The following is a 288,358-nucleotide window of genomic DNA, read 5'->3' as shown; positions in this document are numbered from 1 at the left end:
TATTATGTTTAAAAATACATCTCAGTGAGTCATTTGTTCTATATTGTTACATATATATATTATTTATTGTGTTGAATAAAATTCAATGTAGAGCATATAGCTCGGTGTTTCCTTTGTTGTTTCGAGTATTAAAAATAAAGAATTCGGCAGTGAAGTCATAAACACATAAAATGGCTGCTTCCATAATCAGCAATTTTCTTAAATTTCAAACTGCCATATCTTTTTCAATAATGGTCTGCTTTAAAATTTTTAAGCGTTATGAAAGGCTTCACGATGGCTTTCAAATGAAATTAACTTATTTTCAGGCTTTTCTTGTCCTTTAAACGATGGTGATGTGATTTTAAGGTCTTCGAAAAAAAAAAACAGTTATATAGCTATATAAACCAGTGATCATTTGTAAGTTTATTCAAACAGTTTTAAATCTCTGCTGTAATTACTAGTAATACTTCCAAAAGCAGGAGTTACCTCAGTTAACTCCATTCTAACAATACAGAGAAGCGTGATACTTTTTTTGTTTACTAATACATATATAAAAACGTGTGAGACATACACATTTTTCTTAAATACAAACCTAGGTTTTTCTGTTTCCATGGGAACAGCTTCAACCTTCTGAAACATAAAGTCAACCTCATCAACCTCCATCCTGTCTTCGACTTCCATACCAGAATCCTGAAATAACAGCATAGAATGAAGAAATATTTGCTTATTTGTAAAATCAGAAATTTTCGCGAGGGTTTAATTTTCACTATATTCGCAAGTCCCTACATCTTGTGAAAATAAATATTTATCATTAGTATAATTCCAATGCAAGTAAGATACCATTTTTATAATATCGCGAATATTAAACCTCGCGAACATATTAAAAATTTCAAATTCTTACAAACTAGGCATTTGCCTTGCATGCAAAATAACAAATTCTGTTTTATTCCTAACCATCCTGATTTACTACAATGTGGCATTTATAATCAATAAGGTGTAACGACTTTTTTCAATTTCCAGCCATGCTAACCTATCTTACTTCTTCTTTTCAAAAGTGTTAGATGTATAAAACCTTATGGAGTGTCATTCACTTCAAAAATACAGTCAAACTATAATGAATACTCAAATGTAGCGGCTAGATGTAACTGTAAAAAAACTAGGAATGTGTCCATGGGACACAGATGCCCCCACTACATGACAAAGGACACAATTTTTTTCCTAGGTCAGGGGCCATAACTCCTAAAATACTGAATCCGGATGCGAAACCCCAGGTGCACAACTGCACATGCTGACCAACACTCCTATAAACTTTGGTGACTCTAGGTCAAATACTTTTGGAGCTACGCGCGACACAACATTAAAATGACCAATTTTTAACTAAGTCAGGGGCCATAACTCCTACACGACTGAACGAAACGGGATGCGAAACCCCAGGTGCACAACTGCACATGCTGACCAACATTCCTGTAAACTTTGGTGACTCTAGGTCAAATACTTTTGGAGCTACGCGCGACACAACATTAAAATGACCAATTTTTAACTAAGTCAGGGGCCATAACTCCTACATGACTGAATGAATCCGGACGCGAAACCCCAGGTGCACAACTGCACATGCTGACCAACATTTCTGTAAACTTTGGTGACTCTAGGTCAAATACTTTTGGAGCTACGCACAACACAATAAAATGACCAATTTTTTACTAAGTCAGGGGCCATAACTCCTACATGACTGAATAAATCTGGACGTGAAACCCCAGGTGCACAACTACACATGCTGACCAACATTTCTGTAAAGTTTTGTGACTCTACGTCAAATACTTCTGGAGCTAGGTGCGACACAACATTCTTGGAAGGACGGACGGACAGACAAGGGCAAATCTATATGCCCCACCACTCAAACTGGGGGCATAAAAATGTAACAAGATTTCTACATCTTATTCTGGAGAAAAATACAACAGATTGTCTCAAAGTTTTCCAAACCTGTTCAACGTCTTTCTCCTGGAGTTCTCGAGTGAGAAGATCTGCATCCATCATGTCCTGGCACTGTCTCTGAGCCACGTACAGCTGGTTGCGAATGTCGGCGATACTGGCTGTCAGATCTGTTTGCATCTCTTCATCTGAGATATCCATCAGTTCTGCACGTAATCGCTGCAGTGTGATCAACTTCTCCTCATAGACAGCCAGGTTGTTAACCAACTTCTGAAAAGTGTATCATTGAAAATGATTTGGAAGTTTTTATATTTTGGTTATTTACATTAATTGTTTTCCCGTTTTCTACAAAGTACATTTCATCAGTTTAGGGTCCTATTAAGCCCCAAATTGCATTTTGGTGTCCCCTTTTCTGTGTCACTTTATAAAAATTCAACTTAACTTCAGCAAGTTCTGTAAGTTTATCCATGTTTGAAGAAGCATCAAATTATCAAATTCACTTCAACTTTTACCAACAAAGTAGAATGCCAACAAATGGATAAACTACAAGAGTGGTCAATATTCAGCACATTTAAATCAACTGTCATACCTTCAGGTCAGCCTCCACACCAATACGTGATCCCTGGTCATCCATCTCCTGGGAGAATGCAATTCTCTCCAGCAGCTCTCGCTCCTGAGTAAGTAGGAACTCAAGCTCACACCTTGTCTCCTTATACTCCTGCCACACATACTGTATGTGCTCCAGCTCCATAACACGGTTTGTACACCTAGAACAAGAATTTCTACATATAACACATACTACAGACATTTCCAGTGATCAGTTATTGAAAAATGTTTAAATAAAATTGTTTGTTACTTTTTTAATTTTAATGAAATACAAGTAATGTAATTATATTCTAACGGATGCATTAATATATAGCTGAAGTTCGTTATCTCGAACTCACTTATCTCAAAGACATTTTCAAGTCCTGTCTCAAAAATACCTTCACAAAATATCATTTTAAGTCAAATTTTGATTATCTTGAAGTAAAAACGCTGATCCCTTGGAGTTTGAAACCGAGTTCCGTGTATCAACATTTTGGTACAATGTAATACAGACTTGACTTATGTTCTCACTTGAGAGTCAGATACTTTCAATGTCCATAGTATCCTCCAAATATACTTTGGAAGCAATCTGTACAGAGGATGATGCAGTAATTTTATAACAACTTTTGACGAAAATATTATCTTACTGTTGCATAAGCTCATCAATCTTGTCCTCGGTATTTTGTATTTGACACAGGAAGCCAGCCATATTTACTGAAGGATTCTGGGTAGAGAATGTTGTTGCTGCATTTCTCAGATCACCTAACATCTGTTTTTGGCATTGCAAGAACTTCAATTTATCCTGAAAATAATGAAGTATACTTCTTAAGAATAGGTAGCAATTTTGTTAACAAGAAACAATACTGTGAAATAATTAATATTTGTGGGAGACTAATTTTCATGGATTTTGTGGTCCCCTCAATCCACAAAAATAAATAAGCACTCCACATGGAAGTCCACAAATTCATATCAACATGAAAAATATGTTTTCGGGGGGGGAACACAAAAAATTTTATACTCAAAAATTCGCAGTAAGGACTGTACACAGAAATGCAAGAATCAGGAGTTAGTTTTATATCATCAATCTTGAACTTGAAGAGTGATAGATTCTGTTTGTTTGTAAAGACTGGACATTTTCTTTAAAGAACTTCAGTTCTTACCAGATTCTTGGAATTCTGAAAATAGCATGCTTGCATCCCAATCAATCGGTGTTTTGCTAACTGACAAGAATGAAACAGATGTAATAAATGTCAAACATCAGAAAAAGAAATTCCTTTTGTGGCGAAAAAGAAACATGTAATAGTACCTGTACATCCAGCACATTTGCTTTAAGGTCCTCAATATTTTTAAATTTCCTTTTCTCAGCTTCTGGTACCCCTTCTGTAGCCACACCCTCTACTGACAGGAATGTTGCATACATTGTCTTTACTTCCTGCGACTGGTTACGCCTATCAGATGCCAAAGCATGCAACTTCTCCCACTGGTACAACAGATCTACAATGCATCATAAAAATATATGCAAAACTGTATAAAAATGTAAATGAAACATACACATCTCAAAGTACTAAACTTTCTTCCAAAATTCACATTGTGAGATCAGGAACTGAGCCGTGCCATGAGAAAACCAACATAGTGGGTTTGTGACCAGCATGGATCCAGACCAGCCTGAGCATCTGCGCAGTCAGATCAGGATCCATGCTGTTCGCTTTTAAAGCCTATTGCAATTAGAGAAACCATTGGCGAACAGCATGGATCCTGACCAGACTGCGCGGATGCTCAGGCTGGTCTGGATCCATGCTGGTCGCAAACCCACTATGTTGATTTTCTCATGGCACTGCTCAATTACTATGCACTGCCTGTGATGTTGTGCAGGTAAATTATTTGCAGTTTGGTTTAAACCATTATTTGTGCAAGAAATAAAGAGAAAACTTGTTTGTTTTACATTGTAAAATTAAATTATCTTTCTCAAGCGAACACCAGCTTTTACATGTATACTCGTGACTGCCTGCCACTCCTGAAAATATTCCATCTGGTGTTCTCTTGGTTAAAGATATTTTGATCTTACATTGAAACAAACATCGTCTATGTAATCAAATTTTTATCTAGGTTATACCTTGAATGGTCTGTATATCAGCCTCGGTGACATCAGCCTGGTCAAGGTGTTGACTGATAGCCTCCAAACATTTGATGTTTGTCTCAATAGTGGCCAACAATTCACCCTGTTTAACAGAAATGCAACAAACATTGTCATATTGTAATAAGAATTAATACTTTTGTTTAATTATTTTTAATACAATTTCATACAGACTGCCAATATCTATGGACAAATGATCCAGCTTAAAGGAAATACTGGGGAATCATTAATATTTGTGGACTAATTTTCTAGGATTTCATGGTTGAGTCAATGTACAAAATTTCATCCCAAAGTACAAGTAAAGCTCTCCTTCATTTGATATCCAAATCTAACTAGAAAATGCTTTTGTAAAAAAGCGCATGTCTCCCCCAATGCAAAGTCCTATAGGCACGAAGTCAATAGGGGTCAGGAGCGAAAGTCAAAGAGACACTGATGGTTGGCTGCAATAGAGATCATCTACTTGGCATGTCCAGTCATCCGCCTAAATTTCAACACTAGTGGCCTAGTGGTTCTCAAGTCACTGTTCAGGCTCCTGTGACCTAGACCTTTGATCAAGTGACCTCAAAATAAATAGGGGTCATCTACTCTGCATGTCCAATCATCCTATTAAGTTTCAACATTGTAGGTCAAGTGGTTCTCAAGTTATTTCCAAAAAATGATTTTACATGAACAGGCCACTGTGACCTTGACCTTTATTAGACTGACCCAAAATCAATAGGGGTCATCTACTCTGCATGTTTAATCATCCTATGAAGTTTCAACATTCTGGGTCAAGTGGTTCTCAAGTTATTGATCGGAACTGGTTATCAATGTTCAGGCCCCTGTCACCTTGACCTTTAACGGAGTGACCCCAAAAACAATAAGGGTCATTTACTCTGCATGAACAATCATCCTATGAAGTTTCAACATTCTGGGTCGAGAGGTTCTCAAGTTATTGATTGGAAATGGTTTTCCATGTTCAGGCCCCTGTGGCCTTGACCTTTAACAGAGTGACCCTAAAATCTTTAGGGTTCATCTACTCTGCATGACCAATCATCCTACGAAGTTTCATCATTCTGGGTCAAGTAGTTCTCAAGTTACTGACCGGAAATGGTTTTCAATGTTCGGGCCCCTGTGACCTTGACCTTTCACAGAGTGAACCCAAATCGTTAGGGGTCATCTACTCTTTATGACCAATCATCCTATTAAGTTTCAACATTCTGGGTCAAGTGGTTCTCAAGTTATTGACCGGAAATGGTTTTCAATGTTCAGGCCCCTGTGACCTTGACCTTTAATGGAGTGACCCCAAAATCAATAGGGGTCATCTACTTTGCATGTACAATCATCCTATGAAGTTTCAACATTCTGGGTCAAGTGGTTCTCTAGTTATTGATCAGAAATGGTTTTCAATGTTCAGGCCCCTGTGACCTTGACCTTTGACGGAGTGACCCCAAAAACAATAGGGGTCGTCTACTCTTAATGACCAATCATCCTATCAATTTTCAACATTCTGGGTCACGTGGTTCTCTAGTTATTGATTGGAAATGGTTTTCAATGTTCAGGCCCCTGTGACCTTGACCTTTGACGGAGTGACCCCAAAATCAATAGGGGTCATCTACTCTTCATGACCAATCATCCTATGAAGTTTCAACATTCTGGGTCAAGTGGTTCTCTAGTTATTGATCAGAAATGGTTTTCAATGTTCAGGCCCCTGTGACCTTGACCTTTGACAGAGTGACCCCAAAATCAATAGGGGTCATCTACTCTTCATGACCAATCATTCTATGAAGTTTCAACACTCTGGGTCAAGTGGTTCTCTAGTTATTGATCGGAAATGGTTTTCAATGTTCAGGCCCCTGTGACCTTGACCTTTGATGGAGTGACCCCAAAAACAATAGGGGTCGTCTACTCCAGCAGTCCTACAACCCTATGAAATTTGAAGGTTCTAGGTCGAATGGTTCTCCAGTTATTGCTCGGAAATGAAGTGTGACGTACGGACGGACGGACGGACTGACAGGGCAAAAACAATATGTCTCCTGGGGGAGACATAAATATCCTTGAATTTATATCCCATGAAATAGTCACTTTGGCCAAAAATCATGAAATTTTGTGCTCAAGAAATTAAACAATTTCACAGTATACTTCAATTTATATTTTGTGTTTCCAAAGTATTTGAAGAAGTAGTTTAACAACTGTAAAAGAAATTGTGAGACAGATGAAAGTACGACCTTGTTTGCATTAAAATCACAGGCGTAATATATTGTTGTACAGCAGACAAACAAATAAATCAAAAGCTGAAATTTCACCTCGTAAAATTGGCAAAAACAATGCAATATATGATGATAAACTGAATATTTTACAGCAATAGCCGTATAGGAGGTCACATTAATTTTCAAGTCTTCGAGGTACACAGTTCAGACATTTCAATTAGAACACCAGAAAATGAGAAAACTTCAATTACAGTGAAATGTTCCAAAACACATTTTCCATTGATTTAACCATCTCATGTTTTATTTAATTGAACTGCTATTTGTGTGATAATGGGAAATTCAGAAATCGAAATACAATGTTTAACCTTCCTATTAAATATTGGTATTGCAGGAAACATGATATAAAATTAACCAGTTTTTGTGAAAAAATTCTCTCAAAACTAAGGTCAAACAAACTAGTTATGTTTTCATATATACAGCTGAACTTCATTCGCTCAAACTCAGATAATTTATACACCACCAATTGTTTGGACTCATCATCAGGTCCTCGCAAAATCCCTATATAATGTATATTGTTCGATAGCTCAAACTGCTGATAATTCAAACAAATTTTTGACGGTCTTGTCATGTTTGAGCAAACATAGTCCGACTGTATATAGTTCATTCTTATTTCTTTCCAACTAAATTGTTTTTAGTTTAAAAAGGAAGTTTGAATTTCTGCTAATCGCTCCCAACTGACTCCTGAAGAAACAATACGGAGTCCGTCAGAAGAATTAGTGTGAAAATCAGTTTTGACACTGGTCAATTTGAAAACTGATCTCAGAAACTACCAATCAGATGCTGAAACTCAGTTGTATAACCTAACCCAGCAGTCTGATTCTATTTAAGTGTGAAATCCCTAGCAAGATTTGAACTGCTAACTCAAAATTAACTGGAACCTAAAATACTATATCCTCATTCCTTCCTTTTACCACATTTATGTAGCATTTCGATTAGAATATTACTTACGTATTTGCCTGGGTTCAGGTACAGCCCTGTTTTTAGGGGGTCTTTCCTCTTTTTCTTGAGGGACCTGTCAGCAACTTTCAGCTGCATTCTAGATTCCTCAAGGACGTGGTGCAGATCCTCGATGTCCGAGTCACTGTCCTCAAAGTTTCCTTTACTTGACGGTACCTATAAAGTTTTATTTTAATATTTCAATAAAACAATATGTATATTCATGCTTTCATATATGGAAGTTCATCATTCAAAATGCAAAACCTACTTCTTTTGTAATTCCACTGTTTGTTTTTTCATCATCAGTAAATGTTTGTACTGTTTTGCAAGTCTTTGGAAAAGAAAAAATCCTCAATCACATCAAAAAAGCCTAATTCAATCAGAGATAATATGCTGAACAACTATTGGTTGGGGGGAAAAGGGGGTAAAATGTAAAAAGGCAAAAAAGTGCATCTTTGAAATCTTGCACATAACAGCTGGAATAAGCAAAAACTGCAAATTCTATATGTTAACTTCAGCATATTGCATCTTTTGAGAAAATTTTAAACTGCTTCTCCTGTGATTTAAGTGTGCGTAGGTTTGTCATCTTGTCTGAATACCATCAATATGTTATCTATGCCATTAAAGCTACTTGACAAAGACCAACATGTTAATAACAACCATAATGCACATATTTTAGATTTTAATCACACAATGTCATGTTTTCAAATTCAGTCTGTGCAATCAGTGTTCTATTTAACAAAAAACAACTCTTTTATGCTTCCAGTATTTTGTTTTTTTCTTTATTACATATTATTTTTGCATATAACCATATTCATCTATCAAATTCAATTCCCTTAAAAGTTATATAATTATCCATGTCAAGCACATAGATGATTAAATTCTATAAAATTACTTTTTAAAATCAAATTCTCAAAACTGTCAACAAAGTTTACCTCATTTGGCTTAAAATACATTTTCCTTAAAATTCCATCAAACAATTAGTTAATTTTATGTACCGTATATTTTGTAACAATAGTGTTTCTGGTGCATAGCATCGTTACACTACGCTGATCGCAAGGATTTCAAATACCAATTAGACACTTGATATTTTATCCCGTTTTACAAAAGTGTATTCATCTTCCTTGCACAACTAAATTTCTTGTAAAGTCGACAAAATAGTTTCTTTTCTTCTTTTTTTTTAAACTATGGAAAACGGAAACGGCGTATGGAACGTGACATAAAATCTTATTTTACAATAATGTAGCCCTTGTCTTCTGACTAGCATGCACCAAGTATTCATATCATTAATTGAATATTCATGGATTTAAACTATTAAAATTCATAACCTTTATTAAATTAATTATTGTTCCGCTTTTAATTAAGAATTCTATATTAGGCTTCTTTTTATTACACTTTCCCTCGAAACAGCTTTATACAAGAGGTATTTAATATATGAAATGCAAATTTTGCAGAATATATCTAAATTAGCTGACATGACAGTATTTCTATGCATTCCATCAATAAAGAAAATTTTGCAGGCAGAAAGTTTTGATGATTTTTAACAAATTATTTGATCTATTTAACAAACTTGTTATAAAGAAGGTAGTAAACCACTGCTAGCAATTTTCTAGATAAACCTTTCTTGCACTACCCACGACTATGCCTGTTGCAATATTTTCTCATTTTTTTCTGATTATGAATTATTAATAGATAGGTCTTAATGCTGTAGTATCTTCTGCCCTTCTCTTACATGGCAAGCAATTACACTTTACAATGGGCATGAGATGGGGGAATCTAATCTCAGTAATAGCTGTTTATTTCTGGTCCCTACTGGAGCTGTTGTACCAGATTTAGTGGTATACAACCTCAGATTAATGTGTAACCAATACTAGACTAAAAGACAAACTAGACTGGTCTAATCTTAAAAGTTTAAGGCTTTTTTGCTTGCACTGCAGATGAAAGGGTGGGCATAGAATTGAGACTACCAAATTATTAATACATCCCAAGATTCTCTGTCACATTTCTATGCAGGGAATATCATTAAAACTACAACATTCTGTTTCTGGACAAAGACAGTGGAGGGTGGACAGTGTAATGTGCTCTTACCAGTTTTGGAGGCACCCCACTGAAGGATTCCTCCTCAGATCTACGTGCCAACAGAGTGGCCAGGATTGTGGACTGGGGTAGACTGAATTCATCATCAAATTCCATCTCGCCTGGTTCCCAGGTCAATGCATCCTCTGGCTGATCTTCACTTCCTGTTGGGTACAAGGCAGCCTGGAACGAAACCAGCTAAATACAGAAATATTCATTAATTTTTCCATCAAACAAATTTATCAAGACAGACCTTTGGCTATTTACTGAAAAAAATAATCTTTTCATGTAAGCTGCATAAAAATTACAACAAAAATATTACTAAAATCTGTAAAAGTACACTGTACTGGAATATAAAACTGTCCAAATAAAATCTTTCAAAATGTTTGCCGACTTCTTTATCAAATCAAATTTTTAAAATGGCTTCAAACATAAACAAGAGCTGTCAGTGGACAGCAACGCTCGACTACTCAACAGCCTTGTCACGGTAGAAAGTTAACTGAATGGCAACATTAAGTTGAAAAAGGGGCATAATTTAATAAAAATGTGACGAAGAGTTATAGAGCCTGTTCAGTAAATGTCAGTTAATCACAGTGGAAATGTGAGTAAAGTTTCAATCCATTCCCATAAGTGGGTACCAGCTTATACAAATAACTTAACCAAATTAGGATGTCAAAATGGATGCTGACAAATGGGAGAGTGCAATAGCTCTACCTATTCTTCTATTATGCCAAAATATATTTTACAGTCTACAATAGTTACTTTACAGCAAATGACAATTTTCAATCATTAAAGTACAAAAACACTGAAACAAGATGCATGGTTTTGCTGTTCAAGGTTTTGCTGCAACTTCCTTGTTGTTCTACAACATCGATACATTCATTAAGTTTTCAAGGTAACTCCTTCAAACAAAAAATTTATCAAGTATTCAAGCAAAACAAAAGTGAAAAGTGAGAGCAATTGAAACAAAATTTTACATGATCACTGCTAAATTGCTAATACGGCTGGATGCTTTTAACATATTCCTTTAACTCAGAAAAAAAAGTTTTTCACATAACACTCTTTTCAGACGCTCACGATAACTTTTCTGTGCCACAATCTCTAGTATTACGTAAACCATTTCATCAATAACAATCTCCTTTTCTGGCTGACAATCTGTCAATGCTACATTTTATTTCAAATTCTGGCATCAGTATAACCTCTGAAAACAAAGAAAAGAAGTGTCTGCCAAAAATAAGAAAAGTACCTGATAATTGTCCCAGGCATTTTCTGAGAAGTTTCCGTCATTGTTTGCATCATCGATCTCTGACACTACTGTAGGATCAGCTACAAAGAAAACCAAAACAATATTTTAAGTATTGTCCGACGATTACGTATGTATTTCATTAAAGACACTCTCATGTAGGGGATTTTATTTTATTCTATCCAAATGCCACTGCCTACAGAGTGACTATATAATATGAAAGTTGTTATAACATCTTGTTTTTCAGCAATAAATTTACAAATATACAAAGTTCTGGATTCTCTGAGACAATATCTTTTTAATTATGTAAATGTCTACAAATTTTAATTCATTTATTTATTTATGACCATTCTACAAGAAGTAACATTTTCTTTTTCCTTCAATAATTTGTTATATCTGAATATTATATAGGCAGTAAAATCAATACCCGAGAACTAAACACTAAACCTTGCCTTAAGAGAACTTAACTTCATTTAATAGTAATTTTGCAGAAGTCTACTTGACTAAACAAGTCCATAACAGAAGCAACCCAAAACAGAAACCATTTTTATTCATTTGTTGGCTGCAAGATCATGGCAATTCAATTGTCAAGCAACCTAAATTGAGAGCTATCTATTCATTTCCATCTAAATCTGTCAATTTATGGCCAAATTTGCATGATTTCAGTTCTATTGCAAATTGATGGTGCAAAAAATGTGATCCTCATCATCTGTGGTGATGTATAAATCAAGTTGTGCACTTTAGAAATGGGTATTTCTGCATCAATATTATTATTTCGCAATATTGAATTAAGAATTTGCACCCAATAGCTACACAAGTTTTGAATTTGCCTGTGATTTTTTTCCATTGAATATCTAATAAGTAGAGCCTATGAGCAACAGTTTACATCACCAAAGTTTTCAAGAATGCTCCACAGTATTTACACCAAGAATATTTAAATATTGAAACACCTCTTGCTGCAGCATCGCTGACTCCAGCACCCATGCTCATTTGAGCAATTCAGAATTGGGCCCTGACCATTTTCCTTAATACATTTTCTATCATTGGAATCGCCTTAGACCCTCGGCAACTTGAGCAATTTCCTTATCCCAAAAGGACCTCAAGTAACTGGCGTTTCACTGCAAATATCTTCATCCATTAAAAAAAAATTGAAAATGTTTTGCCACTGACATTAACCTGCAAGTTTTGTTCAGCAAATCAGTACAAAAGGCTGACCCGGGTAGTCACAAAAAGCAAGAAGCTCTACGGCTTTAATTATATTACAGCCTTGGCAATTTGATTTTTTCATGAACTTCTGAGAATATGGCCCACTTAATTTTATATTTTGTCTCATGGTAATAATCTGATCAGAATTTCTAAGCAAGATTGATAGAGTTAAAAAAATCTCTCTACTCTAGACCATTAAAAAACAATTAAATTTTTGCATACTTTTCCATGGGAGAATTTGAAACTGTGAAAATCTTCAGACAAAATTCAGTTGGTATTTCATTTTGATGCTTTTCTATAGGATGATTAATATCTGAAGCTTTCTCCAACCTCAAATTATACAAAAATAACCAAGCCCATGGGTAAAACTGCCAATATTGTTCTTACTATAAATAAATTTTAATTTTCTCTTCTAAATTTTCGTCTATTTCATCAAGGCTCTTGTCTTTTTTTTTCCTCAAGAAAATAACACTGTTTTAAGCATCTGACTACATAAACTATCTAGTTAATTCTCTTACACAATTTCTTAAGAAAATACCAAATATGAAGCACAATATCGCTTATATGATATGCAAGATATTAATATAATCAGCCCTAAAACCTCACAGCAGTCACTCAGATTTTTCACCGAAAAGTTACAAATTTGCAATAAAGTAGAAAAAAAAAATGAAATTTCGCTTGATATTCCAATAGTATTCTTCTATTGTTGCAGCTCATGTTAAGTCCACATCAAGTACACGCGTATAAAACTCTACATACCCAAATCAGAACCAACATAACATTATTATTTTATATGCCTACCTTGAGTGTCTGTCTCCTCTTGGCTGCTTCCACTGGATTTGAACCTGGCATTCTGTAATGTTGAAATCAGGCCACTCTTGCCTGACAGTGGCGTCAGGGCTTCGTCCTCTGACGTACACGTTTCTATTAAAGGCACTACACTGGCGTTACCTGAGGCACTGTTCTCTGAGTTCAGTTCTTTAGTCTCTGAGTTTACACCACTTCTATTTTGTTCTAATTCCATATGTACAGTTTCAATATATACATTGTTAGTTGGGGTGACGATACAAGAAGCACTATGCGATGATTCGGTCCCTGAAGTTTTGTCATGTGGGCTTACAGGTATGGTGAGATTAAGTTTTCGTTTTGCGCCAATCTGAGATCGTTTTGGGATCAAATCTCGAGAAACTGGACGCTGAACACATTGAGCTTTACGTATTCGATGTCGTGGGAATGTGGGTGATAATGATTGTGAAGATTTCCGAGATTTGTTCGAAGGTATTTCTGAGTCACTGTAAGCAGTTAGTTTATCTATAGCACTCTCTGAATTTGACAAAGGTTTTTGTTCAATCACATCTGGCATTTCAATGACACTCCAAGGTCGATCTTTCCTGCTGCCTTTCAACCTTGTCCTCAAAGAATTTGTATCGTATAGTTTTGGCAGTTTTGAATAATCCCTCACGTTATTTCTCATTTCATCAGAAGTGTATTCACTTGCTATAACGCTGTCCATAGTTTCAGTGCCATCTTCCTGGTGACCATCTGATTCACCACTCTCTTCATCACTAGCATCACAGGAACTCTCAATGGTCCCAACACCTTTGTCCACCATTTCCCTTGCACCAGAGGAGGATGATGATGACAATGATTCTTGCTGAGATTCAGTTGCAACTTCTCCTGTACCCGCTACAGTGCGCTGTGGGGAGAATGACTTATTGAATGTGTTTCCTTGTTGAACCATAATGTCTGCTTGGTCGATAAGGTAACGGATATCCTCCATTTCTGGTTCTTCCTGTTTCAGAACTTGCTGAATCTGGGCATTAATATCTGAATCATCACAGGTCTGATCGGGATTGGTGGAAATCCACCCCTCTGTTTTATCTGTGGAACTGGTATCAACTGCAACTGTGGCGTAATAATCGCCACATTTTGTAGATGTTTTCCGCACCCTTCCACTGATGCCAGAAAAGGTAATACCCTTGTAACGACCATCTAATTCATCAGACTGACTTTCACTGCCATAACCAATATCTCGACTGTCATGTTTCTTCATTTTGATTTGTCGTAAGAATTCCCTTTCCGAGTCGCTACTCGTAGACACGGACAAATCTTGGTAATTTTCCGACATATCTGAGTTGGTTTTTTGCTCAGATTCGCTGGCAACAGCACTGTCCTTTCCACTACTCTTGTCAAAATCTGACGACTGGGACAGATTACTGCTGTCCAATAAAGGTGGTGACTGGATGAAGTCACCGCGGTAACCAAGGCCGGGGAAACTATCCTCACCGCCACTGGTTACATCCTGCGAGTCATAATCATCATCGTCGTCAGTATAATCTCTCAAGTTTGAAAATGGGTCCTGGTAAGGTCCAGTGTTGAATATTCCCTGAAAATAGATGAAAACAATTCCTATAAATCTTGTTTCAGGGCTATGTTATGCATTACAATGACCCAAGTTGTTCTCCCAACTATACATCAAAGAGTTTGTCTGCATTTTAATTGTAAAGAGCTTTCCCCCCCCCCGCAAAGGAGGTCATCAATAATGTGACTTGTTATTTCATCTTTGACGACATAAAAACCAATACACAAGAAATATGACAAATGGATTCTTTTATTAAATTATGACTAAATACATCAACAGTTTTAAAACAATAGTCATAAATCTGAAAAACCATCATTTATCAAAACAATTATTCTTTATTAAAACAATTATTCATAATTTATACAATAATTGCAATTTCCTTAAAGAAGTGATACAGGACTTTTTATATATGTGTACCACTGACACAAACAAACATTACAGAGTGCTCTCCCCGATCCCCCCCCACACCATACCCTGAAATCTTACAAACTACATGTGTGGCCTGTTTCAAACAGACACCTGTACTAACTTCACTGTCAATCAATACAGATGGCTTAAATGTTGGTTGCTTTTTTACTGTCATCATATAACCTCGTTAATGTCATTCACTTATTGATATTTCCGAAAAGTGAGCATGTACTAACTTACTGATATTTAAGAAAGTGGGCGTGTAATAACTTATTTAATGCAAACATAATTGATTCCCATTGTAATCGAGTTTCAAAATTAAGTTATCTTGTATTAATTAACAGGTGCAGGAAAATGACATCACAAGGTAATTTATAAATGGATAATTTATATAGACTTTTATCACAAATTCCAAACACATTATCAGTATGCAACAATGCTTCCTATTTAACAAACAATGAATATTTTATTACATAATAAAACCATAGATAAATTCATTAGCAAAACCGTTTTTTCAAAACAATCCAACAATCCATTTTGTCAAATGCTCCAGTAAATCTGTCAAGTTCCGTTCAGTTTTATTGCATAATCAATAGCACTAAATTAGTTAAAACATAAACAAGTTCAATTAAACAGTTCAAAGAAGCACTCTGGGAATCGGCAGAAGAACAAAGGTTACTGACGGTGTTTACCAGGCACAATTATAGAGGTTTTCCGCCTTATCTCTCCTCAAGATCAGACTAAATCACCATAAAAGGGCTCATGCATTAAAGATTGAGATGGTATAAAAATCGCCTTTGGGCATATTACTCAGCAAAAGTTTTGATGGCATTTCTTTTTAGCATCACTTTTCTACAGATTCAACAAATGCCGTAGTAATGGAAAATGAAAAGTCAACAGGTTATGGGTAGTGCATATCTGAAAGCCTTCTTAATACTACTGAAAACTTCGGGTTTCAGTCATTACGTAGTGACTGGAACATCGAGCTTGAGGGTAACAGTTTAGACAGTAATGAGGCTCTGCCAAGTTACCACATAAATATTTATCGGACAACTGGATTTATCTTGCTACACATACAACCAGTCTTAGAATCTTTTCCTTGCATAAATAGTAGTTACAATAACTTGATTTTTTTTCTTACAGTAACGTATTTAAGCCAAAGTACTGATATATTATTTAGATACATATCTGTAAACAGGAAATACTTCATGATGTTACAAAAGTATAAGAGTTCTGGTTTTGTTTTGTCATAAAATATCACCTTGAAAATAACGACAGAAAATGAAACAACAAAGAGAAACTATAAAGATATTTGATTTTTATTCTGATTAACGTAAAAAAAAATTAAAAAATTATTGCATAAATATATAATACAGATGAAGTTTGTTATAGTCATTTATAGCACAAGAGTCAACTTATACCCCTGGTGTAAGACGGGGATTTCCAGCGGAAACTCCCTTCTCATATGCAAGCAAAGAACTTCTTGTAACTACTATTTACTATGCTCGAAGACTGCATGATTTTGACCATAAAGTTGTGCGTATAGTAAGTTTTTCCTTTTTTTTTTTTTTTTTTTTTTTGCGACCGATGTAAAATTATGCCCAACAAAGGTATTAATATGCAGATAGAAGCTTTAATAACACATACTGCATCCATTTCATGTAACTTGAATTTATGTACCCTTGTATTTGAAAGTTGACCAAATGAAGATGTACCTTGATATTTCACTGGCATTTTACAGTCTCCTATTTACCTAACAATGTTTTCCAAACAAAAACAAAAAGTATCTTTTGATCTTAAATTCAGACAAATGTGTTTTCAAGGTCTTCTGCATCAACAATTATTCCTACAAATATCATAGCCAATAAAAACAGAAATATCATCTTCATAATTTTCCTGGAAACACCATATCACAGGATTAATAATCGAGTGTGGGCATACAGGAAACCTTTAGTACATAATTCAAAAAGATTGACTCTCTGGCTAATCCTACAAGGAGACACATGGCAAACATTGGGGTGCAGCAAAATTGATTGTCGTGAAATCAGCCGGCCAGAAATATTTCCAGGGAAAAAAAAACAACAAGAAAATCAAATTGGGACAGTTAATCAGTTCTATAAATGGTTTAGTGCAAATAAAAATAGTTTCTTCAGCTAATCAATGACTATCTCACAACATTTTGTGGTAACTTGCGCGTTTATGCATATCTAGAGCAACACAAATATTTCACGATTTGCATTAGTTTTTTTTTTTATTTCACAAAACTGAAAAACATTTGATCATGTTCACATTATTGAAGGTCAATTAATCACAAATATGATGAAGGAGTGTGTTTAAATTATATATGAATTATATACGAGATTTAAATGCAAATGATTAAAATACACCAATAGAGACACGTACAATTAGAGTATATAAATTATATTTTTTTTGCTTCAACTTGCAAGATCGAAATTTATTTCACGAGGTGAACACCAGATTAAAGGTTTTCACGAGTGATGCTAAAATGCAAGAGATGGTGTTCCCGAATGCAAGTCAGAATTATCTTCATACTTAAAAACATGAATAAAAGAACAAAAATATTATTTTTCAAATTAGATCTATAGTAGCATTCATTCAAAATTATCTACAAGAAACATTATTACATGTACAGTTCAGTTTTAAATGATAATGTCCATTACTGTTAAAAAAAAACAATAAGAGGAACTTTGTGAAAACTACCATCAACTAATGTCATTCCGAGAGAAAAAAAAAAAAAAAAAAAAAAAAAAAGCAAAAAAAAGTTTCCTACAAAGTTCTTTCATTTTGATTCCATTTCACCAGTTTACTAACACTAATTTTGTATTCTGCTTCCTGCATTATATCTTCTGTCTATAAATTCCTTTTTAATGTACTTTGGGAGCACTTTATCAAAAGACAGATCACAAAATTCTACAGACAAAGGTTAGATCATGGAAAATAATTCCAATTTTCCATTAACAGAATGTATAATTAACCAAGTAAGGCAACATTTTTTGTACAACCTTTATCACTTTCCTCTGCCTTTTTATTGCCGATGGCCTGATTCTGCCAACCTGACTTCTTTAATTTCTCATGCTACCAACAATACATGTATACAATTCCAAAAACCTTGCAATTTAAAGGCTGGCACGAATAAATTTTTCTTTTGGTAAAGTTGTCAATTCAGTAACATAATTTGAACTTTTACAATTATTCAATGCAGAAGACTTTACACAAGTAGGTAATTTAAGTTTATTCTCAGTGTTAAAACTTAATTAATTCGACTTTCTGGAAGTGACGCTAATTAAAAAGGCTTTTTAGAACAGGGAATACATGACTTTAAACATATTTCCTGGTTTGAAACAGATCCCTATTGTATTTACATTGCATGAATTTGAGTTACGTCATATACACAATAAAATTGTCATTTAAATGTTGTAATAATATTAAAGTCATTGAATGGTGATATGCAATGATGTCTGGCAATAATTATTTACATAATTTATTTATAGTATTATATTCACACCCAGGTAATGGCATGATGATAATGAAATATACATTGCTACTCGTACAATCAGGGCTGGGGCCAGCATGCCATGCCAGCACCAAGGCGTGGTACTGAAATTGAATGATCATCATAAAAAATACTCATCAATTTTCAATACACATCCAAATAACATTTTTTTCAGGTTAGCTACATGTCCTATTTTAATTACATGAACACAACTCACCCCATAGAATTAAAATCACCTTTCTTATCCATTATCGGCATAACAAACTAAACTTTGCACACATTTTCAGGTATTTACCGATGTTTATCAATTATAAAATAACTTATATCTCATTTTTCATACGACATTGACATCAACGCTAAGATGTGTATTGAAGGAAAAGACGAGTCCTAAGGTCACGGTCCACGTACCTCAGCTGAAAATATTGAGTCATACCACATCATAACTTGTCACCTGTCGACAGTTACCTGGTAACGTATAACTGATAAATGACAGTTACACAAATTTCAATTAGTAATCAATAATAAATTTTTAACTTTAAATCATGTGGAGTTCACCAAAATATTCAACATTTCTTATTATTATTTATTGTTATAATTTTAATTATTCCTTAAGTGTCGCAAATGCTAAGTATTTTTTTGGTCACAAAACCTTAACTTTTTTGTATCAAAAAAAAGAAAAAAGTTTGATTAAAAAACAAACATTTCACAAACAGCTTTTATTGCCCATTGGGAGTTTAAAGAAAACGCAATAATCAAGTATGTTTCAACAAAAATACTTTGTTTATTTTTTCCCTCAAAAAAAGGTAAGTCATTTTTTAGACCACTTTTTCCTGCACCATTAACTGTATTGATATGTTTTCTTGCTATAAAAAGAATTGCAAAAAAGTGCAATATATTACTTTGACATAAATGTTGTACCTATACTAATTGGTTTGACATTTACTGACAGGAATGTCAGGTCGTAAGGATCTATATATTGACACAGAATACTGGACCAAAATGTCTTTAGTAATACTTACATGATAAATACTAAAAGGCCTGTCCAAAATGTCATACTTAAAACAACATTAAAGGTATCCAATGCCTATCTTTCGCTACAATATTTGATATTAAGATATAAAATTATTTTACTTCAAATGTAGAAAATCCTTTTCAATTAATTAAATTATATAAATTAATTGTGTACGTAGAGCTACATTCACAACTAAATGTCATGTAGTAAGAGTCGGCTGAATAAAAAAACTTCCAGTTTTTTAATGGTAGTACACATTTATAGCTAAACATGTATATTGTGTGTACTATTTTAACCTAATGCATATTACTGTAAATGCACATAAACTTGTTAATTTTATGTTTACATAAACTGTATGTAGTATTTGTTCATATTTTCAAATATGAAATTTGGGTCTAGTATACCTTTAATTTAATTTAAATTTATTCAGTGCTTAACCCTTATCATGCTGAACATGATTTATTCTGCCTTTGCAACCAGTGAAGATCATAATCAGCCTGCACATCCGTGCAGTCTGATCATGATCTGCACTGTTCGCCATTCAATCAGTAAAGTTTTGGTATGCACCCCTTTTAACAGTTAATGGTACTGTTCAAAATGAAAGTTCATTATAGAAATTAAGCAGGGTAAGGGTTAAAACAGTATCAGTGCTGACCTACAGTGACAACTCCAAATGGCAGATCAACCTTTTTGCCTTCAATCACCTCAATTATTACCTTAGCCCTTTCATTAATATTTCCCATATTTGCTAACAGAGCTACAAGACCTTTTCATGGTTTGTGACTGTCAGGATTCAGGCTTATATACTGTCAAAGAAGTTCCGATACTGACAGCATATACTTCATATCTGGTCACAATCAAACCGTGTAACAACTACCTTGTACTTAAATATGTGTGCAATAACTGAACAAGAAAATCCATATATCATTATATATATATATGTATGAATACTAACATAATATGCAATTATAATATAGTGGGTTAGTATATGACAAGTAGTTGAAATAACTGGTAATACATTTTAATTACTTTTAAAGGTGACAACAGTTGAGATCTTTGATAAAATATTCAAATATCCTCCTCAGAACCCTTGCGTGTCTATATAATGTCTTTACTTGTCATAATAAACAACAATTTAATGGCAATCCTAAAGTCACCTGTTGATATCTAAATGTATAATATTGATGGATTGATAAAAGTTCATAAGGCGCTAATCAAAATATATGTTTTTCTTTCTCTTTCTTAATAAATCATGATTTTTTCATGTTATGGAAAATGGCTGTTCAATTTAGCTTTTAACAAGATCAAAGGTTAATTTAACCAAGGCTTCAGGGAAACATTGAAATGTCAATTATCTTGTATTGATAAAACATTAAAGGTGTACTGGAAATATAGAGAAGGTAAAACATTAATAACAGTTATTATAGTCCTTTGTTTGGTCTTTAAAAAGTCTACTACACTCTCATCCTTTAGAAGGAAAATGCATAACAGAAAAACAGAGATAAATGGCTTGAAAAATATCTTAGCCATCTCTCTAAGGTGGAAGTCTTTATTCGGTATCACTGGAAACAACTTGAACCTGTGCTATTTTAGGTAGACTCAAATTCAATAAGGTGTTCTCTATATGCAATTTTTGCATTTTTTGGTTGTTATGAAAAAGAAATTATCTGTTATGGCCAAAAAATGACGAAATAGCACATGAAAACACAGAATCAATTGAAAATTTGCTTCCAATACTGTAAATATTTCTTTTTTTAACCAAATGACTATAATGATACTACCATTAATCATTCTGGTACTGATGATAAACCCGAACTGATGATAAAGTCGACCACCTTGGAAATATTCAATTGCAATCGGTTATTTATAAAATTGAACACACAATCAAATAGTTTCCACTTACAACACCAACTGGTGTAAACAAAAACAAAATTGGTAAATATTCTGTATAAATAAATGACTTACATTTATTTGTATAAAAAATATTTATCCAAAATTACTGGGGAAGAGGGTGTTTTTTTGTGCATGCTCACTGCCGAAACATGAAGGCCTGACATTGGGTCACTTTTCATTACTTGATCAGGAATGACTGTTGCAGCTTTTTGAGAAAGTTTCAATATAATAATACAAAGAAAATTTTGTAAATGACAAAGTGGTCGAATTTATCATCAGTCAACGTTCATACAGTCCCCATTTCACATACCCCTTTCAGGGCCTCACTTCTTGTGAGTTTGCTTACTAAATATAAATTTGAATTGTGTAAAGTTTTCAGCAAATGTTAAGCTTTATTTTGATACGGACCATTGATTACAATTTGCAATAATAAAAAAATTACAGGTAAAAAACCTCATTTTCTGTTCGGGTTTATCATCAGTACCAGTACATTTTTTTTTAACTTATACCAAAGAAGAACACTATTTCTTTGTCCCATATATAAATATATATATATAAATATATGGTGTAAGAAAGTTATTACAAACAGCATGCAATAGGTCAACTACACGCATCTGGTACCAGACTAATCGATAAGAAATTTGTACAGAATATAAACCACAGTTACATTCTCAGTCCAAGTTTCCTAGCTGGCAGCCAGTCTTGACCAACTTATTGATCCTTCAATTATTATCTCACAAAATGTATTTCTCATCACTGTACAATAACACTGGTTGATTAATGCTTGTTCTTAGAGACAAAAAACAACAGATTAAAGGCTCATAAATTATAATGCCATTTAAGTATTTGCACAAAACTTGCCCAGAATCTGATGCGAATGTGACCTTTTGAACCCAAATTATAAAAAGCACCTTCTATTGTCATACTGGATTCAAATGCGAAAGATCCTTAACGGTTCAAACCTTAAACAGAGGCTGGAATATTCATAAAAAGTTATGAATAGTTTTTTCCTGTTTCAACTTAAAACCAAGGTTCGTTGTAGTGTGTTTATAGTGAAGTGGAACTGGAGTGTTTTCTTTATTGTGCACTTCCCTCCAAACATTAAATCTCTGACGCAGTCACTAATATAGGCAACTGGTGGTGCCTATAAATAAATTTAGAAATATACAAAAGCTAGAAGATGCTTTTGTAGAATTTAAGCACATGTCTCCCCTAAAGCATAGTAGTAGTAAGCAAGAAGTCCATAGGGGACAGGAGCAAAAGTTAGAGACAGATGGCTGGCTTAGTGACTAAACTGCAATAGGGATCATCTACTTGGCAAGTCCAATCATCCCATGAAGTTTTAACATTCTGGGTCAAGTGGATCTCAAGTTATGGATCAGAATCCTGTGACCTTGACCTCTGAAAATCTGGCCCAAAGGTCAATAGGGGTCATCTTCTAGGCATGTCAAATCATCCAGTGAAGGATCTGAAACGGTTTCCCGTGTTCTGACTTCTGTGACCTTGACCTCTGATCGAGTTACCCCAAAATCATAAGGGGTCATCTACTCTGCATGTCCTTTTTGTTATAAAGTACCCAAGAAGTGACAAAGTACCCAATAAGCAGTACAGAATGAATTTACTGTTACCTACTGTCCTCAGTACCCAACAAATGTTCTCTTGTATGCTGGGACAGACTGACAGGCAGACAGGGCAAAAACAATTATCCCTGACACCAGTCTGCTTAAACTTTTACTTCTAATTACCTCCCTTTAATATGTCTAACTCTATAAGGCTTTGAACGATATGCTAATAATCCAACTTTGTTTCCAATTTTACTCTTTAGGTAGCAACATTAAAGCTAAGAACTTACAAAATTTATCAATTATGTAAACAAAATAAAACTTAATGTATCTTGTTTTGTTTTTCATCTGAGTTTTGTTCACATCTGTGACTTTTATCTTCTTATTTTCGAACTAAGGCCATTCTGGATTAAACATTTAAGAAAAAAACCCCGTAACTTCCTATATATTCATATTAAACATGCATCATTTCTGTATACAGAAGAAACAGTATCAACAGATGTTACAGCATTAAGTACAGCAAATATAGAATAACTGTAATCAGACAATGAGTTCTTGTGGCGCTAATCAATATGTGCGCAATACACGTACAAAAGGCGTCTTAAATCCAGTAACAAACTTTCACAATATTGCATGTCTTAACGGATTAACGTCATAAGAAGTAAATCCTCTGACATGTCAGTGTTCCTAAAGATGCTCTGATTGTACATCATTTACTAAAAAGTTCCACTCCTAAAGCGGCAGGGCAAAAACAAATACAGCAACAGCTATGTTTAATAGCCTACCAAGGGAGTGATACAATGGGGCTAAGGTTGAAATTTAGAAAAATTGTCAAATTTGAAGATCAGCGGCTGCTTAAAGCAATTGGCTGCTTAGTGCAAGTAGCCACTTAGGCAATTATAACTGTATTGTGGTAAATGAATGATAACTTGCCCAAAACAAAGGTTTCTAACTTCCTGAAATGGTCAGTAGCTTTCAATCCAGAAAAATTGCCAAAATCGGGAAGAAATTCTGATAAATGTGAGCAGATTTGCTTAAATGGCACAATCAATCAGTTAGTCAAATTGGCTGCCAGCAGAATTTAGGGAAAGAAGATGTACTGTATAATTGTGGACAATGTTTCTGTATAAACACATCTGCTCCCTCACTGATCATGTTACATGCCACCCATGCTTGAAAATTACTTCCATTTCCTTATAAATAAAGTTTATTAGCAATTCTAGTAAATCATAGAAAGGAATCCTTGCTACATTAGCATAAGAAATTAATGAGGGTATCAAGAGAGAGTTATCTGACTTACTTGTTTCAGATAAGTTTATCTTGAACTTCCATTACAGAGTTGTACAGCCACATTAAAGTCTTAAAGACCACTCATGGGTGGTTTCTCATACTCTTGGTAAGTCAAGATGCCAAACTGGTGACCTTTTTCTTAAGTTTGACTTATATTCTTTTTTTTTGTCTGTATGGCTCAATAAGAGATTAATCACTTGAAAACATGCTAAATTCTTTTCTTAATTTTACCAAAAACCTTAGGCATCAATAGATACTGTGCCAAATTTAAGGCTGACTGAAATTAATTGAATAATTCTCAGCCTCTAACAATCTAGGTTAAGACAGTAATTCTTACATTTTTTGACATTCTGCCTAAATTTAGAGCTTCGTGCCTGTCTGTTAAGATGGTTTCAATTATTCATCATAGATTTCCATTCTTGTCCCGGTGCATCTATATTATCGATTCAGTCTAGCAGGCCTTGGAGACGAACATCCTCAAATATAACCTTACACAATCATAATTAAAGCTCCGTGAGAAAGTCCTGAGAAAGTCGAAGCAATAATGTAGAGACAGAAATTATCTTTAAAGGTAGCTTTGTTCTACTGCACTTTACGAGATCTATTGATCTGTCAAACGTTGATTACCTTAAAGGCTATTAACTATTACTGTAATTATGCAGACAAGATACAAATGGGGTTATCATAATTACACAAGAAACCAAGTAACTTTGTAGCTTCACAAAAACATTATTGAAGGTTAATTTCCTTTATCATTCGCATTAATTTTGACCTTAACCTATATTTTTACCATATATATGGTGGACAAGGCCCATTGGATTGTATGCGGAAGCATAAGGACCATGATGAACATTAATTTCCGAATAGAACGCTTATTAAGTTCTGCACATCTTAATTAACCACTGACCTTTTTATCAAAAGTTTCTGTCTCAAACCTAGGAACTACAGAGTTCTCATTTGTGAAGTGACCTTGTCCTGCCAATTCAATTCATTTATCAAAAAGATGTCACTGATCCTCTATCAATCAATTTCTGCACCCACTGACCCTAATAGTCACCCTATAACCGGAACTTTTCCTGCCATCAGGTTCAGACTATTCCATCTTTGTGTGCCTACTTTCAAATAAATGCCATACCAAAACAAGGTAAAGGTCTCATGAGAAAATGAGGCTATAAATACACTACAGACAGTCGTAAAATACACTTTTTACAATTTTTCATTATTCCTATCTAATTATTCAAGTAAAAGCATACAAAACATTAGAATTTCTTTCTGCCATCAGACGATATTCTTTTTTTATGGACCATTTTCAATGCATTAATGCCCAAATACTGCTTGCATATAATGGTCAAATATGTAACAATCTGCATGATAAAAATGTCTCCCATTACCTTACCACTGATTCATTAAACCAGACTCATTTCCCCTTCTTTGCCTTTAGTTAAAATTGCTATGTATGATATACTGGAGGAGCAGTCATCCAGTGTTAATTGAGGGGTGTAAGACAGAATAATTCTTTTTTTTATATATAGATCAATATGTATCTCACAAACCAATCATCACTGAAAATGGTACCAGCACTACTGATTTTGTGAACAAAATTCTAAAATGTTGACTTGTGTAAAATGCATAATGGGGACAAATCCTAGATTGGGAACAGTCCCCATTATGCATGTTACACAAGTCAACATTTAGGAACCACAACATGGTAGCAAGACTCAGTCTAGTTAGAAAGGATACAGTCTGCATGAGGCAGTGAGTGGACTTGAATTGAATGGCTTGGCAATTATGCACTGATATCAGTAAAATGTGGGTTATATGTAACCAACCTTTTTCCTGCTAATTGCATCCTCTAGTCGGCACTGCCACTCAAGAGACTGAAGCCAGATACCGTGCCATCTTCTCTCCAGATTGTGGGCGGCGGATTCCAGAAAGTCATCATCAAGGTTGTTGTCATGAAGTTGGTCGCTAAGTTTGAGAACGGCAGAAATTACTCGTGAGTGGGATTCAATGTCACTTTGCTGGATCTGAAAATAAAAGAATGATTGATATAAATAGAAGTATAAATAGGTTAAGTCATCAACACAAACTTGAAAATTGCAATCAAAAACTACCCTTACGAAAAACCGTCCCTATTGTCAGTGTATGGTCAGTTTATGTCCAGTGTGTTTCCAGTGAATAATACTCTTAAATCCAGTTACTTGCCAGCCTATTTCCAGAGCTGACAATAAACTGACCCAGTGTGTTGCCACTGAATAACCATCATGTGTCCATGTACTTGTCAGCTAATTTCCAGATCTGAAAACCAGCTGTACAATTTAACTTCCAGTCTGCTGTCAGTTTATATACAGTTTGTTGTCAGTGATGTTTGTAATGACCTTTTAACAAAATTTCATTGATTTTTCATATAAAATTATTTGGAGGAGCTAAATTATATAGAGGTATCTGGAAATAAAACACTGACAACAAACTGGCAACAAACTGGTATGCAATGTCAATCTGGCAACACACTGGATACACAACTGACAACAAGCGGCTTTTTGGACTTTCCAGTCTGTTGTCCTTGTATTGTCAGTGCGCAGCCAGTCAACTGGAAATATTTTTCTGACAACACACTGGCATATTGCCAGTGTGTTGTCATTGTATTGTCAGTGTAAAGTCAGTCACAACATGCCAGACTCTCTTACATGGATAAGAGAAACACTTTAGCAAACTGGAATCATTATTTAAAGTTTTAACTAAATTCCTTCATGCAGTACAAAGTTATGATCACTTATACATTAGTGTGGCAGATGGACTAGTTTTGTTTGTTTGTTTTTGGTTTAACGTCGTTTTTCAACAGTATTTCAGTAATGTAACAGGGGGCAGTTAACCTAACCAGTGTTCCTGGATTCTGTACCAGTACAAACCTGTTCCCCGCAAGTAACTGCCAACTTCCCCACATGAATCAGAGGTGGAGGACTAATAATTTCTAACACAATGTCGTTTATCAAATAGTCAGGGAGAACATAAGCCCCGTCCGAAGATTGAACTCACGACCCCATGATCCGTAGATCGACGCTCTACCTACTGAGGTAAAGATGGACTAGTATCCCAATATATCGCTTGCTTACTCAGTATTACTAATTTTATTTATTTCCCCTAGGAAAATTGTCTTTATTACCATTGTATTGTCATAGCATTGTCAGTGTATGGGAAGTTTGTTTCCAGTTTAGTGTCAGTATATATTTTTCTCTATTTATCTTTATTAATGTTTAATATGAATTTTAATGTGACTTAAAACCTTCATTTGCTTGTGACTCAATTTTAATACCAATTAAGATTTGCAATATTTCAGTTATCAATAATATAATATTGAAACCAAAGGAGATTATGGTAAATGTGCAAGTTTAATTTTACTGGGTAGCGAAAATACATGACTTTTAAATTTTCTGTATCTGTTTAGCACAAATACTTGTTGCAGACAGAATCTGTGTTACAATGAAAACAATAACTGTAAAATGATGAAAAAGTACCTTTACAATGTGCCCATCAATGCTGGAAAACTATTGAAAACTGAAAATAATTTTGGAGGGAAAAATGCAATACTCGGCCATTTTGATAAGGTGTCTTGTAATATTTGTTTTGCTGTGAAAATTGCTAAGATGGGTATATTGTCAGTGTATTGTCAGTGTGTAGCCAGTGCATTGCCAGAATCTGCTCTCAGAGTAAATTTATATCCACTGTACTGTCAGACAGACAGAAAATTCATACAATATTGTCACTTATGTAATTTTTATCTCGACTATTCAAAGAATAGCCGAGTTATTGGACATGCCCGTATGTTGTTTTTTTTTTAGAAAATTATGGCCTTTTTTCGACTTAGAAGGTTAAAGTTTTGTATGTAAGCTGGTATCTCAGTACTCACTTATGGGAATGGATTGAAACTAATTACACACTTGTTCACTGTCATGATCTGACATGCACTAAGCAGGTCCCATAACTTATTTTTTTCAAAATTATGCCCCTTTTTCCACATAGCATTTTTTGCTTAAGTTTTTGTATGTAAGCTGGTATTCACTAATGGAAATGGATTGAAACTTCACACACTTGTCCACTGCCATAAGCTGATATGCACTGTGCAGGTTCCATAATCCTGTTTTGCAGTTTTACAAGATTATTCCCCTTTTCCGACTTTTGTCTTCATTCAATTGACAAGGCTGTTGAGGCATTGCTGTCCTCCAACAGCTCTTGTTACAATTCCAGTGTGTTGCCGTATCAATTTGATTATAGAAATTATGTTTTTTATTTCCAGTTCCTTGCCATTTTCCTGCCAGATTTCTTCCAGACACTGGAAACAAGCTGACAATATTGTCAGTGTGTTTACATGCTGATTGTTATGAGCCAGTTTATTGTCATATAGTTTGCAGGTTATTCCCAGAAACTGGAAATAATATGGAAATAGTGTCCATGTTATTTTCAGATAGACTTTTTTTCTTGGAAGTTTGTTCCCCTGTAGGAGTCAGATTATTTCCAGTTACCTTTTTTTTTGACAGACTGTTACCAGATTATTGACAGTTACCTTGCAGCTTAATGCCAGCTTGTTTCCATATTTCATTTTCGTAAGGGCACTACCCTGAAAACAACCTTCTGTCGCAAATGCGAGTTTGTTTCAAACTTTAACAAAACACTTTAAGGCCTACTTGATAGCAACCCCAATACAAAATTGCTTGATGGCAACGCCAATACAAAACAAGCACATAAACTGTAAATGAAGTATCATAAATAAATGCTATGGTCAAAGCTCATTAAGTCAGTTTCCCCTAACTAATTGCCAAAAAAAATATTATTTCCATCTTTATTTGGCTTTTAGTATGCCACATAAATCTTGTTTTATTTACACTCTTACTTATAAACAACATGTTAATGGCTGCAGTAATCATAATAAAACTAACATTCATTCACACAAATATTATATATTCCTTTATACTGTAAATCAATAACATTTGCTGAGGAATAATTTTCGTGGATTTGTGGTTGCCTCAAACCACAAAATTATTTCACTGAGGTGCTCCAGTAAAATTCACATTTATCTATAATCCATGAATTCAAATCCCAACAAAATAGCTTATTTTGATAAAACCACAAGTTTTGTGCACAAAATTAAACGATTTCACAGTATTTGTATGTATTGTAGGGTTACAAATAGAACAACGTAAGTTACAATCTAATTTAATTTCAACAAGATGGATTATTCTAAATCAAACCCAAAGAATAGTCCTCATTAACAATTTGAGCCACGCCATGAGAAAACCAACATAGTGGGTTTGTGACCAGCATGGATCCAGACCAGCCTGCACGTCCGCGCAGTCTGGTCAGGATCCATGCTGTTCGCTTTCAAAGTATATTGCAATTAGAGAAACTGTTAGCGAACAGCATGGATCCTGACCAGACTGCGCGGATGCGCAGGCTGGTCTGGATCCATGCTGGTCGCAAAGCCACTATGTTGGTTTTCTCATGGCGCGGCTCATTTGTTTTCAGGAAATTCCAAATGTGCATGTTTTTCACAATTTGCGCTACACTTAGTTAGCTTCTAAGATTATGAAGATTGCCCATTTTCAAGAATCAGGGACTAATTTTATATATCTCCCAGATCCAATTGACTGGAAAGACCAGATTTAGGTAATTTCTCTAATACTCAGGGAAAATAACAACATGGTTAATACTGTAACCACACTCAGGAAACTAACATTGTAAGCCACTTTAATACACCAAACGTTGGTAAATGAGTGTTTAAATTCTCTGTGATGCCAGAAAAAAAACACTCCAATAGGCAATTTTATAACAGAACTGAAGCAGTTTAAATATTTCCTTCTTTTAAATATTGATCACATTACCTAAATGCCAGTTATCACCGTGTATAACTGGTCACAAAGATACAGAGTAAACATGTCATCGACTCTGACATGCTAGGTAAAAAAGTGACATATATATACTATATAAATATTTTATTCTTTTAAATATCCAAATTGAATAAGGAAATTTAAGTAGTAGTTTTAACCTATTAGAACAATGAACTAAATATATATACTTGAAGTTGGTGCTACACTGAGAAAATTCGAAGTCACATGTTGGAGTTAATGGTTGTATGGGGTGAATCTACAATTTTGCTTATCCAATCTACTCCGATATTGATCTGTGATGATACAATCAGCTTCTGATGACCACTTGTGATGCTTGACAGGAGCTCAGCAGAGCTTAATGTCAACTTAATGCCTCTCTTTTATGTGATAAGCTTACAATTACAAGAAAAAATATCTCTAACATCCCAACAAATCAAATAATTACCTTTGAGATTTACGATATTCTATAAACAAAACCAAAGAGTATGAAACAAATATATAGGAGATTTTTTCTTGAGCAATCTGAAATATTATGGCCATCACTGCTTCACTTGTTACCGTAGATACCCATGTATAATGCGCACCTGTGTATAATGCGCATCCCCGATTTTAGCCCGAAATCCTGGGAAAAAAAACATTTTTGGTCAATTTTGAGGTGGATGGAAAACGAAAGTAGAGTTTACATCGACACCGGTAATAAATTTTATCTCCGCGGTGGAGAGCAGTATCGGTCTCACGGTACTATCAATTTTTGTTTTCTCGAAAATAAAACTTATAAAATATTGTTTTATTTGTTGTTTTACCTTTTGAATTAACTATTTTGAATAAATAAACAGCAGCTGATTTAATATTTCGTACTGGTATTTTTCAAAATGACATGAGCTTCTCAATTCAAACCAATAACAAAAGGTTTGATAGTCTTTTTGTCACAAACAAATAGCCAATAATTACCGGCAATTAACGTGTCACCTCGTGTCAATTATGTTGTTCACAGTTTGATCTCGGTTAAAGATAATTCTCAATCTTTAATTAGTATCATAATTTTTGTGATTTATAAACATTTCTTTCATCAAAATACTTTTAAATTTATATGAAATTAATTTTGTTTGAAAGAAAAATAAACCATCGATCTTTTACGGAAAGTAACGGCAATCTTAGATTTTAGCAGCGACAGTAAGCAAGGGGAGTAGTTTCCCTTTACAAAAATGGCGGACATCGGTAACAAACTTGTTTTGAAGTTAGAAAATTGTCTATACCTGTATATTATGCGCACCCACGATTCCCGGGTGGTCCCGGGGGTAAAAAACTGCGCATTATACATGGGTATCTATGGTATGTAACACAATCATTTAAGAAATGTTTTATAAACAGCGGAAGTGTTTGTTTGTTCAGTTTGGTTAGTGCCCGTTCTTCACCAGAACCATTCAACTTGCAGTGGCCCTCGAGTTACTGACAACTTTATTTCAGATATTGAAGATTTATTTTTTTTTTTGGGTTTACGGCGCACCAACACAGTAAAGGTTATATGGCGCCAAACACTAGGACTACAAATTTTGGTTTCACATCTCATTTACATCGAAATAAAAACATGAGGTATGGAATCAAAATTTGCATACCTGCTGGAATCACAGAGTTACAGCAAAACTAAGTGTTAAGACCCTATTAGTCGCCTTTTACGATCATGCAAGGGTAAGGCAGTGGTTCCAATTCTTTTCATACACAGATCGTCCCAGAACCACATGGGGCAGATATTGAAGAACTCTGTAACATAGAAAGTCCTCCTTGGAATCATTCTCACAACTTTTGAATCAGGAATATTATCACCTAACCAGATGAAAATGTCATATTGACCTGCAGTTATTTTATAGTTTGTATATTGTTGCTATAATCATAACTGGAATCACAATGATATTCAATCTTCAGTATATTAGCACCTAAACAAAGCAAACGTTCCCTCCTCAACACCTTCTGTATTCAAAGGTAAATACTCTCTCCAGGAACATCTAAACTTCAACACCTTCTACAGGCAGGTGAAAATACTCTCTGCAGAGAACCTGATTCAGAAATTGACACTGTTATTATTCCATTTATCAGCTCTATTTCATATCAGTAATGGTCCAGGGAAATCTGTCTCTAAACAATGCAATTCTGTTATATCCTCTGTTATAATAGCAATGCTCCATAAATTACTGTTTTCACAAAACTAATGTTGTACATGTAAAATCAAATTTACAACAGAAATGCTTTATAGATAGAAAAATCCCAGTGACATACCTTTTTTGTCTGTTGAATGTCATATCATTAAATAAAGATCATTCCCAAAATTTTTCAATTAAAGTAATTCGAGAGCATTTAAACATTTGGTGCTGCAATAAATTTAACTAAAGCCCATTTGCACACCTGCTTGCTAATTTGGGAAATAATGCTTTAAAACAACCCAATCGTACAAACAAAAGAAGAAATCCAATTAGAGTAATCATGCCAAATACAGGGAAATAGATCAATAATAAAGTCCACCAATAGTTGTCATTACAGATTCTTTTGAAGTTGGTCAACATTGACTGTACAAGTGAAAGTTTATTAGGCCCACAGGAATCAGACTTAAACTTCAAATAATGATTGGAAATGCAAGGTAAATCTTATAATCAATGTCAGCATAAGTGACATTATCCAGTTAAGACAGATTTAGACTTTATAAGGCAAACCATTCTACATATCAGTGCCATAAATCTGTACTTTGTTTTCTTCAAATAGAATGTATAAGTTCTGCACTTATTAAAAATTCCTTTGAAGTCCGAAAACAGAAGAACAGCATAATGCTGAGTTTCTCCAATTGATTACTTTAATTAAATGATAGACAAATCAGACTTTGTAATAATTATGAGCAAACTGACACACTATGACTATTCACCTCCAAGTCTTTAAAGAAATAAGTCTACAACATATGCCGACTTTATCTCTCCCCAGCCCCCTATCACATAGAACCAGATCAGGTGTGGTACAGGCAGTAATTCATTTGGTGAATTGATGCTTTCATTTAGGGAGATACATGTTGCAAAAATGCATGACTGTGCAGTTTGGGAATTATATATAAGAGGTTTCAAATCATCTTGTTCCGACCATTTTGAACATCTGACTAAATTCCTCTTACCTTCTTTGCTCGAAATATATTGTCTTATTTATTATTAACACCAAATAATGTCTGAATACAATCATGCAAATTTAAAGGACGTAGATTTCTCTAAAAAGTCCCCTAACACTGAAAATTAGAAGCTGTAGTAAGATATCACGTATGCAATCTAATCCACGTGCATTATCTCATGCGCACACGTTCTCTCAGACCCTGAACTTTTGATAAGAGCCATTTGCCTAGTTCTATTTTATCAATAAATTTATTGAGATTTTAACTCTAAATCAATCCTAATTTATAACAACTTTACATAGTAGATTGAACATTTGAAATGGCAGAGAAAATGCTGTGACAATATTTGATCAAGATCTGATAATGTTTGTCTGTGTTTATATTTGGTCTTAATGTGCAATGTTTGCATCAATGCATGAGAACTGAGCAATGTGCATACCTTATCTAATATAACAAATGCCCTGGGTCATTTACACCTTTCTCAAGGTGTCAGGTGATGACAGTTTGCTCCAGCATCCTGTTAAGAGAGGCTTTATTAACTACCTTTGAAGTTTAGTTTTTACTAATTTTGCCTTTGATGAAAGCTTGAATATTACTTGAATCACTTAGAAGTCTGCAGCATTGGTGTTATCAGGAAGTACAAAGTTAACACAGTATTAATGTTCAAACCTTAGACTATCAGGATCTCTTACTGAGATGCTGTCTTTTTGGACAAGAAAAATTATTTGGAATAAAGAAAACAGTTAGAGACAAAAATATATGACCATATAACAACATACCTGATAAAATATTTATAAAACACTATTTTTTTTCCTTCATCAAGGCTACTTTAATCACACAAAAACAATATCCTTTCCTGAGCAAGTCCTTTATTAACTGCACAAAAGAAAGATGCACTCGCTAGCACAAAAGGAACGGACATTCATTTGAGTATGTACTGTATGCAACACATGAATACTAGCATGTAAGCCAAAAAACATGCATAATGTTACTTAATATAATTATGATAAGGTGAAGGCAATATCCTAGTAATAATACACCAGTATCAAAATGTCATAATGCTAGCTAAAAGCTGATAAATTCAATTTAGTGAAATCCTTAAAATTAAACACTTGTAAAACCAAGTCTTCTCTTTGAGAGGACTCCTATAATGCCTGTGCAAATGTTGAAATGCAGCTAATCAGACCAAAAATTGTAATATCTCCCCCCACCCCACTAGCTTTTCTATTACTGAATTAGAAGGTTTTTTTTTTTTTTTAAGGTATTATTTTTTATTACTTCCCTTCAATAAATCTCTTTCGATGGTATAAATGCATTTAACATCATATTACAAAGAAGAGGGCCAAGATGGCCCTAGGTCGCTCACCTGAGAAACATACCATAACAGTGTAAACATGTTTGACCTAGTGATTTCATGGAAACAAATATTCTGGCAAATTTTCATTAGGATTGGACCAAAAATGTGGTCTCTTGAGTTTAAACAAGTATTTTCTTTGATATGACCTAGTGACCTAGTTTTTGATCCAAGGTGACCCATATTCAAACATGGCCTGGAAGATCAATTGACATATACAGCCTCTATGCATACACAAGGATTTTCTTTGATTTGACCTAGTGACCTACTTTTTAACCCCAGATGACCCATATTCCAACTCGACCTAGATTTCATCAAGACAAACATTCTGACCAAATTTCATGAAGATCAATTGAAAAATACAGCTTCTATAGCATACACAAGGTTTGTCTTTGATTTGACCTAGTGACCTACTTTTTGACCCAATGACCCATATTCAAACACAACCTAGATTTCATCAAGGCAATCATTCTGACCAAATTTCATGAAGATCAATTGAAAAATACAGCTTCTATTGCATACACAAGGTTTTTCTTTGATTTCACCTAGTGACCTACTTTTTGACCCAATGACCCATATTCAAACTCAACCTAGATTTCATCAAGGCAATCATTCTGACTTAATTTCATGAAGATCAATTGAAAAATACAGCCTCTATTACATACACAAGGTTTTTCTTTGATCTGACCTCGTGACCTACTTTTTGACCCCAGACAAGCCATATTCGAACTCAACCTAAACTTCAGCAAGGCAATCATTCTGACCAAATTTTATGAAGATCAATTGAAAAATACAGCTTCTATCGCATACACAATGTTTTTCTTTGATTTGACCTAGTGACCTAGTTTTTGACCCCAGATGACCCATATTCAAACTCGACCTAGATTTCAACAAGGCAATCCTTCTGACTAAATTTCATGAAGATCAATTGAAAAATACAGCCTCTATTGCATACACAAGGTTTTTATTTGATTTGATCTATTGACCTAGTTTTTGACCCCAGATGACCCACATTCGAACTCGGCCTAGATTTTATCAAGGCAATCATTCTGACCAAATTTCATGAAGATCAATTGAACAATACAGCCTCTATCGCATACCCGGTACACAAGGTTTTTCTTTTATTTGACCTAGTGCCCTAGTTTTTGACCCCAGATGACCCATATTCAAACCCGACCTAGATTTCATCAAGGCAATCATTCTGACCAAATTACATGAAGACCAACTGAAAAATACAGCCTCTATCACATACACAAGGTTTTTCTTTGACCTCATGACCTAGTTTTTGACCCCAGATGACCCATATTCGAAATCGACCTAGAATTCATCAAGGCAATCATTCTGACAAAATTTCATGAAGATCAATTGAAAAATACAGCCTCTATCTCATACACAAGCTAAATGTTGACAGACGACAGACAGACAGACACAGACGATGGACATTGAGCGATCACAATACCTCAGGTGAGCTAAAAAAAACAATGAGTAACAATTCTGTATCAAATATAAAACCATGATTATAATGCATTCTGGAGCCTTTAACAAGCTTTTCATTTATGAATTCAACCTTTTATCTTACAATGCTTAACATTTATCTTCCTATATTTCTACATAAATTTCCACTAAACTTAACATTCTCTTTTGTCCAACTTTATATCTTAAGCCTTCACAATCTCCACTTTTGTTAAATCACAATAACCTTAAAATCCTAAAAATGTTAAATTCCAAGCAACATTGAAAATCACCTGGTCACTCAACAAATTATTATTGTATGTGTCCGCCCAAGATCAAATAAACTATAAATATATTACTTAAGTTTCTCATCACGTTGAGGTAAACTGGTTGTATTACCCCCTTAAGCTCAATAAACAAGATCGTACTGATATGAACAAATTAATTGTTACTTATATTTGAAATTTTTACAATACAAGCATTAACGGGTCTTACGCCATGAAAGAAAGTAAGGTAGAGAAACTCAACAAGTCAAGGTCAGATTACAAACATTATCTGTATCAAACAGTTTATGTTTATCATAAGTTTTTTTAACTGAAATCAGATACCAGTATTTCATTTCACCTAAAAGTCTCCCCCCCCCCCACCCCCCTCCCCGGACAAGACTTTGAAAACTTCAAAAGACAGTAAGCCACCTTTAATAGGAAGAATTTTACGCAACATCACAAAAACTCAAGATATTTCTTGTTTAACCCTTTTCCTCCATTTAAATGAAAATGTTAATCTTAATCTTGGAAGTTAACTTACACTGGCCTGACTATATTATTGTGTGTTGCCCTGCCAACTCTTAATCCATCAACTTTTTCATTACAAGTCACCATAAACAAATCTCTTGCCACAAGAGAATCAATATCAATCTTTTTTCTTTGGTTGATAGTTTTCCTAATCAAATGTTTATTATATATCACCATATAAAATCAGTAATTTACCAGGATCTTTGTTTTTCCAATGAATTTATTTTCCTCTAAATAGACTTACGTTTGTTACATATATATTTTTTCAAATTTCTATTGAAGTCTTTCTTCCTGACCTTTTTGTAACTTCATCAGACAACTCTTCACGCCTTAGACAATTTCATGCACTGCGACCATGGTTTCAGTTTCAGTTTAAAATCGTCAGTTACATGATAACTGAAAAATGATGACAGGAGTTTGTGGCACAGTGGTTAGCAGGTTGGACTACAATGCTAGTGATCCGGGTTCAAGTCATGTTTAATGTTGACAACCTGACTAGTGTTCAGCTCTAGGTGATATACTTAAATTGGTACTGTTTCCAAGTGTATTGGGCCAAAATGGATGCATTCTCGCATTCCAGAGGTCTACCGTGGTTCCCCGGATGAACCTCTGGCACATTTCGCTGATATTTGTGGTTTGGTTACTTTACAGGTAAAACATTTCAGCCAATCAGCGTCGTTTCGCGACAAAATGTAGCGAACCAATCAAAATCGTCCGTGAAAAGCGTGACCGCGTCCTTTCATATCGATGCCGACTTAAGAGGAATATTATTATTTCTTCAGGTAAATTTCTTAACATCGAATAACAGAAATAAATCTTTATTAATCGCAATCATGGAATATCGCCTTTATCCATCGTTAGCAACTGCCTTGCTTACATATTGTTTGAAATTTCAATTCGGCGTGCCAAATAGTGGCAAACATTGACTGGCTGAAACTTCTCCCGGTAGTAATTACGAGTGCGCATGCTCACCAAATAAACGAGGGAAATAAATCAGAGGTTCGTCTCGGGATTTTGACGAACATCTGATGGATGAGAATGAAATGGATGATGGAAAGGTAAACATGACACCTGCCGTGGACACAAATGGAAATACATTGTTCTATCCATTTCAGGTAGGTATACTTTCTTCCACTACCATTTTTTTTTTTTTTGCCTTGTATAATATAAATACAAATTATAACTATGACCGATATTTTTACTTAATTAACTAGCTAAAAAGCTAGCCTGGCATCTCATAATACACCATGGTAAAATTACTTAGCCTGCAGTTAATACCAAATTTCCATCTCACCGTGTATGTTTCATGAATTTTTTATGAACTTTTGTTTTGGAAGGACATAAAATAATGACCAACTGTGGATTTAGTGTGAAATATAACTGAACTTAGAAGGCCTGTTCTAGTGACCAGTATTAATAGTGCTTCATCACAAACATAACAAAAAAAAGTTTCTTGTTTAACGTGGGTAGTCCAGGAAAGTCCCCACCTGGAATGGATGGAACAACTTATTTCCAGCCGAGCCCACAGCAGGCGTCATATTTACCTCCCCAGAATCCAGTTTAGGCCAATACTGCTGGAAATGGTACCAATTTAAGTAAATCACCCAGCACTGAACACTAGTCGGGATGTCAGCAGCTACCGGGAATCGAACCTGGACCGCTGCCTTTGTAGTCCAACCTGCTAACCACAGCGCCACTGACTCCCCTATTAAAAAATCTGTATCATTATATTCAAAAATCTAAAAGGGTAAAACCTGTGGGAAACTTATAAGATATAAGATTAATCAGCCTTTAACATAAGAAAACAAAGATGTAATAGCAGCTTTTTAAAAGCTATTCTCAAAAGCTATTCTCAAAAGCAACATTAATAATTCATAAAAAGATTTAGATGAAATTTCAAATAACTCCTCATAACGCTAAGGGTCAAACGGATTACAGCAGGTCCTTGTAAATCATTAAATAGTATTTTAAGACTCTATGCACAGTAACCAATTTTTAATCCATTTTCGACCTCTTAAGCTGTAAATATAATGACATTAAGTGTGTCTTATTTAAATAACCACTGTTGTTAAATCTAGCATAAGTAGATAGGTCGGGAGCCTGATAAACATCAGCTAAACATACCATTATGAAGGCAAACCCTCGTTTCTTTTGTGTACAAACAGTAGTAATTTAAGTGTCACTTTTTTGTCCGAAATGTTGTTTGGTGCATTTCCAAAGTATAACGACATATAGGTTAAAAGTGATGAATGAGATATGTAACAAACTTTTAACTAAGTCAACCTTAAATATGTCAAACAGTGTCAATTTGCCAGGTGAATTTTGAGTAAATCAAGACTTTAAAACAGGTGGTAACACTCCTCTATATACTGAGTCAAATTAATGTATAGTTAGCAAATGAAACACCATATGCAATCCTATATACGGAGTCAAATTAATGTAGAGTTAGCAAATGAAACACCATATGCAATCCTATATACCGAGTCAAAATAATGTAGAGTTAGCAAATGAAACACCATATGCAATCTTCAGAGCTAAAAGCAAGATAATGAGCAAGTGGCAAAGACTTTTGCAACAATACTGTAAAGCAAAACTTTGTCAATATACCGGAGCATTTCTTCTCATTTAAGTTCTCTTGTTTTCCAGGTAAAGAAATGCTACATTACCTGTAAACAAAAGCTAAATATATGAGCCGATATGAGTCTCCAATTACTGTGTAAAACAAGTTTTAAATTAGAACATCATTCAGGCATGTAACATGTAAACACTATCATATGAAAATGATTCAGCGCATATTTTCATGAATTCCTAATATGGCTTTCATATTTTAATAGGATGCAGGTGAATAAATATCAATTTGAATATAGCGCTGTAGGATACCTTGTGTATTCTAAACCCACACACTTTCTTGTTACAAAATATAATTTCGATGAAGTTTTAAAGTTATTTCTTCCATAAATAAAGTGCTACACCATTTAACAGGAATGCTTAATTCAAACATTAGTATTCAAATAGCACATGATGATGCATTATTGAACATGCTAGAGATAAATAAAATGAGTTTTTCTAGCAAAATAAATTGACGTATGCCAAATCGATCTACGCACTTATATGAAATATGAAATAAAATTAAATCAGTTGTGGTCATGCGCTAGTAACAGACAAGTCCAGTTGTTTAAAGTGTTTAACAGTTTTACTGGACAACAGTTAAAATGTTTTCTTCCTTATGGCAAATACAATTACATTTGTATAAAATACCACCAAAGCGAACAAGAACGAAACATAAAATTTTTAATTTATTTTCGTGATACTAATGCATTGAAGGCAGATCATGATTTTAGTATTTTTACAGCTAGAAAAGTGCTATATTATTACTATACAATGTACCAACAAGCATAAACAAACATGACATTACTGAAAATATATGTTTTATACACATTTTATAACTTTTTCCATTTCATAAAATGTTAAATTATTTCAAAATATCTATCCTATCATAAAAACTGGTGAACTGTAATTTATATTAAATCTTATCAAAAAGATATTGTAAAGATAACATTCATTTGGTGTTAATATTACATTCGTGTTTATATATCAAAAAATATATTGACGAGGAACATCAAAATATGTTACCAGGGACCGTTACCGTATAAATCGACATTTAAAGCCTCAAACTTGGACACAAGTCGTAAAAAGCATCAGAGAATTCAGAACATTGAAAATGAACCATAAAAGTGTTCATAAAGTACTTGTAAAATCTAACTTTGTTGTTCAAAACATGTATTATATTTGCATTTTAACAGCCACTCAATTAAAATTATCCCACATTTTACAGCAGACAGGCTTTAATTTATACTACATGCACCCATACACATTTCAGCTAGTGACATCTCAATCTCTTTCTTGCCATCAAGTTAATCATTAGATAAAAAAACCTGCTAATACTTCCTTTTTGACAGAGAAACCTAAATTAAATGTTGCCTTTTTTGTTACAAGCAGTAGCTATCATTGCAGTAATTGCAATCTGACTAAAGTACTTGATCTTCTAAACGAAGATCTGAGAACGACCCATTCACATTCGTCTTCTGTATATTTTGGATTTCCAATATTGCTATTTTTATTTTCGCAAATCTATTTTTGTTTGAACCAATCAGACAACTTGTTTGAATGTCAAAGTGTAAGAAAAAAATTGTGGTTAATCCAGGGCTCGAACCTGGGACCTCTCGTTTGAAGAGCAACTGCCCTACCGACTGAGCTAACCGGCTATCTGAAATCTTTCGACATAGAAATTGTTGATATCAAAGCCCAAGTCTTTATAAAGCTTACAGAATGCTGTAAGGTAGCTTTTGATTGGCTAGCGGAAGGGTTATCAGAACGAGGCCATCAATAGCTCGTTGTCAGATCCTATGCGTAGCGTAATAGGAGATGTACTTTAGTCAGATTGGCAGTAATTGTATCAGCACTGAACTGTTTTACAATCCCTCAAAAAATAGTGGAACATGATCTTGAAAATAGAAACACAATATCAGGATGATGTTGATCAAAATCTTGTAACTTCTTTCCCATAGTGAAATGTGCATCACTGAAACGACCACTGGGAAATATCAAATTGCTTTTAAGAAAGTGTTTACAAAAAATACCATTTTGCAATACATGACAGATACTTCACACAATGATCTAAGAACAAGGAACAACCAAATCACTCCTCTGTTCCAAAAGACATTTTTTTAAAAGTTTTTACAAACTTTCAACGTCTGACAATGCATACTGTATAATATTGAAGCCGGGACATTAATCTTTACAAGCAATGAGCTCTAGCTGTTCCTTTCTTTAACTCTTTGGTCCCTTGCATAAATCATGTAAAAATAACTTTGAAGGCTAGTCTCAATGCACTTGAAATGAAACATCTTAAGGACTGTTTTAGTGGTTGCTAAATTTTCTCCTCCATACTGAACAAACACAAATGCCCCTGTGTTGGCATGTCAGAGGCATGTTGATATGTAATTTTGGATGCTGTGACCTTCACCTTTGACCAAATGACCTAATAAACATCAAGAGCTATCTACAATCCTAAATTTGACAGTCAAAGTGTTCTATAATTATGACCAGAAAATATTTTCAGTCTTGAGGTCACTGTGACCTTGACCTTTGACCTACTGACCTCAAAAATGACAGAGATCATCGTCTCCAAAATCGAAAGTGGTCATCTACTGTCCACAGACGATCATCCTATGAAGTTTGAGCATAGTGAGACAAAGCATTCTCTAGTTACTGATCAGAAACCAAATGGTCTACTGTTTGACCTGAAAAGACCAACTGGTAATGATGAAAATGAAATATTCCCTCTTCTTCGAAGCGGGGCATGATTTTAAAAAAAAACATCTTTAGACCTGCAAAAAACATCATTTAACAAGAGTGCCAGAATGTCACAATATACGCCCGTCACAGCAAATTTCTTTACTCTAGCTGCTGTATTGCAAATGAATTTTAATTTTGTGGTTGTTTAGTAATCATTGTAAGTCTTTTGTTTTCCTAAGTCCACAAAAAAAATTCCATACCAGGTAGAGAGACCTTAAAATACACCTAAAATTTGAAAGTAACATCTATGTTGTACCACAGAAAAGTGGTCTTGGTTTTTCCATACGGTCAATTATAAAAAAGTTACAATATAAGTTATTTATAGTAACAACTAAGGGAAGTTAATCTTAAAAAAAAAAAAAAAAAAAAAAAAAAAAAAAAAAAAAAATGTAAGTCCACACAAAAGTCTTCACCAGGTAGAGATTGGTCAAAATACACCTCAAAATTGGATGTAGCATGCATGTTGTACTACAGAAAAGTGGTCTCGATTTTTCCCTACGACTAGTAATGAAGAAGTTACAATATAAGCTATTTATAGTAACAACAAAGGGAAGTAATTCTAAAGAAAGGAACTGTGCATGACACTTTCTCTCATGATGGTGTATAATTGTGCCAAGTTACATCAAAATCCCTCCATGCATGAAGAAGAAATGCTTCGGACAAAGTCAGTCTTGTATCTGACCTTTGGCCTCTAAGTGTGACCTTGACCTTTGACCTAGGGACCTGATTCTTGCGCATGACACTCCGCCTCGTGGTGATGAACATTTGTGCAAAGTTATATCAAAATCCCTCTATGCATGAAGAAGAAATGCTCCGGACAAGGTTTTCATTCTTGTATGCTTTGACCTCTAAGTGTGACCTTGACCTTAGACCTAGGGACCTGGTTCTTGCGCATGACACTCCGCCTCGTGGTGGTGAACATTTGTGCCAAGTTATATCAAAATCCCTCCATGCATGAGGAAGATATGCTCCGGACAAAGTTTTCTTTCTTGTATCCTTTGACCTCTAAGTGTGACCTTGACCTTAGACCTAGGGACCTGGTTGTTGCGCATGACACTCCGTCTCATGATGATGAACAATTGTGCCAATTTTCATCAAAATCCCTCCATGCATGAAGAAGATATGCTCCGGACAAAGTCATTCTTGAATTTGACCTTTGACCTCTAAATGTGACCTTGACCTTAGACCTAGGGACCTGGTTTTTTGCGCACGACACTCCGTCTCATGATGGTGAACAACTGTGCCAAGTTTCATCAAAATCCCTTCATGCATGTAGAAGATATGCTCCGGACAAAGTCTGTGGACGCCGCCCGCCAGGGGCGTTCCCATAATACGTCCCGTTTTTCAAACGGGCGTATAATTACAAAAATGCAAACCATTCTACCACAACACTGACTTAACAATAGATCGAATATAATCATTGTCAGAAAATGTCTGACTCCCCTGAGTGTTCATACAAGCTTGGAAAAACTGGAAGCATTTGCTGCAGCCAACATTATTAATATAATTATGTATATTGTCACCACTACCTTGTCTATCTTTCAACTTGTCAGCTCAGTTCCTTCTTGAGCCATTGAAATACACTGTCAGTATGATTGGTGAAGGCAAGTCTTAATGAACATTGCTTGTAATGAAATCTTAAAGCACTAAATCCCTTGACACCAAATAGCAAACAGAAAACTAAATTACTGCAGGAATCAATTAATTTTTTATACAAAGAGTTTTCACTAATGATTTGTTTGCAACCTGTGACAATGAAAATACTTTTTTTTTTTAACCTTTCCTAGAATAACTGTGACATGGCGTGGAGGTGTTTCTGCTGCAGGAGTCTGCTTGTCTCACAACTTTGCTATATAGCAAGCGGTTTGTTTCTGCAAGAATGCTTTTTTAGCAACTTTATACGGACTACAACTGCATGAAACTGCGGGAAAGTGTTTTCTTAACATTAAACAAGAGTGCAAGAATGTCACAATATACGCCCGCCACAGCAAATTTCTTTACTCTAGCACCTGTATTTGCAAATGGAATTTTAACTTTGTGGTTGTTTAGTAATAACTAAGTGTTTTGTTTTTCTAAGTCCACAAAAAAAACTCCTTACCAGGTAGAGATACCTTAAAATACACCTAAAATTGGAAAGTAACATCTATGTTGTACCACAGATAAGTGGTCTTGGTTTTTCCCTACGGTCAATTATAAAAAAGTTACAATATAAGTTATTTATAGTAACAACTAAGGGAAGTTAATCTTAAAAAAAAAAAAAAAAAAAAAAAAAAAAATTGTAAGTCCTCACAAAAATCTTGACCAGGTAAAGACTGGTCAAAATAAACCTCAAAATTGGATGTAGCATGCATATTGTACTATAGAAAAGTGGTCTCGATTTTTCCCTATGACTAGTAATGAAAAAGTTACAATATAAGCTATTTATAGTAACAACAAAGGGAAGTAATTCGAAAGAAGAGAACTGCGCATGACACTTCGTCTTATGATGGTGTATAATTGTGTCAAGTTACATCAAAATCCCTCCATGCATGAAGAAGAAATGCTTCGGACAAAGTCATTCTTGTATCTGACCTTTGGCCTCTAAGTGTGACCTTGACCTTAGACCTAGGGACCTGGTTCTTGCGCATGACACTACGTCTCGTGGTGGTGAACATTTGTGCCAAGTTATATCAAAATCCCTCTATGCATGAAGAAGACATGCTCCGGACAAGGTTTTCATTCTTGTATCCTTTGACCTCTAAGTGTGACCTTGACCTTAGACCTAGAGACCTGGTTCTTGCGCATGACACTCCGCCTCATGGTGGTGAACATTTGTGCCAAGTTATATCAAAATCCCTCTATGCATGAAGAAGAAATGCTCCGGACAAAGTTTTCATTCTTGTATCCTTTGACCTCTAAGTGTGACCTTGACCTTAGACCTAGGGACCTGGTTCTTGCGCATGACACTCCTTCTCATGATGATGAACAATTGTGCCAACTTTCATCAAAATCCCTCTATGCATGAAGAAGATATGCTCCGGACAAAGTCATTCTTGAATTTGACCTTTGACCTCTAAATGTGACCTTGACCTTAGACCTAGGGACCTGGTTCTTGCGCATGACACTCCGTCTCATGATGGTGAACAACTGTGCCAAGTTTCATCAAAATCCCTTCATGCATGTAGAAGATATGCTCCGGACAAGGTCTGTGGACGCCGCCCGCCCGCCCGCCAGGGGCGTTCCCATAATACGTCCCGTTTTTCAAACGGGCGTATAAAAATTGCTATAGCATGTATGTTTTTTTCCCCCTGCAAACAAGTAAATGCAATTCCAGCAACTCTTGAGTCTGTTACTGCATGTATGTTTTTTCTAGCAACTTTGCAAAAGCAAACTTATTTTTCAAGCAAACAAGTCTGTAAAATCAGGAATAACTTTTCTAGCCACAACGTATTTCAACCAATCAGTGCTCAAGTTCAAGAAAATGAGCTTGTTACTGCAGGAATGCTGTTCTAACAAAGAACATTGTTAACACAAAACAAAAATGTTCCTCAACAAATGACACTGTTAATGCAGCAAGAACCTGAGTTACAAGGCTGCTATAGAAATGAAATCATCTAATACAAACGGAAAACAACTAAGTTCTGATGCAACAATATCTATTATTACGCGATTCCTTATAAACTCCCAGTCCATAGTTTGTGCTATTGACCAGTCTGTATAGTGCAACACTAAATTTTGCTGGGCCAAAGACAAAAATATGAAAATATTTTCTGATGCCGTGTAATAAAACACTTATTGAATGGCTTGCCAGTCAACAGTCAAAAATATTTTTTACTCACAAGAGGCAGCAATGTTTTCCAGTATCAAAATACTAATTAATGCATTTGGGTCTACATCTTGTTTTTGGCAGAGCCATGGTGTAACATCTCCGCCACCTGCAATGCCCCTTATAAAGTCTATTGCCCTGTAGTTGTACCTTACAGAGTAATGATTAAGTAATTCAAATGATGTTAAAGAAATTTAATTTTGGAAGTATTTAATCTATCTCTTCTAAAATATAAGAAAGTATAACACACAAGTTGTATAATTTGTCAAAGTGTCCAACTAATTGACTGGCTTTAGGGAGTTCATAATTAAATGTAAGGGACAGTGGAGATTTATCCGCCTGTCTAGGCTAATTCTGAGGTTAAACTACCTAATGTAGAAAATCTCTAAACTTTGGCCTCATACAAATTTCATCTAAATACACTGACACACATCTCAATCAAGCCAATTAAATAATGACCTCATAAACAACCCAAAATAACATAAAACCTATCACTGCATGTACATGACAAGTAAAAATAGGAATAAGATAGTAAGTTATTACAGAATAAGATATATACACTAAATTAAAACAGTCAGAAGAACTGGTCAGAGGGACATAAACATATATTTATAGTTTCTCCTTCTGTAAATGACATAATTAGAGGACAGTTTCACAGGGGGGATGTGTATGACTGTCAGCTTGAACAATATATTGTAATTGATAATGAGAAGACTACAGTAAATCATCTAGACAAAAAACAATAATGACTGTTAATACACTCATTTGTCAAACAAATCTTGAAAATTAATCATTTTTCTGCAATAACAACAAACAATAGAAAGCTACAAAAAATTCCTCCAATTGTTGATTACACACATTGACAAAAAATCACTAAGGTCTATCTCAACTCTTACTACATCACGATAAAGGGCCTTAGTTATGATCGCAGACTTTGTAACACTTGCCCTCTGCCTCTGTCTACAGGTACAAACTATGCTGCAGTCATCATGCGTGCAATCCTTTTAGCTGGCTAGTGGAAGGTTTGTGGTTCTACCCAGGACAAGCAGCCTGTACCTGAAATAATGCTACACTGGCTCTTTCTGGAACATGACCATATGGCATGAACTCACAGTGTCAGTATGATACATAACACAAATCAAATCAAACAGACTGTAAAAGAAACCTTGAAGAAAGCTATGCTATAAAATTTACCAAAAGGAAACTTTTGTTTTCCATTATTAATATATAATCATATTACATGTACAAAAGCCAGACATTTTCAAATTTCCCTGCTGGGAGATACAGTGATATTTTCCATTCTCATAACTTCAGTTTCAAAACGTATCAAATTTTAACGAAATTGACTTTTACAATATTTTTCGAAAGAAACCTACCCAACCCTTAAGTGTCATCTTCCGATGTATGTGAAATGCTAGATGTATGTTGTGATAGAGTATCCCACAAACTTCCTAATGTTGACACAGATATACTTTAATGGAAAGATACTGTAACAAAGTAATTACTGATCGGAACCACCCAGATATAGTTGCTGTATTTATACTTCTTGCTGTAACAGTATATCCCTTAACCTTTAAATAACCAAATTATTTCACTGATCTTAGAGCCTTTAAATGAAATTTCAACAACCCAAATGTCATAGATCTGTGGGTATTTACATTCAAATTTAGACAACTCGAAGTAATAGTACAGTCTTGCATATAAAAATGCTTCATCACTACTTGACATGCTTCATTAACATCCACGTCTTTATTTTATGAAATATTTATAAGTTCAAATGACATATATTGGAGATAAACACAAAACCTAAAACTTATTTATAAGAATCCTATAAGGATCTAGAAATATTCATCTTAATTTTTGATCAATGTGCCATAATCTAATAATTCAAAAAAGAAAATCGAGCTTCTTTGCATGCACATGTGATAATATTACAGTCAGTTAATAAAATCTCAAGTTGTTTCAGTACTGTAACCATAGGTTACCTTGCCCTAACCACTGTAATATATGGACTTATTTAAAGCTTTAATGGTATTTCCGTACTGAAGTGCAGGAGACATGATTCTCAGACACCCACTTGCAAGTTCATTATTTCATCAATTATTCATAGCTCTTTCTCTAATCAAATTTCTGCCTACTCTTTTACCTTTTCTGTCAAAAGATGAATGTGCATTATGCAAATGAGCTGCGCCATGAAAAAACCAACATAGTGGCTTTGCGACCAGCATGGATCCAGACCAGCCTGCGCATTCGCGCAGTCTGGCCAGGATCCATGCTGTTCACTAACAGTTTCTGTAATTGCAATAGACTTTGAAAGCGAACAGCATGGATCCTGATCAGACTGCGTGGATACCCAGGCTGGTCTGGATCCATGCTGGTCGCAAAGCCACTATGTTGGTTTTCTCATGGCGTGGCTCAAATGAATTTTACATTACTGCATTTAAAACTTATGGGGGGCTACGTAATATCACAAAGAAAGCTGTTACTACAAGACATAGGGCACATTTTGTATCAGTGTAAATGTAAAAGAGCTTTTGATCATTGTTTATAAGTCAACTTGTGTGAAAAAGTTTTATATTATGTTTGATATGTGAGATTTGTATTTTTTGTGTGATTACAGTTTACTTGTATGATATTGTACTTGTATACTTGTATGAAAAATATATGGAGACTATATTATTTAACTTGTGTGATTAGGTTTTGAAGAAAAAAAAAAAGAACGTAATTATCCTCATTGCTGCATTCTTAAATAAGTAAAGAAAATCTTTAAGTCATAAATATTAAAGATAAAGTTACGCCCAATGAACATGCATTAATGTAGGTAAAAAGATGACATGCCTTTGTGAAAACATTAAATTTTACATCTTAAATAAGGTCTTAAATCATTCCTTATTGCTACAAATTTCTATTCAAAACCACAAAACATGAACTAATACATTTTCAGTTATCCTTGAAAACCCACATTGATTTTTTTCTTGTTTATGTATACTTCATCACATCCTGAAAAAGTTTAAGACATTTTTTGACATTTTGCAACACAGTTACATTACTACAGAAGATTGCCATCGTATATATGTAAAAAAAAAAAAAAAAAAAATTTAAAAATGACTAGAATATAGCTACGTACATAAAAATACCTACCTAGCAAGTTAATAATCCTGTTTTATAAATCACTCAGTTTGTAATTAGATATGTGATATATTGTATACTTCTATATTGATTCAATTGTCATATAATACCAGCTACTTTAACTCCATGAGTAAATTAATATATCCCAAGAATACTCCAATGAATATGATAATGTTTAAGTCAAATGTGATGAAAACAATGCGAGTTCACATTAAAAAATCAATCTAAATGAACATAAAAAAACCAAAAAGTTTTAGCAAAAAAAATTGTCACAGCTGTCGTATATATGAGATCACCAGCAAACGAAAGATATCCCACTATCACACGTTCACTGTAGCAGACGACAATGTAACAACACGTCTGATTGGTCAATACAATAATTTTGTACAACACGATTGGGCAACTTTGTCTTGTGAAAGATGTTCAATTATTACTGGTATATATAACATTGATTTTCCTAAGAGTTGTGCATTATATGTATATATACTCGTTACTTTTATTCATCTTCTATATTTGGCAAGACAACTGCCTTCAGGGAAATACTTCTGCATTACATGTAAATAACAATTTAAACATACGTCTGAGACACGCTTATTTCACTCGTATAGTTAAAGTATAAATACAAGATTTAAAAGGTTACAATTTATGGTCAAATATTACGCTCAGTACTTAATGCTTTTTAACTAAAGAACACAAACTTATTATTACAAACTCAATTATGCATCACAAATATTTTTCTAGCAATTCAAATAAGAAACAATCTGTTTGTTCAAGTCCGCTCGAAAATGTATAAGTACTCAATTTGGTAAGTATGTGTGAAATTGTAAATTCAATCTAATTTTTTTCAAACAAATCTGGAAGTTCAAATACCTATCACTGAATATGTAAACATAACATCAAGGTTTGAAAAGACTTATAATAACAATTGTTTCTGTTCAAACAGAAACTTTGGTCCAACTTACCATTTGCAACAGTACTATTGCAACAGTGATAAAAAAAATGTCAAAATTTATTTTTTTTACCTATTCCCTCTATAATTTCTCATAATTTGTACATCTATTCAATCTAAACACAATTAGATTGAAAAATGTATCTGGCAGCAGTAAAAAGTGTCCTAGTCCACGAACACGAAGTTTATCTTAAACATCATAATATGCAGACAACTCATGTACATCATCTGATAAAACTGATAAAAACAAAAAGTCCTAAATTTTATGACTGGTTGATGCATTTGTCCTCAAGGACCTAAAAAAGGCATATAAAATTCAAGGTCTCAATCTTTTTCTAATTGGGTGGTTTTTATCCACAAAATATGGATAGTAGAATGGCCGATTCTTTGCAAATTATGCTAATGTCATACGTTTAACAATGTTTGTCATTAGAACAATTAATGACAAAAAGATTTGCCACCTTACTGATTATTATCAGCCTGAAATTTACAACTGTCCAAAGTTGTCACGCGATTCGGATATAAGTGTATCCCTATCAAAGATTTTAATCAAGGCATTTTATAACCTTACAAATGATAATTATTGTTCCTAGTTATTGTTTATAAAATCTAATCTTACTTATATAATTTGGTCAAGATAGTTCTTCTATTGCATATGAAATTTTGTAAATTTCATTTTGTACCTATACATGTGGTTTATATTATACTATTAGTCCTTTTATTTCAATAGTTTTTAGTTGAAGCTGCTTTTCAAGAGAAGATTTTGTGTTCATATAAAAAAAAACATCTTAGCCAAAAATTGTAAACAAAAGAATTATAAAACTATTATATGGTAAAACTGGTAGCAAAAGTAATTTTTGCAAATTATATGCAATATCTAAATTACATTTGACCATATTTGGTAAAAGTTCATCTTTTTACGACTTTGATAAATGATGACCATCAATGACTTGGCCTCTGGCACTTGTAATAAAATTTGAATCAGTCTATAAAAGTCATCAAAATCATACTGTTCCTGTTCAAAATGTAATAAACAGAAGTTCATTAACTGTCCTTGAATTGCCATCTAAAAATAACCGTACATAATGACCACAAATGTCATTCGCTTTCTATCATAATGAAACTGCCTTTCCATATTGATGTTATAGATGCAGTGATGCAAGCTGCGTAATTAATTCCAACATGAGTCCCATGATATTATTATCGTCATAAAGGAGATGTCTAAAAGGTTTCTAAATTTAGCGTGCAATATTAAAAGTGAAGCTTTATTCAACAAAACTTTTTTCCGCCTTTTATAGCTACCTGAATACCAATCCCATTTGCAGAACTGAAATATAGCACCTCCTGAAACTGTTTTATGGGAGACGATAAAATATTGTTTGAAACAATGGCACATATTATGTTATGTCAAGGATGTTGTCATGACAATACAATAGTCAATTAGATTTTAATTTTCTGACTATATCCTAGATTCTTTTTTTTAAACAAGAGGCATCCTAGATTCTTTTTTTTTAAACAAGAGGGCCCTGAATGCCCTGTATCACTCACCTGACCTAATTCTAACCCCTGATAAGTTAGAATCTAAGTTACATTCTGACCAAGATTCATTAAGATATGGTCATAAATGTGGCCTCTAGAGTGTTAACTAGCTTCTAGCTTTTCCTTTGATTTGACCTAGTGACCTAGTTTTTGACCTTATATGACCCAGATTCGAACTTGACCTAAAGATAATAAAGATTAACATTCTGACCAAGTTTCATGAAGATACAGTCATAAAGGTGGCCTTTAGATTGTTAACAAGCTTTACCTTTGATCTGACCTGGTGACCTAGTTTTTGACCCCACCTGACCCAGATTGGAATTTGACCTTAAGATCATTAAGATTAACATTCTGACCAAGTTTCATGAAGATACAGTCATAAATGTGACCTCTAGAGAGTTAACAAGCTTTTCCTTTGATCTGACCTGGTGACCTAGTTTTTGATCCCACATGACCCAGATTCGAACTTGACCTAGAGGTCATCAAGACAAACATTTCGATCAATTCTCATGAGTTTCAAACTTTAAATTTGGTCTCTAGAGTGTTAACTAGCTTTACCTTTGATTTGACCTGGTGACCAAGATTTTGACCCCACCTGACCCAGCTTAAAACCTGATCTAAAGATCTTCAAGATTAACATTCTGGCCATGTTTCATTAAGATATGGTCATAAATGTGGCCTCTAGAGTGTTAACTAGCATTTCCTTTGATTTGACCTTGTGACCTAGTTTTTGACAATACATGACCCAGATTCAAACCTGACCTAAAGATCATCAAGGTTAACATTCTGACCAAGATTCATGAAGATAGTCATGAATGTGGCCTCTAGAGTTTAGCTTTTCCTTTGATGTTTTGACCTAGTGACCTAGTTCTTGACCCCACTTGATCCAGATTCGCACTTGGCCTAAAGAACATCAAGATTAACATTCTGACCAAGTTTCATAGAGATATTGTCATAAATGCGGCCTCTAGAGCGTTAACAAGCTTTACTTTTGATTTGACCTGGTCACCTAGTTTTTGACATCACATGACCCAGATTTGAAACTGACCTAAAGATCATCAAGATTAATATTCTGACCAAGTTACATTAAGATATGATCATAAATGTGGCCTCTAGAGTGTAAACAAGCTTTTCCTTTGATTTTTTGACCTGGTGACCTAGTTTTTGACCCCATATGACCCAGATTCGAACTTAGCCTAAAGATCATCATGATTAACATTCTGACCAAGTTTCATAGAGATACTGTCATAAATGTGGCCTTTAGTGTTAACAAGCTTTACCTTTGATTTGACCTTGTGACCTAGTTTTTGACCCCAGATGACCCAGTTTCAAACTCCACCAAGATTTTATTGAGGGTAACATTCTGACCAAGTTCCATTAAGATTGGGCCAAAACTGTGACCTCTAAAGTGCAAGAGTCAAATTGTTGACGCCGGACACAGGGCAATCACAAAAGCTCACCTTGAACACTTCGTGCTCAGGTGAGCTAAAAAACGCTACTGGTGAGCTGAGCAAGAAAAGTATAAAGCAACCTACATTCAAACATACTTCGATAAATAACAGAATAAGAACTGAAACTCTGCTGAAAAGGTGAGGTCTGTATATGCCAGTGAAATGTGCGGTCACTCTCCCCTGTGTGATAACTGTCTATGACTGTGAATAACTGCAAGTTCATCTTGATCACTATCCCAACGAACAACTGTAAGTTCATCTTGATCACTATCCCAACTGTCTATGACTGTGAACAAATGTAAGTTCATCTTGATCACTATCCCAACTGTCTATGACTGTGAACAACTGTAAGTTCATCTTGATCACTATCCCAACTGTCTATGACTGTGAACAAATGTAAGTTAATCTTGATCACTATCCCAACTGTCTATGACTGTGAACAAATGTAAGTTCATCTTGATCACTATCCCAACTGTCTATGACTGTGAACAACTGTAAGTTCATCTTGATCACTATCCCAACTGTCTATGACTGTGAACAAATGTAGGTTAATCTTGATCACTATCCCAACTGTCTATGACTGTGAACAACAGTAAGATAATCTTGATCACTATCCCAACTGTCTATGACTGTGAACAACTGTAAGATAATCTTGATCACTATCCTAACAACCCCAACTGTCTATGACTGTGAAGAATTATAAGTTAATTTTGATCACTATCCCAACTGTCTATGACTGTGAAGAATTATAAGTTAATCTTGATCACAATCCCAACTGTCTTTGTCTATGAACAACTGTAAGTTCATCTTGATCACTATCCCAAATGTCTATGACTGTGAACAACAGTAAGTTCATCTTGATCACCATCCCAACTGTCTATGACTGTGAACAACTGTAAGTTCATCTTGATCACTATCCCAACTGTCTATGACTGTGAACAACTGTAAGTTCATCTTGATCCCTATCCCAACTGTCTATGACTGTGAACAACTGTAAGTTCATCTTGATCACTATCCCAACTGTCTATGACTGTGAACAATTGTAAGTTCATCTTGATCACCATCCCAACTGTCTATGACTGTGAACAACAGTAAGATAATCTTGATCACTATCCCAACTGTCTATGACTGTGAAGAATTATAAGTTAATCTTGATCACTATCCCAACTGTCTATGTCTATGAACAACTGTAAGTTCATCTTGATCACTATCCCAACTGTCTATGACTGTGAACAACTGTAAGATAATCTTGATCACTATCCCAACTGTCTATGTCTATGAACAACTGTAAGTTAATCTTGATCACTATCCCAACTGTCTATGACTGTGAACAAATGTAAGTTCATCTTGATCACTATCCCAACTGTCTATGTCTATGAACAACTGTAAGTTAATCTTGATCACTATACCAATAACTATATGTTAACCTTGATCACTACCTACTGTAAGGTGTGTATAATCACTAGCCCTTTATTTAGCCCTTCTATTAAGATGGGTGTATCTGCTTCCAATCAGTCTGTACAAGTCAACTATAATAAGGTATTTGACCACTTTATTCGTCTATACCTATGGGCCTTAAGTCTGCTTCCTGAGCATGCACATTTCAAAACATACGTGCGTGCATGCATAAATAATACATCCACGTATATATTTTTTTATCTCGCCTCCTACAAGATTCTTGCATTTCTATTGGTCAACAGACGTCACGTGGAGACAGGATATATTCCATATCCTGCTAGTACATTACAGATTTGAAATTTGATTAAAAACAAAATGGCTGCCGCACCGCTAGGGTAATTAAAACAAGTCAGATTATAAGCCCAAGCTATAGATATCATTTCCGAGATAAAAAAAATAGTGTTTTCTTGCCGCTCTAATTTTTCCGATCTAATTTAGGTTCGTGAAGTGAGTAGAAATTATACAGAAGAACAGTAACTTTGTATGGCACAGTCGCGATTGACCTTGACCGTTGACAAGTTGATGTTGTTTTAGTAAAATCATCAAAAAGCAAAGGTATCCTGTCACCAACAAGCAGTGTAACTAATAATACTATATATATTGCACACTTATATAGACCTGTGTGTGAATATATATTATATATATATGGGCACACGCAAAGCAGAACACCATATATATGTGTGTGTTAATGCATGTGCATGTTTGTTTCCCCACTCACTGTCTATGGCTGAGAAGTATTATTAGGTCTAGCTTAATTAGGCTACAATGGCCTTGTACCTTGTTTCATACAATTCTAATTTACAAGGCAAAAGCCTTCAGGACAAGACCTCTGCCACTTTATTAATTTAGAATCCTCAAGATACCAATTGCTTAAAGAACTATCACTTGTAATGTATAATATAAAACAAATAAACAACAGTTAATTACAAAATATTCTCATTTGAACTTAATTTAGAAAATTAAAAGCTGTTGCTGTAACTGTTAGATCAAAAAGAATATTTTAATTACATTTTCAAACGTATTGAGACATGCAACTTGTGGTACAAAATATTTAAACATGTCATTTTACATAAAATACTTCAGTTTTTGTTTTTTATGGCTTTATCAAAGAAAGACCCACCCAAAACATATTTACATGGAGCTTAAAATTTGACATTTTCAATCTTTTCCTCAAATATTTACTTTCTTTCTTCAATTTTATAGATTTTATCAATGGAAAAAATACAAAACACGTACAAGCTCTTTTCAATTTTTCAATTTTTGTTAAATAAAATAATATTATTACCCAGAAAGTACCCGGTATTTATCTAAAAGCTACATTAAGTCAAAAAGGCAAATCCGTTTTAAATCCTAAACCGATCTTTTCTTAAATTAAACCTACTTCAGCTCCATATTTTAGTATCCGGCAAACTTATTTTGGCTCCAATAAATTAAATTTCAAAGCAATAGTAGGCTGACTTTGAAACCTTATTAAAGCTATTGAGATAAGTACTGAAGGTTAAACAAGAGAACCAAAATCACCCTACACCACTCACCTGGGTATGTAGCCCAATATTCCCTTTATATATATTTGAGAGATCAGTGAGGTAATTAAAGATTCAACAAGATTCCAGTGGTTGTTTGAAGGTTATAGTTGCTCTTTTGAGCAGTTGACAGTTACAACCATTTCTATATGTTTGATAATATTCAAGTGAGGATTTTATGTTTAGACCAACTTTGGTAAAAAAATCCGTAAGGCAATTCATTAGAAAAATTATCGACAAATCACAAATTATGTGCAATGAAGTGTTCTCAAATCCACACACACTCTTATGCACAAAATCCAAAATTTCAGCAAAACACCTCAATACATTATCAACTGTGCCACACAGTCATCCTACTGACAGACAAGTTGACACAGGTATGATATATTTTGGTTTGAAAGCATTCTATAGTGCAGGTGCATAGTCAACATTTGGGCTCCTGTAATTATAAAAAATGTTTTATATCAGTAATTCAGTCAAACGTTGTAAGTTTACGCGTGTTCCAGGATTCTTTTGACCAGTATCACAAGCAACATACAGCTTCCACACATGAACAGACTGTGGGGAACAAATAACCTTAAATGTAGTGTATTTTCAGTTACTTATCCTGCAAAACATGTGCCTTGATCCTCTGGACACCAGCATACAAACGTCTGACAGGAAGTCTTGTGTACCAAGTACACAAGCTAACTTCGGCAGGTGACATTAATAAATACAGTTTCTGGAACAATTTCGTAACTATGATTATCTTGTATGCATACTTGAATAAAAAGTGCTTTCTACAACCATATGAGAAAGCTTTAATAAGAATTTCCTTACAAAAGAACAACCTAAACATTCTTTTTACATTTATCAAAATACAAACATTCATCAAATTTTCAAAAGTGATGATTCTACAGATTGAGGTTTTCCTACAAGGAATCGGTCTCAACAAAAATCTATGAATATTCTTAAACCTTTATTTCTTTTCTAAAAGACTGATTTATTTTGCTCTTCCGCTGTAACAGAAAAGACTGTGTGACCGAAATCTCCATAAGAGGCTATTGATTTATTTATTTATAGCACGCCTAATGCTAAATTAACCAAAATATAGCTTCCAGGGTGACCACTTGTTAAATAAAGAAGCCAATAAAAAGCAATTTACATAAATGAGGCTTCTGGACAAAATATAATAAAAAATGTTTTATAAAATAACAAGAGATTTTGTAAAACACATATATCTTCCTCCGGGAGGTAAATATTAATTTCTGTCTCGAGAGTGTGTTACAAATGATAGTAAACACTAAAAGTCATTTACTGGCCAAGGACATCATTCCATTCTGCTGCAAACTGAGCATCCTTCAGTCATCGGAAACCATTTTCAGTACAATCATCAAATCTGTCTGGTTACCTTGACCTTTGACCAAATGACCCCCAAACGATGGGTTTATCTATTGACCACAAGTCATCATTCTTTGAAGTTTGAAAGCAGATTTAGGCCCAAGCATTCTCTACTTACTGATCGAAGCCTGTTTCTGTCTTGAGGTAACTGTGACCTTGACCTTTGACTTACTGATCAAAGGCTGTTTCTGTCCTGAGGTAACTGTGACCTTGACCTTTGACTTACTGATTGAAGGCTGTTTCAGTCTTGAGGTAACTGTGACATTGACCTTTGACTTACTGATCGAAGGCTGTTTCAGTCTTGAAGTAACTTTGACCTTGACCTTTGACTTACTGACTCCAAAAATTACAGAGACCATTTACTGATTACAGAAAATAATCCTATGAAGTTTTCCGCTGTTGGTCAAAGCTTTGTCTAGTTATTGATCTGGAACCAAATGGTCTATCCATGGACCGACTGGCTAACAGACAAAGCAGACAAACAGACTGGTGGCTGAACTTACAGTACCAAAACAATGTGACTCTAAGGAAGGGAGCATATATGTTGGGCAAAACTACCATATGTATAACTTGGTGACATACAAATACATTAAGCTAGGCTTTGTTTCTACTGTCACCTGTTCTGAGACTTAATTTCAGCTGCTTATCAACTAATACATGGTTCATACAGACCTTCCCAAAAAAAATTCAAGTAGTTTTCAAGGAGTTTTCAAGTAGTTTTCCTCCATTTTCAAGGACTAAAATGGGCGCAATGTCACTGTTGCTGAGACATGAAATAACCAATTTAAATCCAATTTAGGACAAAATTAAACGATTTTGGCACAGTTTTCACAGTAGGTGGTGGCGGGGCGGTATTGTCAAGTCGTTATTATTTATATCCTGTGTTGACTCTCTTACATGCTTAGGAGCGAAAAAGCATCAATTGTTTCAGTCAACTTCTCATGGCACAGCTATTTTTATGTTTTTCGCTTCTGGAATGTGATTTTAATGCACTTTCTCATGTTGATTATCTTGTCACAAAAAACACAAAGGCATTTTCGTTTTTCGCCTTTGAATTCCCGTAGCCAATGTTTATAATTGTCATCAGTAAGCCACTTTTGCGAAAAGACACAATTGTACTTTTTAGAATTCATGTTTTTCTTCCTGGAAAAATGACCATCAACACATCGCGGATAAATTACAGTGTGACAATTACTTAAAAGAGCATAAAACCCGTAAAGTACAGTACCGTACCGTACTATCGCCAACTCTGTGGCAGGCCCTAATGGCGGTAACGGTTGTTTTTTTTTTTGTCGTTTTTTAGTTTATTTTGGTCCGTTTATAATGTTTGTCCGTTTTCACTTCGCACCCGACGAATTTAAGGACTATTTGCCATCTTTTGTACGTTTTTTCCTAAATTCAAGTAGTTTTCAAGTAGTTTCTCACTGTTACCAAATTCAAATAGTTTTCAAGGAGTAGGCATCAAATTCAAGAACTTTTCATGGCCTGTGCGAACCATGTAATAAGTAAACATACAGAAGATAAAATAAAAATGAAATAAATTATACTAAACTGTAACTGGAAAGAAGTGTCAACAATTTCAGCAATTATTTCTAGGTATGAATCAAATTCTGAATGCAAACTTTTCGAACAATGTTGAAAGATAAAGCTAGGATACCTTAGTCATCAACTATGCAAATTAAGTAAATAATGTTCATTTCATACAATTTGTAAAAAAAACAACCCCAAACCTTAAATATTATACTATAATTTATTTACTTTTTCTCATTAATCATACTAAAAAGAATTATCTGATCAGGTAAAAATCGAATCCTTTCAGAATTTTCTAGAAACCAATTACCTGGTTGCCATTGGCTAATTAAAGTCACATGACATACGGAAACAGATGTTGTTTTTCCAGAAATTAAAGTTCCGTTAAAATGACACTTCATGAAAGCATAGTCAATAATTCACAACCATTGTTTTGTTAATTTGAACCAGTGCAAATGATTAGATTAATAAACTTTGCAAGAATATTGATTTTGCAAGAAAGGTCGTCTAGTGAAATACAGGTGAACTCCTCTCAACAAACATTTAGTTGCTATGGTGATACATGAAAGAGAAACAGTATTGATTATGTAACATGTGTCACATTTATAAACTACTGATTTTTCTTTGTTTTCCTTTTAATTAGAACCACTATTAATCATCCATCTAATGCAGTGTTGCATGAATATCAAATATTCAAGGTTGTTTTTTGTTCAGTTCAATGAGGAAGTTGTGTCACTCTGTTGTTGTTGTTATACTTGGAAGCTATTCAAGGATTTTTAATATTATGTAAATAATTAAAAATGCAAGAATCTGTTCTATCTCATTAAATGTCTTTAAATATTTGTACCCTTTACTAAGTTTCACTATAGCATGAGGGTCTCTTAATTAATTTAAAGGTTCACATTAAAAATGGTAACGACAACCACTTATCTCTTAAGGCACAAAACCAGTCTTGGACTATGGCTGCAATAACATATAAATAAAATATTAAGAACATTCAAGCCCTGTATACAGTTAAAAAACATGTCTACAACTAAAGGGAGATAAATAAGGTGAGACCTAGCAGTAAATGCATCCATGATTTGAAGAAATTCAGAACATACGGTCTCTCTATTTTAGAGAATTGGCAAGGCAAAAAGAATAGGAATTGGAACTGTTACAATAACTTTTCACTCTCAGAATTTTTCTTTTACCTTATATTTGCATTTGTGCAATTTGAAAACAAAACAAATCTGAGTATTTATTTTGCAGGTTATTTCTTCGGAAAATTATGTTCCTGGTTAATTAGCCAGAGTCTTCATGCATTCCATTTGACCACTAGCCCTCACCCTCTGACTTTTTTTAGCTTTCTGCAGTACATATTTTGTAGATAAATCTTTAATGTGGTTAAAATAAGTATATAATACTGGTCTATGCATATATAATACAAAGAAAAAACTTTAATAATCTCAAGGTGGAACTCTATTGCAAAAACAACAACATTGCCTTCTATAAAATTACTTTAGAAACATTGTCTATTTACAAGAGAACATATGTATAGGTCTTCTGGTTCAGTATAATGGGCAAACATCTTTCCATTCGCAAGTCTTAAAATTTTCACTTATCTATAACCTGAGGTAAAAATTTGTTTTTGACTGTACCCTTGGAGAGTAAAGAAGACAGATCATGTGTAATACTAATTAGTTCTGTTATACTGATTCATAATGTTGTTGCCTAGGGTAATAAGTAATGATACTTCATCATGGTTCTTTTTTTCTATAATTTTCTAATTAAGGAATAGAAATGTTCACACTGAGAGTTGTGATTCCATACTGGATATTTCACTGAGATACACAGTACAAGAAACATGCTTAAAACTATTTCTGGTGTTTTTTGTTGTTGTTACTAATGTACTGGCCATTCAAAATGAGATTCTTTCACCATTTTTTTTTTCCCTTTCTAGAGACACATTTTTTTTTTATATGGGAGAAAACTCCTTTACAAAGTACCATCTGATGATAACATATTTCTCTCCCCTGTTAAACAAAGCTAGGTTACTCTGCTAAGAAAATTATATAAAATTTTATGGATTAGCTCCCTTGTTACCAAAAACTATCCTCTTCAGAAAATTGACTGATTTGTCAGCAACTTTATTTTTTCATGGTTACATAGTTTTCAATAAACACTAATATAAATGTATTCATAAATATGGATTTCACAGATGATGATTTTGGTTCAATTTTATTGAATGCTGCACCCAAAATTCTCCAGTCAAGCAGAAGGATTTGGCGGGCTTTAATTGTTTGGGCTGCCTGGGTAGAGCAATCTGACATTATAAATTCATGAAAATGATAAAATGTGCTATATGATCTGTTTAACACCTGCAATAAATTACATACATGTACAATGATGACATATCATGTATCTGCAAACCCGAGATAAATTTCATAACACTGTGTAAGCAGTGATGTCATTAAATGAGGCGTGACTGCTAAAACTTGTGGTCATCAGTTGAAATTTTACTGCTGTTCCAGTCATTACATCACTAAGTAATTTAGATATGCAAATATTTAATGAGAACACACATCATAGTTAAAAGATCCAGAAGATTGGACCAAAGTTTACAAAGTTAAAGTTACGAAGTACCAGGAGGTACATGTATGAAGTAAACTATAGATTAGTTTTGAACCAAATCCTGGTAGCTTGGTAATCATATCAATAAACAGCTTATTTTGACTATAACTGGCACATTCACTCAATCTGGATATAAGAACCAGCCTACAAGTAAGCCAGGGGTCATCATGTTATACAAACTGTACAGACTTCTGTCTAACCTTCTGCAATTAACCATGATTAAAATATGTTTTTTTAAGCATTAACAAGACCTCCCTGAAACAGCATTGTAATGTTTTTGCTCTATAAGAGGTTTATGTTTTTTTGTTGCTTTTTTGGAGAAAGGAGTGAAATTTGATGTATCAGATACATAGCCTGCTAGACTCCGTCGTTTATATGACTGAAAAATTGTTGAAAAAGACGTTAAAACCCGAACACACACACACACACATAGCTTTAACAGTTCTGTGTTATTGATTCAGGTTTGATTTTTTGCTCCCATTGAGTATATTGATTGAAGTAATGGTTTCAAAATGAAAAGGGAAAACTTCCATTCACTCGCTGATTCTGAAACAAATTTGAGCCGCACCATGAGAAAACCAACATAGTCCATTTGCGACCAGCATGGATCCAGACCAGCCTGCGCATCCGTGCAGTCTGGTCAGGATCCTTGCTGTTCGCTGTCAAAGCCTATTGCAATTAGAGAAACCGTTAGCGAACATCATGGATCCTGACTGGATCCATGCTGGTCGCAAATGCACTATGTTGGTTTTCTCATGGTGCGGCTCATAATTCTATGTCTGGTGTCATTTAAACCTTACTTCTTATGAACCTATTCTCAAACATCAAAAGGTTTAGTTCAGTTTGCTGAACCACAATGACTTCAAAGATAAATGAACATGTTTCTCAAAGTTGAGGAAACTGACTTATTAAATTACCTAGATTTTTGTCTAAGCCATTTTCTTGTCAATATTCTTATCCAAATAGCCGCCAGCAAGTGGTAATTGGTATGTAAACTATGTACAAAGAACATACCTTGTGTTCATTAAGCACCCCTTCCAGCTCCTCATATTGCCAGGAACTTGTCATCTGGGACCTCAGATGGTCCTCAATTCCATCCAACCATTTCTTCAGGCACTCCAAATCAGCCTCCAGATCTACGAATAAATAATAAAGGAATAGAAATTCAATCAAGATTTCCTTGAAATCAGCTCAAATTTTAATGTCTCTACTTTTACAAGTTAAGTAACTGTTACCCAAAGGAAGTCACTGTTTTTATATTTGGTGTAGTCACTTTTTCGTACAAAAACTTGACAGGTGTCTGGAGACATTGTTGAAGTATTGCTTAACTCTTAGCCTGCTGGTGGCAATTGATTCTGCCTTTGCGACCAGTGCAGACCAAGATCAGCCTGCACATCCGTGCAGTCTGATCATGGTCTGCACTGTTCGCTATTCAGTCAGTAAATTTGCAGCAAACACCCCTTCAAATAATAAATGGTATTGCCCAAATTGAATGATGGACCAATCCATTTTAGAAATTTAGCAGGGTAAGGGTTAAAGGCCAATCAGATTTATCACAGAATGTGAAAGTGCATGGTTTCAGGCATACTGTAGAAGTCACACAGACAATATAACAACCTACAAAGGGATCAAACTCCCAAACCAAAGACTAGTAAACCAAAACTCTTCCTACTGGGCCAGTTGGACCAGTTGGACCAACAGACTTTTCTCTTTTCCATGCACAATATCAGATTATCAAACAAAGTCGAAATACACTTGTACCTTTAATCATTTCATTTTTTAATACAATATTTGTTAACAACATAATAATATTTATATTGCCATGACAATACAACTATATTAAATCAAGGCATTTGATCATTTATGCAATGAAAGTCAAATAGTATACTGAGGATACTTCATCTAAAATATCGGACATCAAATATCTCTTTTGTCTTTGCTCTATTTTTATAATGAAATGTTTTGCTAAACAGGCTTGGAGTTACAACTGATACCTTAATATAGTAAAGCTGGGTGTGCTTGAGCAATTCATGTGGTTTTGTTTGTTTTTCTCATATTTTCCATGTTTTGATCGCTGTAAACTTTGGACAACTTAAGGATTTTACTAACCCCCTTGCAACCTTGAGTGACTGCTGTTTCATTGAACCTGTATATATATATATATATATATATATATATATATATATATATATATATATAGAAATGAACCACCTTGATCAATATAAAAACGTATCATTCCGCAATGAATGAATGAGATGTTTTCTGTATATATAGATATATTTGTTCCTGGAATCTTTCCAATCTTGTTACTCCATTTAATGCAACAGTAAAATCAATGGTGGGATAATTTACAACTTCCTTACACAGGGTATATAAAATGTATAGATGAAGTCAAACAAGTACTTGGCAGTAATTGAGGAAGCTTCAAAGATTGCACACCTTGATTTTATCATCCCAGTTTCTGTCGTATTTCAGCCGAGACAGTCACGCAATAATACCATTTGTGTAACAGATATGCCAACCTTTTTTCTATTTTTAATACGCTATAAAGTGTCTTACGTTAAAAGCAACATGATGGGTAATGGATTCCATTTTAACACACTTTAAAATGGTCAATTATCACTTTTCATGTGCAGTTTTAACAAGAGCATAATTAAGAAAAGATGTAGGTACTAGCGTTTTTCACTGAACTAATAGACTGAATTTATATTGAATTTAAATTGTTGCTTTGCTTTTATCTCCAGTTTGTTTTCATTAATGAAATTTTATTTCACTGAAATAACTTTGCTCCTGAAAATCTTTGAAACTGAACAAGTGAGAAAGGATATCTATTCAGAGGTATATTAGGCGGGAGGTATATAAAGGTGGTCATACTGTACAAGTTTTGCATTGTGCATACATCAATACCAACAGATCTGTTCATCTTTTAGATTTCTTAAATGAATATTTTGAAAAAAATAAAAATTGAGAACTACTACCTTTATGTAAACAAGGATATCCTTAAACTCCATGAATAGCAAGGTAATGTATCAAACAAGGACAAATTTAGATCTTCCTTATCACATCTACTTAATTATCTCAACTTTTTACATTAGTCCACTTTTTGTGACAGATTATTATCTAGGAAAGATCCAAGTTAAACATTCAGTCTTTGAAAATAATACTTATAACGTCAGGTTAAAAATGGCTTGAAACCAACAAAATGAGCAATTTTTTAAATTCAGTTCCTGAACAATTTCTTGCAAACTTTTACATTTAAGAGACTGACTGACATTACAGGTATTTTGGGTCAACATTTTAAAGAAGCAGAAGTCCTCTGCAAGGACCCGGAGTTGACCACATAATCACACCTAGGTCAAAGGCTACAAAGTCCATGACCATTGATGACCCTGACCTACCTTTGATCACAGACTGTGGGTCCTGGTTCAGGTTGGTGGGGGTCACAACCTTCAGTATGGTCTCCCATTGGGTGTTGACCTCTTTAAGAAACACATCTACTTCTTCAGTAAGGACAGGTTGACACTGTTTTAGCTGTCTACCATAGTCGTTACACAGCTGAAGTTTGGGGGAGCGCTGCATCTCCTCATAGTAACTCTGAAATGAATATAGACGTTAAAAACTCTCTTTCAAGAGTTTGAGAAGAACTTATTAATTTTTTTTATATTGCTTAATTTGATATCTGATATTTCTGACAGCAGCACTTAGCTTTGAAGGGGTTTATACACACATACTGTAGGGTTCTGACCAGAACATAAAATTATGCTTTTGTAGCTGACTGGAGCCCACAAAAAAAGGTAACTTTTGAAAATACCAAAACTTGCATCCCTAATCAGGCTTTTTTTGTCAAAAAAATAAAATATAAGTGATTCAAACATGATGAATATGTGATTTATATTGGTTATTTCTGAATGGTCCCAGTTATAATTAGTCTTGACTATAAAAATAATGTCCTGCCTTTGATCAATATAAATGTCATAAATTGATGGACTGTTTTTCTACAAAAGCCAATTCATTCATTAAGAAATGTTAAATATTAGCAAAAACACATTGATATAAAACACTGCAGAACTATGTTTTTCTATTCAGAGATCAGGAAATTGTGTCAGTTTCATTTGCCACAGGGGAAATCAGCAACTTCAATTAATCTATAATCCTTTTTTTAGTTTCAGGTAAATGGCCAGATGCAATGTTTTTATATTGATTAGATCTCACTATTACCTTCTATTACACCAGGAAGCTAAACAAATTAATCAAAGGACAAAAGCAAAGGTAGACTATACCTTATACGGAATCCTGTTTGGGCCACAGGTATATGGTATGTTTCCTTTTTTGGAAAATGGCAAGTTTAGGTTAATGGTTCAATATCATGACAATAGAACATGACATCAGGGTTATATGACATAACAATACCTTACAAGATCATGAAAAGAATGAAACAGCAGATTAGAGGTTTACTTTCCAGTATGAAATACTGTGGAATCATTTTGTGCCACGAAATTTCGTGATTAGGTAAAAAAACAAGAGGACCATGATGGTCCTGAATTGCTCACCTGTCCCAACATGACCCAGTTTTGAACTGAGTATGACGTCCCTTTTTTTCTATTATTTGACATAGTGACCTAGTTTTTGAGCTCATGTGACCCAGTTTTGAACCTGACCTAGATATCATAAAGATGAACATTCAGACCAACCTTCATACAGATCCCATGAAAAATATGGCCTCAAGAGAGGCCACAAGGTTTTTTCATTATTTGACCTACTGACCTAGTTATTGATGGCACGTGACCCAGTTTCAAATTTGACCTAGATATCATCAAGGTGAACATTCTGACCAATTTTCATGAACATCCATACAAAAGTATGGCCTCTAGACAGGTCACAAGGTTTTTCTATTTTTAGACCTAATGACCTAGTTTTTGACCGCAGCTGACCCAGTTTCAAACTTGACCTAGATATCATCAAGATGAACATTCAGACCAATTTTCATACAGATCCCATGAAAAATATGGCCTCTAGAGAGGTCACAAGGTTTTTCTATTATTTGACCTACTGACCTAGTTTTTGAAGGCACATGACCCAGTTTCGAACTTGACCTAGATATCATCAAGGTGAACATTCAGACCAATTTTCATGAAGATCTTGTGAAAAATATGGCCTCTAGAGAGGTCACAAGGTTTTTCTATTTTTAGACCTACTGACCTAGTTTTTAACCACAGTTGACCCAGTTTCGAACTTTGCCTAGATATCATCAAGATGAACATTCAAACCAACCTTCATACAGATCCCATAAAAAATATGGCCTCTAGAGAGGTCACAAGGTTTTTTTATTATTTGACCTACTGACCTAGTTTTTGATGGCACGTGACCCAGTTTCGAACTTGACCTAGATATCATCAAGGTGAACATTCTGACCAATTTTCATGAAGATCCATTCAAAAGTATGACCTCTAGAGAGGTCACAAGGTTTTTCTATTTTTAGACCTAATGACCTAGTTTTTGACCGCAGCTGACCCAGTTTCGAACTTGACCTAGGTATCATCAAGATGAACATTCAGACCAACCTTCATACAGATCCCATGAAAAATATGGCCTCTAGAGAGGTCACAAGGTTTTTCTATTATTTGACCTACTGACCTAGTTTTTAATGGCACGTGACCCAGTTTCGAACTTGACCTAGATATCATCAAGGTAAACATTCTGACCAATTTTCATGAAGATCTTGTGAAAAATATGGCCCCTAGAGAGGTCACAAGGTTTTTCTATTTTTAGACCTAATGACCTAGTTTTTGACCGCACATGACCCAGTTACGAACTTGACCTAGATATCATCAAGATGAACATTCTGACCAACTTTCATAAAGATCCCATGAAAAATGTGACCTCTAGAGAGGTCACAAGCAAAAGTTTACGCACGGACGACGGACGCTGCGCGATCACAAAAGCTCACACTGTCACTTTGTGACATGTGAGCTAAAAAAACCACAGCTATTTTGTGGGAAAATGACTTTGTGGATTTCTCCTTTGAAAAGAAACTTTTACTTGTTTGTTGGTATTTGATTTCATAAATTGACTGAACCACGAAATCTATGAAAAGTAGTCCCCAACTTCTCACAGCTTCATGCACACAAGGCAAAATACTGGGAGATTTATGAACTCAACCAGTCGTCTGGAGCTTTCCCAACACCCAACCAACTTTTCCATAGCACTCATACTAATTGCTGCATGACCTACCTATCAAAATGACCTACAGAGGGAAATAACACACCAACACAAGACTGAAGCCAAACAATAGTATAAAACATCTGGCTCATGTGTACAACATGCATCCATTAGTTTGATAGGAATGCAGTATACTAATGTTTACAAATATTGATACTGACAGAGCTATTTCCAACACCAGATGGGAAAATGCTGATATAAATAGTGGAATGTATTCATGAATATGTTTTATCTATGATACAATCAGGTAACATGAGTCAATCTATCATGAGTACAACACAATATGAAATGTATGCTTCATGAATAAATTGATAGTACCTGGGGGGGAAATCAAGATAGATATCTTTTATGCGAATAAAGTGTATTGATTCATATTTAAAAGTGAAATTCGAATGTGGAGTTTGTTGTATTTCCAGCTTTCCTTATAATAAAAGATGCCTTTATTGACTTGAAATATAATTCAGAAGTATCATATATCCTTGGGTTTCAAGACATGACTTATGCTTCAGACATTTAAGACTATAATGATATTAATATAGCAGGGAATAATTCATCTCCTGTGACTGTTGTCTAGGTAACATTATATTGTTAACTTCGAATGTCTGACATGTGTATGATAATAAATTTAATGATTCAAACATATTCTCAAATTTTGCAGGAACTGAAAACACACTTACTTAATATTCATGGAATGTTGTTATTTCATTATTTTGATGGTCATAACATTTTAATGCTTCCTAAAATCTACTTATTACATTTGGCGAAATTCAAATCATTTTGCCCTTGAAAACTAAAATATTTTTAGGTTTGAATGTGAGGTTTTCCCATTATTTTTATTTCACCTACACTACAGGTATCCGTGAAGCTGCCAGAAGTGTTATGATCTCTACATGATATGTTTATATCTATCCTGCTAATCGATTCCATCTCTGAGAATATTGCTACTGAGGTCAAACATTTAAATAGAACATATCCTCTGTAACAGCTAACAACAGGTTTCATTAAATACTGAAGTAAAAGGTGAAAGTAGAAAAATATCCGGGGGTAGGAGGCTGCAGGAAGGGGGGAGATGGGGTCTGGCGGTCCTCCCATTTAGAACTTTGTTTGCTATAAGGAAAGCAGTCAGAGCTTCAGACCAATACAGCACAATTATAGCATGGGGAATTCTCCCTCCCCTAACCTCAGCGCTTAATAAAACCAAAGATAGCTGGAGCTGGAAGAATGTTTTTATCAGGTTTTTTTTCTGTTTCGTGTTTGTTTTGCTTTGAACTTTTATGAACATGGAAAACAATTTGTTGCTAAAATATCTTTTTTTTGCAACAGAATAAAAGCTAAGTTTTGTCAAGTCAAATAAGTAAATTACAAAATCTCTAAAAGAATCATGAATAGAGGACAATTACCTTGAGATGCATTGAAATTAGTCATATTTTGACAGAATTTATTCCCATAAACAATGGGATAAATTTGCTACTTCCTAACACATACTCAAAATATAGATATCCCTCATGAGACTGTGAACAGTGACTTATGCATTTGTAAGTAACACAAAAACTGGTCAAAAATCTTGAAGGACAATTTTAACAGGATACCACTGTATATGTATATGGTCATGATTTAAAAGATATCAATAAGGAAACTAAACTAATTGCAAAATTAGATAAGACATGAAATTTAAATACATGTATGATGGCATTAGTTCATAGCAAAAAAAAAAACCTAATGAGAAAAGTTTCATCAGGAATTTATCAATAATGCTGGGCTCCAGATTTATTGTTTTCGAAGTTATACAAAACCATTTGAGCAAACTTGAGGGTGGTCCGAACCATGATTTACAGAACAAGTTTGGTGAAGTTCTATCAAGCAGTTCATGTCAAGTCGTTCAAAAGTTTTTTGTTTTTGTTTTTAACTCTGGTTCCATCTAAACATGATACAAGGTTATTCAAGACCAATACTGGTGAAGATCCACAAAGTGGTTCACAAGAAGTAATTTTTGTTTAAATGTTAATTTTACCTCTTGAAGCCTCTGCAGGGAGTTGAACAAACTTTAGGGAGGGTCAGGCCAGACTGCTACAGACCAAATCTGGTGTAATTTCAATATTTAAATTGTTAATGCATGATAAGGGGTGACAGGCAATGGATGCCATCCACCTATACTCAGAGCTCACACTAAACCATTAAAAACAATGCTCATACAAGTTCTTTTCATTGTGCATGAAAACATAACAACCCCCCTCAAAAGGTCTTTTGGAATGAAAAAGAATAATATCAGGATATGAAAGTAGTCTCCATAGTTATAAAGTCTGTAGACTAGTCAAAGAACTCAACATTGCCTTTTGCCAGTTTTAATATATCTAGGAATCAACTAATCGAGTTGGGGAGTTTTGAGACTGCACCTACAACCAACCTGAGCTGCAGAACACAACACAAACAGTTCACATATAGCAATTTGGGAAATGGGCAATCTTAACACTTTATATAATTTAATATACCTGGTTGAGATATTTCTCTGAAAGTGCCAGAGTGGATGCCGCCTTCTGTTGTAGAGCGGTCTGGATAGTTTTCAGCCAATCAGAGAGTTCCTTGTACTGCTTAAGGAACTCGCCGAACGAAACAGTTGAGTTGGCTTTGATTTCCTCCACATCACTCTCTGGGGTCTGCAAAAAGTTTAAAAATGGCCTAATGTCTATTCTCTCTGCCAAAGTTGTGCCAACAGATATTCACAGCACAACATTGCAATGGATAAGTTTTAATAGTGCGGCCTTGCATAGCTTAGGCTTGAATCAACTTATTTTCTCTACTTTGGAAAATTTTCTAGTAAGAGAAAATTCAAAATCTAAACTTCAGTTGCAATAAAAACATTTTTTCTTGATAGAAAACAGAGTATAAAAGAAATAAAAACAATTGTATATATTTGTCATAATTTTGCACTAACTAAAAATTTAGACTACCTGGAAAAGGTTGAACATTGCCTTAAATGTTTAACTTACTTGACAAGCTTCAATAATACCCTTGTCCATAAGGTATTTGTAGTTGGTTTCAATGGCTGCCCAAAGCTCGTCTTTTCTGTATTTTCTTCTGAAGTGTTCCTTCAACGTCCCAGACGGGGACGCATTTGGTGTGCTCATGAGACTATCGTCAAGGAACTCAGAGAGCGAGGGAGAGTGCGACCTACTGCTCATCTGACTGCTCACTTGACTGCCCATCGAGCTTGGAGTGTCGTCTGCCATTATTCGTCGCCTTTTTGGCTCTGTCGGCAGATCAATTAAATTATCTTCCAGATTTATGGAGCACTGACTTCCATACTTCTTGTGATCCTCTGTTGATGGAGATCGCTCCAGTTTTGAAAGATGTTGAAGAAGAAGGTTCTCTTTACTAGGTGACCACGTTTTGCGACTCATTTTCCCCCCCGAAATAATTCCACTCACTAAAAAGAACGCACAAATAGTATGGAACACAATTTGCTCTTGAGAACTGATAAAAACTCCCAAATCCCTACAAGCTCCTTATCAAAAACTTGGCAAGGAGCAAGGTGAGAGTTACTTCCCTTGAATATTACATATGCATGGAGAATGAAACTCCAGCATGGAACACTTCTATAGGACCCATAATTTTGGATCCGATTAATTTTCCTTCACTAATTCCTTTTTTGTGAATCTAAATTAACGCAGTCTGTTCTGTTAAATTAGAATATATGTGTGGGTGTTCCCATGATGCACCTCTGTCTCTTGTTCACTGTCGTCAGCTAGACTCTCCTGAAATTGAAGATAAAAAATAATTAAGCAATGCCTGGTCTTTTATGATAAATAACATAATATGGACAACCCTATTTGACAAAAGCTATTCTGTTTGCATAGAAGAACTATCTGCTTTGAAACACAGACTACAAATTTATGAAGTTATATTAATTACTAACAAGACATGAAAAATTGTGCCAAAGCAGAAAGAATTCATTGTCAGACCAAAAATCTATGCCACAGAAAAAACTACTTCTGATCAAAAGATAAAAGAGCAAGATCAATAAAAGTCCGGCTGTCCTTATAATCCATTAATTGTCATACCATATATTCTACGGGGACTCCAACTAGGACAAATAGTAGTGGCTGAGTCTGATAATGGAACAATGCTTAATAGTTTGAGGACCTGTCATACTGACCTATAAAATGTTATTGATCTATCGAGACCTGTCCTAAGCTTATTTCTATTCTTTTTGTATAAAAGTTGTATGTTAATACATTTCCAATAATTTCAATTTTCACACAGCATTCCTCTAGGGAATGTACGATTTTATGTATTTTTTCGGCGAACGCCGTCTAAATTCGTTTTCGTTTCCTATGCCACGTGACTTCAGTTTGCAAATCAAACTACTTGATAACGCATTATAGATAATTTATCAAAATGAAAGATTTATGTAACGCTCTGCCTGATTGGACGAGAGTGTCAATTTCTTTCACTCTGTTGATTGTGCTACGCTGAGTGAAATGTAGACAAAGCGTTTATCCTAAACGACGCTGTTCACAGTTTTCAAGCTAACTTTGGCTCAGTATATTTAGCAAGAATATTGATATATCTCAAAATGATAAGTAAGTTTAATAAATATGATAAAAACCTGTTCAAATACCAACATATGTCAAATTAAAGAAAGAGCTGAATACGGTCTGTGTATCACATGAATAAGGGTGTGATAAGAGTCTTTTATGTAGAGAAGTGCTTTTTAAAAGATTTTCCTTGTTACAATTGTCGTCTGTATATGAAAAGGTTTCTTGCTTTTGTGACTTATTCAGATTGCATATTAAAATGAGTGCTTGTTTGCTTTGATATATTTGTTATAAATTATTTAACTGATTTATTATATATGAATATTTTTCTTTAGTATGGTATGCAAATATTGAACTCAGTTGAAATCTGTTTTATTATATATATGCTATATAACGACTGAATCTCATTACACTAAAATGAAGGTACCTTGCATACAGTTTATCTGTGTGATATGACCACGGTCAAACTTTCCTTATGAAACAAAAATATTGAAATAATTACAATTGTATGTTTTGCTTGACCTTCACTTTTTATAGGTGTGACGTCATTGTCCAAAGATTCGTGAATAGCGAATATGCATTTGTTAAAGCGGGATCAGTTGGCCTATTTTAGAAATAAATAAAAATAATAAATAAAAAAATCCTTTGATTTTTTTCTCATGTATTCTAATCAAACTTGATTTGTAGCCAACTTTGTTCAGCTGGGACATTTGACCCCTTTTAGGGGCTGCTAGAGCTAAAACTAGAAATGCCTTTATATAGCGTCTCATGAACAGCTTGGTGGATCTTTGTCATACTTGGTCTGGAGCATCATTATAAGGTCCTCTTCTAAATTTATTTATATAGGAACTTGGGCCCTATTAGGGACCACTATAGCTAAAAGTAGATATGCCTTTCTTCGCATTAACCACTAAAATGTAATGGATTTTTATCAAACTCGATGTGTAACAATATCGTAAGGTCTCCTGCTATTTTGTTACAAATGGGGATAGGGACCAATTTAGCTAAAAATATAAACACGTTTAATGACCTCGCTTCATGAATCTTCATCAAACTACTGCTGTAATTATTCGTCTAAGGATAAACGAAACAAAATTGCAACCCTACGAAACCTTTGCGAAAAATTAAAATAGAACCATTTAAATTGTTAAAGTGCGGTGTTTAGTTTTGCAATTTGAAAAATGTTAGATGAAAGATGAATGTTACATGAAAAATTCATAAACTTCTTTCCTTATTACAATTCGCCGACCATCATTTTTAAAGATATTTCTTGTTACATTTAAATCAAATTAAAAGATTTGAGTCTGTAGACACTTCTGAAATACTGATTTTTAAATATTCATAGTCTGTCTTAATTTAATCCTTGGCAAAGTAGTTAAAGCCATGAAAAAAATGAATGTGTGCAAGATTGTCATTTTCAATATGACATTAGACTTAGACCCAACAAGAAACCTCGTTTGGCTGCTAGATGAACAAACAAATACAGAGTCCATCTACCAGCTGCACCCGCCTGGTTGGCTACTCAAATCATATCTACAGATTGGAATGGAATGCAACTGTCTGCAGGGAGAAATGGCAGTTTTACAATGGTATAATTGCCAAGAATAAAACCTGCCAACTTCTTGCACAGATAATACATGAAAATACCAATAATCAATTAGTATACATTACTGTCTAATGTACAGTATAATTAACTGATAATTTTTTTATATATAATTCTTTTACATAGACTTCCTATCATTAACACAATATGTCCTTTTTACCTATGTATTTTCAATAATTTTCATTTCAACAATAAATAACTGATAACCATACCAACTCTAGCACTGTAAAAAGTATTCAGAAGAAACTTTTATGTCCATAATCTTACTTTTTCAAAAAGACTTAAGTTTCCATCACGTTTTTTTTTATTCTAAGTCAATTACATCATTAGAAACTGCAACAAAGTTGATATTATCTATGGTTCACAATCATGAACAGTGACTTTTTATTCCAGAATACTTGCTAGTATCACAGTATAACAAGGAAATAAGCTCAAAGTGAAGATTCTCATACAAAATAATGAAAACACCTGAATTAATGTTTTCCTTTGATGTCACAAAAAACAAGTATAAAACTGTTTCCATGGCAGACAGCATGCTGTTTACAACATCAACAAGTACAGCCCTGAAGTCTGGTCAGAATTACATCGTCATGGGAATAGTGCAATTATCAGGTGCATGTTAATTAAAAACTGTTACTGGAAAGTTTTAATTAAAGGTATGATAGTTACCAGCATAAAAAATTAAATACATGCAATGATATGGAATTTTCTAGAAAATATTTCAGAAAGTATGAATTCAGTATCAAACATGCTTTTTTCATAAAAATGAAAAAAAAAACAACAACAAAAAACACCAAGTGACTGAGTATTGCAATGGCAATACAGAAGTGCCCTATGTTAGTGTCCGCCCCTTGTGGTTGTTCACAAATGTTAGGACTAAAAAAACAAGAGCACCGCAATGTGGAGCAATATACGCCCGAAGGTATGACCTTTGACCCCTAAGTGTGACCTTGACCTTGAAGCGAGCCATCCCAAACATGCGCTCTGCATGTCGTCTCTATGTGGTGAACATTTGTGCCAAGTTTCTTTACAATCCTCCAAGCAGTTCAAGAGTTACAGAGCAGACAAGAAACAAAGTCATATGACCTTTGACCCCTAAGTGTGACCTTGACCTTGAAGCCAGCCATCCAAAACATGCGCTATGCATGTCGTCTCGATGTGGTGAACATTTGTGTCAAGATTCTTCGAAATCCTTCAAAGGGTTCAAGAGTTATACAGCGGACACGAAATTGCTAATGGACGGACACCAGCCTCATAACATAATACTTCCCTTCGGGCGTATAACATAATCTATTTTTACCTAAATTTCAATAGTGACCTTGACCTATAAGCCTATATCATGTAGTGACACATTGTCTCATCATGGGGAACATTTGTGTGCAGTACTAAGATAATCCATCAATGCACGTAAGTTATGGAGCGGAGACAATTTTACTTGATTTTCAATAGTGACCTTGACCTTTGATGGACAACCAAGGGTCATGTATGTGACACATAGACCAATCATGTGGAACATTTCTGTGTAGTAATAAAAGATCCTTCAATGACATTGGAAGTTACTGAGCAGAAAGCTTTATACTTGACCTTCAATGGTAACTTTAGACCTCTGATTGATAGGCATGGGTCATGCAAACAACGCAAGCAACATATCATTCTGGTTATGGGGAAGTGTTCATGAGTAAGAAAAATGCTTCAAGGCATTTAGAAGCTAAGAAACAGAAACTAATTTTACTTTAATTTCAATAGTGACCTTGACCTTTGACCACCAAGCATGGATCATGTATGTGACATATTGTCTGGTCATGAGGAACATTTGCTTGTAGTAGTAAGAAAATCCTTCAATGCATATAAAAGTTATGGAGTGGAAACAAATTTTTACTCGACATTAAAACAGTGACCTTGACCTTTAACTGACATGCATAAATCATGTCTTGACACAGAGTACGTTTGTGTGTAGCACTAAGATAATCCATCAATGCATATAAAAGTTACAGAGAGGAAACAATATTACTTGACATTCAATAGTGACCTTGACCTATGACCTACAAGCGTAAGTAATATACGTGCATTATCTACATATAGTATATATATATTTGTATCTGAAGTATCTTCCTTATAAAAGCACTTAACACATCAGATCCTGATAATAATTTTTTAAGTCATTTGTGAATTTAATTAAGTGTTCTTTTCTGCATGTTACAAGTTGTGGGTTGACAGAAATTAACCAATAACTAGGTCAATAACTATCAGGCAAAACCTGAATAAATCAAACCTGTTACATGTGACAGACATTTCCCCACATGTCTACTTATTGCAGATGTTATCATCATCACTTATACAATAATCAATCACAATAAATGAGCATGATCAGACATCTTATCAAGCCCACCCATTGTATTCAACACTACATCATTACAACATGCAACACCCCAGTTCCTATCACTTTTACACCATCTGATCTAGTATCTACAAACATTCCACTGCTATGGACTGACACTTATAGGAAATGCTTCAACAGTTACTATCACTTCTACATTATCTTCCTTAGTATCTACAATAGTTGCCTGCCTGAGTTTTGACCACTTTCCAACAAAAAGCTTCAATGTTATAGGTATAACCAGTTACTATCACTTCTACATTATCTTCTCTGGTATCTGCAACAGTTATCTGCATGTGTTTGACATTGTATTCCTATCAAATACTTCAATGTCATAAGTTACAACAGTTCTTATCACTTCTAGTTTCTTCAAGCATTCTAGCATGCAATTAAAACAATTTCTATCAAATGCTTCTGCAACTAATTTTCATAATGCCAACATCATCTGTATACTTGGTTCCTATCAACTAAACAAAATGTTTAAACATTGTAAGTTATTTTCACAGTCAACTGATATTGTTTACTCTTTCCGCTTTTAACATCACATCGTTAAAAGATGCAACTGATTTCCTATCAATGCTACCTCAATCTCCAATATTATCTACAGGTTGCCTCTCTTCTCCAGTCAACTGATTTCTTCTTACAACTTCCTCTGCCTTTTCTACTTGTAGTATCAAAAGAAAGTGACATTTAAGACTTTGTCAATTATCAAATTATTGTTTAACTTTCAAACAGACACAGTAAAGTAGATGAAAATGAATGTAAAGGCTAAAATTTACATTCTAAACTTTAAATCCTTTATCACAGTTATAGTCAAGTGACCACAGACTACAAATGTTCTGTGACCTCTATGCTAAGAAAACAAGAGCTGTCGGAGGACAGCAACGCTCGACTATTCAACAGCCTTGTCAATTGAATGAATACAAAAGTTGAAAAAGGGGCATAATTTTGTAAAATGCAAAGTAGAGGTATTGAACCTCTGTACTGCATGTCATATCATGACAGTGAACAAGTGTGTGAAGTTTCAATCCTTTCCAATTTGTGGATACTGAAATACCAGCTTACATACAAAAACTTAACAAAAAACTGCTAAGTCAAAGGGGCATAATTTTGTAAAAATGCCAAGTAGAGTTATGGGACCTTCACAGTGCATGTTAGATCATGACAGTGAACAAGTGTGTGAAGTTTCAATCCATTCCAATTAGTGGATACTGAGATATCAGATTACATACAAAAATTTAACCAAAAACTGCTAAGTCGAAAAAGGGGCATAATTTTGAAAAAAAAAGAGTAGAGTTATGGGACTTGCTTAGTGCATGTCAGATCATGATAGTCAACAAGTATGTGAAGTTTCAATCCATTCCCATTAGTAACTACTGAGATACCAGCTTACATACAAAACCTTAACCAAAAATTTCTAAGTCGAAAAAGGGGCATAATTTTGTAAAAAAGCAAAATAGAGTTATGGAACCTATGCAATGTAGATCAGTTCATCACAGTGAATAAGTGTGTGAAGTTTCAATCCATTCCCACAAGTGGTTACTGAGATACCAGCTTACATACAAAACCTTAACCAAAATCGGGACGCGGACGCGGACGCGGACGCGGACGCATAGGCGAGTGCAATAGCTCACTATTCTATGAATAGTCGAGCTAAAAACACAATCAACACTAAACTACTTAACCAATTATTATTATGACTACATTTCTTGCTCAACATAATCCAATACTATGACAGTTCTGGAAAAACAACCTTCTAACTTTGAAAGCCTCCTCCTGCACTGCCTAAAACAATTTTAGCAAGTATGCTTCAATTTAGTGCACTACTTTATCTTGAGATCATAATTGTGCTCCTTCAATCTAGTTATCTCCAGTGTCCTATCCTGTTGAGGCTCTTATGCATTATTTATTACAGTTCTATTAAATTCAAAGTAGGGTATGACAGATACCCAATACTGTAATGATTTGTGTGCAATTTGCATCAATAAAACATCTTTATTGACAAGACTATCTCAGGAAAAAAGGCTGTTTTTTAAATGTCACATAATGGTTGGGCAAACTCTGGGATAGTCTATTAAGCAAATTATTCTATGCAGGTAAACTCTGAAAAAATGTGGTTTAAAATGGCTATACTTTGGGGTGGGGGTGGGGGAAAGATGATAGATGGTACTCTTCACACAGGCCATTCTGATGTATACGCTTTAATGACTGGAGAGGTCTAAATTGGGAAATCTATCAGCTCTTCTAGTAAGCTTTTTTTCTTCTCATTGCCTTTTTTAGTTTTTAAATAGAGGTTTTATATATTAAAAAAACTGTAACTGCCATTGGATAATTTTGCTTGCCAACATTTCACAACATCTGACATCACTGCTTTTCCCCACTCACACGGGAATGGGAATGGGCCTTTTAATACAACTGGGAAAATGTATGGTGAAACATCCAAATTAGGATATTTTGGATTAAAATTTTGTCACAGAATCCTCACTCACTGATGAATAAATTGCATAATTAGAGCTAACATTTAATCACTAAACATCTTTGAAATGTCCCTAAAGCAGGCTTCAAGAATTTGTCCATAAGTCAGTTATATACATTCATCAGAAGGATTATTTATATGAGAAAGCAATTAAGGAAATCAAGTTTATATTGATCTAGGCAAAATTACAGAAGATTGCTGTGTAAAACACTGGCAGAATATAACCATCAATCTGAACCAAATATGCTATAAGAAGCAAGCAAGTTCAAGGAATTCTGCATTTTGCTTAGTTCCTGTCCTTTTTCCCTGAACTAACTTGTTGTCAATTGCTTAACTCAACTTCACAAGAAGCAGGATTGGAGGACAAATGGGAATAATTTAAAAGTCTCAGACTCCGTATTTTGTTGGGGTTATTTTGCTGATGGTGAAAACCTCTTGGCATATTATCAAACTTCTTCCTATTAAAACATACTGTGGCAGCTTTTATTACACTCCATTTGGCAAGGAATTAACAGTCCTTACAGTTCTGTCAACAAAACTTGACAAGAAGAGATATGCTACAACAGAATTAATAAAATACTTGATATTTTTTCTTTACTGTCACTTTCATTTCTGCCAAAACTAAAAAGGCTTTTAATGTTCTGGTGGCAAGAACTGTTGATACAAGAGCTTATTCCAACAAGTCTGAAGAGGAAAACAAACAGAACAAGATGCTGACATTGTTGGAAATAATTGACCCATTAATATTGATAAGGAGACTGAAATATCATACAAAGCTCTACTAACCTGTTAAAGATAAAGGCTCTAAAATCAATTCATTCTTACTTTTCTGTAGTTCAAAATTCAGCACCAGCAGGCAAGGCCCAAGGTTATAAAACTGAGTTTTGAGACCAACCTTCCGATTGGTCATTTTCAAATCTGTTTCTTAGAAACAACCAGTAAGACGCTGTGAGTTCTGAGAATTGTCTCCAAACTCAGAACTGCAAACTCAAGCCCAGGTCAGCAGTATATCTCAACAGGAGCATCAAAACACAGAACTAAAGAAATTTCAGCACAACAACATAAATGTAAACTACTAGTATTAAAAGCATAAAAATACATAATATTAAACCAAATGCAATGCATCAAGACAAGACAAAGTGCAGCACAATGACTTTGTAGACGGGAGTATCTGATTGGTTCTTTCTGAGAGCACTCATGAATTGATCCAATTCTAATTGAGTCTGTGCTCTCCAAATCTTGGAGGTGACACAACGATACCTATTAAAACCGAAAGAAACCAAGTGTATTACAATGTAACAGAGCAAGAATAACAAACTACAAGAATTTAATTTGTTTCAATTGAAATGCATTTTCTGTTTTTCAATGCATCAAAATTTCATCCAAGACCATTATATTATCATTATGCAGTAACTGAAATTAAACGCATTTGTAACCTCATAAAATATGCTGAATCACTATACAAAATATCTGTTCGTGGAAATATGCAATTCATCCTCCCATTATATCCTCTAATGGAACACAATCCATTATCCATGATAAACATGCGCACTTAATTTGCTGTGCATTTAATTGGGTTGCACATGAATTTAAGAAGTTGCAAGTTTTGTGTTGCCTGTTTTTAAATTTTTTTTACATCTTAACCTTTATATTTTCATTTTGTTTCAGAGAGTTATTCTGTCAAAATAATCTACATGCATTCAAGAAATGTTATTCCATGTGAAGTACATATATATTGTATTTCTTGCAACCTATAACTATAGGAAAAACTTGTTATTTCTTGCAGCTTTACTATGAGAAAAGCTTGTTTCATCATGATAACATAATGATTTTCTCTCAGGTTTCAGGAATTCAAACTGGGTAGCAATTACTTATTCAAGTTTTTCCTGTGCATGAAAACCAAATATAAAACTGCCATGGCATCAACATCTTTTTTTTCGTTTTGAGTTTTCATCAAATTAACAAACCTCTTGTGTGCCTACAGAGAATCATTCTACCAGTCTGTTGAACTAACAATCAAATCAAGGCCATGGAACTCACAATATAGAGGAAAGAAGAAGCATCCATACAGTTATTGCTGGTCTCGATATACCTAATAATAAGAGGTGGCCTCTAGAACATAAATCATAGAACAATGTATCTTACTACAGTAACAGATCCATACTACAACGCACTGTGCACTGTCTTGAGCAGACAATTGCTCTCAGAATAATTTCAGGTTTGTTTCAATCCGAATAGGAATTTCTTCCAGAAAAAAGACAATTCTATTTCCAAACTGAAAACTTAATTCAAACAGGTATTTGCAAAGAAAATATGCTAAATATAAACAAATAATGTTGAGTATAAACCTGTGCTAATGACAACCTCTACCATAAAACCTGCTTATATATGCCAATATTTTCCAGTTTCCAGTTTTAATAATCAGAAACAGTGTAAATTTACCTCTGTTTAGAGACTACCTGTCAACAAAAACGACTTTTCCCCCCAATCTAAGCAGGTAGGTTTAACTGTACATGTATGTTTTCTATCATTATAGACCACACATCAAACAAGCCATAGGTAAAAATTACAAAAAAGATGGGATTACAGACATTGATTCAGATACTGTTTTGTATAAACAGGTAAGAAAGCAACAAATGGATGATCAATGGAATTCATAGCATAGCTTGTTTTAGGAGTGCATGCTTCAATCTATTGTACAGTACTTCTCTTCATATTCTTTTATGATAAATGTAAAGCTCTGAAGCTACTTGTTATGTGGCATTCCCAAAATTTAGCAGACTTCAACAATCTTGAAAACATAATTTGAAAGATAAGGGCACCTGCTGAAGATGATATGGGATATACAGACAAAAATATATGCATTTTATGTACCAGGTAATAATTATCCCCGAAGTCAGTGAACTTAAAAATATACTTCTTTTGCATTCATACTTTATATCTGTTAAATTTATTTCATAATATTTTATCTTTCTTTTATTACATAAAACTAACTGTACAGATAAAACTTTATCATTGCATTGTATAATTTATCATATATGATATGTTTCAACCACCAAGTTTTTGCACAACAAATCAAATGCTCAGTGAGAGAAATTCATAATTAATATTCTAAATTCTGACACTTTTCATGACCTTAGAGAAACACAAAAGAATTATTGAAAAGAAAAAAACTGAAAACATTCTCACCTATTTATATTATACACTTATTACCATTAAAATTGATTAAAACACATTTCAACATAATCCAATTTTCTTCCAAAGTCAATATCAGCCTTTTAAAAGATCTACTGACCTGGAATTGTATTTTTACAATCGTTTCAACAAAATGAACCAAGCCAACAAGATGGACTTTGTTAATTTTCACTAGGTTATTTTATATCACCACCTGTAGTTAATCCAATTAAAATATCTGAATCACCGAAATAAGCTAATTATTGTTACCTCACGCTGATTTGAAAAACTTCCGAAATGGGTATCTCTTCACAAACAAAAATGATGAACAGTCCCACAATTCACCTTCCGACACATGTGTGATAAATAAACTTTTGTTGCTGAGTGACTCAGGACTACATGTCATGTATCAAATAAATGCACAAAAAAAATAAATACATTTCACTTAGTTTCCAATACAGGCTGACCGTGGGAATGATTTTCACAATTCATAGTAACACGTGAAACACCATTATAGTAATTGCTATCAAGGAAGGTATTGAATATAGAGCACAGAGTTATTGATATAATTCCAATAACCCCTACAACAGATACATCCAATCTGAAAAATCAACAATATTGACTTTGCTATTCAATATCCAATTTCAAAATTTTAACTGTAACTAACCAAAACCATTTAACACTGAATAATCCTCAAAAGAATGATTTCAGCAGCACACAATCACCAGTAGACAATATAATTAACAACTAAGCAATGCTGTTTTTTTTGAAGATACATAACACTCAATCTGAAAAATTCCCAATACTATTGCAGAATGCCAAAGATACTGTGCAGTTGTACATTCCATGTGCCACATGCACAGTAAGATGTTGATCAATGTATTCTCAAGGTAGCCGAGAAATTATTAATAGGTAATGGCATATCTTTCTCAAACTGTTCTGGCAAAGATCCATCTCTCACTTCAACAAGGAGCTAACTATATGGTGAGATTAGCTTGCTGCAGTGGCTAATTACTGACTCTGTTATAAATCATTATAATGTCAAATTATAACTGAATGAAGGTGCTACTGAAGACTTGAACAACATTACTGTCAGAGTGGCTTAAATGAAGAACAAGATGTCAGAAGTTGGCATGGCACAAACCAACAGCACTTCATGCACTACCCAGGTGAAATACCATGGTTAAAACATGGTCAGGAGCACAGTCGGCCATGGTCGACCTTGGTGAGATAAGATTGGCCATGGTTGACCATGGTATGGTCATTTTTTTTTTTCAACCATGGTTAACCATGGTCAAGTTAGTAATTTTCACACTCATCAAGTTTTACAATGCACCAAAGACGCCTGACTGCATTTTGGCTCCAAACGTTTTCCTAGTTATAGAATAATTTTCCTGCATTTACAGACAGATTCAAAGCTAAACTTTCATAGTCTGACTATAATTTGTTGTCATCACAAATAAATGGCTTGCAAAAATAGATATAGACTGCAATTGTCATTTATTTTCACGACCCTTTCAAATTCATATTTATACAGTTTTTGATAGTCAATAATCACCACAGTCAACCATGGTCGTGGACCATGGTTGACTGTGGTCCATAACCATGGTCTGATACCATGTTTTATGAGTGTGGTGCCAATTACCACAGCCATGGTCAACCATTGTCCCATGACCATGAATTACCATGGTAAAAACCATCAATTTCAACTGGGTATTGTATTTTCTTTCAGAATGTTATGAAACACCTTCATTTGATGGTCAAGAGTGCTGGTAGGAAAAACCAGACAATTACTCAAAAATTGATACTCAGACAGTCCCACAGTGGTTTTCCCACAAGAAAATACAGGTATATCAAATGACAAAATTTTTCTGTACCTGATCAAGAATTAGAAGAAATGAAAGAAATCCTAAATCAACTTTCCAGCAGATCAACAAAAATATAATACCGTATTTTCCCGAATAGACGCCCCCGGGGGCGTTACATTTTCCAAAGAGGGGGCGTTCATTTGAGGTAAAAAAAATGAAAAATTAAATTTTTTACAAAACTTAAAAACATCGTTCAAACCAACTGTAAAGTGTTTCTGTGTTGTTTAATTCCCCCAAAACGTAATTATTTGGCATCCAATTTAATGCAGTGTGTCTTAAAATTATGCATTTAAATACGGTACCTCATGTATTCCGTGACACGCTCGCGACATTACACATTACGTCATCATACCCAAACAGCTGTGTACTCCGATAATATTTTCCTTAGTACATACGGGTACTGCAATACACAATGTCAGTGGTTTGACACGCTACTTATGTGCCGGCTTTTAAATTAAAAGTTATTAGAACTGCCGAAGAAAAGGTTAACACTTTGCCGCAAATTTGTTTAAAGTCGACAGGCAGCTTGTGCGCGGGTGGTGCAAAAACATATCAAAAATGGATTTACCGTTTAATTTTCTATTTGATGATTGGATACGTACCGTACTTAGTATAAACGTTTTGGATTTACGGTACATGTACTGTTTAAAAGTGTGTTTAATTCTTAATACATTGGATACTTACTGTAAATTACTTATTATGTGGACTTATAAAAATGAGGTAGGTGATTTTTTTTCGTTCTTGTTGACTTTTTTCCCCCTCCAAAACGGGTGGGGGGCGTTAATTAGAGGGGGGCCTTAATTCGGGAAAATACGGTATCTACTAAAATTATAAGGAATTTTACCAGTTTAAAACAGTTTACAGTCATTGTAATTGTTAATTTATTTACTTCTTCCTCTGTCAAAATAATCATGCTAATTAAAGCTCCAAGGACATGCTAATTACTACAGTTAATTGTGCAGAAAATCACTTATATGCTTAGACTCCTGGCAAACCATACAACTTTGTTCCGATTTCCAGTCCATATAGCATGACTCCTCAGTTCAATAGTGTGGAGTTTTTTTGGGTCCCTTGATGATTAAAGAATGCAGACAATTACGTTAATTCCAAACCGAGTACACTGGAATGATGAGAAACAGCACAACTACAGACTGTTATAGTTACGGAGTAGACCAGACACTACTAAAAGTCACACACATCTGAACAGCCTCAAATATTTAGGTTAGCAGTGGTTAAAACTAATGTTTTACCTTAATTAATGTGAGCTTCCCCGACTGTTTTGACTCTCAACAGTAAACATACTTTAACAGCTGAAAAAAAAACCTGCATTGTTTCAACTTTTAAAGAATGTCAGCGAAAATGAGATTCTACTGTGCCAAGGTTTCTTTTCCTGTTTTGTTGTTGTTGTAAGATGCCAGTTATGCAGCTTTGACATTTTTGTTTGTTTAATACTGTCTACTCTGTATTGCCTAAGCTCATCCATTCTATCAAATTCCATTATACGCTGTCACACCCCAAACTCCCAGAATGGATTTCTCTCCTTGGCAAGCTCTGCACAGTATTTAATACTCTGAACTGGTATTAGCAAAATGAAGAGTTTTTTCCTAACTCAGTAGGTAAAAGACATCTATCTTGGACTTACCAGGTCATAAACTCTTAAAACACCATTAGTGCATTCTAAATGACTATATTTGTAAGGACACACCTTTGGCTAGCTGTCACAACTTTTGACCCACAGTGGGTGATACTGTTCTCCTATCATTAAAATAGAAGTTCTTCATTCATTTTTAATACACTAGTTAGTAGTAGATAAAAGGATAAAAATCAATTTGGTCCAAAATACAAAACTGTCTGGACATTATGACCTTATTAATCAGTCAACTATTGTATATGGAGGTTGATAAACAGCTCTTTAAGAATTATCAGCATATCTGAGACAAATAGATAAGAATAAATAGGAAATAAAGACTCTAAGTAAATAAATTTCACAAAAATTTAAACCTTATCTTTCTAAACAGTATACTGATCCTCCAAAATTTCAAACCATGAATCATTTTGCAGGGCAGAAATCTTAGCTTAAGAGAGTTAATGGTTTACCTATGCAAGGAGACTGAATTTTCTTTTTACTAATTAATCTAATGAATTATTTAGAAAAGCACACACTTCTGATACAGAAAAAAGGGGCAGATCCAGGACTTGGGTTTAGGGGTAGGACACAGGGGTACTGTAACAGGGAGGTCAGGGAGCATGCCCCTCAGAAAATGTTTCTAAAGTATATCTCAAATGGTGCAATCTGATGTATACTTGACATATCTGAGTTTGAATGTTTGAGACAATGTCATTTTTTTAAATTTTCAAAAAAACAACAAAAAAAACAAACAACAACAAGAGCACCGCCTTGCGGGTGCTGACGCTCATCTGATTTTTTTTGTGTAATAGAAATATTGTCCTACCCATGATTTTCTAAGTCTAAAAAGGGCCATCATTCTTGCAAAAAGCAGGATAGAGTTATGTTTCTTGATGTACAGTGTCCACTTATGATGGTGAAAAACTGTTGCAAGTTTTAAAGCAATAGCTTTAATAGTTTATGAGAAAAGTTGACTTAAACATAATACTCAACCAAGAAAATGATTTTCTAAGTCCAAAAGGGGCAATAATTATTGCAAAAAGCAGGATGGAGTTATGTTGCTTGCTGTACAGGGTCAGCTTATGATGGTGAACAAGTGTTGCAAGTTTCAAAGCAATAGCTTTGATAGTTTAAGAGAAAAACTTGACCTAAACATAAAACTTAACCAAGAAATCTGATATTTTCTAAGTCCAAAAGGGGCCATAAATCTTGCAAAAAGCAGGACAGAGTTATGTTTCTTGCTATACAGGGTCAACTTATGATGGTGAACAAGTGTTGCAAGTTTTAAAGCAATAGCTTTGATAGTTTAGGATAAAAGCTGACCTAAACATAAAACTTAACCAAGAAAACTGATTTTCTAAGTCCAAAAGGGGCAATAAATCTTGCAAAAAGCAAGATGGAGTTATGTTTCTTGATGTACAGGGTCTGCTTATGTGGTGAACAAGTAATTCAAGTTTCAAAGCAATAGCTTGATAGTTTAGGAGAAAAAGTTGACCTAAACATAAAACTAACCAAGAAATCTGATATTTTCTAAGTCAAAAGGGGCCATAAATCTTGCAAAAGCAGATGAGTTATGTTTCTTGCTATACAGGGTCAACTTATGATGGTGAACAAGTTTCCAAGTTTAAAGCAATAGCTTTGATAGTTTAGGAAAAAGCTGACCTAAACATAAAACTTAACCACAAGGAGAAAACTGTAATTATCTAAGTCCTAACGACAAAAAAATTTAAATTTCTTAAATCAGACTAATGATTAAAGATTTAAAGATCACAATATGATAACGTGATTGCCAAAACGTTGTAACGATCTTTTTGTAATGAAAATAATCCTTCATAATGGTAGTATTCTTGACAAATATGTATTTCTATTCATTTAAAATAGTTATTATTGATGAAAAGCTCATTGTAAACTGCAGACAACATGGATATAACAATCTTTTGTTTCGATCTTAACATAAGTTTTTTTAAATTCGATTTGTTATTTTTTTATTATTTGTTTTAATTATGCTTACTGTTACTTCTATATGGTTTGATTAGAGGGGATGTCTGAAATGTGTCAATTATTATCAAACCATACATTATCAAGTTATGTTGCAGGACAAACTTCGGCTGTGTCTAAACATTTAAAACGATGATATTCCCTCACATCTTATGACAAGTACATAATGGCAACATCACTTGAATCATAATGATTTAATGACATGTATGACACATGATTTCTCTATCATTATTGTCAGTTATTAGTGGTGGTGAGATCAAAGATGAAACATTTATGTACAGGATGGAGAAATATGGGGTGAGAAGCTTCTTGTTCAGGATGATATACAAAATGTAATTATCCATCAAAAAACTGCATTCTACAGTTCTGTCTAATATAGATGGCACAGAACTCCCAGGGCAAAATTCTCATTTTCTCTTTTTGTATTTTGAGAGTCAATGCAAGACAAGATGCACATGTATGCTTTTACTTGTTATTTACCTTACTCTTCAGTATACATTTGAATATAATATAACTTATGATCTTATCCCAAGTGAACAAATCTGTGTCACCTTTAAAATAGCTTTGATATGCCTTAAAATATGTTTCCCCCACCATCTACTGAAAATGTAACCTTTATCTGTTCCTAACAACAAAAAACTTTACATCCTTCTAGACTAATCAGACACTAAGTGCACTTATAAAATGTAAAGACACCATTTACCTACCTCAACAATAATGCTTAACATTAGGCAATGTTACAAGTGGGTCATTTCAACCTAAATCATCTGTAGCAAAGATAATTTGTATTTTTTGTAATGTAATGTCTTTGCCTAAGGGAATCAGAATTTACGATCAAAAGATCACTACCTGTCTTCTTGTTTTTATAGTAAATTTGTTTATCTTGTAATTAAACCCGGGTTTGCAACATCCAATTTGAGGAAACAGGTCAGACGTTTTTACCTATGCTAAGTTTTACGCCAAAAATGATAAGTTTTGTTGTTGTTGTCGATTATTTATCTCAAATATTTATTTTCAGCACTTAGAATCTACTTAATCCCCCAGTTTAAGATTTGACTGAAACGTTTCGCTAGCCTTCGTGACACTTTTTTTTTTACTTATAAACTGAGGTAAATTACCATGCCCATCTCAGATGACTTAAAAGTTCTTCTGAAGCCTATTATTTCTACAATAACATCATATGAAACAGTGTCACAATCAATCATGTCTCAAGTTGACAACATAATCAGATATTGAATATGTAAGTGCATCAAATGTGATTATTAATGAAATTAACTGTAAGATAGAAGTCAATTCATTGACAGATACAGTCAAACTAGTTAGGTCAAGCTAGAACGAAGTTGTTGTGACACTGGTTTCTCAAAAAGTCTGTTAGAAGTCTGAAGCGTGTACAACTTAGCTTGAATACTTCCTACACAAGCTTGCCCAATTATACATTTGATTCACAAATTGAAATATTTTACTCCGGGTAAAATATTCTTTGCTACATATACATTCAAGACCTCAAAACTTGGTGCCTTTAGTTAAATATATAGCCAGGTCACAACCCAAACCTGGAGTCTCAGAATACAGTTCAAGTAAATGACAACTTCCACACAATGATCAGAACTGGAGGACTTCTGAAATAATGTCTTCTAACAATCTGTCACAGAAGACATTCAATTCACCCTGGATAAAACTGGGGACCTGTGGATTTTGTATCCTTGTTTGCTCTGTACCAACTGAGCTAACTGAGCAGACACATATGAGCCACGCCATGAGAAAACCAAATTGTGCATTTGCGACCAGCATGGATTCAGACCAGCCTGCGCATCTGCGCAGTCTGGTCAGGATCCATGCTGTTTGCTTTCAAAGCCTACTGGAATTAGAGAAACTGTTAGCAGCAGCATGGATCCTGACCAGACTGCGCGGATGTGCAGGCTGGTCTGGATCCGTGCTGGTCGCAAATGCACTATGTTGATTTTCTTATGGCGTGGCTCATATATTTTTCTCCAAATACCCGGTAATTGTCTATTTGAGACAGCTGCAGGGAAAATCCTTTATCAGCCTGCATATCATATAAAATCAAAACTTATTTTACCTAATAGCATTCCAACGGGTATTAACTTTCGATTAAAGACCAATCCAATACAAATGAAATTGTAACAGAATTGAACTGGATCCAATATACTGCTGCCATGAATTAAACTAAGTGGTTTAAATATGCAGACATTCCTTACAAATTTAATCTACAGGTGTATTAAAAAACATTTAAGATAAACCTACAGACATATGAATTGTTACTTTTTTCCAACTGTCAGACAGGAAAATAATTTCTCCGTTTTTGTATTTCTTACCTCATACAGACTTTAAACATTTGCATCCTGGAATTAAAAAGCAGTACATGTACTGGGGTTATGTGAGAGGGTAGGATCATGATCTATGTCATACCTTCAAAGAATGGCCTAAAATGTGTCAAAGAATAATTTATAAATATTTATAAAACATGCTTTTGCTAAATAAGTATCTTAGCACCTTATTTTCAAATACCATAGAAAGTTCTTGTGACTAATCATTTGGGAAATCTATACTTCATCATTAATATTTAAACACCGCCTACAAGTGAACACATTAATTATTTTGCACATGCAAAAACAAATGACACGTTTTTATTTTTGTTTCATTAATATTCACAGAGGTTCATCAATAACTGATAACAAAAAACTTCAACTTCCAGCCTAGAGGATACATGGTCTCTGATTGGTGTATATTGATCACCTGTCAATCTTCTACTGGTCTACCTGGAAATATCAGGCAAAATGAAAAAAACAAAATATGTGACCCTATGGTGACCTTAGAATCATTTGAATGGACAGGTAATTGATACTTGAGTACAGGAAAAGCAATATGACTTTCATGGTCCTTTGACATGCAGAGTAGACAGCATTTTTATGGTTTTGATTGATGCAGAAAATGTGAGGAAACTGGACAATGATTTATAGATTTCAGGACAAATTAATTTCTTTACAGGTGTACAATTCAAGAAAAACATTAATAATATCAACTTAGTTGTTACATGTCTGAAGTTTCTCCAAACATCATGTTCATTTTGAATGTGAACTCCTTTGAGTTTTTCACCAAAATTCAATTTTATTTCATTTTTTTTACCAATGTCAGTTCAGCCTGACAATACCTTTTTGTATGAACCAAAAGCCATAAAGATATCAAAATGAAGATGGGACCTATAAAGCCTATTTCCATTTGATTCATAAACGTGAGAATTTATTTTTGAAAACCCACATTCAGTTTTTTTATCAACACTTAGTTTATCATTCATTAATTTAATGACTAGATGCCCATGGGGAACATGCCAAGCACACCCTTTGACCCCTACCTGAGACCTTGACCTTTGAGACAGAGTCCATCTCATTGAGTTTAACATTCATGCCAAATATAAACAAGATTCCTCAATGCATGTCAAAGTTACATGCCGGACAAAATCTGACATGACCTTTGACCTCCAACTGTGACCTTGACCTTTGAGATAGGAACCTGGGGTTTGCGCATGACACTCCATCTTACTGAGCATTCATGCCAAATATAAACAAGATTGCTCCATTGCTCAATGGTCAGGACAAACAAATCTGGACAGACGCACACACACACTGATGCACATACACCAAACAGCCATTTGGACAACTATGTCTTCGCTTCTGCAAGTGGGCTCAACAAAAAAGTACTTGCTGTCATTTTGCCCAGTTACATTTAACAAAATAGACAATTTTAGTTAAAATGATGACAATACATTACAAAACATTGTATTTTCATCCTTGTTTCCGTTAAGATAAAATCAGTAAACAAGCCTGACGGGACTAGATAATGTATATTTCAGTAGCAAATAATAAAACGAGCTATTAAACAAATGGGATGACAAAATTCATACTTCAGTTGACAATATACCTGCAAACCCATCTGTCAAACTGTGGTATGTCATCATTTGGTCTCTGAACCAACAAAACTTAGTAACTTGATCTTGCCTTTTGAAACATTTACCAAGATGTAACTGGCCCAATAAATGTTGATAATATACATTAAATGTTTAAAAACTAATCTCAAATTTCAGAAAATTGTTTATGATACATTATCGAGTTTACATACTTAAGTAGTCAAGTCCACAGTAGCTTGAAACAGTCTCTTCTTTAGTTTTGCAATAAAATTTGATAACTTTCCATTAAGTACTAATAAATGTCAATTCAATTTTGGGTCATCAATGTTTTGTATTTCCTTTCATATACTACAGAAGAAGAGGTAACTGTTTTCAAGTTCTTATTAAGAATGGCTATAAAAAAGCAAGGAGCTGCATTCAATAAAGGCTTGATGCCCCCAGTGGCATCCTTGTCGATAGATTTTGAACCTAGGTCCAAAACGAGGTCAAGATCAAGGTCAAACTGAGGTCAGGTGATGTTTGAAGATGAGGAATGGTCACAGTTTACATCTGTATTAGTATCAATTCATTCTTGTAAGAGGTATTGATGCTAGACGAAACGGTCCCATTTGGTTAACCAAGAGATGGCCCATATAAAGCAACCTAAGTCCAAAATGAGGTCAAGGTCAAACTGAGGTCAGGTGATGTCTGAAGATGAGGAATGGTCACAGGTTACATCTGCATTAGTATCAAGTCATTCTAGTAAGGGGTATTGATGCTAGACGAAAAGGTCCCATTTGGTTAACCTCGTACGGACAGACGAACGAACGGACAGGACAATCACTATATGCCTCCCGCATCAGTAGATGCTGGGGGCATAAAAATGCTAGGTCCACTTGGACAAAGATCAAATCTTCTCATTTGACACCAGTACCGGTTTTTCAAGGATGCAGACTTGTGACTGATTCATATAAGGTGAAAGCTTTCATTACAATTGAGATGAAATAATTCAATTAGTATCAACTAAAATAAGGTTGTAAATGTTTTAATATTTTGGAATGTATGAAAAACATATTAATGATGTTAAATCACAGGCCACAAAATAATGTCTAACATGACCTATTCAACAAAGGCAACAGACTTTACACTGTTAACTTTTTTCACTGTAAATTTGATCTTTAGTAACCTTTAACCTTATCTATAACACAAGAATCAAATCAGGACAATCTCTATCAAATGTTGAAATGGAAACATTCTCTCATCAATCTGAACACCTACGGATTCATATCTAAATAGACTTTTCCATTTTTGTTTTCCACCTTCAAGATTGTTAACTACTGTACTGGTATAAAAAAATCCATAAAGCAGCAATAAAAATTGATCCTAGCTCCAAATTAAGAGCAAGGCCACCTCCCAGAATGCAACAGATATCCAAAACATGTCCGTAATTGCATGTGGCTATTATTCTTGGTCACTCGCTCAGATATTAAAGTAATTTTATCAATTAAGCAAATATTTACTGGCTTTATTCGCAATCAATATAACCCCGGGACTGTAACCTAGGGAACCAGCTACAGCTGATACTAAGACTATATGAGAGTCCTTATATGACTGAAGTATCCAATTTCAGTTGCTTTAATAAGATTCCAGCCCAGCATGATGGGTTTGGTGACACACGTCTGTTGAACATAAATTCCATCAAATTAATAATAAATTCCTGTATCTCTCACTAATACATTATCTTAATTAAATCATATGGGACATTATGTACCAGTACTAATTGCAAATACATCTGTTCGGTTATTTTGTTTTCTGTATGAACAAAATGGTCTAACCCTCTGACAGGGGTGTAACTGTTAACATATACTTATCAAATCTTAATCCAATAATGTTATTAGAAGATAATTTCAGTCATCATGGAAAGATTCTGAACATTACACACATTTACAAAGATAACTTACTTATCCTTTGGTATTCTATAATTTCTTTAATATCTATTCCGTGAAGTTAATTAAATACTCATTCAATGATGTGTTGTAGTGCCTATTGTAGGTTTGAGTGTTTTTTAACCTGGCATGTTATATAAGTTGATACTTCCAATACTCTGCTTCAGTTTATGCTTTGCATAAGCTTCTAATTTACATCATAATTTTCCCTGCACAAATGTCAAGATCAACTTTTAGTGGATCTAATTATTATGCCTATACATAAATGGAACAGGAGCACCACAATGCGGAGCAATATACGCCAGATGGTAAGACCTTTGACCCCTAAGTGTGACAATGACCTTGAAGTGAGCCATCCGAAACATGCGCTCTGCACATCGTCTCGATGTGGTGAACATTTGTGCCAAGTTTCTTTAATATCCTTCAAGCAGTTCAAAAGTTACAGAGCGGACAAGAAACAAAGTCATATGACCTTTGACCCCAAAGTGTGACCTTGACCTTGAAGCGAGCCATCCAAAACATGCGTTCTGCATGTCATCTCGATGTGGTGAACATTTTTGTCAAGTTTCTTCGAAATCATTCAAGGGTTCAAGAGTTACAGAGCAGACACAAAATTGTTAACGGACGGACAGACGGCTGGACACCGGCCTCATAACATAATACGCCCCTTTAGGCGTATAACATGTTATGGTAACCTATTTCACAACATAACTTATTAGGCTTATTAATTGATATTAAACTTGAAACAGATAAGGCCCCAACTCACCAAATTTCGAGGGTTCAACGCAATAAGGGCGTATCTACATATAATGACTATATGTAGATACGCCCTTATTGCATTGAACCCTCGCAATGTGACTTGTTTTTTTCACCTCACATCAGCACATTTTAGGATGACATAGCAATTTTCTACTTTAAAATGATCCAGATACCTAAAAGTCTATTTAAAATGCATAGGGTTGGTTAATATTTAAAGGTGATGATGGTAAACAACTTCTTTGTAAAGAAGTATAATGATTTGGAATACCCAATATATTTAATAACTTCTGTTTAATATAAAAAACTTCTTTAAATTATAGATATTTCAAAATTTATACACCTATAATGTGGTAAGTATATAATGTGCATCATATCCATGCATTATTTATTTGCGTATCAAGTGTGCGTCTTTTGAAAACAGGAACTTTATATTTTCTCGGTAAAAACTACCATACAGGTCAACATATTTTATTGCTGTGTAAATGTTATAACATACGGTTGTGTAACATGCACAATCACGTAAAGTAAACAAACATAACAGTCAAATTTTCACTAGTGTATCTGTTGTCATCAGTTGTAAAACATTTAGAACAACTTGCAATTTTGCCCAATTCAGAAATACACACAGGTAGACTGGATTATGGATTCCTTTCTAGCACAGTGTAAGACAAGCTGTTTTTCTTCACCAGAAAAATATTACACAACATTTCAAAGACAAAATAAAAATATATCATCATATTTAAACTTCCAAGACCATTCAAAATTCCACGATGAGTCATGCTCATTCACAAGCACTGCCTCACCTCAAATTGTCACTAAATGGGCGTTTAAGATCCATTTACCCATTGCAAACAGACTTTCAAAAGTAAAACTGTGTTTCTTACCACATATTCATAAACTTTCTGACTACCTTTCCTGAAATTCCAACCGGAAACAGCAATAATTCTTGTTTTGAAAATAATCATGTCATTTTCATCAACATGTCTGATAACCCATTTATGAAACGTCGTTTCTTATTGGTTACTTCTCAAAGATAGGAACTAATCAATAACGGCGATACGTTTTTTCGTAGGAAACGAGCAGGCTCTCAGTTTTCCCGCCAAATGTCACAAATGGAATTAATGGTGTTAATGTATAAACATTCTTCCCAGATTAGACAAATGATCCATTTAAAATATCTTTACAAAGTTGACCACTTAGAAAATATAATGGATTCACATTTTTTTCAAAGTCTAAAACTTTCCATGCTTTGAAAGTTTCTAGATCTACAGACGTTTTTTCAAAACATGTTCGCCCATGTTGCCGGTCAAGACTAGCCATACAATACATAAAATACACGTAATTGTAAAAAAAATACATGACTTTTAACTTTATAGGGAAAAGTGGACCCAATAAAAAATTGGATATTCGTCAGGCATGTTCCATTTCAGATCTCTCTCTCTCTCTCTCTCTCTCTCTCTCTGCTGACAATATTTCCATAAAAAAAAAAACAAGTTGTCTATGTACTCGTATCGTAAAAAAGTCTGAATGGTTCTTTCTGATCAAGATTTATTGATTTAACATGGAAAATGTGAACCTTTAAACTATTTTTAAAGTCTTTCTTAGCGATAGTAATAGTTACAAACCAGATTTTGTTCTCTCTAGTGCGCATGTTACGGGCTCAAAATTTCTTTGAATTGTTACTTTTGATCGCACTGTGAACAGGATATACGCTATTATGTTAAAATTTCTTTTTTGAACAACAGGATTTGAATATCGAGAAAGGTCAAATGCCGTTCACCCGTGAATTTGGCTACGTCTTGGCACATGCGGTGTTTGAATATTTGGCGGTCGATGTTTTAAAACTCTACTTAAATCCAAAAGCTATTTGATTAAATTTTATACCTTAATTATTTCAGGAAAATTGAAATTCACATCCTTTTTACTGAGTCATGAAATCAGGACGTAATTTCACAATCAGTTGACTAGATCAGTTAAGGTAACACAAACAATGTCCGTTAACGCTTAGGTTAAAGGTAAAATTATACCATTAACTGATTAAAAAGTGAAATATTTCGACATTTGCTTTCGTTACGTGACTCAATACTATTAAATATATCATTATAAAAATCTTACCTTAATTAGAGAGTCCTTTGTCCTCGAAAATTGAGTATTCCCGCTCGTGAGGTTTAAGTCCTCACGTTTAAGCAGCCATGTTTGAAAGTTTGAATAATCGTCACAGTAGATGCATCTCTACCTAGAGGGAGCGTTTTTGCGGTCACGTGAAAAATATACTTATATACATAAAATTTACTACTTATCATAATGTCTATGCATATAAGTATGTTCTATAAGAGTTAACATTGAAGCTTGAAGTGTCAGTGTTTTACAAAAAGGTGTCGTTTTATCATTGAATGTGGTTCAACTGATATGATAAACGTTTTTTAAAATTCATTTCATCTTTTTCATGACGTGTTACTTTTCGTTTCATATATATAATTTTCTTTATTGTTGTGTCAAGATTAAAACATACCTTTTTTCATTTAAGAAATTAATGCAGAAGAGTTGAGCCAGATATAAATGCAGGAGTTTAAATTACATATTTCTGTTGTAATTAAGAGGTTGTCTGCCCAAACGAATGGGCAAGCCATGTTGGCTTATGAGACACCTACATACATTGAATATCATTACTACACGATTCCCATCTTTAAAACCAGGCACCAAGCATTAAGGCAATTGATAACCAATGCAGCTCATCAACTGGTCTCATCTACTCTGTCAGGGCTTGAACCTTCAACCAACCAATTGTGGGACAGGCTCTCCATTAGGCTACCGCATCTGTATCTGTAACTAAGTAATGTTTGTAGCCTGGTAAGGCAGCAATGTTTATGTTTTTTATTGGTAATAGCACCTGTATATTACCTTCTGTATATTTTTGTATGGTGTTCAGTTCTGTACACAGGGTTCAGCGAGATGCACTGGGGGACCTTGCTTTAGGATGTTTTGGATGATGGAATGTTTCTTTATTTCTGTAATTTTTTAGAATTTTAAAGTTTATGTGAAAGTTCATTTCAGAAAATCTTTCAAAGGAAAAAAATTATATACATATTGAGGCCATTTAAGGGTGGTAGGCACTAGGTAAAATGGAAGTGATGTAATCAAAAATTTATGTACCAAACATAACAAATTAAGAGGAGAGAGATAAAATGGAGTAAACAGTTTTGTATTCTTCTGAAAGTTTTACTACTGAACCTTAATACTTTTGACTCTGTATATATCAATATAATAAATGGTACAGTTACTACGGTAACAGGACAGTGTAGGGCTTTTTTGATCAGTAAATATTTTCACAGTCAGTCTGTATTTGTAAATCATTTCCTTTAGCCAGACATTTTCAAATCCTGGACTGTAAGGTTTTTTTCTTCGTCTCCTTGATTTGTAATCATTTTACTGAAATTAATTTATCTACTGCTTAATTTAATGCAAGTAATTAAGGCCATCAATAATTTAAATACACATAAGTATAGCCTGATGGTAAATTTAGATAATGCCAATATATGTGACATTGCATCATACTAATATCCTGAGAAAATCTTCATTAATCACTGAACAAAAAATAAAATGAATGTCAAAATTATGTGAAGATATTTTGGAGGGAACAGACAGATGAATATATCTCCTGCTGAGTAAATACTTAACACACCTGAACAAGATAGACACCATCAAAGTGCGGTTAAATATTACGGTCTAGCTATTTTATATTCAAATGATTAATTTCTATTCGTTTTTCCACACAAAATACATAACATAGTGAACTCAAGCATAAAATCTTAGATAAACAGCTTCTTTGTTTGGGTGTTCATAGAAAGTCTTTTTCTTTAAAAATTTTAAATAAATATATTAAGTATAATTAAGTATTTTATTTAAACAGTGCGTGAAGAAATGAGAAAAATGGAGTTTAGCCAGTGGGTTAATTTAAGCTGTTTATTTGTACAATTACAGCCATATGAATAAAAGTTGTAAAACATTTATGACCAGGGCAATTTTTTATGGACTATAAAAATAATTGCAGAAAAGGACAAAACACATTTCGCACACTTTTCAAAGTTTTATACCTACAGTAAAATTCCCGGTGGCCTAAACAGCAAATTTACCTTTAATGGTTAGTTAAGACTATACTCTTTTAAAATTATTTATAACTGACAGACACTTGAAAATCCTATAATAAAACAAGAGCTGTCTGTTGACAGCGCACACAACTATTCGAAGAATTGATGGAAGTATGGGGTCAAAATCTTACCAAAGATTTTCAGATAAAAGAAGAAAAATAGATAAGAAAAACAATGTACCTGTATTTGTGGATTTGGATAAGTCTTGCACTATAAGTGACCATGATGGTAAGCAAGTGTTCAAAGTTTCAAAGTCATATATCAAACAGTTTAGACAAAATATGGAATGGTATGCGAAACTTAACTACCGGTAATTTCTATGTCAAACAAGAGCTTGTAGAACATGAAATGCCCCCACTTGATGCATTCAGTAATTGCACAAGGAACAGAAATTATTTGGTCACTGTGCACAAAAGTTCTACTGATCATGGTCAAAGTGACCTTGACCTTTGAACTATTGACCTCAAAATCAATAGGGGTCATCTGTTGGTCATGATAAACCTCCCTATCAAGTTTCGTGATTCTAGGCTCAAGCATTCTCAAGATATCCTCTGGACACATTTTAACTGTTCTAGGTCACTGTGACCTTGACCTTTGACCTACTGACCTCAAAATCAATAGGGGTCATCTGCTGTTAAGTTTTGTCATCCTAGGCCAAAGCATTCTAAAGTTATCGTCTGGAAACAGTTTTACTGTTCCAGATCACTGTGTTCTTGACCTTTGACCTACTGAACTTAAAATCAATTTGGGTCATCTGCTGGTCATGACCAACCTCCTTATCAACTTTTGTGATCATAGTTCTAAACGTTCTTGAGGTATGATCCAGAAACCGTTAAACTGTTCCTGGTCACTGTGACCTTGACCTTTGACCTACTGACCTCAAAATCAAAAGAAGTCATCTGCTGGTCATGACCAACCTTCCTATCAACTTTCATGGTCCTTAGCCCAAGCATTCTTGAGTTATCATCTGGAAACTGTTTTAACTGTTCTGGGTCACTGTGACCTTGACCTTTGACCTACTGATCTCAAAATCAATAGGGGTCATCTGCTGGTTATGATTAACGACCCTATCAACTTTCATGATCCTAGGCCAAAGCGTTCTTGAGTTATGATCCGGAAACCATTAAACTCACTGTAACCTTGACCTTTGACCTACTGACCTCAAAATCTATAGGTGTCATCTGCTGATCATGACCAACCTACCTATCAACTTTTATGATCCTACGCCCAAGCGTTCTGGAGTAATCATCCAGAAAACGTTTAACTGTTCTGGGTCACTGTGACCTTGACCTTTAAACTACTAATCTCAAAATCAATAGGGGTCATCTGCTGGTTATGACCAACCATCCTATCAACTTTCATGATCCTAGGCCGTAGCGTTCTTGAGTTATCATCCGGAAACGGATTGGTCTACATACCGAGCGACTGACAGCTGCAAAACAATATACCCCTCCTTATTCAAAGGGGGGGCATAAAAAGGGCCATAACTGAGCTAAAGTCCTTGTCCTAGTTATGAAGTCTTGCCAACATATGCAGACAATGATGGTAAACAACTGGTCAAAGTTTCAATGCCATATGACAAACAGGTTGGGCAAAATATGGACTGGTATGAAAAATTTAACTGATTTTCAAGTCTAAAAAGGGTCATAATTCAGCCAAAATAGATGACAGGGTTATGTACTCATGTACTCTTGCCTACAGATGGAGATCATGAAGATAAACAAGTGTTCGAAGTTTCAAAGCCACATGTCAAATAGTTTTGACAAAACATGGACTGGTACGAAAATTGTACCGATTTCCAAGTCCAAAAAGGGCCATTACTCAGCCAAAATAGTTGACAGAGCTATGTACTCTTGCCTACATAGTCATAAAAGTTTCAAAGCCATATGTCAAATAGTTGACACAAAATATGAACTAGTACGAAAAACTTAACCAAGATTTTTAAGTTTAAAGGGGCCGTAATTCAGCCAAAGTCTCTTGCCTAAAACTGGACATAGTGATGGTACACAAGTGTTGAAAGTTTCAAAGCTTTATCTCAAAAAGTTTTGTCAAAATGTGGACTGATACGAAAAACTTAACGAAGTTGTGATGCCAACGGCGACGCTGACGCTATGGTGAGTAGGATAGCTCTACTTATTCTTCGAATAGTCAAGCTAAAAAGTAAATCATAGTAAAAATGTTATTGTTTTACACTGTTCCAATTGATAAAATGTCACACATTTTCAAACTGATCAAGTGTTCTACACTTTTGAAGTTACTGGTACCTTTATATTTACAAAATTCGTTACTAATGGTGACTGAAGGAATAACAAATGTTCTAACACTGCATTACAACAAATTGACCCTTTTCGTAGATATATATTGTTTGGTTAAAGTGACATGACATAGATTAAATTTTGACCAATCAAGATTTGTGACTTTTTAAATGTTCTGTCTTTAGGATCTGTACATGTCATGGGCATTGTATTGCAACTGCTCTATTCAGTATCATCAATGGTAAAACATTTAGACTGTAAGTATTAGCACATATCTTTTTACAGATAAACAAAATATTGTAACCATCTTAGTTACCATCCATTTTAACTTGAGAAAAACCAGTCAAAATTTCTTCAGTCCGTCATAAATGTATAAATAGGATGTTTTTAGACAGATTGATAAGGTTGCAATATTAGAATTATGTGTCCCTAGTTATTTCTGGTATCTGTCCAGACAGGATTGATTCCCTTCATGTGAGGATGCTAACTATAGCGGAAATTTCTATCAAGATGCCAGAGGTAATGACCCAAGGGCCGCCCATAACGTTTTTTATGCTTAGTAAAGCCAAAAGAAATATTAAACATCAATAAACCTTGTGTCAAGATATACACCATCACCCACTTGTCCTAAATCAATTAAATTAATTTTTAAAATATTAATTTTGAGACAGTAAGTGTACTTCCAGAATATATGACCAGTAATTGTGCTACTGAAATGGATATTTTTTTCATAGGTTGTGTCATTTCTCATTCTCTAAACTGGGAAAATTTTATTTACGAAGCACATCTGCCCATAAAAACACAAAACAATATGGCCTCATCTCAGAAAACAGTAGATCTCACATTATGATAAAGCATGATATTCAATTCCTTAATGAACAATAATTATTTAATTTGCAGAAGCGTCTCCAGTTATGCAACTGCACAATCTTCATCAATAATAAATGCAGTAATGATGTCTATCAAAACACCAATCGATGTTTACCAAAATGCCAGTTGTTTGCAAGCTCAAAAACTCAATTATTTTATCTTACTATATCTCTTATCTACATCTACCAAATGCTGCAGACGTCATCTATTTTTAGCAGGAAATAAAGAATACAAGATTATATTACGCCTTGTTTCGTAATTACACATCACATGATAATTAATTATTGAATAGAAAATCAATGCAGTAGCTTCGTAAAGATTTTTATTTCTCCTGAGGAATTCCAAGAATTTAATCAAGCAATAAAAACCAGTTAATAACAAGTTTGTAGCAGACGATAGCAGTAACATGCCGAGTAGTAATACACCTTTCACATGCAAATACAGAAATTAAGTAACTATTTGTTGTCTAAGATTGGCACATTTGGGAATCGTTTCAAATGCCTAAACGTGCGGGAAGAACACAAAAGTTTTCTCCATTTTTACATTAAATTTTACTGGCATCTTATTTGTGATTCTTATGATGTACATATGTGGGAACAGAATTTCATTTTTTTGTATCAGCTGAAGATTTTTTCGACAGAGTTGCAACAAACTATCTTCACTTTAATGTCACTGATGTACCACAAAGTCACTTCCATTCTTGATTAACTAAAAAATGTTTGTTTTCTAACAATTACATCCAAACAAGAAAGATAGAGTGGATGAATGACTGTGGACAAACTAAAATTATGCACTGCTACAAAATGTTTTCTTCACATAAATGTCCTTCAAATGTGAAGCATATCCTTTCAATAGTGTTTTCAGAGATGGACCCACAAGATTTCTGTCTATATTCTATACAGCAAAGCTATCAGAGACCTATTACTGCGGTAAAAATAGTCACAGAAAAAATTCCTTCCTTTATAGTCATTTGCACATCAAGGTTGTTCATCTGTGAAAGTTTGAAGAAATCCAGCTAACAGTGTGGGGTAAGTTGGAAACACAAGACTTTGGGACATATGGACAGCAGCAACCCTATATGCACCTCACATAAATGTGTGGGGGCATAAAAATGGTAGAAATTCAGCCTTATGACAGTGTTAAAGTAATTTGTTATACTTGTTATAAAACAATAATGGAGCACATTTGACTGCACCGCGCCAGACCGACTTAATTTGATAAATGTTTACTAATAAACACTAACCTATACGTAAATGATAAAATTTGTGTATTTAGACTAATTCAAAGCCAGAAACCTGTATGGGCGATTCTGCCAGAACTGTTGACAGTAAACTGAGTGGGAGGAAAGTACAAAATTCTTCAATGTTTTTTTTTTTGAAGAATACGGTTTAAAAAAAAAAACCTTTCAAGCACCTGAAGATTTAAACTTTTCCTATAACCATTTTGGCCTTTTCATGATCTTTTTTTTTCAGAGAATTTGGCCAAAGTCACACAGCTTAAAGAAATCATCTGCAATGTTTCACTTCTATCAAAAAGTGAATTCCCTCAGTCAATTTGTATTCATTATTTCTTTTGTTTCAAATGATCTAGAATCTCAAAAACAAGACTATTTAAACTCATTAACAAAACATTTCACAATGTTCTCTCATTCAGTTGGTGTTTTCTTCTTTTTCTGTTTATCATGTCCTTTCCCTTTATTTCCTGATTTTCCTTTCTGGTGTTTTCCATGTCCTAAATGTCCTGGCCGTTTACCCTTAAATTTCATTTGAATTGATTTGACAAAGTTTTGTTTCTTTTCAAATTTTCTTTTCTTCACATCACTATTGTCACTGTCCAAATGTTTTCGTTTTCCAAGTTTTACTGTCTGTCCATCACTGTTTAAATTATTGTTTTTGTTAGGTCCTGCTGCCTCTTGTGAACCATATTTCTTCTTCTTTGAATCGTGTATAATTCTCCTGAAAATGACAGGAACAGAGATGAAAAGAGATAATAAAAAAAAATATGGAAAAAAGAAAACAAGTCCATAAAGTTCATATTTAAACACTAGCCACTCTTATTATGGTTGCCATTTTGTTGCACCCAATTCTTACATTTACACTGGATTTCAATAAATTAAGGCATGTGACAGAAGTATGTTTTTTTTTTCTCTTGGGTATTGGGTATATCTTCACATCAACACAATTGTAGGTCATATGACAACTGTCAAACATTTTATGCTGGAGGAAGACTCCTGGTGCTGCTTCGAGTATTATTTCAGGGCATGGGTGGTCACCGGAGTAGAACCACTGACCTTTCACAAGTCTGCTGGATGGCTTCCCCCACATGAAAGAACACAACTTCTTAAATGAGGTTTTAAACCCACAGCGGAGAGATGGAAGTGATTCGAGATCAGCAACCTCAACCACTCTGCCACAGAGGTCCCTGATAGAAGTATGTACTCATATACAAGCATGCTGATATACACAAAATATACCACTTATAATTTACATAAAATTTTAATAACTACAAAACTGGAAATATTTCCTTTCATATACATAAATTAATCAAATTTGACAAAAAATTATTTGCATTAAAAACTTCCAACAGACTACAGACATTCAGTATACCCACTGCACTTTATACACACCTGAAAAAAAATCTCAAATTATTTTCTTTAATTATTTTAATATTGAATCTGAGAGAGCTTCCATCAGTATTTAAATATATTACCTTTTATGTTTATTCTTCTGCAGGTCGTATTTGGTCACAGTGGAAATTTTTTTCCTCTTTATAGCTGCTTTTGACAATTTCTTTCTATCTTGTCTGTAAAATTAATTTTCAATGTTATAATACATATCCTGTATTGGAAGAAAAAGGGCATGCTGCAAGTATTCTAGTCAAATCTTATTGAATTCATGATAAGAAGTGGTTTTAATTAGAGACTTGTTACATATCAGTGACTTATTACATGTAAGTGGTCCCATCCTCTTGCCCAATGTGGCGACAATACTATCCTCCATAAAAGTTTGAATTCCTACCCCTAATGTTATGAGCTTCATTTGATGGAACTCCAACAAGAAGTACAAGAGAAGAAGAAGTCAAAAGCTGCTCAGATGTAATTCTGACTTTAAACAACTTCTTCTCTTGTACTTCAAAGCCCTTTGTTGCAGGGTAAGTACCCTTATTGGTATCATACTGAATTCCAACCAATACAGGATGCTTCCACCGATATATAGTTTAATTCTATCTCATAGTTTGAAAGAAGAAGAACTTTAAAGGAAATGTAAACAGACGGCTGCCACAGGCTAGATTATCATTAACTGCCTCTCACAACATCTTTCTAGTCCTACAGCAACATTTCCCTACATTTTAAAAATGTTAATTGCATGTTGGAAGTTGCATGCAAGTCTTAAAGTCAAATAGAAACATAAACAAGAGGACCATGATGGTCCTGAATCGCTCACCTGTCCCCACATGACCCAGTTTTAAACCGAGTATGATTTTTTCTATTATTTGACATTGTGACCTAGTTTTTGAGCTCATGAGACCCAGTGTTGAATCTGACCTAGATATCATCAAGATAAAAATTCTAACCAATTTTCATGAAGATCCACTGAAAAATATGGCCTCTAGAGAGGTCACAAGATTTTTTTTTTATTTGACCTACTGACATAGTTATTGACAGCACGTGACCCAGTTTCAAAACTGACCTAGATATCATCAAGGTGAACATTCTGACCAATTTTCATGAAGATCCATTCGAAAGTATGGCCTCTAGAGAGGTCACAAGGTTTTCCTATTTTTAGACCTACTGACCTAGTTTTTGACTGCAGTTGACCCAGTTTCAAATCTGACCTAGATATCATCAAGATGAACATTCAGACCAATTTTCATATAGATCCCATGAAAAATATGGCCTCTAGAGAGGTCACAAGGTTTTTTTGTTATTTGACCTACTGACCTAGTTATTAAAAACACGTGACCAAGTTTCTAACAAGACCTAGATATCATCAAGGTGAACATTCTGACTTACTTTCATGAAGATCCATTGAAAAGTATGGCCTCTAGAGAGGTCACAAGGTTTTTCTATTTTTAGACCTACTGACGTAGTTTTTGATCACAGTTGAACCAGTTTCGAACTTGACCTAGATATCATCAAGATAAAAATTCTGACCAATTTTCATGCAGATCCCATAAAAAATATGGCCTCTAGAGAGGTCACAAGGTTTTTTTGTTATTTGACCTACTGACCTAGTTATTGAAGGCATGTGACCCAGTTTCGAAACTGACCTAGATATCATCAAGGTGAACATTCTGACAAATTTTCATGAAGATCCATTCAAAAGTATGGCCTCTAGAGAGGTCACAAGGTTTTTCTATTTTAGACCTACTGACCTAGTTTTTGATCGCAGTTGACCCAGATTCGAACTTGACCTAGATATCATCAAGATGAACATTCTGACCAACTTTCATACAGATCCCATGAAAAATATGGCCTCTAGAGAGGTCACAAGGTTTTTTTATTATTTGACCTACTGACCTAGTTTTTGATGGCATGTGACCCAGTTTCGAAACTGACCTAGATATCATCAAGGTGAACATTCTGACCAATATTCATAAAGATCCCATGAAAAATGTGACCTCTAGAGTGGTCACAAGCAAAAGTTTACGAACGCACGGACGACGGACGCTGCGTGATCACAAAAGCTCACATTGTCACTTTGTGACATGTGAGCTAAAAAAACAAGAAAATCATTCCTATGAAGAAACTTTATTATTTAATTCAATACTCTTCAAAAATATATTTTATTCAATACACATCATTACTTTATTTTATTCAATACATATTATTAAGGTATTTTATTCAAAACTCGTCATAAATATTGTGTCAAGTTTGGAATTTTTGTAATATTACTTCTTTTAGCTCGCTTATCTTAGATGACCTTGAAAAAGCCAGTACTGTTGTCATATATCAGTTATGGTCACGAGTCACGACCCACCACAGGGTTCGAACCCATGAGCCCAAGTATGATATCTTAACCTCTACACATCCGCTCTCCTTAGAAAACGTTAATCGGCAGAATACCAACATCTTCAAAATATGATGCAAAAGAAGATGCAGACTGGCTATAATCTGTAGTCCACATGCAATCAAGAACATTTTGCCTCATCTGCTAATTGAACTTTAACCTCTACATTGGAGTAAGCTTATTAAATTATTACAATGAGTACATATGAGTTATGAACAAATAAAACTGAGAAATTCTTTCATTACTAAAATGGCACATTGGTAAAAGTCTGTACAAGAGGGTCATGATAACCCTGAATTGCTCACCTGAGTAATATGAGCCACATGTTTCAAATGTAAAACTGATGCTAAAATATTAAGAAAGTAGGTCAGTAGGTCACATTCATGGTCACTGGAAGTCAGTTTTAAGATCTGTGTGCAATACTGAATATGTCATCAAATTTCAAGGCTGTATCTTTAAAAACAAGAAAGTAGATCAGTAGGTCAAGGTTAGTCAAGTGACCCCCAATCACTTGGGGTCATCAGGTAATTATAATTAAACAGTCTAGGAAATATGATCTGATAATTTTTTAAGAATTTTTTCCAATATAACTCATATAACAAGTGACCCCCAGGGTGGGGCCTCTTTTCACCAAAGGGGCATAATCTGAACAATCTTGTTAGAGATCCACTAGGCAATGCTTCATACCAAATATCAAAGGCTTAGGCCTTGAACTTTCAGACAAGAAGATTTTTTCCCCCTATATAAGTCTATGTTAAACTTGGGACCCCCAGGGCAGGACCTCTTTTCACCCAAGGGGCATAATTTGACAATTTTGGTAGAGGACCACAAAGCAATGCAACATACCAAATATCAAAAGCCTAGGCCTTGCAGTTTCAGACAAGAAGATTTTTAAAGTTTTTTCCTATATAAGTTTATGTAAAACTTGTGACCCCCGGGCGGTGCCTCTTTTCACCCCAGGGGCACAATTTGAACAATCTTAATAGAGGTACATTAGATGATGTCACATGCCAAATATCAGAGCTCTAAACCTTCCAGTTTTGGACAAGAAGATTTTTAAAGTTTTTCCTTTCGGTTGCCATGGCAACCATAGTTCTGCATGGAATTCAATTCTTTGAAAGGGGGCCACCCAAGGACCATTCCTGTGAAGTTTGGTGTAATTCTGCCCAGTAGTTTTCAAGAAGAAGATTTTTTTAGAAAATATTCATGGACAGACGACGAATGACAACAGATGACGAACATTGAGCGGTCACAAAAGCTCACCGTATGAGTCTTTGGCTCAGGTGAGCTAACAAAACAGTTGAAATATCCAGCAAGTCAAAATGTTTTGTTTCTGAGTCATGGAATATCCACATTTAAAATGGTACCTATTGAATGGTATAAGATAACACTACATACCTTGATGGTTGGTTGATTTTAAGCATGTAGTCAGGCACAGGGCACCCAGCAGTTCTCATTACATTGGCTATACTGAAATATATACAAAATCGATAACTGTTTCCTTTAACTGTTTAAAACACATTTATTTTACACTGATCAAATAGAAAGATGTCCACACTTATGTTGCGTATGCCTTAATTTCTGACCAGAACTAGTGTGGTCACATTTCAGCTCTGAACTTACGTGTTGTTGTCCTTGATGAGTGTCACACCGACAGAATTTAGGTCATATAAAGACTTTCCAACTTTAAGAAGACACCAGCTTCCCCACAGGATATTAAATCATGCACCATCGTGTAGCACTTTGGTAGACCACTTAGAATGAAATCTGTCCGAATTGGGGTTTTGAACCAACAATAATAAGGAGCAAGTGAGTCAAAGTCAGCCCTAACAGGTATACACACATTTATTCAGACATAAATATTTTTTATTTCAGTGTGATTGAACTAAAAGGTCAGATTGTACTTTAACATTTTATATCAGATTTCCTGGTTAAAACCAGTACTATAGTTCATAGTTCATGAGCACCTTATACGAACAGTCAAAATCCTGTTAACAACCCAAGTTTTCTGAGAAAAGATTCTAAAATTTTAAATAGACACTTGTCCAAAAGAACACTATATCAATGTTTTCACATAATGGTTTTATTAGAATAATAATGTGCAGTCAAATTCCTTCTATTTCACATTTTTTCATTGCATGTCTGATGCAACTAGAGCTATCACTAAAGGTGATGAATGTACCCCCCGCATGCACTGACACAGTACATTGCAATTTGACGCACACAAGATTGCATAATTATGTGGAAGATTAGGCGCACACAAGATTACATATGCAGACTGTATGTACATAGTATGTTAACAAGAAACAAAGTCCTATAACTCTGCAATTTTTGTCGTTGAAAGAACCTAACATGCCCCCTGCTCAACTACTGTTGTTACTGATCACCTGTGTGAAGTTTCATTAAATTGTGTCAAGGGGATGATTAGAGATGGTGCGCACAAGATTGTGTCTATGTATATAGTAGTAACAAAAAACAAAGTCCCGTAACTCTGCAAATTTTTTTTCAGAAAGAACCTAACATACCCCATGCACAACTACTGTTGTTACTGACCACTTGTGTGAAGTTTCATTAAATTGTGTCAAGGGGATGAGGAGAGATGGTGCGCACAAGATTGTGTCTATAGATGTACATAGTATAGTAACAAAAAACAAAGTCCCGTAACTCTGAAAAAATTTTTTCTGAAAGAACCTTACATGCCCCATGCACAACTACTGTTGTTACTGATCACTTGTGTGAAGTTTCATTAAATTGTGTCAAGGGGATGAGGAGAGATGGTGCGCACAAGATTGTGTCTACGGACAGACGGACGGACAGACAGACGGACAGACAGACAACCTGAAACCAGTATACCCCCCCTTACAACTTTGTAGTCGGGGGGTACAATTACAGATCTGACAGACTAGAAATAAACACTGCCTACAAATCACTGTATAACAAATAATCAAGGCCTTCTAGTGGTTTGTCACTGTTTTCATTCTTACATGTTCAATGAAATGTTTTGGTAACAAGAGCACCGCCTTGCGGGTGCTGACGCTCATCTGATTTTTTTTGTGTAATAGAAATATTGTCCTACCCATGATTTTCTAAGTCTAAAAAGGGCCATCATTCTTGCAAAAAGCAGGATAGAGTTATGTTTCTTGATGTACAGTGTCCACTTATGATGGTGAAAAACTGTTGCAAGTTTTAAAGCAATAGCTTTGATAGTTTATGAGAAAAGTTGACTTAAACATAATACTCAACCAAGAAAACTGATTTTCTAAGTCCAAAAGGGGCAATAAATCTTGCAAAAAGCAGGATGGAGTTATGTTGCTTGCTGTACAGGGTCAGCTTATGATGGTGAACAAGTGTTGCAAGTTTCAAAGCAATAGCTTTGATAGTTTAAGAGAAAAAGTTGACCTAAACATAAAACTTAACCAAGAAATCTGATATTTTCTAAGTCCAAAAGGGGCCATAAATCTTGCAAAAAGCAGGACGGAGTTATGTTTCTTGCTATACAGGGTCAACTTATGATGGTGAACAAGTGTTGCAAGTTTTAAAGCAATAGCTTTGATAGTTTAGGATAAAAGCTGACCTAAACATAAAACTTAACCAAGAAAACTGGTTTTCTAAGTCCAAAAGGGGCAATAAATCTTGCAAAAAGCAAGATGGAGTTATGTTTCTTGATGTACAGGGTCTGCTTATGATGGTGAACAAGTATTCCAAGTTTCAAAGCAACAGCTTTGATAGTTTAGGAGAAAAGTTGACCTAAACATAAAACTTAACCAAGAAATCTGATATTTTCTAAGTACAAAAGGGGCCATAAATCTTGCAAAAAGCAAGATGGAGTTATGTTTCTTGCTATACAGGGTCAGCTTATGATGGTGAACAAGTATTCCAAGTTTCAAAGCAATAGCTTTGATAGTTTAGGAGAAAAGCTGACCTAAACATAAAACTTAACCAGGCAACGCCGACGCCGACGCAGACGCCGACGCCGACGCCGACAACCGCTCAAGTGATGACAATAACTCATCATTTTTTTTCAAAAAATCAGATGAGCTAAAAATTATGCTGGGCTTCATTTACTTAAGCATTAATGAGTCGGACGTTATTCGGCAATATGACATCATAATGCTCTCTTACCGGTGTGCATGTCAACTGTTGTTTATCGCAGGATATACAAAGCTTGACTTCCTTCTATGTTCAACTGGCAATCAAATTCAGCCATGTTAGAATTTTAATTTTTTACTTATAAATTCTAACCAGGATAAGTTCTATCAAAATTTCGCAAGATTTTACATATATCTAGAGGCATGCCCCTTTCATCAACACTCACTATAAGAGCTATCTATTTCATATTTAAATGCCTTTCAATTATATATAGATCTAGTTCTGCTAAATCTGAAAACTGATTTACCTTCTTAAATAGACTGCATCATCCTCTGTGAAAAAAGTAACAGCTTTCCCTGATCGACCTGCCCGACCTGTTCTACCTGTACATAGAAATAATTCCTGTTTTTAATCTTTACCCTGCTAAATTTCTAAAATGAACTGGTCTATCATCCAGTTTGGGCAGTACCATTTATTATTCAAAGGGGTGTTTACTGAAAATTTACTGACTGAATAGCGAACAGTGCAGATCATGATCAGCCTGCACGGATGTGCAGGCTGATCTTGGTCTGCACTGGTCGCCAAGGCAGCATCACTTACCACCAGCAGGCTAAAGGTTAAATTTTGATACTAACATTATGTTGCAACTGGTAATATGAACAAATGATGGATGTAGAATACTGCCATAATTGAATTAACATTTAGCATAACAAGCACGGTAACAGGAATTTTTTTTACAAGAATCTGGGAAACGTGAAAGAAGTGTCTTGCGCCTGTTTTCACCAAAATTTAAAAGAATGAAACTTCAAACATAATCTTAAGAACAGTAAATATTTAATTTGTTATTACTTTGTTGAAAGTAAATTTAAACTGATGAAATTTCAGAATGCACATTTAAGAAAACTTTCATTTTAATCTGTTTCCATGTAACAATGACAGAGCAAAAAGAAAAACAAGGAGCTGCATTCAATAAATGCGGCATCCTTGTCGACACAAAGCAACCCAAGTCCAAAACGAGGTCATGGTCAAACTGAGGTCAGGTGATGTTTGAAGATGAGGAATGGTCACAGGTTACGTCTGTATTAGTATCAATTCATTCTTGTAAGCGGTATTGATGCTAGACGAAACGGTCCCATTTGGTTAACCAAGAGATGGCCCATATAAGCAACCTAAGTCCAAAATGAGGTCAAGGTCAAGGTCAAACTGAGGTCAGGTGATGTCTGAAGATGAGGAATGGTCACAGGTTACATCTGCATTAGTATCAAGTCATTCTAGTAAGGGGTATTGATGCTTGACGAAACGGTCCCATTTGGTTCGTATGGATGAACAGACAAACGAACGAACGAACGGACAGGACAATCACTATATGCCTCCCGCATCAGTAGATGCCAGGGGCATAAAAATCTGTCAGGAATTTAATTTAGGGCCAGAGAGGATTTCCCCCTGCTGTAATGGTTTGAAGCCCTGGCTAGTTTTCCTGTAGCAAGTAACGTTCTAAATGGGAGGATCCCAAGTTCTCCCTCTGCTTTGAAACTTCCACGTTTTGTTTGTTTTGTTGGGTTTAACGTCATAACAACACAAATATAGGTTATATGGCGACTTTCCAGCTTTGATGGTGAAGGAAGACCCCAGATGCCCCTCCGTGCATTATTTCATCACAGGCGGGCACCTGGGTAGAACCACCGACCTGTAAGCCAGCTGGATGGCTTCCTCACATGCAGAATTCAAAACCCCAAGTCTTCCACGTTTTACTTCAATGATAAATGAAACTCCTGTCAGCCTAAATGCTGATGACTATGGACCCTGAACAATGGATATGTAAAAGAACAAAAAAATATTTTAAATCTATTCAGTCTCAAATTATTTTCCAATTTTAGCAATGCAAAACAGACAATACATGTACTATTTTTTTCTACTTTTTCCCCATGAATGAAAATGCACTGCCTATTCCATTAAATTTTAGGTAAAACGTTTCCCAACAGAAATTTTAACTACTTATGCACTGATGTGTTGCAAACTAGGAATTAAAACTTCCAATAAAATCTTACCAATTCTGTGGATGTAACTGATTGCACTGTTCGGGAAATCGTAATTAATTACGAGATTCACACCTTTAAAATCAATACCACGACCCATCAACTCCGTGCAAATTAAAATCCAGATCTTTCCTGCTCGGAAACTTTTTATTACATTGTCTCTCTGAAATATAAATTTATGACACAAGATAAAAGGAAGTAACAAGAATGTAGCATTACATTAGAGAAATTTCTGAAGATCATTTTCTGTAAAATGAGCTGCTGGACCAGTCATTACAGGCAAATATTAAATCACAACAGAAACTTTAAAAAATAACTTCATTTGATGTAGTGATTAGCATGAAAGTAATTCTGACCATGATACAAAACGAGAAGAACGTTCTATTATGAATATCAATTTTATGTGTTTAAAGGATAATAAAACTTGCAGATGCCTAACAGTTTTGCTGGCTGCTTCAAGAAGCTGATATATATGAATGATAGATGACAGTGTCATTAACATCATCATGATTTCATACCAATCTGAGTACAGTGAATTAACTAGATTGTTGTCATGTTTCGCACACTTCGGCTGACAAAATTCCATGAGTTTTCTATAACTTGTTTTTCTATTTTATATATTTTATAAAATTATCTGTTACAAAAATCTGTCTACATCATATTTTGCAACATGTTTCAGTTCACATTATCAGTAATCTATAAAATATCTTTTTGATGCAAATAATTCAAAACAAAAGTTGTTTGTAAAACATGTATACCCCCCATGATGGGTTGTCCCATTTTCAGTTCTGTGATCACTATGACCTTGACCTTTAAACTACTAACCTCCAAAACAATCATCTACTTCATTACCCAATCATTCTATCAAGTTTGAAGATACTGAGTCAAGCAGTTCAAAAGTTATTAGAAACCGTTTTCAAGGTTCAGACTCCTATGACCTTGAACTTTAACTTACTGACCCCAAGAACAAAGATAATCTATTTCATAAAAGCCCAATCATGCTACCAAGTCTGAAAGTCCTACACTCATTAACAAGAGATCACAGAGTGATCTTGGCACCCACCATTGAGCCATTTTAGAATGTTCCAAATTTCAAGACTAGCTCAAGGTCAAAATCAAGGTCAAAGTTCATTTCAGTACACAAAACTGAGCATGTGCTCCAAATTTGAAAGCTGTAGCTTGAGAAATGTGAAAGTAGGTCACCAGATCAATTTCAAGGTCAAAGTTCATTTTGGTACACAAGACTATGCATATGCTTCAAATTTGAAGGCTGTATCTTGAGAAATGTGAAAGTAGGTACTAGGTAAAAATCAAGGTCAAATTTCAATTCAGAACACAAAACTATCCAAGTGGTCCAAATCTGAAGCATGTAGCTTCAGAAATGTGAAAGTAGGTCACTAGGTCAATCTCAAGGTCAAAGTTCATTTCGGTACACAAAACTATGCATGTGGTCAAAATTTGAAGGCTGTAGCTTGAGAAAAGTAAAACTAGGTCACTAGGTCAAATTTCATTTCGGAACACAAAACTATGAATGTGGTCCAAATTTGAAGCCTGTACCTTCAAAAACGTGAAAGTAGGTCACTAGGTCAATGTCAAGGTCAAAGTTTTTTCGGTACACAAACCTATGCATGTGGTCCAAATTTGAAGGCTGTAGCTACAGAAATGTGAAAGTAGGTCACTAGGTCAAGATCAAGGTCAACTCATGTCAAGGTTCATCTTGCCACTCAAAACTATACATGTGGTCCAAATTTGAATGTTGTAGGTTATGGACAAGAAGATTTTAAAAGTTTTTCCCTATGTAAGTCTATATGAACCATGTGACCCCCGGGGCAGGGCCATATTTGACCCTAGGGGGATAATTTGAACACACTTGGTAGAGAACCACTAGATGATGCTACATTACAAATATCAAAGCTCTAGGCTTTGTGGTTTGGACAAGAAGATTTTCAAAGTTTTTCCCTATATAAGTCTATGTAAACCATGTGACCCCCAGGGCGGGGTCATATTTGACCCTAGGGGAATAATTTGAACAAACTTAATAGAGGACCACTAGATGATGTCACATACAAAATACCAAAGGCCTAGGCCCTGTGGTTTTGGACAAGTGTTTCAAAGTTTTTCCCTATATAAATCTATGTAAATAAACAAAGGGCCATAACTCAGTCAAAAATTGTTGAACCAGTCTGATTTTCAGGTGGATGCAACTAGGGTACCAATACATCATTCTGACAAAGTTTGGTCAAAATCCCCCCAGTAGTTTCTGAGGAGATGCAATAACGAGAAATTGTTAACGGACAGACGGATGGATGGATGACGGACCACGGACGCAGAGTGATTTGAATATATGAAGTGGACAAAAAACATTACCTATAACCTTTGATCTAACCATACAATCTTGACCTTGAATCTACATGGACAAAGGCTATGTCTTGCACATCAGCTCATTTTTATGGAAATAATTTCTGTCAAATTATTTAAAAAACATCATTCAAGAGAGATATATAGAACAAAACATGGACAAACAGACAGGACGGAAAAAGTATTTTTCCTAGAAATATTGACATATAATTACAACTCCTACATTGTGGAAAAAAAGTGATTATCAGCAAAAACATGTTTCCTGTTTTACATACATATTGCTGTGTTAATTTGAGAGCTATGTTAAATGTGTTCTCTTTGCTTGTATGACATAAACATTCATGTCATCAAAGAAAGCTCAACAGAGCATGATGTTAGGACGGTTTCAAGATTTACAGATATTTTCTAATCTTTGCTGCACTTCAAATGTTAGAAAGTTATTTACCTGCAACTGTGTTCTATCTGCATGTATGACATCCACATTCATACCATCGTAGATAAGTTCATGGAACAATTCCTTCGCTCTTTCCTTTGACTGCACAAACACCAACACAGGAGGCTGTATACCCTACACAATGTACAGCAACTATCTATCACATTTCAAGTCAAGCCTATGATATCTAACAGCGTAAAAATGTGTTTCCTTTGTTTACTTAAGAGCAGTGACAAGTCATATAATTACATTTTACCTTAAAATAATTACTGACCGTATATTTAGAGTACACATTGGTTTTTACAAACTTACTTCATTCATTGTCAAACAGATATTTCAGAAGTAAATAGTTGTGATTTAGGGTAATACGAGTTTGACAGTTTTTAACCTACAGTGAAACACTACTCGCTCAAGCATCAGTGACCCAAGCATTTAGTATCACTCAAGCAATTTATGTGGTCCCCAGAAATAATATTTTTCAATGTTTGGATGGCTCAAAACAGTTGACAACTCTAACCATCTGGCTCATTCTCATAAGTCTCTGACTTTTTTTTTTAAAATGGCAAATGGTATAAGCAATGCCAACTTCTTAAATCAAAATAAATCCATAATGTATGTATACAAATTTTATGTAATAGCATACTATAGCCTGATTTACCAAAGAATTTAAGCACAATAACTGATATAATATAAATCTGCATTACCTTTCTGATAATATCTCTGATAGCTATAAGTTTGCCCGATTCAGCACCACAAAATAATAGTGACTGCTCTATCGTCTTTGTTGCCGAGTTCCTGAAGAAAACATTTTATTTATGTATATTTTCTTGTGTTGTCTTAACGGCTACTTCTAGACTTTCTCTCTTAATAGAACATAAAGTTAAATCTTTAAATTTTTGCAGAGAACAAGCAAACTGAATGTTAAATGTTGAAAAACTGGTTACTACAGCTAAAGCTTAATCATCAATCCATCTTCCCACTAACGTTTATTTCCTCTGACTTTTACATATTGTAGAAACAGCTAAATTAAAGGAGGTTCAATACTGTCTCATTTTTGTGTGATATAATGTATTTGTTAAGTTACTTACTTCTGGTATCAACTTAACCAGTACTTTTTATTGAATAGTCATCTTAGTAAAGTCACAACTTCTCCACAAGAAAAGGGATCTTAATATTATCCAAAAGACTTGTAAACATTCATTTGCCTGCCATTAAAATGTAGCTGGACTGAACCAAGGATTAGTTAAATTGGAATGTGCATATCAATCCAGAGTAACAAAGTTAAAGTGGTTACGGTACTGGCTGCTGAAACTCAAGTTCTAGGTCTGAGCCTTACTGGTGTTGCAACCACACTTCTAACATGATAACAGTACTGTTTTTTTTTCCAGAAAGCAGACTTGAGTGATTCAAATAAGGTCAACTTGGATTCATTAGAACTGAGCAAAAACAGACTTGTATGAATTAATTACACCAAAATTTTTCTCAACTTGCTCCAAAATATACCTGTATAACTTAATCAAGGTTAAGTTACAACAAAACAAGAGCACCGCAATGCAAGCAACATATGCCTGAAGGTATGACCTTTGACCCCTGTGACCCTGACCTTAAAATGAGCCTTCCGAAACATGCGCTCTGCATGTCGTGATGTGGTGAACATTTGTGCAACGTTTCTTTTTCCTTCAAGCTGTTCAAGAGTTACAGAGCCAACATGAAATAAAGTCATACGACCTTTGACCATTAAGTGTGACCTTGACCTTGAAGTGAGCCATCCAAAACATGCGCTCTGCATGTTGTCTCAATGAGGTGAACATTTGTGTAAAGTTTCTTCGAAATCCTTCAAGGGGTTCAAGAGTTACAGAGCAGACATGAAATTGCTAACAGACAGATGGACAGACAGACACCGGTGTCATAACATAATACACTCCCTTTGGGCATATAATAACCTCACCTTGCTCCAACATACACCTGTATGACATTATCTAGGTTAAGTTTACACCATTCTTCTACATCATAAGCAAATGTAGCACTGAACATTGCTCTTCTAAGGTTGGTTCCATCACATGACTTGTATATAGCAGCAAGCTGAAAACAGGTACCAGTACATGTAAACAGTGTATAGGTCCCTTGTGAATACATTAACATTTTGTTAATATTTGAGAAAACTGAGGAAAAGCTAATTCCTAGCCAACATTCATTAGCATATTTTGAGAGTTTTAACTGCTAAGAAACCCTTGTATTGCATTGCTTGTTTCGAGAGCTTTTCAAAATTGTAAGGAAAACAACGCTTTACATGTGTCCACTAATCCCAATTATTGCAAGTCTTAATTTGAATTAAATTTAATGTAAGGTCTCCAGAATAACTGGATACAAGATCTGTTGACTTTGTATGTGCTGTATAACGGCACTGCTAATTATAAGTCTACAGATGTTTCATTGTTGCAGATTAACTCTCTACAACAGTGAAAGACTTCTATCTAGTTTCTTTTATGAAAATGATGCCCAACAATCTGACTGTCAGTTATGTCAAGACTTCATTACACAAGAACTTCAACCTCCCACATAATAGCTGGACACAAACCTGACCCCTGAAGCCTGTTTTTCCCTCTTCGAACAGTTTGTCTGATTCATCAACTACCAACCACTGTACACTGGAAACAAACAAAGTAGTCAGTGAATAGTTCATTGTCAGATATATTAAATGCAATGAAGAAAATACACAGAGCAGCTTGTGAGGCATTCAACAGAGTTTACTTTGTGAGGAGTTCAGTAGAGTTTACCTTGTGAGGCATTCAATAGAGTTTACCTTGTGAGGCATTCAATAGAGTTTACCTTGTGAGGCATTCAATAGAGTTTACCTTGTGAGGCATTCAATAGTTTACCTTGTGAGGCATTCAACAGAGTTTACCTTGTGAGGCATTCAATAGAGTTTACCTTGTGAGGCATTCAATAGAGTTTACCTTGTGAGGCATTCAATAGAGTTTACCTTGTGAGGCATTAAACAGAGTTTACCTTGTGAGGCGTTCAGTAGAGTTTACCTAGTGAGGCATTCAACAGAGTTTACCTTGTGAGGCTTTCCATAGTGTTTACTTTGTGAGGCATTCAATAGAATTTACCTTGTGAGGAGCTGAATAGTTTACCTTGTGAGGAGTTGAATAGAGTTTACCTTGTGAGTGATATAACTGGAGGTTGTTGTTTCAGTAAGTAGATCAGTCTGTTTGGAGTAGACACCAGAATATCTGTAATAGATAAACAGCATAATTATCTGAGTTAAACATTGCTAGTTTTAAACTGTACATGCCATTGAAATTTCTGACCATTTGTCTGTATCAACAAATGCAGCAACAAAAATTCTTTGCAAGCAAGAATTCAATGTGTGGCACTGACCTTGCAAATAAGGACTTTGAGTATACAAATATCAGCTAAACAATTTTTTTTCACCTGAAACATTTGGTTATTTCTAAACTGTTTCCCTGTGCTGAAAGTTGCACAAAATAAATTTACACATGTAAGAACAAGAATACACTCAACTTACAGAGCTGATCCATACATGTATGTAAAAGACCATGTGCATAATCAAAATTATTCTTATCATTTAAATTCATCAAAAGTAACATGTATATATTTCCATATTATGACCTCTTTTCTCTTATCAGCAAAATAATTTATGAACAGTCAACTGATTTCACTGTCACTTGAGATATTGTCAAGATGGCACCTGAGAGCTACATTGCTGTTCTACTTATGATTTCAGTGCCTGGAAATGCTGATCTCCTAACAAAAACTCTTTTAGAAAGAATAGAGGCTTTAGAAAAAAGAGGTACTAAATTTTTATATTTGACAGTATTACAGCTTTCTGCAACAGTTTTTATTCTGTTAAAATATCAAATTGATTTTTTTGACATAAATGTACATGTAAAGTGTGGTTCCTTAAAATACCACAGAATCAATATTATAACTGGATATGTATGAAATCCAAGAAGTCATATCCATAATCATTTTTTAAAAAATCTATCTTCTTTCAGATACTGAACAGATTGCTAGAATTGACCTCCTTGCGGAACAAGCTCTGGTCTCCACTGAAAAGTTGAAATTCCTGTCTGCTTCCAATGACAACCTCCAGATACAATTTTCTTATCAAGCCAAGAAAATGAAAGAGCAGGAGGACATTATAGCAGAACTAAGAAAAGACATCAAACATCACAGAACAGTGACTGATAAATATAGGAGACATGTTAATATCCTGGAGGCTAAAATGAAACAGATGGATGTGGGTATTGAAAGGATACATAACGTGTTTGCTGACAAAAGGGAAAACTATCAAGACGAGTCAGAAGAAACTAAGGATAGGAAAATGAAAACCGATGGACGGCCAGACAAAATTAAAAGTAATGGTGTATCAGTTATTGGACTGACTACAAACACCACCAAAGAAAATGATACAGGTAACCTAGAAATGGAGAAAGAAGGTCTTGCTAAAATTCACAACAAGGACACAGACTTAAAGACAGTGGCAAATACGCTGAATAAAGAAGCTACTGATACACTGCATGGAACAAATAATGGTCAACCAAGATGGAATGGTAAGTATTGGTAGATTTACTATGTACAAAGTTTCTGTTACAAATGAGAATTTATTTAAAGTGGTTTCATATGATCATGTTTGAGATGAAATTACTGTTTTTTGTTTGTTTGTAGTACACTGTACTGTGATTAAAAATCTTTTTAATGCTGCATGCCTTCAGATTTATTTCGTATTTTTAAAAATCTTTAAAATACATGCTGCAGTTTTATTTCTAATTGCAATAGGAAAACAATATAAAGAAATTCCATACATTTTAGGAACCTGTTATCTCCAGTAACACCTTTCAAGTCAATAAAAATATGTAGAAAACTTGAATTTATAAGCATTTATCTCCTTAAGTTTAGTATGAAATAGAAGAAATTTAACTGTATTTTGTTTCACACACATTAAAATACCTATATACAAAATACTGGTTTACCACTTTCGACATATAAGTTCAACTGCTGTCTGTCTAAAAAAAAACTGAAAATTTTATGTTGGATGTACTTATCTTTAAACAAATCTGCTACAACCAAACCAAGAGCCACACTTACATTACAGACATAAAACAGCATGCTGCACGATCTCTAACAAACCCAGTTGCTTTTCATGCAGTGCGTACACAACTAACACAACAACATCCACAACTCAATGATGCAGTTAAGTTTGAAGATGTTCTCCTTAACCAGGGAAATGGTTATTATGGTGAACATGGACTGTTCATTGCTCCACAGCCAGGATTATACCTGTTTTCCACTTCAATAACATGTAACAGCTCACCTGGTCATCTTCATGTGCAGGCTTCTGTAGTGAAAAATGGCAATAGACTGGCCAGAGTATACTGTCATGGTGACGAATATTCATCAGGTGACCAGGGTTCTGTAACAGTTGTTACACAGCTATATAGTGCAGATACAATCTGGGTTAGATTTGACTGGCCAGATGGTGGGTATATTTTGGGAAATGGATTTACTAGTTTCACTGGAATTCAAATCATGTAACATCACTGGCAATCAAGAAAAGTTTTACTGGAATACTAATCTTATATCATCAAGAACTATCATCATGGAAATTTTATTTACAATTTTACTGGAGTACTAACAATTTGAAATGCATTTTCAATTCTTACTGGAATATTAAAAAGAAAAGTATATAATACTATGGTAAGTTTTACTGGTATATCAATAATAACTGTTGAGATTGATTTACTACCTTTACTTGGGCCTAAATTAAAATTAAGTTTGTTTGACCTTTACCGACCCAGTATTTTTACAGTGGGTAGGTAGGTAGGTAAATAATTTTATTATATTTTAGTTTTTTTTAATGTTTGTTGTCTCAGTAATAATAAAAATTAAAGTCTATTTATTAATACCTATTGCTTGTAGATAATCTCGGAAGATGCTCTGTTAAATGTATGCTTGTAATAAACCCCTAGCCCTATTTATGCACACACAATATGGGCACAGACTTAATTTGCACATAAGGCAAAGTTGACCAAGTCTTTGAGTATCTTTCATGTCTATACTTTTTCTTTATATATATATCAAAAATGTTTTCACTACATCTGCGCTTAAAAGTACAAACGATATAGTCGCGAAAATATTTGGCATCTAAACACACTACTGAATTACAGCTTATTTTCAACAAGTGTTTGATGCTTAATTCAATAGATAATAACTTTTTATGAGTTTTAGAAGGTTTTTACAACAGTTATGGCAGTATGCAAGCAAAAGTGATGATTTTTTAGCTTCAAGCTACTTGCACGTATTGGTCATGTTACTAAGAACAGAAACAAGATTGGGTTTCTCCGACATCAGACATTTATTATGCCATTGTCCTGGCAAAAGAAGTATAAGATTTTCATACCTCTTTGTTCTGGCATTACAAAATTAAAATATTAAAACTATCTAGCTTGTTATATTTCAAAACATTTACATTCGTGTCAAATTCTTGAAATTCGGAAACTGAGATTTTCTCACTTCGAACAAATGCATTTCAAAACGGTCTCTGATTAAAGACATTTTGAAATCAACAATTAAGTCAGTTCATAATATATTTTCACAGATAATCAAATTTCCCACCACTCGCCTGTCAATTGCCGTAATACTGTCACTGAATTTCAAATATAACACAGTAGACAAATAATAATCTCATGTACATTACGTTTCCTTTGTAATCAATCATATTTGTTCTTCTTAAATTTCGTTTTCACAGCAGACATTTTTCTTTCAGGGTATTTTAGTAATCACCACCACCTAGTTGCTCTCCATAATAACTGCATCGATAGTAAAAATAATCACAGTCTAGCCCTTACCGTATTTTCCAAAAATGTTAGGACTAGTTATTTTCACTTTCTCAAGACTTGTTTCCCGAAAAAATGATTATTTTGTGAAGTGTCCCAAAAATATGGACACAATAATCATAATCCACCCAATGTTGAAAGCGTAATAAAAAGCGTAAACAATTATCGGTAATTAATCTGTTGATAAACTTAGTCCTTGTCCTTGTTTTCATCATCAATTAACACCCCCCTCAAAGAGCTAAAAGAAGTGTGTAGGTATCATGGCATCTGAAGTGGAGATCAAAGCGTTACAGTTGCCCGAGATTGTCATGGAATTACGTCATGTTTTCGCAACATATAACACATCACTGTTTGGTCGTACCTCCTCGGTTCTTTGAATTAATCAATAAAAAAGTTTCTTCTTTAATTTCTTAAAGCGAATAAACTGACAGGTAAATGTGTCAAACGATAATTGTGGATATCCTACCTCTGTGAGCTATTTTGCCGCACTAACGTAAATCTGTTTGCCAAAAGTCGTTTTACGCCATGTATTTAAATTGCTGACGCTTTTTCATTATTTAAGATTTTTTTATTCTATTTTTGTTTTTGTTTTGTTTTTTGTACCTTCAGGTCAAAAGTCAGAACTTTATGCCCATAGAATTTATCATTTATTTACTCTTAGAAAGAAATAAGTAATTTTAAGATCGCACTGTTTGACATTTTACAAAGAACTAAATTTAAATTTGACCGTTTTTATAGAATTTTGCCTACATTCCTGTCGATCTCTTAATATTAAAATCGTTATAGAATTCAAACTATATTACTTCTTAAGCGGAGCTAAAAAATATTGCACTACGCGCGTTTTTTTGTGTGTATGTGTAAACAAAAGTTACGTCGAGTGATGGAAATTAGATATTACGATAGCTCGCACGTGCTCGTGGAATGGAAAAGTACCGGCATGACGTTTTGGTTTCTTTACGTTTAGCGGGTAAATTGGATACTAGATTTGTAAAATATGTCCTTTTGTCAGATTGCCTTCCGGTTATAAGCGGTCTGATTGTCGTCTGCATCCTATGGCCTTAGGCAACGTTATCGGCATAGTTGACACGTTTTCGGAATACACAAGATGATAAACAGTCCGCTTTATCGATTTCTACTAGCCGACCGCGGGTTACTTTTTCACTTGCCATAATTATTTACGCATTTGTTAAATAAAATAATCGCCAGTTTCAAGCACCAAAATAAGTTTTTCCCTTTGATAAGAAAATAAAAATCTTTTTTTTCTCTGGAATGCAATAAAATTATTTGAGTCGCGGCAATTTTTTCGGGTCGGTCGGTAAAGGTCAAACAAACGTAATTTTATTTTAAGCCTTGACTATTAAAATGACCAAAATTTAACTTGAATATTAACAACAGGGTCACAAATTATTTTGATATCAAATCATGTATAAACAAGAGATCACAGAGTGATCTTGGAGCCCACCAATGTTCCATTTTTGCGTGTTCCAAATTTCAAGACTTATTGACTAGCTCAAGGTCAAATTTCATTTCCGTACACAAAACTGTGCATGTGGTCCAAATTCAAAAGCTGTAGCTTGAGAAATGTGAAAGTAGGTCACTAGATCAATCTTAAGGACAAAGTTCTTTGTACACAAAACTATGCATGTGCATCAAGTTTGAAGGCTGTAGTTTGAGAAATCTGAAACTAAGTCACTAGGTCAATCTTAAGGTCAAAGTTTTTTTTGGTACACAAAACTATGCAAGTGGTCCAAATATAAAGCCTGTAGCTACAGAAATGTGAAAGTAGGTCACTTGGTCAATCTTAAGGTCAAAGTTCATTTCGGTATACAAAACTATGCAAGTGGTCCAAATTTCAAGGCTGTAGCTTGAGAAATGTGAAAGTAGGTCACTAGGTCAAAATCAAGGTCAAATTTTATTTCGGAATACAAAACTATGCATGTAGTCCAAATTTGAAGCCTGTACCTCCAAAAATGTGGAAGTAGGTCACTAGGTCAATGTAAAGGTCAAACTTTGTTTCGGTACACAAAACCATGCACGTGGTCCAAATTTGAAGGCTGTAGCTTGAGAAATGTGAAAGTAGGTCACTAGGTCAAAATCAAGGTCAAGTTTTATTTCAGAATACAGAACTATGCATGTGGTCCAAATTTGAAGCCTGTACCTTCAAAAGCCCGTCCGCTTAGCTCAGTAGGTAGAGCGTTGGTCTACGGATCGCGGGGTCGTGAGTTCGATCCTCGACGGGGCGTATGTTCTCCGTGACTATTTGATAAACGACATTGTGTCTGAAATCATTAGTCCTCCACCTCTGATTCATGTGGGGAAGTTGGCAGTTACTTGTGGAGAACAGGTTTGTACTGGTACAGAATCCAGGAACACTGGTTAGGTTAACTGCCCGCCGTTACATGACTGAAATACTGTTGAAAAACGGCGCTAAACCCAAAACAAACAAACAAAATGTACCTTCAAAAATGTGAAAGTAGGTCACTAGGCCGATGCAAAGGTCAAAGTTTGTTTCGGTACATAAAATCATGCATGTGGTCCAAATTTGAAGGCTGTAGCTTGAGAAATGTGAAAGTAGGTCACTGGGTCAAAATCAAGGTCAAATTTCATTTCGGAACACGAAACTATGCATGTGGTCCAAATTTGAAGCCTGTACCTTCAAAAATGTGAAAGTAGGTCACTAGGTCAATATCAAGGTCAAAGTTCTTTTCAGTGCACAAAACTATGCATGTGGTCCAAATTTGAAGGTTGTAGCTACAGAAATGGGAAAGTAGGTCACTAGGTCAAAATCAAGGTCAACTCATGTCAAGGTTCATCGCACCATTCAAAACCATACATGTGGTCCAAATTTGAATGTTGTAGGTTATTGACAAGAAGTTTTTAAAAGCTTTTCCCTATATAAGTCTATATGAACCATGTGACCCCTGGGGCGGGGCCATATTTGACCTTAGGGGGATAATTTTAACAAACTTGATAGAGAACCACTAGATGATGCTACATTACAAATATCAAAGCCATAGGCTTTGTGGTTTGGACAAGAAGATTTTCAAAGTTTTTCCCTATATAAGTCTATGTAAACCATGTGACCCCCCGGGTGGGGCCATATTTGACCCTAGGGGGATAATTTGAACAATCTTAGTAGAAGACCACTAGATGATGTCAAATACAAAATATCAAAGCACTAGGCCCTGTGGTTTTGGACAAGAGGTTTTTCAAAGTTTTTCCCTATATAAGTCTATATAAACCATGTGACCCCCTGGGGCGGGGCCATAGTAGACCCCAGGGAAATAATTTGAATCATCTTGGTAGAGGACCACTAGATGATGCTTCATACCAAATATCAAAGCCCTAGGCTCTGTGGTTTTGGACAAGAAGATTTTCAAAGTTTTTCCCTATATAAATCTATGTAAATTATAGAAATAAACAAAGGGCCATAACTTACTAAAAAATTGTTGAACCTGTCTGATTTTCAGGGGGACACAACTAGGGTACCAATACATCATTCTGACAAAGTTTGGTCAAAATCCCCCTGGTAGTTTCTGAGGAGATGCGATAACGAGAAATTGTTAACGGAAGGACGGACGGATGACGGACCATGGACGCAGAGTGATCTGAATAGCCCACCATCTGATGATGATGGTGGGCTAACAAGAGACTACTCTGAACTAGTGACTGTTTGTTTGTTTTGGGTTTAACGCCGTTTTTCAACAGTATTTCAGTCATGTAACGGCGGGCAGTTAACCTAACCAGTGTTCCTAGATTCTGTACCGGTACAAACCTGTTCTCCGCAAGTAACTGCCAACTTCCCCACATGAATCAGAGGTGGAGGACTAATGATTTCAGACACAATGTCATTTATCAAATAGTCACGAAGAACATACGCCCCGCCTGAGGATCGAACTCAAGACCCCTCGATCCGTAGACCAACGCTCTACCTACTGAGCTAAGTGGGTGACTGAGTATTGCAGTGGCAATACAGAAGTCCTCTACCAGTATAAAACTTTGTGGTTGATAGCAACAGTGTTAAGATTAAAGATGCTTCAAGGCATTTCGGAGCTAAGAAACAACAAGAGCACCACCTGCTCGTCTGCAAATGCTGGACAATATGTAAGACAAAGAGGGCCAAGACAGCCCTAGGTGGCTCACCTGAGTAACACACCATAACAGTGTAAACATGTTTGACCTAGTGATTTCATGGAGACAAAGTTACATTCTGACCAATTTTCATTAAGATTGGACCAAAAATGTGGCCTCTTGGGTATAAACAAGCATATCATTTGATTTGACCTAGTGACCTAGATTTCAGGAAGTTTGCAGCAAAAAGGTAGCGTAAACAAGCTTTTCCTTTGATTTGACCTAGTGACCTAGGTTTTGACCCCATGTGACCAAGATTCGAAATCATCCAAGACTTCATGACATCAAACATTCTGACCAAGATTTATGAAGATAGAATAAACTAGATGCCCACGGGCATCAGTCAAGCCCATCAGCTGTCAAAAGGACTAGGAGTTGCACACGACACTCTCATTGAGACAAACACTTATGCCAAATAAAAAAGAAAGATTGCAAAAAGTAACAATATATAAGTTATTTGTAGTAACAACAAAGAGAAGTAAATGTTAAAAAAAAATTAAATAAGAGCTGTCACTAATGGTGACAAATGCCCCCACAACACCTTGACCTTTGACCTGGTGACCCCAGTCAGTAGGGGTGGTGTACTCAATAAGTACTATCAGCATGTGAAGTTTGAAGGTCCTGGGTGAAGTGGTTCGTGAGTAAAGTGCCTTCATGCAAAAAGTTAACATTGGCCCCTGTGACCTGGTGACCCCAAAGTCAGTAGGGTTGGTGTACTCATAAAGTACTATCAGCATGTAAAGTTTAAAGGTCCTGGGTGCAGTGGTTCGCGAGTAAAGTACCTTCATGCAAAAAGTTAACGTTGGCCCCTGTGACCTTGACCTCTGACCTGATGACCCCAAAGTCAGTTGGGGTGGTGTACTCAATAAGTACTACCAGCATGTGAAGTTTGAAGGTCCTGGGTGCAGTGGTTCGCGAGTAAAGTACCTTCATGCAAAAAGTTAACGTTGGCCCCTGTGACCTTGACCTTTGACCTGGTGACCCCAAAGTCAGTAGGGTTGGTGTACTCATAAAGTACTATCAGCATGTAAAGTTTGCAGGTCTTGGGTGAAGTGGTTCGCAAGAAAAGTGCCTTCATGCAAAAAATTAATGTTGGCCCCTGTGACCTTGACCTTTGACCTGGTGACCCCAAAGTTAGTAGGGGTGGTGTACTCAATAAGTACTATCAGCATGTGAAGTTTGAAGGTCCTGGGTGCAGTGGTTCGCGAGTGAAGTGCCTTCATGCAAGAAGTTAACGTTGGCCCCTGTGACCTTGACCTTTGACCTGGTGACTCCAAAGTCAGTAGGGGTGGTGTACACAATAAGTACTATCAGCATGTGAAGTTTGAAGGTCCTGGGTGCAGTGGTTCGCGAGTAAAGTGCCTTCATGCAAAAAGTTAACGTTGTGACTAACGAACGAACGAACTAACGGACAGACAGTTGAAAACTAATATGCCTCCCTTCGGGGGCATAAAAAATAAAATTCTAAGTCCACCCAAAAATCCTTACCAGTAGAGAAAGGTCAAAATACACCTCAAAATTGGATGTAACTTGCATGTTGTACTACAGAAAAGTGGTCTTGATTTTTCCCTATGACCAGTAATGAAAAAGTTACAATATAAGCTATTTATAGAAACAACAAAGGGAAGTAATTCTTAATTTTTGCGAATGACCTTCCATCTCATGATGGTGAACAATTGTGCCAAGTTACATAAAAATCCCTCTATGCATGAAAAAGAAATGCTCCAATGTCATTCTTGTATCTGACCTTTGACCTCTAAGTGTGACCTTGACCTTAGACCTAAGGACCTGGTTCTTGCGCATGACACTCCGTCTCATGGTGGTGAACATTTGTGCCAAGTTACATCAAAATCCCTCCATGCATGAAGAAGAAATGCTCAGGACAAAGTTGTCATTCTTGTATCCTTTGACCTCTAAGTGTGACCTTGACCTTAGACCTAAGGACCTGATTCTTGCGCATGACACTCCGTCTCATGATGGTGAACAATTGTGCCAAGTTACATCAAAATCCCTCCATGCATGAAGAGGAAATGCTCCAGACAAAGTCATTATTGAATTTGACCTTTGACCTCTAAGTGTGACCTTGACCTTTAAGATAGGAACCTGGGGTTTGCGCATGACACTCCGTCTCACTGAGGTTTACATTCATGCCAAATATAAACAAGATTACTCCATGCATGTCAAAGTTATGGTCCGGACAAACAAATCAGGACGCACAGACTGACGGACGGACGGACGCACATACACCGAACAGCCATTTGGACAACTATGTCTTCGCTTCCGCAAGCGGGCTCGACAAAAATGTGGCCCCTAGAGTGTAAACAAGTTTTTTCTTTGATTTGACCCGCTGACCTAGTTTTTGACCCCAAGTGACCCAGATAAAATTCATGCGAGATTTCATGGGGACGAACATTCCATGCACATAAAATGAACAAGAGGACCATGTTGGTCCTGAATCACTCACCTGTCCACACGCAACCCAGTTCATTGTGGCTAAGTTTCATTGAAAACCACCAAGTAGTTTCAGAGTAGATGCCATAACAAAAACTGTTAAGAGACGGAAGGACAGACCATGCACAAAAGGCAATTTGACTTGTCCACCATGACCAATTTTCATGAAGATCCATTGAAAGATATGGCCTCTAGGGAGGTCACAACATTTTTCTATTTTTAGACCTACTGACCTAGTTTTTGATGGCACGTAACCCAGTTTCGAACTTGACCTAGATATCATCAAGTTGAACATTCTGACCAATTTTCATGAAGATCTTTTGAAATATATGGCCTCAATAGAGGTCACAAGGTTTTTCTATTTTTAGACCTACTGACCTAGTTTTTGACCGCACGTGACCCAGTTTCGAACTTGACCAAGATATCATCAAGGTGAACATTCTGACCAATTTTCATAAAGACCCCATGAAAAATATGACCTCTAGAGTGGTCACAAGCAAAAGTTTACACACGGACGGACGCCTAAAAAGTGACACAGAGATAGACTTCTAAAATTGCATAGTTACGATAGCTGAAGACCATTTCTTGATAAATGTGACTTCATTTTACAAGTTTATGAACAAAAAAGAAGACATTGTAGACATTTCTCATTCTCTTTTCTATTAAAATGTGAACATAAATCATTTTTACGTTTTAAACATCTTTAACCCCAGTGACGCAACAATATACAGTCGAAACTCGGTATCTCAAACTCGCTTACCTCGAAATTCCGCTTAAGTCGAATAAATTTTCAAGTCCAGTCATTAAAACACAACTCCGGATGTGTCGAAAGGGATTTTCAGTCCCGTCAATAAAATTCAAGTGCATTGTAAACTCAGTAAGTCGAAGTGAGAAAAATATGCGATAAAATTTCACACGTCATTGTGAATGTTGTTGGTTTTTGACACATGTCCATGTTTATTGTCTAACAAGAAAGCCGTGATGCCGACATATTAAAGGTGCAGCGATTATCAAAGTGAGATGATGTCATACTTGTTTGCACATGCCATAATGATAATTCTTTGATGTAAACATTAGATTTCTTTAATCAGCGGTCACTTGTTTTTGAGACATTATGAAAATTGCTTTTAATTTAAACTAATGAATTAATTAGTTTTATCAGATGTGCTGTAATAATATTTATTAAATGTACTGAATATTGATGAGTGAGGGATGCTCATATGCCAGAAATGTAACTTGACGCACATGTATGTATATATTGTGTATTTGTAATTATGTTTACATGGAAATAAAATACTTTGAATTTATAAATCATTTTGTGTTGCGTTTTAAAAGATTTATTGCAAGATACATGTATATTATATCTATAGTGTGCCTAACAGGTGGAGATTTTTTTTTTTTTTTTTTTTTTAAAAGGTGTTTGAACCAACTTTTTTCATTACTTCGTCCATATACATCCCTCCTAATAACTCGAATTTCGGTTATCTCGAAATAAAAAGCACGGTCCCTTGAAATTCGAGATACCGAGTTTCGACTGTAGTTCACATGCCTTTGTAAATAATTATTATATACGTATGCTGCAAAAAATGGTACTTGGTCACAGGGGAAAAAAAAACTACGTACATGGTGTCAGCAAATTAAATTTTTACATAAATATTTGACACTTATTGCATGTATTTCCTAAACCTTACATATCTACAGCTTTATTCATTTTTTGTAAATATTTCAAGCACAGAAAACACTAAACTAAATAGACAGTGGACATAGAAAGTCAAGCTAGAAAGCAGACAGATCGTTATAAGTATGTCTTATGAATTTTTCAATCAGTTCTGTTACCTAGACAGTCTAAGTCCGTCGATTGAAGTGTCATCAGGATTGAGACAACTGGGTCTGGCGTAAGTCAAGAACCAAGCAAGCGACTTAGACATATTACATATGCGTCTTCAATGTAAACATGACAAAGAAATACAGACAAACTTCTATGGGAATAGTGCCACTTTGGTGCAACATTTTTTTACCTTTTGTAGGACACAATTTAAGCGAACCTAGAATGCATTTTAAGAGCAACATTTGCTTTTATTCGATCCAGCATCCTATACCGTAACAGAACTACACCAGACACCATCTCCTTAACTGACCCAGTTGCTTCCAGAACTTACACTGACACCCATAGAACTTATACTGACTCGCCCAGAAATAACAATGACACCCCCAGAATTAACATCAATTCGCTCACACGTCTGAAACTTACTTTGAAGCCAACCGAAATACTAGTAAGGACCTCAAAGAACTAACACAGACACTGGCGCCAGATCAGAAAGAAAATGCCTCTGTACATGTTATACCCTACCCCTAGGTATTCTATAAGAACCATGGTCGTGAACGGGAAAATATACTAACCCATTTCAATCGCGTATTTCATATCTAAAACACGCAGTTCAGTAAATGTGTACTATTGATATTAAACAAGCGGTAATTTATCTTCCGTTGTGAACACAGACACCCCAAGAATATCTATATAAATGTTGATACTAGCTAGTGAAGTTCTGTTCCACTGATATAAAATGCTAAAAGTAAGGCATCCCGGAACCCACAGTGGAATAGGCAGTCTCATGCACCCCTCCGTTTCAATTGAAAAAGGCCAACTACGCCAATGTATGGCCAGCTACACCACTGCATGTATTCAATAATAATCCTCCACATAATGCCCGGTCTGTATTGTACATGTGTATAAATACAGTATAGCAATATATGTATAGAAAACAAACAATAGGCTATGATCAATGCATCAGTTATCATGGGCACTCGGGTGGAAATAACTGAAGTACAGTTAGGGACCAAAAGTTTTGTTCCACTTTTATTTTTTCCATTTCGTTTTATTAAAAAATGTCAATTAATAAAACTGATAATCTGTATGGTATAAGTTTATTTATTGTGTTAAAATACTTCATAGTAGACATACCTTAAATGCCAATGATTATTTTAACTAAAAATACACATTTTAAATTTTTCAAAAATATGACCCTTAGTTATAAACTGTTTGAATTTCAAGAAAACAAATATGAAATAAAACTATTTTTTGTGACAGTTTGATAGGAATATAACTTATTTATCAGTATTTGAAGCTATTATATAAAACTATCAACTACTGAGGTCAAGAAATAGCATTGAACTTAGGGCAAAATCCCTATCATAATGTCCGATGTCCTTTTAATCTGAACATCACTTATCTTTTCTTATCTGTGAAAATGTTTAAACAGTACCCTAAAATAAATACAAATCTGAAATATTGAAATTTGAACGACACTGCAAAAATCTGGTATAACTTAAAACTTCCTGGTATATAAAACATGGATAAAATGAAGACTGTCAATTACATTCCAACAATTCTGTTGGTTTTGGTGCTGATTATATTGTGTGTTGGAAATTCGGATATACTTTCAAGAACACTCTTCCACAGAATCCAGTATTTAGAAAGAAGAGGTACCAAAATTGTCATTTTCATATGTAAAGGGGGGTCGCAGTTAGGTGTCTGCGCAAAATGTTTTTTGATTTTCTCTATATTTTATGACAATATACCTACATGTACTAAGTTTCATTCACAAGTGTTACTGTTATCAGTTTTGACTTACTTTTATAGAAATTCACATTTAAAGTGGGTGGGGTAATTTGACATGTAACCAGCCAGGAACACAATCTCCGCCGCGTTTTTAAAAATGGTTCAAACTTTTTACCTGGAACGTTCGTGATAAAATAAGTATGCAATGGACATTTACACAACATGTTGCGTTTTAAATTGTCTTGAATACTTTTTTCAACACAGAGCCACAAAGTGGCCTAATCAAATTTACTGATTTTCAATGGACGAACTTCACCAAAAATCTAAAACATTTTTTATTACAGATATTTAGGTGTTATTTTCAGCAGATATTGTAAGCTAAATAAACATTAAAATGACAATATATCAGTACACTCTGATTAATATTGGAAGAGTGGTACACTCTCAAACTAGGGAAAAGTGGGTGGGGTAAATAAACATGCGAAGCTAAACATTCGAAGCAACACAACTATAGGAATAATAATTTTGCAGTTCAAGAAATGGCCTCAGATTATCTACTTCTACCCTAATTATGCCCGTATGAGTGGTGGGGGCATATAGATTTGGTCTTGTCCGTGCATCCGTGTGTCTGAGCGTCCGTCCGTCGCCCGAAGTTCTTGAAGCACCTAGCTCAAAAAGTATTTGATATAAATTGATGAAAAATTGCATGAGTTTTTATCGTGATATGTACTTGCGTACCTTTTATTTTTTGTCTGGCTCCGCCCCTTCTTTCCAGAATTATGGCCCCTGACATAGTCAAAAACACATATTTTCACCTTGTGACACGCCTAGCTCAGAAAGTATTTGATATAGAATGTGTCTGTAGGACACATGGTGTGCCCCCACTGGTACATTTGTCACAAATAAGGGGCAATAATTCAATGATTCATGTTTGCAGTTTTAAGGGGATATAGCCTCAACAAACATTTTATACAAAGGATTCATCATTCTAGGCCATATACCTCTTGAACTATGAGCATCACAAACAAAACATCCACTATTTTGGATATTTTAAGGGCAATAACTCTGTAATAAGCGCTAAGGTTCTCAAGAAGAATGCCAAGTGTGCAAGGTCACATCATAATCAAGACTCATGCAGTGCTTCATGAATTTACATCGAACTTTCTGAGCTAGGCACGTCATTAGGTAAAATGTGCATTTTGAACCATTTCAGAGGCCATAACTCTGGAAATAGGAGCCAGACGACAAATAGGAGGTTCACAAGTTCATTTCATGCAGACTCATGCATGGTTTCATCAATTTATATGTAATACTTTCTGACCTAGGCGCACAACAAGGTGAAAATGTGCATTTTTGACTATTTCAGGGGCCATAACTCTAGAAATAGGGGGCGGAGTCAGGCGAAAAATAGGAGATGCTCAAGTTCATATCACAATAATGATTCATGCAAGGTTTCATCAATTCATATGAAATACTTTTTGCGCTATCCACATCACAACGTGAAAATGTGCATTTTTGACTATTTCAGGGGCCAAAACTCTGGAAAAAGAATGTAGAGACCGTAGAAAAATAAAAGGTGCGCAAGTTCATACCATGGTTAAGATTCATGCAAGGTTTCATCAATCTATATCAAATACTTTCTGAGCTAGGCGTGTCACAAGGTAAAAATAGGTGTTTTTGACTATGTCAGGGGCCATAATTCTGGAAAGAAGGGGCGGAGCCAGACAAAAAATAAAAGGTACGCAAGTACATATCATGATAAAAACTCATGCAATTTTTCATCAATTTATATCAAATGCTTCTTGAGCTAGGTGCGTCAAGAACTTCGGGCGACGGACGGACGCTCAGACAAACGGATGCACGGACAAGACCAAATCTATATGCCCCCACCACTCATACGGGCATAATTAAGATAGAAGTAGATAATCTGAGGCTATTTCTTGAACTGCAAAATTATTATTCCTATAGTTGTGTTGCTTCGAATGTTTTGCTTCGCATGTTTATTTACCCCACCCACTTTTCCCTAGTTTGAGAGTGTACCACTCTTCCAATATTAATCAGAGTGTGCTGATATATTGTCATTTTAATGTTTATTTAGCTTACAATATCTGCTGAAAATAACACCTAAATATCTCAACTAATAAAAAATGTTTTAGATTTTTGGTGAAGTTCGTCCATTGAAAATCAGTAAATTTGATTAGGCCACTTTGTGACTCTGTGTTGAAAAAAGTATTCAAGACAAATTAAAACGCAACATGTTGTGTAAATGTCCATTGCATACTTATTTTATCACAAAAGTTCCAGGTAAAAAGTTTGAACCATTTTTAAAAACGCGGCGGAGATTGTGTTCCTGGCTGGTTACATGTCAAATTACCCCACCCACTTTAAATGTGAATTTCTATAAAAGTAAGTCAAAACTGATAACAGTAACACTTGTGAATGAAACTTAATACATGTAGGTATATTGTCATAAAATATAGAGAAAATCAAAAAACATTTTGCGCAGACACCTAACTGCGACCCCCCCTTTAGTCAATATTTTATCATTTAGTTCATGTATCCTATATTGTTTTGATAATTTGTAGTAACTGTTAATGAAGTACCCAAAGTTGAGTGACAGCCAAAATGACCTAGGACAGATAAAGTCTGTGGCCAGGCAGGACAGTTTCTTGTCTGGAAAGTAATATAATTGCTCCGTAGTACTCTGACCATTATGTTTTTCTCTTAAACTTTGGGCTGGCTACCCCAAACATAAGGACTGAAGTTAAGAAAAACTGTGGAAGTATGATAACTGACTGAATGTATTATATTTCTAAATTAGAAAGGATTGTTTGTGTTTTCGTAAACTGCAAAGTCAGCTTTTCAGAGTGTAGTCACTCAAGATGCCTGTATATATATTGCTGGTAACAATCACTGTCAAAAGCATGTATCTAATAAACTGCAATGAAATCATTTAATTTTGTATCATGCTTTACTGACAGGACGTACCATCATCCTACGAATATAAGACGCACATTTTTTACCGAGATTCTGGTCTCGAAGATCGATGCATCCTATATATGAGAATAGAAAAAGACCAAACATTTCCCCCGACTCAAACATTCAGAAAATCGATCTTTGTTTACACCGCGTACCTTTATATTGAAGAGAATTCAAGGGGAGTAAATACCAATGACTCCGGCATAGCTAATAGCCGGTATCGGGACCCGGCGTCTTAAATTACTTTTGTATAAAATGTAAAATTTAGAGCTCACGTAAAATCTTAAGATAAATAAATGCTGTTTTTCATTAAAATATATTTTATAACTCATTTCTGTAACTGATCATTAAGTTTTTAACAAGACGTGTGTAAAACTTTCCCGGCGTGTTTTCACACATTTTGCATTAAAATACTTGAAACTCCATATCAGGTAGCCCGGAAATCGATTATCTAGTCTTCAAACATAATTTTGATAGTTGTCTATAATCCTCTTGTTCATTGAGAAATTCACGCCCGAGGCATTACTTATCTTACACCTACTGTCACAATCTGCAAACAATTAACTGTTTAATCATACCCGGAGGCAATTGTAAACATGTTCGTGCGAGATTTTAGACTGATTCAATATGATCAAAGTCGCTGATCCGTAATGTTCAAAACAATTTGCAAACCAGTCTTAAAATTACGTCATTTTACCGCCACGTGCCAAAGTGTACTTTCATTTTCACTGGCCAGCGTCAATATTCATGGAGTGATCAGAGGATGCAGCAGTTTAGAGCTTACACAGAGTTTATGCTTTTCAATTTAAATACTTGCACAACATGCAAAACCATAGACAATGATTTAGCAAAAACCGGCAAGTTCGTAGAAACTATAGCGAATTTCGGACAAACATACATTCGGATAAGTGATAAGTGGGTATAAGCATTTTTCCAGAATTCTGCTGATATTTTTTCACTGCATCCTATACACGAGAGCGACCTATAATCAGCCAATTACGGTATGTCATAAAGCATTATGTAGCCTTAAAGACAAATTTAAACATTCAAATGTGATGGGTAGTTATAAAGATACTAGTAAGTCTTGTTAGCACTACATAATATTTATTATGGAACTGTTTTCTAAAATAAGATACAAGAAATAATTTCATCAAAATGACAGTTAGAGGACCTTTACCATATTTTTGTATAATGTTTCATATAATGTAATTACGGAGATTCTTCCTTGCAACCGCAAACAGATTTTTCTAGTATAAAAAGGGGTATAATTTCATCAATATAAAAGCAAGAGTTATGATACTTATATCATTCAATTGGTGTAACCATTCGAAGGTGTATGTGGAGTGTCATTTAGTTTTGATGAGTACAGACATAGATAAGAGCTTGCCGAGAATCCTTAACAAGGTTGCTGACACCAGTGCTGTATAGCAATTTCCCCAGAACTCTGGTCATAGTAAGATAAAAATTGGTCACTCTTGAAAATAGTTATTTCATAGTACAAAGGCAATCAGTATAAAAGGTTTGTGAATGTTGTTAAAAGATTAAGTACATTACTGTTTATTTTGCATTAAAATGCAATAATTAACAAGAGCTCATAGAACACGAAATGCCCCTTTGATGCATTCAGTAATTGCACAAGGAACAGAAATTATTTGGTCACTGTGCACTGGTTGTTTGACGTACTGGCCTCAAATAAATAATTATGGGTCAAGTACCAATCATATGTAAACTCTGTATCAAATGTGATCTTAGACCAAAGCATTCTCCAGTTATTTGGCAAAAAAGTTCTACTGTTCTGGGTCAATGTGATCTTGACCTTTGACCTACTGACCTCAAAAACAATAGGGGCCATCTGCTGGTCATGACCAACCTCCCCATCAACTTTCATGAACCTAGGCCCAAGTGTTCAGACATGATTTTGCAACCTAGCCAAAAAAGCTTAAAATTACGGCCGGGGGTCTGGGGGCCACTTAAGGCCCCCAGAAGCTCTTGGGTAAATGTTGAAAAATCCTGCATTCTAGGCTTCTCCTTGCACCTAATTTCAATTTCAAAACTCATGTTTTTTAAGTGGTTCTTTTTGTTATTTCATAAAAATTCACAAACCTGAAAGACTATAATTAGATCTCTTTATTTTTTCGCTGTCCCGATGCAACTTTTTTTGGAGATGTTGTTCGAGACTTTTCCAACCTCTGCCTGAATAGTTTATCTCTTTAGAGCATAACTCGCAGAATGCAAGGCCTCTAGTTCTAAGCTTGCGTATGTAATGCCCAATTAGTTCCCCGTCCACCTTTTTCTCTGTTCCATTCCCATTTCCAACCATTTCTTAATCCTTTATCCAAGGATTTTGTGTCAAAGTCCTGGTCAACAATGCGCGACGCCATTGTTTAACCCAGGTCTAATCTAAGATAAAACGGCCGCAATTATTGGACGATTGTGAATACTTCGACCAATCACAATGGTCGTAGCTTTAGAAGCGGAAGCTGTGCAATTCTAAGTGCCGAAATGTGGTGAAAGTACCGAAACGGATTCGAAAAAATCGGATTTTTCAGTGATCATAAAAAATCGGAAACGACCATAAAAAATCGGACTTTGAGGGAGTGAAAAGCGGATGCGGAAAAAAATCATGTCTGAGTGTTCTTAAGTTATCATCCAGAAACCGTTTAACTGTTCCAGGTCACTGTGACCTTGACCTTTGACCTACTTATCTCAAAATCAATAGGGGTCATCTGCTGATCATGATCAACATCCCTATTTAGTTTCGTGATCCTAGGCCCAAGTGTTCTTGAGTTATCATCCAGAAACCCTTTAACTATTCCCGGTCACTGTGACCTTGACCTTTGACCTACTGACCTCAAAATCAATAGGGGTCATCTGCTGGTCATGATCAACATCCCTATTAAGTTTCATGATCCTGGGCCTAAACATTCTAAAGATATATTCCAGAAATTGTTTAATTGTTCCAAGTCATCATGTCCTTAACCTTTGACTTACTGAATTTAAAATCTACAAGGGTCATCTGCTGGCCATGACCATCCTCCCTATTAACTTTCATGATCGTAGGTCCAAGCCTTCTTGAGTTATCACCTGAAAACCGTTTAACTGTTCCGGGTCACTGTGTCCTTGACCTTTGAATAACTAACCTCAAAATCAATAGGGGTCATCTGCTGGTCATGATCAACCTCTCTATCAACTTTCATGATCCTAGGCCCAAGGGTTCTTGAGTTATCATCCGGAAACCAATTGACATACTGACCGACCAACATCTGCAAAACAATATACCCCACCTTCTTCGAAGGGGGGAAAAAATATAATACAGGGCCCAATTTTATTTAAAAGTTGCAAATTTGACAGTTTACATCAAAACTTACTTTACTACCTACTGACTTATTACAAAAGCAAAGGACATTTTGTTCCTTACCAAAGCCAAAGTCAGGATCATTACCAATAAGAGAGATCAGAGTAGTATAACTCTGGTGGTCAAAATCATCTAATAAAATCATGCAAAAAATGAAATTCCAAAACAGGGCAAAACAAATTTTAATGATATATATTGAAGTGCTGTCTTAACTATGTATATAGTATAACATTGAATCTGCATAAACCTTACCACAGTGTTCCCACTTGTGTAAATATTGCGTATATCACGTAAAAAATAAAAATCAAGCTATATTTTTTACCTTGTGTGAGATCACGCGCGTATGAAAGTATTGGGGACAAATAGGTTCAGCTGTAATCCCACGATATGTCCTAACAAGGGTGCAGAATGTCACAATATACGCCCGTCACAGCAAATTTGTTTACACTAGCACCTGTATTTGCAAATGGAATTTTAATTTTCTAGTTGTTTACAATGTTGTTTTTTTTAGAAATTATTGTAATTCTTTTATTTTTCTAAGTCCACAAAAAAAATCCTTACCAGGTAGAGATACCTTAAAATACACCCAAAATTTGAAAGTTACATCAATGTTGTACCACAGAAAAGTGGTCTTGGTTTTTCCCTACGGTCAATTATAAAAAAGTTACAATGTAAGTTATTTATAGTAACAACTAAGGGAAGTTAATCTTTAAAGAGAAAAAAAAAAAAAAAAAAAAAAAATCGAAAAAAAAAAATTACAAGTCCACACAAAAATCCTTACCAGGTAGAGATAGCTCAAAATACACCTCAGAATTGGATGTAACATGCATGTTGTACTACAGAAAAGTGGTCTCGATTTTTCCCTACGACTTGTAATGAAAAAGTTACAATATAAGCTATTTATAGTAACAGCAAAGGGAAGTAATTCAAAAGGGACCAGTGCACGACACTCCGTCTCATGATGGTGTACAATTGTGCCAAGTTACATCAAAATCCCTCCATGCATGAAGAAGAAATGCTCCGGACAAAGTCATTCTTGTATCTGACCTTTGACCTTTAAGTGTGACCTTGACCTTAGACCGAGGGACCTGGTTCTTGCGCATGACACTCCGTCTCATGCTTGTGAACATTTGTGCCAAGTTGTATCAAAATCCCTCAATGCATGAAGAAGAAATGCTCCGGACAAAGTTTTCATTCTTGTATTCTTTGACCTCTAAGTGTGACCTTGACCTTACCCCTAGGGACCTGGTTCTTGCGCATGACACTCCGTCTCATGATGGTGAACAATTTTGCCAAGCTACATCAAAGTCCTTTCATGCATGAAGAAGATATGCTCCGGACAAAGTTTTCATTCTTGTATCCTTTGACCTCTAAGTGTGACCTTGACCTTAGACCTAGGAACCTGGTTCTTGCGCATGACACTCCCTCTCATTATGGTGAACAACTGTGCCAAGCTACATCAAAATCATTCCATGCATGAAGAAGATATGCTCCGGACAAAGTCATTCTTGAATTTTTCATTCTTGTATCCTTTGACCTCAAAGTGTGACCTTGACCTTAGACCTAGGGACCTGGTTTTTGCGCATGACACTCCGTCTCATGATGATGAACAATTGTGCCAACTTTCATCAAAATCCCTCTATACATGAAGAAGATATGCTCCGGACAAAGTCATTCTTGAATTTGACCTTTGACCTCTAAGTGTGACCTTGACCTTAGACCTAGGGACCTGGTTCTTGCGCATGACACTCCGTCTCATGATGGTGAACAAGTGTGCCAAATTTCATCAAAATCCCTCCATGCATGTAGAAGATATGCTCCGGACAAGGTCTGTGGACGCCGCCCGCCCGCCCGCCCGCCCAACCGCCCATCCGCCCGCCAGGGGCGTTCCCATAATACGTCCCGTTTTTCAAACGGGCGTATAAAAACAAGAGCTGTCACTAATGGTGACAAATGCCCCCGCAGCACCTTGACCTTTGACCTGGTGACCTTCACCTGGTGACCCCAAAGTCAGTAGGGGTTGTGTACTCAATAAGTACTATCAGCATGTGAAGTTTGAAGGTCCTGGGTGCAGTGGTTCGCGAGTAAAGTGCCTTCATGCAAAAAGTTAACATTGGCCCCTTTGACATTGACCTTTGACCTGTTGACCCCAAAGTCAGTAGGGGTCGTGTACTCAATAAGTACTATCAGCATGTGAAGTTTGAAGGTCCTAGGTGCAGTGGTTCACGAGTAAAGTGCCTTCATGCAAAAAGTTAACGTGTGACGAACAGACATGCAAAAAGTTAACATTGGCTTCTGTGACCTTGACCTTTGACCTGGTGGCCCCAAAGTCAGTAGGGGTCGTGAACTCAATAAGTACTATCAGCATGTGAAGTTTGAAGGTCCTGGGTGCAGTGGTTCGCGAGTAAAGTGCCTTCATGCAAAAAGTTAACGTTGTGACGAATGGATGGAAAGTTGAAAACTAATATGCCTCCCTTCGGGGGCATAATAAACCTTGGAAATACTACATTCCTGGCAAATCAATTGGCTTACTGCAGATGTTTTTTCAGTGATGTCATAAAAATGTAGACGGGTTCTATATTTTAACGCCCTGGGAAATGAATTAGCACTTTAAAATGGTAACCAGTCTAATCCTCCCATCTGCAAGAATGTCTACGAGTACTGACACTACTAGTGCTAAAGAAAAAGTAGCCGAAACGTTTCTGTATTGTCCGGAGTTTTCCTGGTTGCAAAGTAATGTCAGTATTGTCATGTAACAGCATATAATTATGTATGTTAACAATAATTATAAGGCATTAAAACACATTGTAGTAACCTTTTGAACCACAATCATGTTTGTTGTTTATCTGTAACTTTAGTATGGTAATTTTTATTTTATAATTTTCATACCCTCGATAACTGAGATTTACCCCCAGCTACTGTGTCCAACAGGTAAATTTACCCTTGAAAAAAAAACTAAGTGGGAACATTGCTTAGTGTTAAATGGGAGAACATATTCTTTGTTGGAAAGACACAAATCATAAGATCGAAAAGAAGTAATACTATTCATTTTAACAAATTTTAGAAATGGAACAACAAGTTCGAATTGAACTTCTTGAAAAACAAGTTCTGGACTCCATGGACAAGCTTAACCGCCTCTGGTCATCTAATGATGAATTGCAACAACAAAGTGCTAATCAAGCTGTAAAACTGCAAGGCAAAGAGGATACTATAGCTAAACTTAAACAGGACTTTGCAGATGAAATTGATGCAATTAAAAGGAAAACCAATAAACAGGCTGACAGAATCAAACAACTGAATGCCTTCTTTGCCAATCCAGAAGATGGTTCCAGATTATCTGAACATATTTCGTATGATGCAAATGAAAATAAAGATAATGTAGACTATGAACCAGACCAAGAAAATCTTGATGAAGCAAAATCAGACACTCTGAATACAACAGTTGGAGAATCATTACATAGAACAATTAATGGACAAATGAAAACAGTACAGTATGGTAAGCATGTATAACTATATTTTTTTCATTAATAATCAATCTCTAATTACAGTTAAACCTGTCAGTGTTCACCTGTATTTATCAGTCACTTGCATTAAGTAGCTGGTCAGATAACTTTCAAAATTGACTTTTTAATTTGTATCTCAACTTGCGAAACTGTTGAGAACATGCTCCTTCTCCACACATGGGACATGCATCTGGGTAGATCCAAAGACCTTTAATCCAGCTGGATGGCTTTTTCACATGAAGAATTCTACACGTGTGACATGCAAGTGGTTTCAAGTCAGCTACTGCCACCACTTGACAACGAAAGTCCTTAGGCATCCTTTTTAACCCTTATCCTGCTAAATTTCTATAACGAACTTTAGTGATGGGCCGACAATCCGCGACAATCGAATAATCGTCGGCATTGCATTCATGAGCGCGATCGCCGACTTCACTTTTCCCTGACTGATTAATTACTTGGCACCCTAAACGGATAATTTAGTTGTTTCTGACCATTTTCTTTCTGGTATTTACGGTTCTTTGGGACAATTACGCCAAGGGAAACTACTCTACGTAAAAATGGCTCCCTCCAAGTCTCGAAAGAAATTGAGATCACCTGTGATCACCCAGATTTTGGAAGGTATATGGCTTTTACAAAATCAAGCCGGGAAAACTATCAACCTAAACTGTTGACATTAGTATGGCAGTATGCGTAGAATGCCGAAAAACTTAGGCAAGCATATTAGCAAAGTTATTTCCAATTTTTGATTTTGTGGGATTGAAATCATTCCAGTTGTTAACTAAGAACTAGATCTAATAAATCGTTAATACTTTTTTGCTCCAAATAATTTTAATTTAATAACACAATATCACTAGGTAGGTCCCTGTTGAAATAAAGACGAGTACCTGATTTGAAGTTTACTATCTTCACAAATATTTTACTTTTATGCTGTTAACTTACCCGTGTTTATGGATACAATAGAATTAGAATATTTGATGTCTGTGTGGTTCATTTCTTAAGTAATGACATAAAACATACTCTGTGAGGTGAACTTATAAATATGCAACTAGACTAACCGATTATCCGATTATATCCGATTAATCGAATTGGTTGGCTTGTCCGATTATGCCGATTAATCGATTGGCAAATCTAATCGATTTGCCCATCACTAACGAACTTGTTCATCTTCCAATCTGGACAGTACCATTAACTGTTAAAAGAAGTACTTACCAAAAAGTTACTGGGTGAATAGCGAACAGTGTAGATCAAGATCAGACTGCATGTGCAGGCTGATCATGATCACACTGGTCGCAAAGGCAGAACCAATCGTGTCCAGCATGGTAAGGGTTAACTTAAATTTTTCAACAGCATTTCAATAAAGTAGTGGGAACAACCATGAGTTATATAGCCAAACTTTTAATAATCGAGTTACAATACCAACTTTTAATATGCAAAGAAAATCAGCTTTTTTAATGCTATTCCATTTGATTATAATTCTTATTATCCGCACTTTTACAGCAACGAAGCAGCACAAGCCAACACCACCAGCAACAAATACTGTGGCGTTCCATGCAAGACAAATGCAAGACTCTGTGAAATATCCTAACATCCATGACGTTATTAAGTTTGAAAACGTTACACTAAACCAAGGACATGGCTACCACTCCAGGCAAGGGTTATTTATCGCCCCTCAAGCAGGACTATATCTGTTTTCTGTTTCAATCAATGCTGACAGTGAAAGTAAATATGACATCTGGGCTTCTGTCATGAAAAATGGAAATGCACTGGCAAGAATTCAATGTCTTGGTTCTGAGAAGGAATTTTTTGATGATCAAAGTTCTGTTACTATGGTAACATGGATGGAGTTTGCAGATGAAGTCTGGACTGAAGTCTACTCACCAGGAAATGTTTCTACATTGGGAAATGGATTCTCTAGTTTTACTGGCATTCTTGTACATTAACAATTAGCCTGCTAAATTTCTAAAATGGACTGGTCCATCATTCAATTTGGGCAATACCATTTATTATTCGAAGGGGTATTCACTGAAAATTTACCGACTGAATAGCGAACAGTGCAGACCATGATCAGCCTGCACGGATTTGCAGGCTGATCTTGGTCTGCACTGATCGCAAAGGCAGAATCGCTTGCCTCCAGCAGGCTAAAGGTTAACATGGTCAATATTTGCTAATTTTTCTTGAAAATGCAAAATTTTCCCTCAAGGAAAACTGGAAATGACTACCGGTACTCTGTGTTACATATGTAAAAAAAGTCTAAATTATAGCTCATACTGTTGATAAAATATTGTTTAGATTATTCTTAATATATGATGTGATAGTTGTGTTTGGGGTTTCGTTTAACTGCAGACTATATTCAAAAAATAGATCATAGTCACTGCTCATTTCTTTGTTTAACTTTTGTGTCTATAGAGGTATAACCGCTTAACAAAAATTTAAAGGAAATCATTTTCTCGTCTGCTTTTCAGACTATTTTTCTTATATGTAACATAACATCATTATATATGAGCCGTGCCATGAGAAAACCAACATAGTGGGTTTGCGACCAGCAAGGATCCAGACCAGCCTGCGCATCCGCGCAGTCTGGTCAGGATCCATGCTGTTCGCTTTCAAAGCCTATTGCAATTAGAGAAACTGTTAGCGAATAGCATGGATCCTGACCAGTCTGCGCGGATGCGCAGGCTGGTCTGGATCCAGGCTGGTCGCAAACCCACTATGTTGGTTTTCTCATGGTGCAGCTCATATATTTGAAATGATAATCTGATCTAGTTTTTGAGAAATATGATTAAACCAAAAGTGGGCATTTTTAAATGAACTGAGTGTATTAAAATCTTCAATACTAAAACAGTTTGAATATCTATAGAATAAAAATTCATTTCCTATTCTGGACCAGAACCTCTAAATTAACTGACTGTATTCTCTGCCAATGATTATATCATGGACTACACTACAGGTCATTTTCGTGATATCTTAATCCTGAAAGATCTCACATCACCATTACCAATTTCATACGAAAATGCCATTTTCAAGTTGCAAGAATTTAAAGATTGCATTTACTTATATTGACAACATATAAATTTTGTTGCGAGATATCTTTACAAAATATAAACACAATACGTTGGTTTGAGCATGATAACCTGTCCGCTAAACTATTTCACAATTACACATTAGATTTTCACAATCCATTATGAACATTTGAAAAAATAATAAGCTTAAATCAAATTCTACATTTATTGGAAAATAAAATTAAGGATAAAATTTAACAAGTGTTCTTGAGTTATCATATGGAAACAGATTGGTCTACATACCGACCGACCAACCGACAGACCGACCGGCCGACCGACAGACATCTGCAAAACAATATACCCCTCCTTCTTCGAAAGGGGGCATAAAAATTGTCTTTATGAAATGCACTGGGGTGAAGATCACACATGGAATCCACTGAGCCTCAGAAAGTTGAAGCCATTTTTGAGAGAAACTGCCAAATTGAACCTGAATTGCTGAAATTTGGCCACATTTTAATAAATTTCTTGTAGCAACTTTCAAAAATCTGTAGCCAGTTCTTTGAATTTGTAGCATTTGCTACATTGGCGAATGGCAGAGGAGGCCCTGATCACATCTGCTTTATTTATACAAGCACAAGTTTCTAAGCAAGAAGTCTGAGGCATTCAAGTTAGTTTCAAAAACTGACAGAACTTAGTTGTCTATGAAATCACTTCAGAATGTTGTGCTCTGATAAAACAAGAGGGCCATGAAGGCCCTATATCGCTCACCTGACCTATTTGACCTAAAGATCATCAAGATTAACATTCTGACCAAGTTTCATTAAGATATGGTCATAAATGTGGCCTCTAAAGTGTTAAATAGCTATTCGTTTGATTTGACCCTGTGACCTAGTTTTTGACCCCACATGACCCAGATTCAAACTTGACCTAAAGATCACCAAGATTAACATTCTGACTAAGTTTCATGAAGATACAGTCATAAATGTGGCCACTAGAGTGTTAACAAGCTTTTCCTTTGAATTGACCTAGTGACCTCGTTTTTGACCCCACCTGACCCAGATTTGAACTTGACCTATAGATAATCAAGCTTAACATTCTGACCAAGTTTCATTAAGATATGGTCATAAATATGGCCTCTACTGTGTAAACTAGCTTTTCCTTTGATTTGACCCTGTGACCTAGTTTTTGACTCCACATGACCCAGATTCGAACCTGACCTTGAGATAATCAAGATTAACATTCTGACTAAGTTTCATGAAGATACAGTCTTAAATGTGGCCTCTAGAGTGTTAACAAGCTTTTCCTTTGAAATGACCTAGTTACCTAGCTTTTGATCCCACCTGACCCAGATTTAAATTTGACCTATAGATCATCAAGATTAACATTCTGACCAAGTTTCATGAAGATAAAATCTTAAATGTGGCCTCTACAGTGTTAACAAGTTTTTCCTTTGATTTGACCTGGTGACCTAGTTTTTGACCCCGGATGACCCAATATCAAACTCGTCCAAGATTTTATTGAGGGTAACATTCTGACCAAGTTTCATTAAGATTGGTCCAAATATGTGACCTCTAGAGTGTTAACAAGCTTTTCCTTTGATTTGACCTGGTGACCTAGTTTTTGAACCCAGATGACCCAATATCTAACACGTCCAAGATATTATTGAGGGTAACATTCTGACCAAGTTTCATTAAGATTGGGCCAAAATTGTGACCCCTAGAGTGTTAACAAGCTTTTCTTTTGATTTGACCTGGTGACCTAGTTTTTGACCCCAGATGACCCAATATCGAACTTATCCAGGATTTTATTGAGGGCAACATTCTGACCAAGTTTCATTAAGACTGGGTAAAAATTGTGACCTCTAGAGTGTTAACAGTCAAATTGTTGACGACGACGGACAACGGACACAGGGCGATCACAAAAGCTCACCTTGAGCACTTTGTGCTCAGGTGAGCTAAAAAAACTTATCCACTAAAATATGAGATATCAATGCATTTCAAATCTTGAATGAAAATATAAATGAGAATATTATTTGTTTGTTGAAACTTTGGTTTCTTAATTGATTCAACAAAGAAAATCATGAAAATTAGTTACCCATGAATACATTATAATGGTTTCACTGTTAAGTGAACTAAACCAGACATTTCAAATGTAATCTTACCACATTTCTTTGTAGCTTTTTTGATTTTTTTCATATCACTACCAGTCTTGTCAATGTACTGTATCCTAAAACCTATACCATCGGACAGGCGCTGGAACTCACGGAATGTCTGTTGAATACAACAAAAATATATCAGAGGCTCTGCGTACAAAAGGACCATTTTGCAGAAAGATATTTTTTGTTGGGTATAAAGTAACACAGACACAATTAAGGTCACATCTTGACTCTTCCAGCTTTTGACAGCAGAGGAAGACCCCAAGTGCATCTCTAGGCATTGTAGGCATACGTGGCACCTGTGCAGAATAACCCACCTTCCAAAGGTCTCTAATGCTTTAAATTTTATCCTAAAAATTCCAAAAAAAGATGTTGTACGTAATTATATGGTTAGAAAATAAAAGCGCTACTTTTAATATTGCACACAAACTTTTGTTTTGTTTATTTTGGGTTTAATGCCATTTTTCTACAGTATTTCTGACAGTTACATAATGGTGGGTAGTTAACCTAACCAGTGTTCATGGATTCTGTACCAGTACAAACCTGTTTTCTGCAAGTAACTGCCAACTTCCCCATATGAATCAGAGGTGGAGGATGAATGATTTAAGACACAATGTCTTTTATCAAATTGTCACCGAGAACATACAGCCCGCCCAAGGATCGAACTCACAACCCAGCGATCCGTAGATTGGCACTCTCCCTATTGAGCTAAGCAGGCGAGTTACATGAACTTTTATAATTAGAGCCATAAAGGGAAGTAATATCAAACAACAGATTAAAACATTCAAGTATATTCAGCAATACTCAAACCTTTGGCAAATGTTAAAGAAAGTAATTATCAGAAATAGGATTTAACAAGAAGCTAATGTATTCTAAGTTCATAACGGAAAATGTGGCAGCCACATTTTAAACAAAGGCATTATGAGCCTTTAAGGGCCCACTTGAGCAAAATATCTGGTCTTATTCTTCACAGTTTTCAGCATACTTGAGGGTAGTTTCAAAGATTTCATGTATCTTTGGTGCTGTGCAGGATAGGGTTTGCAAAGATTTTTGCATGTCATAAGGAATGCTCATATGGATTGATCTTTATATGCCAAATTTTAACTGTTTGTAAATCTTTGTTACTTCCCTGACATTATCATTTCATCAAGATCATAAAATATCCATGCTTTTAGCAAGTTTGAATGTGATTTTGACTGAAACAAGTCAAGAATTTATCTGACAGCTGTAGCAAGTCTCAACAGTTCTGTAGCTACTATATTATGACACTGTGTTAAAGATTTTGAAGAACAAGAATGATGTACAAATGGTAAGACTCATCCCAAGGGGGTTAACTCCAATAAAAAATACTGACATGGAAGTCTTAACAATATGCACTTGCTAAGTTTCATTAAAACTGGATGGAAACTGTTGGGAGACGAGAACAGCGGGTATAGATGTAAACATTTCTAAGTCCAAAAAAGGGGCATAACCCTACCCCACCCCCAAAAAAAGACCAGAAAATTAAATTCTTAAAATATATGCATATAAAATGTGACATAGACATAGTTTCATTTGAACTGAATGGAAACTGAAGGTGAAGTTGAGAACAGAAGGCATAGAAAAAAAAGAAAATACTGATTAAACAATATTCTCAAAATATAAAATATCAAAAAAAGCAAACCTGTTTTGCTAATTCTCTCGTTGGTGCAAGAACAAGTCCTCGTATCCCCTCATTTCTTGGTTCCCGCAGATGATGCAATATGGGTATAATGAATGCAGCAGTTTTACCAGAACCAGTTGGGGCACAAGCCATCAACTCTCTCCTCTAGAAAAGCATGGCAATTATGAAATAAACTGATACAGACAGTGAATACTGATAAAATCCCCCCTACAAAAGTTAACCAAGGTTAACAAATCCAAAGTGGACAAAAGACAAACACACACTGGATATTCTGTTCTCCTTGGTCAAATTTAACAGGGGGGATTTTGTCCATATTCTAACTGTAGCAGGATAAGTGAAAATTCTAGGAAGCTCATCATGCAGGACTAGTTGCTTCCAAGAACTTGTTGAGCCCTTGTATAAGAGACAGAGACTAGATTAACTAGACTGTGTCCATAGGGCAAGGATACCCCCCACATACTGTGCCATCCTCTAAATAGCAAAGTTTGTAATACAGACCATCTTCACATGAGGGATGATCGACTAAAGTTTGAAGCAAATTGTATTCAGACAAGGCTGTGCATCTGAGCAACTTTGAATCCATTCCTTCAAAAAGTGTATGAGGAGTTGAACACAAGATTTTTCTTATTCTATATAGCAAAACTATCTAAGAGCCATAACTCCAATAAAAATAATCACAAAAAAATCCTTCCTTCATCTACACATCTAGCTTGTTCATGTGAAAATTTGAGACAAATCAGGCTAATAGTGTGGGAGGAGTTGGACACACAAGATTTTGGAAAGTACGGACGGACGTATGTAGGTACGTTGGACAGCAGCAATGCTATATACCCCCACACATAAATGTGTGGTAGCATAATTAAAGTTAAATGTCATCATAACATCTCTTGATGCCCTCATGACTATAAATGTCTGTGTTTCCAGATTTTTTACAACTGAAACATTGTTGTCATTTGCTTATTAATTTAAACTTCTCAACAGAAAACGATGTGAAGGTTTAATGCCAGTTGTTGTAACAGTTTTTGTCCTGGCTAAGAAACAAACTCACTACCACAATCCCTATCCACATTGCCGTGAGTGAGAGGGGAACACCTCTTAATTGACAAAACTTTTGTAAACTTTAAAAGTTACTTTTATTTGTTATGTACAATGTAATTTAAAATACAAACTACAAATATAGCAATTTTTTTGCGAGTTCTAGGCTCTTTTTTTTTTTTTAATCCTATATATTCTGTAGGAATGTAGAAAAATTCTCTAAAACGTTACTAGACAGAGCTAAAAACGTTACTAGACAGAAATATATTGTAAGAGAAGAAATTCTGCTATATTTTAGATTATACTCATAAGACAATAAATATTAGATTTTTTATCTTCACATACATTTTTATTAGTTTTAAAATTTTGAAGTGTTTATGCCCCATTAAGATCAAACACACCTTAAGATCAAACAGTTCTTCCGAGATAAGAAATTCTAAAGTAATAAAATACTAACATGTAACATGACTGGTATAGCCTGAATCTGTATAGGCGTAGGTGATTTATATCCCACAGCTTCAATATTCTGTATCAGACGAGAATGAATATTGTATTTGGCTTTCAGCTCCTCAAACGTCTCCACAGGCTCAGGGATATCTGTGCCATATGCATGAACACGGTTTATGTTTCGTACATGATTTATCTGTAAATAAAAACACAAATTATCAAGATATCCTCTTAACCATTCTTACGAGTATGTAAATTATGATATTATTGTTATTTCATTCCCCAGTATGGTGGAGAGACTAAGAATATGATTAAGTGTTTTGAATGAGGGTCAGTTCACAAGACAAACTAAGGTCTTAAGGTATCCGGTCTGCAAATAAGCAAGTTCCATATTACAGTGCTATTAAATTATATCAAATATTGATGCCTGGTAAGCTCATATAATTCTGGTATCATTTGAAGGTGTATTGTCTACTGAAAAGTAAAATATAAAATTACATGAATAAATATGTTATAGAATTCTTATTTGTTTTACTTTATAGCTTTCAATGCTACTTCAACAGAAACCCAGTTATTACAGTGTAAGATTTATCATTCCAAAGTAAAAAAACAAGACTGTAGTGATTCGCGTATACCGTATAATGGGTATTTTTTACCTGCTGCTAGTTTTTACTATTTTATACTACCAAATATTAGATTCGTAAATATTGGCCTCTTATAAATTTGCCGTGTAAAGTCAAGTAAACCTCTAGACCTTCTGATTTCGTAAATTCTAAAATCGTATTAAATGAAATTAATATGTGTTTTTACTCCAAATCCGTAAACTTTTATAGCAGTAAAAATAACCCATTATACGGTATTATTATGGTCATCTTCTTTACTAATTCTTGTTCAGCAGACAAAAAGTATGAAGGAAGAGTTATATACATCTTGTCACACATATGAACAATGTATGAGCAAGTAAAGCAGTTTTAGGTGATGGGGTTAAGGTCTGTTGGAAGGGGAAAATTGTGACAAATGAAGAAGGATGGGAATGAATCCAAACTTCTGTCCCAAAAGATGTTGAATACATCACCTGTTCCTGTTTTAATTCAGCCAACTTTTTTGCTTTGTCAACATTCTTTCTCTTCTGTTTTCTTCTCTTTCTCTCTTCCTGCCAGTTGTTTCCTTCCTCATCACCCTTTGACCTTATATTACCAAGTAATTGTAGTTCAACCTCATCTTCAGAACTGGAACCAGACTTAGAATCTTCATCAGTGTCGCTGGAAGTCTGAGAGGACCCTGAATCAGATTCACTAGAGTCTTGATCAGAGTCAGGCTCATCATTCTTTATGTTTTCTGAAGGGAAGGATACCATAATATTATTACGAATTTTTAAATACAGATTTCTTTAGTTTCCTGTTATAAAAAATTTATATTATATTTTCTAAAGTTCCGTAAAAAGCTGCATCTTTAATAATATGTGATCTGCTTTGAACTTTTTTCTGAAAAGGGTTTTAACTTGTATAACATGTATAAAATATTGCTTATATGTATCTGACAACCTGTTTGGCAAGTGGAGTAGTAGTGGTTAATATGTCTCTCAGTACAGAACTCCACTTGGAATATGCTTTTGTCTACATATATGGCAACTTAAAGATTTTTTGCCTTGGCATGAACTACAGGGAGTTTTCTGTAAGTTTCAAGACGATGTGATAGGCAGCAACATAAGGTAATTTTATACCTTTTTAAAAAGTCAATTTTCAGTTTTTAAAAATATCTGCAAGACGTCTATTTATTTGATCTTAATTTCATTTAAATTTAATGCAAACAAAACTTATACAGACCTTGATCATTTATCTTCTCTGTAGAATGCTCTGTCACATTTTGTACTGGCAGTTGCACTTTGGACTTCACTAACTGCAACAAAAAACACAAAAAAACCTGATGTCAACATTATATGACACATGCCCCTGCTTGATAGAATAAAACAAGTGAATGAAGTATTGCCATGCAATACAAAGTCCCCTACTGGAAGGCACCTAATTTTCTCTACTGCAGTATAACATAATGAACTGATATCTGTCAATGATGTATAAACAATATTGTACTATACATACAATATGTTATAACAAAACACTTGGATTAAAATTTGCATAATGGACTTTTTTCGCCGATTATAAAAAAGTTATCATATCAGTTGTTTATAGTAACAATAAAGGGAAATTAATGCTAAAAAAAAATTAAAAAAAAAAAAAAAAAAAAAAAAAATCTATATAATATAAGTCCACAAGAAACTCTTGACCAGGTAGAGATAGGTCAAAATACACCTAAAAAATGGATGTAACATGCATGTTGTACCACATAAAAGTGGTCTCGATTTTTCCCTACAGCCAGTAATAAAAATGTTACAATATAAGCTATTTATAGTAAGAACAAAGGGAGGTAATTCTAAAAACAATGCTGCCTCATTGTGGTGAACATTTGTGCCAAGTTACATCAAAATGCCTCCATGCATGAAGAAGAAATCTCCGGACAAAGTCATTCTTAAATTTGACCTTTGATCTCCAAGTGTGACCTTGACCTTTAAGCTAGGGTTCTGGGTTTTGCGCATGACATGTCGTCTCATCATGGGGTAGATTTATGCCAAAAGTAATATTGTAATACCTTGATGCATGACAGAGTCCTGGACCGGACAGGAAAAAAGCCCTGTTGACCTTTGACCTCCAATTGTGACCTTGACCTTTGAGCTAGGGGTCCGGATTTTGGGCATGACATGTCGTCTCATCATGGAGAACATTTGTGCCAAGTAATATTAAAATCCCTTCATGGATGGCAGAGTTATGGACCTGACAGGAAAAAAGCCCTGTTGACCTTTGACCTCCAATTGTGACCTTGACCTTTGAGCTAGGGGTCAGGGTTTTGCGCAAGACATGTCGTCTCATCATGGGGAACATTTGCGCCACGTAATATTAAAATCCCTTCATGCATGACAGAGTTATGGACCGGACACGAAATTGCGGACGGACGGAATGACAGAATGACGGACGGAAATGCGCATTCCTATAGTCCCCGAAACTGGTTTTCAACCAGTAGGGGACTAATAAGTTAGGTCCACAGGGGTAACTCCAAAAACAAATCCAACAAGAAATTCCCAAAAACATGCCCTGGTCCACTGATATCAAGTTTAAATCAAACTGGATGGAAACTGAAGGAGGTGTTATCAGGGCTTCGGAAATTTTGAGAACTCAATCGGTCCGAAACGAAAATCCTGACATCGGCGCTACCCCACCCACCGCATTACCAATATACCATATTTGTAAAATGTGATAGAGTAGAGAAATAAGCATGTCATGCATTAAAACTGAGTTACCGGTCAACGCGAGTTACCATACAATGAAGACAGTTATTCAGTGTTATGTGTGATCGTTACTTTGTTTAAATTTCAATGTTTTTCCGAGAAAATACTTGCAAGGATAAAATTACCGAGGCATACACCGTGTACCTAACTAGTCTAAAAGCCAACGCACGAGACTTCGGTACCGTATACACGGCAGATAATAATTATTTGTGATGTTCCCTCATTCTTTTACGGAATTTTATAAAATACAATGCGTCAAAGCGAATTACACGACACATATTCTCTGCTATACATCCTCAGTTTTTTAAGAATACTCTACCACGGACCGAATGTGTACGTTATGTGAACGCTGAGTTTCCCGCATGTGTAGTACCAAAAGGTCACGCGGGTTAGCCACGGATATTTCATTTCACTGGCGTTGTACTTCAATAAGCAACTACATTTTATTAAGTTACATGTTCTCTTCTTATGTAAACAAAATTTCATTTTGAAACGTTTTTTAAAAGACCGATTTGATAAACAGCGGCACTCCGGTTTTCTTTATCATTCGTGTTTATTTTTTTTTTATATTGTACAGTCGGGTTGCAAAGACGATTTTCTGCACTTGTTTCAACTGGAGCCCCAACAAATGTATCATGTAATTTTTACAAATCGAGTAATTATAAAAATTATTTATATCGGTTTCCCGTGTGATGTCTCATTAAATGCAGTGACCATTTGTCTTTTTAACCCGAGATCAAACATAGCCTTTTAAAATAAACCATCCGTCGGATTCTAAATAAAAGAAGTGGATCCCTGTCGAAAAGATTTGGATCCAGTCAGAAACATTTGGAAACCAGTCAAAAATGTTTAATACATTGCAGTCGAGGCTGTCTGCAAACATTAAAGGATGTGCCACGCGAGCACTGATTGCGTCACGTGCTAATTACGGACCTATTATCAAGGTGACAATCAGACCGTTTGACATGTTTATTGATTATCTGCGGGTGCGACCAACAATTTCCTGCTTGGCAGGTGATCGTGTATTGAGATTTCAGACCGAAATTTATATTTTTCTCCATTTTTACGGGACCGATTTTTTTTCATTTTTTCACTTCACAAATCGGTCTGAAAAGTCAAAAATCGGTCCAAAACCGACAAACCGGCAAATTTCCGAAGCCCTGGGTGTTATGTACATATGGTTACAGCATAGTTGATCTATACCAAATTTCAAGTGAATTGGATGGCAATCAGAAGAAACTACTACACAAAGTACAAATATGGCTGTGATACAGTTATGTCCAAAAAGGGGCACACATGTAACTTAAAAGAGAACTAGATGAAGCTTTTGCATGTCTCCCCACAAGCATAGTAGTAATAGGCAAGAAGTCAATCGGGGAAAGGAGCGAAAATCAGAGACACTGATGGCTTAGTGACTGAAATGCAATAGGGATCATCTACTCAGCATGTTCAATTACCCTATGAAGTTTCAATGCTCTGGGTCAAGTGGTTCTCAAGTTATAGATTGAAGACAGTTTTTCATGTTTTGGCCCCTGTGACCTCTTTGAGTGACCACAAAATCAATAGGGGTCATCTACTTTGTACGTCAAAGTTTCAAGATTCTGGTCAGGTGGTTCTCAAATTATTGATCGGAAACAGTGTTCCATGTTCAAGGCCTTGTGACCTTGATCTTTGATAGAATGACCCCAAAGACAATAGGGGTCATCAACTCTGCATGTCCAATCATTCTATGAAGTTTCAACATTTTAAGTCAAGAGGTTCTCAAGTTATTGATCGGAAAAGGTTTTCCATGTTCTGGCCCCTGTGACCTTGACCTCTGATGGAGTAACCCCAAAAACAATATGGGTTGTCTACTCCATAAGCCCTACCTTCCTATGAAGTTTAAAGGTTCTAGGTCAAATGGTTCTCCAGTTATTGATCAGAAAATAAGTGCGACAGATGTGGACAAACTAAGACATGGAAGTCTTGAAAATATGTGCATGTTATTTACATGGTGATGACATATGCCAAGTATCATTTAAACTTTATGGAAACTGTACATAGGAAGGGTTGAGTATATAAAATACAGGTGTAGTTTTAACAGTGAAGACCATTAGAGGGGCATAACTGAAAAAAAACACATGAAAGTCCCAAAAACATGTGCATTTCGAGGGTTCAACGCAATAAGGGCGTAACTACATTTTTGAAAACTTTACAAGAGAAGAAAAAAACTACTTTGTTTTCTTCTGTGTTTAGTCACATACAAATTTACCAAAGTTTTCTCTTAATATTAGACATGTTATATGAAACATTAAACAACATGAATGAAATTTGACAAAATAACAGTATATTTATTAAATATTTGACTTAAGCCCTTATTGCATGATTTTTCATGTAAATCTGGAGTAATTTTATATGCAAGATGGGCGTAAGTGGACTTACGCCTTTATTGCAGGAAATTTTCTGTTGAAGTTGGTAAAATTGTGTCATGCAACAAGGTAGTATGTACAAAAAAGTAAATAAAACTAAAGCATACTAGCACTTCTTTACTCATTTTAAATGAAACATGTAAGAACATAATTGAAATTGAAGAATGTAACAGCCTATTTTAAAGTATCAGACTTAACAGCAAGATTTTTTTATGTAAATCCGGAGAGATTGTATTTGCAAAATGGGCAAAAGTATTCTTTTGCAGTAAAATTTCAATTAAAGTTTCTGATGAATTTAATATTTTTTTCACATAAAATGGTATTACTATACAACAGAATAGAATCATAATAAACTAATTTATGTCTGCATTTTCTTTAATTAAACTTAATATTACACATCTCATTTTTTTTCCTCCATACCTGAATGAATATCTTTCTATTTGGCACTATAATAAAGGGAAAACAACAAAACAAAAGACTTTAAAATAGCAAAGCGGTATACAGGGAGTCTATCAAATATCAAATAGGACAAATGAAATCTGTCAGTCACTCTATTTCTTAAATTTCAGTCTTGCAAGCTTTATCAAAGACAAATGACATTAATTGTATATCTGACAAAATGAAAACACCACAAAATACAGGACATGACACACAGGAGATGGCCTCAGTTACCACAGCATAGTAACAGCATCTTTGCTGCATGTTATAACATGGCAATTTTCCTTGCCTATTAATTAATAAACTGAAACGGGGAGCGGTAGTCTAGTGGATAAGGTGTCAACCGCTCATTCATTGGGTCGTGGGTTTGAGCCCCACTGGGGTCACAACCATGACCTCTCATATGACACCAGTATTGGATTTTCCAGAAGCAGACACAAGAGTGGTTCCAAACTGAAAACTAGATGTGTTTATAAAGGACACAGGTGCCCCCACCTCCTGTCACTGTACATAATGTAACGTTTCAGTGCCACACAAATCCCGTCGGTGAAAAGCTAGCTCATCACCAAAGGTGATTTAATGTGCATATATACTGTCATTTTACTCCAATGACAATTGACAGGTTTACAAATTTGCATATTAATGCAATTACTTCCCTTTATGCATTCAGTAATCGTTACATTACTTTCCCCTCCGAGAAATCTCGTCCCGAGATTTGGCCTAGGAAATACATGGGTAAGGCAACTCCAGTCCGGCAGTTGACTTCATCCCACCGCTGCCACCATTTGTAACGTTTCAGTGCCATACAAATCCCATCGGTGAAAAGCTAGCTCATCACCAAAGGTGATTTAATGTGCATATATACTGTCATTTTACTCCAATGACAATTGACAGGTTTACAAATTTGCATATTAATGCAATTACTTCCCTTTATGCATTCAGTAATCATTACAATAATTATTATTATTATACCAGATTTATATATATAGCGCCCTTTTAATGATCAATTTCACGTTCAAAGGCGCTTTTCATAGTTCAAATGCAGCCACACAGGGCGCATAATTCATCCTCTACTAGTACAGACACAGAGCGATCTGACCAGAGGGACAGAGTGAGACAAAGCCCCCACGACAGAGAGATCTGAAATCAGATACAGGCTTGTCCGGCTAACTTAGCCTAGCTCGTTGCGAATAGACAGCCTGGTTCTTTAACGTGCCCAGTGTATGGCACTGATACACGCAAGCATTGCCTGGGTTCCTGACCAGTACACCTCTAGTTGGGTGGGAAACACTGAAAAGCATTTCTGAAAATTCCAGAGTAGCTGCCGGAGATCGAACCCCCGACCTCAGGATTGGAAGGCCAGTGTGCAAACCACTGAGCTATCCGTCCACCTATACATCATGGTTTCATGACTCTGGGTGAAATATCTTAGATACATGCAACACAATTATGATAAATATTTCACCACTTTAATGTGTATTTTTCACTAAGTCAAAGACCATAACTTCTGACTGGCTGAATGAAATCCCAAACAGAACACCCAAATGTACAAGTTCACATGTTATAACAATCCTCTGATGTTTTCTGACTCTAATTCAAATACTTCTTGAGATACAGGCAACACAGACTTGTTTGCACCTATGCATTTTTTTTACTTAATCAGGTGCACAAATTTCCATGCTGAATAATACTCATCCTCTTTGACCCGTGGTCAAATACGTTTTAAGATAAAGTGTGACACAAACTTTTATATCCATTTTATGCATATTTTTTATTAAGTGAAGGGCCATAACTATGGTCTGGCTGAATAAAATCACAAACAAAACCCAAGGGGGCAGGCACAGAACTTTTGAATAATAATCCTGTAATGTTTCATAATCTCTAATGTCAAATACTTTCTGAGTTACTGTTATATGACACAGACTTAAAATAAAATGTTGGTCAGCTGTGAGAGATCCAAATTAAAATACTAGCTAGGTGCACAATTTCACTTAATGGAGCTTGATGACACTTTGTAAAATACCTTTTTTGAGATATGCACAACATAAATTTGGACGATAATACAAGGGCAACTCAAAGTGCCTCCATCCAACCCTTGCTCACGAAATTTTGGATGGCTCAAAAATCACACAGTGACTGTAACAATGTTAATACCAAAAGAATCTGTATAGCTGCAGATTTAACATGCCTATCATTTGACATATTCCATCTGAGCACAATGCAAGAACCACAAATTGGTTTATAAGTAAATATAAGAAGATAAAAACGCCCAGGAAATTTGCTGAAATGGCATAGAAAATATGCAGTATACAAAACAAGAGCACAGCCTTGCGGGTGCAGATGCTCATCTGATTTTATTGTCTCTGTATAATAGAAATATTGTCTACCCATGATTTTCTAAGTTCAAAAGGGGCCATAATTCTTGCAAAAACAATTTAAAATTACGGTACTTGCTTTGCAGAGTCAGCGAATACCTTCACCAAGAATTAAAGCAATAGCTTTGACCTTTAAGGAGAAAAGTTGACCTAAATGCAAAATTTAACTAAAAAAAAACAAAAAAACTGATATTTTCCTATTCCAAAAGGGGCCATGATTCTTGCAAAAAGCAGGATGGAGTTATGTTTCTTGCTGTACATAGTCAGTTACTGATGTTGAACCAGTGTTGCAAGTTTTAAAGCATGCGGACACTGACGCAGACGTTGACACCTATCAAGCGATGACAGTAACTCATCAATTTAAAAAAAAAAAATCAGATAAGCTAAAAAGCTTCGAAAATTACCAAACTGGCATCATGTATTATTATGTTACTGAATAATACAGTCACACTTACATTTCAAAGAATGTAAACTATGTTGTATGTCTTAGGCTGTGGCTGTTCACTGTAAACTATAGCCTGAAGTACTGGCTTTTGATGTATGGCACCTTTTTGATTTTCATTTTATTATTAAAGTAACTAACTTTTTTTAAAAATTGCACATTTCTACCTCATTTTGAATATTTTGTTTCTTTTGGTGCCATACAACTAAAATTTTGGTACAGATTATTGAGGAGTTTTTCCTAGGCCAGACGCCTTTCATGTATTATCACATTTCATTGCTGGACTTCCCCTTTTATATGTATATGGAGTTTCACCTACAGTTTTCGTGGACTATAATCCTTTTGCAATACTGTACCGAGTAAGCAGGCACAAGTGTAAAAATCTTCAAGTAACTGGTACTGCAATTTATTTGTTTTCAAGAAAATAATTTTTTAACTCCCTTACATTTTTCAAGGGCAAAAAAATATTTTTAAACCATGATACATCTTAAAAAGCCTGCAAGGATATAGAACATGGACTTACTTCAACCATGGTACAACTTTACAAAATTCAAGGAAATTGAAATACCGGTATTTCCTACCATGATACATCTTTAAATATCTTTAAGAACAAGGATACACCTTTAAAAATCTTTAAGAATACAGAATATAGACTTACTTTAATCATGATACACCTTTTGAAGTCTTCAAGAATAGAGTATAGCCTTTTTATAACCTAGCCCAATTAATATTTTTAAACTGTTAATTTTGGATAAAATGTTAATATATTCATTTTATTTTACGAGTATTGAAATCTTTCTATTTGGCAATAATTATTGTGGGGGCAAGTATGGCTTTCACTTTGAAAGTATTGGGCTATTAGTGTATTAAGTAGCAGTAAGATGAATGGGGGTCCAGGGTTCCCGCTGTCGGTCGCCAATGGCGCCAAATGCGACAAAATGTAAATTCTGGCGCTAAAATTCTTCAATTGGCGAATTTCATTGGCGCCTACAAGATAATCGTGGATCTGATCTTCTGATCTTTCTCAATGACGCAATAACGGATTATCCGATATTTAACACTACACGAAGACAATACACAACGTGTCAATATCGATTTACACCTCGGGGCATAATTTAAAACTTTGCTGAGGCACTAGAGCGTTCCTCCACGCAAGAACGATTATCAGTCAATCTGATTCGCCATATTTAGCCCCGCCTACTTACACGAAAGCAAATGAAACGAAATATCAGCTGCGCGCTTCGTCTAATGCACCACCCTTTTTATGATGCAAAATACGCGAGATAAAACGGATTATTTTAATGACAATCCGATTCGCCGAAGTAACTGAGACGGAGAAAATGCCGGAAATAATGACACGTCAAAGGGCGATCAAAAGCGCGATCAAAAGATACACATATTCTCCGATCCTAAATAGATAAATTTTGCACAAGCGTTGTTAAATAAATCTACGCGTTGGTAAATTTCAATCGGAGAATTTTTGAGATACAAATGAACTAAAGCAGTTCCTTTGGTTCTTTTACATGCCCAATGTAAAGCATTGATACATGGGGGGTAATTTTAAAAAGCTCAACCCCAGAGCTTCAAAACAAAGTGATAATAATTCCTGTAGGTGGTATTTTCGCTATACAGTAGTATGTATGAAAGGAAATAGAAACTTAGTTATATATATAATGAAACTTAAGCATTTTAAAAAGCTTTTCAAAAGTTATAAAATAATATAAAACAACACTGTTTTTGATAAATGACCTAAATTAATTTTGAAACAGAAAGTTAAAAGAATAAAGAGATAAATATTCATGTTTTAAAAACATCTATTTAGTGAAAATGACCATTAAAGGGAGATAATTAAAAATGGCAAACTTTATAAAGGGATATTTTTATAGATTGAGCAATTACTTTTGTTTAGAAAATGTTCTTGAAAATGGTTGAGAAGATTAATAACTTTTTTTGATTCAGTGTGATATTAGGATAAATATTCATGTTTTAAAAACATCTATTTAGTGAAAATGACCCATAAAGGGAAATAATTAAAAATGGCAAACTATATAAAGGGATAATTTTATAGATTGAGCAGTTACTTTTGTTTAGAAAATGGTTGAGAAGTTAAAAACTACTTTTGATTTAATGTGATATTAGTATAGACTGGTTCAAGAGCAAATTGCATGGTTACTGTAAAGAATCAAATGAAAAAGAGATTGAAAAAGAAAATGGTATGTTGCCCATCACAGACTATTGGCTCCAACTTGAGAGCCACTGGCGCAAACTTTTCCTGATTGGCGAATTTGTTGGTGCAAAGTGAAATTGACCCAGAGGAAACCCTGGGGGTCTATCATTTAACTGTAGCTAAATTTGATATTAACATATCCATGCACACAGGATGAATCTACCATTTGTAAGTACTGACTCTCACAAGCATAAAAAAGCTTTTCTTGACTTCAATGTCATAAAATGTGACAATACTACATTTACTTTAAGGGTCATGCATCAGGATAATGCCCTTGATACCTTATGATGTCATCATTATGACATCACAGAAATTATCTGTTTACACAAGCCTGTATTGCAGGATAGATATTAAGACTACTAGATACTTTTTTGCATGCAATAAGGCAGTAAGTCAACTTACTTCCATATTGCGCATAAAAATCAAGGCAATCTGAGATACGCCCTTATTGCAATATCAAAATAATGATATAAATAACTGAAACATCTGGTTTAAATTTTCACAGTATATAAATTAGGTCAAAATAAAGTGAAAAATCAAAAAAAGTGATTTTTGGTAAAATATGTAGATACGCCCCTATTGCGTTGAACCCTCGATTTGCACTTCATACTGATAATGATAATGAATAATCGAGTTTCATTTGAACAGAATGAAAACTGAATTAGAAGACGAGTACACAACGTGCAGATGTCGTAGTAATAATGGTAAGCCCATAAAGGGGTACAACTCATAATAATAATCAGACATGAAAGTTTTGATAAGATGAGCATGTCTACCTCATGATGATCACATCTCTCAAGTTTCAACTAAATTGGATGGAAAATTGTAGGACTAGGAGTTTGGTATACAAGGTACAAATAAAATTGTAATATGGTAAAGTCCAAAAAAGGACTGTAAGTAACAAATAGCTAATGAGCATAAAAGTTGCAATTAAATGCTCATGTCCACTTAATGCTGATGTTGTACATGTATTCCAAGCTTTGAATCAGACAAAAACAGTTAAGTGTTGAATACACGAGACAATGTGATGGATGGATGGAGTGACTGCCGGACAGAGAACTGAGCCTCCCAGGTCCTCGACACTCAAGAACAAAAATGTGGAAAATTATTTATTTATAAGCCCACCACTGCTGACAGACCTACCGCATTTTGTCACTAAATACACCCAATATTCAAAATGTGTACCACTGCATGTCCATGAGCTTAAGCTATTAAATCAAGTAAAGCCTAGCTAATCACAATAATTTGTGGGCAAATTTTCAGGCAAAAGCCAGTATTTTCCTACTGTAGCTTTCAGGCTAAGATGCCAAACATTACTCTGTACAGAAGCAGTCAAATTTTCGTATGTTTTGTGGGACCAGATCTGGAGATTTTCTGTTGATTTTCAAATTGTATTTAATCAGGGTTTTTTCCACCTGTCTCATGGGGCAGAATATTGGCCCCATTCCAAATGCCAAATATGCTCCATTTTTCCCAATTTGAAGCGAAAAATTCCCAATCCCCAAAACAATTCCCAACTGAAATCAATTTTTGATTATAATTTAAAGAAAATTCTTGCATAGTAAGTTTTGTACAGCTAATGAAATCACATAAAATGTTGGAAAAACCAACTTGTTTCTATTTTTAGTAACACGACCATCTGCAAAACACCTCGGCAAAATTTAAATACAGTGGAACCTCCTTAATCCAAACCCCTCTAATCTGGAAGCCTCTCTAAACAGAACAAATTGTTCGGTCACAAAATTCTTATTCATTCTTTTATATTGTAAAAATACCCTTGTAATCCAAAACCTCTCTGCTCCAAAAACCGAACAAACTTTTGAGATTTTTTATAAAAAATTACTTAAAATTGTTCCTCTTTATTCCGAACCTATGATTATCAATGACTCTGATCTTAATCTTTCTCATTTTTGACACTTTTTAAGTCTGCTGTTATTTACAATTTTAATAATAGCATTTTAAAAACTAGTAATCTCAAGTCATGTCAGATATTTGCCTTATAGATGCATGCAACTATCACAGGCTTGAAAGATGCAACTAAATTGTTTGAACAGAAAATAAGAATAGATAGCTTTGTGATACATACTGCCAATGTAAAGACTGTTATAGATTTGTTTATCCCGTAACTTCCTTACATATTTTTGTGCAATTTGTTCATTAAGGGCAGTTATTTGATTTCCCGTAAGTGGTACTAAACTGGTTGCTCTCTTCCAGTCATTTGCGACTTGACCTGTTTCAAGAGATAGTTGGAATATCTTTGAAAGAAAGGTGATTGGGGCTATCTCTTGGTGAAGCTCTATTAGTAATCATGGGGAAATTTCACCAGGACCAGAGGCTTTCTTATTTGGATTAAGCCCCATTAGTAACTTGTCCATGCCCTCAGCAGTTATGAGGATCGTTGGCATCTCTGGTGCTGATTTAGGCTTTGTTTCTTTTTTGCTGTTTTTTCAAGCTTAGGGGTTGGGGCTTTGAAAAGACAGATTCAAACTGTTCATTGAGGATGTTTGCCTTTGTGACCAGGTCAGTATGAGTTAAACCCTCATACTTCAAGAGGGCTACACGACAACTCTCTGTTTTGTTATGTTTAACAAGCGAGTAGAACTTTTTGTTCCTACCCGGTTGGAAGCCGCCAGTAAAAATAACCGATTCCAAATAAGACCAATATTAAAAGGTTCTTATTTCCTTCTGTATCCTCATTTTAGGGCATTAAATGCATGGACAATGTTTGATTGTTTACCTTTCTTTTTCATGTTTGAATACATTTTGTCCCATTTGCAAAATTATAAGTCTGAGAATTTTTGGGAATAACCAGATGAGGTCCGCACGTAGTTGGGATGTGTTTATCACTCAGTTTATTTATTTAATGTCATAGTCTGAGGTACCAAGGCTTGGAAGGGTTTTAGTGGTGTTGACTTGGGCAGGATAATTAGAAAGAAAAAGATCTAGGATATTTTTATGACCAGTCATTATCAGGTAGGTTAAAGTCACCTAGTATCATGACTCCTGGAATGAAAATCTGGATATATGCAAATGTAGTTTTGTCCCTGGTGTTATTCTAGTCAAAATAATTTGACGGTCAGATTGTTTTATATTTTGTGACAGGCAATCTTACCGACAAAACTTTGAAGAATGGAGGATATATCACAGTACACCATCATGTAAAGTTATTGGTTTTATCGCTTGCACATAGGCTGTGTAGACATGCGGTAAACGTTTATCATGTACCGTACAAACATCTGTTTACATCACCAGAAAATTCGTAATTTTGGAAATTATTTCATAATTTTACATAATTCAATGAGGAATTGAATCCCCTTTTGATACATGTAAGTTTTATTTGAATTTATGGCCAATTCATGACATAATCAGCATTTAAATCTATAGGATGTAAAGCGGCGGCAGCGATGAAAATTTCATCGGAAGTTTCTTCCACTTTTTTGCTCTTTTGAGTGTCTGACGCGCGTGGAGATATTGCCCTAACTTATAAAGAAAAATAACTCAATATTTCCTAGGATCGCGTCAAAAGAATTTTTGCTATAGTTTGATACTCCAACATATAAACTTAAAAAGTCCACATGAAGAAAAATTTTAAGGACTGTTGTCAATGAATAATCCAGGCTTTCGCATGATGACCCTCACCCTCTAAAAAGCCAGAGCTCCGCTTTCTCATTGAACCGAGACTTGTTATCATTTGTACTGGCTCTCAAAAACTAAGGCTTTTTTTAAAAAAAAGTTTGTTTTTTTAAATTAAGAACAGATATATAATTGTGTCTGCAGACAAAAATTTTTTACAGTAAGTGGTTAATGACTGTTTCTTATAAGGGTGGTTTTCAAAATAATGAAGTAAAAGTGTGACATTGGGGTTGAAAATTCAAACCTATTTCTTTTTTATATGATAGCAAATACTTCAGATTTCAAGGAAATAGCTTTGGGTAAGTGTTGAGAAATACCAATCAAAAAATATTTCAACCTTTAATTTAAAAGTTCAGTGAATTTCCAGTAAGATGGGTGATAAATGCTGTAGTATTTTATGACAAGGAAATATGTATAACAGTAATTTTTTCAACATATGTGATAAGTAATCGGTGTATGGTTTGAATGGTCTAAATATGGTTTGCAACCATCAAAGAATATTACTTTCTGTCGTTTTTGCCAGAAAAAATGTTTTTTCGGGATTTGTTGGGAATTGATCTCGCATACCACTGACACCAGGCATAAAATTTCATTTCAGCCGTCGTGCGTACCGATTGCGTCACAGAGACTTTTATACAAACTACGTCATAATTTTTACATAAAAGAACTATCTACATGTGTCTACTAGTTGTGGTGTGCATGAGTTATCTTTCTTGTCTCTATAACATTTATGTAAACAATAACAATTTTCTTTTTAAACAACTTTAATTACACTTTATTCTTTCTTTAAAAATGCCGCTTAAACAAAATCAACTTGAATATAATCCCGAAATACAGTTCACGTAGATCTAAAACACGTAACTGATCATTAAAATGTCTAGATCTACTTTCAGTTTCACTTTTGTATTAAACTCGGCTCTAAACATTTAATTTTCTTATAAAAACAACTTTTGGTTATCAGTTTAATGATTAGAACAAAACTCCCGCGTATCTGTTTGATGCTTGGTTGCTTAGAGATGAGCGCATTATCCTGTTTTCTTCAAAGAAAGGTGAGGCTAAAAATTGCGAAACAAGAGCTGTCTCCATAGGATGACACATGCCCCCGATGGCACTTTGAATGAATAGTTATGGCCGATTTTAGAGTTTAGGACCTTTGACCTACAGACCTGGGTCTTGCGCCCGACACGTCGTCTTACTGTGCCACACATTCATGCGTAGTTATTTTAACATCCATGCATGAATGACAAAGATATGGACCGGACATGCCCATCAATGCACTATCATGAAATATGACCTTTAACGTCTAAGTGTGACCTTGACCTTTGAGCTACGGACCTGGGTCTTGCGTGCGACACGTCGTCTTACTGTGGTACACATTCATGCCAAGTTATTTGAAAATCCATCCATGGATGACAAAGATATGGACCAGACACGAAAATTGCGGACAGACCGACAGTCCGACAGATGGTTCAAAAACTATATGCCTCCCTTCGGGGGCATAAAAAGTGGAAATTCAATATGAGCCAGACCGGGTCTCAAGCTGATTTTTTCTGAAAATGTATATTTTAGTAACCTTATTTTCTCAGCAAAACTTCAGCTTGACACCAGGTCCGGCTCACAATTAAAATCAAGCATGTAGTGTGTAAATCGCGTGTAAAAAAGGTAAAAGTCACGGACCCTGAGTATTTTAAAGGTCTGAGTCGTACAAATAACTTGGTTTTGAAATTTTCAAAAGTCAAAGTTTTAATGATTATGATCTTCTTTTTTGTTTTAGACAGTTAAAATTTCATTTATGGAGTTTTCATAATTATTCTAATTATTTTGGGGACCATTTCGCATATCTTATCATATCCCGTCCTTTTCTGTTGTGTATATTTCTATTTTAATGTCGACAATACTATTTTCTTTTTATTCCTTTTGAACTGTCACAACATGCAAATTTAGAAGCAAGTGCTAATTTTCTAAAGGCTCGGTTCAATGAGAAGGCTCGGAATTACGAGAAAGAGGCATAATAGGGGATGAAAATCCCCAGAGACGGTAACGTCCATATATAGTTATTTGTCTTTGTTGTCAGCATATACCAAAGGGGTTCCACTAGACCTGAAAACCCAGGAGTCCCAGGACCCTTGGGTCCAAATTTTGAAGGGTCCTTTTCTAAAATACAGGAGTCCTGTCCAAACATGTTGATATTATTGACTAATTTTTCTTATATAGTATGCAGCTGGTAATACAATATTATAACCAAAAGTTCTTTTATTAATATTTATTTCATAATAAACATTATTGGGCTTATTTAGTTTTAAGTAATAAACTACCCTGAAATCCCGAAAATTAGCCGCGGCTTATTTTAAATTTTCGTAAGTATTTGGTGGCTTATTTTCGAGACTGGCTTATTTTTGAGTCGTCTTACTGTGGTACACATTCATGCCAAGTTATTTGAAAATTCATCCATAATTTGTCCAGGGCTTTAAATATCAGCAAAACTTGCATTGCTTTAAGTGTCTTTATTCCAAGGTATGTTTTATTGCTATTACGTGCAGAAATAAATCTGCTATGTACACACTGGTAACCTTTGGCTATCTCATAATAATATTATGGTGTCCTAGCAAAGTAATTGATACTATTACTGATAAAAACGGCTTATTTTTGAGTGCGGCTTATTTATGAGCCCTTTTTGCCTGTAGTGAAGTAGTGGCTTATTTTCGAGACCAGCTTATTTTCAAGACCGACTTATTTTCGGGATTTCAGGGTATTGCAAGAATGGTGGGTGGGGTTTGATGCCTTTGCATATTTTATTAACAAAAATGCTTCAAAATATTATCTGCTTTTGCAACAGTTGTCATATTTTTCTTAAATACAGACTTTTTATTGACTAATTATTATGATTGTGCTAGAAAATCTCGTTAGAAAGAACAGGTATGTCCAAAAATCACGGTCGCGAAAACATGTGACAAATATGGAAAACTAAAGATTTAAATTCCTGATAAATAATACCTGTTTTAATTTATTTTCTTTCATCATAGCTATTCAAAACTTACAATTTCTGCTTATTTAAAGCATTTTCCCCCCGAAACTAAGACCTGGTAACAATAAAAAACATTTGCTATATCATAAAGGCCGACCGCTCAATCGTATCAAGCACACAAAATAATGAGTATAATCATCCAATTTGTTATTCAGAAATCTAATTATCGCCAACTGACTGCCTTTAGAATCATATAAAATTGTTGCAAATTGGATCAAATGGAACCCCTGTGCCAAGGCAATTTTTCGATGTCTTCAGGTTCCGTTTTTATCAAAGAAATATAAAATACACAGAATGGAAACAGCAGATAATCTCGCGTAAGCTTGTGTCACCGCGTTATCTTAATGAAGCCATTGCTGACTTGATCACCCGTGATCAAATCAACAGAGTGACACTTACTAAAGTATTACACTGGCGATACGGCTGGCACGTAATAAACTGAATCGGGTCCAATTTTCAAACAACAACTGTTGATTTCTCAGACTTCCAATCATAAATTCATTCATTCCCGTGTAGAAAATACTAATAACATTAAAAAAACACCATTATCATTGTAAACAAACTAGCTAAAAATATTCAGCTCAGAGATGTTTATATGCTGTTATGGATCTTAATGGACGCGACCATCAGAAAATAAAAATAGCGTCAGTTAAGTTATGGTAGCCAGAACTATAAACAAACAATCTGATAGAAAGTTTTTCACAACACAAATTTTTATCATTCTGCTGTCCGTTTCATACACTGGTAAAACGAGATCTCATTCAGTTCCCACGTGATGTTGGCGAGATTTGCTCTATATGCCTTTCAAGTTGCCGATCTATTTATTTTTATAGCTCTTTGGTTTTATGTACTGTCCGCAGACTGGTTATCTGCATGAGTAATAGCACCCCAAATCAGTCACTGAAATTCGTAAACCGTGCAAACATGTTTCTTTTACCGGTATTTCTTTTTTCGATTTGAAAATGTATATGCAACTGAAAAATATTTTTCAAACAGTAAGGCAGTGTAAAGGCCATCAAGATTCTGTGCGGAGTGCAAACAAAAAAGAAAATACTAAAGCCAGTTCAAGAACATGGAGAATGACGTCACTGTGACACTGGCTTCCTGTGAGTTTTGCAAAGTATGATATTTGGTGTAACAGGTATGATGACACTAAATGTAAACTTGCTCTGCAGGGATATAAATTAACACTCAGAGTCTATTAGCCATCTGGGCTCCTTACAGGCAAATTCTAGGGGCCCAGCTATTATTAGCGGAAAAATATACTAACAGTGGTTTAGATCTACATACTTAATAATAAGTCTTGTAATTTGCTTCCTGCCATAATACATCAATTTCTTAAATATAAATCAGGGTTAGACACTAACTTATTTGAACAGGGTGCACAAAGGAATCTCTACCTTTTAAATCTTGGGGTCCTCCTCAGGTTTTGGGATCCCTCTTAATATGATATATGAAAAAATCACAACAAATGTCAAAACAAGTCGAGAATTCTTATTTTAAGTTTATATCACATAGATGCAAAATACATGTATGCAATCTGTAAGCATCTGTTAACTGTTGATTTTTTATTATTCAGGACCAGCACTAACTTTCCACCTTAGGTACATACATATTTTAACTGTTTATTAGCAAAATATCTTACGATATTTTTCAAACAGAAATTAATATTTATTTTTATTTATCATTGACCAAAAAAAACAGGTATCCTGACAGCACACCATCTTTTACAAGTTGGTGTTCCTCCTGTTAGTATCTAACCCTGTAAATACAGACCACTCATCAAACTCACACTGAAAGAGGAAAGTTGTAATCAACCAGTGCACGACATGTTCTAAACATAGGACACAGCCTGTCAAACATGGAGGCACTTAATTTAAAGTTTGAATGATTTTTGCAGCACTAGAGGATCTGGGTTGTTTATTGGCATATTGTTTATAAAGCGACAAGCGTCTACAAGCAGTCATGTGATTATTGGTAAATAAACTGCTCCAAAGGAGTTTTTAAAGAGAAATGGACAGTTTGAGCGAATTCCCCGATTTTCGAACGTGATCACGAAAATAATCGAGTGCCATGATTTTCTACTCGCATTTTTTTTATTCTTACTCGAATTTTGCGAGTTAGCGACCGCTAAATTCGATCCCTGCTTATGGACATCTGAATTCTAATATTTTGTTACATTGTCGAGTTAAGGACTTGCAGCCTGTCAAGAAATTATTACTTGTACAAAAAGTACAAACCATGTTGCGGTCGGTGTTCTAAGAAGCCACGGTCTGTTAACAGCCCATTTTTCATTAAAAGTCCTCATTGGCCTTTTCATAATCCTGATAATATTTCGTTTTGTCGCCGCAACCGGCCGTTCTAAGCTCTTTAACAACCTTCAATAAACCTCTACTTTCTAGTGCTGTATTTCTATGGGCGTAGCCATTGTTAGTGACGGAGTAAATGATCTGCGTATGCTGATTGGTCGTAGTAATAATAGTATATAACGGTAATTTTAACTAGTCGATTTAAGTGACGTTGTGCATATATTAATAAGACAGTCCCGGAAAAACCCAGAATATTGACATTAGGAGAATCCAAAGCCATTCGCTGGCTGGGCGACTATCTTGAAAAATTGACTCGACCAGCTTCAAATCTGGCTGCACTGGGCGAGTGTTATCCCTGCTCTGTTTCAAGTGAATAGGTTCTCGCGAATTTTATCTTTCTTTTGAATAGTGAGTAGTTTCTTAGTAATAAGATATCTAAACGTAAATTGCCATTTTAGGTGGTGCCTTAATTCATATTATTCAACGCAAAATGGATCAGTGATGCACAATGGAGGTCAATCATGGAAAAAAGCTGTGTCTAACCTTAACATGTCCAAACATACGGTCGCGAAAATTAATGACATTCATGAGTTAACTCCTTCTATACAAACACACAGTTAATCGCAAGCAATTAAACAATAAACACTATTTACATGTAGTTTCTCTGCATCAGATCTAAATCGTTTGAAGTCAAATTTTGCTCCAGAACCTAATTTTCGAAACAAATCGTAGGCATCCATGCTAACCGGAAACGATATTTGATTAAACTTGATTAGGAAAAAAAGCATTACAGAATTAATTCATATAATGTTTTATCGTGATGCATCCGGGAAATCTACCCTTACATTTCGTCTTTTAGATTAATTTATTTATTTATTTTGTTGGGTTTAACGTCGCACCGACACAATTTAAGGTCATATGGCGACTTTCCAGCTTTATTGGTGGAGGAAGACCCCAGGTGCCCCTCCGTGCACTATTTCATCACGAGCGGGCACCTGGGTAGAACCACCGACCTTCCGTAAGCCAGCCGGATGGCTTCCTCACGTGAAGAATTCTACACCCCAAATGAGGTTTCGAACCCACATCGATGAGGGGCAAATGGTTTGAAGTCAGCGACTCTAACCACTCGGCCACGGAGGCCCCTCTTTTAGATTAAAGTGTGGACGATACCGTGTGGACTCTACCGTCGGGAGAAAAGTCTACTTCTTCTTCTTCAGTAATGGCAAACCATAAACATGACTATTATAACGGTATGCCTAAATACAGAAAACACTTTTTTTGTTGCAAAAGAACACTTTAAATAGCAAAAAAAGCTCGGCATTTGTTTATTTTTTAATTTATTTACATGATTGTTTTTTCATATCGTCAACAATGTTAATAAAGCTTACTATACGAAATTTGAGCTATGTATACCGAAAAATGATGAAGTTATTAAATGTTTTCAAAGCGCACCATAGAAAAATCTTTTTTCGCTATTTTCGCATATGATGTTTAATAGCAAAAAAAGCTCGGCGTTCGTTTCTTTTTTAATTTATTGACATGGTTGTTTTTTCATATCGTCAATAATGTTAAGTAAGCCTACTATACGAAATTTGAGCTATATATATACCAAAAAATGATGAAGCTATTAAATGTCTTCAAAGCGCCTGTGATGTTTAATAGCAAAAAAAGCTCGGCGTTCGTTAAGATAAGATAAGATAAGATAAATTTTATTTTGAGTCGGCAAGACAAGTAATAATACAACATAAGCACTCTAGGTGCTTTTGAACCGACTATATGTTAACAAATTAATAAGGAACAAAAGTAAAACAAGCTGTAAAAGAAGGATATGGTTAAAAAACATATGAACATTAAAATAATTATTGTTGCAAATTAACCTAAAAATTACATCTAGCACAAAGACAGAACATTATAATAGCATTGCACAATCAAGGAGATCTGGTATATAAAACAAACCATGCATATTAGCACATGGAAAGAAACATAAAAATGACATATGGCAGCATTTTGAATGTGATATTGATAGATTTTATATTTAACAGCCATGTAAAGCAGTACATTTAAGACCATGTAATTGAATTTAAAAAAAACCATGTAACAGCTGCTGTTCTAGGTCAGTGACCTAAAAACTGCCATAAGAAAATAAATGTAAAAAAGTGAAACCATCAAAACAAGCACAAAAATGCATAATTTAAAAGAAAGCTAAAGGAAGTTATCATCTCAGGATCAGACATGAGGTGAACTGAACAGCAGCTACTACATGATAGCAAGAATATTAAAGAAAGCATAACTGCAGGAAAAGCCAAGCAAATACAACTGCATGCAAGACATAACTGAAAGACAAGGCAAAATAAGAAAATAATACTACTGCATGATGGAAATCAAGACAGCACAACTACAGGAAAAAATAGATAATATACAACTACATGCAAGCAAAACCAAAAATACAGGGCAAAAATTAAATACATAATGTCACGCAGGAAAACATATACATCAATCAAGTATGCTGCTAACCTGTTCTATGGGTATATAAAAAAGATGCGACTATTCGAGAGATTCAAGTTTTGCACAAAGAACATTTGCAATCATATCCATTCCAAAAAGAAATCTGATTTTTAAACTGACTGAAGTTTACAGCATTTCTGTAGCTTTCAGGAAGGGAATTCCACACAACAGGTGCAGCATACCTGAAGGAGTTCTTACCAAAATTTGAAGTTCTGACTTGTGGTACCTGAAGAATATTTGAATACCTAAAGTTATAGTTAGAATCTTTTTTATTAACAAGGTTGGACAATACTGGAGGTGCCAAATTATTTAATATCTTATATGTTTCAACTGCCATTGTTCTTAAACGTCTTACATGTAATGATGGTAATTTGGCAAAGTTTAACAATTCATCATAGGAACTACTGTAGTCATTATAAACATATCTGAGAGCTCTTTCCTGGATCTTTTCTATTTTTCTGGTATTCTTTACAAAACAAAAATGCCAAGACAAAGGACAAAAATTAAAATTTGATAATATGGAAGTATGAAAAATTGTAAGTCTGTTTAATTTACCTAAGTTTTTTCCAATCCTTTTTAATACATTAAGTTGTTTTGCTGCCTTAGCACAAATATTTTTTATATGGTTATCAAACTTTAAATTAAAATCTATGTCAACTCCTAATAATTTTACCTCATCCTCACAATTTATTACAGTACTACCTATGTTGAATTTTGGTGATTTATCTTTAGTTTTTTTGCCAACTGCTATTGCCTGAAATTTGTCTGGATTTGCCTGCATACAATTTATTCTAAACCAATGTATAAATATTTCACTTTCTAATTGTAATGTTGTCAATAAGAGATCAAAATTTGATGAACAGAAGGAGAGTGTATTATCGTCAGCATAGTTATAGAGGGTGCTTTTTTGATAAAGTAGAAAATATCATTAATAAAAATGTTAAAGAGGAGAGGCCCTAATATGGAACCCTGGGGAACTCCTTTCTCTATATTTGCCCATGAGCTGACAATATCATTTATTTTAATTTGTTGTTTACGTGAGGACAGATAGCTTGACAAAAGTTTAACCGAATTTTCTGAAAGACCATAACTCTGAAGTTTTTCTAATAAAATTGGATGTGGTAAACAATCAAAGGCTTTACTCAGGTCCATTAAAATAGCTGCGACATAGTGATTTGAGTCCAGTGCACATTTCCAGTCCTCTAATAACCTTAATAAAGTTGTTTGGCAGCCGTGACACTTTCTGAACGCACATAAAAAATCATCAAAAATATTTTCAGAATAAGAGGTAAGTTGATCTGATAATACCTTTTCATAAATTTTAGAAGGGTTTGGCAGGATACTGACTGGCCTGTAGTTTGTTTTACTGAAAGGGTCATTCTTTTTAAAAATTGGCGTTACCTGGGCCTCTTTTAACCTATCTGGAAAAACATTTGTAGAAATTGAAATATTTACCAAATCAGTATAAAAGGGTACCAGAGATTCTTTTCCTAGTTTCAAAATTTTAGCCGATATTTTATCAACACCTGTAGCCTTTTGTAGAAATTTGTTTATAATTTTAGTAACTGTTTTATGATCTGTTGGTTGAAAAGAAAAACTGCCTGGAATAAAACCTTTTTCATTTATTTTATGTATACTTTCATGATCTTCAGAGTTAAAAATTTTATCCTTGCCTATGTCTTTAGCCACATGAACAAAAAATTCATTAAATATTTCGGACACCTCCTTTTTATCAGATACTGTAATTCCATTTTCATTTAATGTAATTTTTGAATCATTTTTTCCTGACTTTTTGGATAGATAGGGTTTAATTGTTTGCCAGAAATCTGAGGATTTGCTACCGCCTACACATCTTTCTAAGAAATAATTTTTAATTGATTGCTTTTTAATCTTATTTACCATGTTTCTGTTCTGTCTGTATTTTTCCCAATTTTTTGAATTTTTATTTTTCAGATACTTGTGATATGCCATTTTCTTATGGTAAATTGCTTTCCTTAATGTTTTGTTCATATATGGCAATTGTTCTCTCTTCCTATATGACTGTTTAACAGGAACATGTTCATTTATGATTTTTGTTACATCTTCTTCAAATTTATTATATATATGATACACATCTGATAATTCTTGAGGAGTATCTCCAGAAAGATTTATTTGTGAAAGATCATTTTGAAAAGTATCTATATTAAAGTTTTTAAAACTTCTATATGAAATTTTTTGTTTTTCAAAAGTTGGAATTGTATTATTTATTACAGTGCTAATCATGTTGTGGCAATCACTGATTCCTGTTGCAAAGTTTAATGTTTTTATACATAAAGATTTGGAATTTGTTAAAAATACATCTAAAAGAGAAGGACTGAAATTTTTTGGTGAAACAGGTAGCCTCCTTAATAATATTTTTAAGACAAAAAAGTTCACAGAAATCTGAGATATTTCTTCCTTTGGTTTCTGACAATAAGTCACAGTTTAAGTCACCCACTACTGCATAATGGTCATAAAAATTTATACATTTATCCAGTGTTTTAGTAAGATGATCAAAGAAAAATTCATCAATTTGATTTGGAAGTCTATATACATTTAGAAAACACCATTTTGTTTTGTTCAAATTTACCTCTATAACAATATTTTCTAAGTGATCCGATTCTAAATCTTTTCTTCTCCTTGATGGAATGTCACTTCTGGTGTATGCCAATAAACCACCCCCGTTTATATTTCTATCGCGTCTCTTCAGTTTGTAGCCTGGCACACTTACAGTAGCATCTAAAAAGGTATTGTCCAGTTTCGTCTCTGAAAGAAATAACAAGTCTACTATCATATCATTTAAGATTTCAGATATTTCTACAAATTTTGATTTTAAACTATTAATGTTCAAGTGTGCCAGAATAATTTTTAAGGATGTTTAGTTCTCACTTCCCGCAGTTCTATATTTGCCCATGAGCTGACAATATCATTTATTTTAATTTGTTGTTTACGTGAGGACAGATAGCTTGACAAAAGTTTAACCGAATTTTCTGAAAGACCATAACTCTGAAGTTTTTCTAATAAAATTGGATGTGGTAAACAATCAAAGGCTTTACTCAGGTCCATTAAAATAGCTGCGACATAGTGATCCAAAGGCTCATGGTGAGCTTTTGTGACCGCTCAATGTCCGGCGTGCGTCGTGCGTCGTCCGTCCGTCAACATTCCCTAAAAAATCTTCTTCTTGAAAACCACTAGGCAGAATTACACCAAACTTCACAGAAATGATCCTTGGGTGGCCCCCTTTTAAAAATTGTTCAAAGAATTGAATTCCGTGCAGAACTCTGGTTGCCATGGCAACCGAAAGGAAAAACTTTAAAAAATCTTCTTGTTCAAAACCACAGGGCCTAGGGCTTTGATATATGGTGTGTAGCATCATCTAGTGGTCCTCTACCAAAATTGTTCAAATTATCCCCCTAGAGTCAAATATTGCCCTGCCCCGGGGGATCAGATGGTTTATAAAGACTTATATAGGGAAAACTTTGAAAATCTTCTTGTACAAAACCACATGGCCTAGGGCTTTGATATGTGGTATGTAGCATCATCTAGTGGTCCTCTACCAAGATTGTTCAAATTATCCCCCTAGGGTCAAATATGGCCCCGCCCCGGGGGTCACATGGTTTATATAGACTTATATAGGGAAAACTTTGAAAATCTTCTTGTACAAAACCACATGGCCTAGGGCTTTGATATTTAGTATGTAGCATCATCTAGTGGTCCTCTACCAAGATTGTTCAAACTATCCCCCTAAGGTCAAATATGGCCCCGCCCCGGGGGTCCCAAGTTTTACAGTTTTTTTCCTTTCGGTTGCCATAGCAACTAGAGTTCTGCATGGAATTCAATTCTTTGAACCATTTTGAAAGGGGGCCACCCAAGGATCATTCCTGTGAAGTTTGGTGTAATTCTGCCCAGTGGTTTTCAAGAAGAAGATTTTTTTAGAAATTGTTGACGGACGACGCACGACGGACATCAAGCGGTCACAATAGCTCACCTTGTCATTTCGTGACAGGTGAGCTAAAAATGGATCGAGCATGCCCAAATAAAAATGGTACTTTTAGTGTCTAGCGATTATGACTGGCAGGCGCTGTCAGGAAACAGTGTTAGTAAAAAATGTTACGTGTAAAGTTAAAAAGATAAAAGACCAAAAGTATACAGTTAAAAACAGTAAATTATAGTATTAGAGAGTGCGAGTCCAGCCCGTTAACAAATGTCTTTAAAGTGGGGCTGGACTGGATATGTGTTGGTAAACTATAGCCAGATAGTCCTCTGGAAAAAGGAATTCGTATGGTAGAATGTTTTGGACAGTTTAAATTTCGTGTCTGTATGAGATGATGATGGTCCACTGCCACTAATTCATTTCTTATCTTATAGAACATAACCAGTGAGGAATGATTTCTTCTTTGTTTTAGGGTCTTCCAATTTACTACTGTTAACATATCTGAGACTCTACTGGTATATGGTAATCATTAAAAACATAGCGGGCTGCAGATCTTTGTACCCTTTCTACTTTATAAGTGAAATATTTTGCCAGGGGTGCCAGACTGTGGAACAGTACTCGACCTGGGGGCAGAAATAGATTTTATAGGCCATTTCTTTAACCTGTCTGTTAGTAGTCTTAACATTCCTTTTGATGAAGCGGAGGGTATTACTGGCCTTGGGTGTTATGTTATTTATGTGATTTGACCAGATCTAGTTATTACTTAAGGTGACACCAAGATATTTTGCATGGTCAGTGGACTGAAGTTGGACATTACTAGTATTTAGGGTGTAAGGATTATATGACAGGATTTCTTTTACGGTGCATTCTTAGAAGTTCGCTTTTATCGGGATTAAATTCCAATGGCCATTCTTTTTCCCGTTTTTCTAAACAGTAGAAGTCTTGCTGTAAGCTTTGTACGGAGGATTTGGATTTGATGGCTAGGTAAACAATGGTGTCATCAGCAAAGAGACGGGCTCGACTTTTGATGCTACTTGGAAAATCATTAATGTAAGCGGGAAATAGACAAGGGCCAAGGACTGAGCCCTGGGGGACCCCTGATAGGACAGGTAACCTTTCAGAGACTTTACCCTCAACAAGCACTTGCTGAGATCTGTTACTGAGAAATGACTTAACCCAAGTGGTGACCTTATTATTGATACCTAGATATTTGAGTTTATGGACTTATTTATTGTGATCTACTTTGTCAAAAGCTTTGCGAAAATCCATTATAATTACATATGATTACACCAGTTTGTTGACCTTTTTTCTAGATTATCTGCTATTTTTCGGGTAAAACCTATGAGTTGATTCTTACAACTATGCTTTGACCTGAAACCATGTTGTTGTGGGCTAAGGACGTTGTTGTTATCAAAGTATGATATTATGTTGGAGACTAGTATCTGCTTCAATAATTTGGATGCTATACAAGTCAGGGAGATAGGCCTATAATTACTGGGTTTGGATTTCTGACATTTTTTGAAAACCGGTGCTATGACCGCATGTTTCCAATTGTTTGGAATAATGCCAATGTCAAGTGACCGTTGGAAGATGATCTTAGTAAAGTGACAATTTCATTATGCAGTTCTTGCAATAACCTAGGTGAAATTTCGTCTGGCCCAGATGCCTTATGAGGGTTTAAACCTAGTAGTAGATTGTCTACACCTTCGACACTTATCGTTATTGGGGACATAGGTGGGTGAGTAAGAATAGAAACTGCACTTTCTAATAACTGCTTAAGGCTGAGTGGCTGTAGGCGGAAGAAAAACAGACTCAAACTGACTGTTGAGTATGTTGGCCTTGGTGACTGGGTCTGAATGAATATGACCATTGCTACTAAGTGGGGCTATACCAAAGTTTTCAGTTTTGTTGTGCTTAATATAAGAGTGGAATATTTTTCTTTTGACCTTCACCAGAGTTTTCTGTAAAAATTACGGATTCGAGGTATGACCAGTTAGCACTTCTGATTTGTTTCTGGATGCTAGTCATTTCTTAAGGTAAGATAAGATATCTATCTATCTATCTATCTTCCATATAGTCAAACCCCTGCTGGGGACATAGACTTTGCGCGTCAACTAGCAAGAATGTTAAACGAGTAAAAAGTAGTGGTAAAAAGCAAGAAGGAGAATGGTTAAAAACAGGGCAGGTGTATTTAAGGTGATATGTGCTCAATCTGGCTTACAGCCTGACTGAACACTGGCCCAGACGAGTTGACAACATCTGAAGGCAAGGCATTCCAATGATATACTGTACGATGAAAGAATGAAAATTTATGATAGTTGGATGAGGGTGATACTTGAACGAATGCCTGGGAATGATTGGTTCTGGAAGATCTAGTGTTGGGTGTTAGGTAGTCCGGTAATGGGATGGTGACCTGGTTATGCAAGATGTTATAAAACATAACCAGGCGCTGGTCAATGCGATGGAGTGCAAGGCGTCGCCAATTTAGGGAAGTCAGCATGTTGTCTACACTGGATGTACGGCCGTAATCACGCTTGGCCCAGCGTGCAGCCCTGCGCTGCACAGACTCAAGATGATCAACCAGAGTATCAGAGTGGGGGGACCACACAGTGGAACTGTATTCCAGCTGGGGCCGTACAAGTGTATTGTATGCTTGTGATTTTAACCCTTCTGGGTGCACTTTGATGTTACGTCTTAGGAAACCCAATGTTTGATTTGCTTTTTGGTGATGTTGTCAATGTGGTCATTCCATGTAAGGTTGTGTGATATAGTTATGCCAATGTATTTTGCAGATGGTACTGTTTGTAAGATGGTTTTGTGTAAAAGGTACTGTGTTGGTATAGGTGTTTTACGCTTAGTGATCTGTAATACTTGGCATTTAGACGGATTGAATTTCATGTCCCATTTTGTTTCCCAGAGTTCCAGTTGCTGTAAGTCTTGTTGTAGTAGGCTTGAATGGTAAGAGACAGTCAGAGAAAGGTAGATAGCCGTGTCATTTGCAAAGAGTCGAACTTTAGAGTGTTTAACAAAGTCAGGTAGCTCGTTGATATAGATAAGAAATAAGAGAGGCCCGAGGACCGAACCCTGGGGTAAGATAAGATAAGTTTTATTTTAAGTCGGCAAGACATATAACAATACAACATAAGCTCTGACAGAGTTTTTTAAAACGACTACAATGTGCGCCTATAGAAAACTTAATAGCAGAGTCTGACCATTACCTGCACGTTGATTCGATAATATTAGAAAATAAAAATAAATCCACTAACAACCAAACCAAGTCAACTTGACCAATGAAAATGAGCGTTACATTTCGCGGGGGTTGCTATGCAGGTGCCCGAACACATCTGTCAAATTGGAAAATAAATTTCTTCCAGGGATTTTTTTAGCAGGCTTTGTAAGTATCGTACTTGCATGTTGTGGGGAAATATACACTGTATATATATTGCCACAAATGTGACAAGAAAATACAGTTGTTCGAACTTTCTTTCAATATAAAATATTCTCTAGCATGACACCGAAAAATGCATGATGTTGAAGATGTCTGCATGGCATGCATGAATGACTTTCAAAGTTGCATTGAAATCAAAGTCTATTTTGAAATTGTATTACTGGTAAATGATTGTCATATTCCTTCTTAGACTTGCGATGAAAATTTCAGTTGAAACTGATTTGGAAACGTAGTCCAACTAATAAGTACAATTTGTACGCAAGTCGCGATATTGTGATAGTTTTTGCACAGGTCAATATCTCTCCTGAACGTACAACCCACTTACCATTCAAAACAATGCGGAAAGTTTTCCTTTTGTGTGTATTTAACCAGCGATGCAAATCGCGTCGCTAACTTTGGAGGCTTCACATATTTAAACCTAGTCCTATCAATAAGACCTGACATAACTTATTTTAACATTTTGACGTCTATCGGTTATGTCAGGTCTTATCGGATCGCCATGTATAACATGTAGTGAGAAGCGAACACACTTCATGTCGCCTCTAATCTTCAAACTATGAACAACATAACCCAATCCGAAGTGAAAGAACACTACTTACACCGAAAATAATCCTTTTTTCAACTGCACATGTGAATAATTATAAAATAAAAGTTACTTTTCATATATAAATATCGAATTGTTTCTTTCCACTGTATGTATTGCCGTGTATCTATATTATGGTGTGCAACATTGCCGGTCTATTCCGAATGTTGTGTAAACACAGTTTATTTTGAGAATCAATTTTAGACGAAATATTTTCCCTCTGGATCAATTGGCAAATAGTTCACGTGGAAAATTGTTTTCGTCTAAGTCGATTCTAAATATATTATAACCTGCTGAATATGCTTGAAAAATGGCGGAATGTGTATTGAAAACTGTACACAATTGACATATGTTGGATATGAGGGCTTTTTAAGGTAAATTTAAACGATATATTACTAGAATATGATAAATAACTGTAGACTGGACTGTCTAAACCTGCATATATCGTATATTTTTCGTGTGAGAAAATGCTACATTCTACTGATTAGGGCCCTTTTAGACGTTACAATGCAGATTGAAAATAAAATGTAAGAATGTTGAAGGTAAAATGAGCATGAACACGTCTAATATTTTGGACTAATTTAAACCCAATTTATCACACTAAAAATTACATGTCTGGAAAGCTTGTTCCAAATACAAGCATTATATGTCCTAACTAATGAGAAAACCCCTGTTTTTTTTAAGCAAAACACTTTTAAACTCCATATATGTCAGTGTGTTTTCTGCTTACACCATTATATTCCTACCTCAGTCATGTAAAGCTGTGTGTGTATCGATCGGTTTATTTTAAAACCCTGTTATATGTTCTGCGCATTTCATTGATTACATGTGTAACAGTCTCAGGAAAAATGTGCAGCCTCGACCGGGATTCGAACCTCGGACCTTCGGCTTACCATGCCAACGCTCTTCCAATTGAGCTACCGAGGCCACCCGATACGAGAACCGCTACACACCTTAATTCCCTCTTAATGCGAGACATTGGCACTCCTGGCCAATGTCTGCCGCAGACTGTTAACCGAATTCAGATGCACACCCCAGTCAAACTGCTTCGCCCTGCATGGGCTCCAAGGGTGAGCATCCCGGACGAGCCCCCAAATGTACAGTCTCAGGAAAAATGTGCAGCCTCGACCGGGATTCGAACCTCGGACCTTCGGCTTACCATGCCAACGCTCTACCAATTGAGCTACCGAGGCCACCCGATACGAGAACCGCTACACATGTTTATACATTTCAGATTTTGAATATATATATGGAAGGTGTTAAATGGTTGGGTTTAATATGCCATTTTTTAACTTTTGTTTATATTTTGGCCTTTTTAAACCATTGTCTATGTTTTCTAGTGAAAAATAACCACACTAGTGAAAAATTGTATTACATAAACTGTAAAGCATGAAGTTTAAATCGCGTCGATTTCCACCACAGTTTTGGTCCTCAATACTTGAGACGTAGAGGCAGACATACGGTAAATGTCAGTTTGTGAAATCCAGGGTTCGAATTTAAGCTCTCCTCGCGAAATGCGAGTGCAAATTTCAAACTGCGAGGTGAGATTTCAGACACCAGCATTTTTTTGCAAGTGAAAATTTTTGGCGGAATAATGTGCATTTCTAACGGTCGTCTCGATCTTACACTGTTCTTTCTTTAACAACTCGCGGTCATTGCAGCGCATTGTCATTTGCAGAACGAACTTCGGAGCACTCTTTCATCTTTCGTCGTAAACGAAGTTTACACTCGATACATGCCCCGTGCGCATGTCTTTTCAACTGCTGACAAGTACCTGCGCCAATTTTGATGACGTTTACCGCATCCGGTGGTTTTTTTGGTAATCTATAATAAGTTCCTATTTATATAGCACAAATACGATTGGCTGGACTCGTCACGTGGATGTTTGTGTTAATGTTCTAATAAAATGACAAGTCGCGGAAAATGCAAGTTGTTTTTTCATTTAGCAAGTTAAAAAAAATACCACTTGCGAAAAAATGCAAGTAGAAAATCTGGCTGAATTCGAACCCTGAAATCGGTCTGCCTTGTAGTCGAAAAATTGAGACTAGAAACCTCTCAGCAGGCACAACAACGTTGAAATATAGTTTATTTTAACTTTGAAATGTAGTTGAAATCCTGACGTTGTTTCAAATTTGAAATATGGCTCCAATATTTTCCACTCTTATTCCTGTTCTAACTGGCAGTTGTACAAGTTTCGTTGTAACAAATGTAAAATCTGACATTTTCAAGTTCACTTTGCCTTATTTCATACAAATTATATAAAGTACACAAGTAAACAAACATAAACAGTATGTAAATATATTTCCTTTGTTCCTTGACAATTCGACTTGATCCTAAATGGCGGATTTGTTTTGAGCATGCGCAGATGACCCGAGCATGCACAAACATCCTGTGCAGCATCAACTGATACACATACATTTTTTCGGGGTAAATTAATGTAGATTTCTTACACATATATAGTTTTTAGCTCATCTGATTTTTTGAAAAAAAATGATGAGTTATTGTCATCACTTGAGCGGTTGTCGGCGTCGGCGTTGCCTGGTTAAGTTTTATGTTTAGGTCAGCTTTTCTCCTAAACTATCAAAGCTATTGCTTTGAAACTTGGAAGACTTGTTCACCATCATAAGCTGACCCTGTATAGCAAGAAACATAACTCCATCTTGCTTTTTGCAAGATTTATGGCCCCTTTTGTACTTAGAAAATATCAGATTTCTTGGTTAAGTTTTATGTTTAGGTCAACTTTTCTCCTAAACTATCAAAGCTATTGCTTTGAAACTTGGAATACTTGTTCACCATCATAAGCAGACCCTGTACATCAAGAAACATAACTCCATCCTGCTTTTTGCAAGATTTATGGCCCCTTTTGGACTTAGAAAATATCAGATTTCTTGGTTAAGTTTTATGTTTAGGTCAACTTTTTCTCTTAAACTATCAAAGCTATTGCTTTGAAACTTGCAACACTTGTTCACCATCATAAGCTGACCCTGTACAGCAAGCAACATAACTCCATCCTCCTTTTTGCAATAATTATTGCCCCTTTTGGACTTAGAAAATCATTTTCTTGGTTGAGTATTATGTTTAAGGCAACTTTTCTCATAAACTATCAAAGCTATTGCTTTAAAACTTGCAACAGTTTTTCACAATCATAAGTGGACACTGTACATCAAGAAACATAACTCTATCCTGCTTTTTGCAAGAATGATGGCCCTTTTTAGACTTAGAAAATCATGGGTAGAACAATATTTCTATTATACAAAAAAAATCAGATGAGCGTCAGCACCCGCAAGGCGGTGCTCTTGTTTGTAGATGCCATTTGATTTATTTTTTGTTTCAAACTAAAAAAAATCAGCCAGACCATAGTTTATATTTCATCGGTCAGATATCAACAATTTTTCAACGTTGAAACAACGCCTTGATTTCAACCTTATTTCAACGTTGAAACAACGTCGGTTTTCAGCATCTCATTGTTGACTTCCAACGTTGATCCTGTCATCAGTCTGTATTAATATACCTGTAGCTGTAATATTCACCAGTTATGCAGTGTTCTTTGGATAATGTGCAACAGACTGAAAATACTTCAGCCTTGACTGTAAATCAGCCTTGGCAAGTGATATTTGTAAGCTGAGAGCCCAGCCTGTGAGTGATTTTCCATGCCAGTCTGTTTGTTTACACAGGAAACAGTTCTTAAGCGTGTGCATCTGACAGTATATTTCATATGGCAGCGTGTGTGACATTGATATTGTCAACCCGAGTGCAGAATGTTTCGCCTCGGGTGATGACATTCTATTTCGAGGGTTGACAATATCAATGTCACACACGCTGCCATATGATATTTATTTCATTATACCGAACAAATTTAAGTACATAAAAAAGTTTGAAAAATGTTTTTAATTCTTTCATCTTGAACAAGTTCAACAAGGTAAACAAAATATAACATTGAATAGTGACATAACTACTATATGTATACAAGGGAGGCAATTATTTAATGATTTTGCTAAAAAATTGGAGCAGTTATTTGCCCTTATATGACATTCAAAATATCAGCTGGGTCACAAAGACCTGACAGTCACTTTCACTTGGTCACAGGTCAAAAAGGTTGAAAATGTTTTTGCTAGTCAAAATATCTCTTTCTCGGGTAATGGGATTTTATCATTGCATGTAGACAAAAGTGAGGTATAATAATACTGATACCCCCACCAGCTGTTCTAGACAAATATTGTATCTATTTCAATCCTTGTCCACTATTTATGTGTGTTTCCTTTTTAAAAAATATATACATTTTGTCGATTTCACGCAACACCGGTGTCATGGCCACGTCCATGTATCTCGTAAATCAATTTTAAGGATCTTGTCATCGTGTTCTTCATGCATTGCTGTTGGGATGTGGTAAGTTATCCAGAAGTCAAAACAAAGTGAATGGCGAAGTAAAGAATACTTATTTTGTTAATTATGAAAAAGACAAATGGACAAATGGGTAGCAAATATCACTGCTTATCAGATACTGAGAACAGTCTTGTGCAGAGTTTAGTATTGTAAGAAATAAGCCCTTTGTTTCAGGCACTTCCACAATTAGTTATCCCTCTGCATCCAGTACTCCCTCTTCAGCTAGTTAAGCAATTAGTACTCCTCCTGTATTTAGTGAAGAGGAGTCAGTACACTTTCCAGATCAACTGGTGACCCAGACTCTGAATGTTTCTGACAGGGAGTCTGAAACTGAGATTGTATTGGAAGAGGGTGCTGTATTTGACAATTTAATGCTCTTTACAAAAAAAATATTTGAGAATTTGCATTTCAAGAGTTTGTATCTTACGCTCATGAATATACACCTGCAAAATAGGGCCATTTTGTGAAAACACATTTTATAGGCATTTCTCGTTCCCAATATAACATCAATGTATAGAGATAGTACCTAGAATTTTAAATTATGAAAAACGATTAAAAAAATAATGCAGGTTGCTTACATCTAATATAACACCGAGTATAATACTTAAGTCTTGATTTGAGGTATGTTATTTAAGATTTTCATGAACTTCCTATCTAATTTCCATGTAGCCACTCTTGCAGAGAGTCCATTGATAAATATTTAATCCCCAGTTATAACTGGATTATTGTGTATTTAAAAGAACTTATCTCAATGCAAAGAGGTTGTCAGATACATGCAAATTGTGTAACACCAGAAAATGTTTTAAGTCCAATAAAATTAAATTCAGATCCATTATTTAAGCTGAAATTTTGATATAATTTTATTTGTATTATCACACATAATATATAAACTATATAACTTTACAGTTACTTCATTTCCTTTTAACCTGTGTCATACAGGTGTATATATATGTAAATGTGAGGTAGGATTATCATTTGTGTCATCACTTTAAGTCTCTTTCAGGTATGTCACATGAATTAAGTTTTCAAAATCAATTATGCCATAGAACAATAGGCACATGAAGTTCATTCAAACTCGTTCATAATACCTAATTCACTTTCAAAACAGTCAGTCTGAGTCCGAGGTTATCCAGGTGTCCAGTTTAAAAACAAATTGCATGTAACATGTGAAATTGTTAACACTTTTTCATAAAAAATGGCCTTGATGAAAGTCAAGAGAAGTGTCTGTGTTTTGACAGATGATTGCTTTCCTTGAAAAAATCAATTGTAGTACGGTAGTAGGGTGCACCTTTACTTCCTTGCTATTGAGCTAGCTTTTATAGCGACATTGTAGTGTCTGCCTTAGGTGTGAGAGGTCCCAGGTTCGATTCCTGGTCAGGAAAAATATTTTCAGTCTGTTACATTGGAGCCCAACATAAATAAATCACAAAAAGATATGAATGGACACCTTGGAACGTCCCATAGAAGTTCAAACTCCTGGAAATCAAGGATGAATTCTAAAATTGAGGGGTATAGGTAGTAGGCTTTGTTCAACAATTCTTTTTCTTTTTTGGGATTTATTAAGTTTAATTGTTGGAGTATTATAATACAGCAAACAAATCTTTAGCAACTAACACTGATTATTGGCAAAAGCTAAAATACCATTTAAGGGGCTCGTAATAACAAGAAAAGTGCATAACACAAGGAGGTGGCTAGGGCACTGCCAGAACACAAATATTGTGAATGTAAAGCCTTAACTACTGAATTTCCTATACTGTATTAGGTTCAATTAAGTTAAACCAATGTTAAGTATGTCATCAAAATGCAAAGTACCTGCCTTTAGATGCAGATCTTTTCTTTCCAATATTTATGTTAAAGGGAGGCATACAGTAATCACTCTGCCTTGACAATGAAATGATCTTTATCAAAGTAGAAGTTTTTACCAATAATTGCGTTATAAATGTTTTATCAATTTGCTTTTACAGGTTTGAACCTTAGTCCATCAAGATGACGGCTGGTTCCATTGCTGTGCCTACCATTGTTCCCCTAAGGCCGCCAATACCTGGGAAACCAAAATCCTCAATAGATTCTAACACAAAGATTGAATTGAGCACAGGTATGTTGTGTCTATTTTGTCATTATAATAAACTGAAAACAATTTTTTGACATGGCAACATTGTATTAGCCCATACTGTTAAGTAGAGATCGTACAAAAAGCTATTCAACAACAACAACAAGAGATGGACTGAAGCAGGAAGTTTTAACAGGTGGCAGTAGCTTCATTGATTTGGTATAGTTGTTGAAGAAAGGGAGTGTCATTTCCATTTAACTAACACCCAAACATTTTTTTTATACTAAAGAATGTCCATTTTGCAAGAACAAAAAGTTCCATATATCTACAGTTCTGTGTTTTTTTCTGGCCAATTTGGGGCCGAAATTGGGCCCCAATCCCAATGGCAAATAGTATGTTTTTTTCCCAGTTTCAAAGCTAAAATTCCCAAAGTTAAATTTATTGTCTTTTTGTTCAACTTTTTCAAACAAGACTGAAACCTTAAACATTTGAAAACACAAGACAGTTTGCTTACTTAATACATAATGATAAATTTTGACAATTTTTTCTTAAATGTGACATTTTAATAAAAAATATGACTTTTAACAATTCCCAATTTAGGCATTTTACGACGCATTTTTCCCAATTGTAAAGGCCCCGGTCCCAATTCCAAATTACTGGTTCTGTTAGGTAAATTACAGTTCTGTAATGAAAATGAAGTTCCAAACGCTTTGGTCAGTATTCAAATAATATTCGTAAAAGAATTTGTTTACACAAGATATATGCCTTAAAGTGTGGAAAAACTTGTTTCGGCATATTTTTAGAATGGTTTTGGTATGTTACAAGTCATCATGTGGACATGCCCAGGTCATCAGGATGTCGTGTTTGCTTATTATGCGTAATAACCCTTTTTTGGCCTATGGGTAGGGTAAAACATGTACAGTGGATTTTTCTTTCTGAGTCTGGTGCCAGTGGGCAAGCCATTCAGTATGTGTATATTAATATATGCATAATGACACCTCAAGAAATGATGTGCTAAGTAAAACATACATACATGTATTCTGCATTACAATTTGGTGTTAATTGTACAGAAAATGGTTATAAATATAGTGACTTGTATACTATACAACTCAACAGACTGAAAAAGTAATGAACGGCTAGGCCAAGGTGAAAGACTATCATCTGGTAGAAAAAATCCATAACAAATTTCATTTTTGATGATTTATTTTGTTGAAATATATTACAACAATAATTTCAACACTACATTTCTTTGTTTACTGCATCATTCTTTCTTGTTTTGCAAAAAGCTGAAATAAAGAAATAACATCTTTAAAACACATGAAACAGTAGTGTTCTGTTGGGTATGATATGATATGATACAAACTAACATAATATTTTGAAATATCATAGAGTTGAGGAACTTTTTCTTATGCAGGCTTTTTCAGTTATTTTGAGCTACATGAAAAAAAAGGAAAAAATTTGAATAGAGTAATTTCAGGGCACTCGTTTGGCCGTTTTTGGGGCCAAATATCGGCCCCATTCCCCTCTCAAAATATGTTTTTTTTCCCCTTTCTCAGAAAAAAATTCCCCTCGAAAACACCTAAAAAAATTTGAAAGGAAACTCCCGAAAATGTACGTAATTACTCGTTGGCGAACCTTTTTGAGTACGAAACCAATATAAACATTCACGAGTCTTCTCCCCTTAATAGATTGTCCAATAAATTCTCTCGTAACAAAGCGGGTACGGATACATTCGGAATTTTCGGATATCGCCTTTGCCAAATAAAAATGTTGCATCATCAGAAACACTACAGAAGAAAAATCACATCAAAAACCTCAGAAAGTTGTAAGAAAATCGACATTTTATTTAAACAGAAAAGTCTAGAAGCATTAGAAAACCCATCCTATCCTACAACAAGCACTACAACCTCGCAAGATTCTAAAGAATCTACGGAAGTCGTGCCCAGTTCAAGCAGTCATGATAATTTCTGATAAACTGATAAACGCAAAGCTGTGTCACGCGAGCCTGAGTCCTGTTCTACTTTTTATTTCAGGTGTTTATATTCTCATGTTAGACCTTTCAAATTGTTTGTAGTTACTTTAACCTACTGAACTAAATGGTTTGTCTTCAGTTTGGCAAGTTGAAGTTCACAGATCAGTGGTAAAGAATAATACTTAAGACAGTTTATAAATTATTTAACCATAAATAACTTTATTTTAAAGGTCCATTACTAAGGGAAATTGAGTTGGCAATTTTTTTCATAGCCAGTGCATAGACTTCTGCAAGACACTAAATAATGAAGATTGGCAGGTCAAAATTTACAGAAGGTCTTTGGAACTCAAACAAATGTATGTGTATTATGTTGAAATTTCAATGAATCGACAGAATGACCCCCCAGGTCTTTTTAACTTTCTTCATACTTCATAGAAAAATAATTGTACATATAATGCGATTTATTTCGAATTTCTACATACCAACTTTCATTTTCCAATAAAATGAAATAGTTTCTGTGCTTTTTAAAAGAAATTAAAATGTTCACTTTCCTTAGTATTGGACCTTTAAATGAAATTTTATTAAGAACTAAAATAAATGATAAATGACACTCAGCTTGAGAAGGCCATTGGCCATTTTACTTCAAAGAGTAGAAAAATTGAAATATAAGGTTGGATGTAACAGTCACCATGAGTTAAACATCATGTCAAAAGTTTTGATAAATGGAAGTTTAAGAAGAAATAAATATAGAAGAACAATATTTGCATAATTATTTGTTGGTATTTGTCAGAAAATATAGCTAAATGATAGAAAAGAGTGGTATTAATAAGTGTGAAAGTCACAACATACACATGGCTAAAAATTCCCCTTTTTGTCTTAAAACGACGAAAAATTCCCCTTCCTGAGGGTATGGGTACCTGTCCCCAAAAGTTGTCTAGTGCCCTGAATTTCCATTGATGCATACAAGGAAAGTCTATCTTCAGTTTCTGTTTATATACAATATTTGCAACCAGACAAGTTAAATTGAGGAGACAAATTGATTTAGTTTTGCCTCTGTGTGTGTGTCTGTCACAAAGTTTGTCCATGCAACACCTCCAACATAACTGGATGGATTTTCTGGTTGTGCATAATCATTGGCATGGTGCAGTTCAGTGGAGTTATGGCCCCTTCATTCTTCAAATTTTATGATGTTTTGGCCACTTCTGTTACATTTTTGGGGCGAATCACAATTTCAGTTCTAACTATGTTTATTATCAACATGTTCAACAATTTTCAGTGGAGTAAATGCCCTTGATGAGTCATAGTTTACCTCTTCGACTGCCCTGTCATCACTTGGAAGAACTACATGAAACTTCATGAAATGGTCATTGCCAAGCTTTGTTATGCATATAATTTGGACATATTTTTGGTTCAGTGAATTTCATTGGAGTTATGGCCCTTTATTTGTCAAGGGTTTTGATGTTTTGACATATTTTATTACACTGTTGGGCAGTTTCCCATCAAACCTTTTAGCACTTACCAGTGACAAGCTTAGTTATGAATAACATTGGCATGTCCTGGTTTGGTGGTTTTGGCAGAGTTATGGCCCTTGATCTGTATATTTTACAATGTTTACACTATATGCTGTGTTCCATTTGGTTGAATTTCACCAAACTGCATGAGTGACCAATGTGTGTGAAATGTAGTTGTACGTATCAATGACATGTTCTGGTTTAATGTCTATGATGTCTGCTACCACTGGTTGGAATTCCACCAAACTTCACAGGAGTGACCATTGCCAAGTCTAGTTGTGTATATCATTAGAATGTTACAGTTCAGTGAATTTCACTTCAGTTATGGCTCTTAATTTGTGGCATTTTTACAATGTCTGCAGTAACTGTAAACAACTGATACCTTGGTGTATACACTTGCCTGTTTACCAAGAGACCTAAAAATTATGCCATACGTGAATACCAACAGTATTTTTGCAAAAGTTGTTAAAATTCATGCATTAGTTTGACTTGGATCTTTTTTCACAATAATTTGCCGCAGTTTTACAAAATGCAACCATGTAGCAGTGCTTTTCAAGGGTGTACTGTGTTATTTGTTCAATGGGAATCATTCGAGAAAAAGTAAAAATTTGTTTGTTAGAAACAATATAAGATTATGAAAGGGAATATTTTATGAGCCTTGCGTAAAGTGTATTTAATGAAGATGTAGTTTATGTAATAAATTGTTATGTCTCCCACCACACAGTGGAGACATATTTATTTACTCCAGTCTGTCTGTCTGTGTGTCTGTCTGTCACAAAGCTTGTCTGCACTCTAAGTTGAACATTTCTCATCCAATCTTCACCAAACTTCAACAAAATGACAATTTATGCCTAGTCCAAACTGTTAATTAGTGTTTAATCGAACAGAATTCCTACTACTACAATTAGGCTTATAATTAATGATGATGTAAGCAAGAAAAAACTAGAGATGCTTTGAGAAAAGCGCATGTCTCCCACAACTGCTTAATCATCTAAATATTAAGTCAGTCTTTATATATTGTTTACTTAATCCACATGTGCATACGCTTTCTTGACACCAAAAGGACGCCTACACTACTAGTAGTATAGGCGTCAGTTTAGGGGCAAAACTGCGCAAGAAATCTTGAGTGTTTTTGGTAATTCAAGGGCCATAATTCCAAAGTGCCTAGGCCGATTTGGCTAGTTATCGAACTTGGCCGAGCACTTATTGGCAGTCACATTTACTGCCTTCACAGATAGTAAGGATACCTTTAGTCTAAGACAGTTTCAGTTTCCGGGCATTGTTTTACAGCACAGTATTCCCATTCTTCTTCTTTAACATAACACCATGGCATGTCACGTTTTGCAGTTGGCTCTCTGCAGAAATTTTCAGCAGACATTTGGTTGTCATCAGGAAAGTTATCGTCTACAGTATCTTTATAATCCGACCAAAAGAGACAGATTGCATTTTTACTTGACTCGCTGACATTTCCTTGATACATAAAAGCTGCATCTTTGATGTAACAATCTCTATTTGGCCCTGTTGAGAAAGAATTTCAAACTACTTACTATTTAGATCTACCTGTACTTGTATATAAATGTATATAATAATGTTTGTGTTGGTGCACCGTAAAACCCAAATAAATAAATAAATAAATTATGTTTATATATATTTATATCAATTGCAGGGTGACTGAAGATTTATAGATAATAGTACTATTTTAAAAGTTTTTTTTAAAAAAAATCCGTATAAATTTAATACTATAATGGTTTCCTTCAGCCTTATAGGAAAGCTTACAATGGCTTAAATTGGTTTTGAATATTATGGTATTTTTAGATACACAAAAACACTTTTAATTTTTAAATGTATTTGATTGTTTCAGTATAAGATTGAAATATCTTTCAAAAAGTGAACACCAGATGCAAGGTTTTTGGGCATCAGGTCTGGTGTTCCTCGAAGATGATCTTACAAATGTAAAACAAATAAATTTTCTTTTTATCTTATTTTATGTTTTCTCAGTTACATTTTTAGGTCTGTATCAGTGAAAATATTGATATTATATGTGAATATACTGCAAAATAATAAGTCATTATTCTTATTTCTGTCTTTTGTTGTTTTTACTGTAGTTTAGAGAATATTTTGATTTATTTTTAACAGAGAGTCTAAGTATAAGTAACTGAAATTATGAAATACATTTCACTGTTCTATTTTAAAAGAAATCATGAAAAAAGATATATTTCATTGTTCTTTTTCAATAATTCACTGAAAATATGTAATGAAATTATCATTTTAGAGTCAGAATGAGGGTTTGTTTAACCATTTTTTCACAGATTTTATTATCATTTTATTATGCTGTAAATTTTGAACTTTTGTGTTTTTCTGATATTGTTGTTTAAGTCCTATATTTTTACCTTAATTTATTAAATAAACATTAATTTAACTCTCTGAAAAAACATCCTTATTAGCAATTACCATTAATCATTATTTCCTTCTCAAAATGTGTCATTTGTTACTTAAATATTTGTCGAGTATGTAAAAAGAATTGCTTTCAGAGTTTATATGAGCCGTGCCATGAGAAAACCAGCATAGTGGGTTTGTGACCAGCATGGATCAGGAAAAGCCTGCACATCCACACATTCTGGTCAGGATCCTTGCTGTTCGCCTTTAAAGCCTATTGGCATTGGAGAAACTGTTAGCGAACAGCATGGATCCTGACAAGACTGCGCGGATGTGCAGTCTGGTCCGGATCTATGCTGGTCGCAAACATACTATGTTGATTTTCTCATGGCACGGCTCATATATTATTATGGCTTTTAGCACCTTTTGTCTGTATGTGATAATCCTACATCTTATGATTTTACCATTTGTAAATTTTCATACTTCTTTTGTTTGTTCATCTACTTTTGTAAGAAACTAAAAGTGACTGAAGGCTGTCACTGAAAATATGACATATTTCTAAAAGGATAAAAGAAGTCCAAGCAACTTTGTAAAAAAACTGGACTTAGTGATTGACCTTTGTGAATTACACCTGGATATATTCTCTTTAAAAATAATATTCTTACAAGTTGGATAAAATTATATAGAATAAGTTGTTACTTTATAACTGTTGGAAAGTGTTATATTTTGTTATTAAAACAAATAGTGTCAGATTTTACAATTAGATCACAAATAATTCCCCACCAGTGTGTTGTGTTTTATCGAATCAAGACTTAGTGACACTTGATTTACAACCTTACCCTAGCGTTGTTATAATTTTGTGGAAGAATTTGTAAACATGACACAATTGCAGTACATCATGCATTTATAAAAGTGTAATTATACAAAGCAATTTTTTTTCATGCAAACCTTATGATGAATTGCATGCAGATGGAAATAAAATTTACACAAAGTCAGTTGCATAGAAGTCTGGGTATTTAAATTTACGTGTAGGGCAATAAATGAGCATTTGTCGCGTATAAGACCATAAACGCATAAAGTTCGACATTTTACATCAATTTGTAACATAAAAAAGAAATAATAAGGTATAAACAGTAACTTACTAAGTGGTATAGGTTCCCCAACTTCCTGAGCAGCAACCATTCCAGCAAGAAAGCAAAGCAGAATTATTGTAGAAGTCATGTCTACAGAATTCGAGTTGACGAATGAAATATTGATGCAGAGATTGCTTATTTATACACGAATATACACATGTAAAAATAACAAATATGTAAACTAAATCTACTGTGATGTTCAACATCTCAGAGTTACAGGAAAGTTCTGAAAGAAAGCCTATTGACTGTATACTTTCTAGCTCAAAGAACAAGTAAAACTAGTGGACTCAACATCGTCAATATCAGCAATCTTGATAAGATTTTGTATGTAAGCTGGTATCTCAGTAACCACACGTGGGGATGGATTGAAACTTCACACACTTATTTACTGTGATAAAGTGACTTACATTGCACAGGTTCCCATAACTCTATAGTGCCTTCTTACAACACTATGGGAAGTTGTGCACCAGGGGTTTTAATTTGGATCTTACAAAGCTAGACCAGAGTTATGGCCCTTAACTGAGTCAAAAATATGCATGTATCTCAAAAAGTGTTTGACCCAGGATTATGAAACATTACAGAATTACTATTGAGCATGTGAAGTTGTGCACCTGGGGTTTTGTTACAGATATCACTCAGCCAGACCTTGACTGTATAAAAAGGCATAAAAGTTTGTGTCGATCATATCTCAGAAAGTATTAAATACTTTACTAATATATTAATGTATAGGCTTGTACTCTTCTACATACATATACCAGTGCATGATTACCCTCCCTGATTTTAATAAAAATGGATTTATCTCGGTTAATATTTATGTTCTATCATTTGAAATTTCATTATTGTCTTTAGTTGGACTGAGGAAATCAGGGTAGGTAGCTATGGACTGATTTTATGTCAAATGAAAACCTGAGTTATTAGATTGGGGTATGTCGTTAGATTGGGGTATGTCGTTGGGCGGGCGGGCGGACGGTGGCGTCAAACTGGTGTTTCCGGTCAATATACTTTTGTTTCGGTAAAGATATTTGAATAAAACTTGGTATGTATGTAGCTTATATCAAGATAAAGGCTGGGATTGATTTTGGGGTTTCTGGGGTCAAGGTCACTGTTACTTAAAATAGAAAAAGGGGTTTCCGGTCAATAACTTTTGTTTCGGTAAAGATATTTGAATAAAACTTGGTATGTATGTAGCTTATATCAAGACAAAGGCTGGGATTGATTTTGGGGTTTCTGGGATCAAGGTCAAAGTCACTGTTACTTAAAATAGAAAAAGGGATTCCGGTCAATAACTTAACTTAGGAATGAGCTATCATGATGAAACTTGGTGTATAGAAAACTTATATAAAGTTGTAGCTTGGGATTGATTTTGGGGTTTCTGGGATCAAGGTCAAGGTCATTGTTACTAAAAATAGGGTTAGGTTAGGGTTAGGGTTGTGCTTTAAAGTGGTGCACTGTGATTCAGTATACTTTTTATATGCCCGTTTGAAAAACGGGACGTATTATGGGAACACCCCTGGCGGGCGGGCGGTCCACAGACTTTGTCCGGAGCATATCTTCTTCATGCATGGAGGGATTTTGATGTAACTTGGCACAATTGTACACCATCATGAGACGAAGTGTCATGTGCAGGTCCCTTCTTTAGAATTACTTCCCTTTGTTGTTACTATAAATAGCTTATATTGTAACTTTTTCATTACTAGTCGTAGGGAAAAATCGAGACCACTTTTCTGTAGTACAACATGCATGTTACATCCAATTTTGAGGTGTATTTTGACCTACCTCTACCTGGTAAGGATTTGTGAATGGACTTACAAATTTATTTTGGGATTTTTTTTGGGGGGGGGGGGGGGGGAATATTTTTTTTTTTTATAAAATTAACTTTCCTTAGTTGTTACTATAAATAACTTATATTGTATTTTTTTTATAATTGACCATAGGGAAAAACCAAGACCACTTTTCTGTGGTACAACATAGATGTTACTTTCAAATTTTAGGTGTATTTTAAGGTATCTCTACCTGGTAAGGAGTTTTTATGTGGATTTAGAAAAACAAAAGAATTACAATAATTACTAAACAACCACAAAATTAAAATTTCATTTGCAAATATAGGTGCTAGAGTAAAGAAATTTGCTATGACGGGCGTATATTGTGACATTCTGGCACTCTTGTTTATTCTTGTGAAAAGTGTTGAAAACCTGGTTTCGTGGCATTGCCGCGTTTCTTGTTTCAAATTAAAATGGGTGTATCTCAGTAACCAATGAAGATACTGATTTGAAATGTCATTAGTGCCATCAGATGGACTCGGACAATCAGGGTAGATAACTTTTGACTGAATTTATGACAAATTACCTCCCTTTATTTTATGTAAAGAAAAATCTCTCAGCAGCATCTAATGAGAGTGGTTTTAAATGTTAAATATTTAAGTCTTCCAGGGTAAGGAATAGTCATGTTAGTACAAAACTGCAGCATTCGAGCCTAGGACCCTCAAACTTGGTATGGAGATTGGCCCTGACTAGTTTGTGACCCATAGGTCAAAAGGGACTGTTACAAGAAAATATTTATCCCGATGATATTTTTAAAATTTGTATGCCTATGTGATCTTTGTCAAAACTTGATCTTATCATTAAGAGCAATGGTACTCAGGTGGGCAATATAGGGCCATCATGGCCCTCTTGTTTTTTTTTTAATTTTCCATCAATATTTATAATCAACATGTAAAGTTTTGTACCCTCACCCACCCCCCCCCCCCCCCCCCCCAAAAAAAAAACATTCATTTTCTGTTAAATTGATTTTGACTAATGAAATTATTTGCTTCTTACTAACATCCTTACCTTAACTTTTTGTCGGATCTATTGTTTTGCCAATGCCTCACCACAAACCCTTTCAGCGGGGGGATACCAATTCATCGAATTTGCTTGTTATTATTCATGTTTTCCTTTAAAAGGTGAGAGGGTTAGGATTTGTTTTTAATTTCTGATAAAGCAGTGAATTTTATGTCAGTTACATAAAAAACAACAAAACAACTTCTTAAAAATAAACAAATAAACATGAGCTGTTGGTGGACAGCAGCGCTCGACTATTCAACCGCCTTGTCAGTTGAATAGATATAAGTTGATGTGATGTGATGAGCTGACAAGCATTGAACATATACCACTTCTTTGCTGTAATGATTTGATAAGCAGTGCATGGTTCCATTACTCTGTTTTTTTTAGCTCACCTGAGCACGAAGTGCTCAAGGTGAGCTTTTGTGATCACCCTGTGTCCATCGTCCGCCATTGTCTGTCTTCAGTCGTCAACAATTTGACAGTTAACACTCCAGAGGTCACAATTTTGGCCCAACCTTAATGAAACTTGGTCAGAATGTAACCCTCAAGAATATCTTGGACGAGTTTGATATTAGGTCATCTGGGGTCAAAAACTAGGTCACCAGGTCAAATCAAGGAAATGCTTGTTAACACACTAGAGGCCACATTTATGACAATATCTCAATGAAACTTGGTCAGAATGTTAATCTTGATGATCTTTAGACTAAATTCAAATTTGGGTCATGTGGGATCAAAAACTAGGTCACCAGGTCAAAAAATCAAAGGAAAAGCTCGTTAACAATCTAGTGGCCACATTTATGACTGTATCTTCATGAAACATAGTCAGAATGTTAATCTTGATGATCTTTAGGTCAAGATAAAATCTGGGTCTGGTGGGGTCAAAAACTAGGTCACCAGGTCAAATCAAAGGAAAAGCTTGTTAACACTCTAGAGGTCACAATTTTGGCCTAAATGAAACTTGGTCAGAATGTTATCCTCAATAAAATCTTGGATTAGTTTGATATGGAGTCATCTGGGGTCAAAATCTATGTCACCAGGTCAAATCAAAGGAAAAGCTTGTTCACACTGTTGAGTCCACATTTATGACTGTAACTACATGAAACTTTGTCAGAATGTTACTCATGATGATCTCAAAGTCCAATGTGAATCTGGGTCATGTAGGGTCAAAAAGTAGGTCACCAGGTCAAATCAAAGGAAAAGTTAGTTAACACTTTAGAGGCCACATTGATTACCATATCTTAATGAAACTTTCTTGATGATCTTTAGGTCAATAGGTCAGGTGAGCCATACAGGGCCTTCCTGGCCCTCTTGTTTTTACCAAATTATGCCTTTCTAAAAATCTAGCACTTTCGGTTAAGTTTTTGTATGTTTTCTGCATCTTTGGATACTGAGTGCTGGTGTCTTTTGAGAAGGCATAGTCTAGACCACAGTTGAGCTCAAACCCATGACCTTCGGTTTGAGTGGCCTGGGCATTAACCACTAGACCACCACTTCCCTTGAAAAATTTTGTCGTTAAATCTAGGCCAAGTCAGAAACTGGGTCATCTGGGCTATTAACTTGGTCACCAGGTCAAATTATAGAAAAACCAAATCACTTTGGAGGCTATATTTTCTACCTGATCTGTATGAAGAATGTGTGTCTTTATAAAGTATAAAGCTAGATCACTGGTCAAATCACGCAAAAGATGTATTTACACTGCAGACACCAACATTTCTACCAGATTTTATTAGAATTTTCGAAAATAGGCTAAGTTTGAAACTGGGTTATCTGTGTCTCTAGTTAAATAAAAGAAAAACCTTATTAGCATTCAAGCCACTACATTTTCTAATGTTTGTTAAAGTATACGTATTTGTCTTAATTCAAAATCTGGGTCAAGTTTGAAACTGGGTGATCTGAGGTAAGAAACTACCATAAACACTCGAAAATATTACGCTAGCATGTATATTACACATCCCTGATTCTTGTATCAAAATCATGGGAAGACACATACATTGGAATATAATTAGTAACCCATCAAAAATCAGTCTGAGAATTTTGTTTACAATTGGCATGAAAATTGCACTCGCTGCTTATTTAACTGGTTACAGACGTCTAAAAATTGTCATCAGTATTTAAAGGTACTATGAGAACATGACACATTCTCAAACTGTCAGTACCATCCTCTCAGCAAGCTTTTAATATACATGCGAACAAACATTACATAATTATGGGCACATCAAAGGAGAAGTTAAATTGCATGTTTGTTTAACAACGTCACAATAATGGCCGACTGTATTCAGATCAGTAATAATTGGCTGGGAATTAAGGAATAACAAACAAACCATTTTAATTGCATTTTATTTGAACAAGCCCTGAAAGAAAATGAGCCGTGCCATGAGAAAATCAACATAGTGGAGTCTGGTCAGGATCCATGCTGTTCGCTTTCAAAGCCTAATGGAATTAGAGAAACTAATAGCGATCAGCGTGGATCCTGACCAGACTGCGCGGTCGCAAACCCACTATGTTGGTTTTCTCATGGCACGGCTCAAATACTTTTACTGATTTGATACTTACATGTAGACCAGAGCTGCAAAATTTTGCATTTCACATGGTTTGAATAATTCTACTATCCATCACTTTTGGATATGTATGACAATTGGCCGACGTCGTGAACACATGGCTGCTTAAATGATTAAAGCCCTGCTCCCGTCCTACCTTTTAACCTTAAATTGTCACTGAAAAGCATGAAAATCCTGACTATGAACAGAGAAGCCTGTCAAAATAAGAGTCGATTTTATATAAAATTCTGTATGAAATACCTGTGGTTTTGCATGCTAAAGCGTGGCACGTGGCTGTTAACTGTTACCTATTGTAATCATTGGTTGCATACACACAGCCGCGGAGCAGGGCTTTAATTAAATTTTAAATCAAGTAAGAAAATATGTAAATTTAAACTAACTAAATTTACCGTATATCACCATAGGTTCGGTACCATACCTGCTTTTAGACCCAGCTGAAAGCACTCTTCAGCAGAAGGTGCAAATAACATAAACACCAGATAGCTGATAAAAATGACAAAAGTTGTCCGATTTTTGGCGATAATTACATGTTACCAAACTGGGGAAAAATGTATGAAGCTGTCTGCTTTGGTGTATAATACACACCCCTTTGAGGAAAGAAAAAAAGTACTAAAAAAAGTGCATGATATATTCAAATACATTGTCAAATAAATTTTGTTAACACTCCAGAGACCACATTTTTATGCCCCTGGCATTTACTGATGCGGGAGGCATATAGTGATTGTCCTGTGCGTCCGTCCGTACAAGGTTAACCAAATGGGACTGTTTCGTCTAGCATCAATACCCCTAACTAGAATGACCTGATACTAATGCAGATGTAACCTGTGACCATTCCTCATCTTCGGACATGACCTCAGTTTGACCTTGACCTTGAACTTGACCCCGTTTTGGACTTGGGTTGCTTTGTATCGACAAGGATGCCACCAGGGGCATCAAGCGTTTATTGAAAGCAGCTATTTGTTTACCTTATATTTATGAAACTGTCAGAAAGGTTGTTTTTTGGAAGTTCGAAGAAGTAAAATTAAGTCAGGTGAGCAATGCAGGGTCTTCATGGCCCTCTTGTTTGTAAACTAATTTGCTTTTAAACAAAATTGTAGCCCCTTTTGTACCTCTTTATCAAGTGTGCTGACTAATGTTCAAGGCGTTCACATAGGTAGAATGTTATTATGCCAAATCATAAGTTCTATAACATGTGTGGCATTTGAAAATCAAATTTACAGTCTTTAGAAGAGGAGTTGGCACAAAGGTATCTTTGTTTCCCAGCTTGTTATCTAAGGTGTTGTTCTGTTTTCTTGTCAAAGGAAATAGAAATATGTATTTGCAACATGTGAAAGGGAAACAAAAGAAATGATTGGACTCATTGTCTTTGAGATTACTTGCGGAAAATGCATTTTCATCAGATGTCTCAGAAAATTAAATTTTAAGATTCAAGAACAATAACAGTTACTGATTAAAGTGGAAACAGCTTTTCAGTATGTTCTTTGTCAGTGAGTAATCCTGTTGCAAAGGACAGGACATGAAGTGAAAGCAGATTCACTTCTGTTGAGCATAATAGTCGTCAACTGAAATTGAAATTTATTATTGCAACAATTACTGAATTATATCACTTATTATTGGTGTTTCTGGAAAGCCTGCACATGTATCATTTACAAAATAAATGTTTCTGATGTCTTAGAAAAAATAATTTTTAGCTCATCTGATTTTTTGAAAAAAAATGATGAGTTATTGTCATCACTTGAGCGGTTGTCGGCGTCGGCGTCGGCGTCTGCGTCGGCGTTGCCTGGTTAAGTTTTATGTTTAGGTCAGCTTTTCTCCTAAACTATCAAAGCTATTGCTTTGAAACTTGGAATACTTGTTCACCATCATAAGCTGACCCTGTATAGCAAGAAACATAACTCCATCTTGCTTTTTGCAAGATTTATGGCCCCTTTTGTACTTAGAAAATATCAGATTTCTTGGTTAAGTTTTATGTTTAGGTCAACTTTTCTCCCAAACTGTCAAAGCTATTGCTTTGAAACTTGGAATACTTGTTCACCATCATAAGCTGACCCTGTACAGCAAGAAACATAACTCCATCTTGCTTTTTGCAAGATTTATTGCCCCTTTTGGACTTAGAAAATCAGTTTTCTTGGTTAAGTTTTATGTTTAGGTCAGCTTTTATCCTAAACTATCAAAGCTATTGCTTTAAAACTTGCAACACTTGTTCACCATCATAAGTTGACCCTGTACTGCAAGAAACATAACTCCATCCTGCTTTTGCAAGATTTAGGGCCCCTTTTGGACTTAGAAAATATCAGATTTCTTGGTTAAGTTTTATGTTTAGGTCAACTTTTTCTCTTAAACTATCAAAGCTATTGCTTTGAAACTTGCAACACTTGTTCACCATCATAAGCTGACCCTGTACAGCAAGCAGCGTAACTCCATCCTGATTTTTGCAATAATTATTGCCCCTTTTGGACTTAGAAAATCATTTTCTTGGTTGAGTATTATGTTTAAGTCAACTTTTCTCATAAACTATCAAAGCTATTGCTTTAAAACTTGCAACAGTTTTTCACCATCATAAGTGGACACTGTACATCAAGAAACATAACTCTATCCTGCTTTTTGCAAGAATGATGGCCCTTTTTAGACTTAGAAAATCATGGGTAGGACAATATTTCTATTACACAAAAAAAATCAGATGAGCGTCAGCACCCGCAAGGCGGTGCTCTTGTTTAAAGATGCATTAAATAGAAGGGAATGTTTAAATTTTTGTTATATGAATTAACTGATCTCTAAGCTTGGAAGATGTAAATGTTTCTTACAACAGCAAGTCTGACGAGCCTTGTTGATTGACTATATCTGGGTTTTTTTTATAATTTCGCATAAATTCATATTATCTTAATTGTTTTCTTTGTTCTGTTTATGTCGTTCTTAATTTAAATTTATTCAGAAACGAATTACTTTTTTTTTTCTTCAAATATTTATATGACACTTTTTTTTTACCTTTTGATGAATTAATATTATAAATTAATCATCTAAACTTGCATTATAATATAATAAAGTGTCCCAGGCATCAACCTCAACATTCACTCACTAAGAAAATTGTTAGCTTATTTATTGTCACCACTGTTAACTAGTAACATTGAAAAGAACTGCATGTTTTAGGTGAGAAATGAATAAAATGGGCAAGTACTAGTATATTTTCCCATTGGGTTCCATAGTTCTCCTTGTATCCATAGAGGTAGAGTATAACATGTATAACATGTATACTGGCATTTACTTCCTGGTCTAGTGCCAGTGGGTAGATCATTTCCTGTCTGATGGTCATGCATGTTTGTTGCTTAAAAACTGAATAATCAGTGTGAATTGTAAAGATATTTTTTGTCTGGTGTTCATGCCTTTGACACATGCCCTTTCAGGGCTATATTTAATATTTTCAGTATTTAGAGTTTACACTTGCATGAACACCGGAAAAAAGTATTTCAGTCATTCAGTGTCTGTATAATTCTTCTCCAAATAATCTTGCCAGAGCTTGTTATTTAAGCAGTAATTTAAGCTGAAAAGCAGCTGTTTGCTCATTACAAAACAAACATTAAATCAAGCTGTTTCAATAAAAGTAAAATGCTATTCAGTGTGTCAAAACATTGTCAGAACATAAGGACAAAACTAAACAGACATTTTTTATTCCTTTCTTACAAGAAGAGGGGGTATTGCTTTGCTCATTGTCAGGCCTTTGATACTGATCAGTAACTACAGATGCTTGGTTTCACAGTGTTCAAACTTGACAAGGGGACCTCCTTAGCCAAATGGCGAAGGTTACTGACCTTGAATCACTTGCCCCTCAATGATTTGTGTTCGAGTCTCACTCTGGGCATTTAATTCTTCATCTGAGGAAGCCATCCAGCTGGCTTACGGAAGGTCAATTGTTCTACCCAGGTGCCCTACCATAATGAAATAATGCATAGAGGGGCACCTGGTGTTGTCCTCCACCATCAAAGCTGGAAAGTGGCCATATGACGTATGATAGTGTCAGTGTGACGTTAAACTCAACAAAAAAATAAAAAATTGACCTTGACAGGAAGATTGCCTGTGGTCAGTAGATGATAAAATTACATACATGTACATGTACAAACTTGCCTCTGCATGTGTGTTTTACAAACAACTGTTCTTATGTTAAATGTCTTTTACCTTTTTCGGACATAGTTTAAAGAAAGGATAAATTCGTATTGTCTGAGAGTGATTAATCAATTGTGTTTTTGAATGATGCAGAAAAAAATACCAAAGCATATTGGAAAATTCTAATACCGTAATAATTCTATTTATAGCCCATGCTCTAATAAACGCCCAGTCCCGACTTTTTGTAAAAAAAAACGGCCTTTTTTAAGAAAAAAATCAAAAATACGATGTTATCTAATAAGCGCCCATCCTGTGAATCTTAGAAAATAATCCTACCTTTTATCAGTTAAACAGCGAGTTTTCTTATTTCCCTTCTGATGTAAGAACGTACATCACTTTTCTTGTCTTTAATTCCGTATATTTTATATGAACACAGTATTTCAATGCCCGCTCCTTGCACGAACAATAGCACTATCACTGTGTTCATTTTCCGGTTCTAATATGCATGTCAGTATAGTTCCGAAAGGATGATTAATTTTATGAACATGATAACCTTTTATGGCTGCTTTAACTGAAACTAGCACACATGCCGCCATATCATATATACATGTAATGTGTATTGACCCAGGTAAACATGTGCTAATGCAAAGGCGCGCGCTTTTCGTAATTACGTCACGTCACTAGTCTAACATTTCGAGACAGGAGTCCCGCAAGGGAAATTTAATCAATACTGGATTCAAGGCACTTTGATCTAAAACAATAGGGTGTTTTTTAAATTTGCTTGAAAATGACAGAATCACGAACAAAAATACTTAATACTATATTCACGACAGAATAAATTAAATTTAATCATGTATCTTGTGAGTTTTAGCTTGGCCGGTTATAGTACCGATATAGTACGGCCGTTATCGATTTTTGTATGACTATCACATCATTACTTTCTTATAGTCACCGGTACATTCGAAAATAAATATTACATCAAGATTTTGAATGTTTGCTGGTGATTTGTCTCTATTATTCGCCCATCCCTAACTTTTGAGCCGACCGTGTTTCTAATAAACGCCCGGGCTATAAATAGAATTATTACGGTATGTACTGATGGAACATACAGGGAACTGATTGAGTGAAAACACTAATATTTCAGGGTAACTAATTTTCTTGGATTTCATGGTTGTATAAGTCTGTGAAATTTAAAATTTGATCATATAAGTCAATTTTCCATTTATTTGATCTTTAAAATTTGACCTCCAAGAATTTGTAATTTTTGCAGAAACCACAAAATTTATGCCCATGAAATTAATAGATTTTACAGTTGTCTGGGAGATGGTGGAGATAAGCCACATATATTTAATTGCTGTGTATTATTCTATTTACACAGAAAGCAATGGTGCTCGAATCTACTACACAATCAATGGGACAAAGCCAGATCCCTTCCCGAAAGTGGGTCAGACCAAATATACGATGGAATACCAGGGGCCATTTACCTTGCCGGCTGGAAAACAGACATTAAAAGCAGTGGCAGTTTCAGCGTAATTATTTTATATTTGTTTCGTAAAAGATGCTAAAAGGATGATTTTTCCTGAAAAGGTGGAAGGTCTAAGAAAATTCTTGTTCATTGTGTTCCTTATTTGGTAATATAATATGAATCAAAGCTAGCATAATGATTCATATATTAAGTACAAAATTATGTATTAAGAAAGAATGTTTTCATTTATGTTTTCTTTACATTTTATGGGATTTGTTTATGTTCAAAAGCTGTACTTATTTTAAGTTAATAAGGAAATACACATGTTATACAGTATTGTACAAGTATTGACTTTTTAGCAATTGGATATGATCTGAATTATTCACCAGGCGAAGACAATATTTAATGAACTGTGTTAATGTATAAATCATATAATAAATCATAAATATTGCAGAGATGGTATGAGGGAGTCCAACATTGTAACAAAGGTGTTTGAGGTAGACTACGTTGCCCAGCCAGCGCTACCTCCGGAGGATGATGATCTAGAGTTCAGAGATGATCTAGAAAAAGAGAAAACTATGGTAACTGTAATTTCTAAATACTGTACCAAGACTTAATGCTAGAGTTTCAAATATAATCATTTTTAAGGTTCATGCACTGTACACATTAGCTGTTTAGTAGTTTTAAGGTCCTTAATTAGGTTCCCAATGACGCCTTGGCTGAATATTACAGATTCCCATTCCCATTCTGATATTTATGCCCGCATTCGAAGAAGGAGGGGTATATTGTTTTACTGAAATATAGGGCATTACTTTCCATAATTTTTACAACCTCTGCATAAATTATTTTTTCAGTAAGCAAATTTTAATATCCTATTTGGATTGTTTCTAGTAATATAATATACTAGTAATTGACATATAGCAAATCTTTTGATATTACAGTTAAATGTAAAGAGAGCCCAGAAGAACTTGATGATGTCATCCAGGTCAGCCTGGACAGATGTTTCAACTGCTAGAAATATGACAAATAGAATGTCAGGTAATGTTCTTTATCCAAAATCTTTGACTGGCACTAATCTGTCATCATGATCAGCCTGCACTGTTGTTTCAACTGCTAGAAATATGACCAGTAGAATGTCGTGTTGTTTTGTGTACACAAGCCTTCCTGGCCGAGTGGTTAAGGTCGCTGGCTTCAAATCACTTACCCCTCACTGATGTGGGTTCGAGCCTCACTCGGGGCGTTGAATTCTTCATGTGAGGAAGCCATCCAGCTGGCTTAAGGAAGGTTGGTGGTTCTACCCAGATGCCTGCCCGTGATGAAATAATGCATGGAGAGGCACCTGGGGTCTTCCTCCACCATCAAAGCTGGAAAGTTGCCATATGACCTATAATTGTGTTGGTGTGACGTTAAACCCAGCAAATGCAATAATTTGAAAAAATCACGTGTACATCTCTGTTACTGAATTTCTGTATATGTATTCCTCATTTTTTCATACCACTTTCAGCAGACCAGTTAAACCAGCATTACAGTCACCAGTATTAAGCAAGCACTTGACTTAAGCAAACTGACATTTTGTTCTAATTTCCATCTGCCTTATGCAGCCATCCATTGTTGGCAGCCACTTTATGTCACACCATTAGCAGACTTTTTGTTACAGGTTGGACTTAATTTTCTAGTTTTATGGACAACTTTCCCATAATTATGAGCATACAGAAAGTCTTTGATAAAATTGTAATTTACTTGGAGATGAAACCCATGGCCAAGGGACTGTTCATACTGAGCATATTTGGCAGAAATTAAGTGCCTTGTCACTACAGCATATGTCTTGTTATTGTAAACTTGTCTACAGATGTAACATTCTAGATGCATACAGAAAAGTGAAGGACTGAGATGGTTTTAATGGGGATTTGACTCTCTTAAGTCACATATGGCCATGTTTGTAGAACATTTTTAGAATTTTAGGAATTCTATTTATTCTAAACCTTTTTTGCAGATATGGATATCAAGGGGAACAACTACAGACAACCAGGCACTGGTACCCGGTTTTTGAATTCTAGGCAAGACAGGTCACCAGACAGAGGCTATGTAAGGCTCATTCTGATTTGTAACATGTCGCTGCTTTTTCTGTTAGGTATAAAAGATGAAATAGTGAAAATCATCGTCTAATATTAATCTTAGTGTATATGTCGTTCGGTGCTCAAAAAGGGACCAGAATTTAGGGTACAGGCAAGCAAAGACGAAGTAGTTCGTCTGTATTAAAACAAACTCAAAAGCAACTACTCACACCAGGAACCCATGTTATAAATTTCTTCATTGAAAGTAATTGTACAAAAAAGGTGCCATTTTTAATACAAGAAAAAATATTTACTCTATACAGGTTTGCTGTTGATTTGTCGCCTAACTGTAATTGTGGTATATGACCTATGTTCCCAAAATAATTTCTGATATGCAATTATAGACCTGTCCTGAGGTTGTAGCAAGAATTAGCACAGAGATGTTGGAAAATATGCTCTCTGGTAGTCAAGCATATAGCACTATCCTAAAATCCTTTTCACAGAAGGTTAAGTGGGTCGCACAATCTGTCATATTGTCCTCAGTTTGTCTATATTAAATACTCTCTATTTTTCAGCCATTGTCTGGATGTACTGACCGTTCCTCCAGCCCACACAGACATCGTCATCTACCGGACAACACAACACAAGCCATGAGATTACAGAGAGAGACCGATTTCCTCAAGTATATTTTTATAGATGTTTGGGATTTCAGATATATAGTAAAATGAGCATTAAAGGAATTCATCACAGAAAATATCAAAACTATGCTATTGGAATTTAAAGAATGCTTAAAAATACTTAGACAAAAGCCTGAAATTAGTTTTTGTAACTGATAAAAACTATGTGATTGTCTGCTTGTTTTATGGCAATAAGATATAAGACTAGACAGAGCCCTTAAAAAAAGAAAATAGTAAACTTTGTAGGAAAAGCATCAGAACAATTCAGGCATTTTTAAAGAGTTATTTTGGAATGTAAAACCAGTTTATATGGAGATCATTTTAAAGTAGAATATCGTATCATTTCTTGGTGGAGATAGTTTGCCATATTGAAATATTTTATTTTTCAGGTGTGTGTATTGCTTCGCAGACCGTCCCTCGGATCCATATGCAAGGTTCTGTAATACATGTGGTAATTCTGTACCTGCAATACCACAGACCAGAATTCCTCCCCCAGAACCTGGTCAGGTACTGAACATGATATATCATGTGCTACATCAGATATATAATTATATAACTTGAACCAAATTAGAAAATAGTTTGCCAAATATGAAAGAATACAGTATTATATGAAAGAATACACAGGCTAGGGTTATTAGTCCCCCACTGAGTAGGAGGCTTACGGGTTTGTCTCCCTTCTGTATGTCATTCAGTCTGTAACACAAAATGAAATCCTACAATAACTTTCAAAGTACAAGATATTTTTTTTCATGAAACTTGAAACATTGATAGATGGCAATATGCAGAATACATACATCCTTTTATTTTGTTGCTGTGGCAAAAAGTGTGTTGCTGTGGCAACAAATAGTAAAAAATATTTCCCAAAACTGGCAAAAATTGTAAAAAGATAAAAAAAATGCAGAATGGGATCCTGTGATACTGTAAAAAGTGCAAAATATTTTCATGGTGAGATGGCAGTATGGACATTACACACCTCTTTTTTAGCTCACCTGAGCCAAAAGCTCATGGTGAGTTTTTGTGACCGCTCAATGTCCGTCGTGCGTCGTCTGTCCGTCAACATTTTCTAAAAAAATCTTCTTGAAAACCACTGGGCAGAATTACACCAAACTTCACAGGAATGATCCTTTAGGTGGCACCCTTCCAAAATTTTTCAAAGAATTGAATTCCATGCAGAAAAACTTTAAAAATCTTCTTGTCAAAAACCGCAAGGCGTAGAGCCTTGATATTTGGGATGTGACATCATCTTTAGGTCCTCTATTAAGAGTTTTCAAATTGTGCACCTAGGGTGAAAAGAGGCCCTGCCCTGGGGGACACAAGTTTTACATAGACTTTTATAGGAAAAAACTTTAAAAATCTTCTTGTCTAAAACCACAAGACCTAGGCCTTTGATATTTGGTTTGTAGCATTGCCTTGTGGTCCTCTACCAAAATTGTTCAAATTATGCCCCTGGGATGAAAAGAGGCCCTGCCACGGGGGGTCTCAAGTTTTACATAGACATATAGGAAAAAACTTTAAAAATCTTCTTGCCTGAAACTGCAAGGCATAGGCTTTTGATATTTGGTATGTTGCCTTGCCAAGTGTTCCTCTACCAAACTTTTTCAAATTATGCCCCTGGGGTGAAAAGAGGCCAGGCCCTAGGGGTCCCAAATTTAATACAGACATACCTATAGGAGGAAAAATCTTCTTGTCTGAAAGTTCAAAGCCTAGGCCTTTGATATTTGGTATGAAGCATTGCCTAGTGGATCTGTAACAATATTGTTCAAATTATGCCCCTGGGGCGAAGAGGCCCAACCCTAGGGTCACTTGTTATATGAGTTATATAGGTATAAATACTTAAAAAAATTATCAGATCATATTTTCTAGACTGCTTAATTATAATTACCTGATGACTCCAAGTGATTAGGGGTCACTTGACTGTTACCTTGACCTACTGACCTACTTTCTTGTTTTTTAAGATACAGCCTTGAAATTTGGATGACATGTACAGTTTTGCACACCAGTCTTAAAACTGACTCTCATTGACCATGAATGTGACCTACTGACCTACTTTCTAATATTTTAGCATCAGTTTGCCATTTTAAACATGTGGCTCTTATTACTCAGGTTAGCGATTCAGTGTCATCATGACCCTCTTGTATTTTGTTGGCTGAGGCAACAAATAGTCCAATAATAGAACAAAAAGTAGAAACTGCGATAACAGAAATACAATTTTTTATGTAACTTACACATCCTGGATAGATGGCAATATGGACATTAAGTGTGTCCTGTCTTCTAGCTTTGGCAATGCATGTACATGTTGTAATAACAAATTGTCCACAATTATGATAGAAGTGTGGATTCTGCAATAACTTAAAAAGTTTTAGATCTGATTGCAAATTTTTTTCTTTCTAGATGGGTACCTGCGTATACTGCAAGACCTTGGTGCCATTCAACACATCTACCTGTGTTGTGTGTGAAGGTCCAATCCCAAACCAGAACCAGCCGCAGGCCAGCATCAGACTATCAGAGAAGGTCGTGTGCACTCTCTGTGGAACTGGAAATCCTGCTAACCTGTCTCAGTGCATCACCTGTGATACCAGACTACCATCAACAGCTCAAATGAAGGTAAGTCTTACTTTCAAAAACAGACATTTGAACGGAGACACAGCTGTTACTAAAGAGCCAGTTTAAATTATGTTTACAGTATTCCTTTCGCTAAAAAAAGTCAGTTTGTTGATCCTTCCTGAGTAATGCAAAAACCATGACAACAAAAATATCTTTCAAGTCAGAACTTCTTAGTTGTATCTTTTTCCAAAATATTGGCACAATGTTTTAAAGGAATTTGATCATTTTTCAGAGATTCTCCTTACCTGTACATATAGAAAGGACTTGTCTGTACCTTCTTAAAATAGATGATACAGATGTGTCTTTTTTAGCTCATCTGATTTTTTGAAAAAAAAAATGATGAGTTATTGTCATCACTTGATCGGTGTAGGCGTTGGCATCTGCGTCGGCATTGTCTGGTTAAGTTTTATGGATAGGTCAGCTTTTCTCCTAAACTATCAAAGCTATTACTTTGAAACTTGGAACACTTGTTCACCATCATAAGCTGACCCTGTACAGCAGGAAACATATCTCCATCCTGCTTTTTGCAAGATTTATGGCCCCTTTTGGACTTAGAAAATATCAGATTTCTTGGTTAAGTTTTATGTTTAGGTCAACTTTTCTCCTAAACTATCAAAGCTATTGCTCTGAAACTTGCAACCCTTGTTCACCATCATAAGCTGACCCTGTACATCAAGAAACATAACTCCATCCTGCTTTTTGCAAGAATTATTGCCCCTTTTGGACTTAGAAAATCAGTTTTCTTGGTTAAGTTTTATGTTTAGGTCAGCTTTTCTCCTAACTATCAAAGCTATTGCTTTAAAACTTGCAACACTTGTTCACCATCATAAGCTGACCCTGTACAGTAAGAAACATAACTCCATCCTGCTTTTTGCAAGAATTATTGCCCCTTTTGGACTTAGAAAATATGAGATTTCTTGGTTAAGTTTTATGTTTAGGTCAACTTTTTCTCTTAAGCTATCAAAGCTATTGCTTTGAAACTTGCAACACTTCTTCACCATCATAAGCTGACCCTATACAGCAAGAAACATAACTCCATCCTGCTTTTTGCAATAATTATTGCCCCTTTTGGACTTAGAAAATCAGTTTTCTTTGTTGAGTAGTATGTTTAAGTCAGCTTTTCTCATAAACTATCAAAGCTATTGCTTTAAAACTTGCAACAGTTTTTTACCATCATAAGCGGAAGCTGTACATCAAGAAACATAACTCCGTCCTGCTTTTTGCAAGAATGATGGCCTTTTTTAGACTTAGAAAATCATGGGTAGGACAATATTTCTATTATACAAAAAAATCAGATGAGCGTCAGCACCCGCAAGGCGGTGCTCATGTTTAAAAATGAGTTATAAAAGTTGTATATGAAATTTTAGTTTATCCCAAAATTTTCAGAAAAATTTAAAACCTCATGGTAGTGAGGTGTATTTGGAGAAAAAATAAAGAGACTTTACTATTCAGAAACTTTGCATTATGAAACTAATTTGCGCGTGTGTGTGTTGAGCTTATTTACCCTTACCACTGGTTTAAAACCATATAGGCCAATCTGCATGCCATTGTTTGACTCGGATGTTTTCATTGTTTTCACAGCCAGCATATATTGGTCAGTCAGCCCCACCCATCACTGGTCTAGACAAGAAATATTTGAAATGTACAAAATGTAACCGAGTGAACAGAGGGGAGGCGAGATTCTGTGACTGGTGTGGAGCCAAGGTAAATATATACTTGGGTGTATTTGGATATGCAATTGTAATATTTTGTACTGACTGGACAAACAGATATTAAGAGTTTTGAACAATGAAAAAGAATTGTGTTGTTGTGTCATTTTGGTAGTCATAAATATATGAGACTGCAACCATTCAATATTGTAATGCATTGAGTAATACAGGAATAAATAATTCCATCATTTTGTCATTTTCATCAGTAGCTCATCTGAAGTTCTGCTTTTTGTTAAATCCTATTTTATGGTGTACACATTTGTAAAATACTATTTATATTTTTTTTTAACATGGTTCGCACAGGTCCTTGAAAGTCCTTGAATTTGATCCTAAGTCCTTGAAAAGTCCTTGATTTTTTTCTTCCAAAAATCCCCGGAAAAAGTACTTGAATTTTGAAAAAAAAGGTAGAAAAGTCCTTAAATTTTGCTAAAAACGAGGGTGCAATCGTATTGTAGGGGAAAAATACAAAAATAAATAATAAATAAGTCAAAACGAGCGAAAAAACGGTGTAAAATAAAAATACATGCACACCCACGGAGGGAACGCTAGTTGAACACCGTTTCGGTACGGAAGTTAGATACGGAATAGCGATTTTCACAACGTTAAAATATTATGCGCAAGGTCATTGTAGCGTGACTTATCAACAACAACAATGAGTGGCCCAAAAAATAAATGTAGTTTCGCCAATAAATGGCTTACACAGGATGATTATTCATCGTGGTTAAAGGAGTTTAAGTCAGACAAGCATAAGTGTATGTGATAAACTCGTTGATGTCGGAACTATAGGAGAAAGTGCGTTGAAATCACACACGAAAACAAGAAGTGAAGTCCCTTGAGGACAAATTGAAAACTAGTCTTGAGAGCTTGAAAGCCTTATAACAAACATGTACTAAGTATGAATACAGGCAAATATAGCTCATAAAAGGTAATCCCATTGAAGATCTCATAAAGGTTAAGATATGCTGTTGTAGCTTATGGAAAATAAAACTGTTCTGTAACTTTTCTTCTGTCATAATGCCTTATGAAGAGCCTAAATGGTTTTGTAATTTAAGATTTAAAGCGATTAAAATAGTCCTTGAAAATCCATAAAAAGTCCTTGAAAAGTCCTTGAATTTTTTTTGCCAAGTCCTGTATGAACCATGTTTAAAATTAACTGTAGAAACATGTTTGTGATTACAGTATTTGAGCCGCGCCATGAGAAAACCAACGTAATGTATCCCCGCAGTCTGGTCAGGATCCATGCTGTTCGCTTTCAAAGCCTATTGCAATTAGAGAAACCGTTAGCGAACAGTATGGATCCTGACCAGACTGCGCAGATGCGTAGGCTGGTCTGGATCAATGCTGGTTGCAAATGCACTATGTTGGTTTTCTCATGGGGTGGCTCATTTATGTCTTAATTATGTAACATTTAACTCTGGTAAACACATACTTAAAGCAATTATAAACAATATGGATGAATAAGATAAGCATAAGTGTATTAATATTTTGACCACTAGATAGGAGAAATCATTTTCAAGGAGATTGTGGGTGACACATGCATTTAATATCCTTTTGGGTAATTTCACAACTTCTGGTCAAGATGTAATAATACCTAGGTGACAGTTATCATCATAACTTTTGTATATTCATTTTTTGCTCTTACTGCTTTGCAATATCCTAATGTATTGCTTGAAAAACAAATTGTGGAAATATTTGTCCTCTTATACAAGCACTAATCGCAAAATTAAATTCATCTACTAGTGTTTGTCATGTATTATTTTGTGATTTTATTGTTAAAAAGTTGTTTGATGTAATATTACAATAATTCAGGTCATCGAGAAACTATTAAAGGTACTTTTACTAATGAAAGGAATTTTGTACAATGTTTTATTTGCGAAAACCAGTGTGCTTTAGTCATGTGCATTATGGGTCTTGGTGAATATTTGTTCAAGAGCTTGAAAGACACCCTAAACAAAGTATTACCATTAACCCTTACCCTGCTAAATTTCTGTAATGAACTTGTCCATCTTTCAATTTGGACAGTACCATTTACTGTTGAAAGGGGTGCTTGCTAAAAAGATACTGACTGAATGGCAAACAGTGCAGATCATGATCAGACTGCAAGGATGTGCAGGCTGATCATGATTTACACTGGTTGCAAAGGCAGAATCAATCATGTCCAGCATGATAAGGGTTAAATATTTTATGTTAATGTCATTCCATTTTTAACTGTGTAGATGTCATACCATTCTTGATCATGTGTAGATGTCATACAAATTATGATCATGTTTCCATGTCATACCATTTTTGATCAGAATTAGATGTCATACCATTCTTGCTAAGTTGCAGGTGTCATACAATTTTTGATGGGTGTCTTTGAAGCTCTATATAAATTGCAACTTCTTGGTTAATTGAAGATCAAAAGTTTGGCAGCTTGTTGAGTTTTGGTGGTTACGGGAGTCAAGGGTGTGGCATTTAGCAGGTTGAGCTACAGTGTTGGCTATCCTGGTTCAGATTCTGTCCCAGTCTTGATTGATAGACTTGACTAGGAATAAGTTGGTCCATCCAAACCAGGTGATGGGGACTTTTGTTGCCCACTCGCATTAAATAAGAAACTTTTTACCTTCCTTTGGATAATTTCATTGGCAAAAAATACTCAACAATAATAACCCTTCAGAGATATCATTGTGAAGAAAATTGTGTGTCAGTCAAAGCCAGTTTCTGTATACATTCCAAATTGGATGTCAGAACCCATTAGATCTAGTTCAAGAAGTTGCAGTTTGAATAAATCTGATGACTTAATGTGTTTATGCAGGAACCACTAATTTTGTGTCTTTTTTGTATTTTTTGTCCACAGGACTGGGCGGTGTGTACATTATGCATGATAGTATACATGTTCTCATGTTCAATGTGTACTTAATTGTCAGTGTCAAAATGGACCATTTTGTTAAATTTTATACATGTTGGTTTCATTGATTTGTAAAGTATTATCTGTAAGTTAAAGGAAGTTTACACATTTATGTATTTTACAGTGTGTTTAATCATAACGTTGAAAAAATGAGATATAAAAGCATACAACACGATAATGGTGTTAATTAAGGTAGCGGACTTGTAATGACATTCTGCCATTTCCATGCAATTATATGAGACGCGCAGGCTGGTCTGGATCCATGCTGGTCGCAAATGCACTATGTTGGTTTTCTTTCTCATGGTGCGGCTCATTTTTATAATAAACTGTTTTCTTACGCTGTTTCAGCATTCTTTATCCATTACAGCAAACTGATTTTCATAAAAACCAGAGAAAACAGAAATCCCTATGGAGAATTTGTAACTGCATGCAAAATGCTGATTGTCGTTAAGGGTTCGCTACTTCCATCGTTATTAAAAAGATAATGGTCCTTTTTAACTGAACATCTACTCATGTTGTATCTAATTCTGGAATGGCTAGACTGTTACAAATGCTGAATATAAATTTTGATATTGTTATGTATATGAATTATGATAACTGTAGAAAACTGTAGCGCTAACTAACATACCGTAATACAAGTTCCACCAGATAGTTAAAAGATAGAGAGGCAAAAGATCGTTAATCTGGTACAGTTTTTTAATAATCTGAAAGATGCAAAGTTAACAAGAACAATTTCCTGAGACCTGGATCACAAAATGATTTTGACTTTCCCGTTTAAGAAATGATGCTTTGAATATGAAAAAGTGTATTATTTTACAACAAAGTAACATTTTTGAATAATCAAATACATGTACAGTGTTTCAGACAATGCCTAAGTGATATCTTTTTGCTATTTTTCGAAGGTGAACATCCTGTTTTATTTATGAGCTACAGTTTTTAGCATAATGTATTTTACATACTGTTTCATATGGGTGTCTCATAATCATTAATAGTTAAAATGGCTATGATCGATAGGAATGTTGATGAAAGATGCATGTTTATTAAGTGAATGCTGTCTAAAGAGCTTAGATAAAAATATTTTAATTATCATCATTTATCATCATTCACCATCATGTTAGTGGTGCCAGACTAAACCCTTACTGGTAGTGGAAATGGAAGAAATTCTTCAGGTAGGGCAAAACTACTATTAAAATTTCAAGGCAGAAAAAAACCCTTCCATGAAAAGTTCAAGGTGGGCAAAGCTAATGTGATTGAAACTGATAGGACAAAACCCTGCCCAGAGGCAGTAGTAATACTACATCACAAAATAGCAGAAGTTAAAAAATTGTTCATCTAGAAATTCTAGCAGGATGGAGTGTTAGCCTTGAAACTTTTCAACAGGAGCAATTCTGTCCTACCTGTGAAAAACAGCCTACTGTGTCAAAAGTCAGTGGGATGGTTTTAATTTAGAAGGGGTTTGCCTAGGAGAGGTTTTGTCCTACACTCTCAATTTAGTTTCATCATGTTGTAGCAACTATTTGTGTGATATTTTGTGAACACTATTCATTGATGCATGCCATTATTGTAGATAAACAACAGCATGCTAAATATTGCATGAGGACCTTCACTTTTTTCTACTGTAAAACCTATTTGAAAGTTTATTCTCCTTTTAAAAGAATTGCAAAATTTTCATAATCCAAGTTTTGGAAATCATTTTTTTTTTTTAAAAAATTAGTTTGGAAAAGTAGTATACTATATTTACTTTATTTCTGTTAAAATCACTTAATACAACTTTTTCCAGGATATTATGTATAAAATCCTCTAATATTCAAATAAATATTTGATCCACCTAATTTGTAACAGGATTTTTCATGATTTGTGGCTTTATTTTGCAAGATCCAGATAGATAAACTATACATCATTCTACAGATCTTTAAATGTTTCAACTGTGGTCTATCTGAAGTTTTAGAATATCTTTATTAATGTCTGTTTTATAGTTAAAACTACATTTTCCCGTACTAAAAATTGGGCAAAGTCACAATAACATAAATATTTTTTTTAGAAATGTTGCTGTTATGTTAACTAAGGTATCCTTTTGTTTGACAATGAATTCAAAACTAATTAAGCTATTTTGAAAATTTAATAAGTTGGTATTACTAGCCTTGTAGTTCTCTAGAATGAAATTAATTCTAATACGACCCGATTTGTTTTCCTATTAAACAAAGAAGGCTGAAAACTGTGTTATTATTCAACAATTCATTTTTCTGACGACACAATTATTACGTCATGGCATTAGAGCACATAGCAACGCGCAGGAATAGAATTCAACAGAAATCAGGAAATAATATATCTCAAACAGTGATTTGCACTTAAATAAAATCATTTTTTGTTGTTTAAACGCATATTATTATATCACTCGGGCTGCACCCTTGTGCTATAATTCCTTCGCATCTAAACTCCAGACAATGACTTTATTCAATGACAAATCACTGTTTGGGATATATTATTTCTTAATCATCATTGGTATTGTGCTATTTTTAAAGAAACATCAAGGAAAAATCATGTTACATGTATAGACAAGGAGCATCAAACAGTAACTCTTAGGTAATATTACGTGCTGTAACCCTGTTCCAGGATGTAACTTTTTAAGGCTTTCATAGGAAAAGCTCTTTCTCTAGATATTTGAAACCCAAATTAAAAATACAATACAAGAAGAACAACAACTGTGCTTTAGGCAAAGAAATTTCAAATGATAAACTAATGATTGAAATGAATTATGTTTTATTCAGTAAGGAAAAAATATTTTGGGGTTGGACCTCTGTAGTATTCATGTCATTTGTTTATATACAGTTGCATTAAAGTAAAATCTCAAGTACATGTATTTATAAAATGGATGAGATGTTGTCATTGAAATATGTTAAGAAGTTTGTGACATGTGATACCTTGACAGGCATTGGCTAGTAAAGATTTTGAAGCAGGGGTAAATTCCAGAGCTCAAATTGAAACAGATACAATATTGAGTTTATGGGAGTTTCATTTGGCCATTATATGAAGTCTAGAAATATAAAGAATGTTTTGTTATGTTACAGCCAGCAGTGACAACAACAGCTTTAACATGTTCTAAGTGTCGAGCCAATAACCATCCATATGCTACATTCTGTGGTTCCTGTGGTGTCAAGATTGAGGCCCCATACAGGGTTGATGAATTGTAAGTAACCGCTGCAAGTGACTTCCATCTTTAACGTTTAGCCTGCTGGCAGCAAGTGATTCTGCCTTTGCAGCCAGTGCAGACCAAGATCAGCCTGCACATCCGTGCAGTCTGATCATGGTCTGCACTGTTCGCTGTTCAGTCAGTTAATTTTCAGTGAACACCCCTTCGAATGATAAATTTTATTGCCCAAATTGAAGGATGGATCAGTCCATTTTAGAAATTTAGCAGGCTAAGGATTAATTCATTATACTTCATCCTGCTGGATTGAGCATGTTCACTAGTATACAATTTAGACCAGTTTTCATGTGGAATTGGCTTGACTGTAAAACAGAGTGTTTCTGTAATTAATATTTAGCAGCGAAGGAATGAGAAATTAATTGGTATTTCATGAAAATAAGTACTTACGGTAATCTTGCATAATTTGCCCAGTTGACCCAATAGGTAAAGAGCAAGTCTTTCAGTTAAAAGTTCATATGTTTGAATCATGGATGAGACACATTTTCTACATGATGATTAACTAAAGATAATATGTCAAAGGTCATGGGTCATATACCTCTTATTCTTGTATGGAAGTTGTCAGTTACTTGCAGAGAGCAGGTTGTTGCTAAAATACTGTTGAAAAATGGCTTAAACCAAACAAAGCAAGCAAACATTAACTTGCATGATAATCACCAAACCACAAAAAAGTGACTTCTTTATTGTGAATAAAGGTTTATTATGATGGAATAATTTAACTAATTACTTGTTGTTTTTTCTTTTCAGAAATGGCTTCAACAGGGAGGTAAGATCATTCCTTATTGTACCCCCCGACAACAAAGTTGTAAGGGGGGGGTATACTGGTTTCAGGTTGTCTGTCTGTCTGTCTGTCTGTCTGTCTGTCCGTCTGTCCGTAGACGCAATCTTGTGCGCACCATCTCTCCTTATCCCCTTGACAGAATTTAATGAAACTTCACACAATTGATCAGTACCAACAGTAGTTGTGCATGGGGCATGTTAGATTCTTTTAGAAAAAAAATTTGCGGAGTTATGGGACTTTGTTTTTTTGTTACTATACTATATACATAGACACAATCTTGTGCGCACCATCTCTCCTCATCCCCTTAACACAATTTAATGAAACTTCACACAAGTGATCAGTACTAACAGTAGTTGTGCATCGGGCATGTTAGGTTCTTTTAGAAGAAAAAAATGCAGAGTTATGGGACTTTGTTTTTTTGTTACTATACTATATATACATAGACACAATCTTGTGCGCACCATCTCTCCTCATCCCCTTGACACAATTTAATGAAACTTCACACAAGTGATCAGTAACAACAGTAGTTGTGCATGGGGCATGTTAGGTTCTTTCAGAAAAAAATTTGCAGAGTTATGGGACTTTGTTTTTTTGTTACTATACTATATATACATAGACACAATCTTGTGCGCACCATCTCTCCTCATCCCCTTAACACAATTTATTGAAACTTCACACAAGTGATCAGTGACAACAGTAGTTGTGCATGGGGCATGTTAGGTTCTTTCAGCGACAAAAATTGCAGAGTTATGGGACTTTGTTTCTTGTTAACATACTATGTACATACAGTCTGCATATGCAATCTTGTGCGTGTCAAATCTACCAAACCCTTACACACAATTTAATGAAACTTCACACAAGTGATCAGTACCAACCCTAGTTGTGCATGGTGCATGTTACATTCTTTTAGATAAATATTCTGCATAGTTATGGGACTTTGTTTTTTGTTACTATACTGTATACATACATTCTATATACATAAGTCCACATAATTATGCAATCTTGTGTGCGTCAAATTGCAGTGTTCTGTGTCAGTGCATGCGGGGGGTACATTCATCACCTTTAGTGATAGCTCTAGTTCATATTGCTTATTCCTTTTTCAAGAGTGAAACCCATGTTTACTTACTACCTTTTGGTTTTATAAATGTTGGTGTCATCAATAGTATGATATTATGAAATATATTCTGAAGTCATATTGCTGTTAATTTTATGTTTCTTATAGAATCTAAGCAGCTACATGAACGTGTATGCTATGATCATTCTGTCAGTAAAGAAACTGTTACCAGTCTAGAGAATATTTATAAGGAGAATAATACAGTATGATTATATAGACCTTTGCCCTATTGTGTATATTTTTATGCCCCCAAAGGGAGGCATATAGTTTTTGAACCGTCTGTCGGTCTGTCAGTCCGCAATTTTCGTGTCCGGTCCATATCTTTGTCATCGATGGATGGATTTTCAAATAACTTGGCATGAATGTGTGACACAGTAAGACGACGTGTTGCGCGCAAGACCCAGCTCCGTAGGTCAAAGGTCCTAAACTCTAACATCGGCCATAACTATTCATTCAAAGTGCCATCGGGGGCATGTGTCATCCTATGGAGACAGCTCTTGTTAATTAATATTAATTAATCACCATTTCAAATTAAGGCACAGTGGTTACCAGTTAGTACCCCACTTGGAGCCCCACCCAGGCCATCTAACACAATAGCCACACAGACAGTTGGGTTGTTCTACCCCTCAACACGGGGTATGGAGAAGGAGAAAGAGAAGGAGGAAGATAAACTTGCCTACGAGAGACAGATGAGGGATAGGAGACCTCTGTTAACAGCTGTCAGTCCTGGCAAAGGTAACACATTCTCATTCGTATATTCTCTGTAAACTGAATGGTATAGGCTGGTATCAGTTTTATATCAACTGAATCCTGGGTCCAAGGTTATCAAGCTGAGATTTTTGGGGACCAGTCTGGAAAGTCGAGCATCTGATTGGTTGATTCCAAGCTCAAATTTGAAATTGACCAATGGCATCTTTGCGTTACCGGACTGGTCCTCAGACTGGGTTTTATAAGCTTGAAGACAGGTCATTTAAATGTATCTGTATTAGTTTATTATTAGTTACATGATAATTTCTTGTTCTTTCTTTTGACAAAGAGTACACCACAGATCCATATCATGAAAAACGTTTCATATTTCTGAGATCATATATCTGGAATTGCAGTATTAGATATTTTTAGTGCAAAATTGGCTTTATAGTTAAGTTAAAGATACACAAATTGAATTATTGTCATGGTTGCTGAATGCACTGAAGTCATTTATCCTTCACATTAGGGTCAAATTTGTTAGGTTTTAGAGTAAACTACTTAAAAAGTTGGAAGCTTTGTATAAAACAGCTGTTTCTAAGTAATGAATACATAGAGAAATGTCTCGTTTGATTTAAGAATAAAGCTATGTTTAGTATTGTTTCAGACTGGTGATGACCAGTTTTCTCTCCTTTTAGGTTACTGGCGTAAACAGGTAGAACATGTCTGTCAGCATATAAAAGCTCATGCACAGAATGATGCTGAATTCAGAGCATTGATTGGAGAACCTAAAATGGGAAAGGTAATACAAACGCTGTTTCATTTGTTTGCATTATAAAAATCATTAAAAAATTATTCAGCGATTTTTTTCCTTCTTTAATAGGGTCCGTAAAACGGACCCTTTCCCAGTTGAAAATAATGACCATTTTCCCCAATTTCAGACCAAATTATTCCCAAAAATGGCCTACAAACATTTTTAAAATTGCTGCTATCCCGACATTGTGAAATTCGCCGATTATAGAAAATATGTTCCGAATTTTAATCGAGTGTTTACTAATTTTGACCAAAGGGCAAATACTCCATTAAAATTTAGAACATGTTCTCTGTCATCACAAGTGCGAATTTAATCAATCGCACCATGCATTGTTTTCGGTAACCGGTTTCCACGATCTTTTTCTGTAGAACCAGTGACAAACTGTGCGAACAGTGAGTCACAACAGCAAATATAATGTTCAAAGGCTAACAAAATCTAAGCTTGCTGGCTGCAAAAGCCTTGTGGAGTTCAGATTCTCACGGGCATCTTCACAGCCTGTTCTGACTAAGTAAACGTCCGTTGAATCGTCGGCATCGGTGTCGTTTTCATGTCAGAGTTGGGAGAACTCTTGTGTAACTCTGGTTAAATTTGTGCCAGAGTGTGTGCCTTTAGAACAACCATCATTATCTCAGAGTCAGGTCACTGTATCATGTTGTGATGATCAGAACACTAGCTCTAGTGTTACTCAGTTAGATCCAGGAAAGAGGTTATTGTAATTTTGTATGTTACACAAAATTCCCAATTAGGATGAAAACGACGCTATTTTTCCCAAATTGTCCGGACGCGGACGCTTTCCCAAAATGGCAAAAAAAATCGCTGTTATTAGTAGTGCTTAGATTCAGCTGGCATTGCTATAACAGGTACAGCTGGCTAATAAACAGATTACAAACAAACAACTTTTTATTCCCCCCAAAAAAGCATTAAACTTTTTAATCCCAGAAAAAAGAGCAATAGTGTTGAACTAATCTGTGCAGTTTTGTTAGCATATAAATGTTTTCTCTAAAACTGCTAAGCGTAATGCTTTTAAACTTCGTAATTTTAGATTTTATTTTGTTAAAATCAGCCCCTTTTAATTAGAGTTTTGGGTTTTTGATATATAAGCAGGGTTCTCAAAATCTGCTTGACCTATGCTTTCAGACTTCACTTATTGCTTAGTCATCATTAAGGGAAAAGTTCAAGAACTCTATTTTTAGCTCACCTGAGCCAAAGGCTCATGGTGAGCTTTTGTGACCGCTCAGTGTCTGTCGACAGTCGTCTGTCATCCGTCCATCAACATCTTCTAAAAAAATCTTCGTCTTGAAAACCACTGGGCAAAATTACACCAAACTTCACAGGAATGATCCTTGGGTGGTCCCCTTTCAAAATTGTTTAAAGAATTCAATTCCATGCAGAACTCTGGTTGCCATGGCAACCGAAAGGAAAAACTAAAAATCTTGTCCAAAACCGCAAGGCGTAGAGCTTTCAAACATCACATTATACATTTGGTAATATGAAGTGAACCTTTGGTAAACCTCATAATCCTTGTTTTTATTTGTCAAAATTTTGCACCTTTTTAGCATAGAAGTTTTAGAATAGTTATATATGTAAGCATATTTCTTAAGAATTACTTGATCAGATATTTTCAGATACTCCACGTCTTTGGCATCACGGGATGACCTAGCTCATCAAGTTTCATGACTCTGGCTCACATTTTAGCAAAATCATGCCCCATTTTTAACTTAGAAAAAGCTTTTATATATAAGTTAGTAAAGGTGGAAGACTTTAAAAAAACAAAACAAAAAAAAACAACAAAAAAAAACAGCACATTTTCATTAGACAGCTCTTCTTTTTAAGGCCGTAAGTAATAAATTCCTGCTTGCAGTGATTTTCACTATCATGTGTCTTTCTTCTAGTTGTTGACATCAACAGTACAGGAGGATGGTTATGAACTCAGTTTGACTGTGACATTTGCCTTGAGAGGTGGTAAAGATAAATTTGCTGGGAAGAAGTTGGGCATTACAGGAGATTATCTCAGTTTCCATACAGAACAGGACAATATGACCACATACAGATCAGACTCGGATGGTATATTAGAACTTAACATGAGTTTTGGAAACCTGTATACTCTCAGTTTATGTTGAACTCTTCTGAAGATTCTTCTAATTAGTAAGGCCCTGGTATTAAAGTTAGCATATGTAAAATGCTGTTGGGTCAAATCCAGACTTTCAAACTTAAGTCTATAAGTTAAAAAAAAAATTATGAAGAAACAAAAAGTGTTGTGTAACTTGAATGATTTAGTAGAATCTTAATTCAGATAATTACAAAGTTATTTTAAAAATGTATTTAGATTATGAAGAGATAATTGAAGATTCTCCAAAGAAAGTAGGCAAGAAAATCATCAAGAAGAAGAAACCAGTGAAGAGAGTTTCAGTAAGTTTTTAGATTATTATTTGATCCTCCTGATCCATTAAAAAACTTTACATTGTTATAAAGGTCTCCAAGGAAGGTAGTATGATCTTTTTAAATTTTTAAAATGGCTTAAATAATGTCAGTTTCATGTCCAAAAACATGTATTTTTTCTCCAGAAATTGGAGATAATTGTTGCATAGAAATGTTGCTTTTATGCTAACTAAAATATCTTGAAAGGTTTATAACAATCATATGTCAAATTGATTTTTATGCCCCAGGGCAGATTTAGCAGTTGAACTTTTGTTTGTCTGTTCGAACCAATTACCTACAGCACACATTAATGATCCGATTTAGTTCATACTCACACTCAAGAATACTTGCAGCAAGGCCTACAAACTGATGTATGTATATAGATTACCTTGACCTTCATAAGAGTTTCACCTTCAAACTTTAAAACGTTAATAAACAACATTTTTGGTCCTACAGCCCGCTTAGTTGATCCAATTTAGTTCATACTCACACTCTACAAACCTTGTTGCAAGACCTACAAACTGACTTGAATATAGATTACCTTGACTTTCATCCATCAGTATGACCCAGATTGTCTGGAGCCCACATAAATGACCCTATTTAGTTTATACTCACACTCGACAATCATTGTAGCAAGACGTACCAACTGACCTGTATAAAGATGATCTTGACCCACATATGACCTTCATCATCATACTTAAAACAAAAATTAATAATTCTTGGTCCCAATCCCAACAAAAAACGACCCAATTTAGTTCATACTTGCACTCAACAAACCTAGTGGCAAGACCTACAAACTTCCATATAAATAGATTACCTTGTCCTTCATATGATCTTCACCTTTAATTTCTAAACCTCAAAAACATGTATGGCCATACACCCAGGAAGCATGATTTAGTGTTTCGAAAAGGCAGCTCCTTGTTTAGTTTTGATGTTAAAAGTGGCTAAAATTTGCAACAGAAAATTCCCCATCAAAATCTTTCTTTTTTTTTTCTTCTTTTTTTTTTGATAAGTTCAAAACTGTAATATTTCGAAAATGTAAGCATTTCTTATTACCACCTTGAAAATATTTTTTAGAATGATAGAAAATAGCAATGATATTGTCTTATATATGGAGAGAAATTATGTAAATACCTCGTTACAGAAGGGTGCTCAACTGGTAGACTTAATTGCTGCATAATTTTACAAAACTGATACCCAGATTGTTCCTCATAAAAATCTGGTTAACAAATGAATGATGGCCCAAGAGAAACCATAATATGACAGCTTAAACTTTCTAACAGTTCTTTGGTGTGACAAACTTCCTTAAAGTCCATGCTTTGAAGTACAGTTGAGCCTGCCTTAGCTACCACTTGCACTAATCAGCCACTTGCCTAAAGCAGCCAGTCAGCTAATTTCCCAAATTGACCTTTTCTTATAATTTTATAAAATGCCCTTGTCTTTAGCAGTCACCTGTCGTAAGCAGCCAGGTTATGTTGCTCCCTTGCCTAGCTGCATAATACATGTTTGACTCTAAGGACATATATTTAATGAAACACACCTGCATAAACATTTTGAAACTTTACTTATATGTTGGATTTTGCTTACATCAAATTAATGGCTCATTTGTATTGAATTATACTATAATGCAACTGAATGCAATAACATTTATTATTATACTACTTTCAGAAACAGGACCAGTTACTACTGAAAGAAGTAGGACCATCAGGGGAAGGAGATCCTACTGAAGTTCAACAACTTATTGATGAGGTAAGAAAATCTCCTTTACATTCTAGTGACCTCTGAATGAAGAGGTGGGCCCTCTGGTAACTCTACAGATTAAATTTTTATGCTCTAGCATCCACTGATGCGGGAGGCATATAGTGATTGTCCTGTCCGTCCGTTTGTTTGTTCGTTCATCCGTCCATACGAGGTTAACCAAATGGGACCGTTTCGTCTAGCATCAATACCCCTAACTAGAATGACTTTATACTAATGCAGATGTAACCTGCGACCATTCCTCATCTTCAGACATCACCTGACATTAGTTTAACCTTGACCTTGACCTCATTTTAGACTTAGGTTGCTTTATATGGGCCATCCCTTGGTTAACCAAATGGGACCGTTTCGTCTAGCATCAATACCCCTTACAAGAATGAATTGATACTAATACAGAATGATGTAAACTGTAACCATTCCTCATCTTCAAACATCACCTGACCTCAGTTTGACCTTGACCTCCTTTTGGACTTTGGTGCAAAATCTATCAACAAGGATGCCACTGGGGGCATCAAGCGTTTATTGAACGCAGCTCCTTGTTTAAGTCCATGTAATTCATTATAACAAGTACAAAGTATGATTCCATTAAAAGAAATAATCTGCTAAATATATGATTGGAAGTTACTTCCTGCTTTCTGAGAAGATTTTATAGAAAGTGGTTCATTTGCAGATTGATAGATTGCTTCATTAGCAAAGGATTAATTTAATAAATTCATACTTTTACCCATTAAGTTTATAATAAGTAAGTGTGTTGCAGAATTGGAATAATGTAGTAAATGGGGAAGTAACTATACCTTGCATGTAAGCAATTATTAACATCAGATACAAATAGCATCTTTATATAAAGTGCTTTGTAAAGCACACTCGAACCTGTTTATCATAACAAGGGCACTATTTAAATCTGGTATAATATATATGTATATGAAAAATCCAAACCTTGATCTCGACAGGTCTTGTTTATGTTTGCTTTGAGTTTCATTGTATGTTTACATTTTTTATAGAGAACATATACTAAACACTATTAAAAATGAAAGCTTTTCTAGTATCATAAAATTCATTGAGCCCAGTTGCTTAGCTCAGTATGGAGAGCATAGATTTAAAGATTGCGGTACCAGCAGTTTGATCCGAAGTTGAGGCGTATGTTCTCCATTAGGATTTGATCTAAGACTTTGCATCTGAAATCATTTTTTTTTTACGTCCACATGGAGGAGTTGGCAGCTGTTTGCAGAGAACAGGTTTGAACTGGTACCTTATCCAGAAACTGCCTGTTTTTACATAACTGAAATACCTATGGAAAATGTCACTTAACCCAAAACAACCCAACCAGTCATGAGTTGATATGATATTTCAGTTTTAATGGTAATGCTGATGTATTACAACCACACTGATGAGATCAGCCATATGCATTAAAAACTTTTTGCAATACAGAAATAAGTAGGTTTCATGTTACTGAAATCCTATACATGTAGTAAGCAAGAAGTATTCAGCAACGAAAGCCAAAGTAAATTATTGATGTTGTGTATGTCATAGCAAATACATAATTTTATGATTATATTTTTTGTCTTTATATTCCAGGGTTCAGATCCAAACTGTGTGAATAAGAATAACATTCCAGTTTTACATATAGCAGCAAAGAATAAATGGGCAGACTGTATATCTGTACTTGTAAATGGTGGAGCTGACATTGATAAGAAAGGACCTTCTACAATGTGAGTCTGATAGCAGTTTTTACCATTCCCATCTTGATGATTTCAGGACAATCCAACTTGCCAATTAGTGACGAACAATCCTAGGTGCTAGCACACTTAAATAGACTGTGATAACATTGCCATCCCTCCTAAAATCTACATGTATTTGATTGTATGTTCCTAGCAGAGAGTAAATTATTACCAGAAATTTTATTTGAAAAATACAATAAAACAAAAATGACAGAAGAAATTGTTCTCATATACGCAAGAAATGACAAGTTTTGTGGGAACACTGTATTTAGGGGTTGGCAAGGCCCTTTCTCTAACTTAACAGTTCCTATCTAATATTCATCAAACTTGGTCACAGTTTTTATTAGCATGCTATCTCGGGTAATGTTTTTAAACCAGTTGGATCCTCAAAGATTCTCTCGAGTTATTGCTCTGAATTACTCAAAATTCTGAAAATGACATGTCCACTCTCTATTAGCAGCTCTTATATTCAGTGTTCACCAAGTTTGGTCACATTGCTTATGGGCATAATGTCTCAGCCATGTTTGCTAACCAGTTGGATCCTCCAAATCTCTCAGGAGTTGTGGCCCTTGAACTACTCAAAAATGTGAAAATAAGATCTGCTCTCTAACTTGAGTAGTTCTTTAACATTGTTCACCAAATTGAGTCACAATATTTATGAGTATTATATATCATTCAAGTTTGATAATCATTTAGATTGTCCCATTGACAAGGGTATTCCCCTCGAATTACTAAAACTTGCAAGTATTGGTAGTGTCCTCTTTCTAATTTGAGTAGTTCTATCCAGTAGTCACAAATTTTGACCACACTGTTTATGGTTTTGATATCTCAGAAAAATTTAATAACCAGCAGGATAGCCCAGTTCACTTATAGCCCTTGATTTACATGAAGTTGCAAAATTGGGCATTGTGTGCTTAGTCTTTGTCACATTGGCCCTTGCCTTGAATCATTGAAAATTAAGGTGATTGACAACTAGTCTGATTAACCCATACGCTTCTGAATATCTATGATTAACTTATTCATCTTTCAATTTGGACAGTAAAAAAAATACTGACTGAATGGCGAACAGGGCAGATCATGATCAGACTGCATGGATGTGCAGGCTGATCAGGATCTACACTGGTGGCAAAGGTAGAATCCATTGTGTTTAGCATGGTAGGGTTAATAAGTAGAGAAAATTCTTGTTCAGGTTTCAAAATACTTATTCAATTTCTACAAGGATAATAAGTAATTTATGCCGCACTGTTTGAAGTATTGATTGTTCCATGATACAGTTTTACATTTACTATGTATGGGTATTGGGTACATTAAGTAAACATTAGCAATTTTATGTTAATATTTGTTTTCAGTAAGGGTAATACAGCACTCCATGAAGCTGTTAATGTGGGACCCGCAAATGGAAAGGTTGTTGAGGCACTGTTAAGGTAGGTTATTTATGCAATTTTGGATAGATTATTTGTCAGGTTTATATCAAGAAAATTTCCAAAAGATGGAAAGATATTTTACAAAGACACGGCATGGTGTTTATAGATAAAAAAACAAGAAATGACATTGGCATGATAAATCTGCCCAGTTAGCTTGGTTTAGACAACTTCATGCACCCAGTTTAGGATTGAAAGAATCATCCTTGGTCATTCCTATGTAGTGGAAAGGTACAGTTGAGTTAATTTACATAGAACCAAGTTACATTCAAACCTGTGTGAAACAGCCACTTAAGGGATTGACATAATCTGGATGCTTAAGGCAGGTGTATTCACAATATAATTTTCCTTTGCAGTAATGGTGCCAATCAGAACATTAAGAATGACAAAGGAGAGTCGCCATATGACCTTGCAGTGAAAGGAGGTTACGAAAATATTGTGAAGAAATTTGCTGCAGCTCTAGGACAATCGCAGTTAGATAAAATGATACGCCCTAAAAATAAAGGCTATTGAAATGGGATGTAGATAGAATCTAGATGTAGAAAAACACTGCCATACTAACTAGGTGAACTTGACAATGTGAAGAATGTACAAGAGAATAGTTGGAGGACAAGATGATTTGAAAAGGGATGTAATGTTGATATTATAATGAAAGAAAGATTAGTGCCATTCCTCATTATCTGGAAGCGCATTTCAAAGTACTATTCAAGTGGGATTAGGAACATTCATACATTAGATAAAATATTACTTGTATGAATATTAGCTTAGCATTGCAGAATTATGTATACTTGCTTAGTAAATATGAGGTGTTCATACTAGAAAGAAGATGTAGTATACATGGAAATGCATCGTTATTCTTTGTAAGAATGTATCAAATTGAACTACTGTAGCCTTTGTTGAAGTATTCTGTTGTGCTTGCATTGAAGAGTTTTCATTCTCATATAGGCAAAAACAAAAATATTGCATACAAAAAACATGTACATTCTTTAGGGTGCATATCCTCGACCCTCTTGGTTGTTATTGTTTTTTTTTTTGCTTCACATTAACAGGTTTGGCTACATAACTAATAAATGTAGATTTTTTTTTTTAGAAATAATCTAAAAGTAATCTTTTTAAAGAGAAACATGAAATAAACGTTACAGGTTATTAATGATAGTGGTGAACATTGATGACTGAATATAATGGTACATGTTTATATAAAAAACATGTAGTTAAATTGGTTTTGCTCATAATGCAGAAGTTTTGGAAAATTCATTGATGCCTTTAATGTTTTTATGATTGTGTTTTATACAAAGATAATGTACATGGAAATTATTAGTTTATATATGCTATAGACTAGCCACTAGACTGATAATAAATATATTTCTACATTTTTCCCCTTTTTTGTCGAATTCAGTTTCACAGAGACAAAAGCCAGTCTGTTTTTCACAGAGGAATGATGTTAAAATTATCAGACTATGTAGTGGACATAGGATATGGACTGGCTTGGTTCACTACATTCAATAATAAAAATGTAAAAAGATGTATGATAGTCTAGGAGCTAGTCTATATATGATAATAAGTTTATGCTATCTACACACATTTCTGAAAAACAATTTACTCAATATCTGAATGTGTTTCTTTCAATAGTAGTTTATCATGTTGTACAGGTAATAATGGATTAATATTAGAGAAAATAGTGCTATTTTCCATTGTATTTTCTTTAAAAAGTAGAATATATAGAAAAAATACCCTTTTAGAAAAATTTTGAATGAATGTGTTTTATTATAACTTTGTAAATGCTCAGTCAAGGAATTTTCATTTTTTTTTCTAATTTAGAATTAATTATGTGTTGTTTTTTTCTCAGAAGAAAGATTTTTTTTTATGTAGTCTGTGTACAGTTTAGTTATCTGTGATAAGATAGTGTGTAGAGCCAGATATAATTGTCTTCTTAGATTAGACAGAATGTAAATATTCCAATAAAAATGGTCATTTCTTGTATTTTTTGGCTTTGAAATAAGGCCTATTTTCTAAGATGTCTTACAGTTTCAAAACAAGTAAAGTGTCAGCAGTATCTGGTTATATTTGTTAATGTGTATGAGTAGCGTTATTTATTATTGCATTATGGTACAAGTGTATATTAATAGCTCATAGAAATAATAAAATTTGTAAATACATATCCTCTTATGTCTTGGTTTTTGTTTTAGATCATGTCCCTTTAGCTCGAATAAGGCAATCAGATGGATTTTGTCATTTGTCATTCTTGTCTTATATGCTAGTAACAACTTGAGTTACCACCCCTGGCAGTGAGACTTAAATGAAATGAAAGTGATATTATACGTCGTAACTTGGACTAGACACTAACTTATCCCGCTTATAACAGCTGTGAAAATTTTATTCAAACTTGTAAGGAATGACCCTTCTACTATACAGAATTGATGAAATTCATGAATTTCTGGGTGCCATTGAAAAAAAAACAACGATCACAATCTCCTTTGAAACCAATGTGTGGCATTCTGAATAATTAAAAAAAAAATCCAGTTGGCGGTTCTCACTTTTACATAGTTGTTAAGTGTTACCTTATCCTTAAAACTGACATGTATTCTACAATACTATTGCATGAACTTGATCGAGTGACTACGGATGGATGCTCTCAGCATGAGCCTCGCATTTTATTATTGTACCCTCCGACAACTGTTGTAAGGGGGGTATACTGGTTTCAGGTTGTCTGTCTGTCCGTAGATGCAATCTTGTGCGCACCATCTCTCATCCCCTTGACAGAATTTAATAAAACTTCACACAAGTGATCAGTACCAACAGTAGTTGTGCATGGGGCATGTTAGGTTCTTTTTGAAAAAAAATTTGCAGAGTTATGGGACTTTGTTTTTTTGTTACTATACTATATACATAGATACAATCTTGTGCGCACCATCTCTCCTCATCCCCTTGACACAATTTAATGAAACTTCACACAAGTGATCAGTAACAACAGTAGTTGTGTATGGGGCATGTTAGGTTCTTTCAGCGACAAAAATTGCAGAGTTAGGGACTTTGCTTCTTGTTAACATACTATGTACATACAATCTGCATATGCAATCTTGTGCGTGCCTAATCTACCAAACCCTTGCACACAATTTAATGAAACTTCACACAAATGATCAGTACCAACCCTAGTTGTGCATGGTGCATGTTACATTCTTTTAGATAAATATTCTGCATAGTTATGGGACTTTGTTTTTTGTTACTATACTGTATACATACAGTCCACATAATTATGCAATCTTGTGCGTCAGATTGCAATGTACTTTGTCGGTGCATGCGGGGGGGTACATTCATCACCTTTAGTGATAGCTCTAGTTTATTCAACTTGTTTGATAAATTCAATATGAAAAGACACTCCTGTAATATCCTCTATTCTAATATATTTTCATTGGCTGCGTTTGATGCTGTTCTTATTAGTTTGTTGTTTTATTTGCTACAACGAACTTCTGTAAAAATAAACAGGTCAGACATAAGCAAATTTTGAGTTTGTGTGTGTTTTTATTACATCTGAAAATGACATTCTGTTTGTTATTTTTTCTTAAATTCAGTTATTATAAGGACTCCATACACTTGTATTTTGTCTATGAATGATTAATTATAAAGAATAAAACTTTCATTAGATATGTATTGTTTATTGTCCCAGCAGAAGATTTTCGGAATTTAATGAATTTATATGATAAATGTGCTATATCTGCAATTTGCCTGAATAAAAAATTACTCCTATTTTGAAATTAATGTATATATACAAGTGTTTTCTATACGTGTACAGCTTTTAAGTATTTTTAGCTCACCTGTCACGTAGTGACAGGGTGAGCTTTTGTGTTCACCCTTCGTCCGTCATACGTCGTCCATAGTCCGTCCACAATTTCCTTGTGAATACGAGAGAGACCACATTTTGTATTTGATTTTAATCAAACTTGCACACAATTGTATTGGCATAATATCTCGGTTCCTTTCGAAAACTAGCCAGATCCCATCATGGATTCCACAGTAATGGCCCCTTAAAGGGCGAAAATTTGCCATTTTTGGCTTGTGAACACGATAGAGACCACATTTTGCAATCAACTATAATCAAACTTGCACACAACTTGTATTGGCATAATATCTCGGTTCCTTTCGAAAACTGGCCAGATCCTATCATGTGTTCCAGAGTTATGGCCCCTTAGAGGGCGAAAATTTGCTATTTTTTTCTTGTGAACACGATAGAGACCACATTTTGGAATCAACTTTAATAAAACTTGCACACAAGCTGTATTTGCATAACATTTCGGTTCCTTTCAAAAACTGGCCAGATCTCATCATGGGTTTTAGAGTTATGGCCTCTTAAAGGGCCAAAATTTGCTTTTTTTTGCTTGTGAACATGATAGAGACAACATTTTGCAATCAACTTTTATCAAACTTGCACACAACTTGTATTGGCATAATATCTCGGTTCGTTTCGAAATCTGGCCAGATCCTTTCATGGGTTCCAGAGTTATGGCCCCTTAAAGGGCCAAAATTTGCTATTCTTTGCTTGTGAACACTATAGACACAACATTTTGCAATCAACTTTAATCAAATTTGCACACAACTTGAATTGGCATAATATCTCAGTTCCTTTCGAAAACTTGTCATATCCCATCATGGACTCCAGAGTTATGGCCCCTTAAAGGTCCAAAATTTGCTATTTTAGCTTTTGCAGCCATATAGAGACTTCATTTATGGTTTGATTCGATACAAACTTGCAAAATATCTTCAACAAAAATAAATCTCGGATTCCAGGATGAATCTGTCAGATCCAATCATAGGTTCTGGAGTTTTTATATCTGATTACCTCCCCTGATTTTAATCAATATGGATTTATATCAGTAAGTACTAATATGACTCATTTGAAATTTCATTATTGTCATTAGTTGGACTCAGACAATCAGGGTAGATAATTTTGGACTGATTTTATGTCAAATTACCTCCCTTTATTTCAAAAATTAAAATGGGTATATCTCCGTAACTAATGAAGATACTGACCTGAAATTTTATTTATCCCATCAGATGGACTTGGACAATCAGTGTAGATACATATTGACTGAATTTATGACAAATTACCTCCCTTTATTTTTTAGCTCACCTGTCACAAAGTGACAAGGTGAGCTTTTGTGATCGCGCGGTGTCCGTCGTGCGTGCGTGCGTGCGTCCGTGCGTAAACTTTTCCTTGTGACATCTCTAGAGGTCACATTTTTCATGGGATCTTTATGAAAATGGGTCAGAATGTTCATCTTGGTAAATTCTAGGTCAAGTTCGAAACTGGGTCACGTGCCATCAAAAACTAGGTCAGTAGGTCTAAAAATAGAAAAACCTTGTGACCTCTCTAGAGGCCATAATTTTCAATGGATCTTCATGAAAATTGGTCAGAATGTTCATCTTGATGATATCTAGGTCAAGTTTGAAACTGGGTCACTTGCCTTTAAAAACTAGGTCAGTAGGTCTAAAAATAGAAAAACCTTGTGTCCTCTCTAGAGGCCATATATTTCACAGTCTTCATGAAAATTGGTCAGAATGTTCACCTTGATGATACCTAGGTCAAGTTTGAAACTGGGTCATGTGCGGTCAAAAACTAGGTCAGGAGGTCTAAAAAAAGAAAAACCTTGTGACCTCTCTAGAGGCCATATATTTCACAAGATCTTCATGAAAATTGGTCAGAATGTTCACCTTGATGATATCTAGTTCAAGTTTGAAACTTGGTCATGTGCGGTCAAATACTAGGTCAGTAGGTCTAAAAATAGAAAAACCTTGTGACCTTTCTAGAGGCCATATATTTCACAAGATCTTCATGAAAATTGGTCAGAACGTTCACCTTGATGATATCTAGGTCAAGTTTGAAACTGGGTCACGTGCCTTCAAAAACTAGGTCAGTAGGTCAAATAATAGAAAAACCTTGTGAACTCTCTAAAGGCCATATTTTTCATGGGAACTGTATGAAAGTTGGTCTGAATGTTCATCTTGATGATATCTAGATCAAGTTCGAAACTGGGTCATGTGCGGTCAAAAACTAGGTCAGTAGGTCTAAAAATAGAAAAACCTTGTGACCTCTCTAGAGGCCATATATTTCATGAAACCTTCATGAAAATTGCTCAGAATGTTCACCTTGATGTTATCTAAGTCAAGTTCGAAAGTGGGTCATGTGCCATCAAAAACTAGGTCAGTAGGTCAAATAATAGAAAAACCTTATGACCTCTCTAGAGGCCATATTTTCCATGGGATCTGTATGAAAGTTGGTCTGAATGTTCATCTTGATGATATCTAGGTCAAGTTCGAAAGTGGGTCACGTGCCATCAAAAACTAGGTCATTAGGTCAAATAATAGAAAAACCTTGTGACCTGTCTAAAGGCCATATTTTTCAATGGATCTTCATGAAAGTTGGTCTGAATGTTCATCTTGATGATATCTAGGTCAAGTTCGAAACAGGGTCATGTGCGTTCAGAAACTAGGTCAGTAGGTCTAAAAATAGAAAAACCTTGAGACCTCTCTAGAGGCCATACTTGTGAATGGATCTCTATAAAAATTGGTCAGAATGTTCATCTTGATGATATGTAGGTCAAGTTCGAAAGTGGGTCACATGCCATCAAAAAGTAGGTCAGTAGGTCAAATAATGAAAAAACGTTTTGACCTCTCTAGAGGCCATATTTTTCATGGGATCTGTATGAAAGTTGGTCTGAATGTTTATCTTGATGATATCTAGGTCAAGTTTGAAACTGGGTCAACTGCGATCAAAAACTAGGTCAGTAGGTCTTGAAATAGAAAAACCTTGTGACCTCTCTAGAGGCCATACCCTTGAATGGATCTTCATGAAAATTGGTCAGAATGTTTAACTTGATGACATCTAGGCCAAGTTTGAAACTGGGTCACGTGCCTTAAAAAACTAGGTCAATAGGTCAAATAATAGAAAAACATTGTGACCTCTCTAGAGACCATATTTTTCAATGGATCTTCATGAAAATTGGTCAGAATTTTTATCTTGATAATATCTAGGTCAAGTTCAAAACTGGGTCACATGAGCTCAAAAACTAGGTCACTATGTCAAATAATAGAAAAAACGACGTCATACTCAAAACTGGATCATGTGGGAAGAGGTGAGCGATTCAGGACCATCATGGTCCTCTTGTTTATGTAAATATACCTAGCAGCTTTTAATGTCTTCCATGGTAAGAAATTTCTACTTTTACTTACTTTTCTAATATATTGTTGTAAATACTTGTACTCTGTATCTTCTACATGCATATACCAATACATGATTACCATCCTGATTTTAATTAAAATGGATTTATCTCGGTAAGTATTTATAGGACTCATTTGAAATTTCATTATTGTCATTAGTTGGACTGAGACAGTCAGGGAAGATAACTATTGACTGATTTTATGTCAAATTACATCCCTTTGTTTCAAATTAAAATGGGTGTATCTCAGTAATAAATTAAGATACTGATTTGAAATGTCATTTATGCCATCAGATGGACTCGAACAATCAGGGTAAATAACTTTTGACTGAATTTATGACAAATTACCTCCCTTTATTTTCTATGTAAATGAATATACCTTAGCAGCATCTAATGAGACTGGTTTTAAATGTTATTTACATGTAAGTCTTCCAGGGTAAAGAATAGTCGTGCTAGTACAAAAATGCAGCATTTGAGCCTAGGACTCCCAAACTTGGTATGGAGAGTTGCCCTGACTAGTACGTGACCCATAGGTCAAAAGGGACTTACAAGAAAATATTTGTCCTGATGATATTTAATGTGTATGCCTATGGTGATTTCTAGGTTAAGTTTGAAACTGGGTCATATGGGGTCAAAAACTCAAAATATGTGGTGGTAGACAAGAGTCTACAGAAAAATGCCAATTTCTGCTTTATGTTTTCAGTTCATTGGTTGGTTCTGGTGGGAAGAGTGATGGTGATGATGGTTGTGGCCATCATGATGTGCATCCTGCTGTGCCAGATGAGGGTCGAGATGACCCTACAGATCCACTGTGGTCTGTGCTAGTGGTTGCTTCGGCAACAGGGCCATCTGGTTTGGGTGCAGATGAGCTCTCTGAGCCGTCTGTGCTTGGCACCTTGAAAAAGCAGATGGAGGTCGGTGCCTGCCACTCTAAGCCCTATGGGCCATCTGCGCCTTGTGACTTACCTTGTGATTTACCTTATGTTTTACCTTGTGTTTTACCTTGTGGTTTACCTTGTGTTTTACCTTGTGATTTACCTTGTGATTTACCTTATGTTTTTCCTTGTGTTTTACCTTGTGTTTTACCTTATGGTTATCCCCCGCCGATGAAATCGGGAGGGAGGTATTGAAATGGCGTTGTCCGTCCGTCAGTCCGTCCGTCCGTCCGTCCGCAGCCATTTCTCAGTAACTACTTGGTAGAATTTCATGAAACTTGAAATAAACATGAACCAACATACAGCGATGATGCCCGTCAAGTTTTTTTTTGATTGGTCAATTTCCGTCAGAGTTATTGCCCTTGATTTAATAAAAAATGTCCGTCTGCAGCCATTTCTCAGTAACTTACAGGTAGAATTTCATCATATTTGAAATAGACATGAACCAAGATACTGTGCTGATGCCTGTCAAGTTTTTTTTTGATAGGTCAATTTCCCTCAGAGTTATTGCCCTTGATTTAATGAAAAATGTCCGTCTGTAGCCATTTCTCAGTAACTAGCAGGTAGAATTTCATCAAACTTGAAATAGACATGAACCAAGATACTGCGACGATGCCCTTCAAGTTTTCTTTTTTCGATTGGTCAATTTTCCATATAGTTATTGCCCTTTAATTGTTTAAAAATCCACAGATCTGTACATAACAAACCAACCAATTGGAAGAATTTCATTAAACTTCTTTCATTTTTTTCCATGAACATTTATTATAAACATGTGATGTTAAGTACCTACACCTGGTCACCACCTTACCTTGGTCACCCCCCCCTCCCCCTCCCCCCCCCCCCACCAATTTTTTTTTTCAATCAACATGTAAACTGTTGTATCCTCACCCCAGCCCCCACCCCCACCCAAACAAACCATTCATTTTCTTTTAATTTGATTTTGACTAATGAAATTATTTGCTTCTTGGTAACATTCTTAACTTTTTCCTGGATATATTTTTTTTCCGTTCCTCAACTCTGACCCTTTCGGCGGGGGATTCCAATTCATCGAATTTGTTTGTTTACCTTGTGATTTACCTTGTGTTTTACCTTATGGTTTACCTTGTGTTTTACCTTGTGTTTTACCTAGTGATTTGCCCAAGAATATGTTAGAGAACATAATAGAAATTGCCTGATAAATCTTTTGAACAAGTTCTTGACCAGATGCCTGATAAAATTTCTTCAGGTTTGTCTGTGATAAATATACATAATGAATTGCTTGATTAATTATTTGATGATGCCTTCGGGCATAATGAAACTCATTTTTTGGGATTTGATCATAGATGGCTTACTAGTGGCCATTTTGGATTTTGAAGCACTTTTCCCAAAACCATATACCTCAATGATGACAATGTCATCTATATTAAAAGTTTGTAGAAATATTCATTTATGAATTCAGTTGAATCCCACATATGTTTTTTTCCAGGTAGGATCCAAGATGGGTGACTTCTTTAAAATAATTTTAGATAATGGTTTCTGTCTGTAGTCATATCCTGGACAATGATTGGCCATTTTCATTAAATCTTTGTCGAATTTTTTATCACTGTTTACAGTTGATGTCCGCATAATTTTTAGCTCACCTGAACACTAAGTGATCAGGTGAGCTGTTGTGATCTGTCAATGACTGTTGTGTGTGCGTCCATTTATGATTTTATAAATGATGGTTTTTGTCTGGAGTCATATCCAGGACAATAGCTAGTAAGCCATTTTCATTAAAAGTTTGTGGAAATATTTATCACTGTTTACTGCATAATTTTAAGCTCACCTGAAAATAGTGCTCGAGATGAGCTGTTGTGATCGGTCAATGACCGCCGTGCATGCGTCAATTCGTGCATGCACAATTCTATCTCCTACAAAACCACTAATTGAATTTTAACCAAACTTCCTAATCCTAGGAATGATTCTGTGGTAGTCCTCTGAAAGTTGTTCAAATGATTCCGTCCATTTTAAAACTAGGTCACAGTTTCTGAAAACTTCACAAATCTTCTTGTGTGAATTCACAAGCCCTAAGCATTTGATGTGTAGTGGTCCTGTGGCAAGATTGTTTAAATTATATCCTTAGAATGAATAGTTGCCCGCTGGGGTGAGGGTTGTGGTTTTACAAAGACTTACATAAAGAAAAAAAAAACTTTCCAAATTTTCTTGTCTGATACCACAAGGCCTAGGACTTACATGTTTGGCATGTAGCATTATCTAATAGTCCTCTACAACAAATACATTTTGTATTTAAATCAAGCCCCCATTGTGAAAGGTATAAAGGTTTTATCTGTTTATACAACTAATATATACTTTTCTTTTTCTTTTAGTATCAACAAGATTTCTGATATCTTATATATGATTATCCATTGACTATTATTGCAAAAAGTGAACATTTATATTGTGTATAATTGACAAAGTGATAACTGCATAGACAGTACTTAAGGCATACACAGCAAAGATGCCAGAGTTGAGGAAACAGTCACAATGCCAGAGAAACAAAACTAGGAAATTGTAAATGAGAAAAAGGCGGGAGGAGGCATCAGAACGAATTGTTGTTTTATCTGATACCCTTTAAGGCTCAGTAATAACAAGAAATGGCATAACCATAGAATGGTAGGCACCATAACATATTGTGAATGTAAGGCCTTAATACAAATGCTTTTACTGTATAGTCTTTCAGTGAAAGGTTACAAAGCAAAAATTCAGTTAAACCAATGTTAAGTATGTCATCAAAATGCAAAGTACCTACCTGCCTTTAGATGCAGATCTTTTCTTTCCAATATTTATGTTAAAGGGAGGCATACAGTAATCACTCTGCCTTGACAATGAAATGATCTTTATCAACAGTAGAAGTTTTTACCAATAATTGCATTATAAATGTTTTATCAATTTGCTTTTACAGGTTTGAACCTTAGTCCATCAAGATGACGGCTGGTTCCATTGCTGTGCCTACCATTGTTCCCCTAAGGCCGCCAATACCTGGGAAACCAAAATCCTCAATAGATTCTAACACAAAGATTGAATTGAGTACAGGTATGTTGTGTCTATTTTGTCATTATAATAAATTGAAAACAATTTTTTGTCATGGCAACATTGTATTAGCTCATACTGTTAAGTAGAGATGGTACAAAAAGCTGTTCAACAACAACAACAAACAGACTGCAAAACTGAAGCATATGTAATGCTGGAAGTTTTAACAGGTGGCAGTAGCTTTATTGATTTGGTATATCTGTTAAAGAAAGGCAGTGTAATCTCCATTTAACTAACACTAAACCATAGGCGTAGGAGCAGGGGGGGCCAGCGGGGGCCAGGCCCCCCCCCCCCAAAGCTAGAAGAGGGGGGGCCAAAGTATAGTTTGGCCCCCCGAGTATTTTGGAAAAGAGATATAAATTGCAGTCTAATATAACATTTACTTAGCATCATATAATTCTTTTCAACCTGATTTCTGATTTACATTTGGCCTTCCCTTGTATTCTGACTAAAAATTTCTCTTTCCGTAGTGTGAGCACTGAAATCTGTACGCGCCACGCCAAGAATTGTTTACATTTTATAAAAATAATATATCATTGAGCGCAATCACTACAGTTCCGGTTTGAGCGTCTGCAAAATCAATGTAGGCCTAACTGTTAAGCCTGTTTACGCATGTAAACGTTATGTATTTTTTTTTCATTGTCCATTCAAGGGAAATGATATTTCCACAACTTTATACCACAATTAGACAAATGCAGTGCTAATTGATTGTATGTCCAGGGCTTCAACAGAAGAATGTAAAAAAATGGCACACTTAATTAGAACAATACATAAGATGACTGCTTAAGACAGTTCAGTGCCTAGTCGTATGTGTATCATCAGAATAACTCAATGATTGCTAAAACATAAAGGTTTGAGGGGCCTACGGCCCAATTAATCCCTGTACAAGGCTTTGAGTCTTTGTCACGAATAATGCACCAAGGATACCTTGCCGCTACCGCCCCCCCCCCCTCAAACCGCCGGTCGAAAAGGTTAGGCCCCCCAAAGTTAAACTCGCACCTACGCCCATGCAAACATGTTGTTTAAAGAATGTCCATTTTGCATGAACAAAAAGTTCCATATGTCTACAGTTCTGTTAGGTAAATGAAAATGAAGTTCCAAACGTTTTGTCAGTATTCAAATAATATTCGTAAAAGAATTTGTTAACACTAGGTATATGCCTTAAAATGTGGAAAAGCTTGTTTTGGCATATCTTTGGAATGGTTTTGGTGTGTAGTCATCATGTGGACATGTCCAGGTCATCAGGACTTTCATGTCTGTTTATTATGTGTAATAACCTTTTTTTGGCCTAGTGGTAGGGTGTAACATGTACAGTGGATTTTTCTTTCTCATCTGGTGCCAGTGGGCAAGCCATTCCGCAGACGGGGCTTTGACAAGCTTATATTAGTCAGCAATTTTCTGCATATTACCATCACATAGACATATCTGACGAACATGAACAAGTTTCTTAAGTCTCTGGTGGCATTTTAAAAATAACCTAATATACTATCAGGCCTTAATCTACTCAAGATTCCAAACTTCTCCTCATTGTTTACATACAGTGACCTTGTTCCGGGCAGTTTTATTTAACTTAATCCAACACAAACGCACATGCCATTGGTGTCCATCGATTCAGCACCTAAAAATCTTTCCATCCATATATATATTATTACCTGTCATGGACTAATACCAGCAAATGTCTTCGTTATTTTCATAACTCAACAGACTTATATACTATACAACTCAACAGACTGAAAAAGTAATGAACAGCTAGGCCAAGGTGATAGAAAAAATTAAACAATAACAGATGTCATTTTTGAAGCTTTATTTTGTTGAAATATATTACAACAATAAATTCAACACTGCATTTACTCATGTTTACTTCGTCATTCTTTCTTGTTTTGCAAAAAGCTGAAATAAAGAAACAACAACTTTAAAACATGAAAAGCAGTTGCATACTTGTTAAATCTGTGGATTCAAGATATACATTTATTTTTTCTGTTGCATTTGTTCTTTTTTAATCAAAACTTAGATGTTGTTTTCTTTAGGATATGATACAAACTAACATATTTTGAAATGGTGTAAAGTAGAGTTTAAATGATTTTTCTTATGCAGTTGGTTTTCAGTTATTTTGAGAGCAACCTGAAAAATTAAAACAATAAACTCAGCATAGGTTAATTTCCACTGATGCCATTTTTAACCTCTGTTTACTTACAATATTTGCCTACCCACAAGTTTAAAATTATGTCTCCCACATGTGATAGGGGAGACATATTGATTTAGTTTGGGAGACATTTAGTGCTGTCCATCTGTCTATCAGTCTGTTTGTCACAAATTTTGTCCACGCAACTCCTCTGACATCACCAGGCTGATTTTAACCAAACTTCAGAAAAGTGATCATTGCCATATCATTGGCATGTTCTGGTTCAGTGATTTTCAGTGGAGTTATGGCCCCTTGATTCTTCAGATTCTATGATGTGTTAGCCATTTCTCTTATATTATTGGACAGACTTCCACCAAACCTTACAGGAGTGATCAGTTTCAAGTCGAATTGTACATATTGTTGGCATGTTCTGCTTCAGTGATTTTCAACAGTTATGGCCCTTGATTCCCAAAATGCAGCTCTCAATAGGGTGTACAGTGTTACTCATTCAGCAAATAAAAAAAAAAAAACACAGAAAAGGAAAAATTGGTTTGTTATAAACAAGATAAAGATTATGAAAGTGGAATCTTTTAAGGGTACAAGTGAGCAACCATTATGTAATGTGTATTAAAATATAAAAAAAATATTATGAACGTAGCATTGTAATAGATAGTTTTCTTGTTTACATCAATATTTTTATTTGTAAACATCTATATCAATGCCCTGTATTGTAGTAGTAATAAGGTAGCCTAGGAATCCTGTCCGTCAATTTTTAACTTCTTATAATATGGATAATATCAAGAACTCAGTCAGCACCAGTGACTAAGGAGGAGTTTGGACAAAGCATAAATTAACAGAGTAGTAAAATACCTTTAGGAATTTCTGGTACATTCTGGTACACCACAATATTCCCATAGATCCTTTTTAACATAACACCATGGCATGTCACGTTTTCTTGTTGGCTCTCTGCAGTAATTGCCAGCTTCCCGACGACTGCCATCAGGGAATCTTTCATCAGGGTGAATTTCAAAACCCTGCCAATTGAGACAGGTCTCATGTTGATTGGTCTGGTTTGTTTTGCCTAGATATAAACTAGCCGATCCTTTGATATAACAATCTTCCCCTGTTAATAAAGATCTCAAACTAACTATTATTTAGATCTACATGTTCTTGTGTATGTGTAGTTTTAAAAAAAATTATTGCATTATGACTGATCATTTACAAATAATAGTATTTAAAACGTTTTTTGACTTGTCTATAAAATATTCAGTATAAAATCATCAAGCTCACTGTAGCTGAAGAGTATAATCTATCCGACAGTTCATACCTTGCTTGAGAATTCTACTTAAAAGCGAAAGTGTCCAACCAATCTAATTGTTTCCTTTAGTCAAAATAGGGAAGCTGAGTATCGAAAGAAGCTTGGTTTGCAAATTAATTGCCATGCAGAACTGTTGGGCATTAATGTGAATACATCATGATAGGAAACTAACCAGAGCTTTTTTCTCTGATCTTTTCAACAACATTTAATGATAGCTGCCATAATAGACATACTTAAATAATTTTCCTATCAGAAGTTTAAAACATTAGATTCTGTCAAACACTGTATTTTCATATTTTTGATATGAATTGCTTTAGGATCTGACAAATTCTGCTACAGTTATTTTACAGATACAGGATAAAACATTTTTAAAATGTTTTAAAGCACTTATAAAATACCACTTTTTGTAATTTTGTGGTCAGTATTGAGGATTATAAAAAACATAAATTTAAGGTCTACATTAAGTTAATAATATTGTTATGGCTAAAATATAACGAATTTTTTTTATTAAATATAAACAGTAACTTACTTGGTTCATCTGGTTCAGGTTCCCGAACTTCCTGAGCAGCAACCATTCCAGCAAGAAAGCAAAGCAGAATTATTGTAGAAGTCATGTCTACAGAATTCGAGTTGACGAATGAAATATTGATGCAGAGCTTGCTTATTTATACATGAAAATATACATGTAGAAATAACAAATATGTAAACTAAATCTACTGTGATGTTCAACATCTTAGAGTTACAGCCAAGTTCTGAAAGAAAGCATATTGACTGTATACAATTAAACGCATTAAAATCTTAATTATAAAGTAATTAGTTTAGTTTAAACATGTGTATATAACTATGTTTTTGCAGTTCAAGAAGCATTTAACAAAGTCTTAATTCAGGACTTTAATTTATGAATTAATCGCTGATTATCGTTGAAATGTTTCTTTAAAGGGGAATAGGGAGGATTTTTTTTGTTAATTTCTGATACAACAGTTTAGTTTATGTCAGTTATATGAAGAATTGATAAAAAAAAATACTTACTGGAATACAAAATTGATATTACTCTTAAAAAATCTTCCAAAAAAGGTTTTCCTTATTTTAGAAAATAAAAAGTGTTAGGCATCATGAAAATTGACGTAATTGAAAACATTCTAATAAAACTGTAACATGCGGGAATGTAAAGCTTAGCTTGAAGACATATATCAAATATCAAGCAACGTATCAATGTTTTTGGAATATCTTGGAATTGAGCAATGACAAAATTAATATCTGAGACTAGTTTACAAGATTAGGAGTACTATTACAGGTCAAATTAATTAACTAACAATTATAGATAGAATTCTGTTGCTGCCTATTGCACTAGTGGTTTCACTAGCATTGGCATAAATACATGTATCTCAGATGGTTAAGTTTTTCTGTGTAAGCTGGTATCTCAGTTACTGCTAGATTGAAACTGAACACACTTGGTCCCTGTTTTCAGCTGACCTGCATTGCACAGATTTCAGAACTGTTTTGCTTTTTCACAAAGTTATGCCCCTTTTTAGTTTGACTTTTCGAAGAATACGTAGAGCTTTTGCACTTGCCAATTAGTAGATGTCCGTATTAGCATCCTGATCTGCGGATTTGGTAAAGCTTTTCTATGTAAGCTGGTATCTCAGTACCCTCAAATAGGAATGGATTGAAACTTCACACAGCTGTTCACTGTCATGATCTGAAATGCAGTGAATAGGTTCCATGACTGTATTTACTTTGCATTTTTACAAAATTATGTCCATTTTTCGACTTAGCAGTTTTTTGGTTAAGTTTTTGTATGTAAGCTGGTATCTCTGTACCCACTAATGGGAATGGATTGAAACTTCACGCAGTTGTCCATTGTCATGAGCTGATATATGCATTGTACAGGTTCCATTACCCTGTTTTCTGCAAATTTATAAACTCATGCCCCTTTTTATCCCCCGCCAATGAAATCAGGAGGTGGGTATTGAAATGGCGTTGTCCGTCTGTCACGTCCGTGCTTGCGTCCGTCCGCAGACATATCTCAGTAACTAGCACGTAGAATTTCATGAAACTTGAAATAAACATGAAGCAACATACTGCCATGATGCCCGTCAAGTTTTTTTTTTTTGTGATTGGTCAATTTTCTTTAGAGTTATGGCCCTTGATTTAATGAAAAATGCCCAAAAATGTCCGTCCGCAGCCATTTCTCAGTGACTATCATGTAGAATTTCATAAAACTTGAAATAAACATGCACCAACATACTGCGATGATGCCCGTCAAATTTTTTTTTGATTGGTCAATTTCCCTTAGAGTTACTGCCCTTGATTTAATGAAAAATCCACGTCTGCAGCAATTTCTCAGTAACAAGCTGGTAGAATTTCATGAAACTTGAAATAAGTATGAACCAACATACTTCGATGATGCCTGTCATTTTATAGCTCACCTGAGCACAAAGTGCTCAAAGTGAGCTTTTGTGATCCCCCTGTGTCCGTCGTCCGTCCGTCGTCAACAATTTGACTGTTAACACTCTAGAGGTCACAATTTTGGCCTAATCTTAATGAAACTTGGTCAGAATGTTACCCTCATAAAAATCTTGGACAAGTTTGATATTGTGTCATCTGGGGTCAAAAACTAGGTCACCAGGTCAAATCAAAGGAAAAGCTTGTTAACACTCTAGAGATCACAAATTTGGCGCAATCTTAATGAAACTTGGTCAGAATGTTACCCTCTTAAAAGTCTTAGACGAGTTCGATATTGGGTCATCTGGGGTCAAAACTAGGTCACAAGGTCAAATCAAAAGAAAAGCTTGTGAACACTCTAGAGGTCACAATTTTGGCGCAATCTTAATGAAACTTGGTCAGAATGTTACCCTCAATAAAATCTTGGATGAGTTTGAGATTGGGTCATCTGGGGTCAAAAACTAGGTCACCGGGTCAAATCAAAGGAAAAGTTTGTTAACACTTTAGAGGTCACAATTTTGAATCAATCTTAATGAAACTTGGTCAGAATGTTACCCTTAATAAAATCTTGAACAAGTTCGAATCTGGGTCATGTGGGGTCAAAAACTAGGTCACCGGGTCAAATCAAAGGAAAAGCTTGTTAATAATCTAGAGGCCACATTTATTATGTTATCTTCATGAAACTTAGTCAGAATGTTAATCTTGATGATTTTTAGGTCAAGTTCGAATCTGGGTCATGTGAGGTCAAAAACTAGGCCACCGGGTTAAATCAAAGGAAAAGTTTGTTAACACTCTAGAGGCCACATTAATGACTGTATCTTCATGAAACTTAGTCAAAATATTAATCTTGATGATCTTCAGGTCAAGTTCAAATCTGGGTCATATGTGGTCAAAAACTAGGTCACCAGGTTAAATCAAAGGAAAAGTTAGTTAACACTTTAGAGGCCGCATTTATGACCATATCTTAATAAAACTATCTTGATGATCTTTAGGTCAGTAGGTCAGGTAAGCGATACAGGGCCTTCAATGCCCTATAAAATTAAAACGAGTTTGGTGATCTGTGTTTCTTCTTCTCTTGTTTGTCTTGGAAACTAATGTTCTTCAAGCTCACAGAATACGAAAAAATTCTTAACGTTAGAAAAAGTTAGTTCCTACATCCTTAAGTAGGCATTGTAACTAAAAATACAAACTTCAAGTAGGCACTATCTGTTTTAGATATATATCTATATATATACACAGTCTGAAAAAATATTTTAGATATCATTTTCTGAAAAAGAGTAATTTGAGCTGAAAAAAATGATCCTGGGTAAAATATCTGGAAAAAATAGAGACAACTCCACTAAAACTTTATTGTAGGTTTAGCTGGCTATGTACATAGTATCTCATGCACAGCATGCACTTTTTACCTCTAGGCACAAAAAATCATGCATAATCAGTAGCAATTACTGTAAAGATCAGCACTTTGAAAAGAACAAGAAAACAACTTCAGGACTGTTAGATGCATGACTGTGTTATCAGGTAACATAGATAGGTTACTTTTCTATTGCACTGGTATAACATGGTTGGATTATGATTGTCAAACGGTGTTCACTCAACAATTTCACTCTATAAACAGATTGTTTCCCTTGTGTAAAGAGGGCTTTAAAAGGGTAAGTCTCTAATTTAAGCAAAATTGTTACCCCCTTTTTGTATATGTTTATTTGTTTTTGTCTTTGTATTCATGCAATTAACTGTTTTGATAACAAGATTTTTGAGTAGTCTAGCATTGCTCTCTAACAGCTTTTGTTTCATTTTCAAGTATTCTGGCTAATTTTCAAGGTTCAAATATGTAGAATGTTTTATGCTAAATCAAACTGTACACAATGTATAGCTTTAAACAATTAACTTTGTAATGCTCTTTTGAAGAAGAAGTTGGAACAAAGGTATCATTGTTTTCCAGCCAGCTATCTAACTTATTTTGTCTTCTTGTGAAAGGAAATAGAAAATGTGTATTTGCAACATGTGTCATGGAAACAAAAGAAAGGATGTAGTCTTTGTGATTACTAGTGGAATTTACATTTTCAGACCTTTCAGAAAATTTAAGATCCCATTAGATAGCACTGAGAACATTTTACTGTCTGTTAAACATTGATTATACTGGCAGCAGCTTTTCATTATCTCTCTTGTATGGAAGTAATCCTGTGCTTTAAGTGATTCACTACCAAATTCCTTCAAATCATTCTGTTTCAATTAAAAACATGGCCAGCAGGATAATGTGGACTGGTTTTCTCTCTATTGTTTATGAAAATCTTTGGAAATCTCTGGAACTGCTGGTTCGATATCAAAGTAATTTCACAGCAAACCTCTACCAAATGCACTCAAATCATTCTGTTTTGATAAAAAAAAACATGGATGTCTGGGGATAGGGCTACATTTCTCTATTTTGGTTATATGAAACACTTAAAAATCTCCTCCTCTGGAACTGCCAACCTGAATTCAAAATAGTTACACACAGATTTTCCTTGGATTACACACTAAAAATTCCTTCATGTTCCCACCCACAAAACCCTCAAACCCTCACACTAATCCCTACAGTTTTTATGCCCCCCGTCGAAGAAGGAGGGGTATATTGTTTTGCGATGTCTGTCGGTCGGTTGGTCGGAATGTAGACCAATCCGTTTCCGGATGATAACTCAAGAATGCTTGGGTCTAGGATCATGAAAGTTAATAGGGAGGTTGGTCATCATTAGCAGATGACTCCTATTAATTTTGAGGTCTGTATGTCAAAGGTCAAGGTCACAGTGACCCTGAATAGTTAAATTGTTTCCGGATAATAACTCAATAACACTTGGGCTTAGGATCATGAAAGTTGATAGAGAGGTTGGTCATGACCAGCAGATGACCCCTATTGTTTTTGAGATCAGTATGTCAAAGGTCAAGGACACAGTGACCAGGAACAGGAAAATGGTTTCCGGGCAAATACTCAAGAACGCTTGGGCCTAGTGTCAGGAAAATTGATAGTGAGGTTGGTCATGACCAGCAGATGACCCCTATTGATTTTGAGGTCATTAAGTCTTAGGTCAAGGTCACATTGGCCTGGAACAGTTAAACGGTTTCTGATCTTTTTGTCCAAAACCACAGGGCCTAGGGCTTTGATATTTAGTATGTAGCAAAATCTAGTGGTCCTCTACCAAGATTGTTCAGATTATTTCCCAGGGGTCAAATATGGCCCCACCCCAGGGGTCACAGGGTTTATATAGAATTATATAGGAAAAAACTTTGAAAAACCTCTTGTCCAAAACCACAGGGCCTAGGGCTTTGATATTTTGTATATGACATCATCTAGTGGTCCTCTACTAAAATTGTTCAAATTATTCCCCTAGGGTCAGATTTGGCCCCGCCCTAGGGGTCACATGGTTTATATAGACTTATATAGGGAAAAACTTGACCAAACCACAAAGACTAGGACTATGATATTTGTAATGTAGCATCATCTAGTGGTTCTCGACCAAGTTTCTTCAAATTATCCCTCTAGGGTCAAATATGGCCCCGCCCTGGGGGTCATATGGTTCATAAAGATTTATATAGGCAAAAAACTTAGAATCTTCATGTCCATAACCTACATCATTCAAATTTGGACCACATGTATAGTTTTGAGTGGCGAGATGAAGCTTGACATGAGTTGACCTTGATCTTGACCTAGTGACCTACTTTAACATTTCTGTAGCTACAGCCTTCAAATTTGGACCACATGCATAGGTTTGTGTACCGAAACAAACTTTGACCTTGTTATTGACCTAGTGACCTACTTTCACATTTTTGAAGCTACAGACTTCAAATTTGGACCACATGGTTAGTTTGTGTTCTGAAATAAAATATGACCTTGATTTTGACCCAGTGACCTTTCTTTCACATTTCTCAAGCTACAGCCTTCAAATTTGAAGCACAAGCATAGTTTAGTGTACTGAAATGAACTTTGATCTTGAGATTGACCTAGTGACCTACTTTCACATTTCTGAAGATAGAGGCTTCAAATTTGGAACACATGCATAGTTTTGTGTACCGAAATAAAATCTGACCTTGATTTTGACCTAGTGACCTACTTTCACATTTCTCAAGCTACAGCCTTCAAATTTGAACCCCATGCATAGTTTTGTGTACCAAAATGAACTTTGATCTTGAGATTGACCTAGTGACCTACTTTCACATTTCTGAAGCTATAGCTTCAAATTTTGACCACATGCATATTTTTATGTTCTGAATTGAAATTTGACATTGAATTTTACCTATTACCTACTTTCACATTTCTTAAGCTACAGCCTCCAAATTCGAAGCACATGCATAGTTTTGTCTACCGAAATGAACTTTGACCTTGAAATTGATCTAGTGACCTAATTTCACATTTCTTAAGCCACAGCTTTCAAATTTGGACCACATGCACAGTGTTTTGTACCGGTATGAGATTTGACCTTGATTTTGACCTTGAACAAGTCTTGAAATTTGGAACATTCAAAAATGGCTCAGTGGTGGGCGCCAAGATCACTGTGTGATCTCTTGTTAGGTTAATAGGTTAAAAGTCAAGGTCAGATTGAACCAGAACGGTAGAACTTTTGTTTACAGTGAGCATATAATTTCTGTTCCTTGTGCAATTACTGAATGCATCAATTGGTGCATTTCGTGTTCGACGAGCTCTTGTTTAACTTTTGGTTTCTTTTTATCTTGTCTGATTTTTGAAAAAAATCTACGCGGTATTGTCATCACTTGATTGTCGGTGTTGTTTAAAATTTTTGTTTAGGTCCACCTTTTCTCAAAAACCATAAGAGCTACAGCTTTGAAACCTTGCACACTTGTTTGTCATCATTAGGTGACATAGTAAGCCAAGAACCATAACTCTGATATGCATTTTGTCAAAATTATGACCCTTTTTGTACTTAGAAAATTTGAGTTTCTTGGTTAAAATTTTTGTTTAGGTCCACCTTTTGTCAAAAACTATAAGAGCTACAGCTTTGAAACTTTGCACACCTGTTTCTCATTATTAGGGGACAATGCAGGTCAAGCACCATAACTCTAACCTGCATTTTGTCAGACTTATGGCCCCTTTTTAACTTAGAAAATCTGAACTATAACTCTTTTCTTACATTTTGTCCAGCACTTGCAAATGAGCGATGGCACCCATAGGCGGTGTTCTTGTTTTGATTTTCTAATATTTTTAGATATTTTTTTTCATACTTTGATGCGTATATATGGGTATCAGAGATTTTTCTCTTTCCAGCTGTAGCCTTTTCAACGTATTGTAGTGCCCGTGGGCCATCTCTGAGAGGTCACCTGGGGAACAAACTCAGAGTCCTGCAAGCCTACAGCAGCAATCTGCTTTTAAAGATTGCTAAGGGGTTTCAGGGGTTATTTATTAAATAGGGAGGACAACTGGTTATAGGTAGCATATACAGCCTGGTAGTGGCCAACTTGACATGTAACCATCTAACTTAAGGTATGACCCTACTAATGGTGAATATTTACAATGTTCAAAACAGCGTTACAGCAATATACTGTATCCAGTAAGAGAATTGTATGCAATATTTAAATAACTTTTACCGTGCCGTTTTTTTTATAAATTTTATATAATTCATGATAATTCCTCAAGCTGAAGAAGAGACAAATTTCAAAGTGATGGCCATTGTCCGAAACATTTGCAGAGAATTCATTATACCATTAATCTTAATAAAAGAAACACCAAACTATTGGTAAACAATTGTAAAACACAAAACTGTGAATATCATTTTTTTCTTGGGTGCCTCAAGTAAAAGGATTTGTTGTAAAGTTGGATTTTTTACAACATAATGTTACACAATACATAGTTTCAGTATTGCATAATGTAATCTAACAGTCTAATATTTTATCATAAGTATTTGTATTTTCGAATAGTATGGTATATTGAGTTTTGAAAGCATAGACTTTTAACTAGTCTATTAAGGGCATTCAGCTAGTCTATTAAAGACTGCTGATTTAGCTATATAGATCATTCTCCAGTATATTCATTTTACCCCCTGACAACAAAGTTGTAAGGGGGTATACTGGTTTCAGGTTGTCTGTCTGTCTGTCCGTCCGTCTGTCCGTAGACGCAATCTTGTGCGCACCATCTCTCCTTATCCCCTTGACAGAATTTAATGAAACTTCACACAAGTGATCAGTACCAACAGTAGTTGTGCATGGGGCATGTTAGGTTCTTTTAGAAAATTTTTTTGCAGAGTTGAGGGACTTTGTTTTTTTTGTTACTATACTATATACACACACAATCTTGTGCGCACCATCTCTCCTCATCCCCTTGACACAATTTAATGAAACTTCACACAAGTGATCAGTACCAACAGTAGTTGTGCATGGGGCATGTTAGGTTCTTTCAGAAAAAAATTTGCAGTGTTATGGGACTTTGTTTTTTTGTTACTATACTATATACATAGACACAATATTGTGCGCACCATCTCTCCTCATCCCCTTGACACAATTTAATGAAACTTCACACAAGTGATCAGTAACAACAGTAGTTGTGCATGGGGCATGTTAGGTTCTTTCAGCGACAAAAATTGCAGAGTTATGGGACTTTGTTTCTTGTTAACATACTATGTACATACAATCTGCATATGCAATCTTGTGCGTGCCTTATCTACCAAACCCTTGCACACAATTTAATGAAACTTCCCACAAGTGATCAGTACCAACCCTAGTTGTGCATGGTGCATGTTACATTCTTTTAGATAAATATTCTGCATAGTTATGGGACTTTTTTTGTTACTATACTGTATACATACAGTCCACATAATTATGCAATCTTGTGTGCGTCAAATTGCAATGTACTGTGTCAGTGCATGCTGGGGGTACATTCATCACCTTTAGTGATAGCTCTAGTTTATGATGCTTTACTGTTGTTTATATATTTCATAGTCATCAGTACTTTCAGTGTAGATCTATCTTTAATGTTAAAAACTGCATTTAATATCATTACATACTTTAATTTTGTATTTTCATCAGCTATTTTTAGGCTTGCGATTTATTCGCAAGACTATTATAACCATAAATCGAAATTCCACAAAGTTCAACAAAAGTTCAACAAAAGTTCAAAGGTGCTGAGACTGACAACACAAAATATAATTCCATGCGCAATTCAAATAGTTCGCAACGTTTATCAGTTTTGCCATAGAGTTGTATAAAGATTGTTAAACTTACCTGTTTCAATCTATTTGCTTTAACATGTTATTATACTGTTTTATTTTTCTAACGGTAAGTACTTGAAAGAGAATATTAGAAAATATTACATAATGATGGTAAATTAATTCGCCCCTATGAATAAAATGCCTGTATGAATGGAACTTTTTCGTAACTCAACACTGTTGACCGTTTCGTTATAGATTATGACCCCGGTCTGTAAATAGTTAATCAAACAAACGCTGGTTCCGAGAAACAATCGTCGATATGAGTTATACTGCGCATTATTCGACGACCTGACGTAACATGGAAAATTAGAAATATGAAATATCAATTAAAATGAACTGATAGTGATATGAGTCATGTCAGGTTTTATATTTAGGGCTAAAGTTATAAGAATCTATTCTTTCAGATCATTTGCTATAGGTACTACGGGATCGCTGCGTGGAATTGCCACAGTAACGTGAGAAGAAACAAATGACCATTTTCTACGAGTTGTATACCTAAAGAACGTACATGCTATTTTTTTTTTTTTTTTTTGTTATTTCTATACTAAATTCATTTTAGAAACAACTGTATTTCCGGTTATATTAAGATAGTGGACCCGCAACAGTAATGTTTAACAAATGCATTAATTAATACAGTCCTGAAGTTGACACTGTTTCGCACTGTGTTGCATCTTTTACCGTGTCGTTGTTGTTTGATTTTTTTTTTATTTGTTAATCTTGTATAAATTATGTTGTTTCCTCCAGAGAGACAAATTTCAAAGTGATAGCCATTGCGCAAAACGATCGCAGAGAAGTCATTTTACCTCATATTTTTCTAAATGGAACCTCAAAGTATTGCGTAACAATTATAAAACACAAAATGAAATTGTCAATAACTATTTTTCTTGGGAGACTCGAGTAAGAGAATTTAATCGGACAGAAATTAAGCTCCAACTGTTAAGAATTATACCCTTGCTCTCTGCATTCAAAAAGAACCATAGGGCAGAAGTAAAACCTACCTACATTTCTTCAAAACTTTGTAAACTAAAGAATAAATGCAAAATCAAGAACTTTTAAAAATGTAACAAAGTACTTTCAAAGATGTCTAAACATTCACCCTTCAGGTTAAATTAATTTTAAACAGCAAGAAATGGCTAAATCAAATGAAAATTTCCACTTTTGTACGACAAATCAATGATAAAAAGTATTGAAAAGAAAGTTTATCTTACGAGTGTAAACCATAGTTTACGAATGTGAACATATGTTAACGATCGAGAACTTAAGTTGACGACCGTGAAAATCGGTTTATGACCGTAAACATAGGTTCACGCTCGTGAATATAGGATTACGACATCATAGTTTTGTTCGAGAAACCAATTTTACTGAACGTAAACCTAGGTTCATGTCCGTAAACTATGGTTCATCTCGTAAACCCAAGTTCATGGTCATAAACATAGGTTCACGCCCGTAAACAATGGTTCGCGGCAATACAATAATCCAATAATTACATTCTTGGTCGAAATACTAGGATTATCGGATACTAACATATATTCTCAAGCGAAAACATAGGACAACAGGCGTAAACCATAGTTTACGCCCTTGAACATGTTTAAGTTCGATAAACTAGGTTTCTCGATTTAACTTGAACGTGGGTTTACAAACGTGGACCTATGTTTACGATAGTGAATTATGGTTTACAACGTTATCCTTTGTTTTCGCTGGAAAGAATAGGTTTACATGCTTTTAAGTTTGAAAAACCTTATTTATCCATCGTTAATCCTAGTTTTTCGACCGTGAACCTGGGTTCATGTAATTATTGGATGATTTCCATACATGTCATGTCTGTAAGCTATGGTTCAAGATCATACACCTAGGCTCAAGTTCGTATACAGGGGTTCAAGATTCATAAACGCAGGTTCACATCCGAAATTCATTGTTGATTTTTTATTCCTAATATATATCGACCGTAAACTATAGTTAACATTTGGTAAACTACGTTTCTCGAATAAACTATGAATTTCGTTCATTATCCTATGTGGTTTGATTGGATTACGTTCTCGGAACCTGACTTTTTTGTAAGATATTATTTTTTTGTGGTTTCAGATTCCCAAGTGAGCATTATGTGCCGTTTGTCTCACTAATTATGTTATCCCCAATGAAGCAAACACAATGCATTTTTTCACCATCTGTTGTCTGTAATATCCTTACACTACCTTCACAAGTTAATCAAGATGGTTCATCACATCAATACCCTATGCTCGCCTTAGTTTGATGTAGAAAACCCATAATATCTAAGATTTTGCAAACATCTTTCCCGCACAGATTTCTTCCAGTGTTTTGTTGTAGCCAGCCTTTCTGTACTTTCAGTACTTTGATTAGTAAGACCAGTTATGAAAGAACTTTGAGCTATTTTTAGATTATAGACAAAGAGTTTACATAAGCATTGCGAAGGTCATAGCTGATTTGTAAGATAAATGTTGAATGGCTTATCAGAAAAATGCTGACCAGTCAGAATGTACTTTACATCCTTCATGGTTGACTGCATTCTGGAAGAGATTTCAGAGTCATTTCTTCACTCTGTAAGGAATTTTTGGACTGACAACATCTAAAAAACTCTCTTAGGGTTTAGTAATTATTAATTAATTCATGGTAACTTTTCTCCAAATTCAGTAAGTAATTTTCTTTAATTAAGTAACTTAAATTCTATTAGCAATTATTTTAGATTTTCATCTTTAAATACTTCAGTAAAAATTGATAATTAATTTACATTGCTGTTAATTTTTAGGCACAGAGTCATAAAGTACAGAGTCACAAAATACATTAAGATACATTAATTATACCATTTATTTAGATTATTATTTACTTTTTGGCAGAACTTAAAACTTTATTCTTTTTATTCATTAAGCTGATTTGTCATCTTTATCAGTATTTTTGGTATTTTTCTAACTTGTATATTTAGATCACTTTGTAAAATATTAATCTAGAAAGTTAAGTAAAAATTTGGTTGGTTTTCAAATTCATTCAGTATTTGTGTTTTTATTTTCCCTTTCAAAGTAAAGGGTGGTGTCATCCTGACGTGTCAGTAATTCTGACGTAATAATTTACTACTAGCAAACCGCTAGATCACTGCTTCCAAGCAAACTATTAAACGAACGTATAGACAGGCTGTTTAAAAAAGACAGCGGTTAAACAAAATTTTTTATTCCCCACAACAGAATAAATGAGACAGAATTCTAACTCCAACATTGAAAAATTAAGGTCGAGTCCTGTGGGACTGTTTTAAATTTTGCTCACTTCATTCAAAAATAACCTTGGGGCAGAAGTAAAACCTACCTACATTTCTTCCACAATATGTAATCTAAAGAGTATAGGCAAAATGGAGAACTTTTACCAGTCATGTAACTCAGTATTTTTAAAGATGTCAAACTGTGCCCCCTTCTGGTTCAATGGTAAATTCACTTTGAACAGCAAGAAATCACTTATCAAATGAAAAAAAAATCACTTTTGTACAATAAATCAATAGTAAGTCTTGAAAAACAAGTAAAAACGTACTAGAAAAAAAGGAATATAAGGGGAAAAAAATTTGGTCCCAGTGGAGCTTGAACCTATGCCCCCTGAAAAATTCAAGCTAAAGTAGGTTTATTGTAGGAATTGAATACTCTTCAAAAGGAGGTACACTATTACATGGGTCATACCTTAAATTCAGTACAAACTCCAATCCTTTCGGCTTAATACAAACTTTATTTGGTAAAGGGCCTTAACAATATTTAAGGCAAAGAATCAGGCCAAAAATGTTCTAACAATTTCCCGTTCAAAGTCGAATCGACTCAAAAATCGCCGAAATAATATTCTAAGTCCGAAAATTGTGCTCAGAGCAAAAAAAAAAAGAAATATAAACAAACAAGGTTCTCGATAATGAACTCTACTTTACAATAAATTCAAGTAATTAATTTATCATGAATAAAAAGTAATTTGAAATTTTGAGAGCTAAGACAAATACACCTAGACTACAGAGGAGACAGGAGCAAAGTGAAGATTTTTTGTACAAGAAAGCTGATATTATTGTATGCAAATTAGTACATGGTATTTTGGTATGCAAATGAGGCAATTATATATAGAGATTAACATCTAAACAATTAAACCACGTAAAGAACAAATACTTAATTCTAATAATTCAATGATCATATAGCAAATTTATAAATTACACAGCTAGGGTAAATTCAGATGCAAATGATACATTAAAATACTAAAAAGATACTTGATTTGACTTTGACTCGAGATTTTCGGTGCAAACCGAAAATGACAACAAACATGGCAGACAAAAAAATGGCATGAAGGTAGTAATTCGCCGGATATGCCTCCGTAGTCCACTCGAAAGATCCATATCAATATATAGTGCAATTTTCCCGCCTAGTAAAGTAAAATTTTCATGACAGATATAAGCTTTATTGATGCTTCGATGATTGCAAAGAGGAATGTCTGCGGATGATTTTGAGCTACGTTATACGCTTCAAAAGTTGAGTCGAAGCTGTTTTGTAAAACGAAAGTGAAAGTAGGTATTTCCTGATATCTACCTACGCAATATTAGCATTTTCGTCACGTGTCTCAGTGACGTGATCATGGTTCCACTGCATTATGGTCAACCCCATATTTTTCTGTTTTTTTTGATTGCCTAAAGACAGACCTCCAAGACAAGGGTAGTCTCGCTGGAAGTGAAAGGCTAGAAATGCTGATAAATATGTTATAAATTATTTTTACATAGAAAATGATAGCGGAGGCATTTAACCCCTTCTAACCTAAACTTCATGTGACAATGCAATAATTATCATAAATTTCTCAACAAGGAAATTTACCATTTCTCAACAAGGAAATTTACCAGAATGAAATTTAATAAAGGTAATTGCTGAATGATTACTGTTGTATTATAGGCTGACATTGATTCTAATAGCATTTACTCCTTACAAAGTGCCAAAAGTATACATGTACTGAAAATAACTGTACACAAGGTCATGACCTATTTAACCCAGTTTAAAGACTCACCACGACCTAGTGACCTACTTTTTCCTCCTACCTCCTGTGAAATGTTTAGTCATTCTTCATGAAGTATTCATGAAGTACTCATGAATCATTCATGAAAAATGTGAACAGAAAATGAGACTTATTCATAAAAAGTGCATGAAACACAGTTCATGAAGTATTCATGAAGTAGTATATACTTTCAAGAACTATTCATGATATCATGCACATCTCATGTTCATGAAGAGTTCATGAAGTCTGAAACAGGCAACTTCATGAATTTTTCATGAAGTGGTAATATCCAGGATTTATCAATGAAAATGTTCACAGTTCTTGTTCATGAAGAGTTCATGAACATTCATGACCAAAATTCTTGAAAATGTACTTCATGAAGAGTTCATGATTTTTTTTGGTTCATTATTTTAATGTCTCGTTTTCTGTTCATGAATATTTCATTCATGAATAATGCATGAAGAAAAATGCTTGAAACTTAATGGACAAAATTATGAGCATTTTTTTGAATATTTCATGAAGTATAATTTGACCCAAGAACATGAAGTATAATTTGACCCAAGAACTGCCTGAAATTCATATTTGTCTGAGATTTCCCAGCCGGTCAGATGCAAAGCTTCAATTTGCTTGTAGATACAGGTATTGATCAGAGAAGTGATGACTGCCACAAAAGTGATGAAATACTAGCTGCCTATCTATTTATAATGTAACATATGATACCAAGATCCTGAAAACTGATGACAATTGCGTCATCATAAAACTATTGCAATTAATATCAAAATACAGATAAAAAAGCACCCACTACATTATATTATTCCTTTCTACAGCATTTTATTGAGAAGAAATACACACTGCAGCTACAAATAATTATGAACAACAAAAAAGAAAGACCTACAATTTTTGCGCCCAAACTAGTGCACTGTGAAAATAACACATTGTGAAAATTACACATGAATAGTTCATGAGTATTTTAAGAATATTAAATTCATAAAATATTCATGTTTTATTCTTTGAACATTTCATGAATATTTCAAGAATTTGTGAATCCTTCAAGAATTTTGTGAATCCTTCAGTAATTCTTCATATCTTCATGAAGTGAGCTCTAAGAATTTATCAAAAATAGTTCATGAACAATTCTTGAAAGTATGAAAAATTCTTGACTTCATGCATTTCGCAGGGGACATGAACTTCCTGCAAATCATTCTGAAAATACTGGTATAATACAGCTATTTTACAAGATGACAGGTGGACAGTTTAGGCCCTCCTCGAATAAATGTGTTTTCAGAACTTTGTCTGCTATTCAGTAGTTTTATAAACATAGAATAATAACTATCTTACACTGTAGAAACAAAGTGTGGTCTAAACTCACCTTAAAGATCCACCACGAGCTAGTGACCAACTTGTTATGCCCCAGGCATCTACTGATGCGAGAGGCATATAGTGATTGTCCTGTCCGTCCGTTCGTTCGTCCGTCCGTACGAGGTTAACCAAATGGGACCATTCCGTCTAGCATCAATACCCCTAACTAGAATGACTTGATACTAATGCAGATGTAACCTGTGACCATTCCTCATCTTCAGACATCACCTGACCTCAGTTTGACCTTGACCTTGAACTTGACCTCGTTTTGGACTTAGGTTGCTTTGTATCGACACGGATGCCACCGGGGGCATCAAGCGTTTATTGAACGCAGCTCCTTGTTTCGCCTACATGAACTTCCTGAAAATCATTCTCATAATACTGGTATAATACAGCTATATTACCTGATGAGAGGTGGACAATTTAATTAGGCCCTCCTTGAATTAACATGTTTTCACAACTTCATCTACAAACTTATTCAGTCAATCGCTTTTCAGTATAGGTTTAAAAACATAAAGAAATATCTATCTTATAGTGGACGCAACTTGACCCCGATGGTTGACCTTTGTATTATAATACATAATGAGGCACAACCTATTATTGAAAAGGAGTGTACGAAAAACACGAGCTGCATGAGAAAGTGGAAATATAAATTTGTGTAATTATAAATTAATGTATTGGAAAGTTTTAACTTATCAAATATTAGTATACATACTTTGATACTGCACTGCAAACACACTAATTCCATATGAATATACATGGCTGCCCTAATCATCCTTTATTTCTACAATGAAATAATCGATATGAATAATCGTCAGAAGTTCGTTCAACCATCGCGGTCAAGTTGCGACTACTATACCCTGTAGAAACAAAGATTGATCTAAACCCAGCTTAAAATATCAAGTACTGTTCTTAATGCACAATTCTACATTGTATTGGCCTTATATATGTCCCAGTGAATTTTTTAGTAGATACTTGTACTTCTCACTTTTTTCATGCAAATCATATAGAATTACCATCATGAAAATACAAAAGAATACAGTTATTTTCAAGTACTGTGCATACTACTACATTAATTTAATAATATATTTAGACATTAAACACATTGTCTTGGCCTTATATACCATAAAATGGATATTATTTACCTGCTGCTATTTTTTACGACCAAATCAGATTCGTAAATATTGGCCTCGTATAAATTTGCCATGTAAAGTCAAGTAAACCGGTAGACCTTGTGATTTCGTAAATTTTAAAATCGTATAAAATGAAATAATGTGTTTTTACCCCAAATCCGTAAACTTTTACAGCAGTAAAAATAACCCGTTATACCGTATATCACTGTCAATTTGTAACTAGATACTTGTTATTTCTCATTTTCTTCATGCAAAGCATGTATAATTACCATCGTGGAAATGCAAAAGAATACAGTTATTTTGTGGTGCTCTTTAACAATCTACATGCAAAAATAATCAATTGACATGTAAGAAATTTATTTCTATAAGAGGGTTGAAACACTGAGAGTGAAGCCATGCTTCACATTACCCTCCCTTCTGACCAAATTTCGTCCTCGAAATATAACATGTTAAACCTACAACTATTTACTATAAATCATTCTCAATCTATGCAGGTATCTAGTATTGATAATAGCATTGTAATTAAGTTTGTAATTAAGTATAACTAATTGAAATCGTCTGCACAACTTTATAAATTAATAACTTTCCATTTCCAGTGGGTAAAATTACTATTATATCTCCATCAATTATTTTTCTAACATATTCAACTTGTTTGGGTCAAGTATCTATTTATGTCCCTGTTTGGGTTCAAGGAAACTGTACTGTGTGTTTCTTTCTTTATTAATGCAAAACAATGCATACTTGTTTTTAACAGAAAACTCTAATGATTTTGTAAATTCAATGGCAATTACTACTACTTTAGCAGCCGACGAAAAAAGTTCTAAAATAAAATAAAAGGAAACTCTGCATGACGTTTACATCGATATATACACTCAGCCAATCAGCAGTTGCTATCTTTCAATCACTAATTTTATACCTGGCTCCCGTCCCTATGTTTGTTCTTATTTACATATATATAGGCCTATATAAGTTTATTCATTAAGAGGGAAGTAACTCCAGTAGGTTGTTTCTACATTGACAATTTTTATTGCCCCTGGCTCTGAACATAAGGGCTGTATGGTTCAGCCATCAGATAAAATGTGCTAATTTAGAGGCTTAAGATTTTCTTATTTTGCTTGCAGTATTTATATAAAAAATAACCATGCAGCCAGGGAGCCAGGCTACCAGTGGGTAGATCATTTCCTGTCTGATTGTCATGGTTTGTTGCAGAGTGTAGAAATTTAAAAGAATAAATAATATTTATTTGGAATTGTAAAGATTCGTTTTTTCTTATGTTCATACCTTTGACACATTAATGTTTTCAGTGTTTGGGAGGGTTTACTCTTGCATGAACACCAAAAAAAGGTATTTCATATGTCTGTATAAATCTTCTCCAAATAATCTTGCCAGTAAAAATACTGGCAGTTTGATTTGTTATATCTAATTTTCAGTTTCCGTTGATAATCTGTTACTTATATACTGAAACTAAGCTCTAAAATTGTTCAGATTTCAGTAGAAAATTGTTGTTTCTTGAATTGATTTGATGTTACCATGGAAACGAAGCCCGTGACCTATATATCTAAATGTAAATTTCAAAAGCGTTGACACTGGTCTATTTAAGGAACACAGCTTCGGCTTTTTATTTTCATTTCAACAATATCCATGAGAATAATAGCAGCATGCCGAGCGAGTTTTCCATGAAAAATGCCAGACGCAGGGTACTGCTGTAAGTCTTTTAAGCTGTGAAATTTGTTTGAATAAATGCAAATAACACAAAAATATAACTTTCGTTAGAAATAATATGTTTTAAAGCTACATTAACAAGAAAGATAATTTTATTCAATATTTTCCTATAAGAAATTACGACAAAAAGCAAGATATAAGCTATTTTAAACATCTCCGTTGCCATGGTTACTTTAAACTTTAAGAAATATAGGGTACCATGTAAAGTGCTTGGTATTTCGCTAATAATATTACCCAAATATTCCATGTTGGTCATTAACAGAATGACACTAAAGCAGTCGAAAACCCTGTTTTTTATACATAGTTGTTCAAAAATGAGTTACCATGGAAACACGAGCCCCGCGACATATACATTTTAAGCTTATATTAGAAAGCTAACGCGCATACTAGAAAAAATATCAATTATGCAGACTTCTACGGATATCAATGACACTAAAATACACTGAAAAGTGTTAAATATCCGTATTTTCCTTCTTCTTTCAATATGAAATACCTGTGGAGGGTCATGTTCTTCAAACCTGGATAAAAATTGAACTTAGAGGGACAGAGATAAACGAAATTGAGATTGTAGCAGTTAAAACATCATATTACACGAAATACAAAAAAATGCTGCGGTTCAACTAATTTGAATTTTCCCTGGTAACAAGGTAACCTACCTCCTTAAACAGTAATTTAAGCTGAAAAGCAACTGTTTGCTCATTACAAAACAAATATTAAATCAAACTGTTTCAACAAAAGTAAACTGTTATAAAACCTGTCAAAACATTGCCAGACCATAAAGACAAAAGTGAACAGATATCTGTTTATTATGCCTCCCTTACAAAAAGAGGTGAGGGTGGGTGTCGGGGGTGGAGAAAATTGCTCTGTTCATAGTCTGGCAGGCCTTTGATTCCAATCAATAACTACAGAATGCTTGGTTTCACTATGTTCAAACTTGACAAAGGGGCCTCCATGGCCAATGATGAAGGTCGCTGACTTTGAATCAGTTGCCCCTCACTGATATGGGTTCAAGCCTCACTTGGTGGGGTGAATTCTTCATGTGAGGAAGCCATCTAGCTGGCTTACGGAAGGTCCGTGGTTCTGCCCAGGTGCCTGCACATGATGAAATAATGCACAGAGGTGCACCTGGGGTCTTCCTCCACAATCAAAGCTGGAAAGTCGACATAATTATGGCGTATATTTGTGTCGATGCGATGTTAAACACTACAAAAACAAAAAAAATCAAACTTGACAGGATAATTGCCTGTGGTCAGTTGATGGTAAAATTATATACTGACTGGACTCTGACCATAGTGAAGTGGGGGTGGGGAGGGGGTACATGTGTTTTCTTATGTTAAATAAATGTCTGTTACCTTTTTATGACATAGTTTAAATAAAGGGAAAACTTGTATTGTCTGAGAGTGATTAATCACTTTTGTTTTTGAATGATGCAGAAAAAATTCTAAAACATACAGGAAAATTCTAATTTTCTTGGATTTCATGGTTGTGTAAGTCTGTGAAATTTAAAATTTGATCATGTAAGTCAAGTTTCCATTTATATAATCTTTAAAATTTGATCTCCAAGAATTTGTAATTTTTTCAAAAACCACAGAATTTATGCCCATGAAATTAATAGATTTTATAGTTGTCTGCGAGATGGTGGAGATAAGCCACATATTAATTGTTGTGTATTATTCTATTTATACAGAAAGTAATGGTGCTCGAATCTACTACACAATCAATGGGACAAAGCCAGATCCCTTCCCAAAAGTCAGTCAGACCAAATATACGATGGAATACCAGGGGCCATTTACCTTGCCAGCTGGAAAACAGACATTAAAAGCAGTGGCAGTTTCAGCGTAATTACTTTACATTTGTTTCTTAAAAGATGCTAAAAGGATGATTTTTCCTGAAAAGATGGAAGGTCTAAGAAAATGTTTGTTCATGGTGTTTCTTATTTGGTATTCTAATATGCTTGTCTCTGTTAAAACACTCTTACGCTAGAATGACGTCACGTTAACGTGCGGTGACGTCAAAGTTTTTGTTGCGACCAAGAAAGAGCGCTTCTATATTTATGCTCCCCTTCGAAGAAGGAGGGGTATATTGTTTTGCAGATGTCGGTCGGTCGGTCGGTCGGAATGTAGACCAATCCGTTTCCGGATGATAACTCAAGAACGCTGGGGCCTAGGATCATGAAAGTTGATAGGGATGTTGGTCATCACCAGCAGATGACCCCTATTGATTTTGAGGTCTGTATTTCAAAGGTCAAGGTCACAGTGACCCTGAATAGTAATACGGTTTCCGGATGATAACTAAAGAACACTTGGGCCTAGGATCATGAAAGTTGATAGGGAGGTTGATAATGGCCAGCAGATGACCCGTATTGATTTTGAGGTCAGTATGTTAAAGGTCAAGGTCACAGTGACCCTGAACAGTAAAATGGTTTCCAGATGATAACTCAAGAACGCTAAGGCCTAGAGTCACGAAAGTTAATAGGGAGGTTGGTCATGACCAGCAGATGACCCCTATTGGTTTTGAGGTCAGTATGTCAAAGGTCAAGGTCACAGTGACCAGGAACAGTAAAATGGTTTCCAGGCAATAACTCAAGAATGCTTGGGCCTAATGTCAGGAAAATTTATAGTTAGGTTGGCCATGACCAGCAGATGACCCCTATTGATTTTTAGATCATTAGGTCAAAGGTCAAGGTCACATTGGCCAGGAACAGTTGAATGGTTTCTGATCTTCTTGTCCAAAACCATAGGGCCTAGGGCTTTGATATTTGGTATGTAGCATAATCTAGTGTCCTCTACCAAGATTGTTCAGATTGTTTCCCAGAGGTCAAATATGGCCCAACTCTGGGGGTCACATGGTTTATGTAGAATTATATAGGAAAAAACTTTGAAAAACCTCTTGTCCAAAACCACAGGGCCTAGGGCTTTGATATTTTGTATATGACATCATCGAGTGGTCCTCTACTAAGGTTGTTCAAATTATTCCCCTAGGGTAAATTATGGCTCCTCTGGGGGTGGGGGGGAGACATATACACGCTGGTAAAAAATACTAAGGGTCATTTATCTAACTAGTCATAAGTCAAGTTAATATTCCAGTGTATTTCTTTCTTTAATTCTAGTCAAGTAACTAGTCTTCGTTGTTGCTCATTATAAATAAAGTATTTCTGAGAGTTTTTCAATATTTTTATGACCACTACCTTAGCTGTAAATCTTACGATAAAAATGGTGGTATACCGTGGTATATACCGTGGTAATAAAGAAAAAACCGTGGTATACCGCGGTATTTTCTTCGAGGCGGTACCCAGCCCTAAAGGAAATACACGTTATACAGTATTATGCAAGTATTGACTTTAGCCATTTGATATGATCTGATATTCACCAGTAGAAGGCAGAATTGACAGTTTTAATGGACATTCATTAATGTATAAATCATATAATAAATCGTAAATATTGCAGAGATGGTATGAGGGAGTCCAACGTTGTAACAAAGGTGTTTGAGGTAGACTACGTTGCCCAGCCAGCGCTACCTCCAGAGGGTGATGATCTAGAGTTCCGAGATGATCTAGAAAAAGAGAAAACCATGGTAACTGTAATTTCTAAATACTGTACCAAGACTTAATGCTAGAGTGTCAGATATAATCATTTGTAAGGATCATGCACAGTGCTCATTAGCTGTTTAGTAGTTTAAAGGTCCTTAATTGGGTTCCCAATGACACCTTGGCTGAATACTACAGGTTCCCATTCCCATTCAGATATTTAGAAAATGATGTATATATATCAAAAGCTTGTTTTGATTATCCGTTGCTGAAGGAGGAGGGATCTACATTCCACTTTTCTAGTACTATAATATACTAGTAATTGACTTATAGCAAATCTTTCGATATTAAAGTTAAAATTAATGTAAAGAGAGCCCAGAAGAACTTGATGATGTCATCCAGGTCAGCCTGGACAGATGTTTCAACTGCTAGAAACATGACAAATAGAATGTCAGGTAATGTTCTGTATCCAAAATCTTTGACTGACACTAATCTGTCACCATGATCAGCCTGCACTGTTGTTTCAACTGCTAGAAATATGACCAGTAGAATGTCAAGTGTTTTTAGCTCACCTGAGACAAAGTCTCATGGTGAGCTTTTGTGACCATTCAATGTCCGTCGTCAGTCGTGCGTTGTGCGTCGTCCGTCTGTCAACATTTTCTAAAAAAAATCTTCTTCTTAAAAACCACTGGGCAGAATTACACCAAACTTCACAGGAATGATCCTTGGATGGCCCCCTTTCAAAATTGTTCAAAGAATTGAATTCCATGCAGAACTCTGGTTGCCATGGCAACTGAAAGGAAAAACTTTAAAAATCTTCTTGTCCAAAACCACAAGGCATAGAGCCTTGATATTTGGCATGTGACATCATCTAATTCCTCTATGAAGATTGTTCAAATTATGACCCTGGGGTGAAAAGAGGCCTCGCCCCAGGGGTCACAAGTTTTACATAGACTTACATAGGAAAAAACTTTAAAAATCTTCTTGTCTAAAACCACAAGACCTAGGCCTTTGATATTTGGTTTGTAGCATTGCCTTGTGGTCCTCTACAAAAATTATACAAATTATAACCCTGGGATGAAAAGAGGCCCTGCCCCGGGGGTCTCAAGTTTTACATATATAGGAAAAACTTTAAAAATCTTCTTGTCTGAAACTGCAAGGCCTAGGCTTTTGATATTTGATATGTTGCATTGACTTGTGGTCCTCTACCAAAATTATTCAAATTATACCCCTGGGGTGAAAAGATCGAGGCCCTGCCCAGGGTGGTCTCAAGTTTTACATAGACAATATACATGTATAGGAAAAAACTTTAAAAATCTTCTTGCCTGAAACTGCAAGGCATAGGCTTTTGATATTTGGTATGTTGTCTTGCCTAGTGTTCCTCTACCAAAATTGTTCGAATTATGTCCCTGGGGTGAAAAGAGGCCCTGCCCTTGGGGGCCCAGATTTAACATAGACATATCTATAGGTAAAAAAAAACAACTTCTTGTCTGAATGTTCAAGGCCTAGGCCTTTGATATTTGGTATGTAGCATTGCCTAGTGAATCTAAGATTGCCCAAGTTATGCCCCTGGGGTGAAAAGAGGCCCTGCCCTGGGGGTCACTTGTTATATGAGTTATATAGGAATAAATACTTCAAAAATTATCAGATCATATTTCCTAGACTGCTTAATTATAATTACCTGATGACCCCAGGTGATTTTGGGTCACTTGACTGTGACCTTGACCTACTGACCTACTTTCTTGTTTTTTAGCTCACCTGAGCCAAAGGCTCATGGTGAGCTATTGTGATCACTCACCGTCTGGCGTCTGTAAACTTTTACTTTAAACAACATCTCCTCATAAACCGCTAGGCCAATCTCATCCAAACTTCACAGGAATGTTTCTTGGATGAAGCTCTACAAAAATTGTTCAAAGAATTGAATTCCATGCAGAACTCTGGTTGCCATGGCATCCGAAAGAAAAAACTTCTTTTCAAAAACCAGAAGCCTAGAGCTTAGATATTTGGTGTGAAGCATTGCCTAGTGGACCTCTACCAAGTTTGTTCAAATCATGACCCCGGGGTTAAAACTGACCCCGCCCAAGGGGTCATATGATTTTACATAGGAAAATCTTAAAAAATCTTCTCCTCATAAACCAGAAGCCCTAGAGCTTAGATATTTGACATGTAGCATTGCCTAGTGGACTTCTACTAAAATTATTCAAATCATGACCCCGGGTTCAAAATTGACTCCGCCCCAGGGGTCACCTGATTTTACATAGATTTCTATAAGAAAATCTTCAAAAAATTTAAAAAAATAAACCAGAAGGCCTAGAGCTTAGATATTTGACATGTAGCATTGCCTAGTGGATCTCTACAAAATTTGTTCAAATTATGACCCCAGGGGTCAAAATTGACCCCGTTGACCCCGCCCCAGGGGTCACTTGATTTTACATAGGAAAATCTTCAAAATTTTCTAAAAATAAACCAGAAGGCCTAGAGCTTAGATATTTGACATGTAGCATTGCCTAGTAGACTTCTACAAAATTTGTTCAAAATGTGACACCCGGGGTCAAATTGACCCCGCCCCATGGGGTTACTTGATTGTACATAGAAAAATCTTCAAAATTTTCTAAAGATAAACCAGAAGGCCTAGAGCTTAGATATTTGACATGTAGCATTGCCTAGTGGACCTGTACAAAATTTGTTCAAATCTTGACCCAGCCCCATGGGTTACTCGATTGTACATAGGGAAATCTTCATAAATTTGCTACAAATAAACCAGAAGGCCTAGATCTTAGATATGTGATATGTAACGTTGCCTAGTAGAGTTCTACAAACTTTGTTCAAATCATGACCCCCGGGGTAAAATTGGCCCTGCCCCAGGGGTTACTTGATTGTACATCGGAAAATCTTCCAAAAAATTTCTAAAAATCATCAGTTTGACATTTGAAACATGTAGCTCATATTACTCAGGTGAGTGATCCAGGGTCATCATGACCCTCTTGTTTAAGATACAGCCTTGAAATTTGGATGAAATGTACAGTTTTGCACACCGCTTTTAAAACTGACTCAGTGACCATGAATGTGACCTACTGACCTACTTTCTAATAATTTAGCGTCAGTTTGCCATTTTAAACATGTGGCTCATATTACTCAGGTGAGCGATTCAGGGTCATCATGACCGTCTTGTTTTGTGTACACAAAGGCGGAGTGGTTAAGGTCGCTGGTTTCAAATCACTTGCCCCTCACTGATGTGGGTTTGAGCCTCACTCATGGCATTGAATTCTTCATGTGAGGAAGCCATCCAGCTGGCTTACGGAGGGTCGTTGGTTCTACCCAGGTGCCTGCCCGTGATGAAATAATGCACGGACGGGCACCTGGGGTCTTCCTCCACCATCAAAGCTAGAAAGTCGCCATATGACCTATAATAATCTGAGGGTGAAGTATTTGAAGAATTTCGAATACGTTTAGGAGCCATTTTAGAGAATGACAATTTCATCAATTTTCATTTCTTATTTATAGCAGCGGTAATCGCGATCTGTTTGTTTTCTGTTTTCTTTTGAAGTTTACAACTACCAATAATTACCAACAAATTACTCACCGTGTCCTTTAATTTTCTACTACTGCCGAAACAGTTTGCAACAAACTGCAACATTTTTAGCTCACCTGTCACAAAGTGACAAGGTGAGCTTTTGTGATCGCGCGGTGTCCGTCGTCCGTCCGTGCGTGCGTCCGTAAACTTTTGCTTGTGACCACTCTAGAGGTCACATTTTTCATGGGATCTTTATGAAATTTATTCAGAATGTTCATCTTGATGATATCTAGGTCAAGTTCGAAACTGGGTCACGTGCCTTCAAAAACTAGGTCAGTAGGTCTAAAAATAGAAAAACCGTGTGACCTCTCTAGAGGCCATATGTTTCAAAAGATCTTCATGAAAATTGGTCTGAATGTTCATCTTGATGATATCTAGGTCAAGTTCGAAACTGGGTCACGTGCCTTTAAAAACTAGGTCAGTAGGTAAAATAATAGAAAAACCTTGTGACCTCTCTAAAGGCCATATTTTTCATGGGATCTGTATGAAAATTGGTCTGAATGTTCATCTTGATGATATCTAGGTCAAGTTTGAAACTGGGTCACGTGCCTTTAAAAACTAGGTCAGTAGGTCTAAAAATAGAAAAACCTTGTGACCTTTCTAGAGGCCATATATTTCACAAGATCTTCATGAAAGTTGGTCTGAATGTTCATCTTGATGATATCTAGGTCAAGTTCGAAACTGGGTCACGTGCGGTCAAAAACTAGGTCAGTAGGTATAAAAATAGAAAAACCTTGTGACCTCTCTAAAGGCCATATATTTCAGGAAATCTTCATGAAAATTTGTCAGAATGTTCACCTTGATGATATCTAGGTCAAGTTGTAAAGTGGGTCACGTGCCATCAAAAACTAGGTCAGTAGGTCAAATAATAGAAAAACCTTGTGACCTAACTAGAGGCCATATTTTCTATGGGATCTGTATGAAAGTTGGTCTGAATGTTCATCTTGATGATATCTAGGTCAAATTTGAAAGTGGGTCACATGCCGTCAAGAACTAGGTCAGTAGGTCAAATAATAGAAAAACCTTGTGACCTCTCTAAAGGCCATATTTTTCAATGGATCTTCATGAAAATTGGTCTGAATGTTTATCTTGATGATATCTAGGTAAAATTTGAAACAGGGTCATGTGCGGTCAAAAACTAGGTCAGTAGGTCTAAAAATAGAAAAACCTTGTGACCTCTCTAGAGGCCATACCCTTGAATGGATCTTCATGAAAATTGGTCAGAATGTTCATCTTGATGATATCTAGGTCAAGTTTGTAACTGGGTCATGTGCCTTAAAAATACTAGGTCAATAGGTCAAATAATAGAAAAACCTTGTGACCTCTCTAGAGACCATATTTTTCAATGGATCTTCATGAAAATTGGTCAGAATTTTTATCTTTATAATATGTAGGTCAAGTTCAAAACTTGGTCACATGAGCTCAAAAACTAGGTCACTATGTCAAATAATAGAAAAAACGACGTCATACTCAAAACTGGATCATGTGGGAAGAGGTGAGCGATTCAGGACCATCATGGTCCTCTTGTTCTTTCATCTGTGCCCCAACCGACTGGATTATCTTTAAAGAGAGCCATCAATTATCCAATCAATAAACTAATTATCATAATCGCCATGCCTTAATCAGCTGTTCAAGCATAACTATTGTCTCAATGATTGCAAATTGGCCGCACATGTCAAAACACAAGTCGGATGTTTTTCACACGCTTCGCATTCGGACTGCGTATTGATTTTTTGCGCCAAATAATTGCCATGTGGACAAGGTAAACTGTAAACCAGTCAAAGGTCAAATTTTTTTTCGAACAAATATGGCTTCTGACAACTTTCGCCACTCAAGATTTTTTGGAACCAATTTTATTTTTTTGTCGCAAATGGCTCAAGTGGCGATCGGCAGTGTGACCCCTGTAGAAATTCTAGCAGGTTGGAGTGTTAGCCTCGAAACTTTTCAACAGGAGCAATTCTGTCCTACCTGTGAAAAACAGCCCACTGTGTTTTTTCTGCTGCATCAAAAATCAGTTGGATGGTTTTAACTTAGAAGGGGTTTGCCTAGGAGAAGTTTTGTCCTACACTTTCAATTTAGTTTCATCATGTTGTAGCAACTATTTGTGTGATATTTTATGAACACTATTCATTGGTGCATGCCATTATTGTAGATAAACAACAGCATGCTAAATATTGCATGAGGACCTTGACGTTTAGCTTACTGTAAAAATTGCTTCTGATTATAATTTTCATAATCCAAATTTTGGAAATCATTTTTTAAAAAAAAAATTAGTTTGGAAAAGTATACTATATTTACTTTATTTCTGTTAAAATCATTTAATGCAACTCTTTCCAGGATATTAATTGTGTATAAAATCCACTAATATTCTAAATAGTGTTTGATCCACCTAATTTGTAACAGAAATTTTCATGAATTGTGGCTTTAATTTGCAAGATCCAGTGAAACTATTCATTATTCTACAGATCTCTAAATGTTTCAATGTGGTCTTTCTCAAGTTTTAGAATATCATTATTTATGTCTGTTTTATAGCTAAAACTATATTTTCCCCATACTAAAACTTGGGCAAAGTCACAATAACTTAAACATTTTTTTAGAAATGTTGCTGTTATGTTAACTAAGGTATCCTTTTGTTTGACAATGAATTCTGAACTAATTAAGGTAGTTCTGTACGTTTGGTAAAACGGAAGTGATAGCGTAACGTCATTTATCCGGAAAACATAGAATAAAGCCTGGATTGGGTGTAAGGATATGAACATTTTTTATGAATTAATGACAACCCGTGAGTAACTTTATTATAAAGGCACTGTTACAATATTTCTAAAGTTAAAATATGATATTAAAACATCTGACGCGTTAGATAATTCAAAATAACGTCTCAAAATTAGCTTGAAATATGCGGTTCACTTTAATCATGGTCAGATATCTCAAATATAAGCATACGGACCTATAAATTTTATTTCACAACATTATAGACCATATGTTTACTTACGACTGTGAGAAGTTTCATTAAAATCTACATTGTAGAAAAAGATTCTATTTGCGAAAATGTTATGAAAGTTGTGATTTGCCCATAGACTCCCATTATGAAAGATTGTACGAGGTCCAAATTTTTCAAATCAGTCTAGCAAAAAATCAAGCACATGATCCTATCTTTTTTATTTGCTGAATTTCCTAAGTATATTCTGAAGTTTTGAAAAATCAGGGTTTCAGCAAATTCTACATTGTAGAAAAAAATTCGACCCAAATGTGCAGAACTACCTTAAGCTGTTTTGAAAATTTGATAAGTTGGTATAACTAGCCTTGTAGTTCTTTAGACTGATATATATTGTCATTGGTATTGTGCTATTTTTAAAGAAACATCAAGGAAAAATCTTGTTACAGACATGGTGCATCAAACAGTTACTCTTAGGTAATAAATGAGCCGCACTATGAGAAAACAAACATAGTGCATTTGCGACCAGTATGGATCCAGACCAGTCTGCGCATCCGTGCAGTCTGGTCAGGATCCATCCTGTTTGCTTTCAAAGCCTATTGCAATTAAGAGAATCTTTCAGCGAACAGCATGGATCCTGACCAGACTGTGCGGATGCGCAGGCTGGTCTGTATCCATGCTGGTCACAAATGCACTATGTTGGTTTTCTCATGGTAAGGCTCAATTATAATGTGCTGTAACCCTGTTCCAGGATTTAAGTTTTTAAGGTTTTCACAGAAAAAGCTCTTACTTTATATTTTTGAACCCCATTTTAAAAATACAATACAAGAACAACAACTGTACTTTAGGCAGAAAGTTTTTAAATGATAAACTAATGATTGAAATGAATTATGTTTTATTCAGTAGGGAAAAAATATTTTGTGGCTGGACCACTGTAGCAATCGTGTCATTAATTTATACAGTTACATTAAAGTAAAATCGTACATTTATTTATAAAATTGATGAGATGTTGTCATTGAAATATGTTAAGAATTTTGTAACATATGATTCCTTGACAGGCATTGGCCAGTAAAGATTCAAATACGGACATTTTGAAGCAGGGGTAAATTCCAGAGCTGAAATTGAAACAGATAAGATATTGAGTTTATGGGAGTTTCATTTTGGACCATTATATGAAGTCTGGAAATATAAAGAATGTTTTGCTTTGTTACAGCCAGCAGTGACAGCAACAGCTTTGACATGTTCTAAGTGCCGAGCCAATAACCATCCATACGCTACATTCTGTGGTTCCCGCGGTGTCAAGATAGAGGCCCCATACAGGGTTGACGAAATTGTTAGTAACCGCTGCAAGTGACTTCCATCTTTAATTCATTTTACTTCATCCTGCTGGATTGAGCATCTTAACTAGTATACCATTTAGACCAGTTTTCATGTGGAATTGGCATGACTGTTAAACAGAGTGTTTCTGTAATTAATATTTAGCAGTGAAGGAATGAGAAATTCATTGGTATTTCATGAAAATAAGTACTTAATCTTGCATCATTTGCCCAGTTAGCTCAATAGGTATGGTGCAAGTCTTTCAGTTAAGAGGTTGTATGTTTGAATCATGGGTGGGGCACATTTTCTACATGATGATTAACTAAAGATAATATGTCAAAGGTCATGGGTCATATACCTCTTATTCTTGTATGGAAGTTGTCAGTTACTTTCAGAGAGCAGGTTGTTGCTAAAATACTGTTGAAAAACGGCTTAAACCCAACAAAGCAAGCAAGCATTAACTAGCTACCACTAAACAACAAAAAAGGTGAAATTTTGGATGCGAATAAAGGTTTGATATGATGAAATAATTTAACTAATTACTTTTTAGCTTGACTATTCATAGAATAGTAGAGCTATTGGACTCGCCCATGCGTCGGCATCCGCGTTCTGATTTGGTTAAGTTTTTGTATATAACCTGGTATCTCAGCAACCACTTGTGGGAATGGATTGAAACTTCACACACTTATTCACTGTGATAAACTGACTTACATTGCACAGGTTCCATAAGTCTATTTTGCTTTTTTACAAAATTATGCCCCTTTTCAACTTAGAATTTTTGGTTAACGTTTTGTTTGTAAGCTGGTATCGCAGTACTCACTAATTGGAATGGATTGAAACTTCACACACTTTTCACTGTCATTATCTGACATGCACAAAGCAGGTCCCATAACATTATTTTGCTTTTTTACAAAATTATGCCCCTTTTTCAACATAGAAATTTTTGGTTAAGTTTTTGTATGTAAGCTGGTATCTCAGTATCCACTAATGGGAAAGGATTGAAACTTCACACACTTGTTCACTGTCATGATATGACATGCAGTGCAAAGGGCCAATAACTCAACTTTGCATTTTACAAAATTATGCCCCTTTTTCAACTTAGGAGTTTTGGGTTAAATTCTTATATGTAAGCTGGTATCTCAGTACCCACTAATGGGAATGGATAGAAACTTCACACACTTGTCCACTGTCATGAACTGATAAGCACTATGCAGGTTCCATAACCCTGTTTTGCTTTTTTACTAAATTATGCCCCTTTTTCGACTTTTGTATTCATTCAGTCGACAAGGCTGATGAATAGTCGAGCATTGTTCAGCTCTTGTTGTTTTTTCTTTTCAGAAATGGCTTCAATAGGGAGGTAAGATGATTCCTAATTCATATTGCTTATTCCTTTTCAAGAGTGAAACACATGTTTACTTACTTTCTTTTGGCTTTATAAATGTTGGTGTCATCAAAAGTAATGTTATGTTTCTTATAGAATCTATACAACTACATGTACATGTATTCTGCAATCATTCTGTCAGTATAGAAACTGTTACCAGTCTAGGGAAATTTATAAGGAGAATAATACAGTATGATTATACAGTGCAACCTCTCCAGAGCAGTCCTCTCTACAGCAAAAACCTATCCACAACAGCATCATCAAAATTTCCCATAGCTGAAATTTACTCTTTTTATACGCCCGTTTGAAAAATGGGACGTATTATGGGAACGCCCCTGGCGGGCGGGCGGGCGGCGTCCACAGACTTTGTCCGGAGCATATCTTCTACATGCATGAAGGGATTTTGATGAAACTTGGCACAGTTGTTCACCATCATGAGACGGAGTGTCATGCGCAAAAACCAGGTCCCTAGGTCTAAGGTCAAGGTCACAGAGGTCAAAGGTCAAATTCAAGAATGACTTTGTCCGGAGCATATCTTCTTCATGCATGGAGGGATTTTGATGAAAGTTGGCACAATTGTTCATCATCATGAGACGGAATGTCATGCGCAAGAACCAGGTCCCTAGGTCTAAGGTCAAGGTCACACTTAGAGGTCAAAGGATACAAGAAAGAAAACTTTGTCCGGAGCATTTCTTCTTCATGCATGGAGGGATTTTGATATAACTTGGCACAAATGTTCACCACCACGAGTCGGAGAGTCATGCGCAAGAACCAGGTCCCTAGGTCTAAGGTCAAGGTCACACTTAGAGGTCAACGGATACAAGAATGAAAACCTTGTCCGGAGCATTTCTTCTTCATGCATAGAGGGATTTTGATATAACTTTGCACAAATGTTCACCACCACGAGGCGGAGTGTCATGCGCAAGAACCATGTCCCTAGGTCAAAGGTCAAGGTCACACTTAGAGGCCAAAGGTCAGATACAAGAATGACTTTGTCCGAAGCATTTCTTCTTCATGCATGGAGGGATTTTGATGTAACTTGGCACAATTATACACCATCATGATACGAAGTGTCATGCGCAGTTCCCTTCTTTAGAATTTCTTCCCTTTGTTGTTACTGTAAATAGCTTATATTGTAACTTTTTCATTACTTGTCGTAGGGAAAAATCGAGACCACTTTTCTGTAGAACAACATGCATGCTGCATCCAATTATGAGGTGTATTTTGACCAATCTCTACCTGGTAAAGATTTTTGTGTGGACTTACAATTTTTATTTGGATTTTTTTTTTTTTTTTTTTTTTTTAAGATTATCTTCCCTTAGTTGTTACTATAAATAACTTATATTGTAACTTTTTTATAATTGACCGTAGGGAAAAAACAAGACCACTTTTCTGTGGTACAACATAGATATTACTTTCAAATTTTAGGTGTATTTTAATGTATCTCTACCTGGTAAGGAGTTTTTTTGTGTATTCTATAGCAGAGGCCGAATATCGGCCTCGTCCCCCAGCCGAGGATTTCCCCCACAGCCAAGAATTTCCCCTACCGCAGTCGAAATTCCCCTACGTCCGAAATTCCCCCCTCCGAAATCGTAAATAAAGCAATGGAGATTACTCCCAGCGATTTTCCCGACCGAAAATCGGACCCGTTCACAATTGCAGACGGTCTTTCACAATTTTCAATGGGTGTGAAAACCTTGAGAAATAGTAGAAAAATGTTAGAAGAGCGTTCAGTGGTCCCGAGGTTCCGGTTTTGACCAGCGAAAATCGATAAAAACCCGCACATAATATGTCGTGTGCGTCTGCTTGTCTCGCGGTAATACTCTTTGATGCGTAACGAGTTCGAAAGCTCTGCCCCTTGTCAATCAAAATCCCAGTGAACTTCATACTGTTTGTCAACACCAGCGTAAGTATGGCAGTAGGCGGAGCGTCGTATGTTAATTAGCTACTGACAGATGTCAATCACGCCACGCGCCGACTGACACGTGGTTATCATCAGTATGTAATATAGATGATTGATAAACAATGCAGCGTCAGATTATCGTGTTTGTACCTCTTGTTAATTAGCGGTATACAGCTTATGCTGTATTGTGTAATATGTGTTGTTAATTTAAAGTAATTATTTTGTGTGCTTGATTCGATTAAATAAGCCGGTCGGCCGTTACGCAAATTTATTATCTTTGCCGAGGTATTTTGCTAGAGCAAAATAAAATATAAATGTTTTTTAAGTAATCAGATATTATAAGTATGGAATAGTTCTGGTGAAAAGATGAAATTTAAAACGGGTATTTTATCAAGAATTTTAAATGTTTGCTTTCGTTTTTTCATATTTGTCACACGTTTTCGCGATCGTGATTTTCGGACTTTTTTATCCTTTCTTACAAGATTTTCTAGTACATTGAAATAAAAAGCCAACAAAAGTATGCATTTAATTATAATATGATGACTCTTGCAAAAACAACTCTTATTTTAAAGCATTTTTTGTGAATAAAAATGTGACCTTTAAATATTCAATGATTTATTTCTTGTATACGGCTAAATTGAACATTTCAACTCTTCCCACCCACCTTGTTACAATGATAAGTGAACATTAGTGGTAGTCCATCTATTGTTAAGTGACAGTGTGTATAGTTGCTAAAAGTTGCAGGAATATGTAATAAAAACACAGTTTAAAGTGTTTATTATGCATAATTGTAAATTCCCCACTGAGTGAAAAAAATCCCCCAAAACTGCTCGTCGTGCGCTATTTTCTTCCCCCAATGACAGGCTGGGGCCCCTTCCCCCAGTCGTAAAAAAAAACCCTGAACATGTCTGCCAGCATATAAAGGCTCATGCACAGAATGATGCTGAATTCAGAGCATTGATTGGAGAACCTAAAATGGGCAAGGTAATACAAATGCTGTTTCATTTGTTTGCATTGTAAAAATCATTAGAAAATTCAGTTAGTGTTTAGATGAAGCCAGCACTGCTATAACATGTACAAGTGGCTGTTAAACAGATTACAGACAAATTTAACTCTTTAATCCCAGAAAAAAGAGCAATGAACTCAGCTAAGCTGTGCAATTTTGTTAGCATATAAGCGGTTTCTCTCTAAACTGCTAAGCCTAATGCTTTTAAACTTCGTAATTCTAGATTTTATTTTGTTAAAATTAACCCCTTTTAACTTAGAATTTAGGGTTTTTGGTATGTAAGCAGTGATCTCAAAATCTGCTTGACCTATGCTTTCAGACTTCTTATTGCTTAGTCGTCATCAGGGGACAAGTTTAAGAACTCTAGTTTTATTTTTGTTAACCCATTTCTAATGCAGAATTTCAGCTTTAAGTTTTGCATGTAAGGAGGTTTCTCAATTACTACTTGACCCAATGCATTCACACCTTTTTTTTGGCATCATGAAATAATCTCACAGGTCAAGTTACATAACTAGCTTTTATTTGTCAAGAATATACCCAATTTTGTCTTAAAATTTTAATATAAGCATGTTTATTAAAAAACTACAAGGCCAAATGCTTTCAAACTTCACATATACCTTTGGCATTATGGGGTGACCCTTTGGTAAACTTTATAATTCTTGTTTTTATTAGTCTCCTACTGGTTGAAAACCAGTTTCGGGGACTATAGGAATGCGCTTTGCTGTCCTTCCGTCCGTCCGCAATTTTGTGTCCGGTCCATAACTTTGTCATCCATGACGGGATTTTAATATTTCTTGGCACTAATGTTCCCCATGATGAGACGACATGTCAACAGGGCTTTTTTCCTGTCCAGTCCATAACTCTGCCATCCATGAAGGGAATTTAATATTACTTGGCACAAATGTATCTCATAATAAGACGATGTGTCATGCACAAATTTCAGACCCCTACCTCAAAGGTCAAGGTCACACTTGGCAGTCAAACGTCTGTCGGTCTGTCCGCATTTTTCGTGTCCGGTCCATATCTTTGTCATCGATGGATGGATTTTCAAATAACTTGGCATGAATGTGAACCACAGTAAGACGACATGTCGCGCGCAAGACCCAGGTCCGTAGCTCAAAGGTCAAGGTCACACTTAGACATTAAGGGATAGTGCATGGATGGGCGTGTCCGGTCCACATCTTTGTCATCGATCGATGGATTTTCAAATAACTTGGCATGAATGTGTACCACAGTATGACGACGTGTCGAGCGCAAGACCCAGGTCCGTAGCTCAAAGGTCAAGGTCACACTTAGACATTAAGGGATAGCGCATTGATGGGCGTGTCCGGTCCGTATCTTTGTCATCGATCGATGGATTTTCAAATAACTTGGCATGAATGTGTACCACAGTAAGACGACGTGTCGCGCGCAAGACCCAGGTCCGTAGCTCAAAGGTCAAGGTCACACTTAGACATTAAGGGATAGTGCATTGATGGGCGTGTCCGGTCCATATCTTTGTCATCGATGGATGGATTTTCAAATAACTTGGCTTGAATGTGTACCACAGTAAGACGACGTGTCACGCGCAAGACCCAGGTCCGTAGCTCAATGGTCAAGGTCACACTTGGACGTTAAAGGTCATTTTTCATGATAGTGCATCGATGGGCGTGTCCGGTCCATATTTTGTCATTCATGCATGGATTTTAAAATAACTACGCATGAATGTGTGACACAGTAAGACGATGTGTCGCGCGCAAGACCCAGCTCCATAGGTCAAAGGTCCTAAACTCTAACATCGGCCATAACTATTCATTTAAAGTGCCATCGGGGGCATGTGTCATCCTATGGAGACAGCTCTTGTTCAATTGATCTTCCTGAATTTTAGTCAGAATGATAGCCTTGATAAAATCTAGGTCAAGTTCGAATATGGGTTATCTGGGTTCAAAAGCTAGGTCACTAAGTCAAATCAAAGGAAAACCTTGTGTATGCGATAGGGGCTGTATTTTTCAATTGATCTTCATGAAATTTGGTCAGAATGATAGCCTTGATGAAATCTAGATCAAGTTCAAGTATGGGTCATCTGGGATCAAAAAGTAGGTCACTAGGTCAAATCAAAGAAAATACTTGTTTTTGCTGCAATTTTAATGATAATTGGTCAGAATATTTTTTTCCATGAAATCACTAGGTCAAACATATTTACACTGTATGGTGTATTGTGGTGTGTTTCGCAGGTGAGCGACCTAGGGCCATCTTGGCCCTTTTGTTAAGGCCGTGATCAATAAATTCCTGCTTGCAATGAGTTTCACCAACGTGTGTCTTTTCTAGTTGTTGACATCAACAGTACAGGAGGATGGTTATGAACTTAGCTTGACTGTGACATTCGCCTTGAGAGGTGGTAAAGATAAATTTGCTGGGAAGAAGTTGGGCATTACAGAAGATTATCTCAGTTTCCATACAGAACAGGACAATATGACCACATACAGGACTGACTCGGATGGTATATTAAAATTTAAAATGTGCTTTGGAAACCTGTAAACTCTTAGTTTATGTTGAACTCTTCTGAAGATTCTTCTACTTAGTAAGGCCCAGGTATTAAATTTAGCATATGTAAAATGCTGATGGGTCAAATCCAGACTTTCAGACTTAAGTTAGTAGGGTAAAAATCTTTTTATGAAGAAACAAAAAGTGTTTTTTACTCTTGTGTAACTTAAATGATTTCATGGAATCTTAATTCAGATAATTACAAAGCTACTTAAAAAATGTTTTTAGATTATGAAGAGATAATTGAAGATTCTCCAAAGAAATCAGGCAAGAAAATCATCAAGAAGAAGAAACCAGTGAAGAGAGCTTCAGTAAGTCTTTAGATTACTGTTTGATCCTGCTGTAATTCCATTACAGGGTTATCCATGAAAACTGTACATCGCTATATACTCCAAGGAAGGTAGTGTGATCTTTTCAATTTTTTAAAAACAACTTAAATAATGTCAGTTTCAGGTCCAAAAACATCTATTTTTTCCCTGTTGTAAAATCAGGCAAAATCACACTTTCAATTTTTCTCTCTCAGAAATTGTAGAAAATTGTTGCATAGAAATGTTGCTTTTATGCTAACTAAAATATCTTGAAAGTTTTATAACAATCTTGTCAAATTGATTTTTTATGCCCCAGGGCATATTTAGCAATTGAACTGTCCTTTTGTTTGTCTGTAGGAACCGATTGCTTACAGCCCACATTAATGATCCGATTTAGTTCATACTCGCACTCAAGAATACTTATGGCAAGACCTACAAACTGATCTGTATATAGATTACCTTGACCCTCATATGATCTTCATCTTCAAACTTTAAAACCTTTATAAACAACATTTTTTGGTCCTACAGCCCACTTAATTGATCCAATTTAGTTCATACTCACACTCAACAAACCTTGTTGCAACACCTACAAACTGACCTATACATAGATTACCTTGACCTTCATCCGTCCTTTGAACAAGATTGTGTACAGTCCACATAAATGACCCGATTTAGTTCATACTCGCATTCAACAATCCTTGTAGCAAGACCTTCAGACTGACCTACATTTAAATGACCTTGACCCTCATATGACTTTCACCTTCAAACTTAAAACCTAACCAAACAACATTTTTTTGTCATACAGCCCACTTTATTGATCCAATTTATTCACACTCGACAAAACCTTGCGCCAATACCTATAAACTCGCCTATATAAAGATTATCTTGACCTTCATCCATCAGTATGATCCAGATTGTCTGCAGTCCACATAAATGACCCAATTTAGTTCATACTCGTACTCAACAAAACCTTGTGCCAAGACCTACAAACTCGCCTATATATAGATTATCTTGACCTTCATCCATCACTTTGATCCAGATTGTCTGCAGCCCACAAAAATGACCCAATTTAGTTCATACTCGTACTCAACAAAACCATGTGCCAAGACCTACAAACTCGCCTATATATAGATTATCTTGACCTTCATCCATCAGTATGATCCAGATTGTCTGCAGCCTACATAAATGTCCAAATTTAGTTCATACTCGCACTCGACAAACCTTGTGCCAAGACCTACAAACTTGCCTATATATAGATTATCTTGACCTTCATCCATCAGTATGATCCAGATTGTCTGCAGCCTACTTAAATGACCCAAGTTAGTTCATACTCGCACTCGACAAACCTTGTGCCAAGACCTACAAACTTGCCTATATATAGAATATCTTGACCTTCATCCATCAGTATGATCCAGATTGTCTGCAGCCCACATAAATGACCCAATTTAGTTCATACTCGTACTCGACAAACCTTGTGCCAAGACCTACAAACTTACATATAAATACATGACATTGACCTTCATATGATCTTCACCTTTAATTTTTAAACCTCAAAAAAACAAAATCTTTGGCCATACTCTCAGGAGACATGATTTAGTGTTTTGAAAAGGCAGCTCCTTGTTTAATTTTGATGTTAAAAATGGCTAAAATTTGCAGCAGAAAATTCCCCATCAAAATCTTTTTTTTTTTTTTTTGGTAAGTTCAAAACTATAATATTTTGAAAATGTAAAAAGTTCCTATTGCCACCTTGAAGATAATTTTTAGAATTATATAAAATAGCAAAGATATTGTCTTATATATGAAGAGAAATTATGTGAATACCTCGTTACAGAAAAAGGTGGATCAACTGGTAGACTTAACTGCAGCACAGTTTCACAAAACCTAGATTGTTCCTCATAATCTGGTTAACAAATGGATGATGGCCCAAGAGAAACTATATGACAGCTTAAACTTTCTAACAGTTCTTTGGTGTGACAAACTTCCTTAAAGTCCATGCTTTGAAGTACAGTTGAGCCTGCCTTAGCGACCACTTGCACTAATCAGCCACTTGCCTAAAGCAGCCAGTCAGCTAATTTTCCAAATTGATCTTTTGTTATAATTTCATAAAATGCCCTTGTCTTTAGCCACCTGCTGTAAGCAGCCAGATTATGTTGCTCTCTTGGCTAGCTGCTTAACCTTCAGCCTGCTGGCGCCAAGTGATTCTGCCTTTGCGACCAGTGCAGACCAAGATCAGCCTGCACAGATCTGCTGGCTGATCATGGTGTGCACTGTTCGCTGTTTAGTCAGAACATTTTCAGTTAACACCCATTTGAATAATAAGTGGTACTGCCCAAATTGAATGATGGACCAGTCCATTTTAAAAATTTAGCAGGCGAAGGGTTTATACAAGTTTGACTCTATGGACATAAATTTAATGAAACACACCTGTATAAACATGATAAAACTTCACTTTTAAGTTGGATTTTACTTATTTTAAATTAACGGCTCATTTGTATGGAATTATACTATAACTCAACTGCATGCAATTACTTTTATTATTATTCTACTTTCAGAAACAAGATCAGTTACTACTGAAAGAGGTAGGACCATCAGGGGAAGGAGATCCTACTGAAGTTCAACAACTTATTGATGAGGTAAGATAATCTCCTTTACATTCTAGTGGCCTCTTAATGAAGAGGTGGGCCCTCTGGTATCTGTTGGGATTATTTTTTTTAAGTCCATGTAATTCATTATAACAAGTGCAAAGTATGATTCCATTAAAAGAAATAATCTGCTAAATATATGATTGGAAGTTACTTCCTGCTTTCTGAGAAGATTTTATAGAAAGTGGTTCATTTGCAGATTGATAGATTGCTTCATTAGTAAAGGATTAATAAAAAAAATCCATACTTTTACCCATTAAGTTTATGATAAGTAAGTATTTGTGTTGCAGAATTGGAATAATGTAGTAAATTGTGAAATAGCTATACCTTGGATGTAAGTAATTATTTACATCACATACAAATAGAATCTTTGTATAAAGTGCTTTGTAAAGCACACTTGAACGTGTTTGTCATAAAAAGGGCACTATTTAAATCTGGTATAATATATATGTATATGAAAAATCCAAACCTTGATCTCGACAGGTCTTTTTAGCTCATCTGATTTTGGAAAAAAAATGGGTTTTTGTCATCACTTGATCGGTGTCGGCGTCGCCTGGTTAAGTTTTATGTTTAGGTCAGCTTTTCTCCTAAACTATCTAAGCTATTGCTTTGAAACTTGCAACACTTGTTCACCATCATAAGTTGAACCTGTACAGCAAGAAACATAACTCCATCCTACTTTTTGCAAGATTTATGGTCCCTTTTGTACTTAGAAAATATCTGATTTCTTGGTTAAGTTTTATGTTTAGGTCGACTTTCCTCCTAAACTATCAAAGCTAATGCTTTGAAACTTGCAACAGTTGTTCACCATCATAAGCTGACTCTGTACATGAAGAAACGTAACTCCATCTTGCTTTTTGCAAGAATTATTGCCCCTTTTGGACTTAGAAAATCAGTTTTCTTGGTTAAGTTTTATGTATAGGTCAGCTTTTCTCCTAAACTATCAAAGCTATTGCTTTAAAACTTGCAACAGTTGTTCACCATCATAAGCTGACCCTGTACAGCAAGAAACATAACTCCGTCCTGCTTTTTGCAAGATTTATGGCCCCTTTTGGACTTAGAAAATATCAGATTTCTTGGTTAAGATTTATGTTTTAAAAGGTCAACTTTTTCTCTTAAACTATCAAAGCTATTGCTTTGAAACTTGCAACACTTGTTCACCATCATAAGCTAACTCTGTACATCAAGAAACATAACTTCATCCTGCTTTTTGCAAGAATTATTGCCCCATTTGGACTTAGAAAATCAGTTGTCTTGGCTGAGTATTATGTTTAAGTCAGCTTTTCTCGTGAACTATCAAAGCTATTGCTTTAAAACTTGCAACAGTTTTTCACCATCATAAGCGGACGCTGTACGTCTAGAAACTAAACTCTGTCCTGCTTTTTGCAAGAATGATGGCCCTTTTTAGACTTAGAAAATCATGGGTAGGACAATATTTCTATTATACAAAAAAATCAGATGAGCGTCAGCACCCGCAAGGCGGTGCTCTTGTTTATGTTCGCATTGAGTTTCATTGTATGTTTACAATTTTTTTTATAGAGAACGTATACTAAAAACTATCAAAAATGAAAGCTTTTCTAGTATCATAAAATTCATTGAGCCCAGTTGCTTAGCTCAGTATGGAGAGCATATATCTACAGATTGGGGTACCAGGAGTTTGATCAGAAGTTGAGGTGTATGTTCTCCATTAGGATCAGTGTTTTTAAACCAGTTAGATCCTCGAAGATTCCCTTGAGTTATTGCCCTGAATTACTCAAAACTATGAAAATGACATATCCACTCTCTAAATTTAGCAGCTCTTATTCGGTGTTCACCAAGTTTGGTCACATTGCTTATGGACATAATGTCTCAGCAAAGTTCGCTAACCAGTCTCTCAGGAGTTGTGGCCCTTGAACTACTCAAAAATGCGAAAATAAGATCTGTTCTCTAACTTGAGTAGTTCTTACATATTGTTCACCAAATTGAGTTGCAATATTTATGAGTATTATAGATCCAAGTTTGATAATCATTTAGATTGTCACATTGACTAGGGTATTGCCCTCAAGTTATTAAAACTTGCAAAAATTGACAGTGTCCTCTTTCCAATTTGAGTAGTTCTATCCAGTGGTCACAAATTTTGACCACACTGTTTATGGTTTGATATCTCAGAAAAGTTGAATAACCAGCAGGATAGCCCTTGTCATTTACAGCCCTTGATTTACTTAAAGTTGCAAAAATGGGTAATGGGTAACTTGAGATGTTCTTACCCAGTGTTCACCAGACTAAGTCACCTTTATGGGCAGATTAATTTAGCCAAGTTTCAGTGACCAGCTGCTTAGTCTTTGTCACGTTGGCCCTTGCCTTGAATTATTAAAAATTGAAGATGATTGACAACTATACTGATTAAACCATACGCTGCTAAATTTTTATGATGAACTTGTCCATCTTTCAATTTGGACAGTACCATTAACTGTTAAAAGGGGTGCATACCAAAAAAAAATACTGAGTGGTGAACAGTGCAGATCATGATCAGACTGCATGGGTTTGCAGGCTGATCATGATCTACACTGGTGGCAAAGGCAGAATTCATTGTGTTTAGCATGATAAGGGTTAATAAGTAGAGAATTCTTGTTCAGGTTGCATATGCTTATTCAGTTTCTGCAAGAATAATAAGTAATTTATGCTGCACTGTTTGAAGTATTGATTGTTCCATGATACAGTTTAACTTTTACTATGTATGGGTATTGGTTACATTAACTAAACATTAGCAATGTTATGTTAATATTTGTTTTCAATAAGGGTAATACAGCACTCCATGAAGCTGTAAATGTGGGACCCGCAAATGGAAAGGTTGTTGAGGCACTGTTAAAGTAGGTTATTTATGCAATTTTCAGTGTTACTCTTATTGTTGGATAGATTGTCAGGTTTATATCAAGAAAATTTCCAAAAGATGGAAAGATACTTTACATAATCAGAAATGGAGATATTTTACAAGGACACGGCATGGTGTTTATAGATAAAAAAAAAAACAAGAAATGGTATTGGCATGATAAATCTGCCCAGTTAGCTTGGTTTAGACAATTTCATACACCCAGTCTAGGATTGAAAGAATCATCCTTTGTCATTCCTTTGTAGTGGAAAATGTGTTTGCAGAAATCAGTATCTAAGAAAATAGTACTTGAGTCATTCCTCTGCAGCTTCTTATGTAGTTATTTGCAGGACAGGTTGGCATTGTTTAGAAATGAAGGTACAGTTGAGTTAATTTACACAAAACCAAGTAACAGTCAAACCTGTGTGAAACAGCCACTTTAGGGATTGACATAATCTGGATGCTTAAGACAGGTGTATTCACAATATAATTTTCCTTTGCAGTAATGGTGTCAATCAGAACATTAAGAATGACAAAGGAGAGTCGCCATATGACCTTGCAGTGAAAGGAGGTTACGAAAATATTGTGAAGAAATTTGCTGCAGCACTAGGACAGTCGCAGTTAGATAAAATGATACGCCCTAAAAATAAAGGCTATTGAAATGGGATGTAGATAGAATCTAGATGTAGAAAAACACTGCCATACTAACTAGGTGAAATTGAGGATGTGAAGAATGTACAAGTGATTGATTGGAGGACCAGATGATTTGAAAAAGGATAGAATGTTGATATTATAATGAAAGAAAGATTTGTGCCATTCCTCAGTATCTGGAAGCGCATTTCAAAGTACTATTGAAGTGGGATTATAAACATTCATACATTAGATAAAATATTACTTGTATGAATATTAGCTTAGCATTGCAGAATTATGTGTACTTGCTTAGTAAATATGAGGTGTTCATACAAGGAAGAAGAGTTAGTATACATGGAAATGCATCGTTATTCTTTGTAAGCATGTATCAAATTGAACTACTGTAGCCTTTGTTGAAGTATTCTGTTGTGCTTGCATTTAAGAGTTTTCATTCTCATATAGGCAAAAACAAAAATATTGCAAAAAACATGTACATTCTTTAGGGTGCATATCCTCGAGCCTCTTGGTTGTTGTTGTTTTTTTTTTGCTTCACATTAACAGGTATGGCTACATAACTAATTAATGTAGATTTTTGTTGAAAATAATGGAAGAAGTAATCTTTTTAAAGAGAAATATGAAATAAATGGTACATGTTATTTATGATAGTGGTGAACATTGATTGTTTTTATGATTGTGTTTACAGGGATAATGTGCATGGAAATTATTAGTTTATAATTATATGCTAAACACACAAACATATCTGAAAAACAATTTACTCAGTATCTGTGATTGTGTTTCTTTCAATAGTAGTTTATCATGT

General features: G+C 35.2%; 6 protein-coding genes, 2 long non-coding RNA genes and 1 other non-coding gene across 12 annotated transcripts in view; 4 read left to right on the top strand and 5 right to left on the bottom strand.

The window, feature by feature from the left end:
- Positions 1–96,494, bottom strand: part of LOC123564827 (uncharacterized) — a 105,985-nt gene extending 9,491 nt beyond the window's left edge. The window contains exons 1-16 of one of the 2 annotated variants that reach the window (XM_053552412.1): positions 96,339–96,494; positions 70,944–71,708; positions 70,446–70,610; positions 65,136–65,331; positions 62,752–62,873; positions 26,208–26,405; positions 13,139–14,723; positions 11,135–11,214; positions 9,901–10,071; positions 7,825–7,989; positions 4,607–4,712; positions 3,800–3,987; positions 3,141–3,295; positions 2,498–2,675; positions 1,960–2,178; positions 572–669 (exon numbers count right to left, since the gene is read on the bottom strand). In XM_053552412.1, coding sequence (XP_053408387.1) covers positions 572–669; positions 1,960–2,178; positions 2,498–2,675; positions 3,141–3,295; positions 3,800–3,987; positions 4,607–4,712; positions 7,825–7,989; positions 9,901–10,071; positions 11,135–11,214; positions 13,139–14,723; positions 26,208–26,405; positions 62,752–62,873; positions 65,136–65,331; positions 70,446–70,610; positions 70,944–71,354 — 4,037 coding nt within the window. In that variant the 5' untranslated portion in view covers positions 71,355–71,708; positions 96,339–96,494. Of the gene's footprint in view, positions 1–571; positions 670–1,959; positions 2,179–2,497; positions 2,676–3,140; positions 3,296–3,799; positions 3,988–4,606; positions 4,713–7,824; positions 7,990–9,900; positions 10,072–11,134; positions 11,215–13,138; positions 14,724–26,207; positions 26,406–62,751; positions 62,874–65,135; positions 65,332–70,445; positions 70,611–70,943; positions 71,709–95,107; positions 95,222–96,338 lie in introns of those variants that run through there. The other variant, XM_053552422.1, reaches the window with a different exon arrangement.
- Positions 96,495–101,804: 5,310 nt separating this feature from the next.
- LOC123532423 (probable ATP-dependent RNA helicase DDX52) lies at positions 101,805–171,545 on the bottom strand. 2 transcript variants are annotated; one of them, XM_053552388.1, is made up of 16 exons: positions 171,412–171,545; positions 152,388–152,460; positions 151,637–151,899; positions 150,572–150,757; positions 149,080–149,223; positions 147,423–147,531; positions 118,585–118,657; positions 118,000–118,069; positions 117,370–117,503; positions 116,126–116,216; positions 115,434–115,556; positions 112,643–112,793; positions 110,902–110,977; positions 107,904–107,975; positions 104,206–104,298; positions 101,805–103,451 (listed from the first exon to the last, which is right to left on the bottom strand). In XM_053552388.1, exons 1-16 carry the CDS (start codon positions 171,496–171,498, stop codon positions 103,142–103,144), a joined length of 2,055 nt encoding a protein of 684 aa, XP_053408363.1. In that variant the 5' UTR covers positions 171,499–171,545; the 3' UTR covers positions 101,805–103,141. The 2 variants fall into 2 exon arrangements, with proteins under 2 accessions (XP_053408363.1, XP_053408371.1); XM_053552396.1 differs by lacking the exon at positions 171,412–171,545 and adding an exon at positions 170,690–170,743.
- LOC123532433 (uncharacterized) lies at positions 119,079–121,007 on the top strand. Its single transcript, XM_045313864.2, has 3 exons — positions 119,079–119,238; positions 119,444–120,001; positions 120,544–121,007. Exons 1-3 carry the CDS (start codon positions 119,130–119,132, stop codon positions 120,981–120,983), a joined length of 1,107 nt encoding a protein of 368 aa, XP_045169799.2. The 5' UTR covers positions 119,079–119,129; the 3' UTR covers positions 120,984–121,007.
- Positions 131,375–144,640, top strand: LOC123532446 (uncharacterized). The gene is made up of 3 exons (XM_045313884.2): positions 131,375–132,349; positions 141,824–142,255; positions 143,760–144,640. Exons 1-3 carry the CDS (start codon positions 132,217–132,219, stop codon positions 144,200–144,202), a joined length of 1,008 nt encoding a protein of 335 aa, XP_045169819.2. The 5' UTR covers positions 131,375–132,216; the 3' UTR covers positions 144,203–144,640.
- An 8,972-nt stretch (positions 171,546–180,517) lies between the features above and the next one.
- LOC123532461 (double zinc ribbon and ankyrin repeat-containing protein 1-like) lies at positions 180,518–231,614 on the top strand. 2 transcript variants are annotated; one of them, XM_045313907.2, is made up of 21 exons: positions 180,518–180,609; positions 187,594–187,724; positions 205,528–205,678; positions 206,069–206,195; positions 206,556–206,652; positions 207,608–207,699; positions 208,244–208,350; positions 208,735–208,852; positions 210,737–210,949; positions 212,531–212,653; positions 214,468–214,488; positions 218,614–218,732; positions 219,498–219,516; positions 221,182–221,380; positions 222,028–222,131; positions 224,036–224,207; positions 224,470–224,552; positions 226,230–226,310; positions 227,895–228,028; positions 229,387–229,461; positions 229,815–231,614. In XM_045313907.2, the coding sequence occupies exons 2-21, from the start codon at positions 187,616–187,618 to the stop codon at positions 229,969–229,971; spliced, it is 2,301 nt and encodes a 766-aa protein (XP_045169842.2). In that variant the 5' UTR covers positions 180,518–180,609; positions 187,594–187,615; the 3' UTR covers positions 229,972–231,614. The 2 variants fall into 2 exon arrangements, with proteins under 2 accessions (XP_045169842.2, XP_045169864.2); XM_045313929.2 differs by lacking the exon at positions 214,468–214,488.
- Positions 182,367–182,439, bottom strand: Trnat-ggu (transfer RNA threonine (anticodon GGU)). The gene has a single exon. It is a non-coding gene; the product is annotated as a tRNA-Thr (tRNA).
- Positions 188,865–194,819, bottom strand: LOC123532484 (uncharacterized). The gene is made up of 3 exons (XR_006682655.2): positions 194,681–194,819; positions 192,410–192,680; positions 188,865–188,965 (listed from the first exon to the last, which is right to left on the bottom strand). It is a non-coding gene; the product is annotated as an uncharacterized LOC123532484 (long non-coding RNA).
- Positions 231,615–240,524: 8,910 nt separating the features above from the next.
- On the top strand, positions 240,525–288,014 carry LOC128547630 (double zinc ribbon and ankyrin repeat-containing protein 1-like). The gene is made up of 12 exons (XM_053520679.1): positions 240,525–240,655; positions 264,633–264,783; positions 266,392–266,540; positions 266,825–266,931; positions 268,577–268,627; positions 274,194–274,317; positions 278,465–278,565; positions 280,895–281,066; positions 281,339–281,421; positions 283,971–284,051; positions 286,839–286,909; positions 287,412–288,014. Exons 1-12 carry the CDS (start codon positions 240,547–240,549, stop codon positions 287,566–287,568), a joined length of 1,356 nt encoding a protein of 451 aa, XP_053376654.1. The 5' UTR covers positions 240,525–240,546; the 3' UTR covers positions 287,569–288,014.
- LOC128559791 (uncharacterized) lies at positions 242,442–244,768 on the bottom strand. Its single transcript, XR_008372644.1, has 3 exons — positions 244,622–244,768; positions 243,645–243,897; positions 242,442–242,542 (listed from the first exon to the last, which is right to left on the bottom strand). It is a non-coding gene; the product is annotated as an uncharacterized LOC128559791 (long non-coding RNA).
- Positions 288,015–288,358: the final 344 nt, after the last annotated feature.

Source organism: Mercenaria mercenaria, chromosome 1 (assembly GCF_021730395.1).
Source record: "Mercenaria mercenaria strain notata chromosome 1, MADL_Memer_1, whole genome shotgun sequence".
NCBI lineage: Eukaryota > Metazoa > Mollusca > Bivalvia > Venerida > Veneridae > Mercenaria > Mercenaria mercenaria.
This window is presented reverse-complemented; position numbering and strand designations above follow the sequence as displayed.

What these genes read in the sequence shown, in the direction of transcription:
- LOC123532461 (XM_045313907.2), top strand. Translation starts at nt 187,616, where the DNA reads ATGACGGCTGGTTCCATTGCTGTGCCTACCATTGTTCCCCTAAGGCCG. An exon ending in AGAGAGACCGATTTCCTCAA is followed by an intron (nt 208,351 to 208,734) that starts GTATATTTTTAT and finishes TTTATTTTTCAG; the next exon opens with GTGTGTGTATTGCTTCGCAG. An exon ending in AGCTGTCAGTCCTGGCAAAG is followed by an intron (nt 221,381 to 222,027) that starts GTAACACATTCT and finishes CTCTCCTTTTAG; the next exon opens with GTTACTGGCGTAAACAGGTA.
- LOC123532433 (XM_045313864.2), top strand. Translation starts at nt 119,130, where the DNA reads ATGGCACCTGAGAGCTACATTGCTGTTCTACTTATGATTTCAGTGCCT. An exon ending in AGAGGCTTTAGAAAAAAGAG is followed by an intron (nt 119,239 to 119,443) that starts GTACTAAATTTT and finishes ATCTTCTTTCAG; the next exon opens with ATACTGAACAGATTGCTAGA. An exon ending in TGGTCAACCAAGATGGAATG is followed by an intron (nt 120,002 to 120,543) that starts GTAAGTATTGGT and finishes CTTACATTACAG; the next exon opens with ACATAAAACAGCATGCTGCA.
- LOC123532423 (XM_053552388.1), bottom strand. Translation starts at nt 171,498, where the DNA reads ATGGATGCCTACGATTTGTTTCGAAAATTAGGTTCTGGAGCAAAATTT. An exon ending in CTGAATTAAAACAGGAACAG is followed by an intron (nt 150,758 to 151,636) that starts GTGATGTATTCA and finishes TTTTATTTACAG; the next exon opens with ATAAATCATGTACGAAACAT. An exon ending in CAGAAGAATAAACATAAAAG is followed by an intron (nt 103,452 to 104,205) that starts GTAATATATTTA and finishes TGTCATTTTCAG; the next exon opens with GAGAATTATACACGATTCAA.
- LOC123532446 (XM_045313884.2), top strand. Translation starts at nt 132,217, where the DNA reads ATGGATAAAATGAAGACTGTCAATTACATTCCAACAATTCTGTTGGTT. An exon ending in CCAGTATTTAGAAAGAAGAG is followed by an intron (nt 132,350 to 141,823) that starts GTACCAAAATTG and finishes AACAAATTTTAG; the next exon opens with AAATGGAACAACAAGTTCGA. An exon ending in AATGAAAACAGTACAGTATG is followed by an intron (nt 142,256 to 143,759) that starts GTAAGCATGTAT and finishes GCACTTTTACAG; the next exon opens with CAACGAAGCAGCACAAGCCA.
- LOC128547630 (XM_053520679.1), top strand. Translation starts at nt 240,547, where the DNA reads ATGACGGCTGGTTCCATTGCTGTGCCTACCATTGTTCCCCTAAGGCCG. An exon ending in GAGAACCTAAAATGGGCAAG is followed by an intron (nt 278,566 to 280,894) that starts GTAATACAAATG and finishes TGTCTTTTCTAG; the next exon opens with TTGTTGACATCAACAGTACA. An exon ending in ATACAGGACTGACTCGGATG is followed by an intron (nt 281,067 to 281,338) that starts GTATATTAAAAT and finishes AAATGTTTTTAG; the next exon opens with ATTATGAAGAGATAATTGAA.